Here is a 286863-nt window from a genome sequence, read left to right as displayed (position 1 = left end):
AATTGACAGAAATGAAGAATGCAACAATGTACTACAATAATAGTTGAAGACTTCAGTACCCTCTTTTTTCAATAATGGACAGAACATCCAAAGGTCAATAAGGAAATAGAGAACATAACCAGTTTTATGAACCAAATGCACCTAACATACATATATATGGAAATCAAAACCACGAATAAAATGGGGGCAACTGTACACACCGGCTTTCCTGGGTCTTTAGCTAGTAGACAGCAGATCATGAGACTTGTCAGCCTCCATAATCATTTGAGCAATTAGGGAAATGCAACTCAAAACCTCAGTGAGCTCCCACTTCATATCCCCTAGGATAGCTACAACCAAAAGAGAGAGAATAACCATAGGCTGTGTGATTCTAGTCATATAAAATGAATAGAATAGGTAAACAAATCTAGAGAGAAAGAAAGTAGATTTGTGGTTGCCTGGTTATCCAGTGCTGAAGGAGGGAAGGAGAGGAGAGGGTAGTCACTGATAACAGACAATAGATTTCTTTAGAGGATGATGAGAATGACCTAAAATTAGGTTATTTTGTTGGGTGCACAACTCTGTAAATAAACTAAAAACCACTGGACTGAACATTGTAAACATGTATAAGTTATATATCAATAAACTCATTTTTAAAAAATAAGGATTTTATAGAGCAAAAGGCTAATGAAAGTATCAATACCCTACATTGTTAAGCCCTAAGGAGGAAAAAAATCATTATATCAGCAAGCAAAACAGTACGTTGGAAGACCTTAACAAGGAACTCACAAAACATGGAATAAATCAGTTCCTTTCTTTATAAATGTAACTGAATTTTTTATTAATGTTTTCTGTTGTTATGGTCATAATCTTGAAATTCCCTTCAGAAAAATTCTAGTCCATTAGCAGAATTTACCCCAGGCTCAGAAGCAAATTGAAATAGGATTCCAACAACATAAGGGCTGTTATCCAGCCATTTTTAACACTACGTTTTATAATGTGTGGCTGGATACTTTCTGGACAGCCCTCTTATAATAAAAAATAATCCACTGATTCAATGTTTTAGTTGTAAGCAACACAAACTCATCCAGGTAATCTTAGGTTAAAATGAATTTTAGAAAACATATTAAGTAACTACCAAACTCTCTTCCAGGAGCTAGAAAAATAGACTTGGGGTCACACAGTCACTGTCAATACACCAAGCACACTTCATAACCATTAAAGTAGCTACACTGCAACCAGAATTGTTAGTTTGGAAAACTTTAATCTATGTAAAACTTTCAGCAACCTGATGATGCTGCTAGCATTGTTGGGGTTTCTTCTGCTCTGGAAATTGAATGTTGGGACTATCACGGCACCACCACTATTGGAGTAGATTCTCCTGTGTCTCTGCTGCTTTGCTTGAGAAGATTTCAATCCTAATCCAAGGGTGGTTGTGTCAAACTGGCTAATGCACTCACCCTTAGCTCTAAGACTGTCTGAAAATTAGCTTTAGATTTTCTGCTTATAAGTTAAGAGGCAGGATCTGCCTTCTAAGCTGAAGATTCCCTAGACACAGATGCTGGATGTTCAATAAGAAAGGCAAATGTCTATTACACATGCATTGATAAGAGAAAATATACTTAATTGTTATATAGATGTCTTTAGTTATGAGAATTACAGTTTACAACTTTCCTTTTATTTTTCTATGTTAATCATATTTTCTTTAACAGGTATGCTCTTCATAAGTAATAAAAATTTTAAAGAACATTATTCTGAGGAAATGAATGGGTATTCCATTTTAACAGAATTCATAGGAAATGTCTCCATTTTCCCCAAGGTTATTGTTACTCTGATTTATAAGCATGAAGAAACCATTGCTACAAGTTTGATGGGTTTGAATGGTGGCCTACTGATAGGCAGATGATATCACAGTAAGGGAAGTTAACATAACTCCTGTCCTAGACACAATGTTACATTCACAAAAGGCATTGTGTATAGTATAAAGGAACTCCTACCAGTCTGACAAGTCACACAGGCAATGATGAGCAGCCCACTCTGCTAAACAACTTGAACCTCTTCATACTTAAAGAAGACAGGGTGAAGATCTCTTTGAATTAACTATAATTGTGCTATAGTTGATTTTTGTTCTCAGTTTATAACAAGATGCCCACAGTTTATTCTAAAATGTATTGGAAAAGCTAGACAAAGGATCCTAGGGCATGTATAAAAATTCATCAGAATATTTCCTGTGTTCTATATCACAATTCTCTTCTGCACCATAGAGATCGGTTATTGAGTTCTCTCCTCCACCAATCTCCAAACAGCCTAAGAGTGGAGCTACATTAACAATCCCAGGTGGCCTTAGAGAACAACTGAATTTTAATGAATTCAAACCCTGAGCATGTGTCTACATGGCAGTGTAAGGAAAGCACTAAAATATTTAAAGCTTCAGCTTTTTGCTCCTAAAAGGCAGTAGACCCCAAAAGTACATGACCCTTTGTTTGCATGACAATTAATGTTAAAATGCAAATCTTCACTAATATGACTAAATAATAAGGAGCAAAGGATTTGGCCAAATTGAACTTTATCTATGTAATAAAGGCAAGAAAGAACACAAAGAGCATAAATTCCCTGGCCAACACTTTATCCTTATATTCCAAAACTTTGGAAGCACAAGCACAAGCCAGATTAACATTGTTTCTCTACTTAAAAACAATCATCTCGGCCGGGCGCAGTGTCTCACATCTGCAATCCTAGCATTCTGGGAGGCTGAAATGGGTGGCTTGCTTGAGCTCTGGAGTTTCAGACCAGCATGAGCAAGGATGAGACCCTGTTTCTACTAAAAAAATTAAAAACCTAGCCAGGGGTAGTGCCTGTTGCTCAAAGGGGTAGAATGCTAGCCCCATATACCAGAGGTGGTGGGTTCAAACCCAGTCCCAGCCAAAAACTGCAAATAAATAAATAGCCAGGCATTATGGCACACCCCTGTATTCCCAGCTACTTGGGAGGCTGAGGCAAGAGGATTACTGAAGCCCAGGGCTATAGAGTGAGACTGTCTGGGGAAAAAAAAAAATTAAAAAAGACTGGTTGTAGCAACCTATGTAATAAGTTAGGTAGCAACTTATGTAACAACATATGTAGTGATCTATGTAACAAGCTATATAGCAACCTACACAGCAAGATGTGTAGGAACCTGGACAGCAGACTTGAAGAGACAAAGTAGCAGTTACTGAACCTTAATGATCAGACTTTGGCAGTTGGAAATTGATCAGCTGTGGAACTCCAGTGAAGGGAGAGGGGCTCGGGGTAGGGGCACATGTTCTCAATAAATAGCAGCTGCGGAGGTTACTTGGGGCCTTTTCCAGACACGTATGGGAAGGCCAACCTCCTGCAAGCTTGGAGCTTACGATCCATTGTCCAGCTGGCTCCCTTGGTGACAGTACTGACAAATGGTCAACTAGGCTAATGTGGTCCAAAAACTTGTGAAATTTTGTTCCCTGCTCACCAGAGGAGACCGTGATATTACATAGAAATTGTGTCTCACCCCACCTCATTGCTTTCTGTTGCATCTCACCCATCCCAATCCATCCATGCCCAAGCCACCCCTTGCCAAGTGAGTGCAGCCTTTACACTACTCCAGAGTAGGGTCTGTGGGACCAACAGTGAGGATGGCAAAGATGTCATTCTATAAAACCACACATAACTTTTAAAAGAATCTAAGGGACAAATGATCCCTTCTTAGTCCTCTATAATTTAAAGGACAAGGTGATTGCATGAAAAATGTTAAGTCTGTGATGACATTACTAAAGCTTAACTAATGCAATAAAAAATGAAAAATATTTTTAAAAATTAAATATGCCATCCATTAAAGACAAAAACTAAAAATAGTCCTCTCAAGCATATAGTCACTTCAAAGTCACCAAAAAATAAAAGTTCATTTTTTTCTCTGAAAAAAAACTGACCTTTAAATGTCAAACATATATTTGCATTAGTTAAAATAATGATCAACTAAAGGTCTGATGTCAAAATGCAGAACATTTTAAACAAATTATTTTCATATAAAGTCCAAAAAATAGAATTCCCAATTTTGGACAATGTGGTTCTTTTCCAAACTATGACTCAATAAACTGAGTTCTTTCCCTCTTGCAGCCTGTTTTTATTTGTTGTTTTTATTTTTTTTAAATCAAGGCCTGAGGGGGGGGGAAGGCTTAGAAAAGGTACATCAGATTCTTAACCACATTCCACTGACAAGAATTGGAAGAATTGGAATTGGAAGAACGGTACCACCTAAATGCAAGGGATCCAGAGAAATACAGAGCCTTCAACTTTTCCTCTTTGATGGAAATCTAGCCTTCTGTCACAGATTACCCATCTAGCCACCAAACATCTACAAGCCCCACGTGTGTCCCCACACAGAACACACCCAGATGCATCCCACTGTTGGTATTCCCAAAAGGCATTCAGTTCCTTCATCTAGCTCAGAGTTCAGGATACCCAGCTGGTGTGCCATCCTCATCAAGTGAACTGAGTAGGCCTACTCATGATTTTGCAATCTGTAATCTAACATGGCCAAGCATCTGCCCTGCCTCCTATTTAATATGTGAGTATAATGGTGGAGAAAGGATTGCATATACCTAATCACAAAATCAATTCACAAAAGAGAAGACTGGCAACCACACAGCTGGGACTGGTCCACAGCAATGATGAAATTCTAGAGAATAAGTGTTGCATGCACCTCCTCTCCCACAGTGGTATATTTCAATATCTGATTTGAACGTCATATCTGAGAACACATGCATCACAAAGATATGTGTTAGGGCGGGGCACAATGGTTCATGCCCATAATCCTAACACGCTGGGAAGACAAGGCAGGAGGATCACTTGAGCTCAGGAGTTTAAGACCAGCCTGAGCAAGAGCAAGATCCCATCTCTACCAAAAAGATTTGAAGGCCACTACATCATGCTATAGTCCTAGCTACTGGTGAGGTTGAAGCAGAAGGATCACTTAATCCTATGAGTTTGAGATTGTAATGAGCTATGATGATGCCACTGCACTCTACCTGTGGTGACAGAGTGAAAGTCTGAATGTACACAGCTATGATTTAATAAAATAAATAAATAAAAATAAATAAATGATATACATAAAGGAGGGCATATAATTTGCTTTCTTTACTATTGATAGTGAATGTTAAAATATAAGTAAAAATGTTCCTTATATAACTATAAGCATACAAATAATTATTAAATCATAATACTTTTCACCTCTCACACAAAAGTTTTTTTAATATTCTGGTCTATACTGTTCATAATTTACTATTTAATAACTTATTTTTTAATTCATAGGAAATATATGCTATCAACTGAAATTTATTTTTTCTTTTACTGATATAAAATTTTTAAATGTTGGTGTATATAAATATTACTTGAATAGAAAGTGATAAAGTCAGGGTATTTGCAATTTCCTCAATCATTTGTTCTCATATGTAAGTATACTGAAATGTTTTATATCATCATAGGTAAAACATGTTTTAATATACATATAAATTAAGAGTTTCATTGAAGAATGAAACTCTTAATAATGAATATTTAAATATTTTAGAAAAATCTGCATTCATGTTTTGAAAGAATGTACACAAGAAAGATTTTTATGGGAAGTATATATCTTGGTCATTAAATTATAAAAAATAAAAACTTCATTCAAGTTTGGCACTCCAAATTCATAATAAAACAAAATCAAGCAACTGCTTTGAAAGTTCTCTTGAACTGCATTATGAAAATTTAATTACCGATGCTTGATAGGTCTTTCAGGCAGGTCTTTCAGCCTGAAAGACCTATCATCTCATCTTAAATTCGAAGAGATAACTGCTTCCCCTTGATGGCCTAATATTTCTTTGATTTCACCTCCTGATTTCTCTGAGTAATTGAAGGAACTTTTGCAAACCCAAATCAGCTGTTTCTCTTTTACGCCTGACAGAATCTATAGAAATCATAGTCAAGTATAAAATGCAGTTCACCTCCTCCATACAACAACAAAGAGCAAACTATGACTATTAAGGACATCTTCTTACAGATAAAGGTGAAAGCAACTGAAAACATCTAAGTTCTATATAATAGCTAATATTCTTCAGTGGTGATATGAAATCTCACTGTTGAAAATGGAGTTGAGACAATAGTGATGTTTCAATCTATAATTATGATCATCTTTAAAGAATGTGAGGGCATATGTAGACAATAGAAGGCTTATAGAACATTCACCATGGTCCATAATATTATACCAATCATACAATCATACATTTCCTTTCAATATGAAAAGGAAAAGAAGATTGCTTAATTCATTCCTCTTATTTTGTCTATCTTCAACAGAAAATACATGAAAGAATGCAAAAAACCTTGTCAAAATTTAATAAGAGTTTTTAAAAGTTAACATTTATTTCATTAAATGTAATTTATGACCATGTTCAATCATCCTCACACTCTCATTACCAATGTGAGCACTTGTATTTTGAAGGTCATGAATGGCCTTATTAATTTTAACACATTAATGAGTGGGAGTCTCATACTGATCTTGTAAACACAGAAATTTAAACATAGAGATTTTAAGCATCTTGCCCAAACTACACACTTTGCAATCAATGAAATTAACTTCTGAACCCAAATAGTTTGACTCAAGACCCTACTCACAACTTTTACTAGTAGTTTCTGAGATCCAGCCACCTAAACTTGAAGTAGATACAACATTTATCTATCTCTGACTCTGATAATAGTATTAGAACATACATGATTATGTACCATTCTTATGTTATACCCTTTAAAGTATAGATATTCAGCATTTCATGTGGTAGTTTTGAAGTATATAAACCACTACTTCCAAACATTTCAAAGCACATGACGTTTCCAGGGAAGAGCTGATCGGACAGATTCTATGACATTGTGTTCCATGAAGTATAGTAATCACGATGAATTAACTGCAGTCATGGTTCTTATTTCAAGCCTTAGAGTTAATTCCAAATCAGGAAAGTTAAGTAATATTAACAAAATTCACAGGAAACTAGAGAAAATATCAAAATATGGGCTAACATATTGTCAATTTGCCTTTCGACATGGAAAGACAATTATTCACACAATTTGATAAACATGTAATAAGAACCTGGGTTATTAAATAGTCATTTTCTCTTATTGGTGTCTTTATCTATTGTTCCTTGGACAAAAATTCCTATCTCTGGCTAAGACACTGCTGATTAATGTGGCATCTAATCCTGGTTGACTATCTTGTTAAATCATCAAAATGCAAGGTAAGCCTCAGTTGCACTTGTGAATAATTTCCCTCTAATATAATAAATGTATACTATAATAAATGATTTACTAATAGAGGTATAAGTTGCCATGAGAACAGACTGGGGAGAGCACTCCTGCCTACCTCAAAGAGTTGGAAAGAAGGAAGAAATGAATATGCAATAATTTTCACAGAACAGATAATGATTGAGCTGAATCTTGAAGAATAAACAAGAGTTCTACAAAGAGGAGAAAGAGGAAGCCTGGAAAACAGTGTGCAGGGTTCAGGATAAATCACAATTTTTTTTCATTAACTGTTAAATTACTTTCAAAATTAAGTGTAAAGAAAGTTAATAATACATCACTAGGCACCACTAAAATTATCTTGAGGTATGTCAATGCCAACTAATAAATTTCTTCTGCCAGACAGAGGCAATTACCTTTTGTAATATCAATTTAGGTCACACAAATAAAGAGATGGTCATATCCTCCTCGCATTCTTCTCAGGTCCTCCCAGCCATTTATCAAAGTCATAGGAATGGACATTAATCTGTTTACGAATGATTAAGGCCTTTCCTGGCTGTAACATTTCAGGTCCAACTCAATGTACCATGGGTTTCCTGAATCATTATTAGCTATACAAAGAACAGGGCTTTTAAAATCACTTTGCATTATCTGTGCAAACCATTGGAGCAATCAACTACATAACATTTTGACCCAGTAACATTAATGCACTCGTTTTTATTTTAGGAAGACTTGTATAAAAATACTCAGCTTTGTTTATTACCATATAATTTTGAATGCAAATGTCCTCACTCCATGTCTGAGACTTAATTCTCATGGTTAGAAATGAAATGAGAGAAAAGGTGAGGGTTAAGTCTGAGTGAAGAGACAAAGCTCTTGAGGTAAAAAGGGAAAAATATCTAAAGATCAAGAGCAGAGTGAGACCAAGTTCAGAGTGAGGGGCATGGTTGGAAGTGAGATCATGTATGGAATGAAAGTGAAGGGTCCTTGTCAAAACGCCCTGCCTCGGAACCTTTTCTTTTTATTTATTTATTTATTTATTTTTATTTTTTTAAATTCTTTCTTTTTTTTTTTTATTGTTGGGGATTCATTGAGGGTACAATAAGCCAGTTACACTGATTGCAATTGTTAGGTAAGGTCCCTCTTGCAATCATGTCTTGCCCCCATAAAGTGTGACACACACTAAGCCCCACCCCCCTCCCTCCATCCCTCTTTCTGCTCCCCCTCCCATAACCTTAATTGTCATTAATTGTCCTCATATCAAGATTGAGTACATAGGATTCATGCTTCTACATTCTTGAGATGCTTTACTAAGAATAATGTCTTCCACTTCCATCCAGGTTAATACGAAGGATGTAAAGTCTCCATTTTTTTTTAATGGCTGAATAGTATTCCATGGTATACATATACCACAGCTTGTTAATCCATTCCTGGGTTGGTGGGCATTTAGGCTGTATCCACATTTTGGCGATTGTAAATTGAGCTGCAATAAACAGTCTAGTACAAGTGTCCTTATGATAAAAGGATTTTTTTCCTTCTGGGTAGATGCCCAGTAATGGGATTGCAGGATCGAATGGGAGGTCTAGGTTGAGTGCTTTGAGGTTTCTCCATACATCCTTCCAGAAAGGTTGTACTAGTTTGCAGTTCCACCAGCAGTGTAAAAGTGTTCCCTTCTCTCCACATCCACTCCAGCATCTGCAGTTTTGAGATTTTGTGATGTGGGCCATTCTCACTGGGGTTAGATGATATCTCAGGGTTGTTTTGATTTGCATTTCTCTAATATATAGAGATGATGAACATTTTTTCATGTGTTTGTTAGCCATTCATCTGTCATCTTTAGAGAAAGTTCTATTCATGTCTCTTGCCCATTGATATAAGGGATTGTTGGCTTTTTTCATGTGGATTAATTTGAGTTCTTTATAGATCCTGGTTATCAAGCTTTTGTCTGATTGAAAATATGCAAATATCCTTTCCCATTGTGTGGGTTGTCTCTTTGCTTTGGTTATTGTCTCCTTAGCTGTACAGAAGCTTTTCAGTTTAATGAAGTCCCATTTGTTTATTTTTGTTGTTGTTGCAATTGCCATGGCAGTCTTCTTCATGAAGTTTTCCCCCAGGCCAATATCTTCCAGTGTTTTTCCTATGCTTTCTTGGAGGATTTTTATTGTTTCATGCCTTAAATTTAAGTCCTTTATCCATCTTGAATCAATTTTTGTGAGTGGGGAAAGGTGTGGGTCCAGTTTCAGTCTTTTACATGTAGACATCCAATTCTCCCAACACCATTTATTGAATAGGGAGTCTTTCCCCCAAGGTAAGTTCTTGTTTGGTTTATCGAAGATTAGGTGGTTGTAAGATGTTAGTCTCATTTCTTGGTTTTCAATTTGATTCCAAGTGTCTATGTCTCTGTTTTTGCACCAGTACCATGCTGTCTTGACCACTATAGCTTTGTAGTACAGACTAAAATCTGGTATGCTGATGCCCCCAGCTTTATTTTTGTTACTAAGAACTGCCTTAGCTATATGGGTTTTTTTCCGGTTCCATACAAAACGCAGAATCATTTTTTCCAAATCTTGAAAGTACGATGTAGGTACTTTGATAGGAATGGCATTGAATAGGTAGATTGCTTTGGGAAGTATAGACATTTTAACAATGTTGATTCTTCCCATCCATGAGCATGGTATGTTCTTCCATTTGTTAATATCCTCTGCTATTTCCTTTCTGAGGAGTTCATAGTTTTCTTTATATAGGTCCTTCACCTCCTTCGTTAGGTATATTCCTAGGTATTTCATTTTCTTTGAAACTATGGTGAAGGGAGTTGTGTCCTTAATTAGCTTCTCATCTTGACTGTTATTGGTGTACACAAAGGCTACTGACTTGAGGACATTGATTTTATATCCTGAAACATTACTGTATTTTTTGATGACTTCTAGGAGTCTTGTGGTTGAGTCTTTGGGGTTCTCTAAGTATAAGATCATGTCGTCAGCAAAGAGGGAGAGTTTGACCTCCTCTGCTCCCATTTGGATTCCCTTGATTTCCTTGTCTTGCCTAATTGTATTGGCTAGAACTTCCAGCACTATGTTGAATACTAAAGGTGACAGAGGACAACCTTGTCTGGTTCCAGTTCTAAGAGGAAAAGCTTTCAGTTTTACTCCATTCAGTAAAATATTGGCTGTGGGTTTGTCATAGATAGCTTCAATCAGTTTTAGAAATGTGCCGCCTATGCCTATACTCTTCAGTGTTCTAATTAGAAAAGGATGCTGGATTTTATCAAATGCTTTTTCTGCATCTATTGAGAGGATCATGTGATCTTTATTTTTGCCTCTGTTAATATGCTGGATAACGTTTATGCACTTGCGTATGTTAAACCAGCCTTGCATCCCTGGGACGAAGCCTACTTGATCATGATGAATGACTTTTTTGATGATAAGCTGTAATCTATTGGCTAGGATTTTGTTGAGAATTTTTCCATCTATATTCATGAGTGAGATTGGTCTGAAATTCTCCTTTTTGTTTGGGTCTTTTCCTGGTTTTGGTATCAGGGTGATTTTTGCTTCATAGAATGTGTTGGGGAGGATACCTTGTTCCTCAGATTTTTGGAATAATTTCTGCAGTACAGGAATAAGCTCTTCCTTGAAGGTTTGATAGCATTATGGAGTGAAGCCATCTGGACCAGGGCATTTTTTAGTTGGAAGCTTTTTTATTGTTTCTTTGAACTCAGTGCTTGAAATTGGTCTTTCAGGAGCTCTATTTCTTCCTGGCTAAGTCGAGGGAGAGGGTGTGATTCCATATATTGTTCCATTTCCTTCACATTGTCAAATTTCTGGGCATAGAGTTTCTGGTAGTATTCAGAGATGATCTCTTGTATCTCTGTGGGATCAGTTGTTATTTCCCCTTTATCGTTTCTGATTGAGGTTACTAGAGATTTTACTTTTCTATTTGTAGTTAGTCTGGACAATGGTTTATCTATTTTATTTATTTTTTCAAAAAACCAACTCCTTGTTTCATTAATTTTCTGAATGATTCTTTTGTTTTCAATTTCATTGATCTCTGATTTGATTTTGGAGATTTCTTTTCTTCTACTGAGTTTAGGCTTAGATTGTTCTTCTTTTTCCAATTCCATAAGATCTCTTGTGAGATTGTTGATGTGCTCTCTTTCTGTTTTTCGAATGTAGGCATCTAAAGTGATGAATTTTCCTCTCGAAACTGCTTTTGCAGTATCCCACAGGTTTTGGTAGCTTGTGTCTTCATTGTTGTTATGCTCAAGGAAGTTAATGATTTCCTGTTTTATTTCTTCCTGCACCCATCTGTTATTCAACAGAAGATTGTTTAATTTCCATGCCTTTGGGTGGGGTCGAGCATTTTTGTTAGAGTTGAGTTCCACCTTTAGTGCCTTATGGTCTGAAAAGATACAAGGTAAAATTTCAATTCTTTTGATTCTGTTGATATTTGTTTTGTGTCCCAGGATATGATCAATTTTGGAGATGTTCCATGGGGTGATGAGAAGAATGTATATTCTTTATCTTTGGGGTGGAGTGTTCTATATGCGTCTATCAAGCATAGTTGTTCTAGGGTCTCATTTAAATCTCTTATATCTTTGTTCAATTTCTGTTTAGAAGATCTGTACAGCTCTGTAAGAGGTGTGTTAAAGTCCCCTGTTATGATGGTATTATCAGATATCATTTTACTCAGACTGAGTAAGGTCTGCTTCAAGAACCTGGGAGCATTTAAATTGGGTGCATAAATATTTAGAATTGAAATGTCTTCTTGTTGTTGTTTTCCCTTGACCAATATAAAGTGACCATCTTTGTCTTTTTTGACTTTAGTTGCTTTAAATCCACATGTATCTGAAAATAAGATTGCAACTCCTCTTTTCTTCTGAATTCCATTTGCCTGAAAAATTGTCTTCCAACCCTTGACTCGGAGCTTTAATTTGTCTTTTGAAGCCAGGTGTGTTTCTTGAAGACAGCAAATGGATGGCTTGTGTTTTTTAATCCAGTCAACCAATCTATGTCTCTTCAGTGGGGAATTCAAGCCATTAACATTTATTGAGATAATTGATAAGTGTGGTAGTATTCTATTCGTCTTATTTGGTGAGAGTCCATTGCTTAGTTTTATCTTTTGCATCAGTGTGGAGGTTAGGTTCTGTCCTTTGATTTCTGAGTTCTTACTTTGCTGCTGATCCATTGTGGGGGTCAGTGTGCAGAACAGGTTGAAGTATTTCCTGTAGAGCTGGTCTTGTTGTGGCGAATGTCCTCAATGTTTGTATATCCGTAAATGATTTGATTTCTCCGTCAATTTTGAAGCTTAGCTTAGCAGGGTACAGAATTCTGGGCTGGAAATTGTTCTGTTTAAGTAGATTAAAGGTAGCTGACCATTGTCTTCTTGCTTGGAAAGTTTCATTAGAGAAGTCTGCGGTCACTCTGATGGATTTGCCCCTGTAGGTCAACTGTCGCTTACTCCTGGCAGCTTGCAGAATCTTTTCTTTCGTCTTGACTTTGGACAGGTTCATCACAATGTGTCTTGGAGAAGCTCAGTTAGAGTTGAGGCTACCTGGGGTCCGATAGCCCTCTGAAAGCAGTGTGTCAGAATCTTTGGTGATGTTTGGGAAATTTTCTTTTATAATATTCTCTAGTATGGCTTCCATTCCTCTGGGGCATTCTTCCTCCCCTTCTGGAATTCCTATAACTCGTATGTTGGAATGCTTCATAAAGTCCCATAATTCTGACAATGAACGTTCTGCTTTCTCTCTCTTCTTTTCTGCCTCTTTTACTATCTGAGTTATCTCAAGAACTTTGTCTTCTACCTCTGAAATTCTTTCTTCTGCATGGTCTAACCTGTTGCTGATACTTTCCATTGCATCTTTAAGTTCCCTGATTGACTGTTTCATTTCCTTCAGCTCTGCTATATCCTTTTTATATTCTTCATATCGTTCATCTCTGATTTGATTCAGTTTTTGGATTTCCTTTTGGTTATTTTCCACTTTATTAGCAGTTTCCTTCATTGTTTCCATCATTTCTTTCATTGTTTTCAACATGTGTATTCTAAATTCCCTTTCTGTCATTCCTAACATTTCTGTACAGGTGGAATCCTCTGCGGTAGCTACCTCATGGTCCCTTGGCGGGGTTGTTCTGGACTGGTTCTTCATGTTGCCTGGAGTTTTCTGCTGATTCTTCCTCATGAGTGATTTCTTTTATCTGTTTCCTTGCCCTAATTTTCCTTTCACTTCCTCTTGCTCTTTAAGTTCTTGTGCCTGTGGACTAAGGGTTACAGGACCAGAAGGGTGAGAAGGTTGAAGAGCAAAAAAGGGATGAAAGAAAGGAAGACCGAGTGATAAGAAAAAAAAGAAAGATAGAGAAAGGAGAGTGGGTGGGGATAAGGAATATTGACAAAAAGAAGAGAGGCACAGAAAGAGGGAGACAGGGCAATATAGGTGTACAGTAGGGTACTTTGACACAACCTTAAAAAACCCCACCTTCTGGGGATGCCCAGTTGGGTGGTTCCCTTGAGGTCAGCAGCTCTTTGCTAACCTGATCAGACACAGTACCCCACCTCCACCAAGTAGAGAGGAAAGACAAAAATGCTATAAATCAAACCAAAACAAGCAAACAGAAAACTTTACAGGGATAAAATTGGGTGAAAAACCAAATGAAAGCGGTAGAAACACTAGCAAAAATGAAGTTGTAGTTATTAAAAAAGGCAGCAATGGGAAATTATAATTAAACTTGAAAAATTGAGAAAGAAAAAGGGATCTGTATGGAAAAGATTGATATTAAAAAACAAAAGAACATCAACAACGTCAAAATAAACAAACAAACAAAAAAACAACCAAACAAAAAAAAAGAAAAAAATACACGACCAAAAAGTAAGCAGTTTGTATATGTTATAGAATATTGTCTGGGCAACATGTGGTCTTCTGGGGTATGAGATGTTAGTCACAGTTCTGATACAACTGGAGGCTGCTGATTTCTCAAACCCCAGCAGGTAGACACCCTAAATCTCTCTTTAGCCCACTTAAAAGGCACTTTGAACTTGTAAACTTGCTGAGCAGAAGCTTTCCCAGCTTTCTCGCTGGAATCACTGCTGAAGTGGCTATCCACTTACCCAGTGTGCTAAAACCGGTCTCACTCTGCCCCTGAGGGTTAGGGCTGCAAGGCGGCTCAGACCCCACCCTTAGGCTACTTGGTTGCTGGGTTACCAGCTCCCACCCGTTTCTAGCTCTGTGACCCTGAGGGCGGAGCTTGCCAGGGCAGATCACTGACAATGGATCCGTGTGACCCACCGCCAAACACTATTAGCTCCGTCTGGCTCAGCGGCTCAGACTGGGGCCCTAGACAATGGCCAAAGTTCTCTGCACTCCCGCTCAGGCCTTCCCCAAGGCAGTTCAACTCAGTGCCAAGTCCAAGGACATCAAAACAGTTCACAGGTAAGGCCTTTCTGGTTTGCAGTCTCGCTGCTACTGAACTTACAGTTGTGGGCGGGTTTAGACGGATTGAACACACGCGACCACTTGCTGGTTTTCCACTGTTTTAGTCCTCCTCTTGGGGTCCAGAAGTCTCTCGCTGACTCCCTGTATCCTCATAGGAGTGATGATAGGCAGTTCCCACCAGCCAGAGATGCCTGGAGTCCTATCTCCCCAGACTCATGGTGCCCAGATGCAAGGAAGCTGTTACTCGGCTGCCATCTTGCTCCGCCTCCCTCAGAACCTTTTCTATTGCCCCTAGTAGATTACTAATACTCAAGCCCACGCAATAACAGAAAAATAGCTCTGAGGCACTATTCCATTAACAAGAAAATCTCCCCATGTGTGTTAGTCATTAAAATTTTTAAAAATATGCAGTGCAAAAATAATAACAAACATGGGTAAAATTCTGCTATGAAGCTACATCTAAACCAGCATAGTCTCCCTTAAAATTATCTTTAGGTAGATATAGTGCAAAGTTTGATGAGACTTTTTAAGTGGTGAAGTAGAGAGCCAATAAAGTAAGCAATAGTGAGTAGACATGAACCAGTACTTTGAACAAAATAATTTCAATAACATATCCTAATCATAAGGTAAAATTAAAAGGTGAAATGGGTTTTGTCCTTTTCCCTACATTTTAATGAATCTGTTCCATTTCCACTCATCTGCTTAAGACTTAAAAGAGAAAAACAAGAAAAAATAATAATAAAATAATAGTAAACATTCCGAAGTAAATTTTTAACCAATTGCAAAACTACAAATTTAAAAGAAGGAATAAAAATGGAGTTAACAAACAGCTGTCACATCCCTCAAAAAAAAAAAAATAAAAAACACTCAGGTAGTTATTATTATTGTTGTTGTTTTATTTTACAACCAGAAAAATTTTTGTTGTTCACTCACTTTCAACCAGGACTTGTACCAAACACCAGGGATGTCATTAAAAACAGAAGATAGAGAGACAGCAGCATCATAGAACTTATAGTCAAGTAACAGAGATAGGACTCAAATGATTGTATGAATATGCCCTTAAGATGCATTGAAGAGTTGGGAAGGCAACGAGAGTGCATAGCAGGGAAACACAAGCTAATTGATAATGTCTGGTGGCTTTCCTGACAAAGAGATACTTCAGAAGAAACTTAAGGTGGTCTTGATGTTGAGATCCAAAAGGAAAAGGGACTCTTTCTGACAGAAAAACACATGCAAATTCTCTGCACAGAGAGTTTTTCTTACACCTGGAGCTAAAAGGTTAGCCAGGTCCAGCACAGTGAACCCAGGAGTGTGGCAGTTGCTCCACCTCTGCCTGTGTGACCTCTCAGTTGACAAGCCATCACCCCATGAGGTAGAAAACAAGCTACAAATTTCTACACTGGTCTTTGAAAGGCAGATGAGGCCAACTTTCTGTTGAAGGCGCCTCCATGCTCATTTACGGTATTGATCTGCCTTAGATGACATGGCTTGTTTTGTACATAGCATGATTAACGTAAAATAACTAGAATCTAGAGACCAGCAGACACCACAGCATCATCTAACTTTAAATAAGGACCTACAAAGGCTGTTTCCCACAACACAGAGACTCCCTTGTTGAGGTTGTCATGTTATAAATTCAGCCTTATCTTCCACAGCAACTGAACACATCGTCATCAACATCTCTCTTCTTGAGATGTTCCTCCTGGTTACGACATTTCACCCTCCTGGTTTTCTTCCTAACTCAACAGCTGCTCTTCCCATTCTCCTTGACACTTTCTTCCCACTCTAACTTTCAATGTTGAAATGCATCTAGGGCTCAACCCTTTTCTCTATCTCCCATCCAGTCCCCTGGTGTAGGTCCTTATCTCCTAAGTACTTATCACCAATCTGACCTCTCACAATTCTAGATTTATATATACAACTTGAGATATCCACTTGGATAAAATCTTTACACAGCATTTCAAACATAACAGGGCCAAAAGGAACTTGGTTTTCCCGCTGTGTGGTAATACCTAAGATTTCAAGTGGTGCCTTCACGTATTTGAGCCTCACAGGGCCCCAAAGGCATACCTATGAGCCTGTTCTCACCCGATAAGTCTCTACCCAGCAGGAAAGGAGCTCACCTGTCTGCTGCCACACCCTGCCCGGTGCTGAACCTAAGAGGCCTGACCTCTCTGCCAAAACACAGAATTATTCAAGCAAGCGAGTCCAGGCCTCCTGTGGAAGCCAGTGGACACCATCTTCCCCACCAGCTGCTACAAAACTGGCCTTCCACAGCTTTTGGTTCACTTAGCTCCTGAGCAAAACACCTGTGTGGCCTCTCATGCACACAGTGCCCCCTTCCCCCAGGCTCTGAGTAGACGTGGATAAATGTGGCTGGACAATCTCATATGCCCAGTGTCAGATGTTGCATGTTTAGTCATCTTTCACAATTTGGGGCACAAGATCCCTCCTTCACCAACGGTAAAGGGGAAATGGTCGTAAGTCCGTTAAAACCAACTTTTCCACTAATCAATATCTAACTACATGGTGCTACCACCCAGTAAGTTGTTCAAGTTGATAAATTGTGTTTGATTCTTGTCTTTCCCTCTTACCGACATCTAATCAACCTAAAAGTCCTCTCAACTCTGCCTCAAAAATACAACCCCGAACTATCTGCTTCTCTCCAGTGACACCATCTTCTGTGTTTAGCTAATATTTACCTCTTGCCAATAGCACTGCAGTGACCCTCCAGCTGCACTCTCACGTTTACTCTCACATGAATAACTCATGGTTAACTATTAACAGCCCTATGTAAAAACTCTAGCAATTTTCTGTCACACTTAAATTATGAATTCTTCCCCTGGCTTACAAAGCCTTAAGCAGTTTGATTCTGACTACATCTTTAACTCTGCTTACCTTATGCTTCAGCTCACCCACTCATTTTAACCACATTAAACTTTTTGTTTCCCTAATACCTGAAAAACTTATTGCTCAGGGTTTTTACACTGGCTGTTTTTCTCTGCCTGCAAACAGCCTCCTTCATCACTAGCTAGTTAACTGTCACTCAGATCTCAGTTAAAATTATATCTCCTCTTTACATGTATTTCCTGCTGTCTCAATCTCTATCACATCACTTCCCTGTAATTTTCTTCAAACATTTACTGATATCTTTAATCTTTATTATTTATTTGTTTACTTGATATTTGCTCCCCCACCCTAGGCTAAAAACTTGTGAGGACAAGTAACTTAAATTGGATTATTCACCTCTGTAATCTCGGGATCTACAGCCATATAGACATACAATGGGGAATGAATGTACAGTGGTTATGGCTAAAACAATAAATGAATGAATTCAACAAAGTAATGCAATTATTAGAGCATAAATTTAGGATTCATACAGGCCATTACCCGAACCTAGCTAAGTGAACCCTAAGTGATATCTCTGAATCTTAGTTCTTTTTTATTTGCAGAATGGGAATAATAACTATTTCATGGGCATTTGGGGATTAAATTTGCTGGGACTCAGCAGATGCAAAAGGGGAACACTTGGGGTCTTAAATGCCTCCATCAAAAGGACAGAAAGGTCACACAGTCACAGTGTAATTGCACATCTCATATGGAAGAACAAGCCAAACCCAAACTGAGCAGAAGAAAAGATAAAATTAACTCGGAGCAAAACTAAACAAAATGCTCTTTTGACAAGTTTTGGTGGGTTTGGTGCAGTAAACTATACTAATTTTCAAACACTCAACTTTTGACCAAACTTCTGCAAAAAACTAAATTCTTGGTTATTGCTCAGGATGCGCATGTTAATGGGTTTACTTTAAAAGTAGCTGCTCCACAATGAGCCACCTAAGTTAACCCTATGGAAAATACTTCCCAGCACTAAGGACATCTGCTTTATCACTAGCACATTGACCAGAGAGCTCTGGGCATGTAGCGTCCCAGAAATTTTGAAAACAGTTATATTTTTCAAAGAGTTTTAGGGCTAGGAGCAATGGCTCATGCCTGTAATCCTAGCACTCTGGGACACTGAGGTGGGAGGATTGCTTGAGCTCAGGAGTTCAAGACCAGCCTGAGCAAGAGCAAGACTCTATCTCTGCTATGATACAATAGCACTCTAGCCTGGGGCAATAGAGCTGAGACTCTCTCTCAAAAAAAAGAATTTTAAAAGATGTTGGTATAGACTGCAGAAATGGCCACAATTACCTCCCCTCCTATTGAAGGAGAGAGTTAATTTCTCCAACCTTTAAATCTCGCTTGGTTGTGTGACTTGCTTCACTTAATGGAATGCTAAGAAGCACCAGGCAGACAGAGGCTTGCCAAGAACTTTGTTTTTAAGGCCAAATACAAAAATGGTGCATGCCATATTGCTCCATTTAAAACCTACGCCTTCACATAGTTCGTTCCAGTCAATGACCAAACCTGTGGATGAAACCATCTAGCACCAGGCAGCCTGAGCCAACATTGCAGCTGATCACGGAGGCTTGAGAAAGCCTGACTGAGATCAGGCTAGACCATTCTAGGATAGAAAAACTACCCAGTAACAGTGACAACCAAATTTCGGCAACATTTAGAACTTTTTAAGAAAGTAAATTTGCACAGCCAAAGTTTCCTGGTAGATAACGTGACTGTTGTTTATTGTTGTTTTATTGATTTTTGTTGTTCTTGGAAACAAATCCTTGCTATTAAAAGGAATATCTGATCTCTGTCATGTAGAGAGATACCTTAAATACCACCAGAGTGAAACAATCTCTGAAATCTTTTCTAAAGTATTTTTCCAAAGGAATTCATAATTTAACCAGTTAAGGATTAATATTTTAATTTAGTTTGTTATTAAATATGAGAATTCTGTTGGGGAATTAAAACAATACTAGTTCCATCCAAAGTTGGTTCTTTTTTTTTTTTTTTCAAAAGTTGGTTCTGGGTACATGTATATTAGAATGAACACAGATAATTATGATTTCTATGACTGTACCTACATTAGGAAAAAAGAGGAAAAAGAAAAATATTGAAAATGAGATGAAAAGAAACCAACCTCACTGATATTATTTTTGACTCTAAGATATAACTCCATTATTTTCTTTACTGCTTATTAGATTACTAAGAAAAGTTCTTTAAAGCACCTGCAACAGTGAAATTACTTGCTTATGTTCAGCAGTAAGGGGCTGAGTCCTCTATTACAAAATTTCTGAAGCAATAAGTACCTTAAAGAAATCTCACAAATAGGTTTAAGATACCTCTCAGGCTATTAAAATGTTATTAAAACTCGCACCACAAAATAGCTAATTGACACATCAGAAACACAAGAAAGAAATTATACTGATTCAAGACAATTACTTCAACAATTCAAAATTCAATGTCTAAAGTAATGAGACGACAAAATACTTGAATGACTTTAAATACATGTATAATAATTTCATCACTTGCCAGATAGGACAGCACTTCACCTACAAGCACATCGTTTGAAAAAAATCATATTGCACCATGATGCTTTCATTAATACTTTCCTAGATTAGCACACCAAGAAAAATAAAAAATGTAATAGAGATATAAATTAAATTATCTTTAAGTTACTAAATATTCATTAACCATGCAATTTGTTAATACACATGCATTTGCGTCTGTTCCTAAATGCTAATTGTGTGAACTCAGAAACAGTTACTGTTACGGACTTCACACAGAGAAAAAGAGAAAACCTCTAAGATTTGATCACAGAATAACTTTTAGTGTCTAGTATTTACATAGTACTTTATAGTTTTTAAAACATTCTTACAAAGAGCCTTTTGTCTCTCCACAACAACCATGTACAAAATTGGATAATTAAGTTTATGAACTCATCCTAGAGAAAGCACTACTAGATAACTCATTACTGAATTTCACTATGGTCACCTTAAAAGTACTCTCCTTGTAAAGTTATGCACCTGTGCCACCTTTTAAAGTACTTTTTCTAGGATGAGTTCGCAAACATAATTATCAGTCCTTAAACCATGACACTTCTGATAGCCATTCCAGAAAAGGAGTTCCAAAATTGCATTGAAGGGTGCTCTAGGCCCTAGCATCACTGCAGAGCTTCCCAAGGGGAGGACTGCAAAGGTAACCCTAGTGATAATCAACCAAGAGGTATGCAGCACTTTTCTAGGATAAGTTCACAAACTTAATTGTCGGACCTTATATAATAAGTACTAATGTCTATCTTTTTCATTTAAATGATCTGACATTCACAGGATTGGATTATTTAAAATGTATAAATACAGAAGGTATCAAAAAATGTGTATAAATTTTAAGAAAGAAAAAAATCTATATTAAAATTATAATAATAGGTACTCAGTGCTAGAGACCAGAAAGGGAAATAATATTGTCGGGGGCAGAGACAAGATGGCTGACTGAAGCCAGCTTTCCACAGAGGCTCCCATCCAGAAGGAGAGTTAAAGGACAAAAATTTAGCAAGTAACCTGGTAGAGTAGAGCTACACCAAGAGAAAAGGTTGAAGAACGCACATCAACCCCGCTGAGGCGAGTTGCGAGTCCCAGGATACAAACAAAAGGTACAAAATCCATCCCCAAGCAGACGGAGTCCCCTTCCCAATGAGAATGGCTCAGAGTACCCCACAAACAAATGAGAAGAGTTCAAAGGTCTTCCCACTACACTCCATGGGAGAGACCCTCTAAAAACTGGACCTACCTCCCCTACTAGGGTGCCACGGCATTCTCCTGCCAAGCATAAAACTGTATAAAACTGTACATATTCTCTACCTGCAAATCTGAGCTCCAAGCACATCCCTCCACTCTCACTCTGAGGTCTAGAGGCCTGTCCCCCAGGAGTCCAGATTCTTGGGTGATTTCTTGTGGGGTGTGGACAGGACCTAAACTGCAGCTGGTCAGTGCTGACTGCAACATGGGAATGAGGAGAGGACTGTTGGCTGAGAGGGAACCACACAGGAATGTGGTGCCCAAGGCACACAGCAGCAGCCGTCTTTTGGCAACAATAGGGCTCAATACCAGATATTCCGAAGCCACACCCCCATCCCCCTGAACAACCAGAGGAGGCCAGGCACCTACTCAGGTGGCAACCACCACAGAACAGATCTGGGACGGAAATGCAGGCCCCGTAAGCAAAGAGTATGCTTGAGGTGGTATCAGCCTGGGTAGAGCGCAGGGACTAGAAATGCACATGCAGAGCTGGGAAGTTCCCAGGGCAGGGCTGACACAGAGGACAGCTTTACTGAGCCTAAGATGCATCCGGCCCACAGAGGATCGTCAGCCTATAGACAAAGACAGGAGACTAGAACTGACAACTAACCAAATACAAACCTGGAGGAGCAAAGACAGGGCCAGAGGCACAGGCTCTGGGAACTCAAAACAGCTTCTCTTCTGCAGGGAAATTTAGCAGGGACAGAAACAAACTCCCTGTCAAAGTTGTTCTCTTCTGTTCTGTCAGTAACATCAATCAGGGGTGGGGCTGGAACTGAGTGAACACCCCCCAGCCTCCATCAAGCACACGAGGATGTCAGGCCTCACCCCCCCCCCCGCTAGATAGAGGCAGAGCACAGCGGCTTGGCTGAGCAGAAATAGATTTCCTTGTGATTCAGGCAGGTACAAACCCCTGGAGTATCTGTTCACTATAGGCAACGGGGTCACAGCCCTGCAGGGCTATCAGTGACTGGGTGTGACAGAAGTACAAGGTGGGGAAGAAGGCATCAACCTTCACAGACTGATCTATTTGCTGGGTGGGTCCTTCTGATTGCATAGAGCACTGGACTAAGCCATACCTGAGTAGTCACCAGACCCCTGCGATCCAGTTGCCAGAGACCTTTTAAACTCTCCCACCTGAGACAGGTGCTGACTGAAATAATTGATCTGGACCTTTTGAACTGAGCCAATCACCGAAGGACTATTCAGGTGGTGCCTAGGGCGTGTGGTTGTAGAAAGGTTTGATTTTCCTTTTCCAATTGTTGCCTGTGGGGGGTGGGGTAACTTAATTGCTGGTATTTCTCCACAGCTGAGACTTCAACCCAGAGTAACTGTTTCACTAGGGTTGACAGAGACCAACTGAAAACAAGACAAAACCACTTAGCCCCACCACACCAAATAGGTCCCCAGTCTCTCAGACCTTAGCACTGTACAGGTCCTCGACAAGCTCCAGGGGAAAAAAAAATCAAACAGTGTAAGACAATCATGGGGCAGAATCAGCAGAAAAAATCTGGCAACATAAATAACCAGAAAACATTAACCGCCCCCAAGGAAATATATGGCAGATGTAACTGAAGATCCCATTCATAAACAGATGGCCAAGATGTCAGAAATCAAATTCAGAATTTGGACTGCAAACAAGATTAATAGAATGGAGGAAAATTTGGAATTAGAAATTCGAGGAGCAATTCAAAAGTTGGAATTAGAAATTCGAGGAGAAATTCAAAAGTTGTATCAAGAATTTAATGAACTTAAAGACAAAACTACCTAAGATTTTGACACACTGAAACAAGAATGTGCAGCCCTCAAAGATCTGAAAAATACAGTAGAATCCTTCAGTGACAAAGTGGAGCGAGCTGAAGAAAAGGTTTCTGACCTTGAAGACAAAGCCTTTGAACACTCCCAAACTCTCAAAGAGGAAGAGAAACAGAGAGCAAAAATGGATCATTCTCTCAGAGAGCTCTAGGATAATTTGAAGAAGGCTAATATTCACCTCACTGGAATCCCTGAAAGCGATAAAGTAGCCTCACAAGGCACAGAGGCCCTTCTCCATGAAATTATGAAAGAGAATTTTCAAGACATGCCAAGAGATTCTGAAATTCAGACAGCAGACAGTTTCAGAACCCCAGCACGACTCAATCCAAATAAGACATCTCCCTGTCATATCATAATTAATTTCACTAAAGTTAATATGAGGCAGAAAATTCTGAAAGCAGCCAGATGTAAGAAATCCATTACCTACAAAGGGAAGAATATTAGCATGACTGCAGATCTCTCTGCTGAAACTTTTCAAGCCAGAAGAGGATGGTCATCGAATTTAATCTCATAAAGCAAAATAACTTTCAACCCCGGATCCTGTATCCAGCTAAACTGAGTTTCATTTATTATGAAGAAATTAAATACTTTAATGACATTCATATGTTGAAGAAATTTACCATAACCAAACCAGCTCTTCAGGATATTCTCAGACCTATCCTCCATAATGACCAGCACAATCCTCTACCACAAAAGTAAAATCATTCAGAAACTTTTGATCAAACTCCAACTTCCATAGTGACAAAAGGATTAAAAATGTCCACTGGACTTTCAAAAAACTCGATACCCAAAATTTTACCAGACTTATCAATATTCTCCATTACTGTGAACGGCTTAAACTGTCCTCTAAAGAGGCACAGGTTAGCTGACTGGATACAAAAACTCAGGCCAGATATTTGCTGCATACAAGAGTCACATCTTACCTTAAAAGATAAATATAGACTCAGGGTGAAAGGATGGTCATCCATATTTCAGACAAATGGTACAGAAACAAGCAGGTGTTGCAGTTCTATTTGCAGTTACAATAGGCTTCAAACCAACAAAAGTAAGGAAGGATAAGAATGTGGTCACTTCATATTTGTTAAGGGTAATACTCAATATGATAAGATTTCAATTCCTAATATCTATGCACCCAACCAGAATGCACCTCAATTTATAAGAGAAACTCTAACAGACACGAGTAACTTGATTTCCTCCAGCTTCAAATAGTTGGAGATATCAACACTACTTTGGCAGTGTTGGATCAATCCTCCAATAAGAAGCTGAGCAAAGAAATATTGGATTTAAACCTAACCATCCAACATTTGGATTTAGCAGACATCTACAGAACATTTCATCACAACAAAACTGAATACACATATGTCTCATCAGCCCATGAAACATACTCCAAAATCGATCACATCTCAGGTCACAAGTCAAACCTCAGTAAATTTAAAGGAATAGAAATTATTCCCTGCATCTCATGGAAGACCATGGAATAAAATTTGAACTCAGTAACAACAGGAATCTGCATACTCAGACAAAAACATGGAAGTTAAATAACCTTATGCTGAATGATACCTGGTTCAGATGTGAGATTAAGAAGGAAATTGCCAAATTTTTGGAACAAAATGACAATGAAGACATGAATTATCAGAACCTCTGGGAACCCGCAAAGGCAATCCTACGAGGAAAATTTATAAATTTTAGTACTGCAAGCCTTCCTCAAGAGAACAGAAAGAGAGGAAGTTAACAACTTAATAGGACACCCAAGCAGCTGGAAAAGGAAGAACATTCCAACCCCAAACCCAGTAGAAGAAAAGAAATAACCAAAATTAGAGCAGAATTAAATGAAATTGAAAACAAAAGAATTATACAACAGATCAATAAATCAAAAAGTTGATTTTTTGAAAAGATCAATAAAATAGATAAATCTTCGGCTAACCTAACCAGAAAAAAAGAGTAAAATCTCTAATCTTATCAGGAGATAACAAAGACAAAATAACAACAGACTCCTCAGAAATTCAAAAAATCCTTAATGAATATTATGAGAACTTTATTCTCAGAAATATGAATATCTGGAGGAAATTGACCAATACTTGGAAGCACATCACCTTCCAAGACTTAGCCAGAATCAAGTGGAAATGTTGAACAGGCCCATATCAAGTTCTGAAATATTATAAACCATACAGAATCTCCCTACAAAGAAAAGCCCAGGACCAAATGGCTTCATGTCAGAATTCTACCAAATCCTTAAAGAGAAATTAGTACGTATATTACTCAACCTGTTCCAAAACGTAGAAAAAGAAGGCAGACTACCCAACACGTTCTGTGAAGCAAACATCACCCTGATCCCCAAACCAGGAAAAGACCCAACAAGAAAAGAAAATTAGATACCAATATCACTAATGAATATAGATGCAAAAATATTCAAAAAGATTCTAACAAACAGAATCCAGCAACACAAATCAAACAAATTATACATCATGACCAAGTCGGTTTTATCCCAGGGTCTCAATGCTGGTTCAATATCCATAAATCTATACCATAATTCAGCACATAAACAAATTAAAAAACAAAGACCATATGTTTCTCTCCCACACCTTTCACCATTAACTAAGATAGACTCTCACTGGATTAAAGATTTTAACTTAAGACATGAAACTATAAAAACACTAAAAGAGAGTGCAGGGAAAACCCTTGAAGAAATTAGTCTGGGTGACTATTTTATTAGGAGGACCCCTGGGCAGTTGAAGCAGCTTCAAAAATACACTACTGTACCTAATCAAACTAAAAAGCTTCTGCACAGCCAAGAAAACAGTAAGTAAAGCAAGCAAACAGCCCTGACTAAAAATCACATCACAACAAAGATATTTATACCAGAATGTTTATTTCAGTCCTATTCATAATTGCTAAGTCACGGAAAAAGCCCAAGTGCCCATCAATTCACGAATGGATTAATAAATTGTGGTATATGTACACCATGGAATATTATGCAGCCTTAAAGAAAGATGGAGACTTTACCTCTTTCATGGTTACATGGATGGAGCTGGAACATATTCTTCTTAGTAAAGTATCTCAAGAATGGAAGAAAAAGTATCCAATGTACTCAGCCCTACTATGAAACTAATCTATGGTTTTCACATGAAAGCTATAACCCAGTTATCACCTAAGAATAGGGGGAAGAGAGAAAGGGCGGGGAGGGAGAGGTGAGGTGGGCAGAGAGAGGGTGATTGGTGGGTGCATCTGCGGTGCATCTTACAAGGATATATGTGAAACTTAGTAAATGTAGAATGTAAATGTCTTAACACAATAACTAAGAAAATGCTAGGAATGCTATGTTAACCAGTGTGATAAAAATGTGTCAAACGGTCTATAAAACCAGTGCATGGTGCCCCATGATTGCACTAATGTACATAGCTATGATTTAATAATAAAAAAATAAATAAATAAATAAAATAAAATTGTAACAATATGTACTGATAACAAAAGATGAATGAGCACCTCTTACAATTGCCGAAGTCAAATGTGACTTGAGTACTACAAATTTAATACATTTTTTTCTTTTCTTCAAATGTGTGTACTTTTTTTTCGGTACCTTCTGTAGTAAAGTGTAGACGATGCCATTAGTCAGACGACCTCTGAGAAGATTATTTGCAGCTGGGGAATGGACCCTCGGGCCATTTGTCCGTAGGTGCTCCTTGCGGAGAAAGAGCCCGAGCTTATGGCGATTCTTAGGCACACATTCATTGTCTAAAACTCCCCTCACCTGTCTTGTACCGTCTCAATAAAAGGCTACTGCAGCAGTTGCTCAGGGCTATCCTGCAAGCAGTGTTAGCCTGCCTCCTGCCACCTTGTACTTCTAATCCACGTCATGCCTGGTTCCTTTCTGGGACGATCGAGTCCAGGGCCATAGAGGTCACTAAGGGCTGCAACACCTGGCGACCACGGCAGGACCCAGCAGGACACAACAGGACACCAGGGACGTGTACCAAAGGTGAAAGTGACACTTGGAAGTACGTGAGGATTTTGGTAGACAGTGGGAGGAAGTCCAAAGGGAAACTCCGCTCAGGGCAAGTGGGACTTTGGCCAATCTAGAATCTAGGGAACCTTGCTCAGAATAAGTGAGGTCTTTCAAAGATAAGTAAAGACATTTAGAGAAAACAATGGGTAACTTCCTTTTGGGGGAGTCGTGAGAATTAGAAACTGAGGGAAAAAAGCGATGTTCAAACAGAATTTAAAAGTGAGGAGAATGGTGAGGTTCAGAGGGAAGCTGGACCTAAGGAGAAGTGGGAATCAAGAGCATATGATACAGACACAAATAAGCAAGGAATTACCTCTATGGCCATTATGGCTACTCAGATGAGACTATTGGAAGACTGGGTAAATAATCTTATGGTCAATAATCTTACAGTCAGAAATGCTGATTTAGAGCACCCAATATTGCCCTCAGCACCTCCCTATGTAGATGAACTGCCTGTGACTTCTGTGATGAAGGCTGTGTTAGAAGGGCGTAAAACCGTTGACTTTAAGTGGGAAGACACTTTGGGGCTTTTTCCAGTTACAGTCACTGATATTCCTCCCAATCTGCAACATCCTCAAGGGGGCCGATATTTTGATCACCATCTGATCACCTTTGCATTTATGAAAGATTTGAAACAGGCTTTAGCACAGCATGGCATGCAATCCCCGTTTTCTAGGTCTGTTAGAGGGGCTTGCACAAGAGCAGTGGCTCATTCCTTATTGACTGGGACATGATAGCCAGAACTGTTCTTGGGTCTGGACAGTATTTACAGTTCAAATCCTGGTGGAAGGAGGAGGCTGACCTGATGAGTCACCAAAACCAGCAGAGAGGAGTCCCTATAACATCAGAACAGCTCACTGGTTCTAGCCAGTGGCTGGGATTTCCAATCAACTTCAATGTGATGACATAGCCATAGTCCAGATAAGGCTGTGTTGTCTTAGGGCCTGGGAAAAGGTTCAGGCTCCTGGAGATATCTATAAATTTTTTATTAAGCTAATGCAGTCAGAGAATGAACCATATACTGACTTTCTAGCCTGACTAAAAAGTGCAGTCGATAAGGCCATTGCCCAGCCGGAGCTCAGAGACTTGCTATTCCAAACTTCAGCATTTGAGAATGCTAACTCTGACTGTCAAAAGGCTTTGCGACCTTTGAGAGCACAAAATGCCCCTTTAGAAGAATATATACGGGCATGTGCTGATATAGGAACGGAATTCCCCAAGGCTAATTTGCTTGCTGCTGCTTTAAAAGAAGGGGTCAGATCCATACCGTTCTAGATGTCATAACTGCCCTTCTTGTTCCAGAATACACTTACCTCCCTTTCCGGAGGGAACCAACCCTAAAGGAGAAGCAGCAAATCAGAGATGGCAGATGGATGTGACCATTGTCTCATCCTTTGGTAGATTGAAACATGTTCATCATTCTATAGATACTTTCTCTCATTTCTCTTAGGCTACTGCTTTACTGGGAGAAGGACTCACCATGTTGTTCATCATTTGTTAGAGTGCTTTAATATAATGGGTCTCCCTAAATCTATTAAAACTGATAATACACCTTCTTATTCTACTCACAAATTAAATACCTTCCTATCTTTTTGGAATATTCACTTATCTCATGGCATTCCTTACAATTCTAAAGGACAAGCCATTCTTGAGCAACATCATAAAACATTGAAAGATATGTTAGATAAACAGAGAGGGGGAGAGGATATCCTCCCCTTGAATAATAGTCCTAAGTATATGTTCACTAGAGCTCTTTTCACTCTCCATTTTCTGAATCTCAGCAATGATGGAAAGACAGCTGCAGAACACCATTGGATATCTCTCATTCATCCACCATCCTCTCCAATACAACAACCTATTTTTTGTAGAAAACCTGACATGTCAGAGTGGAAGACTGGTTATGTACCGCATTGGAGTCAAGGTTATGTCCATATTATTACAGAATACCAAGAGAAGCTGTGGTTACCAGCCCGCTGGATTAAGCCTCGACACCAGCAGGACACCTTGCCAGCACCTTAACAAATTTGTTTTCACTAACTTTTCTTTTCTTCACAGGATTTATGGAGGCTAGGTAATTTCATAATAGAGAAACCCTGGATCAATCTCCTCTGTGGGAGCTCTAGCTGCCTCTCCCATGTCACCATCCATCTTCAGCAGGAAGCAGTTAAGAGCAGTCAGTGTCCTATTTCCCTAAGAGGCAGTTGGAGCTTCTATGCACAGTGGCAAGATTGATACAGGATTTCATTATTTTGGGGGTGAATAACAAGCCGCAGGTAAGCTTAGTATGCATCTTCTAAACCTTTGAAGAGTATGACAACAAAGACCTCGAACAGCAGGCTTCAAGGTAATGGTTAAACTGGAATTGACTCAGGTAAGAGAATTTCACTTGTTGGAGATTTATTTGTTCAGTTGGGCAACTGATCTTTACTTAAAGTTATATTGCTCTTTGGAAAGGGTCTGAGTTCAGTATAGCCCATTCCCCACCTAAGATAACCTTGGGTGATGGTTAATACTTCCCATGGAAGCGTCATAAGCCCTATGGGTCAGCTTGTAGCACGTAGTTGCGTGGTGATTAGCACAAAGGGGACATGTTTCCCACTATGCCTAGTTTGGCTAAAATAGTTTCCCTTATGCCGGAATTAGTTCCATTGGTGTAATTCTGTATTATGCTTATATGCCCTTTTGTTTCTTTTACTTAGCAGGAAGGAAAGATCCTCAGTGAGAAAAACTGAAATAGCCAATGACATATTTTCTCCCTTGCCTATCCAGAAATGTCTTTAATACACTAGAGGGGGAAAATGTAGAGGATGCCAAGAGCCAGACGACCTCTGAGCAAGATGATTTGTAACTGGGGGACAGACCCTCAGGTGATTCGTCCGCAGGTGCTCCTTGCGAAGAAAGAGCCCGAGCCCATGGCGATCCTTAGGCACGCAGTCATTGTCTAACACTGCCCTCACCTGTCTTGTATCATCTCAATAAAAGGCTACTGCAGAGGTTGCTCGGGGCTATCCTGCAAGCAAGGTTAGCCCGCCTCCTGCAAGCTTGTACTTCTAATCCGTGTCACGCCTGGTTCATTCCTGCGGCGGTCAAGTCCAGGGCCATAGGGGCCACTAAGGGCTGTGGCAGTAATGTACATTTAAAATACATTGTAAAAAGATATGAACCAGAAAAAGAGTTGGCATTTAAGAAATCTAGGTGTGACTGCCTTCTCACGTCTGTAGATTAGGAGTGGACAGTTGCCAAAGACTAGAAGCATACAGCTGTCAGGCAAAAGTCTGATTTCTCAAAAAGTCTGTGGAAGAAAAAGATGATCCAGGGTTCAATTGCAAAGATGTTAAACCATTCAAAACAGTTTAATCAAAAATTAATTTAATTCATTGAACATTCCAAATTATTTGAATGCTTAAAAAAATAGGCCCTGAGCAAGCCTCCAGGATTGAGTGCAGGAACAAAGTAATAGAGCCTCCTGCCTAGGATGCTGCCTGCCCATGATGTCACCTGCCCAAGATGCAGCCTGTTCTGCCTCTTAACAGCTGCAGTGTCCAGATCACTCTTCATCATTATCCAGCCACAGTTCAACCTCAGCCAGAATACTCCTCCTCTGGAAGGCTTTGAAGAACCCCCAGATTCACACCCCACCCCCATCACTTGTATGATATCAGTATAATGCATATTACATTATATGTTACTTATAGCTGGCCTTCATATCTGTGGATTCTGCATTTGTGGATTCAACAACAGTGAATTGAAAATATTTGGGGAAAAAATAGATGGTTACCTCTGTTCTGAACATGTACAAGCCTTTTGCCTTGTCATTATTACCTATGTAACTGTTTACATAGCATTTACATTGTGTTTCGTATAATAAGTAATCTAGAGACGATTTAAAGTATGCAGGTGGATATGCGTAGGTTATATGCGAATACTATGCCATTTTATAAAAGAGACTTGAACATCTGTGGATTTTGTCATCTGTGAGGTGTCCTTGAACAAATCCCTCATGGATATCAAGTGACTACTGTATTTGTTGCAACATATGCTTCTACTAAACTCTTATCTTAAGGATGTATTCTTTTTGTAGCTAAATCTCTAGTGTCTATTACAGGTCCTAAATTATGGTAAGCCCTTAATAAATTGTATTAAATCCTATTGTACATCTGTTGTAATGCTAAACAATTTACATGAATTAACTTCTTCAATATTCAGTATCTCCCCCACGAGATAGGTCCAATTGTTATCTTCATTTGAACCTAGGTCATCTAGATCAAGAGCTCACATCCTAATCACAACAGAACTTTTCCTGGTTGTAAAGATAATGTCTCCCAACAGTGCCAGTTTCAGCAGGTTAGATGAAAAACAATAAGAAAACAAATGGAACAGCAGTAAGGAAAAAGAAGTCTGAAGCTCCTAAGAGTCAATCAAGCTGTAGGGATTTTAAGTACTCAATGGAATTTTATGGAAAAATTTCCAAGGGCCGTATATTGGCATAAAAAATCATCACAGTTAATTAAGTTTTACAATTGAGGACAGAAAAAAATAGAGCTGCTTTATTAAGGCCGTAAATCTGACACTCTATAGGAAAATTCATATGTGAAAGATGATGATTTCACCTCTGAGCTTATCATTCCCAACTCTAAAGCTTAACAGAACAAAGTGAATTTTTAATTGAGAGATTTGTGTGCAGAGCTTTGGAAGAGTATTATTAGAAAACACAGTCTTTCAGGAGGATGGGAAGAAAAGGCTATTACCTTTTTAAACAGCTAAATATTTTTTAGTACATGTTGGGTATTAAGTGGGCTGAGTAAAATAAAAAAGCAAAATAGAGGGTGGTGCCTGTGGCTCAAGGAGTAGGGAACTGGCCCCATATGCCAGAGGTGGTGGGTTCAAGCCCAGCCTGGCCAAAAAAAAAATAAATAAATAAATAGAGTAACACATGTTCTTTTCCTCAATTTAAAGTGTTATTTCAGTAAAAAACAAAAAGTCTGAAAAGATGTGTTATAGGAAAGAAGGCAAAGTGAAGATGCCGGACTGCCTGGAAATTGGATAATGGAGACCCATGAGGGCTGCCAAGTAGCAACTGAGCCAGCAAAGGGACAGCACTAAGGCCTCATGCTTCTGACCGAGGGAAGTGACATGGGGCTGCATGACCCAGCTTAATTAACTGCAGAGGGAAAAAAAGAAAATGACTTCCTAGCCATTGGAATTCAGTCCATACCCACATTATGAGGGGACCAATCTGTCTCTTGGGTGTGGTCTTCTAGGACCCCTGAAGCACACTGCTGGGTCAGAGGACAAGGAATCCAGCTATAAAAAAAAACAGATCTTTCTTGGGTCTCTAGCCACCTCAAGCCACAAAAGATCATCACAGTGACCCTACCTGCCTTTTTCCTTATACAATCTCATTTTAGTGTTAAAAGTCACACCCAGGGGAGGGGACAAAATGCTCATGGTACAGGTGGTACATGAAGAAGCTGGGCCACTAAGTGCACAGCTGCCCACAGAGCCCTGCCTCTGCACACGGTAACTTCCAAGCTGACACCTCTCTCCCTCTTAACAACCCCAGAAAAGTTCCCCAGCCCTTTGTCCTAGAGCTGGAGAGCCAGTCTGGTTGGCCCCTTAAACCAACACTTTCCCCTTTTTTCCAGGAAAAAAGCTCTACTTGCCTAAATTTTTTGGTCTCATGCCAATTTCTATTGACTCAGGGACCAAGAACCCAAAGTCTGGTACCAAAGTTAGTAATAATTTACATTAATTACTCCTTTCACTGGGTTTTGTGAAGTAGTTCAATATTCCTATAATCCATTCTTTAACAACTGAAGGAAAGGCTGAAGACTTCCCTTGGCAAGGAAAGGCAGCTTTGAGGCCACTTCTTCATTCCCACTGCTGTCTGGTGAGAATGCCTTTTCTTGCAGAAGTGACAACCAACCTAACAATCACTCACTACTCCAAAAACCAAACAAAAAGTACTGGGGAAAAAAAAAACTTCCAAAGGATTTTTTCAAACCACTCCTCTATGATCAATTCCTCATAAATATTTTTTTTCTTTTTTTTATTATTAAATCATAGCTGTGTACATTAATGCGGTCATGGGGCACCATACACTGGTTTTATAGACCGTTTGACATGTTTTCATCACACTGGTTAACATAGCCTTCCTGGCATTTTCTTAGTTATTGTGTCAAGACATTTAAATTCTACATTTGCTAAGTTTCACATATACCCTTGTAAGATGCACTGCAGGTGTAATCCCACCAATCACCCTCACTCTGCCCATCCTCTCCCCACCCTCTCCCCCTTCCTCCTATTCTTAGGTTATAACTGGGTTATAGCTTTCATGTGAAAGCCATAAATCAGTTTCATAGTAGGGCTGAGTATATTGGATACTTTTTCTTCCATTCTTGAGATACTTCACTAAGAAGAATATGTTCCAGCTCCATCCATGTAAACATGAAAGAGGTAAAGTCTCCATCTTTCTTTAAGGCTGCGTATTCCATGGTGTACATATACCACAATTTATTAATCCATTCGTGGATGGATGGGCACTTGGGCTTTTTCCATGACTTAGCAATTATGAATTGGGCTGCAATAAACATTCTGTTATAAATATCTTTGTTATGATGTGATTTTTGGTCTTCTGGGTATATGCCTAATAGAGGAATTATAGGATTCAATGGCAGATCTATTTTTAGATCTCTAAGTGTTCTCCAAACATCTTTCCAAAAGGAATGCATTAGTATGCATTCCCACCAGTAGTGTGGAAGTGTTCCCTTTTCTCCACATCCACGCCAACATCTCTGGTCTTGGGATTTTGTGATATGGGCTAATCTTACTGGAGTTAGATGACATCTCAAAGTAGTTTTGATTTGCATTTCTTTGATGATTAAAGATGATGAGCATTTTTTCATATGTCTGTAGGCTGTGCACCTGTCTTTTTCAGAGAAGTTTCTCTTCAAGTCCCTTGCCCAGCCTGCGATGGGATCACTTGTTCTTTTCTTGCTTATACATTTGAGTTCTCTGTGGATTCTGGTTATTAAACTTTTGTTGGAGATATAACCTGCAAATATCTTCTCCCATTCTGAGGGCTGTTTGCTTGCTTTACTTACTGTGTTCTTGGCTGTGCAGAAGCTTTTTACATATTTTATTTTGTTGTCTCTGTTCAAGATAACTGCATTGTTTTGGGGCTACTAGGAGAAAAAGAGATAAAACGTGTGGGGTCTTTTCTAACTGGCCCTCTCTGTCACCAAATAAATTTTTAGAAAGGTACAGTCTTAAACATTTCTTCACAGTACAAGACTATCAAGTTATTTGTGTTCAATACAGCATGTGTATATGTGAGCAAAATAATAATGGCAGAAATAAGTGATAGGCTAAAGATTCAATCTCAAGTAGTCTTTTGTATTCACAAAGAACATGTGCTGGTTTTCCATATCAAGAATTATTAATGTGAAGCCTACACAGCATCAAGATAATATGCCAATAGTAATCTTCATATAATCTAGGACTAGATAATGTTTCTAATTCCATTGTGTATAAAATGATTTAATTTTGCTGAAGCCAGTATATAAAAATTAATTACTTGTTTACTGAGTAAGCTAGCCAAAATTTCAGCATTAAAATCTCATCATCGCTTAACTGTTGCAATTTATCATCAGAAATTCGGTAACTCTCAGGAATTTAAACTCTGCTGAATCGTATGTGAGAAATCTATCAACTATAGTATTCACAAATCTAGAAACCCACCAAGCTCTCATATATTTCTAAGATAAGAGAACCTTGTATCCTGCTTCCTCTCAGCATGAAATTAGTTGTGCTCGTCCTCTACTCCATTTAGATCAGGGGTTCTCAACCCTTCCAATGCCGCGGCCATTTAATACAGTTCCTGTCAGTCTCAACTCACAGGTTAAGAACCGCTGATTTACATATTAGATTAAATGGCTTTCCCTGATCGTTGATGACAAGATGATCCTATTGTATTACAAGATGATCCTATTGTATTACAAAATTCTGATAATAAATTTATATCAGAATGTTCCCAGGCTATATTGATGCAAACACATAGTAAAGTTATATAAAGTGACTTTGACCTTGTCTCTCAAGGATTTAATAAAAATGACAATGCTTTCACAAGTAAGGACCTCGTTTGGTAGCTTCATTACTTAAACACCAAAGTCTGAACCTTTAGTTGTGCATCCCTGTATTTCTCTTTCAATCCAATCTGTCAGTGCCTGTTCACAGCCTCAGACAGTGTCATCAGTGTGGCCTTGAGACCTCAGGGTGTCACCAACACCCTTTGAGCCCTGGAACTGTTTTCAAAATAAACTAAAATACTATTTGCCTTTTCACTCCCTTTCTCTCATGAGTATATGGGCATTTTCCAGAGATTACATAATATGTAATGACATCATCACTCTGAAAGCTAAAAGGAAGTATACTTGTGTATTCTGCAACATTCTAGAATGTTTTAAGGTAAAGGTTTAGGGTATAAAATAGTGCATGTACACAGATTAACTCATTTTTTTATCTCACTACCTCAACTGTGTTCTAAGTATTTTTGACTATACTTTTTATAATCTGTAGAATTTCATTATCATACAATAAATTATTTCTTTAAAAATCCCTAAGTTTTCCTTGTGCCTATACAGGAAAAAAGACAAGTAAGTTTACTATGAAATCTTGTTTTGCAAAAATACTTTTAAAGCCAGGTGCGATGGCTCACACCTGTAATTCTAGCACTCTGGGAGGCTGAGGCAGGTGGATTGCCTGAGCTCAGGAGTTGGAGACCAGCCTGAGCAAGAGTGAGACCCCATCTCTACTAAAAAAAAAAAAAAAAAAAAAAAAAGCACTGAGGCAAGAGGATCATTTGAGCCCAAGAGTTTGAGGTTGCTATGAGCTTTGAAGCCATGCCACTCTACCAAGGGCAACAAAGTGAGACCCTGTCTTGAAAAAAAATAAAAAAAAAATTAGAATTTTTGCAAGTTTTCTAAATTTTAAGTTTATGTATAGCTGTTATCATCTTAAGATTTTAAAATATTTAATTCTAAAATTTTAATACAATTCTAGTTTTTAATGAATCATTGGGTTTAAAAGAGAAGAATTCACTCCAAGGACGCTAGGAAAAACCTTAAAAAATATATAACAATAAAATGAAAGTTATCTTACCTTTCCCTTAGTTTTACAGACATTAATAATTTACCTTGCTATATAATATTATATCATGCAATAGAACATGGCAAATAATATTATACCAGCTAAGCTCCAGTATCATTTTGAGATAAACTATTAGGCGTTTAAAATAAAAGTAATTTATGGCCTGTTAAAAATATACCAAATGCTGACATGGACATGGAGGATCAAGAATTCTCATTTATCACTGATGGGAGTGCAACCTGATACACAGCCACGTCAGAACAGGCTGTGACAGTTTCTTACAGAAGTACACAAACCCACAAGCCATTATCACACAACCCGCAATTTCACTACTAGACATTTACTCAGGTGAATTGAAAATTTGTAATTCACATAAAGTCCTATATATAATTATTCTAAACCAGAAGTAACCAAGACGTCCTTTAACAAATGAATAACAAAACACTTGGCATATCCACTGAATGGAATTTACTACTCCTACTCAGCAATAAAACGGAATGAACTATCAATTATTCAAGAGCATGGATGAATTTTAAGTAGATTTTTCAAAGTGGAAGAAGCCATACCCAAACTCTATGTACTGTATGATTACGCTTACAAGATCAGAGATCCCCACAGGTTGTGGGAGGATGCCCACCATCACAGGACTGCACAAGGGAAATGTCAAGGGGCGGCACTGCCCTGTGTGGTTGCTGTAGTAGTGAAGCCACTCCCCTGCATACAGGAAAAACCCAAAGAACTTTATGCCATATGGAGGAAGCTTTACTATGTGCAGATGTTTAGAAATAAACTTGATTTTGAGAGATCCAAACCCACCTGTTTCTAGCATAGGATGCATGCTATGAAAAATGAATCTACTTGTATCACAAATGTATATGGTGTAACCTCACTGAAGAGGCTTAGGGAAACCAAAGAAGCTAATCTAAGTAACTGTTTTTATTGTTGTTACCGTTTGTTTTTGAAACAGAATCTCACTCTGTTGCCTGGGATAGAATGCCAAGGTGTCAGCCTAGCTCACAGCAACCTCAAACTCCTGGGCTAAAGGATCCTCCTGCCTCAGCCTCCCAAGTATCTGGGACTACAGGCTCCTGCCATAAGGGCCTCGCTAATTTTTCTATTTTTAGAAGAGATGGGGTCTTACCCTTGCTCAGTGTGGTCTTGCACTCCCAAGCTCAAGCAATTCAGCCACTTCAGCCTCCCAGAGTACTAGGATTGTAGGAATGAGCCACCGTACCTGGTCTAATCCAAGTAAGTTTGGAAGACAGTGTATTAACTGGATATTTTAAGACTAATGATTTTTTAAAAGTAGATATTAACACTGTACTCTTGAGGACAGTTTGACTCTCAAAGGAATATAGCTTAGCTATTCTGAAAGTATTTTAAACATACACTAAAGTATTCACATAAATAAATCAATAATTTAATAAACTACAGATAATATGAGCCAGGGTTCTTAATATCTGAGAAATAAATTATAACAAATAAAATAGAAAGCTAGAATGAGTTCCATAGCTGGGTTAGAGTTGAATGTACTAGTATAAACTCATAATTATTTTAATAAACATACGAAAATATTCAAACATATATGTGTATGTGTATATACATACACAGATATCCTAACTCTGTCTCCTTTGAGGCTCTAGAACAAGTGACATGCCACCAGTGACACCCAGTAGCAATGAGCACACCCCATTCCCAGATACTGTTCTTTGAGTATTACACTTACATGAACAGGGGACTCTTGGAGAAATGGCTGAGGGTAAGGGTTGAGGGAAGAGAAAATTCAGTGCAATCTTGGAGAATTTGTCATTTCAGAAACAATACATCCAACCTAAGAGAGTTCCAAATGGCCAAAGACAAAACAATTTGAGAAACAAAATAAACAATGATAGTATTGGAATATGATCCAAAGATTGAAATAACACTTCATGAGTCCATACTAATAAATACACACATGCATACATACATACATATGCATATGAATAATGGGGAGGGGAAAATCTTCCATATAAAACAATTTCAAATAATAAATGTGGAGAAGTAAAGGAATATTACCATTAGAATACCACAATGATTGCTGCAAGCAAGATCCTCTGATAAATGCCAAGATTAGTGGGAGAATATTTAAATGTCTTTCTCAAAATATTGATTAACTACTGTACTGCTACCCCTCTGAAATATTTATTAACTATTATAGTGGTTTTAAAATATGCCTTGAGCGGTGCCTGTGGCTCAAAGGAGTAGGGCACTGGTCCCATATGCTGGAGGTGGAGGGTTCAAACCCAGCCCCAGCCAAAAACTGCAAAAAAAAATAAATAAAATAAAATATGCCTGCAAAGATTTCACACTCCTCCTTCAAGAAGGTCAAGTTAATCCCTTTGAATATAGGCTGCAATTAATAACTTGATTCTAAGGAATATATTATAGGAAAGGAAAAATATTAGCCTTATAGTTAAAAAATGTGGCAAATCAAGATTAACATCATCAGTCATAAGTTATGCTGACATTATGTACCACTGATACAATGTGATGAGAGCACTTCACTTCTCTGGTATTGTTCCAAAAATCCATACTCTCAGACTTGTCATGAAAAAACATCACACAAACCCAAGCCAAGAAACACTGTAAAAAATACCTGACCACTACGCTTCAAAAGTGTCGAGGTCATGACCTAGAAGGAAAGCTGAGCTACTACCACAGGCTGAAGAGACTAAGCAGCCATGACAACCAGTGCCACCTGGGACTGGATCCTGTAACAGACAAAGCTTTGGTGGGAAACTGGTGAAATTCAGATGGACTGTGCAGTTCAGTTAAGATTATCACATTAATATTCATTTTTTTAGTTTTTATAATTGTACCAAAGTAATATAAGATGTTCCCTTAACAAAAGCTGACTTTTTCAAAGGTATATGAGAATTCTCTACATTATCTTTCTAAGGCTTCTACAAAAATCATTTCAAATAAAAAGTTTTTTTTAAAGATTGGACTTTTAAATTATAATAATAATGATAAAGTAGTAAAATAAGGAATTCTGGGAAGAAGACCAACTAGTACCAATCCTTGGCAGAGGCTCCTGAGCAGAGGAAGAAAAACTGGATGGAACTGGACTCTATGAAGGTAAAGACAGGGAGCTGAGCCAAGAAAGAAGTTCCACAAGCTATAACTCCAAGGAAGAGCATTCAAGAAACCAAATTACAGGTAAAAAGCCTATTGACTAGAGGACGGGAGACCCCTCCCGGGGCAGGAGACCTGATGCAGGCTATCTGTGAACAAGCAGGGAACAAAAGACCTCTCATTTTACCTCTCTGGAGAGAGCTGCTAAACCCAGGTCTCTTTCTCCTGGGAAGTCCCACTTATGAACTTAGACACCACCCCGCCAAGCATAAAATTGAACAGATATTTCCCCCCACAAGTCCAAACTCCCAGTCCACCCTTTCCCCCTCGCATGGTGGTCTGAAGTTCTACCCCCTGCAAAGCACAGAGTGTTTGGTCTTGTCCTGAGAGAACCAGGCATAGTGTGGATGGCCAACTATCAGGACAGAATCTGTGACTAATGGGGAAGAAAGAAGGTGTGGGAAGAAAGGGTCACTTGGTGAGAGGAGGAGCAGTCCCCTAGTTATGACTATGCCCAGCCAGTAGTAGTGTTGACCCTCAGTTTGGGCTGTGTCTGGCAGGTCGGGGTGCAGAACCCCCAACTCTGACAGCACCCACAGCGCGACAGTGGTTGCCCCGTGTGGACTGAGTTTGGCAGACAGGGCTGGTCTGCAGCCCCTGCCGGGCCTGCGAGCAGAGGCTTGATAGGCATGGACTGCGACTTGAGAGCAAGGGCGTGATCCCCTGATTCCAACAGAACCCTTGAGCAGTGGCTTGCTGGGTGTGAGCCAAGACCAGTGGGGCTGGTGAGTAGAGGCTTACCAGGTGAGTACTGAGAACTGCTGGTGGAGTGCAGTGCCCTGACTCTCACAGAGCATGCAAACAGAGGCTTGCCAGGCAGTGGACTCATACTGGCAGGCATGGGCATGATTCCCTGACTCCAACTGGTCTGACAAGCAGAGGCTAGCTCTATATGGACTAAGACTGGCAGGTGCGGGCATGATCCCCTGACTCCAACTGCTCTAGCAAGCAGAGGCTAGTTGTGTGTAGACTGAGACCAGAGGGCCTGGTACCCTGACTCCAACAGAGCCTGCAAACAGAGGCTTGCCAGGCAGTAGACTGAGACTGGCAGGTGGGGGTGGGGTCCCCTACCCAACTGGTCTGGCAAGCAAAGGCTAGTTGGATGTGGACTAAGACTGGTGGGTGGGGGGTGGGGCCCCTGGCTCCACTGGGCCTGTGAGCAGAGAAACGAACAGCAGTGTGGACTGAGTCTGGTGGGTGGGAGTGGGGATTCCTGGCTCTAATTGAGCTGTTAGAGACCCCTGAATCCCTCTCTGTTGGGCAGGGTTTGCACTGCCTGAGACAACTTGGTTGGAACCCGTGTCTGGGGCTGTACACTCGGGGACATTCTGAGGTTGACCTTCGAGCTCTATAGCAGAAAAGAACTGAAGGGTGGGGGCTGGGTGCTGCCGCTATTTGTATCTCTTCATAGTCGAGATTTAAACCTAATTCTGTAGTTTCTTAGGATAGGGTAGAGGTTGGCTGATATCAAACAGAGATAGCTGGCACTATCTCACCAAGTAGATCCTCAGAGTCTCTGGCTAAAACTCTGAAAGAGGCCTTTGTAAGGTTGTAGGAGACAAGCCACAATTACAAAGCCTAGTGTCCAAACAGGGTCAGAGGAGATCAAACTCTCACTCTTTGCTGATGATATGATCCTATACCTGGAAAATCCCAAGGACTCAACTTCAAAACTCTTAGAAGTGATCAAGGAATACAGCAGCATCTCAGGATACAAAATCAATACTTATAATCAGTAGCTTTTATACACACTAACAATAGTCAAGCTGGAAAAAAATCAAGGATCTATTCCTTTTATAATATTGCCAAAGAGGATGAAATACTTGGTAATTTACCTAACAAAGGACATGAAAGACCTCTATGTGGAAAACTATGATGCTCTGAGAAAAGAAATAGCTGAAGATGTTAACAAATGGAAAAACATACCATGCTCATGGCTGGGAAGAATCAACATTGTTAAAATGTCCATACTACCGAAAGCAATTCATAGATTTAATGCAATCCCTGTTAAAGCACCATTGTCATACTTTAAAGAGCTTGAAAAAAAAACTACTTTGTTTTATATAGAATCAGAAAAAAATTTAAATAGCAAATACATTGCTCAGATATAAGAACAAATCAGGAGGTATCACATTACCAAACTTCAGGCTATACTATAAATCTATAGTGATCAAAACAGCATGGTACTGGCACAAAAACAGACCAGCAGATTTATGGAACAGAATAGACAATCAAGAAATGAACCCCACTACTTATCACCATTTGATCTTTGGCAAGCCTATCAAAAATATTCAGTGGGGGAAAGACCCCCTATTTAACAAATGGTGCTGGGTGAACTGGACAGCAACCTATAGAAGATTGAAACTGGATCCCCACCTTTCACCATTAACAAAAATTGATTCTCACTGGATAAAAGATTTAAACTTAAGACATGCAACTATAAAAATACGAGAAAGTACAGGGAAAACACTTGAAGAAATCAGCCTGGGAGAATATTTTATGAGGAGAACCACCCTCCCCACTATCCTCCGGGTAATTGAAGCAACACCAAAAATACATTACTGGGATCTGATTAAACGAAAAAGCTTTTGCACAGCCAAGAGCACAGTAAGGGAAGCAAACAGACAACCTTCAGAATGGGAGAAGATTTTTGCAGGTTATGCTTCTGACAAAGGTCTGATAACTAGAATCTACAGAGAACTCAAACTAATTGACAAGAAAATAATAAATAACCCTATTTCTATGTGGGCAAGAGACTTGAACAGAAACTTCTCTGATGAAGACAGGTGCGTGGCCTACAAACACATGAAAAAATGCTCATCATCCTTAATCATCAGAGAAATGCAAATCAAAACTACTTTGAGATACCATCTAACTCCAGTAAGATTAGCCCACATCACAAAATCCCAAAACTACAGATGTTGGCAAGGATGAGGGCAGAAGGGAACACTTCTACACTGCTGGTGGGAATGCAAGCTAATACAACCTTTTTGGAAAGAAGTTTGGAGAACACTCAAGGAACTAAAAGTAGACCTACAGTTCAATCCTGCAATTCCTCTACTAGGTATATACCCAGATGATCAAAACTTATTTTACAACAAAGACATTTGCACCAGAATGTTTACTGCAGCCCAATTCATAATAGCCAAGACATGAAAACAGCCCAAGTGCCCATCGAGCCATGAATGGATTAACAAATTGTGGTATATGTACACTATGCAACCACAAAAAAAAAAAAAAAAAAGACTTCACATCGTTTATGTTTACCTGGATGGAGCTAGAACATATTCTTCTTAGTAAAGTATCTCAAGAATGGGAAAAAAGTATCCAATGTACTCAAAACTATACATGAAATCAATGTATAACCACCTACACACTCAATGGCGAAACACAACTATAGTCCAGAAAGTAGAAGGGAAAAGGAGAGAGGGGAGGTGTAGGGGGAGGAGGGAGAGTATTTTGGGGGAACCTCACCTAATGTGCAGGATGCAATGGTATATTTCAAAACTATTAAGAAATGAGTATAATTGTGATGGATGTGTTACTTAGTTCAATGTAAGCATTTCACATTGTATATTGAAGCAGTACCCTGAACCCCATAAATGTATCAATGTACAAAGTTATGATTTAATAAAAAACAATTTAAAAAAATAAAGCAGTAAAGTAATAAAAAAAAGTAGTAAAATAAGTGTAAAATATATACAGACCATGAAAAATTAACTCTCTTCATTTTCAAATAGAAAATGGAAAACTAGTGTCCAGGTAAAAAAAAAAAAAATGATTTATATGACATAGTTACCTAAATTAGAACTGCAATTCTCTGCACATTTTTATTAGGATTAAAAACTTAGAATCCTGCAATCCCATTACTGGGCATCTACCCAGAAGGAAAAAAATCCTTTTATCATAAGGACACTTGTACTAGACTGTTTATTGCAGCTCAATTTACAATCACCAAAATGTGGAAACAGCCTAAATGCCCACCAACCCAGGAATGGATTAACAAGCTGTGATATATGTATACCATGGAACACTATTCAGCCATTAAAAAAAAAAATGGAGACTTTACATCCTTCGTATTAACCTGGATGGAAGTGGAAGACATTATTCTTAGTAAAGCATCACAAGAATGGAGAAGCATGAATCCTATGTACTCAATTTTGATATGAGGACAATTAATGACAATTATGGTTATGGAGGGGGAAGCAGAAAGAGGGAAGGAGGGAGGGGGGTGGGGCCTTGGTGTGTGTCACACTTTATGGGGGCAAGACATGATTGCAAGAGGGACTTTACCTAACAATTGCAATCAGTGTAACCTGGCTTATTGTACCCTCAATGAATCTATTTTTAATAGAGAGGGGTCCTCCCTCTTGCTCAGGCAGGTCTGTAACTCCAGAGGACAAGCAGTCACCTGCCTCAGCCTGCCGCAGTGCTGGGATTCCAGGCCTGAGCCACCAGGCCTGGTCCCTTTCATATGCTTTTGTGTTGCACATTAGCATCTCTTTCTTTCAACTGACAAGAATCCACTTCATAATTCTCATAAGGTATTTTCTGGTGATGATCACCCTCAGGATTTGTTTACCTGCACATATGTATTTCTCTATCATGTGTGAAAGAAGGTTTTCTGGATCTAGCAATTTTGTTGACAGTTTGGTTTTGTATGTCGGCCTCCCTCTTCTTCTTTCTTACTTTCCAAACTGTGATGATATGTACATATGCTACACTTTGTCCTGTGAAATTTCTTCTGAGAATTGCACTGTTTGTTTTCCCAAAGTTTCCTTGTACATCAGGAGTTTCTTTTGTCTTTTGTTTTGAAATTTGTCTTTTAGTCTTTGATTAAAAGGTGTCCGGGTGTGGACTCTGTATTTATCCTACTTGGGGCTATTGGACTTCTTGACAGGATGTTCATTCTCTTCTACAAGTTTGTTAAGTTTTCTTTTCTTTTTTTTTGAGTGGTGGAAAATATTTTTCATATGATAATATAATATTTTTCCTTCGCTTGGGACTTACAAAATAGAGATATTTTCCTTACACTGGGTGTTGAGAAGACCTAAAACATGCGTGATAACTAATTTTCTGATTTTAGCAAGAAAATATCAATAGGTTGCTAAAACAGTTGGTGATGTTGCTGTCTGTTTAAAGCAGATCAATTTTAAGGTTGATTTTTCCCCATTTTTTTTTTTTATTAAATCATGGCTGTGTACATTAATGTGATCATGGGGCACCATACACTGGTTTTATAGACCATTTGACACATTTTCATCACACTGGTTAACCTAGCCTTCCTAGAATTTTCTTAGTTATTGTGCTAAGACATTTACATTCCACATTTACTAAGTTTCAAATCTTACAAATATACCCTTGTAAGATGCACCGCAGGTGTAATCCCACCAATCACCCTCCCTCCGTCCATCTCCCCCCTCCCTCCCCTCCCTTTCACCCTTCTCCCTATTCCTAGGTTATAACTGGGTTGTAGCTTTTATGTGAAAGCCATAAATTAGTTTCATAGTAGGGCTGAGTACATTGGACACTTTTTCTTCCATTCTTGAGATACTTTACTAAGAAGAATATGTTCCAGCTCCATCGATGTAAACATGAAAGAGGTAAAGTCTCCATCTTTCTTTAAGGCTGCGTATTCCATGGTGTACATATACCACAATTTATTAATCCATTCGTGGATGGATGGGCACTTGGGCTTTTTCCTTGACTTAGCAATTATGAATTAGGCTGCAATAAACATTCTGGTACAAATAACTTTGTTATGATGTGATTTTTGGTCTTCTGGGTATATGCCCAGTAGAGGAATTATAGGATTGAATGACAGATCTACTTCTGGATCTCTAAGTGTTCTCGAAACATCTTCCAAAAGGAATGTATTAATTTGCATTCCCACCAGCAGTATAGAAGTGTTCCCCTTTCTCCACATCCATGCCAACATATCTGGTCTTAGGATTTTGTGATATGGGCTAATCTTACTGGAGTTAGATGATATCTCAAAGTAGTTTTGATTTGCATTTCTCTGATGATTAAAGATGATGAGCATTTTTTCATATGTCTGTAGGCCATGCGCCTGTCTTCTTCAGAGAAGTTTCTCTTCAAGTCCCTTGCCCAGCCTGCGATGGGATCACTTGTTCTTTTCTTGCTTATACGTTTGAGTTCTCTGTGAATTCTATTTATTAAACCTTTGTCGAAAATATAACCTGCCAATAACTTCTCCCATTCTGAGGGTTGTTTCCTTGCTTTACTTACTGTGTTCTTGGCTGTGCAGAAGCTTTTTCATTTGTTCAGGTCCCAGTAGTGTATTTTTGAAGATGCTTCATTTGCCTGGGGGAGTCCTCCACGTAAAATACTCACCCAGAACAATTATTTCAAGGGTTTTCCCTGCACTCTCTTCTAGTATTTTTATAGTTTAATTTCTTAAGTTTAAATCTTTAATCCAGTGAGAGTCCATCTTAGTTAATGGTGAAAGGTGTGGGTCCAGTTTCAGTCTTCTACAGGTTGCCAGCCAGGTCACCCAGCACCATTTGTTAAATAGGGAATTTTTTTCCCCTCTGAATGTTTTTAATTGGCTTGTCAAACATCAAATAATAGTAAGTAGCTGGATTCATCTCTTGATTCTCTATTCTGTTCCAGACATCTACTTCTCTGTTTTTGTGCTAGTACCATGCTGTTTTGATCACTATTGGTTTATAGTATAGTCTGAGGTCTGGTAGTGTGATTCCTCCTGCTTTGTTTTTAATTCTGAGTAATGTCTTGGCTATTTGAGTTTTTTTCTGATTCCATATGAAACAAAGTATGTTTTTTTTTAAGATCTTTAAAGTATGACAGTAGAGCTTTAATAGGGATTGCATTACAATTGTATATTGCTCTGGGTTGTATGGGCATTTTAACAATGTTGATTTTTCCCAGCCATGAGCATGGTATGTTTTTCTATTTGTTAACAGTTTCAGCTATTTCTTTTCTTAGAGTTTCATAGTTCTCTTTATAGAGATCTTTCACGTCCTTTGTGAGATAAACTCCCAAATATTTCATCTTCTTTGGCACTACTGTAAATGGGATAGAGTGCTTAACTGTTTTTTCAATTTGACTATTGTTGGTATATATAAAGGCTACCAATTTATGAATGTTGATTTTGTACCCTGAAACACTGCTGTATTCCTACATCATTCTAAGATTTTTATAGTACAATCCCTGGTGTTTTCCAGATATACAATCATATCATCTGCGAAGAGTGAAAGTTTGATCTCTTCTGACTCTATGTGGATATCCTTGATCATCTTTTCTTCCCTACATGTGGTGGCTAAAACTTCCATTACAATGTTTAGGAGCACTGGAGACAATGGGGAGCCTTGTCTGATTTCTGATCTGAGTGGAAATGATTTCAATTTAACTCCATTCAATATGATATTGGTTGTGGGTTTGTTGTAAATGGCCTCTATCAGTTTATGAAATGTCCCTTATATACCAATTTTCTTAAGTTTTCTGATCATGAAGGGATGCTGTATAGTATCTAAAGCTTTTCTGCATCAATTGAGACAATCATATGGTCTTTGTTTTTTAATTTGTTTATGTGCTGAATTATACTTATTGTTTTATGTATATTGAACCAGCCTTTACACCCTGGGATAAAACCGACTTGGTCATGATGTATAATTTGTTTGATGTGTTGCTGGATTCTGTTTGTTAGAATCTTTTTGAATATTTTTGCATCTGTATTCATTAGTGATATTGGTCTATAATTTTCTTTTCTTGTTGGGTCTTTTCCTGGTTTGGGGATCCGGGTGATGTTTGCTTCATAGAACGTGTTGGGTAGTCTTTCTTCTTTTTCTACGTTTTGGAACAGGTTGAGTAATATAGGTACTAATTCTTCTTTAAAGGTTTGGTAGAATTCTGAAGTTAAGTCATCTGGTCCCGGGCTTTTCTTTTTAGGGAAATTTTGTATGGTTGATACTATTTCAGAACTTGATATGGGCCTGTTCAACATTTCCACTTGCTTCTGCAGAAGTCTTGGAAGGTGACGTGCTTCCAAGTATTGGTCAATTTCCTTCAGATTTTCATATTTCTGAGAATAAAGTTTCTTGTAATAGTCATTAAGGATTTTTTTTTAATTTCTGAGGAGTCTGTTGTTATTTTCTCTTTGTCATTTCTGATTGATGAGATTAGAGATTTTACTTTTGTTTTTCCTGGTTAAGTTAGCCAAAGGTTTATCTATTTTATTGACCTTTTCAAAAAAACAACTTTTTGATTTATTGATGTGTTGTATAATTTTTTTTTTGTTTGTTTGTTTTCAATTTCATTTAATTCTGTGCTAATTTTGGTTATTTCTTTTCTTCTACTGGGTTTGGGCTTGGAATGTTCTTCTTTTTCCAGTTGCTTGAGATGTCCCATTAAGTTGTTAACTTCCTCTCTTTCCGTTTTCTTGAGGAAGGCTTGCAGTGGTATAAATTTCTCTCTTAGGACTGCCTTTGTGGTATCACAGAGGTTCTGATCATTCTTGTCTTCATTGTCATTTTGTTCCAAAAAATTGGCAATTTCCTTCTAATCTCATCTCCAACCCTGCTATAATTCTGCATAAGGTTATTTAACATCCTTGTTTTTGTATGAGTATGCAGATTCCTGTTGTTACTGAGCTCAACTTTTATTCCTTGGTGATCTGAGGAGATGCAAGGAATAATTTCTATTCCTTTAAATTTTCTGAGGTTAGACTTGGGACCTAAGATGTGTTCGATTTTGGAGTATGTTCTGTTGGCTGATGAGAAGTATGTGTATTTAGTTTTGTTGGGATGAAATGTTCTGTAGATGTCTGCTAAATCCAAAAGTTGGATGGTTAGGTTTAACTCTAAAATTTCTTTGCTCAGCTTCTTATTGGAGGATTGATCCAACACTCCCAAAGGAGTGTTGAAATGTCTGACTATTATGGAGCTGGAGGAAATCAAGTTGCACATGTCTGTTAGAGTTTCTCTTATAAATTCAGGTGCATTCTGGTTGGAGGCATAGACATTAATAATTGAAATCTCATCATATTGAGTATTACCCTTAACAAATATGAAGTGACCATTCTTATCCTTATTTACTTTTGTTGGTTTAAAGCCTATTGTATCTGCAAATAAAATTGCAACCCCTGCTTTTTTCTGATTACCATTTCCCTGAAATATGGATGACCATCCTTTCAGCCCGAGTCTATATTTGTCTTTTAAGGTAAGATGTGACTCTTGTATGCAGAAAATATATGGTTGAGATTTTGTATCCGGTCAGCTAAGCTGTGCCTCTTTAGAGGACTGTTTAAGCCATTCACATTAATGGAGAATATTGATGTCAGGTAAAATTTTGGGTATCGAGTTTTTTGAAAGTCCAGTGGACATTTTTAATCCTTCTGTCACTGTGGAAGTTGGAGTTTGATCAATTGTTTCTGAGTGAGTTTACTTTTGTGGTAGAAGATTGGGCTGGTCATATTGGAGGATAGGTCTGAGAATATCCTGAAGAGCTGGTTTGGTTTTGGCAAATTTCTTCAACATGTGAATGTCATTAAAGTATTTAATTTGTTCATAATAAATGAAACACAGTTTAGCTAGATACAGGATCTGGGGTTGAAAGGTATTTTGTTTTAGGAGATTAAAAATCGATGACCACCCTCTTCTGGCTTGAAAACTTTCAGCAGAGAGATCTTTGGTCATTCTAATGTTCTTCCCTTCGTAGGTAATGGATTTCTTAGGTCTGGCTGCTTTCAGAATTTTCTCCTTCATATTAACTTTAGTGAACTGAATTATGATACCCCTGGGGGATGTCTTGCTGGGGTTCTGAAACTGTCTGCTATCTGAATTTCAGAATCTCTTGGCATGTCTGGAAAATTCTCATTCATAATTTCATGGAGAAGGGCCTCTGTGCCTAGCGAGGCCACTTCATCACTTTCAGGGATTCCAATGATGTGGATATTAGCTGTCTTCGAATTATCCCAGAGCTCTCTGAGAGAATGATCAGTTTTTGCTCTCCATATCTATTCCTCTTTGACAGTTTAGGAGTGTTCAAAGGCTTTATATTCAATGTCAGAAATCCTTTCATCTGCTTGCTCCACTCTGTTACTGAGGGATTCTACTGTATTTTTCAGGTCTTTGAGGGCTGCAAATTCTTGTTTCAGTGCGTCCAAATCTTTGGTGGTTTTGTCTTTAAATTCGTTTAATTCTTGGGACAACTTTTGAATTTCTCCTCAAATTTCTAATTCTGACTTTTGAATTGGTGCTCTTATTTTTAATTCCAAATTTTTCTCTATTTTATTAATCTTATTTGCAATCCAAATTCTGCATTCAATTTCTGACATCGCAGCCAGCTGTTTATGAATGGGATCTTCAGTTACATCTGCCAAATCTTTCCATGGGGGGTTTGATCTATTCTGGTTATTCATGTTAGCAGACTTTATCTGCTGATTCCACCCCATGATTGTTTTACACCGTTTGATTTTTCCCCTGGTGCTTTGTCGAGGACCCATACAGTTCTATGGCCTGAGAAACTGGGGACCTGTTTGGTGTGTTGGTGCTAAGTGGTTCTGTCTTGTTTTCAGCTGTTCTCTGTTTGACCCTAGTGAAACAGTTACTCTTGTGTGAAGTCTCAGCTGTGGAGAAATAACAGCAATTAAGTCACCCCACCCCCCACAGGCAATAATTGGAAAAGGAAAATCAAACCTTTCTAAAACCACACACCCAGGGCACCACCTGAACAGTCCACGGGCGATTGGCACAGTTTAAAAGGTCCAAATCAATTGTGTCAGACAGCACCCATCTTAGGTGTGAGAGTAAAAGTTCTCTGGCAACTGGATCACAGGGGTCTGGTGACTACTCAGATATAGCTTGCTCCAGTGCTCTGTGGAGTCAGGAGGACCCACCCAGCAAATAGATTAGCCTGGGAAGGTTGATGCCTCCATCCCCACCTTGCACCTCTGTCACACTCTGTCAAGGATAGTCCCGCAGGGCTTTGACCCAGTTGCCTATAGTGAATAGATACTCCAGGGGTTTGCACCTGCCTGAATCACGAGGAAATCTGTTTTTGCTCAACCAGGCCACTCGCTCTGCCTCTATCTAGCAGGGGGAGGTGAGGCCTGACCACCTCGGGTGATTGATGGAGGCTGGGGAGTGTTCACTCAGTTCCAGCTCCACCCCTGATTGATGTTACTGACAAAACAGAACAGAACAACTTTGTGGGAATTTGTTTCTGTCCCTGCTAAATTCCCCTGCAGAGTAGAAGCTGTTTTGAGTTCACAGAGCCAGCACCTCAGGCCCTGTCTTTGCTCCTGCAGGTTTGTATTTGGTTACCTGTCAGTTCTAGCCTCCTGTCTTCCTTTGTCTATAGACTGACCATCCCCTGAGGGCCGGGTGCATCTTAGGCACTGCAAAGCAGTCCTCTGGGTCAGCCCTGCACTGGAAACTTCCCGGGTCTGTGAGTGCATTTCTAGTCCCCACGCTCCACCCAGGCTGGTACCACTTCAGGCAAACCCTTACTCACAGGGCCTGCATTTTCATCCCAGATCTGTTCTGTGGTGGTTGTCACCTGAGTAGATGCCCTGCCTCCTCTGGTTGCCCAGGGAGACAGGAGGTGTGGCTTCAGTATTTCCAGGAGTGAACCCTATTGTTGCTAAAAGACGGCTGCTGCTCTGCACCTCAGGGCACTGCTGCCCCGGTGCTGTTCCCTCCCAGCCAACCATTTTCTCCTCACTCCCATGCTCCAGAGTCAGCACTTACCAGCTGCAGTTTAGGCTCTGTCCACACCCCTCGAGAAATCACCCAAGAATCTGGACTCCTGGGAGACAGGCCTCCAGACCTCAGTGTGAGAGTGGAGGGGAGTGCTGGGAGATCAGAGTTGCAGTTAGAGAATATATACAGTTTTATGCCTAGCAGGAGAATGCCATGGCTCCTTAGTAGGGGAGGTAGGTTCAGGTTTTAGAGGGTATCTCCCGTGGAGTGTAGTGGGAAGACCTTTGAACTCTGCTCGTTTGTTTGTGGGGCCCTCTGATACGTTCTCATGGGGAAGGGAACTCCTGTTCACTTCGTGATGGATTTTGTACCATTTGTTTGTATCCTTGGGGTTGCAGCTCACCTCAGCAGTGTTGATGTGCATTCTTCAACCTTCTCTCTTGGTGCAGCTCAAATCCACCAGGTTACTTGCTAAATTTCTGTCCTTTAACTCTCCTTGATGGGAGCCTCTGTGGAAAGGTGGCTTCAGTCATCCATCTTGTCTCCTCCACACCCCAGGTTTGTTAAGTTTTGTCCATTGTTTATTAATATGCACTTCTTGACCTCCCCTCTCCTTCTGGAAGTTAGGTTATATATTTCTCATCACACTTGCTGGTTTCTCAGACATCTCTTCAGTTTTTCTCACTCTTTTTCATTCCTTGTTATTGTCTCTCCTCTCACTGTATGTTAAAATGAGCTGTCTTTGAATTTGCTAATTCTCTCTCCTGCTTATTCTTAACTACTTTAAAATCCCTCTATTTAATGTCTCAGTTCAATTCTTTTGCTTCAACACTTTTGTTGGTTCTTTTGAAATATTCTATATTTCTTTATTGAAATTCTCATTTTGTTCACAAATAGATTTTCTGAGATCATTGAGCATCTTTATAACAAATATTTTTATGTGTAATTTATATTAGTAGGGTAGCAAATGTTTAGGTTGCCTTGTTTTCATTTCTCAGGGAAAGTTCAAGTTGTAGTTGAGCCCTTCACCCAGGAGGCATGGATGAACACCCTTGCATTGTGAACCAATAACCCTCCCACCTCCCCCTACCCCTCTTTCTTCTTCCTCCTTGTGTTTTTCCTTCATGTGTGTATATAGTTGTTTGTATATTGGTTTTATATTAGTATCAAATACAATGGATATTTGCATTTCCATTCTTCTGATACTTTACTGAGAAGAATATTTTTCAACTCCATCCAAGTAAACACAAAAGATGCAAAATCTCCATCTTTCTTATGTCTGAATGTACTCCATGGTACACATGTACCACAGTTTGTTAATCCATTTGTGGGTTGATGGGCACTTGAGTTTCTAACACAATACGGCAGTTTTTTAAAATTGGAATCCATGATTTTCTTATACATCTTATTTAGGAGTGGTTTCTGGAGATTTATTTTGATCCTTTGCTCCATTTACCTCTCTTTGTTCAAGTTTCTTATAACTTGGAGTGGAGCTCTCCATATCTGAAAGCATAGCCATTTCTCTCAGTCTTTACAGACTGGATTCATAATGGGAAACACCTTCACACTCAACAGAGGTAGAGAGTTTGTGATCTCTCAAACCTTCCTGGGGTCTTTCAAGAGTAAAGGAACTTTTGTCAAGTGTTTACAATCACAAAACATTTCCTAATGCAAATCTAATTCCTAGTAGAATGTATAATCCAGAGAGGCAGCATGGGCTTTCATCTCACCATGTCCTTCAAATTCACTCCCCAGTAGTCATTCATGTTTGAAGTCAGAACATTTGAAAATCCATAGAGGACAACATACTAGGTCAAGTAAATTAGAGTCCAAATTATTTTAAGTGTTGGAAAACTGTTTTTACTTAGATGTAAAATATTTCCATGTCAAATAATCTTGTCCCAAGGACAATTGAGAGTACCCCTCTTCCTTGGAGAGCAGAGTTAATGAATATTTAATACCCGTTTTTGTTGTTGTTCAGATCAGTATTGCTAATTATTTTGTGAATTTCTTTACAAAACTTTTCTTCTGATTACCATTGTAAAAGCAGTGGTTCTTTAAAGAACCTATATGCCTTGAATTGCCCAGGGTCAGTGTTTGAACTCTTCAGACTAGCATTAAACTTAATGTTCAATATAACCTTAATTTCCATAGAGAGACATGAACATGAATTATCTGAATCTCTAAAACTGGATCATGCAGCATCATAAGTGATATTTGGAACTTTGGGTGTCACCAAGTCTTAGTGTGATGGAATGAGTTCCCAGATCTACAATGGCCCTTACCCTTGACCACTGTCAAAGACTTGCCGTGTGTAGAAACCATAGCACAAGCAAACCTACAATGTTGTGACTTTGGGCATCTATTGTTACTTTATCCTTTTTCATCTCCTAGGAAATTATTTGTGTGTGTGTGTGTGTGTGTTCATCCCAACAATTATAATGTAATGTAGGTGAATGCAAAGACCAATGTCACAATATCGAAATGGCATTTACCTCTTAACATCTAGGGTTTTCTTTTTTTTTTTTTTACACAAAACTGAAGTAATACTTGTATAAATCAATTGTTTTATATCCTAAAAAGTGTAGCCAACCTTTGTAGTATTGCTTTGATTATAAAAGATGATCTTATTCTAGGATAAGACAATTCCAGCAGGAGAATAAGGGTACCCTCTTCAGGAACAACACTAAGCAGGAAGGAATCCTTCCAGTGGTAGGGTGTCCTGGGTCATGGATGCCCACAAGCAAAGTCTCCCTCAGATGTAGCTTTGATGCCATCTCCAAGGAAGCTCTGTTAAGACATCATTGGGTCAGTGTATCTATCATTAATATGTCCTGTGCAGGTTATTACAATTGTTCTCTTAGTGACTCTTCCAATATTACCCTCTGTTGAGTGTGACAGAGCATTACTATAAACTGTCCCTCTGTGACTGTGATTGTGGGGACTCTGGGTACAGCCTGAGCAATGTAGTGTGTAGAGTACAGTATAGATGGGAGTATAAGTAGAAGCCCTCCATTTAAACTATCAACATGTTTGAACTTACAGATCAACTTAGGTGATCATGGAAAACTCTTGAAGAAGTACTAAATGCAAATTATTACAAGAACAGATTCTCTGCAGTAAGGTCAAGAACTACTATCCACCTTAATATGTTATTTATTTAAGTTAACCCACGGTGAAGCAAAATAGGAATATGCACTTTACAGAATATATTTTAAAACTGCGCTACCTATCCCTATGGAAATGGCTTTAGAACACAATAGAGACACAGAACTAATAAGCAGGTATTTCACTTTATAAGGGGATGTTAAAAAGGCCAATAAATCTGTGTAAATTCATCTACTTAGTGATATACAAAGAGAAATATTTTGGGACAAGTAAGCTGCCCAAGCTGTGGCAGAGCCTCAGGGAGCCCTTTACAGCATAGTTCTAGTTCTTGTCTTTTGTTAAAGGGCGATGCTTTGGGAGGAGGTTTCAGATGTAGATGGAACCTGTTTCAGAGACTCTCACCAGTGAGACCCTATGGCAGGTGAGCAGCAGAACATGTCCAGGGCAGGAAACATTGGGATTAGATTTGTCAAATCATCAGTTTGCTGATGGTGAGCAAATCTGTAGGAGATCACCATTTTAATGAGTTCAGGCCACATAATCTTTTTTTTGTTTGTTTTGTTGTTGTTGTTGTTGTTGTTGTTGTTGTTGAGAGAGATAGAGTCTTACTATGTTACCCTCAGTATAGTGCCATGGCATCATATCTCCCAGCAACCTCAAACTTATGGCCTCAAGCAGCTCTCTTGCCTCAGCCTGCCGATTTGCTGGGACTACAGTCACTCACCACAACACCTTGCAATTTTTTGTTTTTAGTAGACCCACACTTGGTTTGAACCCACCATCCCTGGTGCATGTGGTTGGTGCCCTAACCACTGAGGTATGGGGGCCAAGCCATACCACATAATCTTTAGCAAGATATACAACAATACCATTCATGGCATAATGTGGCATATGGATATTTGTGTTTAGTTGGGGTTATTTTGTTTTGTTTTTTTTGTTTGATTTTATTCTGGTTTTGAGAGACAGTCTGTATGTCATGCTGGCTAGTGTGCAGTGGCATCATTGTATCTAAATCCAACATCAAGGCCTTGGTCTCAAGTGATCCTCCTTCCTTGTTCTTTCAAGTAGCTGGGACTACAGGTGCTTGTCATCCCACTTGGCTAATTTTTTCTATTTGTGCAAGAGACATGGTCTCACTGTTGGTTAGGCTGGTTTCCAAGCCCTGATCTGAAGTGATCCTCCCACCTCAGCTTCCCAGCATAGTAGAATTACAGATGTGAGCACGATGCCCAGCTAAAAGCAAAAAGGACTTTTCCTCCCCACTTTTTGCTCTTCTTTCTCCCCCCTCCTTCCCCCCCACTATTATAGTTTACATTCAATCTTCCATTTTTGCCTTCTTTATCAATTAGAATTTCATTTTTGTCAATGCTTTTGCCCTTATTATTTTTTCTCTAATTTTATCCCATAAGGTTTTTGCTTGTTTGTTTTGCTTTGATTTATAGTATTTTTGTCTTTCCTCTATACCTGGTGGAGGTGTGGTACTGTGTCTGATCCAGCTAGCAAAGAGCTGTTGACCTCAAGGGAACCACCCATCCCAGCACCCCCAGAGGTTAGGGGTTTTTAAGGTTGGGTCATAGTAGCCTGCTATACACCTATATTACTCCTATTTCCTTCTTTCAGTGCCTTTCTTCTTGTCAATATTTCCTTTTATTCACTCCTTCTTCTTTCTCTTTTTTATTTCTGTCTAAAAACTTTTTTCCCTTCTTGCTCTTCAATCTTATCCTTCTGGTCCCATACCAAAAGGACTCATTAAAAATTTGGGCCAGTGGCACAGTAACTTAAAGAGCAAGAAGAAGTGAAAGGACATTTAGGCTAAGGAAACAGACACAAGAAAGCACTCATGAAGAAGAATCAGTGGAAAACTCCTGGCAACATGAAATACCAGTTCAGAGTAACCCCTTCTGGGGACTGTGAGGTAGCTGCAGCAGGATTCCTCCTATAAAGAAATATTATAAATGACAGAAGGGGAATTTAAAATACAGACGATGAAAACAATGAAGGAAATTGTTGAGAAAGTGGAAAATAACCAAAAGGAAATCCAAAAACAGAATCAAATAAGAGATGAATGATATGAGGAATATAGAAAGGATATAGCAGAGCTGAAGGAACTGAAGTATTCAATTAGGGAACTTAAGGATACAATAGAAAGCATCAACAACACATTAGATCATGTAGAAGAAAGAATATCAGAGGTGGAGGATACAGCTCTTGAGATTACTCAGATATTTATAAAAGCAGAAAAGAAGGGAGAGAAAGTAGAACATTCACTGGCAGAATTATGGGACTCTATGAAGCATTCAAATGTATGAGTTACAGGTATCCCTGAGGTGGAAGAAGAATGCCCCCAGAGGAATGGAAGCTATTCTAGAGAATATTATAAATGAAAACTTCCCAAATATCACCAAAGGTTTGGACATATACCTTTCAGAAGGATATATGGTCCCCTGGTCGCCTCAAGTCAAATTTGTCTTCTCCAAGGCACATTGTGATGAAACTATCTAAAGTCAGGACAAAAGAAAAGATTTTGCAAGCTGCAATGAGTAAGTGCCAACTGACCTACAGGGGCAAATCTATCAGGGTGACCATGGAATTCTCTAATGAAACTTTTCAAGCCAGAAGACAATGCTAATCTATATTTAATTTCCTTAAACAGAACAATTTTCAGCCCAGAATTCTATATCCCGCTAAGTTAAGCTTAAAATTGACAAGGAAATCAAATCTCTTATTGATATGAAAACATTGAGGAAATTTTACACAACAAGGCAAGCTTAACAGGAAATACTTCAACCTGTTCTACACACTGACCATCACAATGGACCTTCAGCAAATTAAACATCCAGAAATTAAAGGACAGAAACCAGTTTCCACAATGATGCAAAAGATAAAACTAAGCAATGGACTTTCACAAAATAAGCTGAATAGATCACCACCACACTTATCAGTGATCTCAATAAATGTCAATGGCTTGAATACCCCACTGAAGAGACATAGATTGGCTGATTGGATTAAAAAAACAGAAACAATCTCTTTGCTGTCTGCAGGAAACACACCTTTCATCAGAAGATGAATTAAACCTCAGAGTTAAGGGCTGGAAGTCCATTTTTTCAGGCAAACATAATTGAGAAGAAAAGAGAGGTGGCAATCTTATTTTCAGATACATGTGGATTTAAAGCAACTAAAGTCAAAAAAGATAATAATGGTCACTTCATATTGGTCAAGGGAAAATGACAACAAGAAAACATTTCCATTTTAAATATTTATGCACCCAATTTAAATGCTCACAGATTCTTGAAACAGACCGTGCTTAGTCTGAGCAATATGATATCCTACAACACCATAATAACAGGGGACTTTAACACCTCTCTCTCAGATCCTCTAAACAGAAATTAAACAAAGAGATAAGAGATTTAAATGAGACCCTAGAACAACTGTGCTTCATAGATGCATATAGAACACTCCATCCCAAAGATAAAAACATACATTGTTCTCATCACCCCATGGAATATTCTCCATAATTGATCATATCCTGGGACCGAAAACAAATATCAACAGAATAAAAAGAATTGAAATTTTACCTTGTATCTTCTCAGACCATAAGGCACTAAAGGTGGAACTCAACTCTAACAGAAACGTTCAACCCCACACAATGGCATGAAAATTAAACAACTTTTTGTTGAATAACAGATGGGTGCAGGAAGAAATAAAAGAGAAAATCATTAATTTTCTTGAGCATAGCAGCAATGAAGACACAAGCTACCAAAACCTGCGGGATACTGCAAAAGCAGTTTTGAGAAGAAAATTTGTCGCTTTATTTGCCTACATTAAAAAAACAGAAAGAGAGTGCATCAACAAACTCACAAGAAATCTTACAGAATTGGAAAAAGAAGAACAATCTAAGCCTAAACCCAGTAGAACAAAAGAAATATCCAAAATCAAATCACAGATCAATCAAATTGAAAACAAAGAATCATTCAGAAAATTAATGAAACAAGAGCTTGTTTTTTTTAAATAAATAAAATAGATAAATCTTTGACCAGACTAACTAGAAATAGAAAAGGAAAATCTCTAGTAACCTGAATCAGAAATGATAAGGGGGAAATAACAACTGATCCTACAGAGATACAAGAGATCATCTCTGAATACTACCAGAAACTCTGTGCCCAGAAATTTGACAATGTGAAGGAGATAGATCAATATTTGGAATCAAACCCTCTCCCTAGACTTAGCCAGAAAGACATAGAGCTCCTGAACAGACCAATTTCAAGCACCGAGATTAAAGAAACAATAAAAAGGCTTCCAACAAAAAATTGCCCTGGTCCAGATGGCTTCACACCAGAATTCTATCAAACCTTTAAGGAAGAGCTTATTCCTGCACTACAGAAATTATTCCAAAAAATTGAGGAGGAAGGAATCTTCCCCCAACACGTTCTATGAAGCTAACATCACCCTGATACCAAAACCAGGAAAAGATCCAACTATAAAGGAGAATTTCAGACCAATTTCACTCATGAATATAGATGCAAAAATTCTCAACAAAATCCAAGCCAATAGATTACAGCTTATCATCAAAAAAGTCATACACCATGATCAATTAGGTTTCATACCAGGGATGCAAGGCTGGTTTAACATATGCAAGTCCATAAACGTTATCCACCATATTAACAGAGGCAAAAATAAAGATCATATGATCCTCTCAATAGATGCAGAAAAAGCATTTGATAAAATCAAGTATCCTTTTCTAATTAGAACACTAAAGAATATAGGCATAAGTGGCACATTTCTAAAACTGATCGAAGCTATCTATGACAAACCCACAGGTAATATTTTATTGAATGGAGTAAATCTGGAAGCTTTTCCTCTTAGAACTGGAACCAGACAAGGGTGTCCTCTGTCACCTTTACTATTCAACATAGTGCTGGAAGTTCTAGCAAATATAATTAGGCAATATAAGGAAATAAAGGGCATCCAAATGGGAGCAGAGGAGGTCAAACTCTCCCTCTTTGCTAACGACATGATCATATACTTAGAGAATCCCAAAGACTCAACCAAAAGACTCCTAGATGTCATAAAAAAATTCAGTAATATTTCAGGATATAAAATCAATGTCCACAAGTCAGTAGCCTTTGTATATGCCAATAACAGTCAAGAGGAGAAGCTAATTAAAGACACAACTCCCTTCAGCATAGTTTCAAAGAAAATGAAATACCTAGGTGTATACCTAACGAAGGAGGTGAAGGACCTCTATAAAGAAAATTATGAAATCCTCAGAAAGGAAATAGCAGAGGACATTAATAAATGGAAGAACATACCATGCTCATGGCTGGGAAGAATCAACATTGTTAAAATGTCTATACTTCCCAAAGCAATCAACCCATTCAATGCCATTCACATCAAAATACCAACCTTGAACTTTCGAGATTTGGAAAAAATGATTCTGCGTTTTGTATGGAACCAGAAAAAAAAACCCTATTGCTAAGGCAGTTCTTATTAATAAAAATTAAGCAGGGGGCATCACCATATCAGATTTTAGGCTGTACTACAAAGCCATAGTGGTCAAGACAGCATGGAACTGGCACAAAAATAGAGACATAGACACTTAGAATCGAACAGAAAACTGGAAATGAAACTAACATGTTACAATCACCTACATGTTACAATCACTTAATCTTTGATAAACCAAACAAGAACATACCTTGGGGGAAAGCCTCCCTATCGAAGAAGTGGCATTGGGACAACTGGATATCCACATATAAAAGACTGAATTTGGAGCCCCACCTTTCCCCGCTCACAAAAATTGATTCAAGATGTATAAAGGACTTAAATTTAAGGCATGAAACAATAAAAATCCTCAAAGAAAGCATAGAAAAACACTGGAAGATATTATCCTGGGGAAAGACTTCATGAAGAAGACTACTATGGCAATTGCAACAACAACAAAAATAAACAAATAGGACTTCATTAAACTGAAAAGCTTCTGTACAGCTAAGGAGACAACAGCCAAAGCAAATAGACAAAATACAATTTTAAAGAGTTTATTTAAGCAAACAATGATTCTTGATGTAGGCCGTTCTGAGTAAGAAATACTTGGGGGAGCTTCACTGAGGAAACGCAAGGGGGCAGCTTCTACAGAGTGAGCAAAGAAGTGAAGCTGGGAAAATACTTTGTGGGTGCAATTACACAGTTGCCTTATTGGTCTGTCTTGTTGGAAAGTCCCTCATTATGTAACCACAGTTGGTGGGCTGCTTTTGATCAACTGATTTGTAACTTCTGATTTTCTCCAATATAAGCATTTTCAAAAAATTCCCCAAGTTAAGCTTTGCATACTTACTGCAAATCAAGCAAGGTTAAGGACACCTACAAAGCGTAACTGGCTTTCTCTGCTCAGAGCTGCTTCCTGCCTAGTGTCCACTTCACTTTAACAATCCTAGAACAAAATTTTGTGAAAATAAATAAATATAAAAATCTAAAATTTATATTTTTGAAATTGAGCACTTCCCTATGGGAAAGTTTGATAACACAGCTTGAGTGGCCCTACTGAGCCTACCCTCCACATGCACTGTACAGAAAAGCCCCTGTGGTGACCTCTGACTCTCAGAATTACCTTCTGGCACTCACGCCTGTTGGTTTTCAATCTAGAAATTAAAAGGGCAGCATAATGAGACTTTGTCTCAAAAAAAAAAAATTAAGACAAATTTCATTTCCATGTGAGAAACCCATTTGGATAGATACTGGACTTACTATGGGTCCCCCACTTTTTCTCTTTCTCCCTGTGCCACGTAACCTAGTTTGTGTGGCCTCCAGTTATGTCATTAACACCTCAAGGTTGTAAGTACAATTTTGTCCCATCTGTGTCTCTTCTAATCACTGAAGGCAAGTTGTCCATTTTAAAGATCCTAAATTAAAACAAGGCTCGGTGCCTGTAGCTGCCTGGTTAGGGCGCCAGCCACATGCACTGGGGGTGTTGAATTTGAACCCAGCCTGGGCCTGCTAAACAACAATGACAACCACAAAAAAAAAAAAAAATAGCCAGGCGTTGTGGTGGTTTCCTGTAGTCACAGCTGCTTGGGAGACTGAGGCAAAAGAATTGCTCAAGCCCTAGAGTTTGAGGTTGCTGTGAGCTGTGATACCACGGACTCTACCCAGGGCAACATATTGAGACTTGGTCTCAAAAAAATTAAAAAAATTAAGACAAATTTCAAAGTATAGCGTTGAAAATAACTTTAAAGCTCTATTGTTCTGAAAATATGTAATCATTTGGAAAAAATAAATGTAGATGTTGTTTTGATGGTGGCTGTTTTGGTTTCCTGAGACAAGCCTTACACTGAGGAGTAATAACTGGGTGCAGGATCCAAATGAGAAACAGACACAGGACAGGTTATGGGAGAGAGGCTGCCATGGTAGAATGCAAGGACAGAGCCAGGAGATGCCAAGAAGTGAGGTAACAGATTTCTAATAGGCTTCACAGGTGAACTCTTTGAAGTCAATGGAGCTCTGAATCCTAAACCTTTTCTTAGTTCAAGAAAACAAATTGTGACCAATTCAAAAGTATTGATGCTAATATCTAATTCAATGTGCTATGGGGTGAAGATGAGTAGGTGTGGAGTAACAGCACTACAAAAACTGAATGTATTTATTTTTCATGTACTTTATGTACTATGAAATCATTTTATAAAAACAGATAAAAGGTATTCATAAAAAACAAGAGCAATCTGGATGGAACCCAGAGACCACTATCCTAAATGAAGTATCTCAGGAATGGAAAAATGTATACTACATGTTCTCACTAATATGTGGGAGCTAAATGATGGGTACGCACTGGCACAAAAATATGTAAATAACATTGGAAACCAAGAAGGGGGTTAGGAGGATGAGAGATAAAATCTTACCTGTCAGGTTCAATGCATACTGTCCCTGTGCAGCACACTAAAATCCCTGGTTCAGCAGGATTCAGTGTGTCTGTGAAACAAAAACATTTGTACCTCTTTGATACTTTGAAATGCAAAAGTAATGTATTTTACCAATTGGGAAATATTTGCATTTAGTAAATTCACAAGTTACTAACTCATGAGTAACATCCTTAAAAGAATCAGTCCAGAAATCTTGCACACATTTATCCACTCACTGAAATAACTCTTCACTAGAAAGCAATTAAAATGCTTTGTAGTAATTAAAACATCTTTGAAAAAGCAGCCAGGCACAAGCCACCAGGCCCAGCCACCAGTAACATTCTTAAAATCCTTTTCAAGCAGGTGCCTCAAACAGCTGACTATGTACATTATATCCATTCACAGAAATATGTCTTCAAAACAAACCTTTTAAAGTACATGGTAAAATCATCTTTAAAGGAGCATGTTTAATTACTTTACTTATGCCTTACAGTGTGGTAAACACATGCATTCACACACTTATTAGAATTGTTCATTCATGTTATCAATAGCATTCCTAGACTCTACTTTGAAACATGTGTATATGAAGATTTCATTTCATACTTTAGATCCACTAACTAAAGTATCACTCTTAATGCAACCACAAATAAAATATATCAATACTGTTCCTTGAGACTGTGGATAGTGGCTCACACCTGTAATCCTAAAACTGTGGCTGGCCAAGGTGGGTGAATCACTTGAGCTCAGGAGTTGAAGATGAGCCTGAGCAAGAGCCAGACCCTGTCTCTACTAAAAATAGAAAAACTAGCCTGCTGTGTGGCAGGCACCTATAGTCCTGGCTATTGAGGAGGCTAAAGTAGGAGGATCACTTGAGTCCAAGAGATTGAGGTTGCTGTGAGCTATGATGCAACAGCATTCTCTACCCAAATGACAAAATGAGACTCTGTCTCAAAAAAGAGATAAAAGAATCATGACAGAATTGGGTGGCACCTGTGGCTCAAAGGAGTAGGGCGCCAGCCCCATATAACGGGGGTGGCAGTTTCAAGCCCAGCCCTGGCCAAAAACTGCAAAAAACAAACAACAACAACAAAAAAGCATGGCAGAAGCTTAAAACAGTGTGGAACTGATTACTGATCCTTTGCTTTGGACTTTTTACCTTCCTTCTTTAATCTTAGGTGTAAGACATGATGAAGTTGTGAAAAATGTATCAAAAAGGTAACCCAAACTAGACAAACTGTCAATATGTGTTACTGGTTTACTCTTATTATGAGTATATAGGAAAGTCTGAAGGTATTGCATATATAATAACACCCAATATCAGATGCCGCCCAGTGGACCAGCTGCTTGCTATAATCCTTCTGAACCCCCAGAACAAACTGAATTTGCTATATGGTATAGTGATATTCCTGGAAAGACAATAATTTGAGGTATAACAAAAGGAATACCTAAACAAATATTAAAAAAATAATAATAACAATTTTGCATGTATACAGACATATGTCTTTTTATATTTTCAATAATAACTAGAAGTTTAATGTGTACAAATACTATATTTTTTATTTTTTTTATTAAATCATAGCTGTGTACATTGATATAATCATGGGGCATTATCCACTAGCTTCACAGACTGTTTACCAAGTTTCACATATACCCTTGTAAGATGCGCCGCTGTTGTAATTCCACCAATCCCCTTCCCTCTACCCACAATTTATTAATCCATTCGTGGATCGATGGGCACTTGGGCTTCTTCCATGACTTACCAATTATGAATTGGGCTGCAATAAACATTCTGGTACAGATATCTTTGTTATGATGTGATTTTTGGTCTTCTGGGTATATGCCCAGTAGAGGGATTACAGGATTGAATCGCAGATCTATTTTTAGATCTCTACGTGTTCTCCATATCTCTTTCCAAAAGGAATGTATTAATTTGCATTCCCACCAGCAGTGCAAAAGTGTTCCCTTTTCTCCACATCCACGCCAACATCTCTGATCTTGGGATTTTGTGATATAGGCTAGTCTCACTGGAGTTAGATGGTATCTCAAAGTAGTTTTGATTTGCGTTTGTCTGATGATTAAAGATGATGAGCATTTTTTCATATGTCTGAAGGCCACAAGCCTGTCTTCTTCAGAGAAGTTTCTCTTGAAATCCCTTGCCCAGCCTGCAATGAGATCCCTTGTTCTATTCTTGCTAATGCATTTGAGTTCTCTGTGGATTCTGGTTATTAAATCTTTGTCGGAGACATAACCTGCAAATATCTTCTCCCATTCTGAGGGCTATTTTCTTGCTTTACTTACTGTGTTCTTGGCTGTACAGAAGCTTTTTAGTTGATCAAGTCCCAGTAGTGTATTTTTGAAGCTGCTTCAATTGTCCTGGGATCCTCCTCAGAAAATACTTGCCCAGACCAATTTCTTCAAGGGTTTTCCCTGCACTCTCCACTAGTCAAATACTATATATTTCTGAAGAATCATTTCTATGTATTTCATATTTTGTTTTATCATGTTAACTTTAATTCTCTACTTGTTAATGATACACAGTGGATATTGAACTTAAAAAAATAATAGAATAATGGTAAACAATTTAAAAAGTGAGGTTAACAACAAACAAAAAACAAAAACAAAAAATGCATGTCACTGCTTTTGGAATATAAAATGATAATAAAAGTAGTTCCAAACCAAAAAAACAACAAAAACCTTTAAAATGACTTTTAATGTTAGTGATACATCAGTATGCAAATATTCATCATTCTTTTTAATTAATGGAGACAAATGTCAAGCTAAGAATTGTTAGCTTAATTGGTGCAATTTTATGTCCCTGAAGTAGCATAGACTAATACTATTTGTTAAATGATCTGAATTTGTTCTCATGGAAAAACAAAGGTAGAAACTTTCTAACCAGGCTTGGCGCCCATAGCACAGTGGTTACAGTGCCAGCCATATACACCAAGGGTTGCAGGTTCATACCTGGCCTGGGCCAGCTAAACAACAATGACAACTGCAACAAAAAATAGGTGGGTGTTGTGGTGGGCACCTGGAGTCCCAGCTACTAGGGAGGCTGAGGCAAGAGAATCTCTTAAGCCCAGGAGTGTGAGGTTGCTGTGAGCTGTGACCCCACAGCACTTTACTGAGGGCAACTAATGAGACTCTGTCAAAAAAGAAAAAATAAATAAAGAAAGAAAGAAAGGAAACTTCTTACCCATATTCAACATGAGTGTTTTTGTTGTTGTTGTTGTTGTTGTTGTTTGTCATTCTTTTGGTCTTTTTCTGAAGTCCTGAACATTTAGAAACATTTAAAAAAAAAGCCATTTTGAAATTATTGACTTTGATGTAGAATTTGCTTTGCACCTTAGAAAATTTCACAGCATTAACTTCCTGCTGTGTGTGATGTACTAAACCTTAAGCCTCATGACACAGCCTCTTCAGTTGTCCTCATGTCACTGCTGGAGCTCCATTCATCTTTATCGTGGCAGCTCTCCTTTCTCTCCGTGAGGGTGTTAGACGGATCTTTTTCAGGTTGGCTGCTACTGTCTTGATGTTCTTCGTCCTCCCTATTACTGGAGCAGAGTTCTTATGGACTGTGCTGAAACTTCAAGTTCTTATCTGGAACCTGAAGGTAAGTGTTTCCTGTAGAAATATAAGCATAACCTCTTCCCCAACGTATAACATTTGCTGGAACACAAGCAGTCGATAAGGTATTCTTATAATAAACAGGTTAATTTTATGAGGGGGAGGGGAATGTAACAGTTGTCCAATGCTTAAATGCAGCAGTTTCATCCTCATTTTTAATATTCAAAAATTTTGAAGTAAAAAGTGATAAAGACATTTTATTTCTTGGGGTTATATTATATTGTTCTCCCCTCATTTTTCTATTTCAGCAGCATCTCGTTTAATGTTCTGTTTTGTCTCTCAATATTTGCTTGTCCTCTACTATTTCCAGGAATTCCTGTAATATGCTTAATATTATCAAATTTGAAAAAGCTCGAACTTTATTAGAAATATAAACAGATTGGGAAGCACCTGTGGCTCAACAGAGTAGCGTGCCAGCCCCATTTGCTAGAGGTGGTGGGTTCAAACCAAGCCCTGGCCAAAAACTGCAAAAAAAAACAAAAAAAAAGAAAGAAAGAAAGAAAGAAATATAAGTAAATGCATTATCAGTTTTTATGGTGCAAAGTTTTCCCATTACTGAGAATGCCTCCAGTAAATGAGAAATTACTGCATTAGCCTTTTCTGATGATATTGTTGACGCCCAGGAAAAATGGGAATACATGTCAACAAATGATGAATACATTTCAGTTTTCCAAATTCTGGAAACTGAGTCACATCCATTTGCCATAAGTGATTAGATTGTAAACCTCTGGAAGTAACTCCAATTGGTAAATGAGGAGCAGTTAATGGTTGGTAGGTTGAGCATGATTGAATTATTGCCCTGGCTGAATGCCAAGAGATATTATGTCTCTTCTTTATCACCATAGCATTTGTATGGTGTAAAGCGTGTTCCTGTTGAGCTGTTATCACAGACCCTATTAATTGATCTGCTGCTTGGTTTCCTTCAGCTATGGATCCTGGTAAGTTACAATGAGCTCGAACATGTATGATATATAAAGGAAACCTTCTATTTCTGATTAATTGCTGCAGTGAGGTAAATAACAGGTTAAGTTTTTCTGTATTAGTTAGCAAAGTAACAGTTTCAATTTTTTTGCACTACAAGGGTAGAATAAATTGAATCACTGACCACATTTATTGTTTGGTCAGCATAATCTGTTAATAACATAATAATAGCATATAATTCTGCCTTTTGTATGGATGAAGAAGGAGATTACTGTACCTTTTGAGAATAAGAAACAACATAATCAGAAATTCCTAATTTATTGGCATCTGTATGAAAGGTCTGAGCATCAGAAATAGGTTCTAATTTAACAATTTTAAGTAAAACCCAAGAAGTATTTTTAAGAAACTGAATTCTTTATCCTGGGGATAAGGGTTGTCTATTATCCCAATATAGTCAGATAAGTCTATCTGCAATTCAGAATTTAACACAAGAAAATTATTAATCTGGTTATTGGTTAAAGGAACTACTGTTTTTTCAGGATCTCTGCCCACTAGTTGTCGAAGTCTCTGACGACCTCTTAAAATTATTGAGGCCATCTTGTAAACACAAGTCTCCATCTTCTTGGACACTTTATTTGATAAAAAGCACCATTCAACAAATGGTGTTTCTTGTACTATTAAAGTTGTAAGAGAATGTATAGATGAAATACATAAATATAAAAATTGCCAGTTTCCAATATGCGATTTAATTGAGCATCTTGAATATGCTCTTCTATCCATTGTAATTCTTTTTTGGCCTCAGTAGTTAATTACTAGGTCTATTTAAGTTAGAATCTCCCTCATGAATAGAGAAAAGGTCATTTAACAAAATATTTGGTACTTGTTTCCTCTCTCTAAAGGCCCTGAACGTTATAGATTACCTCTGTAAATATTTTGTTAAATGCTCTATCTCTGCTCAGGTCAAAAAAATAAAATTAAACTACAAATTGATCATTTTGGAGCCTTTAAATATTGACCACAAACTTGATAAAAAAACAAACAAACATTTTTTTTTGAAAAAGAGAAAAAAAAGAATAGAGAAAAGGTTTTTAAGAGCATATGTGGAAATTTCCGATGTAGGTCTAATCCAATTTATATCTCCTGATAACTTTTGGAAATCATTTAAAGTTTTAAGAGAGTCTCTTTGATTTTTAATTTTCTGTGGAATTATATTTTGAATAGTTATACAATATCCTAAATATTCCCAAGGCTCTTGGCTTTGAATTTTATCCTCTGATATCTGAAGGACATATTCTTTAAATTTTAAAAAAGCCATTTGTAATAATTCTTGCAATTTTTTAGAACATGAATGAGCCAACAAAATATCATCCATACAATGTACACACATACTTTCAGGAAATTCCTTTCAAAATGAAACTCTTCTAATGGCTAATCTACAAACAATTGACACAAGGTGGGGCTCTTAAGCATACTTTGAGGCAAAACCCTCCAATGAAATCTTGGCCTGTCATGATTTAGGGCTGGTATAGTAAAAGCAAATCTTTCAGCATCCTGAGGCCACAAGTGAATGTTAAAAAAGCAGTCTTTTAAATCATTGATGATTATAGGATGATATTTTGGAATTTATGTTAAATTTGGATTCCCAGTTTGCAAGGTTCCCATTAATTGGATAATGGTATTAATTGTTCTTAAATCAGTTAACATTCTCCATTTTCCAGACTTCTTTTTAATAATGAAGACTGGACTATTCCAAGCACTGGAGGTTTCTTGAATGTGACCTGCTTGGAGTTGTTCATCAACTAATTGGTGTAGTGCTTCTAATTTTTCCAGAGGGAGGGGCCACTGCTCTACCCAGATCAGCTTATCTGTTTTCCATTGCAAGGAAAGGGCAAAGCGCTGTGCAGAGGCCCCTAGTAAAATTCCTCTGAGACAGCTGGCAAACCTAGTCCTGTTTTTTCATTTCCTATTCAGGTTACTTCAGGCTCCCGTACTAGAGTAGGGTGCATAGTGTCATAGCCCATGTTAAGCATAATAATCTTAGCAGCATTAGAAATAGTGGGGATTGTTAGCATAGCTCCCCATTGTTGCAATAAGACCCTTCCCCATAAGGTAATGGCTATGGGAGCAATGTAGGGACGTAAGCTAGCTGCTTGTCCTTCTGGCCCTCTGAATTCTAAACAAACTGCACTTTGTTCTATGTCTGACATAGTTCCTAAACCTACAAAAGTGGCTTTAACTTGGACTTTTGGCCAGCCTTCAGGCCACATGTAAGGAGCTACAATGGAAACATCAGCTCCTGTGTCTACCAAGCCCTTAATCTGGACCTTATCTTTAAAAGACACAGAACACCAAGGGTGTGAGTCATTCAGGAAAGTATGCCAAAAAAACCTGTTTTCCTGTGCTGCCAAAACCAGCATCTTGAGTTACTGGGCAGTTTTCCCTTTAGGGTAAGGTAATATTAAAATTTGAGCTACACGCTGCCCTGCAGACAGCTGAATATCTTGCGTTGCTGATGTCATGATTAGTATCTCACCTATATAATCTGCATCAATGATTCCGGGGTGAACATTAAGTCCTTCCATAGCAAGACTGCTTTTTTTCTGAAATAAGGAATACTGTTCCTGGGGGAATAGGGCCATAAATACCAGTTGGCAGTTTCTTAGGAGAATCTTTATTGTTAAGATTAACATCAGTTAAAATGGGAAGGTCTAAAGCAGCACTCCCCTGAGTGGCATAAAATAAATCCTGTGCCTGTATTTTATTAATGGGTTTTAATTCTGATTCATGTGGACAGATGCCAATATACTAGGAATTTCTGATTATGTTGGTCCTTATTCTCAAAAGGTACAGCAATCTCCTTATTCATCAGTACAAAAGGCAGAATTATATGCTATTATTATGTTATTAACAGATTATGCTGATCAAGCAATAAACATGGTAGCAATTAATTCCACCCTTGTAGTTCAAAAAATTGAAACTGTTACTTTGCCAACTAATACAGAAAAACTTAACCGGTTATTTACCTCATTGCAGCAACTAATCAGAAACAGAAATTTTCCTTTATATATTACGTATGTTCGAGCTCATTGTAACTTGCCTGGACACATAACTGTAGGAAACCAAGCAGTAGATCAATTAATTGGGTCTGTGATAATAGCTCAACATGAACATGCCTTACATCATAGAAATGGTAAGGCATTAAAGGACAAACAACATCTCTTGGCATTCAGCCAGGGCAATAATTTGATCATGCTCTACCTATCAACCATTAACTGCTCCTCATTTACCAATTGGAGTTAATCCTAGAGGTTTACAATCCAATGAATTATGGAAAATGGATGTGAATCAATTTCCAGAATTTGGAAAACTAAAATATATTCATCATTCTGTTGACACGTATTCCCATTTGTCCTGGGCATTGGCATTATCATCAGAAAAGGCTGATGCAGTAATTTCTCATTTACTGGAGGTATTCTCAGTAATAGTAAAGCCTTCCACCATAAAAACTGATAATGAATCTGCTTATATTTCTAATAAATGTCAAACTTTTTAAAAATTCTTTTTATTTATTTATTTATTTTTTTATTAAATCATAACTGTATACAATGATATGATTATGGGGCATCATACACTCACTTCATAAACCATTTGACACATTTTTATCACAGTGGTTAACATAGCCTTTCCGGCGTTATCTCAGTTACTGTGCCAAAACATTTACATTCTACATTTAATGTTAAGCATATTACTGGAATCCTTGGAAATAGTAGAGGACAAGCAATTATTGAGAGTGAAATAGAACATTCAAAGAGATACTGCTGAAACAGAAAAAAAGGGGAGAACAATATATTATAATCCCAAGACATAGAATATCTTCAGTACTTTTTACTTAAAATTTTTTGAATATGAATGATGTGGATGAGATTCCCGTATTTAAGCATTGGATAACTGTTACATCCCCACCATTAAATCAACCTGTTTATTCTTGGGATACCTTAACCAAAGTTTGGTTTCCAGCAAATGTTATAGGTTGGGGAAGAGCTTATGCTTATATTTCTACAGGAAACACTAAACTTTGGGTTCCAGATAAGAACTTAAAGTTTCAGCATAGTCCAGAAGAACTCTGCTCCAGTAATGAGGAGGAAGAAGAACACTGAGATGGTAGCAGCCAACCTGAAAAAGATCCGTCTAACACCCAAAGAAAGGAAAGCTGCCATGTTCCCGAGGAACAGAGTTTGAGCAGTGACATGGGGACAACTGAAGAGTCTGTGTCATGAGGCTCAAGGTTTAGTACATCACACACACCAGGAAGTTAATCCTGTGAATATTTTTCTAGCTATGTTACCATTGTTATCTGCTTCTACAAATGGGCAAAAGTTTGATGTACTGCACTTATGTCCCCAACCTTCCTATATTAAGAGTAGTAAGTTCTTTGGAACCTACTGTGCCTATATATGTTATTGTTTCATCTTGGATCATAGGTCCTTATGACACCAAAGGGCCGTTTAAGCCTGAGGAAAAAAACACAGTAATTACTAATTATATACTAGGGTGACTGCCCCCCCCCATTTTTTAATTTTTTTATTATTATTTATTTATTTATTAAATCATAGCTATGTACATTAGTATGATCATGGGGCACCATACACTTGGTTCATAGACCGTTTGACACATTTTCATCACACTAGTTAACATAGCTTTCGTGGCATTTTCTTAGTTATTTTGCTATAGATCTATTGCATTGTCTTAATATGACAATCAAACCTTGGTTTAGCCTATATCAAGAGCCACCTAAAGAATCAAATGTATTAAAGGAAATTGATATGCTAAATACTTATTCTTTAGCTAAAGTACAGCATAAGAATGTGTTATCCAATCCTTAATTACCACCTTATAAAATGCATTCTTTCATAGAGGTATGTGATTAGATACCTTGGATGAAGTGTAAAGGGCAATTCCCTTATATGCTTATTAGCACCACAGGTGGTGAAGTAATTGATTGGTCACCCATTCCTAATTTACAAACTCTATTTTGTGCACCAGTTTCATTTGAAATACCATTGCACAGAAATAAGACTGGAATGTGTCAAATATTTGAATGTGTCAAATATTCCAGTCTTATTTCTGTGCAATGGTATTTCAAATGAAACTGGTGCACAAAATAGAGTTTGTAAATTAGGAATGGGTGACCAATCAATTACTTCACCACCTGTGGTGCTAATAAGCATATAAGGGAATTGCCCTTTACACTTCATCCAAGGTATCTAATCACATACCTCTATGAAAGAATGCATTTTATAAGGTGGTAATTAAGGATGGTTTATGAAGTGAGTGTATGATGCCCCATAATCATATCATTGTATACAGTTATGATTTAATAAAAAAAATTAAAAAAAATAAAATAAAATAAAATAAAATAAAATAAAATAGAGTTACCACAGGGGAAAAAAAAAAAAGAAATAAGAAATAAGACTGGAATAGTAACTAATTACTCTGAACATTGGAGTAATGGTGGGTTTTCACTGACATCACCTGGTGTTTCACCTTATCCTAAACAAGTACATTTGTGGAAAATAGCTGCTGCCTTACAGCCATAAAGAGCCTGGATTGGAGGACTGTATAAAAATAAGATCATGGGTGGGCCTGTGGGTCAAGGAGTAGGGCCCTGGTCCCATATGCTGGAGGTTCAAACCCAGCCCCGGCCAAAAACCACAAACAAAACAACAACAAAAAAAATTTTTTAAAAAATAAGATCATTTATGAAATGAAATTTGAACTGAAAGAAACAAAATATATTCAGGCTTGCTTGTTTACACCTTTTTTTGTATGGCTGAAAGTCAATGTTACGTGGAACAAAACCACTGGAGAACTCTTTTGCCCAAAATGTCACGTGTTTATGTGTATTAACAGTTCTGTAAGTTTTAACCTATCTAAAGAACAGCTGTGTTTGCTGAGAGCACGTACTGGCATATGGCTCCCGATCAACTTGGAGTGTCCTTAGCAAGAATCACCTGCCATGTCCGTGTTGCCATTGTTAGCTGATAACATTTTAAAAAGAAGCAAGCATTTCCTCAGGTTGCTGATAGCTGCCATCCTGGGGATCATGGCTGTGACAGCCAACACCACCACTGCAATTGTTGCTTTAACACAAGAAATCAGAACTCAAAACTTTGTTGCCGATTTGCATAAGAACTCTGAACAATTTTGGACTGCCCAAAAGCAAATTGTCAGTGAATTGTATAATGACCTTTCCGATTTAGAAGAAGCTGTTGTCATGTTAGGAGATGAATTGATTGGTTTAAAAAATGCAAGTTAGACTTGTGTGATGGGAATATGACTACTATTTGTATGACTCCTCTTATGTATAAAGAAACTAAATTCCCTTGGGATAAAGTTTAGAAACATTTGTTAAATCATGAAAATTTAACTGCAGATATTGTAAATTTACAGCATGAAGTTTATTACACTTTCCAACGTAAGTTAGAAAAGATTGATGGTGATCCCTCACTGCAAGGCATAGCAGATAGAATAGAGTAGTTAAATCTAATGCCTAAGATTAATGGACTTATTGCAAGTTCAGTTGGATCATTTGCATTGTTATTCATTTTATGTTTAATTTTATATATAATTTGTGAGAAAGTTAATTACACTACAAAGGAAAATGAAAGCCATGTAGTCATTTTTGCCTTGATGATGACAGATATGAATTCTAAGTGTCAGAAAACAAAGGGGAAATATATGAGAAAGGTGTATATGCCTCTGTGCCCACCATTCTCAGAGTGAGCAGAGACAAATTCTTACTTTGCGCAGTCAGGCTGAAACCGAGGCTGAACCATAACTAGGTTGGTAAGCCTAGGTGATTTGGAGGTAAAAGTCCAGTGCTCAGACACTGGCCTTGGGTCTGGGGCATGGAAACATGTCACCAGTAAATCCTAAAAGTCTCCAGGCTGGGGTTTTGTAAGATAAGGTCTCTGCTTCCAGGTGATTTGGGCCTCCAGAGAGCAGGAGAACAATCAACCTTTTCACCGCAGCGGTCTTGTGACTTAGTGGTTTATGGGAAAAATGGCTAATGGCATGTTTTTCTGGGACTAATAATTTTAAATATAATAGAAGGAATGAATATCAATTGATCAGTAGATTAGCAGATTGCAGGAAAATGTTAATTTGTTTTTATAATATACCTATGAAGTGATTCTGTGATGATTGATAAACAGTGTGTACGTGCAGAACTGGCTATTCAAGCTGGTCAGAAATAAAGAATTTTGCTACATGCCACCAGAGCTTGTAGTCATTTTTGCCTCATATCATTTCAATAATCAGATCTAAACTCTGTGTCATCGACCACCCAAATGGCCTTCACACACACAAGGAAATGAAAAATTTAGTTAAGAACCTCTGAAATGCAGTAGAATCCCTTAGTAATAGAGTTGTCCAGGCAGAAGAAAGGATCTCTGAAACCGAAGACAAAGCTTTTGAATGTTCCCAAATGCTCAATGAAGCAGACAAATAGAGAGCAAAAACTGATCATTTCCTGAGAGAGCTGTGGGATCAATCAAAAGATCATACATTTGACTAATAGGAATTCCCAAAGGAGAAGAGGATGGTCCTAAAAGTACAGATGGTCTACTCCAAGATCTTGGAGGAGAATTTCCCAAGCATTGCAAGAGATCAGGACATCAGATAATTAACAGTTTCAGAATCCCAGCAAATCTCAATCCAAATAAAACATCTCCTAGACACATTTTGATTAACTTTGGCAAAGTTAAGAAAAAGGAGAAATTTCTGCAAGCAGTCAGATATAAAAAAACCATCACCTACAACAGGAGAAATATGATAATGACAGCATATCTCTCAGGCAAAACGTTTCAAGCCTGTAGAGGATGGTTATTGACTTTCAATCTCTTAAAAAAAAAAAACAAAAAACAAAAAAAAAAAAAACAACTTCCAGCCCAGGATCCTGTATCCAGCTAAACTGAGTTTCATTTGTGATGGAGAAATCAAATACTTTAATGATATACACATGTTTAAGAAATTGCCATAAGTAAATCAGCTGTCCAGGATATTCTCAGACCTATCCTCCACAATGACATGCACAATCCTCTACCTCCAAAGTAAACTTACCCAGAAATTTTTGAACAAAACCTAACTTCCACAGTAGTGAAAGGATTAAAAATGTCCATTGGACATCCAAAAATTATGACACCCCAAACACAACTAGGCTTATCAATTCTCTTAATTAATGTGAATGGTTAAAATTGTCCTCTAAAGAGGCACAGGCCGGATGACTGGATACCTAAACTCAGACAGGATATCAGCTGCTTACAAGAATCTCATCTAACTTAAAGGGATAAAAAAAAACTCAGGGTGAAGGGATGGACTTCTGTAATACAGGCAAATGGAAACCAGAAGAATGCAGAGATTGAAATGTTAGTTGCAGATGCAATTGGCTTTGAATGAACAAATATAGAAAAAGATAAGAAATGTCATTACATTTTTTGCCCAGGGAAATACTCAATATGAAGACATTTTGATAATTAGTATTTATGTACCCTACCAAGATGCTCCTCAATTTATAAAGCAAACACTAATGGATATGAACAACTTGATATCTTCCTGCACTATAATTGTTGGAGATTGTTGACAGTTTTGCATAGATCCTCCAAGAAGATACTAAACAAAGCAATATTAGACTAAAACTTGACCCTAGAACAAATGGACTTTAAAGGCCTCTACAGAACATTTCATCCTAATAAAACTGAATATACATTCTTCTCATCAGCCCACAGACCATCCTCCAAAATAAATCATATCCTAAGACACAAGTCTAAAATCAGCAAATTTAAAAGAATAGAAATTATAACTTGTATCTTCTCAGACCTCTATGGAATTAAAGTTGAACTCAACAGCAAAAGGAATCTTCATACTCAAACAAAATCATGGAAGCTAAATGATCTTAGGCTGAATAATAGCTGGGTCAAAGACGAGATTAAGAAGCAAATCACCAAATATTTGGAACAAAATGATGAAGGAGGACACAAATTATCAGAACCTGTAGGGTACTGCAAAGGTAGTCCTAAGTGGGAAATTTATAGTATTGGAAGGCTTCATCAAGAAAAAAGTAACAGGAGAGAGAAGACTTCAGGCATCTGTGGCTGGGGGTATCTGTCCATAATCATCCCTTTGAAGACACAGGGAGTTAGTGAGAGACTTCCAGAACCCTTGAGGAGGACAAAAGCCATGGAGAACTGTCTGCTCATCCTTCTGGTCCTGTACCAAAAGGAATTATCTAAGCCATAGGACAGAAGCACAGTAAATTAAAGAGCAAGAAGAAGTGAAAGGAAAATTATGGCAAGGAAACAGATAAAATAAAACACACATGAGGAAGAATCAGCAGAAAAATATCATGGCAACGTGAAAAACCAGTCCAGAGCAACTCCTAAAAGGGACTGTGAAGTAGCTACGGCACAGGATTCCACCTATAAAAAATGTTAGAAATGACAGAAAGGAAATTTAGAATCAGATGATGAAAACAATGAAGGAAATGATGGAAACAATGAAGGATATTGCTGATAAAGTGGAAAATAAAAGGAAATCCAAAAACAGAACAAAATAGAGATGACTGATATAAATAATATAGAAAGGATATAGAAAAGCTGACGGAACTGAACCAGTCAATTAGGGAACTTAAAGATGTAATAGAAAGTATTAAAAACAGATTAGAACATGCAGAAGAAAAGAATCTCAGAGGTAGAGAACAAAGCTCTTGAGATTACTCAGATAATTAAAGAGGCAGAAAAGAAGAGAGAGAAAGCAAACATTCACTGACAGAATTACAGGACAAAGCAGAGGTTCACTGACAGAATTATGGGACTTCCTGAAGTGTTCAAACATACGAGTTATAGATATCCCAGAAGGGAAAGAAGCATGCCTCCCAGGGGAATGGAAGCCATTGTAGAGAATATTATAAATGAAATTTTCCCAAATATCACCAAAGATTCTGACATACTCTTTTTAGAGGACTATCGGACCCCAGGTCACCTCAACTCTAGCAGAGCTTCTCCAAGACACATTGTGATGAACTTGTCCAAAGTCAAGACAAAAGAAAAGATTCTTCAACCTGCCAGGATTAAGCACCAGTTGACATACAGGGGCAAATCCATCAGGGTGACTGCAAACTTTTCCAGCAAGAAGGCAATGGAAATCTACCATTAATCTACTAAAACACAACAATTTCCAGGCCAGAATTCATATCCAGCTAAGCTAAGCTTTCAAATTGACAGAGAAATTAAACCATTTACTGATATGCAAATATTGAGGAATTCACAGAACAAGACCATTTCTACAGAAATACTTCAACCTGTTCTACACACTGACCATCACAATGAATCAACTGCAAAGAAAGAACTTAGCAATTAAAGGACAGAACCTAGATTCCACACTGATGCAAAAGATCAAACTAAACAATGGACTCTCACAAAATAAAATGACTAGAACCCTACCACACTTATCAATTATCTCAATAAATGTTAATGGCTTCAATTCTCCACTGAAGAGCCATAGATTGGCTGATTGGATTAAAAAACACAAGCCATCCATTTGCTGACTGGAGGAAATACACCTAGCCTCAAAAGGCAAATTAAAACTCGGAAGTAAGGGTTGGGGGAAGACAATTTTTCAGGCAAAAAGAATTCAGAAGAAAAGAGGAGTTGCAATCTTATTTTGAGATACATGTGGATTTAAAGCAAATAACGTCAAAAAAGACAAAGATGGTCACTTTATATTGGTCAAGGGAAAAATACAACAAGAAGAATTTTAAATTCTAAATATTTATGTACCCAATTTAAATGCTCCCAGATTTTTGAAACAGACCTTACTCAGTCTGAGCAATATGATATCCTATAATACCACAATAACAGTGGGATATAACAGTCCTCTCACAGAGCTGGACATATGTAAACAGAAATTAAAGAAAGATATAAGGGACTTAAATGAGACCCTAGAACAACTATGTTTGATACACGCATATAGAACACTCCATCCCAAAGCTAAAGTATATACATTATTCTCTTTGGCCCATGGAACAGTATCCAAAACTGATCATATCCTAGGACCCAAAACAAACCTGAACAGAATCAAAAGAATTGAAATTTTGCATTATAACTTCACAGACCACAAGGCACTAAAGATGGAATTCAACTCAAACAAAAACGTTCAACCCCACACAAAGGCATGGAAATTAAACAACCTTCTGTTGAATGACAGATGGGTGCAGGAAGAAATAAAACAGGAAATGATTGACTTCCTTGAGCATAATAACAATGATGACATAAGCTACCAAAACCTGTGAGATACTGAAAAAGCATTTCTGAGAGGAAAATTTATCGCTTTAGATGCCTAAATCTGAAAAACACAAAGAGAGCGCATCAACAAACTTACAAGCCATCTTATGGAATTGGGAAAAGAAGAACAATCTAAGCCCAAACCCAGCAGAAGAAAAGAAATATCCAAAATTAAATCAGAGATCGATGAAATTGCAAACAAAAGAATCATTCAGAAAATTAATGAAACAAGGAATTGGTTTTTTGAAAAAATAAATAAAATAGATAGACCTTTGGCCAGACTAACTAGAAATAGAAAACTAAAATCTCTAGTGACCTCAATCAGAAATGATAAAGGGAAAACAACAACTGATGCCACAGAGATACAAGAGATCATCTCTGAATACTTTTAGAATCTCTATGCCCAGAAATTTGAAAATATGAAGGAAACAGATCAATATTTGGAATCACACCCACTCCCTAGAATTAGCCAGGAAGAAATAGATCTCCTGAATAGACCAATTTCAAGCACTGAGATCAAAGGAACAATAAAAAGTCTTCCAACAAAAATTGCCCTGGTCCAGATGGCTTCACACCAGAATTCTATCAAACCTTCAAAGAAGAGCTTATGCCAATAGTACAGAAATTATTCCAAAAAATTGAGGAGGAAGGAATCTTTCCCAACATGTTTGATAAAGCAACAAACATCACCCTGATACCAAAACCAGGAAAAGATCCAACTATAAAGAAGAATTTCAGACCAATTTCACTCAGGAATATAGATGCAAAAATTCTCAACACCAATAGATTACAGCTTATTATCAAAAAAGTCATACATCAGGATCAAGTAGGTTTCATCCCAGGGATGCAAGGCTGGTTTTACATATGCAAGTCCTTAAACGTCATTCACAATATTAACAGAAGCAAAAACAAAGACCATAGGATCTTCTCAATAGATGCAGAAAAAGCATTCAATAAAATACAGCATCCTTTTCTAATTAGAACACTGATGACTATAGGCATAGGCAGCACATTTATTAAACTTATCAAAGCTGTCTATGGCAAACCAACAGCTAATATTTTACAGAATAGAGCAAAACTGAAAGCTTTTCCTCTTAGAACTGGAACCACAGAAGGTTGTCCTCTGTCACATTACTATTCAAGATAGTGCTGGAAGTTCTAGCGAATATAATAAGGCAAGACAAGGAAATAAAGGGCATCCAAGTGGAAGCACAGGAGGTCAAACTCTCCTTCTTTGCTGATGATATGATCTTATACTTAGAGAAACTCAAAGACTCAACCAGAAGACACCTTGAAGTGGTCAAAATATACAGTACTGTCTCAGGATATAAAACCAATGTCAACAAGTCAGTAGCCTTTGTATACATCAATAACAGCCAAGATGAAAAGCTAATTAAGGACATAACTCCCTTCACCATAGCTTCAATGAAAATGAAATACCTAGGAAGATACCTAACAAAAGAGGTGAAGAACTTCTATAAAGAAAATTATGAAACCCTAAGAAAGGAAATAGCAGAGGATATTAACAAATGGAAGAACACATCATGCTCATGGATGGGAAGAATTACCATTGTTAAAATGTCTATACTTCCCAAAGCATCTACTGATTCAATGCCCTCTCTATTAAAATACCAAGGTTGTACTTTTAAGACTCGGAAAAACTGATTTTTTTTGTGCTGTATGGACCAGGAAAAAAACCCATATAGCTAAGGCAGTTCTTAGTAATAAAACTAAAGCCAGGGACATCAGCATACCAGATTTTAGGCTGTACTACAAAGCTGTAGTGGTCAAGACAGCATGGTACTGGCACAAAAATAGAGACATATAGACATTTAGAATCAAAGAGAAAGGCAGGAAATGAAACTAATATCTTACAATCACCTACTTTTCAATAAACCAAACAAGAACATACATTTGGGGAAAGACTTCTTATTCAATAAATGGTGCTGTGAGAACTGGATATCCACATGTAAAAGACTGAAACTGGACCCACACCTTTCTCACTCAAAAAATTGATTCAAGATGGATTGAATTTAAGGCATGAAAGAATAAAATCCTCAAAGAAAGAACAGGAAAAATACTGCAAGATAATCAGCCTGGGGAAAGACTTCATGAAGAAGACTGCTATGGCAATAGCAAAAACAGGAACGATAAACAAATGGGATTTAATTAAATTGAAAAGCTTCTGTACAGCTAAGGAGACAACCACCAAAGCAAATAGACAACCTACACAATGGGAAATGACATTTGCATATTTTCAATCAGACAAAAACTTAGTAACTAGGATCTATACAGAACTTAAATTAATACACAAGAGAAAAACCAACAATCCCATACATCAATGGAGAAGAGAGATGAAAATAACCTTCTTTAAAGAAGAGAGACGAATGGACAGAAAACACATGAAAAAATGCTCATCATTTCCAATTATTAGAGAAATGCAGATTAAAACCACGCTGAGATATCGTCTAACCCCAGCAAGAATGGCCTATAGCACAAAATCTCAAAACTGCAGATGCTGGCGCAGATGTGGAGAGAGAGGAACACTTTTACACTGCTTGTGGGACTGCAAACTAATACAACCTTTTTGGAAGGAAGTATGGAAAAACTCAAAGAACTCAACCTAGAACTCCCATTTGATCCTGCAATCCCATTACTGGGCATCTATCCAGAAGGAAAAAAAAAGCCTTTTCTTATAAAGATACTTGTACTAGGCTGTTTATTGCAGCCCAATTTACAATTGCTAAAATGTGGAAACAGCTGAAATGCCCGTCAATCCAGGAATGGATTGGCAAGCTGTGGTATATGCATACCATGGAATATTATTCAGATATTTTTTAAAAATGAAGATTTTGTAGCATTTGTACTAACCTGGATGGAGGTGGAACACATTATCCTTAATGAAGCATCACAGGAATGGAAAGTATGCATCCTATGTATTCAACTTTGATATGAGGACAATAAATGACAATCAATGACATGGTGGTGCATGGGGGAAGGGGTAAACACACCGAGAAAGGCAGAGAGGTGAGAGTAAGAAAAAGGAAGAAAAAAAAGAAGAAAGGAAATAGTGACTAATTCTCACATAAATTGGATTAGATTTTGATTAAAGTACATTACTTAAACATTAATATTTACTTCAACTTATTAATATGTTGTTTAGGATACAGGATACTTTATCCTCATTTATAAGTGAAATATGTTTGTAATTTCCCCTTTATAATAATGTAATTTTTCTAATTTTAATATCAGGTGTATCTAGATTAAGTAGAATGATTTGAAAGTATTTCTTCTTTTTCTATTGTCTATAAGAGTTGGCATAATCTATTTTTTGAAATTATCTTTTACCTTTATTTATAAATATTAGTTGTCTATTCTTTGATACTTTGGGGAAAAAATAATAAGAAGTAGTTAATTGATGACACCATACTGAACCTCAGAGTCAAAGCGTTCCATAATAGACATACTCTTATTTGACAATGTGAATTTTACATTCTTTGCATTACTATTATTATTATTGTTGCTTAATACTTTGTTGCAGCAATCATCTGATTTCTTTTCTGAATGTATTTGTCACATTCATTCTTTGAGAGGTTTTAGTTTCTGGTTCCTATATTAGACATTGTTATTGCTGTTAAGGTTTAAGCCTTTTTAATTTTGTGAAGGCAAAAGTGGAAGTCTAATGAACACATGTTTATGTGAAAATAAAAATAAAAAAACACAATAATTTAATGACTACTTCATTCAGTAAATTAATGCAGTTAGGAAAGTCCCAAATTCAATAATCAAGTCTTTGGAATAATGAACAAGTTTATTTTAGACACGTAGAATTTGATCTACTGACACCCATAAGCTAACCTCTGAAAGTAATTCAGAAGCGTAATCAAAATTTCAGTTTATGCATATCTTAATATTTTTAGATTTACCTCTATAAGTTTACTATATACTTTATTATATTAACAATACAAAAACAAATTTGAAAAGTCTGAACAAAAATAATATATTCTTTAAATTAGAGAGACAGTTACAGAAATCCACAGGCAATAGAATTTTAAGATAGCTAAAAGTAATAGTATAATTTTAATTTTCCTGGGGAAAGAAGTAGAATACATAATGTTTTAACCCCATCTCATTTTAAATTGTGGCTCCCCAAAATTAAAGAAAAAAAAAAACAACCAACATAAACTGTGCCTTTACCAATAATTAATAAAGTTAGACAGGAAAGATGGATAAATTTTACTTAAAGTGTCAACTCAACTTTATATTATGGAAGTGTGACCTAAAAAATGATAATGATGTTTAAGGAAAAGAAAAAGAGTTATCAAACCAAAAGGTTTTAGAGTATATATTTTCACTGCTTTTTTTTTTTTCCAGATTAATATGAGGGTACAAATGTTTAGGTTACATTTTTTTAATATCTAAGGTAAATTTCAAATTGTAATTGAGCCCTTCTCCCAGGGGGCATGCTGAACACCCTCACATCGTGCGCATTAGGTGAGATACCATCAATCACACTTCCATTTTTCCCTCCCCTTCCCCTCATTAAACTATACTTGTCTTTATCTTTCACATAGGGGTGTAGTTGTTTATATATTGGTTTCATATTGGTATTAAGTACATTGGTGAACTTATATGGAACTTACTATGGAACTTTGTTCCATTCTTGAGATACTTTACTAAGAACAAGGAATTTTACCACTTTGAAAATATTCCTTTTTTACTGTGTTTTTCAGATAGTAATAAGTCAAAAGAACTAAACTCTGCCCTCTGTTACAGATAAAAGTCTACTAAATAAAAATTTCTAAAATGTAACACAGTAAAAATCTTTGACTAATATAGATTAAAAAAGAAAACAGGGTGGTGTCTGTGGCTCAGTGAGTAGGGCACCAGCCCAATATACTGAGGGTGGTAGGTTCGAACCCGTCCCTGGCCAAACTGCAACAAAAAATAGCCGGACATTGTGGCAGGCACCTGTAGTCTCAGCTACTCAGGAGGCTGAGGCAAGAGAATCACCTAAGCCCAAGAGCTGGAGGTTGCTGTGAGCTGTGATGCCACGGCACCCTACTGAAGGCAACAAAATGAGACTCTGTCTAAAAAAGAAAAAGTAAGAAGAAAGAAAACAATAAAAATGGCTTAAGTCCATGAAATAGAAATTAATACAGAGATTAATACCATCAAATTATCTCACAAAAGTCATTACTTTTCATTTTTTATGTTCAAAGATAATTTAAGATTGTCAAATTTAGATCTCACAACTTCCAACCCATGTGCAACATAAAAATGATCCTTCATAAAAAGTATCAGAGATCATTTTAGTTGCTTTCTCCCCCTTTTTTGTTTTCTTGGTTTTCACTTTCATCTTAAAGTCAAGAAAAAGATCAATTTTAAAATCTATGATTTTTTTTTGTAAATTTCTTCCTCAAACCAGTACCTTGGATACGTTTAAAACATCTAGTTAACAAGGAATGAATGCCATTCTTTGGTAATTGGCAGAGAACCTAAAGGCATCCTTAACTTATTCTACTCCTGAAGTATCTATGCATTCACAGAAAATGCTCAGTGCTTGGAAGACCAGTAATAGAAGTATATTGATTTATGAGTCAAAATTGGTATGAGTACATTGTTGGACAGTCATGTTAACTATTTGTCCTAAATGAAACTTTCCAAAGAAGGGGGCAGTGCCTGTGGCTCAGTGGATAGGGTGCCAACCCCGTATAGCAAGGGTGGTGGGTTTGAAGCTGGCTCTGGCCAGATAAAAAAAAAGCAGTGACAACTGCAACAAAAAATAGCTGGGAGTTGTGGTGGACGCATGTAGTCCCAGCTATTCAGGAGGCCGAAGCAAGAGAATCACCTAAGCCCAAGAGTTAGAGGTTGTTGTGAGCTGTGACACCACAGCACTCTACTGAGGGTGACAAAGTGAGGCTCTACTGAGGGTGACAAAAGAAAGAAAGAAAGAAAAAGAAAAGAAAAATTTCCAAAGCAGAAATGCTTTCAAAATCATTCAGGTACTTCCCACACTCCAGAATAAAGGATGTTATTATTTTTAAAGTTAATTATTGCCAAACAGCCTCCAGAAGCTGACTACAGGGAAAGGTAGGGACATTATTAAATAAAAAATATATCAATATAATGTGATACATCTGAAGAGGAAAAAAAACCCTGAAGATGAACAGATAAAGCCCTAATGAATTTGACAATCTAGATTCTATTGTATAACATATTATAATCTTCTTGTTCCTTAAAACAAAGCAGGTAATTTGATTGATAACAAAATTAAATTAGAGAAGATGGCTGACCAGAAGCAGCTTTAGCCAGAAGCTCGTGTCTAAAGGGAGAGATACTGAACTGAATTGGATAGAAGCTGAATGAGAGGAGCTCCACCCTGAGAGGACGACATGAGGCACTGATTACCCAGCTGAACCCAATGGCAGAAACAAGAAAGTGGAAGGAAAACAACAGGAACGAGCCCAGCTCCCAGAGGAACAGACACCCCTCCCCCCAAAAGGGATCTGCATGGTGGGTGACCAGTTAGCCAGCAAACAGGATTCAAAAGTCTCCTCACCTTATCCAATGGAAGAACAGTTGCTAAGTCCCAGTTATCCTTCATTATTGGGGTCCCACAACTGAGACTGTCCTCATTCTGTCTGGCAGAAGAGACCAAATATTTTTCTTGCAATCCTGAGCACCCATATTACTCTTCACCCACTATATTTGCTGGAAGGACCGCCACCAGTTGAGTCTGGAGTGTGTGACAAGCTCACTGAGAAGCTGGGAAAGTCTGCAGGCCACTGAGCTACAGCATGAGATCAGTAGCATAGCAGTCCAAGCTTTTGTGAGGAGAAGGTGAGCTACCCATCTCTAGCTCCTCAAGGCTCTCTGAGCTCAACTGGTGGATCACGGCCAGGATTCAGGTGACTTTGGACAGAATTTTGGACTTCTGGTCTCCACCAGGCAGGGCTCTCTGAGCTCTACTGGGTGTATAGGGTCAGGGTTAAAGTGACTTTGGACTGAACTTTTGGCCTTGGGCCTCCATCAGGCAGGGCTCTCTGAGCTCAACCAGGTGGGCAGGTCCAGGGTTTAAGTGACTTTGTACTGAAATTCAGTTTAACACTCTCCACTGTGTGGGGACTCTATGACATCAATTGCGTGGGTGAGGCCCGGGTTTAAGTGACTTTATACTGAAATTTGGATTAATACTCTCCACAGGGTGGAAGCTCTCTGACCTCAATTGGGTGGACTGTGCCTGGTGCCTGAGTGACTCTTATCTGAACGTTTGACCTGCACCCCCTGCTGGTTGGCAGCCCACTGAAGTTGATTGGGGAAGCAGTGGCCAGTGCTTGAGTGATTTTTGTCTAAGCACTCAGCCTACACTGTCCACAGAGCTGTAGCCCAGTACTCAGTTGGCTGGGTGGTGCCTAGTGCATAAGCAACTCTCCTGAATTCTGGGCCAGCAATGTCAGCTGGGCAGCCACCTGAGCTTGGTATGGTGGGTAGAACCAGCACTGGCAGAGCAATTTTGATTGGAACTCTAGGCCACTATTGCCTACTGAATCTTGTCCCCCTGGAAACAGTGTCTAGGGCTGCAGATTCACCACTTGTCTGCCTTTGTTGGTGCACTGATGGTACTGCCATGGTGAGAAGTGGACTCAACAGGAACAACTTCAATTCAACTAAAAAACTATAATTAACATATTTGAAAAGTAAAAAAGAGGAAGAAGCTGAAATTGCTCATGAGAAGGAATCAGCTGAAGAACTCTGTCAACATGAAAAATCCAAGCAGACCAACGCCTCCTGGGATGTGAAAGAAAATGCAACGAAGAATTCCACCCACAGAGAAATTGCTGAAATGTTAAAAATAGAATTTAGAATATGGATGGCAAATAAGATAATTGAAATGGAGGGAAAGATTGAAACAGTTTCACAAACTGTTTGAAACAGTTTCACAAACTGTTCACAAACACAAACAAAAAACAGTTCAGAAGTTGTCTTAAGAAATTAATGAATCCAAACACAAAGTCTCCAAGGATATGGACATAATCAGGAAAGATATAGCAGAAATTAAAAACTTGAAAAAGGTGTTTGAGGAGCTTCAAACTGCAGTAATATCCCTCAGAAATAAAGTTGAGCAGTGTGAAGAAAGAGTCTCAGATAAAGAAGGCAATACTTTTGAACTATCCCAAGCATTCAAAGAGGCAGACAAATGGAGGAAAAGAACAGAATATTCCCGGAAAGAATTATGGGATCATTCAAAAAATCAAATATCCAAATTATAGGGATTCCTGAAGGAGAAGAAGATGGTCCCAAACGCACAAATTATCTGCTCCAAGACATTAGACACAGAAATTCAGATAGTAGATAGTTTCACAACCCCAGCACAACTCAACACAAACAAAGCATCACCTAGACACATTGTAATTAATTTTGCCAATGTTAACATGGAGAAAAAACTTCTGCAAGCAGCCAGGCATAAGAAAAGTATTACTTACAAAGGGAAAGGTGTAAGGATGACTGCCAAGTTTTGTCTTTCCACCAAAACTTTCCAAGCCAGAAAAGAATGGTCATTGACCTTCAACCTTCTCAAAGAAAACAATTTCCAGCCCAGGGTCCTGTTTCCTGCTAAAATGAGTTTCATTTGTGATGGGAAATTCAAATACTTCACTGATATACACATGCTAGGAAAATTTGCCATGACTCAACCAGCTCTACAGGAAATACTCAGACCCATTCTTCATAACAAACAATAGGAGGGTACACCACCAAAGTAAACCTACCCAGAAAATAAGGAATGAACCTAGCCACAAAGGTGAGAGGCATAAAATTAAGCTCTGGATTTCTTAAAAACAAGATGAATAAAACTCTGCCAAATCTATCAATTCTCTCAAATAATGTAAATGATTTGAACTTTCCTTTAAAGAGCCATAGGCTGGCCAACTGGATACAGACACTCAGATCAGATATCTGAAAACTCACCTTATCTCAAAAGATAAAACAAGACTCAGAGAGAAGGAATGGGCAACAGTGTTCCAGGAAAATGGAAAGCAGAAAAAAGCTGGGTTGCAATCTTGTATGCAGATACAGTGAGATTCAAAACCACGAAAATAATGAAAGACAAAGATGGACACTTCATACTGGTCAAAGGAAACACACCATATGAAGAGATCTCAATAGTTAACATCTATGCACCCTATCTGAATGCTCCTCAATATATCAAACAAACCCTAACTTATCTGAATGATATGATACCTTTGTGCACTATAATAGTTGGAGATTTTAACATCCCATTGGCAGTACTGGGCAGATCTTTCAAGCAGAAACGAAACAAAGAAACAATGGACTTAAACAAGACCCTAGAACAAATGGACTTAATAGACATTTATAGGACAATTTATTCTAACAAAACTAAAAACACATTCTTCTCATCAGACCATGGATCATCTTCCAAAATTGATCATATCTCAAGTCACAAGGCTAACCTCAACAAATTCAAAAGAATAGAAATTGGCAGCACCTGTAGTTCAGTGTCTAGGGGACTGGTGACATAGACACAGGCTGGTGGGTTCAAACCTGGCCTGGCCCAGCTAAAACAACAATGACAACTGCAACAACACCAAAAAAAATAGCTGGGCATTGTGGAGGGCACCTGTGGTCCCAGCTACTTGGGAGGCTGAGGTGAGAGAATAGGTTAAGCCCCAGAGTTTGAGGTTGTGAGCTGTAATGGCACTGCACTCTACCCAGGGCAACAGCTTGAGACTCTGTCTAAAAAACAAACAAACAAACAAAAACAGAAAGAGAGCAAGTCAGAAACCTTGGGCAATCTCAAGGAACTAGAAAAGGAAAAATAATCTAATCTCAAACCCAGCAGAAGAAGAGAAATAACAAAAATTGGAGCAGAATTCAATGAAATTGAAAGCAAAATAATTATTCAGAAGATCAGTGAAACAAAAAGTTGGTTCTTTGAAAAGATTAATAAAATTGATAAAGCCTTGACAACACTAACCATAAACAGACAAACAGGATGTTGGGGAAGGGGAAATAACAACAGATGCCACAGAAATACAAATAATTCTCAACAATTATTATTAAAAAAAAACCTATTTCCAGAAATATGAAAATGTGGAGGAGATGGAACAAGATTTGGAAGCACCATACCTTCCAAAACTCAGCCAGATTTAGAAATTTTGTATAGACCAATATCAAGTCCTGAAATAGCATCAGTTATACAAAGCCTTCCAAAAAAGAAAATCCCTAGACCAGATGGTTTCACACAAGAATTCTATCAAACCTACAAGAGGAACTAATTCCTGTAATGCTAAAACTTTTCCAAAATATAGAGAAAGAAGGAATCCTCGCCTGACACATTCTATGAAGCAAATACCACTCTGATCCCCAAACCAGAAAAGGACTCAACAAACAAAGAAAGGTATAGACCAATATCATTAATAAATATCGATGCAAAAATATCCAACAAGATATTAGCAAACTGAATACAACACATTAAAATGGTTATACACCATGATCAACTGGGTTTTATCCCAAAGACACAAGGTTGGTTCAACATACACAGATCTATGAATATAATATAATACAACACATAAATAGAATTAAAAACAAAGACCATATGATCCTTTCAATGGATGCAGAAAAAGCTTTTGACAATGTCCAACATCTTTTCATGATAAAAACTCTCAAGAAAATAGGCTTAGAAGGAACATTCCTTAAGCTGATAGAGGCTATCTACAGAAAACCCACATAGCCAGTAAAATAGTGAATGGAGTAAAACTGAATGCATTCCTACTCAAGTCTGGAACCAGACAAAGACGCCCACTGTCTCCATTGCTATTTAACATAGTGTTGGAAGTCCTAGCCATTGCAATCAGGCAAGAGAAGGAGATCAAAGGAATCCAAATAGAGGCAGAGGAGTTCAAACTCTCCCTCTTTGCAGATGAGGTCAAACTCTTCCTCTTTGCAGATGACATGATCTTATATCAGGAACTCAACTACAGAGCTCTTAGAAATGATCAATGCCAGGGTCCTCCCCTGGGGAAGGGTCTGTCAAGACCTGTGGATTCAGAGGCAACTGACTGAAGAAATATAAAGTTAGAAAAAATGAGAAAGAAAGAAACAAGACACACAGAATAGAATTTTCAGAGGTGGGAACTGGGGGGACCATCACCCTCATGTGGGGTTCTGATGGCGGTCTGAAGTGTCAGTTCCACTCAGCTTTTATTGAAGGCTATTTGCTCATTAGCCTAAGGGGTACGCTGAGGAAGGGAACAAAGATGTCAGCAGTTTCTTTGCGTGAACATATTAGCTCCTATTGTTTCTATAATCATTAACTTTAAGGGTTTGAGTAGTCTTGAGAAATCTGGAACCTGAGTCTTGGTGGGGGCAGCCTCCTGTCTGAAGTTACACATGCAGATTTTTAGGGGGGTGTTAATAAAACTAGTTCACTGTGGAGTAAAATGCCACTGGTGTCAATCTCCTCTGAAGAATCAGGAGAGAGGAATTGTCCTCTCATCACCACAGAGGGTCTTCCTCTGCAATAAGGGATATAAGCCCTTCTACCTATATTTCAGGGCTCGAGATGTTATCTTGATCTCTGCCTCAATCAAATACAAATCTCCAGAATGGGTATTTATTGGGTGAAAATGGCCTAGTTAATGTATCTTGCTACAGCATCTGCTGTAGCCATTATTTTCCCCAGTGTTTACAAGTCCAGAAAGGATGTTTGAAAGCTGTATCCTTAATAGGCCAAAGTTGTAGGAAAGGTAGGAAACTTGTTCAGATAAAAAATTTAGGCTCAGTGCCTGTGGCTCAAGCGGCTAGGGCACCAGCCACAAACACCTGAGCTGGGAGGTTCGAATCCAGCCTGGGCCCACCAAAGAACAATGATGGCTGCAACCAAAAAACAGCCCGGTGTTGTGGTGGGTACCTGTAGTCTCAGCTACCTGGGAGGTGGAGGCAGGAGAATCGCTTCAGCTCAGGAGTTGAAGGTTGCTGTGAGCTGTGATGCCATGGCACTCTACCCAGGGCAACAGCTTGAGGCTCTGTCTCAAAATAAATAAATAAATAAAATAAAGTAACAGTAGCTGGTTTAAAGGCAAGTTAACTGATTTTCTTTGTTCTGATTCACTAATGTTACTTTTTTTTTTTTTAAGAGACATAATCTCACTTTATCACCCTTCGTAGAGTGCCATAGCGTCACAGCTCACAGCCACCTCCAGCTCTTGGGCTTATCATTTAATCTTTGATAAGCCTAACAAAAATGTGCAATGGGGAAAAGAATCCTTATTTAATAAATGGTGCTGATAGAACTGGTTATCCACATGCAGAACACTGCAACTGGACCCACACCTCTCATCACTGACAAAAATTGATACTTTTTGGATAAAAGATTTTTTTTAAGGGTGACTATTTAAACTAAAAACAATAATATACAAATTGTCTTTCTCATTTGATTGAAAGGACTATAAAATTGAACATAATGACAAAGGAAGCAACATAATCACATAGATAATACCTCTGCTAATTGCTTTTAACCTTACTTCTTCCTTAAAAGACCTGCATACTTAGCTACTCAATTTTCTAGACTGTGCGATGGCTTTGAGGCTGGCCTACCATAAATGACTGAAAGAAAGTCAAGCTGGTAAGCTGACACTGCCTTGTGTATTTTTAAAAATGGAGAGAAAGTGGCAAATTGTCCACGTGTACTTACAGAACCCAAAGGATCATTCTGAGTAAATGTGAAATAAATAACTGATCCTTGAGTAAATACAATCTCTAGGCTGACTTAAAACTCAGAGAGTGAGCCTGTGAGCACTAACAATGCCACATAGAAATGTCTAGAAATGTAATTTCTACTACTCAGTTTAGGAACCATATCTTGCCTGAATATGTTCATTATTTACAAAATATTCCCTTTTGGCCTCTGAAATTTAGCCATTTTTGTTTGGCTGTTAGCTGGTCCTTTCCATATGCTAGCCAATACTGCAGTTATATCTAATATTAAAATACTCTTATACATGAATTACAAATATTACTAAAGTAACTCTGCATGTATAAATATCTCAGTATTTCTAGCAGAATTGAAAGCATTCAGAATGTACATAAAAGCATTTTTTTTTGGTAGAAATGGTATTTTGTTTTAATCATCATTGTTTCAATAATGCTATGTACACAGCAAAGCCCCAAACTGCGAAAACAGTAGCACCAAAACTTGCTCTAAGCCAAAATGTAGAGCTCTTGAGGTCAGCTTGTGTCATGTGCGGATATATGGCCATTGTTGTCAATTTAACAAAGATATCCTTACTGGGTGCATGGGCAGTATTGCAAGTGAAGGCTTGTGGTGGAGGCATTTTGTGTTTCCTGCAGAAATCAGTAGGTGAAATACTATATTCTTGCTTAATTTCATGTAGATCTGACTTTGCAGCTACGATTAAGCGGGGTATTCTGCTATCCACAAAGTGTTGCTTAAAAAAACCTGGCACAGTATTCAAAGGATTTGGGATTACTGACATCATATACCAAGCACACAACAGCACAAATGTTCTCAGCCTCGGTTAGAAATTCCGATTCTGAGATATCACGCAACAACAAGTATTTCTCTTGTCCATGTACATAAACAGTGTTAATGGCATAGTAGGATTTATGATAATCACGAATTTTCTTCTGCCTCATTAAGTTTCTTCCAAGAAGAGCCTGAAGAGCTCCACTTTTCCCACAATTTTTCATTCCAATGATGTTACATCTGAACATATTTCTTTGAGTGTGTTTTTTTCTGCTTTTTATCTCTTGTTACTGTAATGGATGAAGCTTGAGACTCTTGTTCAGTCAATACTGAATAGCCTAGATAGCACAAATACTCCAGGCACCACTGTACATCTAAATAGGTCGTGAGGGTCCACTTGGAAAGGAATCCCTGGTAGGGATTAACCAGCCTCTTTCATTGGTACAAACTGTGTTATTCACATCTGGCTCCCAAGGTATATAAGGGAAAACTTTGAATAAATATTTAAGCTCACCAGGTGACAAAGCACAGTCTCTATCCAAATCATGCTTGTCAAAGGTACTCTGGAGAAACAAATATGCATGATGATTTAATTCAGTAGGGCAATCAGGAGGTATTTTAAGCAGGAGGAATAAATATTCAGGCGTTAAATTCAGATCATCATCATAACCAAATGGTCGAAGCACAGTCCAAGTAGTTCCCTGTCTCCCTCTCTGGATAAAAAGTGTGTGTAAAAAGAGAAAACCTTTCAGTGTCAATCCACTGTCAGCCACACCATCACTTACAAGTTTTCGCACTACATTCTTGACATCTTCCAAAGCTTGAGAAGCTAATGGAGTGTTGAAACAAATTCTCTGAAAGAAGTTGACCTCAGCATCATTGAGGGTACCATGATTATCTTGGTCAGATATTTTAAATATACCAGTAAGAGCTTATATACAGACTGGTTTCATGTCCTTCTTCTCTGGGAAATACAGGGGTCCCGCTTGATGAAGAACAGCTTTCTGTGCATTATAAAAGAGCTCTGATATGTTCTTCAGGTGTTTTGCCACACAGGTTTCTATTTCTGTATACTGGTTTGTAATAGGAAGGATGGTCTCCATACTACTATATTTCACCAAATCAGATTTGTTCCCAGCCAATATTAAAGGCAGCCTGCTGCTGTCTTTGTACGTTCTCTCATTTATGAGAGGAATTCATCAACTATTTACCTTATTTATCAATAGAATCCTTATTGTTAACAGCATACACTAAGCAGATGACATTAGCCTGTGATATTTCTTGATGAAGTTGTTCATCAGTTTGTTCTGCTTCTGAGTAATCTACAATATGTGTTGTAACTCTCACGGTGACATCAGCTGGAATGGTGATTTCTTCAACTCGAGGAGGAACCTCTTCTGGGAATTCTTCACTGACCAGAGACATAATCAGTGATGTCTTCCCAACTCCAGGTTCTCCCACCAGCAGGATCCGCGCATCTTGCTTCATGTCTGCAGCTCGCAAGGGCCGCCTCGGCCCCCACGCATGGAGTGGACTCCTTTGGCCGGGTGCGCCCACTCCACGGCGCCGGTCTCCCCACGCTACCAGCGCCACCTGCCAGTCTTTTCTGCTGCCCAGCCAGCCGTGACTCCTCCTCAGCTGCTTCCCTGCACTGGAGCTCCGCCTCCTCCGGCCCAGTGGGCCCAGATAAAAGATTTAAATTTAAGACAGAAATAAAAATTATGGAAGAGAGTGTGGGGAAAACACTTGAAGATATTGGCTTGGGAAAAAACTTTAGGAGGAAGACCTCACACACCCCTCTGCCCCCCACCCCCCAGCAATTGCAGCGACACCAAAAATAAATAACTGGGACTTGATCAAGCTGGAGAGCTTTTGCACAGCTAAGCGTACCACAAACAGAGCAAACAGACAGCCCTCAGAATGAGAGAAGATTTTTGCATGCTGTGAATCTGACTAAGGCCTGATAACTAGAATCTACAGAGAACTCAAAATGAACATTAAGAAAAGTGCAAACAACTGGCTGTATAAGCAGGCAAGCAAGAGATGTGAATAGAAACCTCCCTGAGGTTGACAGACAAATAATCAACAAACACATGAAAAAAATGCTCTTTGTCTTTAATCATCACAGAAATGCTAATCAAAACCACTCTGTTATATCACCTAACCCCAGTGAGATTAGCCCACATCATAAAGTCACAAAACACCAGATGCTGGTGTAGATGTGGAGAGAAAGGAACACTGCTCACAGGACTGCAAACTAATACAGCCCCTTTGGAGAGAAGTATGGAGAATCCTCAAAGACCTAAAAGTAGACTTTCCATTTGACCCTACAATCCCAGTACTAGGTATCTACCCAGAAGAACAAAAGTCATTTTACCACAAAGACATTATACTAGCATGTTTATTGCAGCTCAATTCATAATTTCTGCGTCATGAAGCAACCAAAGTGCCCATCAACCCATGAATGGATCAACAAACTGTGGTATATGTACACCATGGTATATTATTCAGCCATGAGAAAAGATGGAGACTTTACATCTTTTACATTTACCTGGATTGAGTTGAAATACATTCTTCTTCTTCTTCTTTTTTTTTTTTTTTGTAGAGACAGAGTTTCACTTTACTGCCCTCAGTAGAGTGCCGTAAAGTCACAGGACTCACAGCAACCTCCGGCTCTTGGGCTTCTGTGATTCTCCTGCCTCAGCCTCCCGAGCAGCTGGGACTACAGGCGCCCGCCACAATGCCCAGCTATTTTTTCGTTGCAGTTAGGCTGGGGCTGGGTTTGAACCCACCACCCTTGGTATATGGGGCCGGCGCCCTACTCACTGAGCCACAGGCGCCACCCTGATATACATTCTTCTTAGTAAAGTACCGCAAGAATGGAAAAATAAATATTGAATGTATTCCATACTAATGTGAAATGAATATATAAACAATTACATGTTCTTAAGAACAATAAAACACTATTATAGTTCAGTTCAGGGGCAGAGGGAGGTGGGGGGAATGAATGGCAGAATTAGGGAAGGCATCTGGTGGGATTTCACCTAATGTGCACATTGTGAGGGTGTATAACACACCACCTGGGTGATGGGCTCTTCTACAAATGGAATTTTATCCTGGAAGTGACAACAATGTAACCTAAATATTGTACCCTCATATTAATTTGAATAAAGTTAAAAAATAAAAATGAAATCTTAACAAAACATAAATAAACCAAAGTTAGCAACCTAATAAATGTTGCCATAACCATGCAACATTTATCCCTAGGAGCCAAAGATGGTTTAAAAAATACAAATCGTTAGATTTAATATTACATATTAACAGATGGAAAAAAAATGAGGATTCACCTCAATAGATGTGGGAAAAGCAACAGAAGAAATGCAGTTCTTTTCATGATAAAAATGTTCAACAGACTAGTTACAGGAGAAATTTACCTTGACACAGCAATGGCCATAAATGAAAAGCCCAGCACTAATATCAGTCTTGAAATACTGAAAGTATTAAATCTAAAATCAGGAACACGGTGACATAGTCCACTCTTCCAAATTCTACTCAAGATAGTAATGGAAGTCCTAACCAGAACAATTAAACAAGAAAGAAAGACTTTTTCAAGAAAGAAAAAAGTCACCTAGCCTGGAAAGTAAAAGTTAAGATCAAACTAATTGCAGATTGATAAACATGCAAAACACAAGACTACACTTGATGCTATTTCAAAATTCAGTTGTGCACATACCCAGAAAAACAGGATCTCAGGAGACAGGACCCCCACGGGGGTTTCAGACCCCACTTAGGCAAACAGGGCCATGGGCCCAGGAGGACCACGGGGCTTGTACCTGATGACCCAGCTCATTTCTTAACTCCCTCCCAGCAGGGACCCAGGCTCACAGGGAGCGAGGCTGAGTCTCCTGTCACCTCCTTGGGGCAGCTCTCCCAGTCTCACTGGCCTCCCGGTTTTTTCCATTGAACTTCCCTGGGGGGTGTGGCTCCAAGAACCTGCCTCACTTCCTGGCCTCCCGGGACTGATAATCATATCATTGTATACAGTTATGATTTAATAAAAAAAATAAAAAATAAAAAAAAAAAAGATCCCAGCTGGCACCTGCATCCACCGGGCATCTCTCGGCCCTGGGCAGCGAGAGAAGGGGTGTTCCTTCGCAAGCGAACAACCTCAGCCCCCGGAAATAGGCTCACGCCTGTGGGGGTCGTGAAGCGGTGTCCAGGCACTCGGGGACAACGGCCCTCACAGGCCTCCCTGTGCCCACTGTAGCTGCCCTCAGGCTCCGGGCAGGGGCTTTGCGGGCTACACCAGCCCCCATGAGCCCACTGCCAGCCTCAGCGGAGGCAGGCAGAGGCTCCTGGACCCATAGCGCAGGAAGAGGTAGGGTGGCGTCCTCCGCAGCTGGAAGCTTCATTGGCCGCCCTGGCCTGGTCCAGGAACCGCCTGGTCTCCACATCCCCTTGCCCCCAGCCCCTAGGACACAGGACCTTCTCCACGTGCAGCGGGTCGGAGGCAGGACTGCTGCCTGATGCCCGCTGACCTAGAGGCAGGACACCGCCTCCCGCAGACTCCTGCAGTGGCGATCATCTCCCCTCTCCTGGACCCAGCCTGCAGCTGACCCGGAGGTCCGCAGAGGCGGCTCTGGGGGGACCAGAGGGTCTGGGCTGGCGGCTGGGGCAACACCTCCACCAGTCCTGAGGGGTCGAAGCTAGTGCAAGAGGGCAGGTACTGGGGGCGGTGCAGGCACCACGGGGTGCACGGAGGACACAGGGACTGCCAGGGGAGCAGACCAGGGATGCCCAGCGCCTGACTCAGAACTACTGAGGGGTCAGAAGCGGCGGGGCCAGGACCCTGGTGGACAGGAGGTGGCGAATCGGTCCTCACCTCCAAGGCAGTGCACGGAGGGTACGCCGCGAGATGGTCCAGGCGCCTCGCACCTGTCGCAGAAGGTGTTGGGGGCGAGAGGGGTCGCAGCTAGTATCCTGCATGTGCTGGCGGACTACCTGAGGCTCACAGCACAGGAAATCGTGCTCCACCACACAGGGCAAGAAGAAGGAGCTCACCAGCGCCTGCTGTGATTAGGTCTCAGGTGGTGAAGGTGACCAGGAACTGCAGGTCAGGGGCTTGAGGGGCATGGCTGCCCAAGGAGCTCTGTGCCCAACGCCTCCGACCCTGGACGTACCCAGTACTGGCTCCGGCCGTCCAGGGATCACCCGGCCTCATGAGCTGGGCTCCTGGACACAAGACAATCCGCCCAGGTGCATTGGTGGCGGGGGCGCGGGTGGTGCAGCTCCAGGACTGCCCTGATAGAGGGAAGGGGGCGGCATGGCCATGCCTTTGAAGCAGGTGGTGAAATGCAGGTCGGCATCAGCCAGGAAAAGGTGCAGATCTGGGGCAGGCGGTGGCGCATTACTCTCAGAGGGCAGGTCAGGGTAGGGAAGCTTGGTTGGTCCCCAGGCCTGGCCCTGTTTAAATGTGCAGCCATTTTTAAATGTGAAACCATAAAAACCTCAGAATTTTTATGGTTTCATGCCACACATTTAAGTCTTCTATCAGTCCACACAGTCTGGAGAGGGGAGCGTGGGAGACAAATCTGAGGCCTCTGTCTGCCAGCGGCCAGGAGCCAAAGAGGAGCCCTCGCGATCAGGCAGCGCTGGAGCCTGAGGGAGAAGTGCAGGAGCCCGGGAGAGCCCGACTGCGCCCACCTGCACGCGCAGCGCCTGGAGTGGCTGCAAGAGCAGCAGCCGTTGGGCGCAAGGGCAGGGACGCAGTCTGGGGCGCGTGCACTGGAACCCAACGGGTTTACTTGTCCAGTTCCGTCTGGGACTTTGGAGGGCGCGGAGTGTCAGTGCTGGCGATTGCGGACAAAGCGAGTTGACTTGTTGAATTACTCTCTGGGGGAAGGGTGAAGCCCCCGGTGGGGGGAGGGAAGGGGAAGGCCTGGGAAAGTGAAGTAGGGGTGGGGTGGGGGTGCGGTGGGGGTGGGAGGGTAAAGCCCCAGGGCGGAGGTCGAGGTGTGTGTGAGCACATAGCCCCCTCCATGAAGAAGATCTTCAGCCTCTGGAGTAAGCAGGGGCAGCAGTCCCCTGGCTTTGTCACCAGCCTGCGGAAGATCAGGGGCAGCGTCGCCTGTGACACTGGCAGCATTGATGAGAGCTTCACGCAGTCCAGGTACCACATTCGAGCCCGACAGCTGTGCGAGATCCACAAAGCTGCCAGCCGGGGTCAAGTGGACAAAGTCCAGCAGCTCCTTTTCCACAAGAAAAGCGGCGTGAACCACAGAGACACTGAGAGAAGGTGATGGGACAGCGCCCAGAGGTGGGGCGGGCTGGGAGCTGTGCCAGGGGAGCCACCGCCTAGGTGGGCCAAAGGAGCCCATCCCTCCTGTCACAGAGGGCTCCCGGCTCCTGGCAGTGAAAACGTTGGGGAAGAGTCCCCAGGCCACCTCTGACCAGCCACACACATCTCTATCTGGCTTTCCATCCACGTACAATTCCTCTTATAGAACACTTTGGTGACAAATTTCAAGTCACTTAAGTAACAGAATTAAATGTATAGGGCGCTGTGGGTTTTTTTTTTCCATTTTTTTTTTTAATTTTTATTGTTGGGGATTCATTGAGGGTTCAATAAGCCAGGTTACACTGATCGCATTTGTTAGGTAAAGACCCTCTTGCAATCCTGTCTTCCCCCAAAAGGTGTGGCACACACCAAGGCCCCACCCCCCTCCTTCCCTCTCTTTCTTCTTCCTTTCTCCACCCCTCCCTCCTTTCTCTCTCTGCTCTCCCCTTCCCCCACCCACACCGTGACATTAATTGTCCTCATATCAAAATTGAGTACATAGGATTCATGCTGTTTTCTTTAATTGCTCTAGGGGTACAAGTGTTTTCTGGTACATGGATGAATTGTATAATGCTGAGGTCAGGATTTTCAGCTTACCTGTTGCCAGAATGTGTACATTGTACCTGTAGGTAGAGGTTTGTCTATCACCCCCACCACGTTCTTTGATTGCAGAGTCCATTACACCACGTTATGACCACATATACCCCGTTTAACTCCCTCTTGTGAGTAAGACTAGGTGATACTTCACCTAAGATGCTAGCCTGAAATTCCATCCAAAATGCTGTAAAGGATATTATTTTCCTTCTTTTTAGGTTTGAGTAGATGCCATAGTGTATACAGAGGGTGCAAAAAATGTATACGCATTTTAAGAAAGGAAGAATCTGTATTAAAATTGTAACACTCAAGTCACATTGACTTCTACAACTATAAGAGGTCCTAAAAGGTGATTTGTAGTCATCTTTTGTTATCAGTACATACTGAGTTTTGCAATTTTAGTACAGTTTTTTTTTTTTTTTTTTTCCTTTCTTAAGATGTGTGAACAGTTTCGGGCATGTGAGATCTGACAACTAAATTCGTGAACTCACCCTAGAAAAAGTGCTACATACCTCAGTTCCGAATATCATTATACTTAACTTCCGAGTACTCCCTTTGGGAAGCTGTGCAGTGACATCAGTGCCTAGTTCACCCTTCAGAGCAAGTTTGGGACTCTTACTGGAATGACCTTCAGAGCTGTCATTGTACAAGTCTGACAGTTCAGTTCACGATCTTGCTACCATGTACCTGCATCGGTAGCACTGTCCAAACAACTAGGCAAGGTTTCATAACCTGCTCACGTCTGTTGTGGCAGTGTCTTGTTGAGTGGCGTTCATTATTGTGTTTGCATGTGTTTGTGTGCCGTACAAAAACCGCCTTAATTAATCCAGTCCTCTTTAATTTTGGTTTTGCCATTATTGTTTTGGAGGTCTTAGTCATAAATTATTTCCCTAGACCAATATTTAAAGTAGCTTTTTCTACGTTTTCTTTTAGAATTTTTATGGTTTCATGCCACACATTTAAGTCTTCTATCCATCTGGAATTAATTTTTGTGAGTGGTAATAGATAGGGGTCAGGGTTCATTTCTTCTGCATGTGGCTATCCAATTTTCCCAGCACCATTTATTGAATAGGGCTTCTTTCCCCAGCGTATGAAGTCTGCTTTGTCGAAGAATGGTTAGTTGCAGGTAGGTTGTACTAAAGTGTGTTCTGTTTTGTTGGTCTATGCTGCTATCTCCCATTGTGGTATAGTTTGAAGTCTGGTAGTGTGATGCCTCCAGATTTTTTTTTTCTTTCATTAAGATAGCTTTGGCTGCCGGGCGCAGTGGCTGACACCTGTAATCCCAGCACTGTGGAAGGCTGAGGAGGGAGAATTGCTTGAGCTCAGGAGTTTGAGACTCGCCTTGAGCTCAGGACTTCGAGACTTGCCTGGAGAATTGCTTGAGCTCAGGAGTTCGAGACTCGCTCAGGGGTGAGACCCCGACTCAGGAGTAGGGCGTCAGCCCCATATACCAGAGGTGGCAGGTTCAAACCCGGCCCTGGCCAAAAACTAAAAAAAAAAAAAGAGGAAAAACCCAGCCAGGCGCCTCAGGGAGCCCCTGTAATCCCAGTGGTGTCTGGAGGCTGAGACAGGAGGGTGCCCACAGCCCAAGTCTGAGGTTGTGGTGAGCTACCACGCCCACTGCACTCTGCACAGGGGCATAGGGTGGGAACCTGTCTCAATAACAACAACAACAAAAAGTAAAGAAATAAAAAATAAGCAACAAAATAAAATTTTTAAAAAGCCAAAAAAATAATAATAAAATTAAATTAAACAAACAAACAAAAAAAAAAGATTGCTTTGGCTACTTGGGCTCATTTTGGTTCCAACTCAGAGTGTAGAATTATTTTTTTCTAGATCTAGGAAATACGACTGTGATAGGAATTGTACTGAATCTATAAATCACTTTGGGTAGTATGGACATTTTGACAATGTTGATTCTACTGCATGATATATATATGTATGTATATATATTCTGTTGCATGATTCTATAAGCATGATACAGTTTCCATTTGTTTGTGTTCCCTGTGATTTCTTTCCTTGATGTTTTCTAATTATTTTTAGAGACATCATCTTTTGCCTCCTTAGTTAAGTATACTCCTAAGTACTTTATTGTTTTTTTATAGCTTTTGTGAATGGTTTTTGATTTGACTCTTAGCTTGACTGCTCCTGATTTATGTACATTGATTTTATCACCTGAGACTTTTCCAATAGTCTCTTGGTGAAGTCTTGGGGATTTTTTTAGGTATGAGATTATATCATGAGTGAAAAGTGATAGTTTGTCCTCCTCTTTTTCAGTGTGGATACCTTTTATTTCTGTCTGTTGGCTGATTGCTCTGTCCAGGACTTCCAGAACGTTGACTAGAAATGGTGATAATGGGAACCCTCGTCTTGTTCCAGATCTTAGGGGGTGATTTTAACTTGTCCCCACGCAGTATGATGTTGGCTATGAGTTTGTCATGTATGACTTCTGTTTTGAGATATGAGCTTTCCTTTCATGCCCAGTTTGTTGAGGGTTGTTTTATCATGAAAGGGTGCTATATTTTGCCTAATGATTCGTCTGTTGAGATGATTAGATGGTGTTATTTTTGCTTTAGTTTCTATAGTGAATCTGATTTATTTATTTACGTATTTTGAACCATCCTTGCATCCCTGGGGTGAAGCCCACTTGGACATGGTGAGTTTATCTTGATGTACTGTTGAATTCAGTGTGATAGTAATTTACTGAAGGTATTTCCATCTATATGCCTAAGGGATATTGGCTTTTAATTTTCTTCTTTTCACATTTTTCATTAATTTATTTTTCTTTTTAGTTTTCTTCCTTTGTTGTGTCCTTTCCTACCTTTGATATCAGGGTGATATTGGCTTCATAGAAAGAGCTGGTGAGGAGTCCCCCATTCTCGATGTTATGAAATAATTTCTGCAATGTGGGTAACAGCTCCTCTTGGTAGGTCTGATATAATTTGGCTACAAATCATCTTGTCTGTGGTTCTTAGTATTGTGAGATATTCTCCATGGAGCATGGCATTACAGGGATGGTGCTGCCAAGGGTTTCCCCATAGAGTTCGCAGTCTCACCTAGGTCAGACTATTTAGGCAATTGTTATGGGTTCTCAGAATGTGGGTATTTGCTCAGGCTGAGTCCTGGTGTATTGGTGGCTGAAGTCTGTTTTTCCCTGGTGAGGTGCTACACCTTGGGGCAGTTGTATGAACTGAGTTGTAGTGGAGGAGTCTCAGGGGTAGAGTACTGGGGTCTAAGTGCTGCACTGGAAACTCAGGAGTGATGTCCTAGACCTGGCATGAGCTCTGGAGCCACAGGGGCAGAGCCCCTGGCTCTGGTATGAGAACCTCATAGCCAGAATTGGGATGACCATGACCATTTTTCTCAAAACGTTAATTCTTCCTATGCTTATTGATTTGACATAAACCAAATAAAAATTCACAGTTTTCCAATTTTAAAGTTACACATATTGTTTCTTACTACAAGAGTTAATTCTATTAAGTATAGAGAATAAATGTCTTAACACAATAGTTAAGTAAATGAGGTGAAGGCTATATTAACTAGTTTGTATTCCAAATTGTATAAAAAAATCAGCACATTGTACCCCACAAAGGCATTAATGTATAAAAAGAAGAAAATATTTGTAATGGAGGGAAAATAAGATTTTCCCTCCTAAATATCAACATGTGGTATTAATTTTTACAAATTAATCATTTACCTAATAGCTGAAGAAAATATATATGAATGGAACAGAATAGAAAATCCAGACACTCAAATATATGTAAGAATTTAGAACAATGGCAACACTTTATATAGCTGGAAAAGATGAACTATTATGCTTTGTAGAAAACTAGCTAGATTTTTATGTCACCAAATGAGGTCCTAATTGAATATAGATTTAAAATTTTATTTTGTATGAGAACTATACTAGAACTGTACACACAAATGCCTATTTATATAGGCACTTTTTTTTTTTTTTTTTTTTTGCAGTTTTTGTCTAGGGCTGTGTTTGAACATGCCACTTCCGGCATATTGGGCCGGCACCCTACTCCTTTGAGACACAGGTGCCACCCTATACAGGCACATTTTAATGGTGACAAAGATCTTCCTGATAAATGACCTCACAAGCAAGCATTCTCCAGGTTGATTTAGCAAAATTAAAATTAAAATCCACTGTTTATTAGAAGAAATTAACAAAGGAAAGAGGACATAATTGTGAAATACTTATAAATGTGTGTAAAGATGGAAAATAATGTCTTCATTCTACAAAGAATTCTTTCAAACTGAGACAAATACTAAGGTATGATTTAAAATTAGGCAAAGTGCCTTTTTTAACATCTACAAGTGACCTATGCCCTTAGTGTACTTGGTAAGAGAGAGAATTTAAATGAAAAGATGAATGAAGTACTGTTTTTATCCACATAATAAGTTTGTGAGAATTCACAGCAATGGTCCTTATAGTGCTGCTAAAAATTTAAGTTGCTGATGACTTTCCACATAAAAAGCTTGGTGGTAAACACCACATTTTCAAAATGTGCATGCTTTTTACTCATGAATTCCATGACACTAAAGTGTCTTTAGAAAATAATTGGAAATATATGCAATTTATTTTTCTCAGCATTGCTTAAAATAACAACCTATAAAGAAATACTCATACAACAGATTTCAGAAATAGAATTTCAGTGTATTCATAGGACAGAGTAATTTGTGACTGCTAAAGATGGCGTTACTTACACAAGTGTGTTCACACGCAAAGATGTAATTGGCATCTCTAGTAAGAATAAAAATGAGTATGATAATGCATGTGCACAAAAAGTCTATGGTCTTGTGTTAGCTAAACTATGCCCAAAATATGATGGAATCTGTTCTTTCCAGGCATTGGCATTATACGTGAACTTTTTTTCTATTTTTGATCTGTGATTTTCCCCAATGGGTGTGTGTGAAAGCTTGAAAGTTTATCTCTAATGAAATAATCCATTGGAAGAAGAATGACTCTTGTAGAGGTGAAAATCAATTTTTGCTTTCTGTAAATATTTCTTTTTTGGTTTTTTTGGAGACAAAGTCTCAGTTTATCATTCTTGTTAGAGTGCTGTAGTATCATCTCTCACAGCAACCTCAAACTCGTAGGCTCAAGCACTCTCTTGCGTTTGCCTCCCAAGTAGCTGGGACTACAGGAGCCCGCCTAAACACCCCGACTGTTTTTAGAGATGGGGTCTCTCTTGCTCAGGCTGAATTGGGACTCCTGAGATGAGGCAATCCACCGTCCTCCATCTCCCAGAGTGCTAGGATTACAGGTGTGAGCTGCTGTGCCCGGCTACTATTGTTATCTTTATTGTGGATTGGGATCTTCTTTCAACTTTTAGCCTCTTCAGAAGTAAAGGAAATCTTTTATCTGTGCTTGTATATTTTATTTCATGTGTTTTTATTTTATAGATTTCTTATGATGTGCTTTTATAGATTAATCATTTATTTTTTATCCACTGTGTCCATATTAAGATAAAAATAGCAAATATAAATGATTTTTGCCTTTGTAAAGTATTGCTTTTCTCTATGTGTTTTCTTGAAGAATATTGAATTTGCTGACTATATTTGTGCATTTCAATCTGTTTACACATTGAGCTTGACATTGAGCTACCCTGAATACCTATTATGTAGCAGACCTATTTCACTATTTTTAGCGATCCTTTCATCCTTATAAAGTTCATGTTTCCTTGCCCAGCCTTAGAAAATTCAGAGATTTATAAATGGAATATTAGGAGTTAATCTCAAATGAATCTTTTACTCCTTCTTGTCAAACTAAAATATGTCTGAAGTTAGAAAATTGCTAAAGATCATCTTGAACTTCCCTTTGAAAATATATAATAGTCAAATACTAATAATAATCATTTAAAATATTTGATTTACTTACATTTGATCAATCAAAATATTGAATAGATAGATGAGCCACACTTCTTCATTTAAATCATAAGTTTCTTTTGGCTTAAAGTAAGAATTTCTTTGTTTTAAAACTTTTTATTATTTCCTCCCTCTTTCCTCATGGTACTTTGAAGAACTGAAGTTCGCCTAAATGCCAGTCATATGACTAGAAATGCCATAGACCTATTTTACATACTGTGTTCCACTGAGTGGAAGGCACAGTGGATTGTGTGATGCCCCATTATCTTAAGTATACATGGGAGTTTTTTTTTTTTAAATGCTGTAATAAGTTGTGAATTACAAGTGGCATTCCACTGTCAGACATGTTAAAATGTGAGAAAAACAGCATCTGAGAATTATTGACATACAGTGCTATCGCTGATTATTCAAACATACCAAAAATGGGTATAATTACATCATTTTACTTGATTTAAATGTTGTCTTTGTTACATAGCAGTAACTAATAATTATGATACCTAATATTCTTGATCTGTTATCTGTGTTAGGAATACTTTGCATAGATTCTCATTTGAGCATCAGAGTGGTGACCTGTGAGAAAGCTACTACTTTTACTGATAAGGAAATTGAGACAGAGAAATTGTAAGCAATAGCTATTAAGGCACAGAGCTTAAAGTAGGATCCAAACCCAAGCTGAACTGAATCCAAGGCCAGCTGCACTCTATTCAAATAGGTTGTTGTTTCATTCATGTGGAGGGTGATGAGTGCTAAGGAATATTGTACTTTCTTTACAAGAAAACGATATATGTATTCAAAAGCAGAGGAAAACTTATTATTTACTATGTACAATAAAATAAGTGTATGTTTTGAGATTGTGCACCACAATTTCCTCAAAAACCCTCTTCCTTCCACAGGACTGCACTGCATTTGGCCTGTGCAAAGGGCCATCTAAAAGTGGTGAGGCTCCTGATGAGCAGACAATGCGAGGCTGATGTGGTTGATAATGAAGGCAGGACACCTTTGATGAAGGTATATAGCAGCCAACTAGTTCAGCTTGAGCATTTAAGTCAAATCGATTGACTTAAATGCATAGAATACATAGAATAAAGTTGATCTCCTTTCAATACAATGACGTGGTGAAACCTGTGGAATGCTTACTTTGAATTCCTAACGACTGCCATCTATTTCTTGGTCTAATACTGACAGGCTGTCCAATACCAGGAAAGAGAATGTGCATTTAATCTGCTAGACTATGGAGCAGATCCAAATGTAGCGGATGACTACGGCAACACAGCTCTCCACTATGCTGTGTACAATGGGAATATGGTTTTAATAACAAAACTGCTTTCATGTGGTGCAAATATCGAAGCCAAAAACAAGGTATAGCTCAAACTCCTTTATTTTCAAAATATGGTGGTATGTTAAGGCATTTCTTTCAATATTGTAATATGTAAAGGTCAGTTTCCATAATTGGAAGTTCAGGCATTCCCTGAATGAAAATGCAGAAGGTATCCCCAAAATGGATACGTATTTTAAGAAAGGAACATACGGTATTAAAATTGTAATGCTCAATTCACATCTGACTTCTGGAATTAGGAGGGACACAAGATACAAATTAAAGGGTACACATAAAGCTCGTGTTCCACTATTTTAAATTGCACACAAATTTTATGGCCACCCTGTATAAAATAACAAATGTTATTAGTATGTGTGTATACATTGAGTATTAGAATTTTAATACAATTTTTTTTCCGAATGTGTGTGTACATTTTTGGTACATTCTGCATTTTGAAATAATTGCTTCTGATTTAACTTTAACTATTGATACTTTTCAAGAAGTAGTAGGGGATATAGCTTTCTTATATGGATTTATTGTAAACTAAATTTGTTAAATTTAATACTTTCTCCTGTTTGAATATTTTTCCCACCTAAGGTATTTTTTTTAATTAGTGTAAAGCACCACAAGAAAGGAAAATTTGCTCTGTAAATAGGCTTTGTCTTAAAACTTTTCCAAAACAAACTAATTCTATCAATACTATAATTGGAAATCTTATTGTTCACAAATTCCTAAAACATAAATCTCTGTGAGAAAGAGACTTATCTGTCAGTGTCAATGCTTAAGAGAGAAAAATGGAAAGAAAAAAACAAAGCAATTATAAATAATGCAGGTCATTTGGAAATTAAGTAATTGAAGGGAAATACCAAGATGTCATTTATTGTCTGTATTATTTTTTCCTTCTATTGTTTTTCCAGCTTATGCGTTTAAACCAGGTTCTCTTCAGTTTAGGGGATGATCATTCTCTATTTGGGAAAGAGAGTTAATGAGTACTAAACTTGCCTAGAGATCGGTGGTAAGAGGAGTCTGATGAACCTAGATTGGCAGCGAGTCAGTGGACATCAAATAGGAAGTCAGAGGGCAGAAGAGATGATTGCCTGACTCCTCCTATCCCTCCAGAAATGGCTGCTCACATAACAAGTTTGGACACTGCTTTCAAATCTGAAATGTCTGGGTAGGAAAATGGGAGATAAGGAGCTTATTAAAAGGAAAATCAGATTGCATTTTGAGTTTGCTAATACCTGCTCTCTGCCTTTCTGGAAAATTAAATGTAATTTTCAGTAAATAACTCCATCTCTTACTCTTTCCGCTTTCTTCCTGGCTAGATTCCCCAATAATAAAGGGAATCGTCTATGGATGAGAGATGAAACTGAAGTGATGGTCAGCTGCACTGGTTTTCAGCTAGAATTGTGCATCATAGTGACCTGGGGAGATTAAAAATATATAGCATAAATCTAGGTACAGATTTATTAATCCTAATAAGACACAAGGATATTTAAAAATATTTTCCTGAAGCCGGGCATGGTGGCATGTGCTTGTAGTCCCAGCTCCCAGGAGGCTGAGGTGGACAGATTGCTTCAGCCTAGGAATCTGAACTCAGTCTGGGGCTGGGTGACAAGCAAGACCTACAATAGTAAAATAACAATAGTAAGAAACTTCCTTGAGCTTTTACTACACCCCTGGTTAATAACCACTGAACACATGAATGTACTGTGTGAATTGCCACATCTCAAAAACCTTGTTGTGAAGACTCTAGAGGAGTTGGAGTTTAATGGGTGGCACTTCCTTCAAGTCTCTCCTTTCCAGTAACATTAGCCTATCTTTTATCTCTGTTTCTCTACCTCTGTGGTTGAGAAGCTAAAGGGAATATTGTTGATAATATTGTCAGCTTACAGATAATACTGTGTTCCTTCCAACCACCAATCATTCACTGCCATGAAGTGGTTGATTTCAAATTAGATTATGTTCAGTCTTTCAGTAGTAGAGGTTGCATTTTTTAGGGTCTTTTCTCTGTTATTCAGGTACTTACGTTGACAAATGTTTCTTACAAGTAGGGTTATCTCAAGTGGAATAAGTATCAAATATTGAACAAGTTTTTAGTTGAAGCTGCATTATGGAATATCTTAGTATGTCTGGTAAGTTCGTATAGCTTTGGCACCATCAGCATGGCAGTTTTAAGCATTGAAAACCACAAATGTAGAAGACTAGAGATAGGAATTTCAAAAACGATGTAGTTTCAGCAATCCTATGAACTAGCCATCTATTTGGTTAACAACCAGGGAAAATTCAATGCCAATATAGTTTATAAATGAATAATTGGAATAATGATCAGAATAATTGTTGGAATAATTATTGAAGTGTTTATTATGAGTTTTAATAGCAATATTTATTGCATGTTGTGACTTGATTTCTTTTAGTAAAACATATGATACCAAAGAAAGGAAAGATTTTACATGGAAATAAATACTTGCTTCACACATAGTGACCAACTGAAAATCATGGTACATCCATAGCAAATAGGAAAACGCAAGGGCTAAGTGTGGCCCATAGGTAGGTTTAGTTTGCATCCATAGAGTGAGCCAACCTGTGACCTTAGGAGACTCAAGCAGAAGTCTTGACTTCAGGCTTCTCTTCAGAATGAAACCTGCTATCCCTGAGCCCATAATATTGTTGAGTGTGCTGTGCAGAGATTGCCCCTTTATTTGAGGCACAGGTCATCCACTTTAATGCTGTGCATACCTGGGTACTTCACTCAGATCACCTACTTTGTCTCTGTAAGTATTTCAGTGTACCACTCCTGCTTTATGGTATATTTTGATAAAGATTTGAAGGTTTCAAAACAGTTTATATTTATTTAAAATGGATAGTCTATATTTTGTACAAATCCCTTATTAATAGGGTTGAGTTGTGGAATTTAAAAGTGATTTGACAATTCTTTCCTTCCTTCCTTCCTTCCTTCCTTCCTTCTTTCCTTCCTTCCTTCCTTCCTTCCTTCCTTCCTTCCTTCTTTCCTTCCCTCCCTCAGTTCTTTCCCTCCCTCCCTCCCACTCTTCTTCCCTATCTTCCTTCCTTCCTGTCTTTTTTTCTTCTTTTTCTGGGAGAGAGTCTCACTCTGTCACCCCAGCTCTAGAGCATAGTGGAATCATTGTAGCTCACTGCAACCCCAAACTTCTGGGCTCAAGCAATCCTCTTGCCCCAGCCTCCTCAGTACCTGGGGCTACAGGCATGTGCCACCATGCCTGGGTAATTTTTGTCTATTTTTAGTAAAGATGGGATCTCCCTCTTGCTTGGGCTGGTCTCAAACTCCTGATCTCAAGCAATCCTCTTCTCTCAGCTTGTAACAGGATGCTAGGATTATAGGTGTGAGAAACTGCACCTGCCCTCGTTTTCTTTATATATACCAGAAACAGTTACCTTCACATTAGAATGTCTTTTTAGGTCCCTTATGGTTATAGTTGCATAGGTTATGCATACTGTAGACAACACTAGATCTTTCTCCTTAGAGAAATGCCAGTCATATGTAGTGGCTTTCATTATGCTAAAAAGAAATCCCTATGGATCTGTATTAGAATTTTTGTTGATAAGGCATTTTATTTTTATTTATGATTTTTATTTTACATAAAATAAAAAAGAACAGAATGGAAATGAATGTTTAAAAGGAGATATACATGAGGAAACTAGAATTATTGTTATCATTTCAAATAAAATTCCATCCCAAGCTTTCTAACAGCTAAGATAAACTATCATTTCTAATAAGAGAAAACCCATAGACCATTTAATAATTGGCAATTAAAGTTCATTTCAAACTCAGCTCTTCTAATTCAGAGTCCATTTCCTTAGTCATCCATATGGAGCAGGAGTGCCTGACTTTGGGATCTAGGATCCTGATGCTACTTACAGAAGAAATCCAAGCAAGTTAGTGAAACCGGGAAGAAAGCTTCCCCTTTGATGGAAAGCTCTCAACACTTTATCTCCCAAACTAGAATTCCTCATGTGCTAATGTCTGTTCAAAATGGTGTTGTAAAATGGGGATCAAAGAAAGTGTAAAGATTTCTTGATGATGAAATTTCTTCATAGTGCACAGATTTGTAATCTTAAGCATAGATTATGGAATCTTTCTCATGGGATATAATCCTCAACTTACAGTGATGTAAATATTCTTTGACACATAGTTTACAAAACACTGCTCTAAAGAGAATAATTTAGATCATAATTCAATAAAAATATTCAAAGCATTTACTACTGTGTCTTAGTATTTCCAAATATAGGGATAAAAGAAATAGCCTGTGCCCTCAAGGAGCTCCTGGTTTCGAAAGGAGACAATCAATTACACTACACCATGATAAATTCCATGATAGAAGCAGAGTCTTCAAAGTGGTAAATGTGTTAAAGGAGCTTTAGAGATGGCCGAAGTTAATGTGGTGAGGCAGGGGAGGGGTGATTCAAGGTGAAGGAGCAGTGCCTGGAAAGCACGGAAGGAAGGAAGTGCTTTCTATTACTTTCTACATTACATGTGTACGTTCATGAAATCTTACGTGAGGTTTTCACTTGAGTTGAGGAATATGTGATTTTGTGAATTATAAATTGTTTTTCCTGTTTTACAGAAGCAACTTACACCACTTTTACTTGCCATAAATGTAAAAAGTCTTAAAATGGTGGAATTCTTGGTGAAGAACAAAGCAGATATAAATGCAGTTGATAGACATGAAAGGTACAGTAGACTTTTTATTCCAGACTATTACGAGGGTACATACGATTTGGTTACATAGTTTGCTTTTATACATTTTAAGTCAAAGTTATAGGTGTGCCCTTCATCCAGAAATTGTACAATGTACCCATGGGGTACAGTGTACCCATTGGGTGGAAATCCATACATCCCTTTCTCCCCCCTCCCCTACTTAAGGTTTCTGGAGTTTTGCTTTCATATGAGCAATATGCACCATAGGTATGATCCCACCATTCACCCTCCCTCAATCTGACCTCCCCCCCTCCCCTCCCATCTCCCTTTCCTCTCTCATCCCCCCTCCTCCTGCCTTCATCCTGGGCCATAGTTGTGATCTACTCTTCATATGAAAGTGTGAGTGATTGTAAATTGGTTTCATAATAGTACTAAGTACATTGGATATTTTTTTCTTGCATTCTTAAGATATTTTACTAAGTAGGATATGTTCCACCTCCATCCATGTAAACGTAAAAGATGTAAAATCTCCATCTTTTTTAAGGCTCCATAATATTCCATGGTGTAAATATTCTACAATTTATTAATCCATTCATGGGTCGATGGGCACTTGGGCTTCTTTAATGACTTGGCAATTATGAATTGCGCCGCAATGAACAATCTGGTGAAAATATCTTTGTTATAAAGTGATTTTTGGTCTTTTGGATATACACCTAGTAGAGGAATTGCAGGATCCGATGGAGGGTCTACTTTTAGATCCCTGAGTATTCTCCATCTCTTCCAAAAGGGACGTATTAGCTTGCATTCCCACCAGCAGTGCAGAAGTGTTCCCTTTTCTCCATATCCATGCCAACATCTGCAGTTTAGGGATTTTATAATGTGAGCCACTCTAACTGGAGTTAGATGATATCTCAAAGTGGTTTTCATTTGCATTTATCTGATGATTAAAGATGAGCATTTTTTTTCATGTATCTGTAGGCCGTGCGCCTCACAGAGAATAGTCTCCAATTCCATCCATGTTGTTACAAAAGATGTTCGACCACCATTTTTCTTGTGGCTGAATAGTATCTGATGGTGCATGTATGCATGTTTAGATGCACACACATGAAATATATATATATATATATATATCACATTTTATTAATCCATCCATGTGTTGATGGTCACTGGGTTGTTTCCATGTCTGTGCAATTGTGAATTGTGCTGCTATCAAGACTCAAGTGAAAGTGTCTTTGTTATAAAATGTCTTTTTTTTCCCCTTTGGGCAAATTTCTAGTAGAAGGATTGCAGGATCAGATGGAAGGTCCACTTTAGGTTCTCTGAGTAATATCCATATTTTGCATAGAGGTTGGACTAGTCTGCTGTCCCACCAAGAGTGTATGAATATTCATTTCTCGCCACATGTATGCCAGCATCTGTGCTTTGGGATTTTATAATGTCAGCCATTCTCCCTAAGGGCTAGTAAATATTTTCACTGTCGTTTTGATTTGCATTTCCCTGATGATTAGGGATGTTGAGCATTTTTTTCATGTGTTTTTGGCCATTAGTCTATCTTCATGAGAAAAGTTTGTGTTCATATCTCTTTTCCCAGCTTTTAATGAGATTGATCACTTCTCATTGATGGACTTGAGTTTTTTGTAGATGCTCATTATCGGTCCTTTCTTGGATGTGTAGCATGCAAGTGTCTTCTCCAACTCTGTGGCATTTACTTTGTTGATTATGTCCTTCCTTGGCTGTGCAGGAGCTGTTAAACTTCATCAGGTTCCATTTACTTATTTTTGCCATTGGGGTCTTTTTTATAAATTTCCTTAGGCTGATATCTGTAACAGTTTTTCCAACACTGTTTCTTCTAGAGTTCTTGTAGCATCATGCCTTAGGTTTAAATGTTTTATACATCGTGACTTAATTTTTGTGAGAGGTGTGGGTCCTGTCTCAGTCTGTTACATGTGTCTATATAGGTCTCCCAGTACCACGTATTGAATAGGGATTCTTTTCTGTTCTAATCCATAGGTCTTTACCTTTAGTTTTTTTCCTTATTAAATCATAACTGTGTACATTAATGCATTTTGGGGGTGTAGCAAACTGATTTGATATACAATGTGGAACACTTACATCTAACTGATTGACATAAACATTTCCTTACTTATTTGTTGTGGTAAGACATTTATACTCTATTCTTAATAGTTTTCAAATGTATCGTTGCATTAGCACATTAGGTGAGGTCCCCCCAAATATCCTCCCTCCTCCTGACCTCCCCACTCCCCTTCCCTCTTCCTCCTCTTCCCTGCTTCTTTCTGGACTGTAGTTATGTTTTACCATTCCTATGAATGTGTACGTGATTGAGTGCCGGCCACGTGCTCCAGGGCTGGTAGGTTTGAACCTGGCCCAGGGCAACTAAACGAACAAACAAACAAAAAAGAAAGAGAGAGAGAGTTTATCTTTATTTTCATGATAATACCATGATGTTTTGATTACTATAGCCCTGTAGTATTGCCTGAATTGTGATAAAGTGATGCCCCATATTTGTTCTTATTACATAAGATTGCACTGGCTATTCAAGGGTCTTTTCTTATTCCATATAAAGTGTAGAACTATTATTTCAGTAATTCAAAATATGACATTGGTATTTTTAATAGGAATCACATTGAATCCATAAACCACTTTGGATAATATAGACATTTTAACAATGTTGATTCTGCCAATCCATGAACATTAAATGTTTTTCTATCTCTTTAAATCCGCTGTGATTTCTTTTCTTAGTGTTTTATATATCTCCCTATAGAGATCCTTCACCTTTTTTGTTAAATGTATTCCAAAATATTTCATTATATTTGATACTATTGTGAAGGGCATCGTGAATTTGATTTGATTTAATGGTTTACTATTGTTAGCATTTATGAAAGCAACAGGATTGTGTACATGGATTTTGTTACCTGAGATGGCACTCTCTTTATTTATCAATTCCAAGAGTCCCTTGGTTGAGTTGTTGGGGTTTTCTATTTATAAAATCATATCGTCAGCAAAGAGTGATAGTTTGACTTCTTCTTTCCTGTTTGGATACCCTTGATGTTCTTCTCTTGTCTCATTGCTCTGGGCAGGACTGTCAGCACTGTTGAATAGTAGTGGCAAGAGTGGGCATCCATGTCTGGTTCCAGTTCTAAGCAGGAATACTTATAGTTGTTTTTTTTTTTTTTTTCATTTAATATGATCTTGGCTGAGGTTTTGTCATAGCTGGATTCTACTATTTTGAAGAATGTCCCACCTATCCCAAATTTCTTAATATTCTTATTTAAAAAGGATGTTGAACTTTGTCAGATACATTTTCTGCATCTATTGCAATGATCATAGGGTCTTTGTTTTTACTTCTATCTATGTGGAAAAAAAAAATATATATATATATATTATTATTTTTTTATTCAGTTATAAACACACAGATCATAGATTTGCATATTTGAACCAGGTCTAAATAAGTTCATCAAAGTTTGCTTGTCTGGAAAAGATTTAGTTTCTCAATGAAATATGAAACTTAGTTTTTCAGGATACAAAATCTTAGGCTGGTAGTTGTGCTGTTTCAGAAGATTGAAGATAGAGGCCCTCTACCTTTGCACTTGTAGGATTTCTGCTGAGAAGCCAGTACTTTGGAGTGGAGCATCACTTTGATTTTTGGATGACTCTTTACTTTCAGTTGTTCCATTAAAGAATATTGATCTTAGGTTACCTCTGAGCACTTTTTAGTTGGTATTACCAGATACCATGGATTAATCAGGTTTTTTTTATTTTTCATGTTTAATTTCTACTCTATTTTGATATTTTATTTTTTATTTGGTCTGGGCACAGTAAAGAAAGATAGCTTTTGAGATGAATATTTCCCGTATTTAAGACAAGTCACAGGTGGGTAGGAAGGAGTAAAGGGAATAACATTAGAAGCCTGCAAGACTGTTGACTTCAGAGCTTCCTGGCTTGGGAAGTGTGTGACGTGGGGAACGCTACTTGCCACCAATTATGTTTTATCGCATGAAAAATAGTATAACATTATGTCCTTTAAGGATTGTTTTATGTGAGTAAGATTATGTATATAACATCAAGTTCTTATCACATGAACATCAGCATCATTAACGGAAACTACTGTGACTACTGTTTTTTTTTGTGTGTGTGTGTGTGACTACTGTTATTAGTATTTTCGCTCTTATTGTCTTAAGCTTACTTATCTGATCCATACCTGACTTTGAATTTATAACATAGTATATGAGATTAGGGAAGAAATTGAGAATTCCTCACTTAAATCTTTGTGTACGTTAGATAAGTGACCTCAGCATAGTTTCTTACCAATCAACGGACTTTAAATTAGCGACTGGTACTTTGTAATACCCCAGTGGGATGGGAGGCTTCTTACAAAGATGAACACTTGAGCACCCAAGATGCTTGTGTTTATTAGTACATGGTAAACTCCACACAGAGAAGATGTTACAGAGGTAAAGTATATCAAATTAATTGTTTAAATAAATTTTTTAAAGTTTATAATACTGATGTTATCTCTTTGTTATTTTAGAAGTTCCCTCATAGTTGCAGTACGTTCTCAGTCAGAGGATATAGTCCAGTTTCTTCTTCAGCAAAGTATTGATGTCTTTTATCGAGATGTCTTTCGATTGACTGCAAAAGACTATGCCATTAATAGTGGTTATAAAGCGTAAGTGTTTCACTTTATGGGGGCAAGACATGATTGCAAGAGGGACTTTACCTAACAATTGCAATCAGTGTAACCTGGCTTATTGTACCCTCAATGAATCCCCAACAACAACAACAACAACAAAAAAAGAAATGTCCCACCTAAGCCTATTTTCTTAAAAAAAAAAAAAAAAGATTAGTTAATCCTATATTGAGGTTTAAAATAAATGTAGCTATCTCATCTTTCTTACACATGAGGTGAGATTTCCTAGTTTGCTTTATGGTATTTTGGAATGGTAGTGAGCCAGTTGACTTCATCAGCCAGAAATTAAGGTAAGATAGACTAGTTAGAAGGAGCAATGGGTGCAGGATTCTTTCTCTCAGGACCTTTAACAGCTTTATTCCTAGAGATGACTGTGCTGTTCATTTCATTCTGTGTATAAATTCTATGAAGGAGATTAAAATAGTGTCATATCTCTGATTTTTCTAACTATTTATTTGGGTCCTAAAATGTCCATTTCATCAAAAAATCTATGCTGTCCCCTGGGGGCTATCTTTTATAAGCTCCTCTTTGAATTTTTCAAGATCATAAAGGGTTCCAAAGTGCAAGGCATAGATAGGGTCCTCTTTTACAAGTCAGAGGAGGAGGAAAAAAGACATTCTACTCAGTCTGTGGCTTCCACTGGTAAGTGTTGCTGTGTTGTCACTATTGAAGTAGTCCTGCAGTGTGGTAATGACTGACCTTTGCTACCTGGATGCCCTTGTGCTGAACCATATCTGTCAGTGGTCATGGGCTCAATCTTAGATTTCAAAGTATTTGTTTGTTCTTTTGTTTTTAGTCCACATTTGTTTGCTTATTTGTTCAGCCATTGCTCCCAGGGCACCAGCACCCTGCTCTGGCAGCTGAACCTCCTAGGTTTAGCTGCACACAGTATGAGGAAAGCTGCCCTTTTCTGTATCGAACACCTTATGAGGACCCTTCATCATAGCTTAGACTTTGCCTTCAAGTTAGTGATAAATTATCGGTTGAGGCCCTTGTTTGTCCTTTCTCAAGTGGATATTAGTTAGACTTGTTCACCATCAAAGAGGTTCAAACAATGTTCCAGAAGAGATGCGAATTTCTTCTTTGCTAGCAGATCTTGTACCCTGAGGCCTCTTTATAGCCTGTGTATCACCTTTCCTTAGTATGTAGAAGGTCTGATATTATTATTCCCTAGAGTAGTGGGAAGTAACTTGGGCTTGACCTCTTAATTGCTCTGTGTTCTTACTAATGGAAATCTCTGTGCTGGGCATGGTAACCCACACCTGTAATCCTAGCACTCTGGGAGGTTGAGGCAGGCAGATTGCCTGAGTTCACGAGTTCAAGACCAGCCTGAGCAAAAATGAGACCCCCTTTCTAAAAAAGCCAGGCATTGTGGCAGGTGCCCTGTAGTCCCAGCTACTGGGGGGGGAGTGCTGAGGCAAGAGGATCGTTTGAGCCCGACAGTGTCAGGTTCCTGTAATCTATGATGCTACATCACTCTTCCCAAGGCGACAGAGTGAGACTTTGTCTTAAAAAAAAAAAAAATATATATATATATATATATATGATCATAAGGGGTTCCAAAGTGCAAGGCATAGATAGGGTTCTCCATATATATGGAGCTCTCTGAAGCTACTTGCATCTCCACCTCAAATTTTAAAAATATTTCCATGTTATACCTCAGCAGGAAGCCACGGCACAGACATTTCTGAATCTGAAGTAGGTTAGTTGGATCTAACAGACCCAAGCCTCATCCTTAGCTTACATATTGATCTACACAGGTCAAACGAATAGCTGTGGTTGGAGAGCCAGGGCTTCTTTTGAGTTCCTGCCACTTCCCATTATGTCATGCTAATGTAAGTTAATTTACAGAGCTATACTGCCCTCTATCCCTGGTGACTTTACTTTTTTTTTTCTTTTTTAATAAGAAATTTCAAAAGAACTTTGTGGAGCTTACAATTATGAAGTGTATGTTATAATCGAAGTTCTGATGTTACCTCTGATATTGTCTGGAATAATCTAAGAACTTCAGATATTTTTAAGTGTTTCTCATGTGAGTATTAAAATAATAATTTTATTTATTACTTTTTTTTGTACATAGCATTCACCAAGTACTTTCTGAATATATGCAAAAAAGTATAAATCCTGAAAACCCTAAAAATCCTACTGAAAATGAAAACATCAATCCAGGTAAGATCGCTGGTAGTGAATTATTTGTTGTCGTCATACAATAGATAAAAAAGTAAAAATAAGGAAGTTTTTATCACAGAAGAAAAGTTAAAAAATCAATGTGTAAATTGTGTATTTTTTTCTTAATTTCTTTCTTTGCAGTCTACAATTCAGAATTATTTAAAAAGTTACTTGTAGGTAATTTGTAACCTCAAACATTAGTGTCTTTAAAAATACTCAATTATTTCACTATGTTCAGAGGAAAATCTTTGGAAAAGAGGAAGAGGATGAAGGGAAGGGCGGAAACCTGCCTAATGGGTATAGCGATCACTAGTTAGGTGACAGACACACTGATAACCCTGACTCAAACATCACAAAATCACTCATGTAAGAAAAACATTTATACTCTCTCAATATTTGGGAGTGAAAATAATGCCCAGATTTGATTCATATTGTGAACCCCCTGTTTGTCATCATGAAAGAAAATAAAATGCTCGATCTTTGTTATCATTTGCTTTCTTGCCTAAGTTTGCAGTGAAATTTTGCTTTGTGTTTCAACCTGTGGGAAAATATCTGTAATCTATTATTTCATATTTAATTATCTCCAATTTTTAAGGTGACTATAGTCTGCTATAATATAGCATAATAGCAGGTTCAGAGAATATATTTTTAAATTAATAACTTTATATTTTAGAATAATTTTAGGTTCACAACAAAATTGAGAAGAAGGTAAAGAGAGTCCTCATATCTATACTCCCTAACCCACCCCCACTTAGGCACAGCCTCCCCCATCATCAACATCCCCACCAGAGTGGGACAATAGCTACGGCTGATGAACCTACATTAACACATCATATAATTCAAAGTCCAAGGTATACACTAGGGTTCACTCTTGGTTTCATACATTCTACGAGGTTGGATTAATATATAATGACATGTATTTGTCATTGCATATCACATACAGAATAGTTCCATTGTGCTAAAAGTTCTTTATAATTTACCTTCTCCTCCTTCTCTCCCTTCGCACTAATCCATGGCACCACTGATCTTTTGCTTTCTCCTGAGTTTTGCTTTTTCCGGCATAGTCATATACTTGGTATATTAGAGTGGGCATCTTTTTCAATATGTAAATATTAAAGTTTCAAGGTAATGAAGGTAGTCATTGAAGATGTTCTTTGTCCTTGCCTTAGTTTCCCTTTTTTTATTTTGTTCACCCGCATAGCACATACTTTATGTGCTAAAAAAGGCATGATTTCTATAGATGTTTCCATGTAACAGGGAGGCCTGAGAAAAATGGCATCATGCGTTGTGACGTACTACCCAACACTGGCTGGAATCCATGAGATGGGTCCAGGTAGACTGTCGCAAGGGGAGAGGACAGTCTGTAGAGATTTTACTTTCACACTTGGAATGGCTAGGTCTCTCACACTTACCTTGCAGTTGGAAATAAGACTAGACAGGGAATACTGTAGATAGACAGGTACACCCCTCACTGGTCTCCTTCCTTGAGGGGATTGGTTTTCAGATTACCCATGTTAAGATGACATGACTTACACACAGCCTGATTTTCTGTCATGAGGAGTGTGAACGCAGTCATTCTATTTGGCATTACATGAAGCGAAAAAGAATTTTTTTTTTCCCACCCACCAGGGAGAGGGAGGATTATTGGCACATCCATTTAGCCTGTGTGAATTGATAGTACTTCTGTCAGCTTGCCACCACCTTCGCAGTGTTTCTAGAGCTCATGTGAATATGAGGTGTTGTTCGGAGTAGATGAGCTCTTCAGGCGGTAATATTGTCAGTGGTTCTTTCTGTGGGAGGTAAAATGGCAGGGGAATTTGAACCTTTTTAGCACCATAAATAGTGCAGAGACAAGAGCTGGAACTAAGTAAATGCACCAGCATCTTCTCCCGAAGAGGATCAGTGAGAGGAAGTGCACTGATCTCTTGCGAGCTCTTCTCCACTGGCAGCCACAATGTCTCTGCAAAGATCCTTGCCCTTGGCCTGTTCCTTATGTTTGCCTTGAAAACAGAGAGCAGGGCCTAGGTTCCCGGTGATGGGTAGTTTTGTCCTAAACTGGACACTCTGAACTAAAGAGCTGTGGAAGCTGAGTTGTGTCACAGCAACCTAAGTACAGCTGCCCCCCTCATCTGTGGGGGGCACATTCCAAGACCCCAGTGAATCCCTGAACCTGCAGGTCTAACAAGCCCTGTGTGTACAAGGGTTTTTTTATGTACAAATATCTATGATTGAGTTTGATTTATAAATGAGGCACATTAAGAGATTAACAACAACTTATAGTAAAAGAGAATGATTATAACACTATACTGTAAAAAATGTTATGTGAATATTGTCTTTCAAAATATCTGATTGCATTGTTCTCATACTTCTTCTTATGATGTTGTGAGATGACACAGGCTTCTGGGTGAGAAGAAGTGACAGGAAGGATGTAGGCATTGTGGTGTTGCGTGAGGCTACTGTTGGCCTTCTCAGTGCAGTTGATAGGAGATCATCTCCTTCAGCTGCTCTGTGTCACTAAGCCGTGATGATGTTGAGGGCTGGACATGATGGCAGACCATGTTGATGCCTAGGGGGAGTAGCACAGATGGTGTGTGTGCACCTGCAAGGGCAGGGTTCACATGCTAGTTGATGTGAGGCCCAAGATTTTAACGCACCATTCACAACATGCAGAATTTAAAACTTAGGAATTGTTTATTTCTGAAGTTTTCTATTTTGTAGTTTTGGTTCTTGATTGACCCTAGATAACCAAGATCCCAGAAAACAAAACCAAAGGTACTTGCTGTTTGGCCCCAAAGGGGTACTTTGTAACCAAGCCTCAGAGTCTTGTTTTTTTGACAAGGTTTAAAGAATGCACACAACTATGTATGATTTGTTTTGATGAATTAGGAAGCTATGTTGTCTAAGTTCAGTCAAACTCCCGGCTCCTCAAATGATCCTCCCTTCTCATTCTCCCGAGTAGCTGGGATTAAGGCACATGCCACATGCTCTCCTATGCTTTTAATATCCTACATTTTTCTCTTGTTGATTTAAAATGTTTTGATTTTTTTTCTTTAATAGTGGGTGAGACTACTGAACACTCTGTAACCAGGTAGGATTTTATAGGTTTAAAAAATTATATAATAATTAAGAGAATACAGAGCAAAGAAACTGGTATTTGTTGAGTGCTCTCCTCTGGGCTAGACTGTGTGTTGTGTGCTGCGCATCTGTCACCTCCTGTAGTCATGCTAACAGCTCTGTAATGTGTCTGCACTATTATAACCTACTTTTTTTACTAATTGGGCGAGGGTGGTTTAGAGAGGTTGATTAATTGGCCCAAGATCCCACATTTAATAAGTAGCTGACTCATGATTTGACAAGTAACCTGTGTGGCTCCCGAATCCCTGGTCTTGATCAACAGCCCATGTCACTACACCCTGCACTGTCCTGGGAGTGGGGAACCAGGCCCGGGTCTGTTCAGGTCAGACAATCACACTTGGTTCCATGTTAACTCTCAGACATCTCCTCAGAAGTCTGGTTAGTCCAAGTCTGTCTTCATGTGTCTGACAGTGGCAGTGGTGATCAGTACTTTGCTTTTATCCTCAAAGGTTTTAGGACAGATCTCACTTAGCTGTGCCCACAGCACTATAGGTTTTACATAAGCAAGACCAGGCAAGTTCTAGAGATGAATCATTATTACTGTAAAGAAAGGATATCTGTGTATAGATCATGTTATACTAATTAATATTTAGCATCCATTGAAAGGCTGTTTTTTTCCCCTTTAATTTTTTTTCCATGTTGCTTCTACTCCCTTCCACTTTTTTTTATGTTACATCATAACTGTGTAACATTACTGCATTTATGGGGTACAATGTGATGATTTTATATACGACTTGGAATGTTTACACCAAACTGGTTAACATGCTGTTTCTAATTGATTTTGCTACTTACTGACTTCCAGTTTGGTTTTATCTTTAGACTTTTTCCTTTTCCTACTTCCATGAAGCCTTTCCTTTTTCATAAGGTCTTTCTTCTTCCTCCATGAGTTCTCTATAATTGTTCTATCTTTTTCAACTTTCTTCTCTGCTTTATGGGATGTTTCCTTCGTTCTATTATTTTTCCCATTTCTGCTCGCTGAGTGTGCCCCACTTCTCTATAGATAAAATCAAAAGTTCATAGTATTTCAGTATTTCAAGAAATCTTGGAGACTAATGAAAGTCCCCTCTAGTGCTTCAGCTGTGTTTAACATACTAGTCAAGTGCTTGTTCAATGGAGAACCTGAAACTCAAAGAGATTATAGTGCCTTATTTGGATATAATAATTATTGACAGAAATAAAATTTGAACTCAAGTTCCTTAATTCATAGCCCAGTGCTCTTCTTCCATCATCCGGGCTATGAGTGTTTTAAGAAAGGTGAGTGGTCTAGTGAAGCCAATGGCGTAAGGGAAGAACAGAATCAGCTGGAGACCCCAGTGGAAGTGGACACCCATGGGATTAGCAAGGGAGTTCCAGGCTGGAAAAGAAGGAGCAGTGGGTTGTTCAGGAATGAGGGTTTTAGGAAAGAGATCATATTTTGGTTTATGACAAGTTTGGTAAAGGTAAATCACAGGAATGAAGGACACAGTATGTTGGGAGCTTATATGTAAAACAAGTTCTGCTGGTGAAAATTTAAGCTAATACTTTCCTTCTGGAAAGAAGTTTGGAGAACACTTAGGAACTAAAAGTAGACCTGCCATTCGATCCTGCAATTCCTCCACTATGTATCTAACCAGAAAACCAAAAATCACTTTACAACAAAGATATTTGCACCAGAAGGTTTATTGCAGCCAAATACATAATTTCCAAGTCATGGAAGCAGCCCAAGTGCTCAATGACCCATGAATGAATTAACAAATTGTGGCATATATACAGATACCACAATATACACCATGGAATATTATGCAGCCTTAAAAATGGAGACTTTATCTCTTTTCTGTTTACATGGATGGAGCTGTAATATATTCTTCCTAGTAAAGTATCTCAAGAATGGAATAAAAAGTATCCCATGTACCCAGAACTTTATAAAAGCAATATATAATCACCCACACTTTCATACACAGTATAAAACACAATTATAGCTCAGAGAGAAGGAGAGAAAAGGAGGGCGAGTGGATGGCAGAGGGATGGCCGGGTGGAGGGAGGGTGATCGGTGGCATCCCATCTGTGGAGCTATGGCATTGGTACATGTCAAATCTATTAAGACTAGAGTGTAGACGTCTTAACACAACGATTAAATAAGTGAGGTGAAGGCTATGTTAACCAGTTTGAAATCTTAGAGACTAATGAAAATCCCCTCTAGTGCTTCAGCTGTGTTTGACATACTAGTCAAGTGGTTGTTCAATGGAGAACCTGAAACTCAAAAGAGATTATAGTAAGCATTCCAAATGTATATAAAATCAGCACATTGTGCCCATAAATGCATTAATGTACACGGTTATGATTGAATAAAAAAAATTAAGAGGAAAAGAAAAAAGGGGTTCAAGGGAGCCCTGAACAAGTTGCTGCTTTATAGTTTGGTTAATTGGAAAAACAGACAAACTTGGTTGCTGTTGAAAGATGGTAAAAGAATGTGAGCCACTGGGAAGAGTCTCTACAGCAGATAGAATTGTGATGCCAGCTACTTGTATCCCAGCTTACACAGGGGTGGCTTAGAGCCCCTTGACTGCTAGGGGACCGAAGGCTGCTGAACAACATGGATCCATGGCCCTGGGCAGGTTTCCCTTCACCTCTACTCTTTTCCAATTGGCTGATGTCTTTGTCATGTACATGGAGTGTAGGTCAGGGTTAGGGCTGGCTGCTGCGTCAGTCGCGGAGCTCCAGCCGGGATGCTGGTGACACGCCTGTGCTGGGGGTGGATGGCCGAGACCCCACGTAGCTTGTTTCCTGGAGCAGCAGAGCAGATAGCTCCTAATCTGAGTCATTTGGGCCCACACCTCAGGGGCTGTGCTTTCCAGGCTGAAGATTCAAAGGTTGGACATTGTCCTGGAGCCCTACGAATGAGGTACCTGGAAGTGGGAGCCCATAGGAAGGAAGATGATTACACAGTATGTAGGGAAGTAGAGATGCAGCTGCTGAGACTCTGGCCTCCATCTGTCTGTGTTCTTCTGACTCTGAGTGCCTGTGAAGACTTTAGGGGCTTTCTCGTTCATAGTGACCTGAATAAGGCAGGACTTACCTAGGGAAAATAATTGGATTTTTAAATTTTTAATGTTTTAATCTTTCTGGGAGGAGTATCCCTAACAACAACTTATACATTTTCTCTTTGATGTGTACATGTAGGTTTCAGACCTCTCAAATGTTTCACAGGATTCCCTGTACTATTTTAGAGGAAGGGGAAGCAGTGGGGCTCCATGCAAGTGGTTTCCATGCTGAAGAACCACCATTGCCGTATTCAAGTGACACAGATTAGGCTTTGAACCAGAAATAGATAATAAAGGTTAATAAGATAGATAATAAAGGTATTGTTCTACTTTGTTCAAGCTTATCAGGTTTATTCCCAGATCAGGTAACAAAAATTATGTCTGTTGTTAATTGGGTTTTCAGTTTAGCCTTCAAGGCAGAGAATTTGCAAAGACAGAGTATTCTCAGGTGCTGCCAATATATTGCCTGTCTCTATTGGTTGTGGAACTCAGGGTGTCTCATTGAATATTTCATAGATTGGGAGAGATAGAGGCATAACTAGATAACTAAAATATTTTTTTATAAAACAAAAAGCCACCTTTAACTGTATTCAGAGACAGATTCAATGTGTACTAGGTGACCTTTCCCCTGTGTGTTTGGTTTTTGTTTTTATTTTTTTTTTTGAGGGAGCACCCATATAAGACCTGGAAGGGTTTTGTTTGTTTGTTTGTTTGTTTTTAAAGTAATGAACCCATTCATTTTTGTGGTCTGTTTCTGCTGTAAAGCATTTCTGACACTCTGAATGTCCATGACGACTTACGGCATACTCCAGAGCATGAAGACTTTGACTCTGACACCAAGGTAGACTTGTCTCTTGTATCATTAATTTTCTCACTCTGAATCTAGTTTTATGTAGTATTTATTGTTAAAATTTTACAATGGTCTAACTATGATCATGTTATGTTTTCCATGAAAAGTTGGTCACAGAAAACCATTTAGTAGAAATATCACTGGTTGACTTTTTTTTTTTTCTATTAGTTTACATAACGAAGGATTGATAAATAGTTTGAGGGGCTGGAATTGAAAAAAAGAATGGACATTATTTAATTCTACCAATTTAGTTGATCTTTCAAGTATTTATCTTCTTCACAGCATATGCTTTTCCAGAGTAAGGTCATCTGCTTCTATTCCACATGTAATTATCCAGATATGTCTTCTTAGTACTCTGTGCACCTCAAATTTGATAAGTCCCAAACGAAAGACACTGCCCTTGTCCCTTCCCTGCCTCTTTCCTGTCGTCTGGGTTCCCCATCCGAGTAACACCCCACAGAGAGCACTGACGGACTGAAGCGTGAAGAACCCTACACTCCAGCCCTCCCTCAAGTCACCACTCCAGTCATTCGCCGAGTTCTGTGTTTTTCCACCTGCCTTCAATTTTCATGTCTTGTTACTGTAATTTACTCTCTGATTTATGATCTTGAAGTCTTCTGTTCTAGTTTTGCCCCTTCTGTGTTTGTCTGTGTTTAATTTGCTGCCAGGGTGACGTTTCTGAAATATGTTAGTGATGGTCTAATGCATCTGCTTGTTGAGTACACCCCATTACATGAAGGAGAAAGCTCACATTCTAGCTTGACACATGCAGTTTGTCATTTGGCCTGGTTCTCCCAGTTTCTCTCTTTGTCTCCTCTCCTGTCACTGTCCCGGTGTGACCACATTACTTTGTTGGGGTGTGGTTTTGTGCCTCAGCCTTCTGCTCATGCTCCCGTCTAGACACCCTCCAGCTCTCATGCTGCACATGGTGTCTGTCACACTTTGGCCCCATCTTTCCTGAGCTGCCCCAGCAGAGCTGACTGTGCTCTCCTTGTGCCTTTGCTCTGCTTACTCACCATGACTGTAGGACCAGTGACTTAGACGCTCCTTAACTGTCCTGTGTGTCTCTCTGCCCACAGAGCACAGCTGTCTTCTATTTCTTTTTTCAGATTCTCCCAGGATAGTGCCAGGGTTGCATAAACACAGTGAATGTTTCTTGTCTCAAAGACTGAATTGGTGTTTGACTGCATGAATACATGTTCTGAAGTGTTTTTTTTTTTTTCTTTTTCTTTTTCTGAATAGGAGGGAACAAGAAAACAAGCCACGGGAAAAAAACAAACTGATATTGGTATCGTTGAATGTGCCTTACACAAGCAAACAAGTAATGACAATTTTATTTTTGTGTATAAAAATAATAGAGGTGGTAAGTTAGAAAATATCTCTGGAAAATGTTTAATGCCAAAATGCTATTACAAGTACTTAGCAGGCTTAGACACAATTGTTCCATTTCTTTTAAATCTTCCTTTTGTTATCTTTCTTTATACTAACATCTTCCTGAAAGTACTTAAACACTCTGAGATTGTTTTCTGCTTTTACTTTTGTTTCACTGAAATAAATGGAGACAGAGTTGTATATGTCTTTAAATTTCATAGTAAAAAGTGTTCTTACCGATATATCTGTAAATAACATTTTATAGATGTGATATCTGCATTGGGATCAGAAAAACAGGCAGCTGGAGAACCAAGTTTGCATTTGCAGGTACCATCTCTTGTTATTTTAAAACATAAACATTGAGCGATGTTAAAACATAAAAGTAGCTGTTTTGACCTTATCATCTCTTGATTATGCCCATAGGAATTATTTACTTGCATTTTTCAGAACATAATTAATTTAAAGTAATTATGTGCTAAGTATGTTACGGCTGTGTAGTACAATTCTGCTAATTTACAAGTTTCACTTAAGAAACCACAGTAGTATAGTACAAAATAATAAGGCTTCATAACTTCCTTTAACTTGTAAAGAACCAGTTTGGGTTCTGAAGTTCAGTTTATCTAAAAACTAAAGAACTATTTCAGGTGGCTAATGCTTGTAATCCTAGCATTTTGGAAGGCCGAGGCGGGTGGATTGCCTTGGCTCACGAGTTTGAGACCAGCTCTGAGCAAGAGCAAGATCCCATCTCTGAAAAAGAAAAATAGCCAGGCGTTGTAGTGCGTACCTATAGTCCCAGCTACAAGGGAGACTGAGGCAAGAGAATTACTTGAGCCCAAGAGGTTGAGGTTGCTGTGAGCTGTGATGCCATGGCACTCTACTGAGGGTTGCATAGTAAGACTCTGTTGCCAAAAAAAAAAAAAAAATCTGTAATTATTTCAGTGATCGTTAATAGAACAACCAAATTAATAATTAATTAAACTTTAACAGTTTAATACTTTAGAAATTATAGAAAATATATTGTATATCTTTTGCATGTTCTGTTGTGTTCATGAAAAATAAAAGTTAAGGTATTTTGAGGTTAGTTCTTGTTGAACTATGCACATAAGATCATATTATGTCTGTGAATGTGTGTCTGTGACCTTCCCTGCTCAGTTTAAAGAATCAACAGCAACATACAGATAAAAAATAAACTTGATATCATGCAAATATATGAGATCATCTGTTGAAACATTTCTTTATTTTCAATGCATGCCTCTGTTATATATAGCTATAATTGTTTTAAATAGGAAATGCAGATATTTTTGAAGAAGGTGATTAGGAAATATTGATGTAACATTATTTTTAACTGAAACTCATCATTGATATGAATATTAACAGAGTTTCTCTGAGGATTTTCATGACCCAGCTGGGGCTGCAGATCCAGAAGGAGAAAGTGCCGTCAATGAACAAGGAGAAGGTGAGAACTTGATTTTATTTAAAAAGTCATTTGCCCAATATTTATTTTAAAACATGATTACCAATAAATTCCAATAGCCAAGGAAAGTCACCTACTAAACATACAATAAAAAAGAGAAGTGAAATGGTGATAAGTTGTACACCTTATTAGATATGAGCAGTAGATTAAATGGAGAGTGTCATCAAAGGAGCTGACCTTTTAATTCCATTTCAAGGTATTCTGTGACCTGAGGAAAGTTAGGAAATTAGGAAAAGGAAAGGAGTAAAGAGAAACTGCAGAATGAGCGGGGCAGAGAGTACCGGGAGAATGACGTGAAGGGACAGGAAGCAGGTGTCTGTGATGCAGGGTGGTCCAGTGAGATACGTCCTTAATGAAAGGAAGATCAGGGTGTCAGCACGGTGGGAAGAACGTGAAGTGAGCTTTCAGTGCAGAAACATGTCGGAGAAGTAGAGCAGAATTTCTCTTCTCTTCCTGTCCTCCTCACTGCTGGGGCGGCACTGAGGATTGAGGTCCCTGATCCTGCAGAGCTATCTACCATGGAGGAATGTGCGCATACAGGGCGAGACATACACAGATAAAAGTCAGTGTCATCTAAAATGATGTCACTTCAAAGGACAGTCACATAAAGGCCTGAATCAGGGCAATAGAGTGAAGAGAGTAGGTTAGTTATAAAGAGATGAGGCAAGCTATAGCCTGATAAAAAGTCCAAAAGACACTTTGTGATAGGCAATGCAGTTTCAAATTAAAATATGTGAAAGGGAGAATCTTGAGACTATATGTTAGAAGGGGAAGTTTAGGTAAGGGAATGTGGAAGCACCCTAGGTGTAAAGCAGAGCTTCTCGGATGGTAAGAAATCTGCAGGGAAGCTTGTTAAAAGTGCACATTGTGAATAAAACACATCTAGGTAGCTGCACTGCCATGAAACAATCGGGTGATGCCTGTGCTGCCGGTCCCTGGAACACACACTGATGAGCAAGGGGACAGACTTCCCTACAGGGAAAACTGGAAGACGAGCCATGGGGTTAGTTCAAAGATCCCACACATTTCTAGCTAGAGAGGGACAAGAAAAGAGAAAAAGAAATCAAAATTACTTTTGATTGTTGCTAAATAAAGGTATATTGTTGCTAAATAAAGAGGAAAGAATTCTTAGAAATTATCTATCAAAAGAATGAAGTAACAACCATGATCTCAACATGGGTTTTGCAAAAGAAGACATACTGTGAGTGGAGTAGAACAGAAAGGAAAGAAACCGGCGAGGTAATTCTGCAGGTGATGATAAGAAACTCGAGAGAAGTCAATGCTGACCAGGTGAAATATACTTCAGCAATTCTGTACTCAAGCAGAAGATTAGATTTTGCCTGTCTACACATTACTGTAAGAAAAAAGATGTCTTGCCACAACAAATAATTAAGTGAGGTGATGTTTATGTTAACAAGTTTAATGTAAGCTTTCCACATTGTATTTCAAATTAGCATATTGTACCCCATTAATGTATTTATGTACACAGTTATGAATTAATAAAAAAATTCAGAAATAACTAAAATTGTGGTACACCACCCTGACTGATATCTCCTCTCCATTACTTAAATATATCACAGATATATGTTGATGTGATATTATCAAATCTTATGAGATTGCTATGATTAGAAAGCATTGTCTGTTTATTGTAAGAGGCTAATTAATTTCTGATACCTAATGATTAATGTAATAAAGCCAGAAAAATAATTTTAAAAACAATAAATTACAGAGCTAATTCCTTTAACTCTCTCATTAGTTTACTAAAAATATTGCACTGATTTTGAATTATAAAATATTATTCATAATGAATAATTCCATACTACTTCAATTTTTCCATTTTAATAAACATTGAAACACTAATAGCTTAGCAAACATTATATCTTAGGTGTATATTATATATGTTCTTGAATGAGTGATTAAGAGACTTTAAGATGGCTTAACTACAGGATACAAAAGAGTAGGCATTCTGATAACCCAAGTAGGTATGAAAAAAATGAATATTTTTATTAACTAATATGCTGCAAGTGTATGTGCAAACTGATCGATGCAGACCACTTTCTTTCATAATTAATTCATCATACATTCACAAGAACTGTCTTCGCAAATGTGTACATCCGAAATCAGAGGACTAACTGAAGAAAATGACGAATATTGTAGTATAATGATGTGTTGCATTAAAGGTATGCTGTAGCATTCTGCCATTGGCTTTGACATCCTCTCAGAGTCAAGATTTGCTTCTTAGAATGGTGACCACTCCACTCCTTGTTGATCAGCATGTGCAGATTGGTGGAGGTGCACATTTATCTTTTAGTTACCATAATCATTTAGAACATGATTGTTTCATTTGTTCATTTGAAATCTTAACTGCACATTGGAGAACACCTAAATTTCTATTTTTCTTCTTGATGCTCTTCTATTTTTAAAACAACAAAATCATTTATTTTGAGACTCACACACCATCAATATGTGCTTGAGTTTGTCATATTGCCATTTATATAATCATTAGCATCAATTTTGTGTCCCTTTTGCTTTTTAGGGTCTCCTGGGGAACATCTTCCCTTACAGGTAATAATATTTCTCTTTTTGCTTTGAATTATTCACTGCATGCTGTGTGAAATACACGTAATCTCTGAAATACTTTGCTTCCAAGACCACCCAGCCAACCAGTGAATTGAAAGCATCTGTTCCAGAGAAGGCAGTAAGAAGGAGGAAAATACAGTCATCCACATCAGGTAATTTTTTTTTTCTACAGATAGGATCTTGTTCCTTTACCCAAGCAGAAGTGCAGTTGTCTGACCATAGTTCAGTGTAATTACAAAGTCCTGTCACCAAGCGATTACTCTCCCTCAACCTGTTGAGTAGTTGAGAGACAGTACAGGGTCTTTCCAACAAACTGAGCTAATTTTTATTTATTTTCTTCTGTAATGACCTGGTCTCACTATGTTTGTAAGGAAGCTGGCAAACTGCTGAACTCAAAATATTGTTTCCTACTGACCCCCATATTGCAGGCCTGAGTCAGGGTACTGGGCCCCAATCAGGTACATTTTTCAATACAAAATTTAGTCTGGAAACGATTATATTAAAAATAGTTGAGATGATCAGAGTCTTTTCATTCCTAATTCTACTTTCCCAAGTTTGATGGAAGCATTTGACATTAATAATGCCAGTGGTATTGTTGGTACCAATGTTTAAAATTGAGTAAGTTACAATCGTAAGACAATGATATTTAAAGAAGCTATGTTTTCATGCTTTTATTTTCTAACTTTATGTCCCGACCTCTGAAGTTCCATGTTTGGAATCTCTGTACTTGTCAGAAAATCACAGACTGAACTATGAGACTGCAGTTTTTGTTCGTGTTTCAAATGCTCATGGGAATTCTGATCCGATTGGGAAGCTTTACTTGCTTTCATGTCACTTGTATTATAACTTTAATTATTTCCTCCTATTGTTACATTGATGATATTAAGTCAGTCAGATGTTCTGAGCAGGATCCTGTTTGTGTGTGTGATATTGGATGATTACAAATGAGGTCAGTAATTAATTACACTACACTAACAATTTTGTAGACATAGCCATTTAAAACAGTGATTCTGAAATGTTTTGTCCTTAGTATTGTTGTCTACTACTCAAACTTTTTCCCATGGAGGTAGTTTATCATTTTCAAGCACTTTTGGTCCTTTTGACTGAATATGTCTATGGTCATAAATACTACATAGGATTTGTCTTCCTATCCTAAGTTTTATTTAAAAGGATGCACACTGTACACATCATTTTATACTTTTTTTGTTTTGTGAGTATTCTGTGACTGAAATCTATCCATATGGACAAAAAAAAAAGGTCTGTCATAATCAATCAGTTCATTAGAGGGTGGGTCTGGCTGTGTTTGCCAGGTGGGAGTGCCATGGCTTCAACATAGATCCTTTAAATTCTAGACTATCATGAGCCTTCTGCCAAGCGCAGCCATTTGTGTGCCACTGATGGACACCTCCACACCACCCAATTTTTTTTTTTTTTTTGTAGAGGTGGGGTCTTGCTATGTTGCCTACACTTGTTTATGCCTGGCCACAAATTATACGACTGCCTTGGCCTCCACATAGGAGGACGTGTGTGAGCCACCATGCTCATTTTAATATCCTATTAAAGAGAAATTTCATAAAAATCCTTAAGATACTAGGAAGATAGACCAAACCAACTAATTATAGAGACAAAAATTATAAACCTCATTCCTTGACCTCCATTGTTATTATCAATAAACATGTTTTTGACAGATAAAATGTTCTTAATAGCTAATAGTTATGTAGCAATTCAATTTGTTCTTCCTGATAAAGAATTAAATAATCAGAGCTTAGTATACATTACTCTTCATATCTGTTTTACATATGTCCTTATATGAGGAGAAGAAGAAATTTTAAGATTGCTGAACTAGAGGATACAAAATGTAGGCATATGACATGGGTATTGAGAAAAAATGTCTATTTTATTAACTAATAATGTAGTTGTGTATGTCATAACTGCTCAAGTCAGGCCACTTTCTTTCACTATGAATTGATTATACATTCACCTGAGCTGTCTTCACAAACATGTACATCCTAAACTATAGTTCTGACTGAAGAAAATGACAAACATTGGTAGCATACTGATAAAATGATTCTGATGAGTTAAAGATATGCTGTGTCTTTCTGCCTTTGGTTTTGCCATTTAACCCTCAGGGTCATGTGTCCTGTCAGAGTAGAGATGACTGTTCTCTTCATCAATCAGTGTGTTCAGATAAGCAGAGGTGTACACTTGTATTTTGGCTATCATTCTCATTTGGATTATAATCTCAATTTTCAAATCTTAGCTGCATTCCTATTTTTCTTCAGCATATTTCCGTCATGTTGCATCCTTATATAAAAGTCTAATCATTTGAATGCCAAGCATGAGGGTTCATGTTGAGACTCACTCTCCATGAATATAAGGTTGGCTTTGCCATATTTACATTTGTGTAATCTTCAGTATTGATTGTCCTTTTTTCTTTTCTAGTGTCTTCTTGGAAACCTCCTTTAGTGAAGGTAATAACATTTCTCTATATATCTTGAATTATTCACTGCATATTGTATCATATATACATTATTTGTGAAATATCTCGTTTCTAAGCCCATTCAGCCAGCCATTGATATGAAAGAATCTGTTGCAGAGAATTCAGTAAGAAAGAAGAACATAGGGACATCCATAAAAGGTAATTTTTTAAAGGGAAAGTATCTCCTTTTTTATGGATGCTAAAGTGCATTTGTGTGGTCATACCTCACTTCAACTTTAAAGTCCTGTGCTCAATGACCTTGGTACTTTAGCCTGCCAAGTAGCCAAGAATAGAGTCTCGTTCCCACTAAGGAGCTAATTTTTACTTTTTTGTTTCTTCCATAGGCACCTGCTCCCGCTATTTTAACCAGGCTGATGACAAACTTTTGTGTTCAAGAAATCCTTCCTTGGTGGCCTTCCCAAGTGCTGGTACTGCAGGCAGAAACCACGGTTCTGGGCACAGAGCAGGTAAACTTTTCAATACAAAATTTAGTGTCTAAAGAATTACTTCAAAATATTTGAAATGCTCTCAGTCTTCTTAATCCTAATTCTTCTTTCTCAACCTTGATGGAAACATCTGACACAGGGATCCTTCTCTGCTGACTCGCACAAATGTTCCTGTTGGTATCTACATTTGAAATGAGTTATTTACAAGCATAAGAAAAAGAAATTTAAAACTCCTAAGTTTTCATTCGTATCATCTACTTTTATGTGCTAACCCTTGAAAATTCCCACTTTGGAGTCTCTCTACTATTTGTTACAAAGTCACAAAGTGAAATTGGAGCCTTTGTAATTTTTGAAGGGTTTCTAATGCTTTTTGGAATTCTGATCTTTCCTACAGGAAACCTTTACTTGCAATAGGAAAGGTTTAATGTGTTTTAACTTTCATTATTTCATCATACTTTTATTATGCTGGTGACTGTACACCATTCAGTTGTTCTGATTAGGAGGTTGTGTGAGTTTCCGTGTGTGTGTGTGTGTAATCTTTGATTATTAAAATTAAAGTAATTAATCATCCTATAATAACACTTTATAGACACAGTTAAAAGAGTGATTTTGAAATGTTTCAGCTTTTGTGTCCTTTTCTACTGTTAAAATTTTTCCATCGACATACCCAACATTCAGATTAGGTATTCATTGCTTTCAGCTACTGTCAATACTTTTTACTACATACATGTATGGTCATAAATATCATGCAGGATTTGTTTTCCTGTTATAAATTTTTAAATAAGTGGTTGTATAGTGTCCATACCCTCATATAATTTGTTTTTTTTTGCTCAGCCTTATATGACTGAGATCTATCCATATCGACATAAGAAGCTATTGTTTAATTGATTAATAATCAGTTACAGACAGGGTCTGTTTCTGTTTAGTAGGGTGAAAACTTGAAATTCTAGGCTATAGTGATGCCCCTTCCTCAGCCTCTTTAGGAGCTCTGACTATAGTCAGAATACTAATACATATACCCTTTTTTTTTTTTTTTGAGACAGAGTCTCAAGCTATGGGCCTGGGTTGAATGCTGTGGCATCACAACTCACAGAAACTGCAAACTCTTTGGCTTAAGTGATTCTCTTGCCTCAGCCTCCCAAGTAGCTGGGACTACAGGTGCCGGCCACAAAGCCTGGCTATTTTTTGGTTATAGTTGCCATTTTTGTTTGACAGGCCAGGGCTGGATTTGACCCGCCAGCTCCAGTGTATGTGGCTGGCACCCTAGCTGCTGAGCTACAGGCACCAAGCCCTTTCTTTTTTTTTTTTTTAATTTTTTCTTAGAGGTGGGGACTTGCTGTGTTGCCCAGGCTTATCTCAAGTTCCCAGCCACTAATGATACTTCTGCTTTGCCCTCTACACATGCCAAAATGACAGGTATGAGCCACTGTACTCAGTATAATTTTCCACTAAAGAGCTATTTTATGAAAATTCTTAAAGGGACTAGTAAGACATAACAAACCAAACTAATTTTAGAAACAAAAACTCTACAGTTCATTACTTAAAGCTCCATTGTTATCATCGATAAATTTTGCACTGGATTTGAAATACAATAGGTTATTAATAACTAATCATTTTATGGCAGTTCAATTTGTTATAGTTAAACATTTCAGCATTGATTACTTAGTATGCATTATTTCTTACATGTTTTTTATATATGTCCTTACATGAATGGATGCTGAAAGTACATGTGTATGGAATAAATGAATACTTCTATTAACTAATATTCTACAAGTGTGGGTTCACACTTAGTAAGTCAGATCATTTTCTCTCATAAGAAATTGATTATATATGCTTGGCACTTGTAGCTCAGGCAGCTAGGGTGCCAGTCACATACACCAGATCTGGAAGGTTCAAATCCAGCCGGTACCAATAAATAGTTGGGTATTGTGGCAGGCACCTGTACTCCCAGCTACTTGGGAGGATGAGGCAAGAGAATCGCGTAGGCCCAGGAATTTGAGCTTGCTGTTAGCTGTGATGCCATGGCACTCTACCCAGGGCAACAAGTTGAGACTCTTGAGAGAAAGAAAGAAATTGATTATATATAGGTACTTTCCCTTGAACTGTGTTCACAATTGTGTAGTTTGTAAATTACAGGACTAACTGAAGAACATAACAAGTCCTTGTAGTATAATAGTAGAAGGACTACTAAGTGTTGCCTTAAAAATATGCTATCGCATTCTGCCTTGGCTTCGACATTGACTGGCTTAGCATCAGGATTCGATTTTCTTCATCCATCAGCAACTTCACATTGGCAGAGGTGCACATTTCCATTTTAGTAACCACCATTTGAAACATAATCTCACTCTGAAAAGCTTAGATTTATGTGGAGAACACCTATATGCTTATTTTTCTTTAGCATTTCCATCATGTTCCTGTCTTAATTGAAAAAAAGAAAAAAAGAAGAAGAAGAACATGAACCAAAAACTGGAGGTTTCCAGGAGCAGCGTGTGGGGCTCAGTGCAGGTGGTCCTGGGGCAGCCACAGGCACCACTGGAGCAGCTGGGGCACTGCAGAGCCAGTTCTTCTGACTCAGCTGGGCGAGGAGAGAAGCTGGGACTGTGGTGAGGGGGAGGAAAGTGTGTGTGTGATACCCAGTGTGGGGGAGACAGTCTCAAATTAGGGCAGATCTGCTGACCCACCCAAGCGCACAGGGTGTGGGCTGAGGCAGCTTGGCCTCCTACACTCCCTGGCACCTGATCCTACACAGAGACCAGGTCGAAAGGGACCGGAGGCATCACAGTGGCAGAAAGTTGTCCCCCAGCCCCGCTGGCTAGTCCACAGCCGCTGCCCTGGGAAGCTTGTCCGAAGTGCTGCAAGGCGCCGAGGACAAGAAGGTGAGTGGGATGCTGGACCACAGCAACCTCACCCGTGAGGTCAGCCTGCAGCTGCACCTGGCGAGATCCGTTGGCTCTTTGTTATCAACCAGAAAACTCCAGGAGGGCAACCAGCATTGGAGGGACCACTGCTGTTTCCTGGTGGGTGTCAGCCAGTGTCAGAGGCTGGGCCCCTGCAGGGACAAGTGATTCCCAGGAAGTGGCCTCATACCTGCAGAAGCAGAAGTTACTGAAGGTGAAGAAGGAGGAGGTGGCGAATGAGCAGATGGAGTTCAAGGAGCTACCTGTGCTGCGGGATTAGGAGGGATTAGGAGAAGGGCACGGGCTCCTCCATCCACAGCCAGGCCAGCCTGCTGCCAGCTTACTGCCTCCCCTACGCCCTTCATGGGACATGGCGGTGATGGCAGCAGCATGGGCACCTACAGTTCTGACCAGATCAAGCTCTGCGGGAGCAGCAGCAGAATCCCCAAAGCAAGGGCAGCCCAAGCACAGGAGCAGCAGCCCAAGCATCTCCAGAAACTAAGGCCATCTCTGACTCCAGATCACCAAAAAGCACTCAAAGGATCTAGCCAGAGCACCATAAACCCTTGTTCAAGGGTAGCCCTGAACAGCAAAGGCCTCTGCACCGGGGGAACAGCCCAGAAACGCTGCCCAAGCCCGTGCTGAGTGAGAGCTCTGAACACTTCCAGAAGCCCCATCAGGGGGCATCCCTGAACTTGCCAGGCACTGTGGAGGGAACCTGGAGCATCTTCAGAAAGATGCCCTCAGTGGGAGCCTGGGACATCTTCCCAGATCCAGGGACATCAGCGCTGAGCATCTCAAAGGGCATTAGGGGGGAAGCCCAGATCACAAACTGGGAGGAGGCGGCGGGAGAGCCCCCTCGGAATGCAGGCTTAAGAGGAAGGGTTGCCCCATCACCCGAGTGTCCACAGTGGCAGTAATGAATCAGCCTTGCCCCACGTTAGGCAGCTAGAGGCAAGAGTTAACAGCTGGAGGGAGAAAATCTCATGCTGCCCCAGCTTGTGTGGAAGAAACTGGGAGATGCCCTGGAATTAGGTAACATTTGTCAGGAAAGTAGAACAAAGGACCAATGTGAGGATTATTGTTTTTTAGACATAAGATCACCACTGTCAGAAAGAGAGAGGAGGAAGAGGAGGATCAGGAGGAGGAGGAGGATCAAGAGGAAGAGGAGGAGGAACATCAGGACCAGGAGGATCAGGAGGAGGAGGGGGTAGAAGATTAGGAGAAGGAGGAGGATCAAAGGAATTGGAGGAGGGGGAGACTAGGAGGAAGTAAAGGATCAGGAGGAGGCAGAGGATCAGGAAGAGGTGTAGGAAGAGGGGTATCAGGAGGAAGTAGAGGATCACTAGGAAGTAGAGGATCGAGAGGTTCAGGAGGAGGTGGAAGATCAGGAGGAGGAGGAGGAGAATCAAAGAAGGAGGAGCAGGATCAGGAGAAGGATCAGAAAGAGGAGGAGGACCAGGAGGAGGAGAGCGTTTTCTGTAAACCTGCACTTACAGAATAACATGGAGTGATTGTACTGTCTGAGCCCTCACTAAGAGAGCAGGCTGAACAATAGATTGTAAATTTGAAGCTTGCAGGAGGAGAGCCCCCCATACATGTCAGGGAAGCCCCAGACATCCTCTGCAATCACTGTTTATTGAAAGTGTCAGGCACGTGCATGGGCAACATGCTCTCTCCTCCCAAGCCTGCCCCCACACTGAAGTTCCACAGCTGTTCAACATTTAACTTGAGGAGTCTGCTCGTCAACATCTGGCATCTGTTCATTAAGGACAATCTCGCCTGATGGCTTGTCTTCAAGCCAAGAGACCTGTCCAGGTTTCTCAACATCTACTTGTATGTTTCAAAAACTGCTGCTTGCCTCTGCAGGCCCAGTGTCCCGCTTCCTGCATATCCCCTTTTCTGTTTAAGACAGTCTTGTGCAGGGTGAGGGAGAAACCTGCAGTTCTTTTATTTCACTTGCTCTTCTTGTCAAGTAGCTCTCCTTCTACCTAGCCAGTGGAAAAACAGAATAATTAACAAAACTACATCAGAGGAGTCAGTGAGGGCCTTCACCAAGAAAAAGGGATTCAGTATTTGTGATATGTTGTATTCTTCTACACAAATAAGGGTAATATTAATTTTACATTTCATCACCTAACTGTTTCAGGCTGACCTCTAGGGTCCTTGACGCTTCCATAGGAAGTACTTTTTTTGGAGACAGAGCCTCAGGCTGTTGCTCTGGGTAGAGTGCTGTGGCATCACAGCTCATAGCAAACTCCAACTTAAGGAGGTTAAGAGATTCTCTTGCTTCAACCTCCCAAGTATCTGTGACTACAGGCACTCACCACAATGCCCGACTATTTTTTGGTTGTAGTTGTCATTGTTGTTTGGTAGGCCAGGGCTGGATTTGAACTCCCCAGCTCTGGAGTATGTGGCTGGCAGCTTAGCCACGTGAGCTATAAGCACCGAGCCCCATAGGAAGTATTAATCAACACTTGAATTTCCTGCTTCTGCACATTATGCCTTGCACTCATTCACTTAAATAAGCAGCAATAGGCATAGTACAGACTGGAATATCAGGTGAGGAAAAGGGTAGTGTCCATAAGGTCATACACTCTCCAAGCTGAAGTCCGAAGGAGCAGTAAGGGAAGGATTGGGGATATACATCCAATAAATACAGATTCTCTCACCTTTGCTAATACAGGAAGTGCTCACCCGGGCCTAGAGATTGGGAGACTCCTTAAGCAGTGGAACCCTGTATCAATCCTCCCTCTCAGAAGCTCTAACTACTGTTAGGGAAAAGGGGCACTGACCACTCCAAACTACTTCTTGCTGAGAATGGATGGCAATATGGGAGACAGTTAGAGGTTTCTCAGAGGAGGTTGATGTAGGGTTCACAGTCAGTGAAAATTGGGGTGGATAGTTTGCAGCAAAATGTTTTTATGAAATTTCAGGCCTAGGAAACTGAAGTCCTTCTATTCAGGCTGGGATAAGGGAACCTTGTATCAGTAGAAGGAGTTACCAAAAATGGATTCATCAAAGTGTTGCTGAGGTTTCCTGCTCATGACAAGGATGATCCATCTGGCAGGCAATCACTGCTTTTCTGTTGTTCTGTAATGGTATGAGCAAATCCTTAACCCCACTGTAGCACATAACCAGGTTTCAATCCAGACATATCAGGTTTCTTATAGAAAACAGGTTGCTGCACTTGGGAAGGTAGTGGATGGGTAAGAGATGTCCAGTGACATTCAGCAGCTGTGTTTCCATCATTGCTGAGATTCAAAAAATTAAGGGTGAAGAGGGCTCTAGTGAGAACATATCAAGGGCTATTATTCAAGGGGCATATACCATCTCCGCCCTTTTGTTTACCTATGATATCTTTTAACGTTTTGTGGTGGCATTCCATAATGGCTTGGTCTTGAGAATTATAAGGAATACTATGAGAAATTTGAATATTCCAGAAGAATAAAAAAATAATTTTTGAGCAGAGTAAGAGGGTGCATTGTCAGTCTTAAATCACTTGGAGAACCCCATGGCATTAAAATAATCTAGCAAGTGTTGAATGACACGATGGTAAGACTGTGGCCAAGGAAAAATGAGAAAAGGTATCAATGGAATGATGAACATATTTTAATCCACCAAATGATGCGACCATGGTCACATCCATCTGCCATATTTGGTTTGCTATTTCTCCTCTTGTGTTGGTACCTTCATGAAAGGGGGACAACTATATTTTAGAACAAGAAGGACAACCAGAAAGAATTTGTTGGGGCTGAATTTTTGTGAGATGAAACTTCTTATGAAGCATCTTTGCATTAACATGTGTATAGGAATTGGACAGTATCAGTAAGCGCTTGATCTATTTGAGAATTCAGAGAAGTCATGGGACAAGGTAGAATGGTGTGTGCTCTAATATGGGTTTTATATATATATATATATATATATATGATGAATATGGTATCTAAGGAGACTGTGGATAGATTGGAAGAGGGAAGAGATTTCATCATTATGAGTGATACTCGTCGTTTCTAAGTGTCTAAGAGCAAAGCTAGAATATTGAGAGTCGGTGACAACCTTCATAGCACAATGAGAGTCTTGGAGTAGAATAAGAATAGCATACATCTCGTTCTCTTGAATAGAGTTACAAGGACTTTGAACAACATTGAGATTATTACCATCAGTGTATCCAGCCCTGCTGTGCTTATTGGCATCTGTGTAAAAAGTAACAGGGTCTGCCAGTGGGGAGTCCTTGACAATATGAGGGAGAATCCAGGAAGTAAGCTTTAGGAATTGAAATATTTTATCATGAGGGTATTCATTGATAATCAGGCCTACATAAGATGCAAGAGCAATTAGCCAAGGCATCGATAATTGAAAATTAAGTTGAATTTGTTTTTCTGTAAAAGGAATGACGATAGCCTGATAGTTGACAAATTCTGTTTCTGCCATTAGCAGTTATTTCACAAATTTTGTCTCAACATCGATGTGATTTCTGTGCAGTTTTATTAGAGAGGAATAGCCACTCTAGAAGGGTGTCCTCCTGATAAATAACTCCAGTTGGGGAGTGAGAAGTGGCTATAACTATCAGACCAATCGGAAACCTAATGCCAATCCAATCTAATTCATTTGAGGCAACCCCCTTTTCAATTAACAGCAATTCCCCTTTTGCCTCAGAGGTGAGTGAGCAAGGACTGTTCAACTCCAAAGGTCCTTCCAGAATTGTAAAAAGATTAGTCAAAGCATAAGTTGGTATTCTTAAAGTAGCACATAACCAATTAATATGGCCCAACAATTTTTGAAAATCATTTGAAGTGTATAAGGAATGTAGACAAAAATTAATGCGTTGCAGGAGAATTTTGGTCTGAGTTAATTTGTCTCCCAATGAGTATAGGGGGATGTAATTTGAATTTTTTTGGGCACGATTTTAAGGTCATAAGATTTTAAGGCAAATATGGGTTGCTTAAACATGTCCTGTAAAATGACCAAATATCATCCATGTAATGAATGATAAAGGCTGTAGGATGTTTCTTTCTAATGGGCTGCAATGGTTATCCACAAAATGCTGACACAAGGTGGGACTATTCAACATGCCTTGTGGCAGAACCTTCCACTGAAAGTGTTGGTAGAGTCCCTGCTGATTATAGGAAGGACCAGAAAAGGTGAAATGGGGTTGATCCTCAGGTGTTAAGTTTATATATAGTGAAGAAACAATCTTTCAGGACGGCACCTGCCGCACAGTGTCTAGGGCACCAGCCCCATATACCAAGGGTGGAGGGTGCAAAACTGGCTCCGGCCAAACTGCAACAAAAAAATAGCCAGGCATTGTAACGGGTGCCTGTAGTCCCAGCTACTCAGGAGGCTGACACAAGAGAATAGCCTAAGTCCAGGAGTTAGAGTTTGCTGTGAGCTGTGTGACGCCATGGCACTCTACCGAGGGCAATAAAGTGAGACTCTGTGTCTCTAAAAAAAAAAAAGAAAGAAAGAAAGAAAGAAAGAAATAATCTTTCAAATCAATGATCTCCAAATACCAATTAGAAGGACTCATAGTGGGCAGAGGAAGCACAAGTTGCAAAGGACCCCTGGGGATAACAGTTTCATGGACTTCTTGGAGAACAGCGAGCATTCTCCATTTGTCTGATTTCTTTTTTATAATAAAGACAGGAGAGTTCCAGGGACTGATGGAGGGTTCAATATGTCCTTGTTGCATCTCTTCCTGAATTAAATTGCAAAGCATCCAGTTTTTCTTTTGTTAATGGCCACTGCTCCACACTGGATTATCGCTCTTCCAAAATAAACTGAGAGCATATTTTCGGACAGTGGCCTCTAGGCTAAATTCAACATCTGAAATGAATTCACAGAAGTTGGGGTATAGTTACCATAGCTTTCCAGCATTGAAGTAAATCACACCCCCACAGGTTAATAGCTCTATCAGCTGTGTATGGCTGAATTTGAGCGTGTCAAGTATCTGATACCAAACACGTTAAAGGCAAAGTACTTTGAAAAACTGAATTTTAAGTTCTTATACCCATAAAAGTAACATCAACTATTTGTTTAGGCCATTCATTAGGCCATTGATTTAAAGCAATAATGACAACATCTCACCGGCCACAAAAGAGTTTATCTTTCAGGGTGTGTATTAATTGAGGTCTATTCTTATCAATAGATGTTTGCCAAAAGATAATGTTTGTACTGCTAAGATCATTGGTGTGTTTTTAATCAGTATTTTGTAGTTTAATGCAAGGCAGAAGCAACAACTGGGCAATCTTTTGTCCAGTTAGAATTTGAGTAGATTGGTTTACCGAGATTATGATTTCTATTTCCCCTATGAAGTCACAGTTGATAGCACTTGTGTGGACCAGCACCCCATGAGATGTTAAACTACTTTTTCCCCAGCAATAGCCCAACAGAATCTGGGAGAATAGGACTGCATATTCCTGTTCTTAATTTTTTTATTCTCATGTTGGGAAGTAAAAGAACATTATCACATGCTGGCAAATCTAAAGCAGCACTACCTGGGGTGATGTGTAAAAGGGATTGGATGGGCTGAAGTTGCTGGTGAGTGGGTAAATCCCCACACCCGTACTTTTTGTCTGTGGGCCCTGGGTTGGGCCCAGCCAATAGTTTCCCTGCTGTAAAGGTATTCCATTCTTATCAAATTGAGAGGACACTCAGTAGCCCAATGGAACCCGCCTTAACACCTGGGGCATACCCCTGGGGGATTGCATTTTCCTTGTTTGTTTTGATTATTGAGATTGCCCTTTCCATTGGTATTCTGATTGCTATTTCTTTTCCAACACTCTTTTCTCATATGGCCTGACTTCCCACAATTGTGGCATGTAACACAATTTTATTTGAAACCATCTTTAGGGTGGCAGCAAGAAGATTAGCCTTATATGGTTCAGTTCCCACATCACAGCATGTTCATATGTATTCCTCTAGAGGAGCATTTTGTGCCCTAAGAGGACCCAAAACCTGTTGACACTCAGAGTTAGCATTCTCAAAAGCTAAAGTTTGAAAAAGCATATCTTTTAAGTTCTGGCTGAGCAACAGCTTTGTCTACTGATGTTTTTAATCAAACTAAAATGTCAGTGTAAGGTTTGTTTCCTGACTGCATTACCTTAATGAAAGAGTTAAAGACATCTCCAGGTGCCTGAACCTTGTCCAAGGCTCCAAGACAGCACATTTTTTTTTTAATACTATAGCTATATTGTCATATTGAAGTTGTTTTGGAATGCCCATCCACTGACCAGAGCCAGTGAGCTGTTCTGAAGTTATGGGAACATTCCTCTGCTGGTTCTGGTGACTTATCAGGTCAGCCTCTTCCTTCCACCAAGTTTCAGTTGCAAATGTTGACCAGATTTGAGAACAGTTCTGCCCATCATGTCCCAATCATATGGAATAAGTCACTGCTCTTGCACAAATCCCTGTAATAAGCCTCTAGAAAATGAGGACTGCATGGCATACTGTGTTACAGCCTGTTTTAAATCTTTTAGAATCTTAAAAGTAAGCAAATGATGACTAAAGTGTTGGCCCCTTTGAGGGTTTTGCATACTGGGAGGAATATCAGTAACTGTAACAGGAAAGAACACCAAAGTATCTTCCAAGGTAAAATCCCCTGTTTCGTGACCCTCTAACAGTGCTTTCATAGCCAGAGTGGTGGGAGAGCTATCTTCATAGTGGGGTGCTGAGGGCCGTGCTGGAGCTTCTACATGTGAGATCATTCAAGCTGTCTTTGAACTGCTTAAAGTAAATGTTTGCCACAATAGTTATCAAGGTGTCCCCTTTAGTACTTAGGTCCCATACCTTCTCATCTGAGGAAAGACTAGAACTCTCCCAACTTTCACATTCCCTGGCTTTTAAGGTTTAATTCAGGTTAGCTTTATTGAGGCATGAACTTGGCAATGGATGGGAGGACACAAATTCCAAAGACTCACATTCCTCCACATTCTGCTCTGATTAAACCTGTTGCACCGCCTCATCACCTTCCTCATCAATCTGGAACCATGGCAGCTCCACGGATGAGGTGCCACCCATTGCCTTCCTGTAATTCTTTTCACTATTTAAAAAGCTCTCTCCCACTTCAATTGTTGTTCCCCTTGGTAGGACAGACAGGGAGTGGCTAATTATTCACCAAAGTTCTTAATATCTCTTTGGTAAGTGCCTACGATTTGCCAAAGGTGTCACTCTGAGTGATCCTGTCCTTTGTTAGGTCACCTATTATAGGTTACCTATGATTTGCCAAGGGTCCTACTCACATAAAGTGACGTTGCCCTCTTGCTAGGTACCTAATGTGGCCGAAGGCTACATTGTCCCTTGGTCAGTCTGGAAGGAAAGTCCCTTTTTTCTCTCTGTAACACCCTCCTGCATATTGCCGAAGGGTACTCCTACACGGAGTGATATTCCCCTTTGGTCCACATTCGCTATCCTGCCAACTAGCTGTTACCAAGGAAGCAGGGTGGACCATGGATTGTAAACTGGAAGCTTGCAGGAGGGGGACCCCCATACATGTCGGGGAAGCCCTTGGCAACCTCTGCCATCGCTATTTCTTTAGAGTGCCCAGAATGTGGGTGGGCAATGTACTCCCTCCCCCTGAGCTGGACCCCCACACTGAAGTTCCACAGCTGTTCAACATTTAATGTCCACCATCTGCTCATTAATATCCGGCTTCTGCTCATCAACGTCTGATCTTGCCTGAGAGCTTGCCTTCAAGCCACGAGACCTATCCAGGTTTCCCAGAGCCTTCTTGTGTGTTTCAAAAAACACTGCTTATCTCTTCAAGCCCGATGTCCTGGTTCATTGTACATTGAACATATCTCCCCTCTAAAACCTTAGCTCAACTTCTCTCCTCAAGCAATATTGTGCGACTCACTCCAGTATGTATAACAGTGGAACTCTAACAAGTTCACTTTAAAAATCAATTTGGTAGTAGTGTTTTCTTGAGAATTAGAGTATTTATAACTCCCCAGATCTAAAATTATTATTGGGAAATCTGCATAGATAAGACAGCGTCGACTCACTGCATATATCAGCAACTGTTTTCTACCATGTTGTACTGAAGCTATAACAAGGTATTTTCCAGCTTCTAAAGTCTGAGAGTTGGGCACCTACCTTTTAATACTTCAGTCAACAAAATAGTAGATTGTAACACACATTTAATTTGGATCCAAGATAAAATTATATTTCTGGGTTTTTGTTTTGACTTTTGAGGTGCTAAAAATTACCATGTAAATTCTCCCTACCAGCTAGAAGGACAGAAAGTCTTTATAGAGTGTGTGTGGCAGAGAGTACCATTTATTTCAATTGATCAGGAATTAATATATCTTTTCTTCTGATCTAGAGTTTCTCGTAAAGATACATCTTAAGGACATACCAGCCTTCATATTCATTTATTGGATCCATTGAGGTTAATATCAACAATTTAAACTAAAAAAGAAACAGAAGGTTTCCAAGTGTTTTGAGCTATGAAATGTCAATTTCTGCAATTTAGTTTCTAGATATGCCGTATATTTAATAAACGTTATGTAAAGTTTAAAATGTTGCACTGTATTTATGAAAAAAGCTTTCTTTGCCTCCTGCAGCCATCTAATGTTTTGTGAAACAGATGCATACCCTTCATTATTGAGACTGAAATCCTGATTTAGATTGATTGAGATTTGAAAAAGTTGTGCCAGCTTTGCTTGGTTTATTTCTTATTTTTGACATATATATGTACTTTTTTTCAAAATGTGGGTAGTGGAAGTGCTATGATATGCATTTTGTGTTTATCCAAATGCAATGATAGTTTCTTGCATGAATGTGCAAGAGGCCTGCGGCAGAATGCTACATTTTTATTGTAGTTCAAGAGTATAAAAGTTCCTGGAATGCAACAATTCATAAATTTTCAGATACGTCCTAAATTATTGAGATTTGATTCATAGCAGATATTTTCTGTTGTTGCTTTTTTGGAAATGGCTCATTACACAGTGTTAATTGTCCCCAAGGTGGTAAATGTGAAAAAAGTTTGTTATGCTTTCAACAATGTTGCTGGGATTAAAAAACCAGCCCTCTATTTTCAGAAAATAATTATGAATTAATTTACTTGAATTACCTAATTATTATAACTGGTTCACAGTTCAAGCTATTCTTTCTTTTTAAATGTTATATTTTTAAATAGTATTACAATTGTAGAAAAAATTGCTTGCTGTATGTACCTTCTCTCCTAGGAAAGCTTACATCCTTAAATTATTGTATTCCTACACTCCAAAGACATTTAAAACACGTTTTGTGCCTGCAGCAGAGCCTGCATAAGCTGATATAAGGGACACTGGTCTTTTGACAAAATACTTGTGTAAATTTTGATTCTGTATTAAAACTATTTTGAACGTTCTGACCCCCCCCAAAATGAACACATATACTAATCATTTTTAAAGCCAAGTGTGAGGATTCAAGTTGATCCTAACTCTCCATGAATGTATGGTTGGTTTTCCCAGGTTTACATTTCTGTCGTCAACATTGACTGTCTTTTTTGCTTTTTAGGGTCTCCTGAAGAACATAATTCCTTGAAGGTAGTAACATTTCTATTTTGTCTTGAATTATTTACCACATGTTGTATGAAATACATGTTATTTATGAAATACTTTGTTTCCAAGCCCATTCAGCCAGCCGTTGAAATGAAAGCATCCGTTCCAGAAAAAGCAGTAAGAGTGAAGAATATACCAACATCCACATCAGGTAAATTGTTTACTTTTCTTTGGGAAAAAAGCTCTCTCTTTTATCCAGGCTGAAGTGCACTTGTGTGGTGAAAGCTCACTGCAAGTTTGAGGTCCCGTGCCCCAGTGATCCTCATGTCTCCACCAACCAAGTATATTGTAGCTGAGACCACAGGCTTGTGCCAACAAACCAACCTAGTTTTTAACTTTTTTTTTCCTCTAGAGACCAAGTCTTGCTATGTTGGTAAGGCTGCTGACAAACTCCTAGAATCGAGGGGTCCTACCCTGCAGACTTCCACAAGTGCTGGTATTGCATGTATGAGCCACAGTTCTGAGCACAGAACAGGTAAATTTTTCAATACAAAATTTGGTGTGAATTATTGAAGTTAAAGAATATAATAATACCATAAAAAATTTTTTATAGACACAGTCATTTAAAACAGCAATTCTGAAAAGTATTCGCCTTTGTGTCCTTTTCTTTTTTTTAGATATTTTTGCAAATATATATTTTTTATTAAGTTATAGCTGTGAACATTAACACAATTATGGGGCACCATACACTGGTTTCATAGACCGTTTGACACATTTTCATCACACTGGTTAACATAGCCTTCCTGGCATTTTCTTAGTTATTGTGCTAAGACATTTACATTCCGCATTTACTAAGTTTCATATATACCCTTGTAAGATGCACCGCAGTGTAGTCCCAACAATCCCCCTCTCTCTGCCCACCTTCCCCTCTCCCTCCCCTCCCTTTCCATTTCCCCATATTCTTAGGTTGTAACTAGTTTATAGCTTCCATGTGAAAGCCATAAATTAGTTTCATAGTAGGACTGAGTACATTGGATACTTTTTCTTCCATTCTTGAGATACTTTACTAAGAAGAATATGTTCCAGCTCCATCCACGTAAACATGAAAGAGGTAAAGTCTCCATCTTTCTTTAAGACTGCATAATATTCCATGGGGTACATATACCACAATTTATTGCAGTTTGGCCGGGGTTGGGTTTGAACCCGCCACCCTCGGCATATGGGGCCAGCGCCCTGCTCACTGAGCCACAGGCGCCGCCCTTACAATTTATTAATCCATTCGTGGATCGATGGGCACTTGGGTTTTTTCCGCGATTTAGCAATTATGAACAGTGCTGCAATAAACATTCTGTTACAAAAAATCTTTGTTATGGTGAGATTTTTGATCTTCTGGTTATATGCCTAGTAGAGGAATTATAGGATTGAATGGCAGATCTATTTTTAGATCTCTAAGTGTTCTCCATACATCTTTCCAAAGGGAATGTATTAATTTGCATTCCCACCAGCAGTGCAGAAGTGTTCCCTTTTCTCCACATCCACGCCAACATCTCTGGTCTTGGGATTTTGTGATATAGGCTAATCTTACTGGAGTTAGATGATATCTCAAAGTAGTTTTGATATGCATTGCTCTGATGATTAAAGATGATGAGCATTTTTTCATGTGTCTATAGGCCACGTGCCTGTCTTCTTCAGAGAAGTTTCTCCTCAGATCCCCTGCCCAGCCTGCGATGGGATCACGTGTTCTTTTTTTGCTTATATGTTTGAGTTCTCTGTGGATTCTGGTTATTAAACCTTTGTCGGATACATAACCTGCAAATACCTTCTCCCATTCTGAGGGCTGTTTCCTTGCTTTACTTACTGTGTTCTTGGCTGTGCAGAAGCTTTTTAGTTTGATCAGGTCCCATTAGTGTATTTTTGAAGCTGCTTCAATTGCACGGGGGGTCCTCCTCAGAAAAAAATCACCCAGACCGATTTCTTCAAGGGTTTTCCCTGCACTCTCTGCTAGTATTTCTACAGTTTCATATCTTAAGTTTAAATCTTTAATCCAGTGAGAGTCTATCTTAGTTAATGGTGAAAGGTGTGGGTCCAGTTTCAGTCTTCTGCAGGTTGCCAGCCAGTTCACCCAGCACCATTTGTTAAATAGGGAATCTTTTCCCCACTGAATGTTTTTAATTGGCTTGTCAAAGATTAAATAACGGTAAGTAGCTGGATTGATCTCTTTGTTCTCTATTCTGTTCCAAACATCCACTTCTCTGTTTTTGTGCCAGTACCATGCTCTTTTGATCACTATCGATTTATAGTATAGTCTGAGATCTGGTAGCATGATTCCTCCAGCTTTGTTTTTATTTCTGAGTAATGTCTTGGCTATTAGAGGTTTTTTTCTGATTCCATATAAAACAGAGTATTGTTTTATCAAGATCTTTAAAATATGACAGTGGAGCTTTAATAGGGAGGGTGTGTCCTTTTCTACTATTAAAACTTTTCCATGGATTTAACGAACAATCAGATTACATATCTGTCATTTTCAGGCACTACCAATACTTTTGTATGTGTGTGAGTGTGTGTGTGTGTGACTTGAATCAAACAAACATTTATTGCACACAGTTCTGGAGGCTAGGAGTCTTCCATCAGGGTTCTAGCATGATTGGGTTCTAGATGAGGGCCTCTTTTTGACTACCAATGCTTTTTACTGCATGTGTGTATAGTCATTAATATCTTGTAGGATATGTTTTCATATCCTAAATGTTACAAAATGGTTGTACACTGTGAACAATATTGTATAATTTGTTTTGTTTTCTCAGCATGATATAGCTGAGATCTATTCATATTGACACATGAAGCTCTGTCTTAGTTAACTAAATAGTAGATTGTGACACGCATTTAATTTGGATACAAGATGAGATTATATTTCTAGGTTTTTGTTTTGAGGTGCTAAAAATTACCATGTAAATTCTCCCTACCAGCTGGAAGGATAGAAAGCCACACAGGGTCTGGCTATGTTTAGCAAGCTGGAGTGCAGTGGCTTCATCGCAGGTCCCTGCAACCATGCAATGCTAGTCTATTGTGTTCCTTCTGCCTCAGCCCCTCGAGGACCTGTGACTGCAGTCTCATGCCACCATGTCATTAACTTTTTTATTCTTTGTAGAGGTGGGGTCTTGCTACGTTGCCAAGACTTGTCTCAGTTCCCCGGTCACCAATGATACTTCTGTGTTGGCCTCCACACAGGCAAGGATTACATGTGTGAGCCATTGCATCCATTCTAAGTTTCTGCTAAAGAGCTATTTCATTAACATTCTTAAGAGTATTAAGAGTAAACCAAACTACTTTTACATGCAAAAATTATGCAGCTCATCTTATACTCCATTTTTGTCATGTATAAATATTGCACTGATTTTGAATAAAAAGACTACTAATAGCTAACATTTATGTGGCAATTCAATTTTTTACTGTGATAAGGAATTCGATATTCAGAACTTAGTATACATTCTTTCCTACTTTTTTTTTTTTGCAGATTTTGGCCAGGGTTTGAACGCACCAGCTCCCTACTCCTTTGAGCCATAGGTGCCACCCTCATGTGTTTTTTATACATATTTTTGCATGAGTGGATGAAAGAACTCTAAGATGGCTAAACTAGAGGATTTACGATCACGTAGGCATTCCAGTAGTCCCACAAGGGTAGAGGAGAAAATGAATATTTTTATTAACTAATATTCTACCAGTGTGTCTCCAAACCGATAAAGTCAGAACCCATTTTCTCATAAGAAACTGATTATGCATATATTCACCTGAACCGTCTTCACAACTGTGTACTTCCTAAATGACAGGAGTAACTGAAGGACACAATATACCTGTATTATAATGATAAACATATTCTCATGCGTTGCATAAAGACATGCCACTGTATTCTGCTGTTGGCTTTGACATTTAACTTCTCAGGGTCATGATTTGCTTCTCAGAATAAAGGTCATCACTCTCTTCATAGATGGCACGTTCACACCGCAGAGGCACATTTCTGTTTTATTTACAATCACTTCAAACATAATGTCAGTTTTGAAATTTTAACTTCATGTCAGAGAGCATCTATATTCTTATTTTTCTTCAGCATGTTGCTCTCCCCTAATTAAAAACAAGCAAATGAACAAACAAAGCTAATCATTTTCAAAGCCAAGCATGAGGATTCATCTTTCTCTTTTGCTTTTTAGCATCTCCTGAGGAACATCCTCCCTTGAAGGTAATAACATTTGTATTATTTTTCTCTTAACGTTTTTACTGAATATGGTGTGAAATACTCATTATTAATGAAATTCTTTTTAGAATCCCATTCAGCCAGCGACTGACATAAAAGAATTTGTTCCACAGAAAGTGGTAGGAATGAAGAATATACAGACAGCCACCTCAGGTAATTTTTTTTTTCTTTTTTTAGAGACAGATCTCACTGTTTTATCCAGGCTGAAGTGCAGTTGTGGGATCCTAGCTCACTGTAACTTCAAAGTCCTGTTCCCACGCCATCCTCCTCCTCACCCATCGAGTAGCTGAGACTTTAGGCTTATGCCTCCAAACCAAGCTTATTTTATTTTATTTTATTGTATCTTATTTTATTTATGTATTCATTTATTTTTATTTAAGGTTAATGTGAGAGTACAAGCAACTAGGTTACGATGTTTGCCTTTGTTAGATAGTGGTAGTAGTTGTGTCTTGTAGTTGTGTCCCACACCCTGGAGGTGTGCCTTGTACCCCTACATTATGTCCACTCAGTGGGAGCTCACCATTCTCCTTCCTTCCTCCCCCTCTCCCTTCCCTCATTTCAAACTTGAATTAAGTTTTTCTCTTATGTGACATGTAACGTCTGCTGGCTTCATATTGGTATTGAGTACATTGGAGTCTTCATTTTCCATTCTTGTGATACTTTACTAAAAAGAATGTGTTTCAAGTCCTTTCAAGTTAACACAAAAGATGTAAAGTCTCCATCTTATTTATGGCTGAATAGTATTCCATTGTAGTCACATATTACAGTTTCTTTTTTGTTTGTTTGTTTGTTTTTATTAAATCATAGCTGTGTACATCAATATGATCCATTCTTGGGTTGATGACTATTTAGGTTCATTCCAGATATTGATGATTCTAAATTGAGCTGTAATAAAGAGTGCAAATGCCCTTATGATAAAATGATGTTTTTTCTTCTGGGTAAATGCCTAGGGGATTGAGACTGTGGGGTCAAATGGGAGGTCTAATTTGAGTTCTTTGAGGATTCTTCACATTTCTTTCCAAAGAGCCTATATTAGTTTACAGTCCCACCAATGTGTTATTTATATATTTTTTCAGGAGCCAGGTCTCGCTATGTTCTCCCAGACAGTCACAAGTATTTAGACTCAAGGGATCTTTTCCCACCAGCTTTCCCAAGTGCTGCTATTGCAGATGTTTTCCAAGGTGCTGTGTCCAGACCAGGTAAATTTCCAATGCAAAATTTAGTCTAGAATGAGATACATTAAAATATTTGAAATTGCTCAGTCTTCTCCCTCCTAACTTTTATTTTCAAAATTTGATGGAAAGATTTTATGTAAAGAAAGCAAATGTTATTGGTTGGTATCCACATTTGAAATGAAATACATATAGCATGTGAAAAAGAAAATTTGAAAATCTAAGGTTTCATTCATATATTTTCTATTTTTATGTACTGACCTTCTGAGGTTTCTAGTATAAGATTGTGAGACACTGTGCTTTCTTCCAGTGTTTTTGATTTTTTTTTTTTTTTTTTTTTTTGCAGTTTTTGGCTGGAGCCGGGTCTGAACTGGCCACCTCCAGTGTATGGGGCCAGCACCCTACTCCTTTGAGCCACAGGCATTTGCACTCTTTATTACGGCTCAATTTATAATCACCAACATCTGGAATGAACCTAAATGCTCATCAACCCAGTGTTTTAAATGCTTATTATGCTTCTAAGCTTTACCTAAAGGAAAGCTATACTTGCTTGCTTATCAATTTTGCTTTCCCATATATCATTTTATTATATTGTTGTTTTACTGATGACTTTAAGTTAATCAGCCGTCTGATCAGGAGGCTCTATATGTATGTGTGTGTGTTTGGGTTGGGTTATTTTGATCATAACAAATGAAGAAAGAAACTCGTCATTTCTCCGTGATGATTTGCTGTACACAGTTATTTTCAGCAGCAATTCTGAAATGTTTTGGCTTTGGTGGCTTTTTTATACTATTAACACTTATTGGGTAACAGTATCTAAAACCTGTAAGTTGCTGTTTATCATTCCCATGTGTTTTCCAGCTTTCTTACTACATATCTGTACGGTCATTAATTTTATGTAGGGTTTGTTTCTATTTCCTAAACTTTAATATACATGGTTATGCATCATACATATCATTCTATAATTTGTTTTGTTTGCTCATCATTATATTTCTGAGATCTGTCCTCACTGGAACATAAGCTCTCATTTGATTAATTAATTATTTCCTTAAAACAGGATCTGGCTTTGCTGCCCAGCCTAGAATAAAGTGGAGTCCTTATGGGTCCCTGCAACGTCAAACTCCTGAGCCGCTGCATTCCTCCTGCCTCAGTCTCCTGAGTTTCTGGAGCTACAATGACATCCTCCCATGCCTTGGTAAGTTTTCAATTTTCTGTATGTACAAGGCCTCACTGTATGTTTCAGGATAGTCTCAAACTGCTGGCCTGAAGCATTGCTCCTGCTGTCCCTATCTTACTGGTAAACATTACAAGGACTGATTCATAGTGTCTTGCCTGATATAATTTTTTGAGTTCTTTATAGGAATTCATCAGATGAATGTACCACAGTTAAAAGTAAATTAATAATAAGGCAATCAGGGAAATGTGAACTTGATTAAATATTCACCGATCTTAAGAAATTATTAAGTTTAAAGTGTAATTAAGGTATTTTGGCTACATATTTAAACACTGGTGTTCAATTTTTAGAAGTATTTATGGAAATATATGCAGATGAAATAATACTACATTTTGGAATTAGCTTCAAAATAATTTGGGTGGGGAAGGGGTGTTTGCTGGAGTAGAGATGAAGCAAGATGGACCATGAATCAATAATTAGTAAGTTGGGTGATGAAATAATAATAAATATATAAATAAAAAGGATTATAAACATGAAAACCAAAATAAATAAAGCACAATACCCAAATTCATACATGTATTTCTTCAATGAAAATTCATTTTAATATGAACATTGTGTTTTTTCTCCTAAATATTTCTGGAAACATTCCTTCATTTCAGAACTGCATCATGTGTATTTTGCAATATTGCCTCCTAATTCACCTCTCAGCATTTATTCATGTTCTTTTTTTGAGACAGAGTCTCAGTCTGACACCCTGGGTAGAGAGTCATGGCATCATCACAACTCACAGCAATTTCAAACTGGTAGGCTCATGTGATCCTCTTGCCTCAACCTCCCAAGCAGCTGGGACTACAGGAGCCCACCACAACACCTGTTCGATTTCTCTATTCTTAGTACAGACAGGGTCTCATTCCTGCTCATGCTAGCCATTAACTCCTGAACTCAAAAGATCCTCCCATCTTGGCCTCTCAGAGTGCCAGGACCACAGCCAAGGGCCACTGTACTCAGCCCTAACATGTTGGCAGAAACTCAGTAATATAGATAAAGACTGTTAGTACAAACAAATTCTAAAAGTTTATCCTCTACATTCTGGGACCAAAGGAGACAGACATATAAGGAAAGAATATAGTTCAGGTGATGCCTACTAGAGAAGTAATAAAGTACGAAGGCAGCCCCGAGAGAGGAGATGGCCTGCTTATCTGGAGGAAGACAGCTAGAATAAAGGAAGGCTTCACGTGCCCATCTGAATTTGAAAGTATAGACAAAAAATTGTCAGAGTAGCAGAAGAAAATGTCTCAGATACAAGGGAAAGGGTGTTAATAATGCTATAAAAGGGAACAGAAACTTTGGAAACCATGCATGATGAGCAACGCGTGTAACATGCTATTAACAATGTTCCATCATGGGGTAGGGAGTAGTACACAGTCTCAATTGATGTGACTTACTGTATTTTCTCCCTTTTATTTGTTTCTGGTATTTTGTCTGTCCATGTTGGGTGGATGAACTTGTCAGTGAAGCTTTGATGTATTTCTTTGTCTTGAAAGTGATGATATCTAGTGTCTCCAAAAAAGGTTGTTGAAATTTAGGATAATGAGAAATTTTTCTTCATTTAAACTCTCCATTTATAAAAGAAAACTAGATGTTACTTTCCAATTTCTTTTGTGAAGTCTATAGCTTTTATCAGACCATTCTAAGTAGTTCATTTTGACTAAATATATGAATTTGTCAGCAGAATTGACACCAGAGGAAAAGCAGCAGAGGCTTGAAGGGAATGAAAATAATCAGCCACAGGTATAAAAAGAATTAAATTTAAATTCTTGATTTCATATTATATTATTTACATTAAGAATGGAGCATAGACCAAATGAAATCACCTTTTAGACTTGCCTTTTAGAAGTGATAGATCATAGTTTAATTTTTAAATTGAGAAACATTTTAATAAAACTTAAAAAATTCTTTCCATTCGTTATAACTTACAGCTAATCGTTATCCTTAAAATAGAGGCAATGTGTTTGCTCTTTTATTTTTATAACTTCCTTACAGGATACTCTTGCTCTTTTATTTTTATAACTTCCTTACAGTGACACAGATGAGCAATTTCACAGTAATGGCCACTGAGGTGGATTCATGTTAAAGGAGTCAACATTTTATTCTTTGACAGTGGTTCAACATTTGCACTTTTCTATTGCTGGGCACAAATGCCAAGGGGAAAGATTTACTCTGCTTGAGGTCTCCAAAAGACCTCAGTGTCTACACTCACGGAAAGGGTCATAAGATCCACCCACCTCCCGTTAAGGAATCACACCTTGCAGAATGGGACCCGTGGCGTTAGGATAAAAACAGTAACTTTCTAACATTTTTAAATGTGGGAAGTTGTTAAATAGCATCAAAAATCTGCTTATCCATTGTCATTAGTGAACATTAGAATATATTAGAGCTGGACCTAAGGACACAGTCTTTCTAGATACGTATCACTATCAATTTACATTATGTAAGTTAAAGTTTAAGGGTTACTTTTCTTTCCAATTGGTGGGGATTCTGTCTTCTAATAATGTGAATTTTTCCTGCTCTCCAGCCAGTTATCTCCAGAAAAAGTACTGGGGCTCACTGTTAGAGGCATGGTGAGGTAAAATTTTTTTAAGTGAAGAACCTTTGTAACACTACAGTTACCTGCTAACTCATTTTTCGTAGCTTTAACATATAATAAATTACATGTACTTCAAAGAAATAGTGACAAAGTTCCCTGGCTCATATTTTTCTTCCTATAAGCTAAGGCAAATTGTCTTCCTCCTCTTAGTTATACTCCAGTGATTTACATGTAGTTAAACCTAGATTAAGAAGTTAAAGAAATGTCATTTTCTTTGCTCATGTTTGATTACATAAGGATAAAGATATTTTATAAACTTGTATCCTGATGGAAAAGACATCTGAGGAAGAAAACAAGCCAATCAATCTTCCATCTGGAAAAATGTCCTAAGAATAAAAAATTAATAGGGCATGCGGTTGATAGACTATATCTGTATATTCAGGACCTTTCCTAAAAAAAAGTGGAGCTTTCCACATTGCTCAGGGAGGGTCCATACAACATTGTTCTGGATTCCCACCATAACTTGAAGGGAAACTATCACAATGTCCAGAGACCTTGATGCCTACAAATGACAGAGGAGGACGTGCTCACATTCCTTGCAGCAGGAACTCACATAGGAAGCCCCAACCTGACTTCCAAAGGGAGCAATACATCTACCTTGACTTCCAAATGGAACAGTACATCTACAGTGATGGTGTCTACTTCATAAATCTGAGGAGGATAAGCTGGTAGAAGCTTCTATTGCCAGCTTGGGCCATTGTTGCCATTGAAATCCTGTTGATATCAGGGTCACATCCTCCAGGAACACTGGTGAGTGAGGTGTGCTGAAGTTTGCTGCTGCCACTGGAGCTGCCACTGCTGCTGAAATCTTCACTCTCAGAACCTTCACTAACCATCATCCAGGCAACCTTCTGGGATCTACATCTTCTGGTAGTTATTGACCCTAGAGCTGACCACCTGCCTCCCAAAGAGGCCTCTTATGTTACCTGCCTACCACTTCTCTGTGTCACACAGATTCTCCTCTGTGTTATGTGGACATCATCATTCCACACAAGAAGAAGGGAGCTCCATCAGAAGGCCTACGCAGTGGATTTTGGCCCAGGAAGTTCTCTATATGAGTGGCACCACCTTCTGTGAACACCCAGGGGAGATCATGCCTGATTTCTACTTCTACAGAGATCCTGAGGAGATTGAAAAGGAAAAGCAGGCTTCAACTTAGACAAGTGTGACTCAAGAGGAATTTCAGGGTGGATGGACTGGTGCAGCTCCTGAGTTTACTACTACTCAGCCTGAGGTTGCAGACTGGTCAGAAGCTGCAGGTTCCCTCTGTGCCTACCCAGCAGGTCCCCACTGAAGACTGGAGCTCCCAGCCTGCCATGGAGACTGGTCTGCAGCTCCTACTGCTCAGGCCACTGAATGAATAAAAACAACCACTAAGTGGTGTTAGCTGTTCTTCCACAAGCTCTTAGACAAGATGGAAATAAGGTTGGAGAAAATAAATCTTACCTCATCAGTTTAAAAAAAGAAAAAGAATAAAAAAATGAAAACTGGAAAAAATAAAACTAGTGGGATATTTGATATAATCCATATCAAATGTGGGGCCTTGGCATGGTGTCTCATGCCTATAATCCTAGCACTCTGGGAGGCCAAGGTAGGTAGATTTCTTGAGCTCAGGAGTTCTATGCCATTCTGAACAAGAGCCAGACCTAGTCTTTAAAAAATAGCCAGGTATTGTGGTGGGTTCCTGTACTCCCAGCTACTTGGAGGCTGAGGCAAGAGGATCACTTGAGCCCAAGATTTTTAGATTGCTTGTGAGCTCTGACACCACAGCACTCTATCCAGGGTGACAAAATGAGTCTCTTGTCTCAAACAAAACAAACAAACAAACAAAAAGTAAAAGAGGGAAAGAAAGAAAGAAAGAAATGAATGAAAATGTGAATTAAAGAAGGCAAATTGGAGGGGAAAATAAAACTCGTCATAAACAAGTTAAAACAGAAATTCTATGAAATTTCTAAAAAATATAAAGTTTCTCTTTGTCCTGAGCAATAGGCACTGCCTGATCCCACACATATGGAGCATATTACAAGGGTATGGGTCAAGTCTATCAGGTACAGAACACAAATGTCTTAATACAGTTATTAAGTAAATGAGGTGACAGCTATGTTGATTAGCTGTGTGATGTAATCACTCCAATTTGTACAAAAAATCATTGAATCCCACAAAGACATAACTGTATTCATGATCTATGCATATATGACTTAAAAGAAAATAAAATATATGGGACAATCTTAAAGGTCATACCCTCTAATTTCCCAAGTAATATGGCTGATGGGCAGGCAGAATGGAGACTGAAGAACCAATTCTTGGCAAGAGGAAACACCCTTGCAAAAAGGTAAAAATAAAGAATTTGAACAAAGAGGAAAAAAGAAGCGTCAGCTAGTTTACCTTTAAATCAGGCACTGCTAAATTTCTTATGTTAGCAGTTTCCTGGAAGCCTGGTCTGTAGGGAATAGAGCTTACTAACACCCCTGCTGGGTCCATAAGCACTCTGAAGGATTAATGGCCACAGAGGAAGCTGTGTGCAGGGCCTAGCAAGAAACATTAACTAGGCCAGTTCCTGTCTAGTTAACAGTCAAAGCAAATACCCATTGTGGAGGTTTGTATTTGGCTGGGGCAGAGATCAAGGGACAACTTGAGCCCTGAAATATGGGCAGGAGGATAAAGGTATATTCCTTGTCACAGAGGAAGACCCTCTGTGGTGGAGGTGACAGAAAAATTCTTTTTTCCCACTCTTCAGAGGAGATTGATACCAGTTGTGTTTTACTCCACAGTGAAGTAGTGGGGATTAACACCCCCCTAGGAATCTGAGTGTGTGACCACAGACAGGAGGCTGCCCCTCACAAGGCTCAGGTTCTGGATTTCTTAAGGCTGCTCAGACCCTTAAAGTTAATGATTACTGAAACAATAACAGGTGACTTTCTCACTCAGAGAAACTGCTGACATATTTTTTCCCTTCCTCAGCTTACCCTCTGGGCTAACGAACACATGGATTTAAAAGCTGAGTGGAACTGACACTTGGGCCATCATGAGAACTCCACAAGCAGGCGGTGGTCCCCTGAGTTCCCACCTTTGAGAATTCAATTCTGTGTATCTTGCCTCTTTGTCTCTCTTAGTTTCTAACTTTATATTTCTTCAATTGACTGATGCCAGCTCTATGGGTCTTAAAGAAGCATTTCTCAACCTGTGGGCATTGACCCTTTTGGACTGTCTTAAAGGTTCACAGCATGAGGAAGGTTGAGAACCACTGTCTTAAAGGATCCTAACCCTGGGGCAGGACCCACTGATTATGAGTAAAAAGTTTCACCTGCAATGTCTTTCTTTTGTTGTATTCCAGGAATTTCTTGCACAAAATGAGCCAAGTTTGACAATGTCTTTTATCTCATTCATATCACATGTCCCTGTAATATGCATAGCCTGTCATCCTCTGAGCTTTATTTAAATGAATATAAATTATATGGTAACATTATAACAGACCATACACTGAATATGTTTTAATAGAAATGAGTAGAATTGCTAAAATGGTACAGATATTGAAAATCAAAAATGAAGAAGCAGTTACAATTGAAAGACCATCTTCATGTAAAAATGACCGAAAAAAATATGAACCATAATACCATTCATTGAAAGGTAGACATTGGACATATGCCTTCCAAAAGGGACATATGGCTTCCAAATAATACCATTCATTGAAAGGTAGACATTGGACATATGCTTTCCCAAGGGACATATGGCTTCCAAAAAGCCTTCTAGATTTGTGGCTTACTTGCTTCAAAGAAAGGAAGCATACAAATCAAACAAAATAGTATTTCTGCTGTAACTGACACGTTTATGAAAACAAAACCAATACAGGATTTGTTCCATAAGCCGTTATATGATAACGGCAATTGTAGTAACTTCAAAACGTGGGAAATGAATTGGAAAATGTCAGTCTTTCTTACACATAGTGACGGAACATCAAATGTACACAGAAGAAGAATTATAGCAGGAATTTCCACCTTTTTACTTCTCTGGGCCACATGGGAAGAAGACGACTTGTGTTGGGCCAAAAAATTAAATACACAAACCTGAACAAAAGCTGATGAGCCAAAAAACAAAAAAGGTCTATGCATAATTTTTGCCATATTTGCCACCAGAGATAAGCAAAAATGTCCTCACATAATAATCCTAATTATGCGGCGGCCCAACAGAAAGTCTTAAATTTGTTAAGCAGGTCCCAAGTTGCGATCACTAGTATAAAAGATATACATATCTAAGTAATAAAACATCACTTTTTTATTTTTTTATAATAAAAGTAAAAGGAAAGTGGACAACATAAAACTAGTGGGATATTTGACCTTGTGTTTGAGAACTTAATGCATCAACATCTGGCTCGATGGAAGCCTTTGCAATTCTCAGTGAGTTCTCAAGGTGATCATCAGATATTTTGGTTCTAAGTTTACTCTTACTGTGCTTCATTCCTGAAAATAGTTGCTCACAAATGTAGGTGCTTCCAAAGAACGATTGACATGAATAAGCTCTGAGTCTGAAGTGAGGGCTATTTGTCTGTAAAGACAGGATGTATAAAAGTCCAGATTGCAGCTCTGTGCATTGCATTTGAAAATTTGCAGCTAACATATTTATGTCAATTGAAAATTGAGTTGCAAGTGCATCAAAATATTATTTTCTCAGAAATCTTGAAATCTGTTTCCAAATTCTTGTGTCAAATCAAAAAGCAAGGCTATATCTTTTTTGCTCTTCATGGGACTCTGTTTAGCCAACCTATCGAAAAGCCTAAAATTGTGTGCCTTAACTTGACTTGCCATAATTTCATTTTCATTTGGAATGCCATTGTGGTTTGAAACATTGTATCAGTAAGCTGGTTCTCACCTGAAGGCGCTTGATAAACTGATTTAAACTGATGGTTGAAATCTAGCCATTCAATCTACTAAAACTGGTAAATCTAGAAATCTGTTTTTACCATCAAGTTCTAGCACAAATTTCATTTTGGATACCACAAACAACTTGAGGACATGTGGCAAATCATGAATTCTTTTTAGCATTTGGCCTTGACTTAGCCATCTTCTGTCCAAAAAGTAAATGATGTTATGTCTTTATTCATGTGACACTGCAGTATGACATTGTCGTCTGCCAAGTTTATGCTCAAGAACTATGCAATCCACTTTCACAAAAAAAAAAATCACAAAGAAACTCATAATGTTTTAAGTAAGTTTATAGTTTTGTGTTTATAAACCATTCATGTTCATAGCTGCATTCATAACCATTCGAGGCCGCATGCAGCCTGCTGGCAGTGGGTTTGAGACTCCTGAGTTTTAGCAAGATATGCAAAGATTTAAGAATGAAGCAAGTCGATTTCCTGGCTGTGGGGAAAGAAACAATTCAAGTTTTAAAAGATGTAGGGGTTCACTTGCTACAACTCTTTGCTTTTTCCTGCATCAATTCTCTGATCTAGTCTGATTATCTTCTTATGAACATTTCATCTGTAAAACAAGGTTCTCTAAATATGTCATTGTGCTTAGAAATAGCTGATTCCTGCTGTCTAAATGATAGAAATTCAGGAAAACATTCTCACAATCTCTGTTCTTTCATCACTCTTCCAAGTTGGATATGAACTGGAAAACTAATTTAGCCAAATTCCCCTATGACCTTCGGAAACAGGGTAAACTTTAAATAAATTGCTTAAAAATATAAGAAGCTCTGTTTTGTTTTGTTTTTCTATTTAACTAAACATATACTGCATTTATTTTAACAATGAAATGAAGATGCATTGGAAGGAAGTAGTGACTGGGAAGAGCTAGAAATATGTGTCTAGTCTTGAGAGTTCCAACAACTACTCCAAGCCAAGTGACTGTTTACTGTGTTTTGAGGTGTGCAAGTTCATCTGTTTATCACAAACTATGGGAACTTTTCATTCTATTATGGCCACTTTAAATAACCTCTGACAGTAAACATATCAATTTCTATATGTTTAAAAAGTCACTACTCTCAAATGTTTTGTTGAATCAGATGTTTGCATTATGATGTTTAATGAAGTACAGTAAGTTTGGGCATATATGATTTTATTTTATAAGCAGCATAAAAGGAAGTCATCCTCAGAAAAAAATTCAGGACTCAACTCCTAAATAGAAAGCTGAGTTCTGTACTTGGAGTTTTAAAGGTAGACAAAAATCTAGAGATACTCTGCTTTCAAAATAAAAGTAAAGGAGGCCTCTTATCCTCTACTAAGGCATTACAATAGTTGCCAAAGTCATAAAGAAGACAGGCGAGAGGCCTTCAGACATATGAAAAAATGCTCATCATCTTTATAATCATCAGAGAAATGCAAATCAAAACTACTTTGAGATATCATCTAACTCCAGTGAGACTAGCCAATATCACAAAATCTCAAGACCAAAGATGTTGGCATGGATGTGGAGAAAAGGGAACACTTCTGCACTGCTGGTAGGAATGCATATTAATACATTCCTTTTGGAAAGATATATGGAGAACACTTAGAGATCTAAAAATAGATCTGCCATTCAATCCTGTAATTCCTCTGCTGGGCATATACCCAGAAGACCAAAAACCACATCATAACAAAGATATTTGTACCAGAATCTTTATTGCAGACCTATTCATAATTGCTAAGTCATGGAAAAAGCCCAAGTGTCCATCGATCCACGAATGGATTAACAAATTGTGGTATATGTACACCATGGAATATTATGCAGCCTTGAAGAAAGATGGAGACTTTACCTCTTTCATGTTTACATGGATGGAGCTGGAACATATTCTTCTCAGTAAAGTGTCTCAAGAATGGAAGAAAAAATATCCAATGTATTCACCCCTACTATGAAATTAACTTAGGACCTTCACATGAAAGCTATAACCAAGTTACAACCTAAGAACAGGGGGAAGGGGGAAAGCGTGGGGAGGGAGGGGGGTGGTGGGTAGAGGGAGGGCGATTGAAAGGATCACACCTGTGGTGCATCTTACAAGGGTACATGTGAGCCTTGGCAAATGTGGAATGTAAATGTCTTGGCAAAGTAACTAAGAAAATGCCAGGAGGGCTATGTCAACTAATGAGATGAAAATGTGTCAAATATTCTATGAAACAAGTGTATGGTGCCCCATAATCATATTGATGTACACAGCTATGATTTAATAAAAAAAAAAAGAAAGAAAAGAAAACAAAAACAAAGTCATTGTTTTAATTTACCAGATTTATCTGATGAGTGAATCTGGTAATTTGTCTGCTGTGTGTTATGGAATCATGCTATGTGTTTTCGTGCCCTCAAGTGCTAGGACATCCACTTGAGGAGACTTAGAGGAATTCTTCGCCTTGTTTGGCTTTACTCCGTTACTGGTAGATGATGGCTCTGAGGCCGATAATCACTGTCCTGGATATCCTCCAGCTATAAAACTGGATGCTTATTGAATGCAGAATTGAGGAAACTTCTCATTTTTCAGAATGCTGCACTACCAACTCAGCAAACTTGCTGTGCTCCTTGTGGCAACCTTGGGTTCCCTACATGTCAGTGAGCACCTTCACTTTTTTGATATCCCAGGATCCAGATGAAAAAAGAATAATAAAAGACAGTGGTGAAAAGAATGGCTTAGAGCAAAAAGAGGGAGACCCACAGCACCATTCTCGCTCCACCTTGTTATTTAATGTAAGATCCACCTGGGAAAACCATATGACAACATGTTGTGTGTCTTTGTATTTTTATGCCTCTGATTCTGCCAGTGAAGAATGGATGGGTACAAACCCACAAAATTTAGAAGGGCCCTTTTTGATATTTTAGAAAGTTCTGTTTTATTCACTCAAATAGAAATGAAGTCGATTTGACAAAAATTTCAGTGATAAAATTATAAAAGATATGATCATATGTTATTTGATTTTATATACATAGTGATTAAGTTAAAGTAAACACAAAATATTTTTAATGACTAAAATCATGACAATTTAACTGGGCCAAGTGTTAAAATCAATGAAAAGCAAGAAACTTTCTTTCTGTTGATTAGAGTAATAATAGTCATCATTAGTATGAAACTTTCATTGAAGGTTGAAGAATGGAAGAAGGACAAAAGTAAAGAAGTGGAAATATCAAAAAGCCTGTGTGATGGTGATGCTGATGACAGTGACAGTGAGGCATCAATTCCACAAAAAAAGAGTGGAAAAGTTGGCAACCAGCATTTTGCTAGGAAAGAGAATGAAGAGTCCGATAGGTAAGCCTATAGCAATATTTAACAATAGATCATTGTTTTGTACTAAAAAAACATAATTTTTTAGACTATTAAGTATTTATTTATTTAATTAAATCATAGTTGTGTACATTAACGCGTTCATGGGGTACAATGTGCTGGTTTTATATACAATTTGATTGGGCTAATGCCATGCCTCATCATTAGAAAAATGGAAACATGTAAAAATAAAAACAGAAAATACAATTTTTCCATCCATATTGATATTTTATAGAAAAAATAATAACAAATGTTGGGAAATCAGAGGAAAAATGTATACTGCTGGCAAATGAACTAGAGAAATACTCGTTGAGGGGTAATTTGGCAGTGTGCATCAGAATTCCAAATGTGTCATTCCTTCAACATAACAGCTTCACTTCTGGGGCTATACAGGATAATGTTACATGTGTAAACACACACAAAAATGTATTAAGTTTGTGAATGCATCCTAAAAAAAAGTGCTACATGCCTCATTGCTGAATATCTCTATGGTCACCTTCGAGGTACTTCCCTTGGGAAGCTATATGCACTGATGCCAACAGGTAGTACACCCTTCAAAGGAAATTTGGAACTCTTTGTCTGGAATGGCCATCAGAGATGTCATCATACAAGGTCTGACAAATAAGTTCACCAGCTCATCTTAGAAAAAGTGCTGCTTACTTCATTGCTGAATATCATTACAGTCACCTTCAAATGACTCCCTGAGCCATTTGGTGACCATGGTGACATTCAGCAGTGAAGTGTGCAGCACTTTTTCTGGGATGAGTTGGTGAAGTTACTTGTCAGACCTCGTATCATGACAACTGGTGGCCATTCCACAACATTACTTTGAAGGGTGGAGTAAGTGCTGGTGGTCAGTACATAGCTTCCCAGGAAGTGTACCTCAAAGGTGACCATGGTGAAATTCAGCAGTGAGGTATGTGACACTTTTTCTAGGATCAGTTAGGGAAATTAATTGTCCAAACTTGTGTACAAAATGCATATAACATATTAAAGATGCACATATAATGCACTTATGTTCAGAATATTTATTATAGCATTAGCATATAAAAAATTTGGAGATAGTCTAAATATCCATTAATAAAAAATTTAAATTGTCATACCCATAACATAACGGGGCATGCAACCATTGTTTAAAAATGAAGTTAGATCTATAGTGTACTCATAGTTCACAATTAAAGTTTATTTAAAGCATTTAGTTTTATATCAAGCACTTTTATTAGAATTCTTATAGTAGCTGCTGAGAAGCCAAAGGAAACTGCATGCTACCTTGTCACTCTACCTTGTTATCAACAAAATTGTTAGTTATTAAATTTGGGGGTTTTATTCCATGCATGAGTGTGCAAATGTGGAATTCTTTAATTAATCTGAATATTGCCAAGGGATTGCACATGGGTATCCGTATTTCATTGAAATACTTCAGGATTTTGGATAAAACTTACTACAATACATCAAGGGATTTTTGAAGTACTAAACCTGGAGTTGTTCACCTTTTTTGTAAAGAGCCAGACAGTAAATATTTTAGGCGTTGTAAACCATAAGGTCTCCACTGTAGTCCAAAGTCTGCTATAGATGGTAAGTGAACGGGTGTGTTCCAGTGGCGCTTTGCTCACTCAGACAGAATGTGGCTTTATTTGGCCCACAGCCTCTTGGTAAGCCTGGTAAGCCCTGTGCTGAACCCACGGTGCTGCCAAGGCAGCAGGTCTGACTTTGAAGAGCATCTCACAAACGTACCACCATCCTTCCTTCTGAGATAATGGATTTCGGTATAGTATACACCATAGCATATTTTTCAACAGTGTCATCATGTTATATAATTTCAAAAAATCAAATTTCAGTGTAAGATTCTTTTCTAGATATCTCTCCTTTGATTCCTATTATAGAATTCAGTAATAGAATATGATTAATCACTTTGTATATTGAGAAGTATATATGTACATCCTAGAGTTGGGTGATTTTCTCAAAGAAGAAATGTATTGCCCCCAAATTTTTAGTGTCTTTTGGGTCTTCATTGATAAGTATGAGCAAAATGATAATAGGCTTAATAATACAGAAATATTCAAGGGGGATTTTAGCTGTACAGTTTTATAAATGTATTGTGTAATACCTTGGTCTGGCATTTTTAATGCCTTATGAATATAATTTTAAAATATTTAACATATTAATATATGCTACATAAATCTTATTAACATAACCACCTGTGGGAGCATGACACGCTGGTGGACATACAGAGGTGTTCAACACAAGGAATCAGGCCTGCTGTACTCACACGTACACATGATACATGTCCAGTCTGTGAAGCTTAAGTCAACTTTCAGAAGGTGGTCAGTCTCTGGAGGTGCTACTGTATAAGATTGAAAAATACAGCCACACCTACAATGCATCTTACAAGGGTACATGTGAAAATTACAAAATGCAGAATATAAATGTGTTAATACAATAACTAAGAAAAAGCCAGAAAGGCTATGTTAACCAGTGTGATGAAAATATTTCAAATTGTATATAAAACCAGCGCATGGTACCCCATGATTGCATTAATGTACACAGCTATGATTTAATAAAAAAAAAAAAAAAGAAAGAAAAATACAGCCAAACGTGAAGAAAATTAGATCATCTGCGAACATGCTACTCAGTGTTGATATCTTTGGAAGAACTGTCTGTTCCCACAGACTCAAGTCTCCACTCACCTTGAGCTCTTGCTAGTAATACTCCTTCCACTACTCCCAAATGGCTTGTCTCAAGGTTACCACTGATTTTCACTTTGATAAATCTAGACATTATTTCATAGACCCCATTTTTATTGAACCTATCAGCAATATTTGACTCAGTAGAAAAAAAAATGTCTCGTCCATAATCTTTTGTTACTTGGCTTTTGGGGTATCATTCTAAAACCCGGCTTTTCCTGCTGTCTTCCTGGCACTCCCATCCTAGCCTGGATTGCCTGCTTCTCCTCATCCCACATCTCTTAAATATGGAAATGTCCCAGGGCTCAGTCTTCAGTCTCCTTTGTCATGACTTTTACTACTTCATATATGCTAATATTTTCCAAGTCCGAATCTCCAGTCCAGATCTCTCTCCAAAATTCCACACATGTACATCACACTTCCCATTGGACATCTCACTTTAGTTAGCTGTTGGGTATCTCAGAACTAATAGGTCCAAAACTGAGCTACTGATTTTCTTCCTCAGACCTCCCCGTTTTCCATTTGCTCTGTCAAAAACATCGGTGTCGTCCTTGATTCATCTCTCCCTTATAGACTTGACAGCTAATCTGGCAACAAGTCTTCTCAGGTTTACTGTCAAAATATATCCAGAAGCCAGTCATACCTTCCATGTCCAAGCCACCACCTGTCTCAATGAGTATAATGAACTGCTAATTGGACTTTTTTCTTCTTAACACCTTTTCCATCAATTCTTAACCCAGTGGAGCTGGTAAGGAATAGGCCAGATGGTGTCCTTCCTCTGCTCACACCTCCTAGTTGCGTCCCTTTCACTCAGAGTATGTGCCGAGGTTCTTCCAAGGACCTCAGAGGCACTATGTGATGTGACCATGTCATCTCTTTGACTTGCCTCCCAGAACTTCTTACTGCTCCTTACACACTCTAGGCCCAGGACAGTCATTGGCAGGTCCCTCTGTCTGGAAGGCATTTCCCTCAGACACCCTCCTGACTTGCTCCTTCTCTTCCCTACGTCCATCACTCCTCCTCAGCCTGCTGTACCCATCACGTTTCCTCAGACTCCTATGTCCATCAGTCCTCCTCATCCTGCTACATCCATCACACCTCCTCATCCTGCTACGTCCATCACTCCTCCTCATCCAGCTATGTCCATCACTCCGCCTCATCCTGTTATGTCCATCGCTCCTCCTCATCCTGCTATGTCCATCGCTCCGCCTCATCCTGTTATGTCCATCACTTCTCCTCATCCTGTTATGTCCATCACTCTGCCTCATCCTTCTATGTCCATCACTCCTCCTTATCCTTCTATGTCCATCACTCCTCCTCATCCTGTTATGTCCGTCACTCCTCCTTATCCTTCCATGTCCATCACTCCTCCTCATCCTGCTATGTCCATCACTCCTCCTTATCCTTCCATGTCCATCACTCCTCCTCATCCTGCTATATCCATCACTCCTCCTTATCCTTCTATGTCCATCACTCCTCCTTATCCTTCTATGTCCATCACTCCTCCTCTACCTGATATGTCCATCGCTCCTCCTCATCCTGCTACGTCCATCACTCCTCCTCATCCAGCTATGTCCATCACTCCGCCTCATCCTGTTATGTCCATCGCTCCTCCTCATCCTGCTATGTCCATCGCTCCGCCTCATCCTGTTATGTCCATCACTTCTCCTCATCCTGTTATGTCCATCACTTCTCCTCATCCTGTTATGTCCATCACTCCTCCTCATCCTGTTATGTCCATCCCTCCTCCTCATCCTACTATGTCCATCGCTCCGCCTCATCCTGTTATGTCCATCACTTCTCCTCATCCTGTTATGTCCATCACTCCTCCTCATCCTGTTATGTCCATCACTCCTCCTCATCCTGCTATGTCCATCACTCCGCCTCATCCTGTTATGTCCATCACTCCTCCTCATCCTGCTATGTCCATCACTCCTCCTCGTCTTGCTATGTCCATCACTCCTTCCCTGCTTCTTCAGTTTTTCTCCTTTGGCAAACATAAACCTTTCGTGTCTTTATTGTTTTGTGTGTTTACTTTACTTTTCATGGATAGGTTTCTTGTCTGTTCACTGCCTTACCCCCAGTGACTAGAAAAGAGCCTAACTCATAGTAAGTAACCAATTGATAAATATTCATTAATATTTATGGAGTGAATGGAGTTCATCCTGTTTTATTATTTTAGACTTTAGGCTGATTTTCACCGATGAAATGGTTTCACATGGGTTCGTGCTGACAATTTTACCTGGCCACCATGTACACTTTGGGGCATTTGGTTGGCTCTTTCTAATACTATTACATTAATTATCTTCATTTAGAGAGAAAAGCCCTATACTGTGGTTACTCGTTATTTATTCCTATGCCAATAGTTATGGTAGTTTTAATTATGGTAAGATGGATCAAGGGAATTAAAATCTTCATTTGAATTTTATTAATTAATATAAAAGTATTAGAGTGGCATATAAGAATAGACTTTAAAACTTCTTCCCAAAGGATTATGAACTTTTAGTATCTGAAATTAAACACATGTTTGGAATGTCCTTCTTCCTGCAGTAGGAGAGTTGTGCTGGTCAGTCACAGTCTATGTGACAGAGCAGCTGCTGATCTCACCTGGGTCTTAAAAAAGAATGGAGTTTAAGAGCTGTCAGAGGTTCAGAGGCAAGAGGTGGCTGCTTTGAGTAGCAAGGTTGTTAGAATGAGATTGTTGTTGTTCATTGGCTGTCACTCCCAGGTACATGTATTAGAGTGAGCTTGTCTGTGATCCGCTGTCTTTCAAAAACAAGCGCCAGAAGTTGATAGGTTTTTGAGTGAGGCCAGTGGTCACTGAGTGACCAATTACATTTATAACTGATTCTGGGTGCACCCCTGCTGCCATGACTGGAGGTCAGTCCTTTCTGAAGTTGCAGGCAACTGTAACCAGATATTTTCTATTTAAAAGTTTCCTCCCATCAACTATGTTCAAAATGAAAGCTATCTTTTATTCTTGAATTGGAGACTTATTATTAAAGTTTAGATTAAGAGAAATTGCTTAATAATTGCTTTTAGGAAGATCTCCCTCAAAAAAAAAAAAAAAGATGGTTAGTCTTAACCAAAAGAAGTGTCTACCTAATATTTTTAAATAAAGAGTTTTTTTTTGTTTTTTTGTTTTTTTGTTTATTTTGTATTTTTAGGATCTCATGTTCACTCTTAACATAATAATCTCTTGTGGGAAATTTCAATCTCTATAAATGTATGTAGGTACATGATGGAGATATTCTTACACATCTTTTTACTCTACAGAAATATAATTACAATTTTCTGGTAAAACCAGAATCTGAGGATTGGATACTAGGCTCAATGTGTATAAAAATGACTAAGCTATTTTCTTTTCAAAGAAAATCATAAGTAATCACAAAACTGCTGTCCTGAAATGTGTTTTATGACATATATGCATTTCAAAAGGTTGTATTTTCTTTTTTATTATTTTTATTGTCTTTTGTACATACCTCATAAATACATTTATGCCCATTTCAGTGTGTTGATTATTTGTACAAATTGGAGTGCTTACATCATACTAATCAGCTTAGCTTTCATCTCATTTACCCAATTATAGCATTAGGACATTTCTGTTCTACACATGATAGAACCAACTTGTATTTGCCATGTGCTTCATAGTTGTGGTCCCCCTACTATCCCCTACTACCCTTCCCACTCCCTCCCCATCCCTCGCCCTCCCCTTCACTCCTTCATCATAGACTAAAGTTGTGTTTCATATTTCATATGCAAGTGTGAGTTATTATAAATTGGTTTCACAGTAGTACTGAGTACATTTCCGTCTTTCCTTTTGCATTGTCAGTGCAGCATGCTATTCTAAAAACTTAATTTAAGTTAAACATTCTCTGTTCTAAACACAAAGAGAAAATTATAGAATAGAGCACAAATCTAATCATGACTCCCATGTGTAAGAGACATTGCTGGTAGGTGGTGAGCTCCAGACTTTTGGTGGAGCATTTAAGTTCCGTGGATCATTCGTGCTCACAGTTTTCTTCCATGTTTTTTACACTTTTCAAGTCCCAAGGAAATGCCTGGTTGTCATCTGCCTCATCTGTGGCTCAGTTCTGTTGTCTAAGTAGAGTGATGCTTTCCTTGTATTTGGAGAGACTTTTTCCTAGATCAACACTTATGTAGCCAATTGCCTTTTAACTATACATTTACCTATTTTTCAAAGCAGGGAATATTCATTTCTTTGCATGTTGTTTTGTACTCCGTAACTGTTTCTTGAATTACTAAATGAGTACGTGTGGAAAGTTACAAAATTTTTTGTTCCTTGTCAGTAGAATCATTAGAAAACATTTTCTTTTTATGCATTTCTAAAGTAGTGGTCCTGTCTTGCCCATGAAGGAAGTAAGGAAAAACAAAAAGGAAAAATGGAACTCAAAAGAATCTGAGATGACACCAGTGCTTGAGGAGGCTAACTTGCTAACTAGTGATCTGCTCCAAAGGAATGATGACTGCAGGTTAAGTGAAGGAAGGTAAAGCCATCAAGTACTTTATTTCCCTGTGAAGGAATGTGAAGAGTGCTTACTTTTTCTGATACTAGAGTAGTATGGTCTGCCAAAGCTAGAGAATTCTTGACTATATCAGTTCTGCTGAAAAGTTAATTGAGATAAGGATTAATTAATTTAAAAAGAAGCAGTTTTAATGAATATTCATCACGGAACACTGGCTGCAGTGAATACACATAAAAAACTCTTAGAGAATTTGTTCTGGGAGAGTCAATAGAGAAATGAGGGATAAGTTGAAAAAGAAAAGAAAAATGGGGATTCAAAGCAGTTTTATCCTTGTCTCATTTTAAAATAAATGTTTTTTGAGTGTGTTTGTAAGAAAAGAAACACATAAGAACATGCTTATGAAATTTAGGTTTTTTGCTTGTCTAAGCATTAGAAATTTTGATACTTTATATTTTAAAGATACATAGTAAAATAATTGTCTTTAGAAGTTCTTTTCATATATTGTTTTTTGGTAAGAGGGTATTCTTTCAGAATCGGTTCTGATGTGGAATATTTGAATGTACTTGAACATGCTGATGATAACTTGAAGTTAAAATATCATAAGTAGGTTTTTAAATGATGTAATAATAAACATACATACACTCATCATTCTTCGATGATTGTACGGATCACCTATTTCTGATGGTAGCACCACAGAGAGCTATAATTTAGTAAGGTACTAAAATATTAGGTATATCAACTTCATTGGAGAAAGGAAGGAATTCATTTATGTCCAGTGGAAATGCAGGCTATTTACAATCTATTGCAAATTATTACTTTTGGATTATAAAATTCTAAAGTGTAAAAAACATGTTCCCATGGGTCACGGTGTCATTGACATGCCTTGTGTGCTCAATAAGTTATTTGTTGAACACATGACTAGACAATTGAATAGATGAACAATGATTTCTTTAGAAAAAAAAAGAACGTTTAATTTCTTAGGAAGTAATTTTCCACAATTGCCTAAAAATAAAGTCTTCTTATTTTAATAAAAAGCATTTTCAAGTTTCAGAAATAATAACTTATAGCCAGAAGTGGAATGATTATATGGATTTATCAGCTATCATATCCCTTAAACACAATTGAAAATAAATATCACTTTCAGAGTGTGTTGTGAAACGCATGTTGTGGAGCTTGAATTCTTGGTTTTGACCAGCTGATGGGCTTGGACAAGTTACTTTGCCTGTCTGTGCCTTTTTCCTTCCTTTATAAAATACCTAATGTACTACCTTCCTCAGAGAATGTTTGCCGCTAGTAAATGAGTTTAACCTGTGCCCAGTGCTTTGAAGAATCTTGGAAATGCTGATTCCTGTCATCGTTATGAATGGGTTTCTCCTATATAAGGAGTTAAGTAGTGTTCTTCCAAAGAGATTTTAGTTCCAGAAAAGCCTGTGGTGATTGAAAATAAATGAATAAATAAATAATTAACCTGGTATATTTCTTGCTATCAAATAATGGAACTAACATGATTTTTCTTTTGACTATCAGAAAGCTGAATGTTGTAAATGTAATTCTTTGCTTTGTTATTAGTACCAGGAGTCACTTTCTAGTTAACTCTAAATGACCTGTCTGCAGTTGGTCACTTGTAAATTTGCTGAATAATTTCCACTATTATTTTTCATATTTACCTGAATGACTAGTAACATAAACTTACCAATTAGCAGGATGTTCTTTCCTGTCTGCTTTTCAAGTATATATGTCCCTTAAAGGAGACTGAAATGAAATTGAAAACCTGATAATCATTCAGGAAAAACATTTAAGAACATGGAAATGTTATTAGGGTAATAAAATAAGAGAAGAGCCAGATGATAAGAGAAACTTTTCATTTCCTAACAATATAAGTTTAAGATAAGTATATTTAACTGCAGATTATCCTTAGAAGAAGCAAAAGAGAAGAGAACAAACGCTGACATAGTCTGTGACAAACTGAGGGGAAAGTTAAGAACAATGAAAAAGCAGTATATGAAAGAAGTTAAAATCAACCAACAGCTCGAACAGACTCTGAGAGCACAAGATGTGGAAGTGAAGAGTCTCCAAAATATTTTGAATGAGGTAAATTAATCTTTGATAACAATCTCATATTTCTAATTTTGTTACATCAATATCACATGTATTATCTATTCCATTTCATATACAGGGTGGTCATAAAGCCCATGTGTGATTTTAGATTGCACATGATTTTAAATCGCACACAGACTTTATGACCACCTGTATGTGTTATTTATGTCTCAAATAAAATCAGGAAGGTTACTTCATCTTAAAATGAGCTGACACTTACCACAAAAATTACTTAGTCTAAATCTTGGCCTCTAAGTTGTATTTGATTTTTGTACGAAGAAATTTTGAAAATAATAGCATAATACATACTTACAGATAATTAATACGTATTTTGTTTCTAGTAAAATAATGCAATAAGATATTTCACATTTATAAATGTTTGACACACAAACAGGAATCAAAAGTTATTGCAATATCAAATAAGCTCCTAAACTCATAATTTTATAAGAATAGTCTTATAAAATTTATCATTACTGTTTTGAAACATAGGGACTTTTTATTTTTTTTTGATGGTTTTTTTGTCGTTTTTATTTATTTATTTATTTTTTTATTAAATCATAACTGTATACATTGATATGATCATGGGGCATCATACACTCGCTTCATAAACCATTTGACACATTTTTATCACAGTGGTTAACATAGCCTTTCTGGTGTTATCTCAGTTACTATGCCAAAACATTTACATTCTACATTTACCAAGTTTCGCAAATACCCCTGCAAGATGCACCACAGGTGTGATCCCACCGATCCCCCTCCCTCTACCCACCCCCCCTTCCCACTTCCCCCTATTGTTAAGTTGTAGCTGGGTTATAGCTTTCATGTGAGAGTCCCAAATTAGTTTCATAGTAGGGCTGTGTACATTGGGTACTTTTTCTTCCATTCTTGGGATACTTTACTAAGAAAATATGTTCCAGCTCCATCCATGTAAACATAAAAGAAGTACAGTCTCCATCTTCTTTAAGGCTGCATAGTATTCCATGGTATACATATACCACAATTTATTAATCCATTCGTGGATCGATGGGCACTTGGGCTTTTTCCATGACTTAGCTATTATGAATTGGGCTGCACTAAACATTCTGGTACAAATATCTTTGTTATATTGTGATTTTTGGTCTTCTGGGTATATGCCCAGCAAAGGAATTACAGGATTGAATGGCAGATCTATTTTTAGATCTCTGAGTGTTCTCCATATATCTTTCCAAAAGGAATGTATTAATTTGCATTCCCACCAGCAGTGCAGAAGTGTTCCCTTCTCTCTGCATCCACACCAACATCTCTGGTCTTGAGATTTTGTGATATAGGCTAGTCTCATTGGAGTTAGATGATATCTCAAAGTAGTTTTGATTTGCATTTCTCTGATGATTAAAGATGATGAGCATTTTTTCAAATGTCTGAAGGCCGTGCGCCTGTCTTCTTCAGAGAATTTTCTCTTCAAATCCCTTGCCCAGCCTGCGATGGGATCCCTTGTTTTTTTCTTGCTGATGCGTTTGAGTTCTCTGTGGATTCTGGTTATTAAACCTTTGTCAGAGATATACCCTGCAAATATCTTCTCCCATTCTGAGGGCTGTCTGCTTGCTCTGCTTACTGTGTTCTTAGCTGTGCAGAAGCTTTTTAGTTTGATCATGTCCCAGTAGTGTATTTTTGAAGCTGCTTCAATTGCCCGGGGGGTTATCCTCATGAAAAACTCACCCAGACCAATTTCTTCAAGGGTTTTCCCTGCATTCTCCTCTAGTATTTTTATAGTTCCATGTTTTAAGTTTAAATCTTTAATCCAATGAGAGTCTATCTTAGTTAAAGGTGAAAGGTGTGGGTCCAATTTCAGTCTTCTGCAGGTTGCCAGCCAGTTCTCCCAGCACCATTTGTTAAATAGGGAATCTTTTCCCCACTGAATGTTTTTAATTGGCTTGTCAAAAATCAAATAGCGGTAAGTAGCTGGATTCATCTCTTGGTTCTCTATTCTGTTCCAGATATCTACTTCTCTGTTTTTGTGCCAATACCATGCTGTTTTGATCACTATCGATTTGTAGTAAAGTCTGAGGTCTGGTAGTGTGATTCCTCCTGTTTTGTTTTTATTTCTGAGTAATGTCTTGGCTATTCGAGGTTTTTTCTGATTCCATATAAAACGAAGTAATGTTTTTTCAAGATCTTTAAAATATGACAGTGGAGCTTTAATAGGGAGTGCGTTGAAATTATATATTGCTTTGGGTAGTATGGACATTATGATAATGTTGATTCTTCCCAGCCATGAGCATGGTATGTTTTTCTATTTGTTAACATTTTCAGCTATTTCTTTTCTTAGAGTTTCATAATTCTCTTTATAGAGATCTTTCACGTCTTTTGTTAGGTAAATTCCCAAATATTTCATCTTCTTTGGCACCACTGTGAATGGGATAGAGTCCTTAACTGCTTTTTCAATTTGACCTTTGTTGGTGTATATAAAGGCTACCGATTTATGAGTGTTGATTTTGTAACCTGAGACACTGCTGTATTCCTTGATCACTTCTAGGAGTTTTGTAGTAGAGTCCCTAGTGTTTTCCAGATACACAATCATATCATCTGCGAAGAGCGAGAGTTTGATCTCTTCTGACCCTATATGGATACCCTTGATCGCCTTTTCTTCCCTAATTGCAGTGGCTAAAACTTCCATTACAATGTTGAAAAGCAAGGTAGACAATGGGCAGCCTTGTCTGGTTCCTGATCTGAGTGGAAATGATTCCAATTTAACTCCATTCAATATGATATTGGCTGTGGGTTTGCTGTAGATAGCCTCTATCAGTTTAAGAAAAGTCCCTTCTAGACCAATTTTCTTGAGTGTTCTGATCATGAATGGATGCTGGATATTATCAAAAGCTTTTTCTGCATCAATTGAGAGAATCATATGGTCTTTGTTTTTTAATTTGTTTATGTGCTGAATTACATTTATAGATTTACGTATATTGAACCAGCCTTGAGACCCTGGGATAAAACAACTTGGTCATGATGTATAATTTGTTTGATGTGTTGCTGGATTCTGTTTGTTAGGATCTTGTTGAATATTTTTGCATCTATATTCATTAGTGATATTGGTCTATAATTTTCTTTTCTTGTTGGGTCTTTTCCTGGTTTGGGGATCAGGGTGATGTTTGCTTCATAGAACGTGTTGGGTAGTCTTCCTTCTTTTTCTACATTTTGGAACAGGTTGAGTAATATAGGTACTAATTCCTCTTTAAAGGTTTGGTAAAATTCTGACGTGAAACCATCTGGTCCCGGGCTTTTCTTTTTAGGGAGGTTTTGTATAGTTGATGCTATTTCTGAACTTGATATGGGTCTGTTCAACATTTCCACTTTATTCTGGTGAAGTCTTGGAAGGTGGCGTGCTTCCAAGTATCGGTCTATTTCCTTCAGATTTTCATATTTCTGAGAATAAAGTTTCTTGTAATATTCATTAAGGATTTTTTTGATTTCTGATGAGTCTGTGGTTATTTCGTCTTTGTTGTTTCTGATTGATGATATTAGAGATTTTACTCTTTTTTTCCTGATTAGGTTGGCCAGAGGTTTATCTATTTTATTGACCTTTTCAAAAAAACCAACTTTTTGATTTATTGATCTGTTGTATTATTCTTTTGTTTTCAATTTCATTTATTTCTGCTCTAATTTTGGTTATTTCTTTTCTTCTACTGCGTTTGGGGTTGGAATGTTCTTCCTTTTCCAGTTGCGTGAGATGTCCCATTAAGTTGTTAACTTCCTCTCTTTCCGTTCTCTTGAGGAAGGCTTGCAGTGCTATAAATTTCCCTCTTAGAACTGCCTTTGCAGTGTCCAAGAGGTTCTGATAGTTTGTGTCTTCATTGTCGTTTTGTTCCAAAAAATTGGTGATTTCTTTCTTAATCTCATCTCTGACCCAGCTATTATTCAGCATAAGGTTATTTAACTTCTATGTTTTTGTATGGGTATGCAGATTCCTGTTGTTACTCAATTCAAGATTTATTCCATGATGGTCCGAGAAGATGCATGGAATAATTTCTATTCCTTTAAATTTACTGAGGTTAGACTTGTGATCTAAAATGTGGTCAATTTTGGAGTAAGTTCCGTGGGCTGATGAGAAGTATGTGTATTCAGTTTTGTTGGGATGAAATGTTCTGTAGATGTCTGCTAAATCTAAATATTGGATGGTTAGGTTTAAATCTAAGATTTCTTTGCTCAGCTTCTTTCTGGAGGATCGATCCAACACTGCCAAGGGAGTGTTGAAATCTCTGACGATTATGGAGCTGGAGGAAATCAAGTTACTCATGTCTGTTAGAGTTTCTCTTATAAATTGAGGTGCTATCTGGTCGGGTGCATAGATATTAATAATTGAGATCTCATCATATTGAGTATTACCCTTAACAAATATGCAGTGACCATTCTTGTCCTTCCTTACTTTTGATGGTTTAAAGCCTACTGTATCTGCAAATAAAATTGCAACACCTGCTTTTTTCTGATTACCATTTGCCTGAAATATGGATGACCATCCTTTCACCCTGAGTCTGTATTTGTCTTTTAAGTTGAGATGTGACTCTTGTATGCAACAAATATCTGGCTTGAGTTTTTGTATCCAGTCAGCTAACCTATGTCTCTTTAGAGGACAGTTTAAGCCATTCACATTGATGGAGAGTATTGATAAGTCTGGTGGAATTTTGGGTATCGAGTTTTTCAAAGGTCCAGTGGACATTTTTAATCCTTTCGCCAGTGTGGAAGTTGGAGTTTGATCCGAAGTTTCTGAGTGAGTTTACTTTTGTGGTATAGGATTGGGTTGGTCATTGTGGAGGATAGGTCTGAGAACACCCTGAAGAGCTGGTTTACTTATGGCAAATTTTTTCAACATATGAATGTCATTGAAGTATTTAATTTCTCCATCATAAATGAAACTCAGTTTAGCTGGATACAAGATCCTGGGTTGAAAGTTTTTTTGCTTTAGGAGATTAAAAGTTGATGACCAGACTCTTCTTGCTTGAAAAGTTTCAGCAGAGAGATCTGCAGTTATTCTAATATTCTTACCTTTGTACGTTATAGTTTTCTTTCACCGGGCTGCTTTGAAAATGTTCTCTTTCATGTTAACTTTAGTGAAGCTAATTATGATATGTCTGGGGCATGACTTATTGGGGTTGAATCGTGCTGGTGTTCTGAAGCTGTCTGCTATCTGAATTTCAGATTCTCTAGGCATGTCTGGAATATTTTCTTTCATAATTTCATGCAGAAGGGCCTCCGTGCCCTCAGAGGCGACTTCATCATTCTCAGAAATTCCTATAATCCTTATGTTGCTTTTTTTCGAATTATCTGAGAGTTCTCTGAGTGAGTGATCCGTTTTTGCTCTCCATTTCTCTTCCTCTTTGAGAGATTGGGAGCGTTCGAAGACTTTATCTTCAATGTCAGAAATCCTTTCTTCTGCTTGCTCCTTTCTGTTACTGAGGGATTCTACTGTATTTTTCATATCTTTGAGAGCTGTAAGCTCTTGCTTCAGTGTGTCTAAGTCTTTGGTGGTTTTGTCTTTAAATTCATTAAATTCTTGAGACAATTTTTGAATTTCTCCTCGAATTCCTAATTCCATTTTATTAATCTTGTCTGCAATCCAAATTCTGGATTCGATTTCTGACATCTCAGCCAGTTGTTTATGAATGGGATCTTCAATCACATCTGCCGTATCTTTTCTTGGGGGGGTTGATTATTCTGGTTATTCATGTTACCAGAGTTTTTCCACTGATTCCGCCCCATGGTTATTTTACTCCCTTTGGTTTTTCCCCTGGGGTTTTATCAAGGGCCCGTACAGTGTTGTGGCCTGAGAAACTGGGGCCCTGTCTGGTGTGGTGGAGCAAAGTGGTTCTGTCTTGCTTTCAGCTGGTTTCTGTTCGATCCTATTGCAACTTCTACTCTGGCTTGAAGTCTCAGCTGTGTGGAAAAATCAGCAATTAAGTCACCCCGCCCGCCCACCTCTGGCCCCAGTTGGAAAAGGAGAATCAAACCTTCCTACAATCGCACACCCAGGGCACCGCCTGAAAAGTCCTCAGTCTATTAGCCCAGTTCAAAAGGTCCAAATCAGCTGTCTCAATAGGCACTTGTTTCGGGTGGGAGAGTTCAAGAGGTCTCTGGGAACTGGATCACAGGGGCCTGGTGACTCCTCTGACACGGTTCACCCCAGTGCAGCGTGGAGTCAGGAGGAGCCACCCAGCAAACAGAGCAGTCTAGTAAGGTTGACGTCTCCTTCCCCACTTTGCCCCTCCGTCGGACCCAGTCACTGGTATCTCTGCAGATGGCTAACCGAGTTGCCTGCAGTGAACATACACTCCAGGGGTTTGCACCTGCCTGAATCACAAGGAAGTCTGCCAAGCCCCCACAGACTGCCGCTATCTAGCAGGAGGAGATGGGGCCTGACATCTTTGAGTGTTTGATGCAGGTGATGGGAAGGAGGTGTTCACTCAGGCTTAGCCCCGTCCCTGATGGATGCTGGTAACAGAACAGAATAGAACAGACAACTTTGCGGGGTTCTGTCTCTGTTCCTGTTGAAATCGCCTACAGAAGACGGGCTGTTTTGAGTTCAAACATCTTTGCTGCTGGAGGAGATTTGTGTTCGAACACCTCTCTGGGTCGGCCCCGCCCTGGAAGCTTCCCGGGTTTGTGAGCCGTGTCAGGAAATCCCCCGCACACCGGTGGCCTCCTCTGGTTGCCCAGGGAGACAGGGGGTGTGGCCTCAGAATATCCAGAAGTGGGCATTCTGCCGTTAAAGAAAAAACGGCTGTTGATCTACCTCCAGGGAACTGCTGCTCTGGTGTGGGCACTCAGGCGACCCTTTTCTCCTCTGTCCCGCGCCCCAGAGTCAGCACTGAGCAGCCGCAGTTTGTGCTGGGTCCACACCCCTCAAGAGATCCCCCAAGAATCAGAACTCTTGGGGGATGGGCCCCCAGCCCCCGATTGGGAGTGGGGCGGGGAAGCTAGAGTTTCATTCAGTTTTACCCAACACTACGGCCCGGGGAGGGCTCCTGCACTGCACCGCAGGGAAGTGCCGCCAAGGCTTGATTTCCCCTCAGCAGAGTGCCCTCTCTTCGCTCACGTGTCCCAGAGTCAGCACTGACCTGGCGTAGCTCAGGCACTGTGCATTCCCCTTGAGAATTCACCCAAGGATCCGAACTCCTGGGGGATAGGCCCTCAGACCCCGAGTGAGAGTAGGGGCTCTCAGCTCTCAGCGGGGAAGCTAGAGTCTTATTCAGTCGTGTGCCTGCCCCGTAATGTTGCCCGGGGAGGGTTGCTGCACTGCACCGCAGTTAAGTGCCACCGAGGCGTGACTCCCCTTCAGCCCGGTGCCCTCTCCTCACTCGCGCGCCTCAGAGTCAATGCTGACCAGTCACAACTCGGGGACTGTCCACTCCCCTTGAGAAATCACCCAAGGATCCGAACTCCTGGGGGATGGGCCCTCAGACCCCGAGTGAGAGTAGGGGCTCTCAGCTCTCAGTGGGGAAGCTAGAGTCTTATTCAGTCTTGTGCCCGGGGAGGGTTGCTGCACGGTACTGCAGGGAAGTGCCGCCGAGGCATGACTCCCCTTCAGCCTGGTGCCCTCTCCTCACTTGCGCGCCTCAGAGTCAATGCTGACCAGTCGCAACTCGGGGACTGTCCACTCCCCTTGAGAAATCACCCAAGGATCCGAATTCCTGGGGGACAGGCCTCCAGACCTCAGTGAGTGGGAGGGAATGCTGGGAGGGTTGCCGGCGAAGGATTCCCAAAGTTTTATTCAGTTTTATGCCCGGCAGGAGAATGCCACGGCACCCCAGTATGGGAGGTAGGTCCAGTTTTTAGAAGGTCTCTCCCTGGAGTGTAGTGGGAGGGCCTTTAATTTCTGCCCGCTTGTTCAATTGTGGGGCTCTTGAGCCGGTCTCATGGGGGAGGGGGACTCCCGTCCGCTTGGTGGTGGATTTTGTACCTTTTGTTTGCGTCCTTGTGATCACAGCTTGCCTCAGCGGTGTTGATGTGCGTTCTTCAACCTTGTCTCTTGGTGAGGCTCAAGTCCACCAGGATACTTACTAAATTCCTGTCCCTTAACTCTCCTTCTGGACGGGAGCCTCTGTTGAAAGCTGGCTTCAGTCCGCCATCTTGTCTCCCTCCATAGGGACTCTTTAATTGTGATTCGGTAGAGAAGCTCTAGTAGAGGTAGAGTCAGGAGATTTGGGAGAAAATCTTCAGATTGTTTATATTTTTATCCACTCCTTTTCAGAATTGTGATAACTAAACACATTTGTGGCTGTATGTAGAAATGATTAAATACAATGTCAGACTTATCACTTATCAATAAATGTAATACTTATCACTGACCACAAAAATTTAGAAAATTAGAAAATATATAGATTATTCTCAGAGGAAAAAGGGTAGTCATAAAACTGGGGGAGATCATGACTAGCCTGAGCAAAAGCAAGACCCCATCTCTAAAAAAAAAAAAAAAAATGACTATCATAGCAGTAGTCCCAGCTGCTGGGGAGACTGATTCAACAAGATCACTTGAGCCTCAGAGTTTGAGGTTTCTGTGACCTATGATACCCTGGAGAAACTTGGAGAAATTTCATTTGTCCAAACATGCAAAATGAAGACTCTTACCATGGGATGGTGTGTAGGTTAGATATTAAAGTATTAAAGTGGGAAGCCAACTTTTTAATGTAGTCAAAGATATTAATTTTTTATGCCTTTGGGTTTGTAGTAATTCACAACTATCCTGATTCTGAGATTCTTAACAATTCTTTAATGGTTCCCTTTTTGCTTTCATGAGTTCTTTTTTTCAAATTTGTGAAGGTTTAGGAATTTATGGTTTGATTTTTTGATACGACTTTTTGTCCAGTTAGATATCCATTGACTACAATCTTTTTGTTGTCTGTATAAGTGATACTTTAATTTCAGAGAAAATAATATGTCGTTTTATTGAGTAGTACCTGAAAGTTTCCTTTGTTTTACTCATATTTCCCAGAGCGGCAAAAAAGAAAAAGATCTGTTGTGTGAAAATCGCCTGCTGCAGGATGAAATTGCCAGGCTAAGAATGGAAGTGGACACTATAAAAACACAGACTCAGGAACAGAAATTGGAATCTTCAGAGGACATTGAAACTATAAAATACCTTCGTAACAGCATAAAACTGAAGAGGGAAAGATTAGCAGAAATAATCTCTGACCACAGCAGACAGCTCAGGATGCTCAGTTCAGAGAACATGCTGCTAAAGTCTGAACTGGATTTTGAGAAACTAGAGAAGGAAAAACTGAAAACCGAAGTCCAGTCAAACCTTCACGAACTGTCTGCTGTTCTAAGTGATCTCCACCGAAGCCAGAAGTCACAAAAGGACTTGGAGTTCGCCTACCAGAAAGAAAGAGATGAGTGGTCTGTTGTAAAAGAAAATATGACATCTTACTCAAATATTCTCTTCCAAAAACTTGTTGAAGCTGAAAGAAAATTCAACAGCCTAGAAGTTGAGCTCTGTAACACAAAAGATATTCTCAGTCAAAAGACTTTGGCCTTAGAAGGTGTGCAAAGAGATCTCAGCCAAGCAGTGTGTGAAAAGAAGGAAATGGAGCTAAAGTATCACAATGAACAACGTAAAATGCATACATACCTTGCAGAGGAGGAACTGGCAGAGGAGCGATTAGCTCAGCTGCGAAGCAGAAATACGGAGCTTCAGCAGCAACTCAGTCATGCTCAGGACGAAGCTGATAATAAAGAAAAAACCATGATGGCTATGCAGACCCAATTTCGGGCTTCTGTAAAACAACTTCAAGCTGAGAGTAAATGCCAAAGACTTCTGCTAGAAGCAAGAAATAAAGAGTTAACCAATAAATGCAGTCATTTAAAAGAAAAGCAGAAGCGATATAAAACAGAAAGGGCAGAAAGAGAAGTAAGTATCAAGAAAGATAAATATTTCTACATTCCTTAAAGAAAATTTAAAGTAATGTTTGGTTATGGCTAAATGTTGAATATAAAATAGATGATAAATATTTGATATATTAGTTCATTATTTTTAATTTTTATTTTTGTTGTGGCAGATTTTGGCTGGGGATGGGTTTGAAGCGCCTTGAGCCACAGGCACTGCCCTTGGTATATTAGTTTAGTAACATAGCTTGCCTCTGGCAAATAATTAGAGCTGAAAGATGCTTTACTTTCAAGAAATATATTATGTCAGTTATTAAATTATCTGAGTTTCTTTCAAATTGTTAATCAGTAAAGACTCCCAATAATAATGTGCTCCTGAAATGATGATTTTGATGTCTTTACGTTGTCTCATGTTAATACTGTGATGAAGCAGATGAACAGAAATTCTCACACCTGAAATGAATATTTTGAAATAAAAATTCAATGAAATAGGTTCTTTGGGCAGTTAGTTACAGGTTTCCCAGCTGCACTGAAGTGTATAGCTATGTCTTGGACTGTTTCTCCGACAGTAGTTTCTCTATTGTCAGTCTGTCTCATATAATATTACTTTTATTCATGTCAATTTGACATAAACCTGAAGATACGTCAATCTCAAATTATGTACTTTATATGACCTCTCAATCCTTGAAAGGCATCTACTTTTAATTAAATCATACTTTGGTACAAATGTGTATTTTAGCAAACATATTTGATTTAATCTTCCCATTAGAATTTATAATTTATTTTTAATATTTTTACAATTAATGTGCCCATAGTTTTTGTTTCAGGTTCATGATCTTCATTTGGATATAACTTTGTCCAGCAAAAGAATAACTGTAGCTGTCTGTGACTTCGTGGTTTGTCACTGGGTCCCTATTTTCAGAATAGTGAGAGGTGGCAGGATTCACATCTAGCGGGAATGCAGTGAGTAGGGGAGAGAGTTTTAGGAGTCTGGGAGGGAGGTAGAGGCCAGGTTACACAGAGCCTCAAAGACCACTAAGACCTTTTTGTTTGTTTGTTTCAGAGACAGAGTTTCACTTTATTGCTCTTGGTAGAGTGCCGTGGCGTCACTCACAGCAACCTCCAACTACTGGGTTTAGGTGATTCTCTTGCCTCAGCCTCCTGAGTAGCTGGGACTACAAGCGCCCGTCACAATGTCTGGCTATTTTTTGTTGCAGTTTGACTGGGGTCTGGTTCGAACCTGCCACCCTCTGTATATGGGCCCGGCACCCTACCCATTGAGTCGCAGGCACCACCCAAGACTTTTATCTCTTTTTCTGAGGGATCTATTGAAAGGGTTTGAGCCGAGGACTGAATTTGTGAGGAACTGTGAGGTATATTTTAGCCTTTAAGAAAGATGAGGAAGATACTTCACAGAGTAGAATTTATACCTCCCAGTCTCACCCCAAAACCCAATTTCTTTGTGAGACTTTGGCAGGTTGTTAAGTATTGCACAGTCATCAAGGAATGATTCACTGAACTGATTCTCCCATTTAAATAACAGAATACCAATTTAACAGGAAGATAACACCTTTTGTGTCTGTAGCAGAATTAAATGATAAGCGGGAATGTGCACACAAGGGGAAAAGAAGGGGAATCGATATACGTAATGGTATTTTCCAAAGCACATGCCTTAATGTTAAATGTTATTAACATAATTTTATAATACAGTGAATTATGACATCAGTAACCAAAATATCTTATTAGGTAGTTGTGAGACAACTTCGTAGGCAACTGGCTGAGGCACTACACAAAATACCTAGATCAGAGGCCTCACTGGTCATTACGTCACACTGCCACATTCATTCAGAAGGCACGGCTCACGCCAAGAAGAAATGCAGTCAAATCACAAATAAAGTATATATGGAATTTAACATGTCAACAGTTGATATATAGCTTATTGAGTAATGAAAATTGTTTGGGGATACTAGTTTAGGTGAATAGGTTTTATTTGCAGTTTATTATTATTAATTTCATTATAATTTATTATCCTTAAAATGCACTTATGTCTTGAATTCTGACTTTCATCCTGACATTTTTATAATTATAAGTACGTGTGTATGTGGACATATACATCTACCACACATGCCCTTAGGAAAGTGAGAATTAGACATAATTTTCTCACAGAATTTGAGAGTCTGTGTTCCTTCTGAACAGTATATTTTAGTGATTTCTGCATTGCCTTGGTGAAACAGGCCAGATTAAATCAGAAAATGTTAAATCGAATGCTCTTAGAAATTGGCTTAATTATCTTCACTTCTGTAAATGGAGACAGAATCTAGTATTTCTTGGATTTCGGGTTAACTGGTACAGGAATGCGATTATGCAGGTATCCAAAGTGCAGATTTGGGGGTTAATGTTTTGTGTCACCATAGATGTGCTGCCTCTGGACATTTTGTGTAAACAGTTGTGTGATATATCGTCCTTTATGATGGGCTTCTTTCACTTATCCTTGGGCTTTTATGGCTCGTCTCAACTGTAGCATGAATCAGGATGTCATTTCTTTCTATTGCCATAAACAGTAAACACTCTGGCCATACCAGTTATCAGTTCCTCAGTCAGTGGACCTTTGGGTCCCTTCCACACTTAACGATGCTGCTGTGGACATTCATCTACAAGTTGTGTGGACACATGTTTTGGCTCCCCTGGCGTTGGGCTTTATTCTCAGAGGTGACTAGCTGACTTCAGCATCTCTCTGCCTTGCTCTCTGTCCCCCCCGCCTCATCCATCTCTGATCATCCACCCCATCCATACAGTCCTGTCACTCAATCTCCCCTTCTTTGTGAAGCTTTCTCTAACTGTTCTCTCACTGACCTTACATTTCAGCAGCTGTTGTCTAGTCTGGGTGAAATGATTTAAACTTTAATTATGCATTGCTTTTATTTTCTGTCACCATTGGTAGAGTGCTATAGCATCATCATAGCTCACGATAACCTCAAACTCTTGGGCTCAAATGATTCTCTTGTCTCAGCCTCCTGAGTAGCTGGGACTACAGGAGCCTGCCACAATACCTGGCTATTTTTTTGACAAAGGATCTCGCACGAGCTTAGGCTGGTCTTGAACCTGTAAGCTCAGGCAATCCACCCGCCTCAGCCTCCCAAAGTGCTGGCATTACAGGTGTGAGCCATCAGGTCCAGCCCCGATAGTTCAATCTTGTCTAATTATACATTTGCCTAAGGAGGAACTAATATCTGAACTAATATCTCAGTATGTCATTTATCCTGTATATATTTAAAATGTTTTATCTTAACAGTTGTTAGGATAAAATTAAACACTGTATGCCATATCAATTATTTCTTCTTTGATACATAGACCTAATAAAGCTTTTATTTGAAATGTATTTTAAGCAATTAAATATAAAATTGAAACCATATTATCTTGGAGAACTGTTCAAACCAAAAGCCTGTGATTCTCTCACTCTGACACAAAGTCTGAATTCCCCGCCTTAATTATGTAGCCAGATCATGACTTCTACATTGATGCCACTTTACCAATTGGAAAGTTCTGGTTCCAGCTCTTCTGATCTCTGTGTGAATATGGACAGTTAGTTCTTCCCAACATACATCTGTCTACTGTCTCTACTGTAAACACAAAAATAGGGTCATACAAGGTCAGAAAAAGGTTTGCTTGAGATGTTTCGCTGGACCAAGTGGGCATTTGGCCAACATGGCTTTGCCTTGGATAGTTTAATTATGATGTTTAACGAACATCCTCATGCTTTAAGCTGACACTTTAAGGATAAATTCTCTCCTGGTTATGTCTTGATCCCTGCCACTTGATGGGAGAATCAGAAGAAATGTGGCATCTTATTTGGAAATGACATTCTCTAATATAATTGTGTTCCCTGTTTATTTTTATAATTTTATTTTTCTTTCACTGAAAAGGACAGATGATGCTTAGTTTTTAGCATTAAAAGCATAACAAGTTGTTTGTCCAAATAAAAATAAATGGGCATACAAAAAAGTAAAATAAAATAAATGATGCAAGGGTGCTTGGAATTCAAAAATATAAATGCTTACCAAAAGGTAATTGTTTTATCTTTCCTCATATTACCAATGTTATACATTTTAGTACTGATAAGATAAACTAAAAAACAAGACTAGTGTGTTTTGGTCCTAGAGCATGGGTCAATACATTTGTCTGTGAAAGGCCAGATACTATTATTTTAGACTTTGTGAGCCATAATATCCCTGTGGCAACAATTTGACTCTGCAGTTCCGTTGCAAAATAGTCATAAACAGAATAGTGACTGAACGGGTGAGTCCGTGTATCAATAAACTTTAGCTGTAAATATGGGTAATGGGCAAGTTTGTCCTAGATTATTTTGTATATAAAAAGGTGGTCATAATCTGAAAATAGTATTTTATATATGACACATTTTGTTCACCCACTCATCCATTGATGGACTTTGGAGTTATTTTCAAATATATTTTTTTTTTAAATTTTTTGTTGTAGTTGCAAGAAGCACAGGGTCAACGCACAGCAACCATGAGATGGCCTACAATTGACAACTTCATGAAAAAGTACGTTTAACAAAGCACAGAAAATAACCAAATCAGCAGCAAAGTGTGAGATTGTGTCAGTTATGACAATGAGTACATTGTGTGAAGCTAAGCAATCATTTCAGCATTAATTTTTTTAGAAATGCACATTTCTCATATATTATTCTTAAAATTTGTATGTTATTCACACAAAGCAGCTATAAAAATGATGTAGTTGGCCAAATCACCTACTTTCAAATATTTCAAAATAACTAAGAAAATGCTACAAAAGCTATGTTAACTAATGTCATGAAAATGTGTCAAACGATCTATTAACCAAATGTATGTGCCCCACGATCATACTAATGTACACAGCTATGGTTTAATAACAATAAATAAATAAATAAAATAAAATAAAAATTTATGTAATTATAACTTCAGATGTTTATTATTTATTTATTTATTTTATTAAATCATAGCTGTGTACATTGATATGATCATGGGTCATAGTACACTAGTTTCATAGACCATTTGACACACTTTCATCACAATGGTTAACATAGCCTTCCTGGCATTTTCCCAATTATAGTGCTAAAACATTTACATTCCACATTTACTAAATTTCGCATATAACTTGTAAGATGCACCACAGGTGTAATCCCACCAATCCCCCTCCTTCTACCCACCTGCCCCCTCCCTCCCCTCCCTTTCCCCACTCCTCCTATTCTATAACTGGGTTATAGCTTTCATGTGAAAGCCCTAGATTAGTTTCATAGTAGGGCTGAGTACATTGGGTACTTTTTCTTCCATTCTTGAGATTCTTTAGATGTTTATTCAGAAATTACATGGTATCTTTAAAATTTGTTGTGATAATAATTATTTTAAAATACACATTTTAGGCTTGAAGAAGAAAATTTCAATTTAAAAGTTATCATCGAAAACCAAGCACGCAAAATGGAGCAGCTCCAGGAGAACCTGTCAAGGGCAAGATCCGTACGTCACACTGGAAAGGGGTTTCATGTCTCTGGGACTCCAGCTTCAGTCTTGATCATGCAAAATGCTGGGGACCACAAGTGTTTCATAGTTTGGAATATTAGAATAGACCTAATAAAATACCTTGGGTCTGAGATCCAAGTCCACACATGGAGTTCATATTTCTATTTTCATACACACCTATGCACATAGCCTGAGGGCAGTTTTATGCAGTGTCTTTTTGATAATTTGTGCATAAAACAAGGTCTTTACTATGTTTGCAGTGCAATTTGTCACATGAGGTCAGGTTTTGAATTTTCCACTTGTGGGTTCATGTTGAAGTTTTAGGTCTTGAAAGATCTGGGATTTTAGATTTTAAGATTTGGGCTGTTCAGCACATAGTACGGATGCTTCTCCACTCATAGCTGGGGCTACATCCTGATAAACACACTATAAGTTGAAAACATAAGAAGGAAATTCATTTAATACACTCAACCTGCTTGGTGTGGTGGCTCACTCCTGTAATCCTAGCACTCTGTGAGGCTGAGGTGAGTAGATCGTCTGGGCTAAAGTGAGACCCCATCTCTGAAATAGCCAGGATTGTAGCAGAGATCTGTAGTCCTAGCCATTCGGGAGGCTGAGGCAAGAGCATCACTTCAGCCCAAGAGTTTGAGGTTGCTGTTACCTAATGATGGTGCAAGAAAGTGACACTCTGTCTCAAAAAAAAAATAGCCAACCTGTTACCATCATAGCTCAGCCTAACCTTCCTTTAATATGCTCAAAACTTTGTCCTAAAGTTGGGTAACATCCACCTACCACAAAGTCTATCTTATAATAAAGTACCAAATATCTCACATACCACATGCGAAAAGAGCAGAGATTCAACTTAAAATACATGAAATCACAATGGTTTGATACCATCATAAAGTCACAAAACTATGAGTTGGACCATAGTGAGTGTGTCAAAATTGCAAAGGTTCCATACTATCACAAAGTTGAAAAATTGAAAATCAAACTATTATAAGTTGAGCACATTTCTTATATAAGAATATTTTACATGATACGAAGTGTATCAATGAGAAAATACTTATTATATTCATGTTGATATTACTGAGTACTAGTAGTTCAAATCTTAGTTTAATTTAATTTATTTATTTTTTAATATCATTGTTGGGGAATCATTGAGGGTACAATGAGCCAGGTTATACTGCTTGTGTTTGCTGGGTGAAGTTCCTCCATTAATAGTCTGACCCCCAAGAGGTGTTTACTACACCGTGTCCCCCACCCCTTCCCTCCTTCCCTCTCTCCTCTGCCCCATTCCCTCTCCTCCTACCATGTACTCACATCAATTCTCCTTATACCAGAATTGAGTACGTAGGATACTTGCTTCTCCATTCTTGTGACGCTTTACTAAGAAGAATGTATTTCAACTTCATCTGAATTAATACAATTTCACTTTCAGTTGTAGTAAAGTCACTATCATTTTTAGTGGCTGTATAGTATTCCATAGTATACATATACTACAGCTTATTAATCCATTCCTAGATTGGTGGGCACCTAGTTTTTTTCCACAATTTGGCAATTGTAAAACGAGCTGCACTAAATAGTCTAGTGCAAATGTCCTTATGATAGAATGTTTTTATTTTCTTCTGAGTAGATGGCCAGTAATGGGATTGCAGGATCAAATGGGAGGTCTAGTTTGGGTTCTTTGAGGATTCTCCATACTTCCTTCGAAAAGGGTTGCATTAGATTGCAGTCCAACCGGCAGTGTAAAAGTGTTCCCTTCTCTCTAATTCCACGCCAGCATCTGCAGCTTTTTTTATTTTTATTAGATCATAACTGTGTACATCACTGCATTTATGGGGTACAATGTGCTGACTATATACAATCTAGAATGTTCACATCAAACTGGTCAACATATCTTTCACCTCACTTACTCACTTGTTGGTTTAGATATTTATACTGTACTGTTAATACATTTGGCATGTACTGTTGCAGTATACACAGTAGGTGAGGTCTGAGTCTTTGTGATGTGGGCCAATCTCACTGGGCATGTCTCAGAGTGGTTTTGATTTGCATTTCTCTGATAAGTAGGTATGATGAGCATTTTTTCACATGCTTGTTAGCTATTCATCTGTTTTCTTTAGAGAAGGTTCTATTTATCTTACCCATTGATATAGGGGATCATTGGCTTTTTTTTTTATTGTTGCTTAATTTGAGTTCTCTGTAGATTCTAGTTATCAAGCTTTTTTCCAATTCATAATATTCAAATATCTTTTCCCATTCTGATGTTGTCTATTTGCTTTGGTTGCTTTCTCCTTAGCTGTATAGAAGCTTTTCAGTTTAATTAAGTCCCATTTGTTCTTTATTTTTGCTATTACAATGCCACTGGAGCCTTCTTCATAAAGTCTTTCCCCAGGCCAATAGCTTCCAGCGTTTTTGCTATGCTTTCCTTGAGAATTTTTATTGATTCATGCCTTAGATTTAGACTTTTATCCATCTTGAAACCATTTTAGTGATTGGAGAAAGGTGCGGGTCTAGTTTCAATCTTTTACATGTGGGTATCCAGTTCTCCCAGCACCATTTATTGAATAGGGATTCTTTCCTCCAGTGAATGTTCTTGTTTGCTTTATGAAAGATTACGTGGCTGCAAGATTTTAGTTTCATCTCATGGTTTTCTATTCAATTCCAGATGTCTGTGCCCATACCATGCTGTTTTGATCAATATGGCCCAGTAGTACAGCCTAAAGTCTGGTAGGCTAATGCCTCCAGCCTTGTTTTTATTACTAAGAATTACCTTAGCTATATGGGTTTTTATCTGGTTCCATACAAAATGAAGAATTTTGTTTCCCAAATCTTTAAAGTATGATGTTGACATTTTAATAGGGCTTGCATTAAATCTATAAATTGCTTTGGGAAATATAGACATTTTAACAATTTTTTTGTTTCTTTGTTTTTTTGATTCCTCTTAGCCATGAGCATGGTCTGTTCTTTCATTTGTTAATATTTGACTGAGTTTATAAAATCAATGGTTTTGGTGGTAAAAATTTAATTAAAATATATGTCATCCTCTAAAAATAGTATGTTATATGTGCCACATTTTTTTTTATTCATTTTTCTATTGATGGATTTTTGTGTTACTTCCAAACGTAAACTTTTTTATTCTTTCTTTTAGCTGCAAATATCACTGCTGCATCAGTTGACAGAGGCTAGAAGACTGGCTGGAAAGATGGAAGACCACATGCAAATGTACAATTTAAATCAAAATCACTTGAGTATTTATAAAGCAAATAAGTCATGTAGAATGAGATTGCATCAGTTATGATAATAAATGCTTCTGAGCGAAGCCAAGAAAAAATTTCAGCATTAAGCTACTTTGAAATGCATACTTTTGGCCGGTCATGATGGCTCATGCCTGTAGTCCTAGCACTCTGAGAGGCAGGTGTATTGCTTGAGCTTGCAAGTTCAAGATCGGCCTGAGCAAAAGCAAGACCCCATCTCACTGAGGCAAGAGGATCATGTGAGCCCAAGATTCGTAGGTTGCTGTGAGCTGTAACAGCTTGAGACCCTATCTCAAAAAAAAAAAAAAAATTGAAAGAAAAAGAAAAAACTGCATACTTTTGTGTATTATTTCTAATGTTTTCAAATTATTCATGAAACGCAGCTGGAAAAACAGTACAGTTTTCAAAGCTCCTACTTTTCAAATCTTTAAGAATTCATGTAATTATGCCTTCAGATCTCTATCCAAACATTACATGGTATCTTTACATTTTTTATGTGAGAATAATTATTTTGTAATGTTCATTTTAGGCCTGACATAGAAAATTCCCAGTTAAAAGCTAGAAGCCAAAAGCAAGCAGATCGACCTGAGCAGCTTCCACATCTCCCATCCAGCACAGGGTCGGTAAGTTAACCTCTCGGTTTCTGTTATATCACAGCAGGATTCTGTTTCTTCAGCAGCCCAGGTTGATTACCTCTGGTGCAAAATGCTTGGGACTGGGAGTATTTTTAGTTGTTTACACACAATGAGAAATCTTTGGTGGGAATTCAAGTCTAAGAATTCATATCTACCTATGCACATAGCCTGAAGACAGTTTATACAAGGTTTGTAAGTAAATTTTGTGCATGAAACATGAAACAATGTTCTGAGTGTTTTCACTGCAACTTGCAACATGAGAGCAGCCATGGAATTTTTCACTTATGGTGTCACATCCACACCCAGGACATTTCAGCATGTGAAACATTCTGGAATTCAGATTTTCAGACGGAGATGCTCAAACTATAGTACAGATGCTCCTTGCCTTATGACAGTGTTTCACACAGTGCATCTTAAACGTGTCCTCGATTTATGATGGGGTTTCACCCCAGTAACCCACCAAAGGTGGGAAATACCACAGGAGCACAGTGCATCTCAAACGTGTCCTCAATTTATGATGGGGTTTCACCCCAGTAAACCCACCAAAGGTGGGAGATATCACAGGAGCACAGTGCATCTCGTATATGTCCTGATTTATGATGGGGTTTCACACCAGTAAACCCACCGAAGGTGAGAGATATCACAGGAGCACAGTGTATCTCGTATGTGTCCTCTATTTATGAAGGGGTTTCACCCCAGGAAGCCCACCGAAGGTGGGAAATATCACAGGACCACAGACTCACACCTCCAGGATCTTCATCCTCACCCTTGCCTGGTTCACAGACTGGACGGTCCCTTGGACACTATAACAGGCAGAGCTCAGCCATCAGAGTCTTTGTGCAAGCCCAGCCCCAGGTCACCATGACCTGAGATGTGTGCCAAAGAGGGAGGCCCCAGAGGTCAGGAGACTTAGCACTCACTGGCCAACTTCTGGCCAGCACAGAGCACACAGTTCAGGCTTTGTCTCTCTGCCCTCTAGTCAAGGTGACTCTGGAACCCTCAGGAAACAGGGACTTAATGACCAAGCCCCTCACTTCATTAGCTCATACTGCCATCATGACTATAATTTTGCACCGTGAATTCCACACACACTGGGAGGCAGATGAAGTCAATAGACCCTATGTCCAGATGAAGAATCTGAGACCAGAGAAGAGAAAGGAAATCCCCAGGATCAGCCATAGAAAGAACAACACATTCTCTACTGAAATCTACATTTTCTTGTCGAGATCCCTACGGCCTGGTCTCTGTCGCTGCACGAAGGAAACAGGCTTGACATGGATTAGAAGTACAAGCTTGTGGAAGCTGGACTAACCTTAGGTGCAGGATAGCCCTCAGCCCTTTCCGCAATGGCTGTTAATTAAGGTTATACACAACAGGCGTGGAGAGTTAAGGTAATGACATACACAACAGGCGTGGAGAGTTAAGGTCATTACATAGGAGAGCTGCATGCATAAGGATTGCCACGTGCTCTTTCCTCACGAGTTCTTTCCCCATGACTACCATGAAGAAGTACCAAGCATCACTGTTTAACACATGCTTACTAAGGAGTGACCTGTCTTATCTCATTCCAGAACACTGATTGACGTGGGGGATTGCCCCTAAGTCACAAAACATCTCTAGGCTTTCCAGAAGACTGTCCTGTTCTCAGCGTTTCCTTTTAATGTGATAAGAATCAGTAACTGTCCTTGTAAGCATGGTGTCCACTCCTCTACATTTTCTTATATGAAACACCATCCCTTCCAATTTCCCTAAAATCCCCACCCTCCAGGTCACCAAAGGGCAGAAAACAGATGGGGGAATATGGTCTGCAGTACACCCCACTTAAAACAAAATGTACTTAAATATGTTTATTTAAAATGAAAAAATTATTAGAGTCCAATGGAAGGGGAGAATTAGGGTAATAGAAAAGCCACAGGAGTTGGGCAAAGGCTGTATTTTTATTATAGAGAAGACTTAAACTTTCTTTTGTATCATAAATTCAGAGAAGGAAAGTTCTCCCTTTAAATATTTCAGTTTCCATCATCATTATTAACTATTAATAAACTGGTCTTTCAGATTATTGAGGCAGGATGGAATACAGCAACACTATTAGGAAAAGAAAAAGTGTGATTTAGCAATTAGACTACACACTTGAATGTTTGTAAGTTACATTGTTCGGGTTTTTTACAAAGTAATTAATTCTAGTATTCTTTGCATTATGATTATATGTGTACTAACAAAAAAACTCAACTTTATATTTTAGATTTAATCCAGAATTAAATTAATAATTTAATTTGTAATGATGATAAATATTTTAAATAACTTCATTTTTCACATATTTAAACTTTCTCTCTGAATCACTGTCTCAAAAGTAAAGGAAACAAACTATATCTTAACTATCAAGGTTATAATTATTGTAAAAACATATCCTTTTAATTTGCTTTAGACACAAATACCAGCTCTGGAAAACTTAGAGCAGCCAAGAAAGAATCAAACAGCTTCAAGGGGAAGTGAGATGGAGCTCAGTGTTACTGAGATGGAGCTCAGCATTGCAGATGCGGAGTCTGAACTCTCCAGCATACTAGCGTCTGAAAAACTGGAAGAATACACACAAGTTCACATGAAAGATTTACAAACCCTAAAATGTTTGTCAACTAAAGTACGCCAGTAAGTCAAAACCCAGAATCACACAAAATAACTTAAGCTCATTCATTCATCTCAAATGCATCATCATTAGTCAGACATGTTCATGAGGTCCACTGGATGTGGAAACTAAGTAGATGATATAATTTTGAGAAATGATGTTAGTGAATAGACTTACCTGTAAGGGGCTAGTCCAGGACAGGTTACATCTCTCTCCCTTTTTGGTTTATATGGCTTTTCCCCCATTACTATTCTCCCTTAGTTAACATGATCTATTAGTCTTTCAGCTAAGTATTTTTGAAGCTTTATCATTTAGACAATGATGTTGTTAGAAAATTGTTTGTCAGCAGTCCCCTAAGTGGAAATATTCATGAATTTAAGTATTTGGGGGGAAGATTATAGCTTTAACCAAAAGGGTCAAGTACTATTGGTCTCCTGGCACTTTCTGGTACTCAGGAAATTAACTTTCCTTGATGAAAACTATGCCAAGAGTTTCATCACTCTGAATAAAGGCATACTTGGGAAATAGGAATGATTAACATAGGGAAGAAGAGAGGTAAACTCACAAAGTAGTTTGAATATACTGCCTTGTTCAGCCTGAGGGTCAGGTGTGTGGAGCACAGAAAGGACGGGCCTCGCCCCTGGTGCCTTGGTAACAAAGTCGGCAGCTGATTTTCTTTGGAGCTGCTTTCTTTCTTTTTCATCACTGACTCAGCCATGTCATTCTCCCCTAGAAGTTATTCCTCAGCACCAAATGCTTAATTTTTCCCAGAGTAGGTGAAAAGTACAAGGGTGGTGAAAACAAATGCTCAAAAATGTACTGAAGGATAGTTTTCTAAATCTCTGAAATAGACTACTAAATAACAGTATTTCTAGCTTTTCGAAAGTTTTAATTCTGTCGTGTATATATTTAAGGAGTACGTGATGTTTTGCCATATTTACCATGTATAAATAGGGAAATGGCAATTATCATAAGAAAATTAACATAATCATCATCTCACATAGTTACCCATTAAATACAATTATTGTTATTATTAATTTATTTATTTTTGCAGTTTTGAGCCAGGGCCAGGCTTGAACCCACTACCCCTGGTATTTGGGGATAGCTCCCTACTCCTTGAGCTACAGGTGCTGGCCTAAATACAAATATTTTAAAGGCAACTTTAATAATCCTATAGGGAGAGCCATTCCAGAAGGCAGCACGTGTTCCCTGTCAACTAATAGATCAGTAATCGCCATTTCGCTCTCCTGTCCACTTTGTTTGAATTATTCCTTTGTTAGAAATAAATTTGGAAATATATATACATTTTTGTGTATATATACACAATATATACATATATACATATCCTTATACTTCTATATAAGGATTTTTAATAATGATAAATAAATATACACTTCTATATAATGATTGTTAAACTGCAGTTGCGTAGAGTGACACATCTGTAGTGTTAAAACATTATTTACAGGAGAATTTTATTTCCTGTAAATAATTTTAAAATGCAACTCATTTAGGAATCATTTAGGAAAAAATGAAATACTAACCTTTGCCTTTCGTAATCTTCACAGACTTCGTGAGAATCTAGCAGAGGTCAAGACACACTTGTCTGGGGTAAAACAGATGGACAGATCTTTGCACACAATTCTTACCACAAGAGAAGCAACTGGAAGCAACTCCTATTGAAAATCTTAATCGTGCTTCAGTTATCCACAGAGAGCTCCCTACAGTGCAGAAATGTGTAATCTCTCCCTCAAATCCTGAGACTTCTTCAAGTAGACTGGCGAAGTACGTGGCTCAGGTTAGTTATATTATCCTTTTTCCTTTGGGTTTCATATTTCTCATATAATTCTTCTCTTTCATTTGGTGAGATACTGAGTTGTTTATTTGACTTCTACAAGTTAATTAAAGGTCATAATTATGCGGGAGAAAAAAAGAAAAACATTGTGATTTTTTTAAGTCCCTGGATGTCTCATTTTCAAGAGATACCCATTTGTTAACTTTATTCAAAAATGTCACTAATCTGAAACATTTTAGATTTCTTTAAAAGCTACATTTCAGTTAGATTCCAGACATTGAATATATGGCTATCTAATAATTAAATGTAAATTTGACATGCTCTGGCTTGCTTTCTAATTGATTATAGTTTTGCTGTTGTCCATAATGTTTTTAAAGGTTTCCTGTACGATCTCAAGTTTTCTGCCTATAATCACAAGGAACAGATTAGTGGCCAAACACTAAACATGTGTGGATGTTTTTCATTTAAAGAAATCTAAGATAAATAATTTTTACGAATTAAATAAGCCTGTAGTACTAACAAATGTTAGTTTCTGTTTCAAAGTTAAATGTTTCATCATTTTCTTACATAAGAGTAAATCTTTAATTGCTCTTGGACTTACAGCTTTTTTACCTCAATTTTTGTAAAATGTGTCTATTTCTGGGCAAGTGTACTATAGTTTTTAAAACAGTTAAGCTAATATTTGAACTTTTAAAATTAGTTCACTTTTATCTATTTTGCCATCACTTGCATGACTGACAGCTAAGATTGCAATGATATCAAGAGCAATGGCAGCCAAACAGAATGAATTAGAATCTTTCTGCCCAGAACTCCATGCCACACATGGTCCCCATCTCTACCGCGGGCGTCAGAGGAACCTTCCAGTCCAACCATGTGATTTCACTCATAGTAACAATTTATTTCTGGGGATCTCAAAATGTATCTAATAATGACAAGCTATATCAACTGTAGAGTTAGTAAGGGGAAAAAATAGTTCCACTATGCCTGAACCTGTTTACGTTGTGTAACATTGGACCATTTTTCCAGAAGGTATAAAAACACAAAGTGTGGGGACAGGGACCCAGGCCTCAAGTCCCAGCTATTTGGGAGGATGAAGCCAGAAGATCACTTGAGCCAAGAAGTTCAAGGCTATAGTGTGCTGTGATAACACCTATGTGGAGCCTCCACACCACTGCACACTAGCCTGGGGGAAACAGGGAGGCCCTGTCCCTTGGGGGGGGGAAAAAAAGGAAACTTTAAAACATTTGTTTGACTAAACTAATATATAACAACTAATTTTCATTATATAAAACATTGCTATTAAAATATCAGAACTACAATGAGATATCTAACTCCAGTGAGAATGTTCTTTGTCCAAAAGTCCGAAAACAGCAAATGCTGGCAGGGATGCAGAGAGATAGGAACACTAACCCACCTTGGGTGTGATGCAAACTAGCACAGACTTCATGGAAAAGTACATGCAGATACTTTAGGGGTTGACCCAGGAATTTGTCCAAAGGAGAAAAAAAAAGCCATTTTATCAAAAACACACTTGCACGTGAATGTTTATTGCAGAACTTTTCACAATCGCTAAGATGTGGAATCAACAAAAGTGCTTATCAATGCACAAGTGGGTTAATAAAATATGGTGGACATGAGCACTATTTAGCCATAATGAAATATGGTAGACGTGGGGCACTGCTCAGACATAATAAAATAGGGTAGACATTGAGCACTCCTCAGCCACAATAAAATATGGTAGATGTAGAACACTCCTCAGATATAATAAAATATGGTGGACATGGGGGCACTGCTCAGCCATAATAAACTATGGCAGACATGGAGCCCTACTCAGCCATAATAAAATATGGTAGATGTGGAGCTCTGATCACCCATAATAAAATATGGTAGACATGGAGCACTGCTCAGCCATAATAAAATCTGGTAGATGTGGAACACTCCTCAGCCATAATAAAATATGGTAAATGTGGAGCACTACTCAGCCATAGTAAAATATGGTGGACAGGAGGCCCTATTTAGTTATAATAAAATATGGTAGACGTGGAGCGCTCCTCAGCCATAATAAAATATGGTAGACATGGAGCACTATTCATCATTAATAAAATATGGTGGACAGGGGGCACTGCTCAGCCATCATAAAATGTGGTAGAAGTGGAGCACTGCTCAGCCATAATAAAATATGGTAGACTTGGAGCACTGCTCAGCCATAATGAAATATGGTAGATGTGGAACACTCCTCAGCCATAATAAAATATGGTAGATGTGGAGCACTACTCAGCCATAATGAAATATGGTAGACATGGGGCACTCCTCAGCCATAATAAAATTTGGTACATGTAAAGCACTCCTCAGCCATAATAAAATATAGTAGATGTGGGGCACTCCTCGGCCATAATAATATATGGTAGACATGGAACACTGCTCAGCCATTATGAAATACGGTAAATGTGGAACACTGCTCAGCCATAATAAAATATGGTAGACGTGTAGCACTATACAGCCATAGTAAAATACAGTAGACCTGGAGCACTGCTCAGCCATAGTAAAATATGGAAGACAAGGAGCACATTTTTTCCATCATCTTCTTAACTCAATTTGACTTCTTTTCTCTGAGAAAATGGAAAAATCAGGGTTAAAGTGCTTCAGAGTCATAAAATTGGACAACGGGGGACAAAAATATAATTATGGTGAAAACTTCTATAAATTATTGAGCCTGATGCAAATATAAAATATTCTCACTACTTATTATCAGAAAAGTCAAGTAATGTACCATTTTGAAAGATATAAAGTGTTTGTAAACAGGGTTTACAAAGACTGTTTCAAAAATCAAAAATAATTTCTTAGTTTTATTGGTTCCATTTCCATATTATAAAATATGAAAATTAAAATTAACCTGAACAGATAAATCACTAGATATTTTTGCACACGTGATTCTTTTTTGATAACTGAAGTCATAAAACTTTATTCAATTTTTTTTTTTTTTAAGACGGGGTCTCACTCTTGCTCAGGCAGTCTTGAATGCTGAGCTCAATGTACTCATCTCCACCTCCCAGAGTACTGGGATCACAGGCACGAGCCAATATACCCAGCAGTTTATTTCAATTTTATAAAAGATAAAACTTATGTGGTTTAAATTCTTTTGTGTTTTTAAGAATCATTTAGTACTTGTGTGCTTAATACTATGCATGGCACACAAAAATCACTTTTCTAAATGTCTTAAATAGGAAGACTAATTTATATATTCATTAGTTTTCTATTTGGGGTGCATTACTGACACATTCAAAAATTTTGAATGATTTCAGTAATTTTTCTATTTCTCAAATGTTAATTCAATTTTCAGCAACTGGCTATGTTTATGTGGTCTCCTGGGTGCATCAAATCTAAAGCTACAGCCTGAAGACCAACTTTTCATCTACTAGGACATTATGTCTCAAGAGAATGCTGCGTTTCACTTCTTCCCCACTAAAAATATGCCTATTTGCAACAGCATGGCAGTGCCTCTCCTTTGAAAACTAACTCTGGAAGCTCAGTTAATAGTTATGCTAATTACTCAGCAGGCTAAGAGAGCCTAATGAACCTGTTCACCAGTTAAATGCTCAATGTAATTCTTTCTGTCTGTGCTTTGTTTTATCCATTAGCCAAATGGTCAGTAGTCATTTTATCCTTTAAGAGGTTCAGGCAGGTTCTCAAATTTTTACAAGTCTTTTTTTCTTTCATTCATTTTTTTCCCACTTCAGGTATATACGTGGCTCTGCACTTCATCTTTCAGCTCCTAGCTAACTGTTGCCTGGTTCTTTTCTCTGTGACAAACTCTATGTACTTGGTATTTTCATGATGACAAGTACAATTTCCTTCAGACATTAATGTATTTATACTTTGATATTGGATTGCAGTGGATAAATGGAAAAACTTCTTTAATTGTGTGACTTGAACCACATTCTCTTGTGTATAATTTTCTCAGCTTCTTGTATTGTTCTACAATGAAACAGGACGAATGGCCCTGCAGATGTGCTCTCTCCATCACTGTGGGGATCATGCTGCCCCAACGCCCGAGACATAATCCCTACCTGGAAATAAACAGAAAGGCCAGAGGGAAAGGACAAGTGTTTTTATGAAAAAAAAGTTTACATCTTTTACTCCATCAGGAGATTAACATACCTCCTGGTTTGTTACCACACATGCAATGAAGATCGGTGGGTCAGTTTTTGTATTTCCTCTGCAGTATTCAGTCCCTCCTATGCGATTGCTCCCCACACGTCGGAAGGCAGCAATAGCCCCCGTCTAACTGAAAAGGACCATGGATCATCTCACCAGGACATTCTTCTCTCCTTCCTCCTTGCATAATCTGTGCTAGATACAGTATTAAGTCATTTATCTAGAGAAAACAATTGTAAATTTTGGCTTAGAAAAATAGGAAAATTTGTGAGTTAATGGGAAAGTAAGAATAAAATGAAAGGGGCTTTTGAAATATGTTTAATTTTTGCCAGGTATCACCTGTAAATATGGCTAAAACCACCCAGCCTCCTAGAAGCCAGTACTAAACATCCTTGATTGCTGTCAACACTCAAGATGTTGCTTCTGCGCACCCCTCCCAGAGACGCTCCTTCCCTGGGGCCTGGGTTTACTCCTCCCCTCTGAGCTTCCCTCTCTGGCCTGATGCATAATCCTGAGGCAGTTTCTCTCAGCAGTCATTCATGAAGTCAAGTCATCAGGGGTCAGTGAAAGCCTACAGAGAGAGTTTATGTAGGGGACCACTCTTGGGTTGGGATAGAGGCAACTATTCCATGTGCACTTTAGGAGTTAGGAAAACCAGTTCCCCCAGCACCATTCATTAAACAGGAATTCTTTTCCCCGGTGCATGCTTTTGTTTGTTTATCAGAGATCAGACTGAACATGTGGCTGGGTTTGTCTCTAGGTTCTCTATTGTATTTCAGAGATCTCTATCTCTATTTTTGTGCGAGTATCATGGTGTTGGATCACTATAGACTTGTGGTGTAACCTGAAGTCTAGTAACACGATGCCTCCAGATTTGCTACTATATTTCAAAATTGTATAGGCTATTTGGATTTTTTCCTAGTTCCATATGAAAGAAAGGACTGTTTTTTTAAGTTCTTCAAAGAATGACATTGATGCTTTGATGGTAATTGCATTAAATCTATAGATCGTTTTGAGTAACATAGACATTTTAACAACGTTGATTCTTCTCAGCCATGAGCATGGTATGTTACCTCATTTGTTAACATCTTCTGCTAATTCTTTTCTCAAAGTTTCATAGTTCCTTTTAGAGAGATCCTTCACAGCCTTTGTTTGATATATCCTAAAGTATTTTATTTTCTTTGGAGCTACCACAAAAGGCATTGTGTCTTTCATTTTATTCTCAGCTTGACTGTTGGCATACATGAAGGCTACTGATTTGTGGAGATTGATTTTGTATCCCAAGACATCACTCTATTTCTTGATCAATTCAAAGAGCTTTGTAGTCGAAAGCCTCGGGTTTTCCAGGTATAAGTTCATGACATCCACAAGAGCAAGAGTTTAACCTCTGTCCCATTTGAATACCCCTGATCTCTTTCTCATGCCTATTGCACTGGCTATAACTTCTAGCACTATGTTGAATAGCAGTGGTGACAGTGGGCATCCTTGTCTGGTTCTAGTTCTGAGTGGATGCTTCAGTTTCACTCCATTCAATATGATATTGGCTGTGTGTTTGTTGTAGAGATCCTCTGTCAGTGTTAGAAATGCCCTACATATGCCTATTTTCTGAAGTGTTCTTGTCAGAAAGGGATGCTGGATTTTGCCAAATGCCTTTTCTTCATCAATTCAGAGAATCATATGGCATTTGTTTTTGATTAGATTTATGTGGTGGATTATAGTTATGCATTTACATATGTTGAACTAAACTTGTATCCCTGGGAAAAAACCCACATGGTGATGATGTGTAATTTTTTTAATGTCTCACTGTATTCGGTTTGCTAGCATCTAATTGAATATTTTTGAACTGATTTTCATTAATGGAACTGCACCTCACATCATTGACAAGAACTGACTCTTGCTGGATAAAACATTTAAATTTAATACACACAACAATAAAAGTTCTAAAAGAGAATGTGGGGAAAATGCTTGATGAGATTGTCCTGGGAAGAGACTTTATGAAGAAGACCCCATTGGCCACTGCAGCAACACCAAAAATAAGTAAATGGGATACACACAGCTAAAAAGCTTCTGCATAGTTAAGGGCACCATAACCATAACAAACAGCTCTCAGAATGGGAAAAGATATTTACATGCTATGAATTGGACAAAGGGATGATAACTAGAATCTACAGATAACTCAAACTAATCGACAAGAAAGGAGCAAACCCATTTTTAAGTGAGCAAGAGACTTAAATAGAAACTTCTCTGAAGAAGACAGAAAAATGGCCAGCACACACATGAAAAAATGCTCATCTCTAACCCAATAATTAGAGAAATGCAAATCAAAAACATGCTGAGCTATCACCTAATTCCAGTGAGATTAGCCCAAAACACAAAGTCCTTAGATTAGATTAGTCCTTAGTAGATTAACACATGCTGGCATGGATGGGGAGAGAAGGGAACACTTTTGCACTGCTGGTGGGACTCAAAATTAACACAAACACTGTGGAAAGAAGTATGGAGTTTCCTCAAAGAGCTCAAAGTTGACCTTCCATTTGATTCCACAGTCCCATTACTAGATATCTACCCAGAAAAACAAAAATCATTTCACCACAAGGACATTTGCACCAGAATGTTTATCCCAGCTCACTTCACAATTGCCGTAACATGGAAGCAACCCAAAGGCCCATCATCCCATGAGTGGATTAACAAGCTGTGGCATGTGTATACCATGGAGTACTATTCAGCCATAAGAAAAAATGGGGACTTTATATATTTTCTGTTTACCTTTATGGAGTTGAAACACATTCTTGTTAGTAAAGTATCTCAAGAATAGGAAAAGAGAATCCAACGTACTCAATACAAATATGGCACCAATATATTAATAACTACACTCCCACACTAAAGAAAAAGCACAAGCAAAGTCTAGTGAGGGGCAGTGGAGAGGATAGAGTTGGGAAGGTGGAGGAGGGAGGGTGATGGTGGGATCTTACCTCATTTGTACAACGTACATCCCCTGGGTGAAGGACACAACTACATCTTGAACTTTACCTTAGAAAAGGATGAAAATAATGTAACCTAAGCATTTGCACCCTCGTATTAATCTGAAATAAACAAAAAGAGGAGAAAGTAATGCCTCCACTTAATTTTGTTATACAAAAAGTATTCCCCACCTAGAGAGGTAAGATTAATATTACATTCGTAGTTCCTTAATCCAGGCCATATAAAACTGAATGTTTTACATAGTGTTTATTGATGGTAATATATGACTTCCAACAAATCCTTCTTTTATTTGGTATTGAGTTATTTCCTTTTCAAGACTGAACTCGTAATAGTTTTGTCACATTGTTCTTTTTCTAAAGCCTATCTGTAATGTTATTCTCACAGAAATATTATGGAAAACCATTTCTCAAAATATTGGTAAACCTGTTAACCAAAAAAATTTCTCTTCATGCCTAAAATTTGCAAAGGCATTGGATAGAGTATTATCATTATCTCCACAAAATATGTGTTATGGTAAATATACTATTTCACTTCCTGCTGTGGGAATTTGGTGAGAGAGAATGCCCATGATAGAAAGGGTTTGATTGAGAACACTCCAGATGCGGACATTGCAATACGGATGGAAATATTTCACACATCTCATAAGTAAGTCAACCACTAAGTATAATTACTCAACTATCTGAAAAGTAATGCTAATTTCTAAAGAGAAATCAGAGTTACAACTAAAGAATTTCTGTATTTTTCCTTATTTCTAATTCTAGAAACTCATGAATCAAAAAAACTAATGTATATTTTTTCAAGCAAATTTTCTGAAATCCTTGTGTCCATATAAATAAAGAAATGTTGATTGTAATATAGAGAACATGATATTTTGCTTACTCTTCTTCCAGTAGAACTTTCCAGGATGTTATGACAGTGCCACATACTTCATGTGTGTGTTTAAGATTCTCTGCTGAAAAGGTGGAGAAACCAAAGTTTGAGGAAAAATTCCATTAAAGATAAAAACTGAATAAACTTTTATAAAGCGCAGAGCTTAAGAATTATGAAGTAATGCATTCATTGCAAACTTGAATTCTTTAACCTTTATAATGACAAGAGAAAACATTCACTGTTATAAAATGATGTATGATAAACAGAATGTGTAATTTTTCTATGATTTTTAAAAGAGCATAGGTTCTCTAGTATCTAAACTAGATTCGGACTTTTATTTCATTTATGTGATTATCTTTCTATTTAAGCAATCCTCAAGATAGGTAAAGTCTCTGAAACTATTAGTTGCAGGTCACATTTTATAGGTGATATGTCATTTCCTTGATGATGTCTCTTATTTAACTTAAAAGAATCTTTCACTGATTTCAGATGCAGCAGGAGTTAGAAAAAAATGTGATTGGAAGACTTGAACAAGGTATGTCACCAAAATTTATAACTTAAATTTGGAATAATTATTAATTTCTGAATTGAACAGTAAATTCCACTGGCTTTCCTTCCCATTGTTTTGTTTAAAGACACTACGTTAGGTATCTTTTGCTCACACACAACTCATGAAAGGTCTGAAACTTAAAAATCCATCATGTAGAGTATACTTATGCCTCATTAATCCCACATGTTCCATAGCTTTAAAATATCTCAAGAAGTCTGTGTGTCTCTTTTTTCCTGGCTGTCCACTTCCTTGAAGTCTGTGTGTCTCGTTTTTCCTGGCCATCCACTTCCTTGAAGTCTGTGTGTCTCTCTTTTCCTGGCTGTCCACTTCCTTCACTTGTGCCATCCCTATGGAGTGGCCAGCCAGCTTACTGATGCTGTTCTCAGAAAGCGGTGGCATCAGCAGCTTCACAGCTGTGTGGTGGAGATGTCAGGCCCAGAGACCCAGACTCAGCTAGTAACAGCTGATCACCAGTCACTTGACAGGTTGATTTTAAATCTCTCTCTAGTCATTTTGTCATTTGGCTTAATTTGCCCTCAGGAAAAGTTCCAAATTCCTTAGCAAGACATGAAAACACCACATCAGTTTGGTTCTTGTCAGGCTATTCCAGCTTTGCTCTTGCCTCTGACCACACTCTACCTCTACTCTCACGTCTGACCCTGCTCAAGTCCCTGGAGTCCCCAGTGCTCTTCCTCACCCAGCTCTGTGCGTTTCCTTCTTCCCTCTGTCTGCCCTACTTTTTCCTTTTCCCTCATGTATCAACTTAGATGTCACCTCCACCAAAAAGCGTGCAATACTGACAAGATGCTGGGATAGATGTCCCTCTGTGTGTCCTCATAGTGTTCCATTTTGTGTCTGCATGGTGTCTGGAAGTCTGTGTGAACGTGGCCTGTGAGTTGATTCATGTTACAGTGTATTGGGCCACCTTCACCTTGGAATCCCAGGGCTTACCATAGTGGCTTATCCCATGGTTGTTGAATAAAGGTGTGAAGAATGACAAAAGAAGCTCTGACACTTAGCCACAATGATAATTGACTCACTGCACAGCTATCGACAAATTTTCTTCAATAATAATTTTATATTGTAGCTATACATACATATTGCTGATTCTTGATTCCTCAACTCTTTCTTTTGCTGATTTCCATAGTTAACCATGGAATCTTTTAGATAAAGGATATGCTTCTTTATTTTTCTTTGCAGATGATTCTGATTTGGAAACTGAATGTTCTATAACTTCCCTGGAAGCTACAGTGAATTCAAGTCTAACATCAGGACCTAGTTTAAAAAGCCCTTGAGAGTTCCAAGAAAATATGGCTGTGGCCAGTTTGGCTCTTTGGAGAAGAGTCTCAGATGCCCTGAAAGTGTCCAAGTCATTAATAACCCCTCAGGTCCTGCAAGCACGGACTGTAGGCTTTCTCTCCATTTCTTACCTACGATCACACCAGATGTCACATCCTTTCACCAGTGCAGGTTGCTGTGTACTGCATCAGCAAGACAAGCACCAGAGGAAGTGTTTGATGACCAAAAACATTGGAAAGAAGAAAAAGAACAATCTGGAGCATCAATGACCTGGCAGCAATTAAGGAACAAAAGTAATTTTTGTCCTACTGAAAGAAACAAACATGCTCTTCACTCTAGAGCAGGTGGCCGGGCAGTGGATATTGCCAATGCTGAGTCCAGAGCAACAGATTCCACGGATGCAGTCGACAAAGTTATCCAGGAAGAGAAGATGCTGTCAGGCTTCTTCAGACTGGTGAAGAGGCGGCTAGACCTGGCGCTCGGAGACGTCTTTGGAAGAGTCACGCGGCATGAGTTCAAGCAGGGCCACAAACCTTGGAAGCTAAAGAAAAGAGACAGAAAGAAATGATTCCTCAACATGCCTTACGTGGAACATTTTGTCGGACTGAAACTTGACAAGGAAGCCAAGAGGAAGGAAGAAAGCCTTTCAGAGAAAGGAAGAAAGTCTGGAGAAAAAGAAAGAAAAATTTCTTCAGGTGAAGTTTCCACATCTTTCTCAAGCCCAGAAGGAAAGTCTTGCCTACAATGTGTGAACTCTTCAATTTACCTTTTTGTCGTTCTTATATAATACTCTGTATACAAAAGTAAATGTGTTACCTCAGTGTTTTCTAAAGAAAAAAAATAAAATAAAGTAAAAATCCCCAAGAATATGTACAGATGTGAAAGAAGAAGTATGTGAGCAAGCAAAAAGATAAAACACTGCACTGTCCATGGGGCATTTGAACTGTTTCTTATTAAATATATGGCATGTGGAAACCTTTTGCATTAAAAGTCAGTTTTTGGTATCATACATATGTCTGATGGGATTTATATAGTGTTTGATATTTCTTGTCCTCTTTATCTTTTAAGTTGAGATTGCAAATTAAACCAGTATTATTGAGTTTTACATATTCAAAGGACTCTAATGTTTAAACAGCCAAACAGCCAGGTTGTGCTTCGTAATTCAGTGGAGTTAACAGATATGTTGTTTGTATTTTACAGTTTTTATCACTACATCTGGACAGAATTAGATTCAGACATCATTAGAGTCAGACATCATTCGGTAGACAGCCCCTGAGTTCATTGTTGATGTTTGGCTGTGTTACAGTTGTTAGAGTGCCACCAAATTATGCAGTTTGAGTTTTTTGTTTGTTTGTTTGTTTGTTTTTTTGAGAGACAAAGTCTCACTTTATCACCCTCAGTAGAGTACTGTGGCATCACACAGCTCACAGCAACCTCCAACTCCTGAGCTTAGGTGATTCTCTTACCTCAGCCTCCTGAGTAGCTGAGACTACAGGTTCCCACCACAATGCCCGGCTATTTTTTTGTTGCAGTTTGGCCAGGGCCAAGTTTGAACCTGTCACCCGTGGTATATGGGTCCAACGCCCTACCCACTGATTTACAGGCGCTGCCCAATGCAGTTTGATTTTAAGGGATAATTTATATGCATCTTTCCTCATGGAAAAATAAGATTTGCTTAACACTTTTCACAATTTTGTTTGTTTGTGATGAACTTTTTGGAAATAATCTTAAAATTAGAGAAAAGACCCGAGTTTTAGGACAGATTAACTTTTCCCACACAGAAACACCTAGGAGTGGTTACATTAAAAAAAACTTACCATCGGTAACACCAATTAAAGCATCCATATTTTTTATTATTTTTCCATCATTTTCAATGACCCATTTCAATTATGATAGTGGCATTTTCAACCAAATGTAGCATGCCACATTTAGTTTGTAGCTATTTGCAAGGCTACATGTCAGATCAATTAAACGTAGAGTATAAATGTCTTAACACAATAATTGAGATGAAGATTATATTAACCAGTTTGATTTAACCATTCCAAATCATATATAAAATTAGTACATTATACCCCATGAATGATTTAATGTATACACCTATTACTTAATAAAAATAAAATAAAATAGATACATAAAAATAAATAAATAAATACTGGTATCATACCTAAACATTTATAATTTCTTAATATCAAATAAAAATTCAATTTTAGCAATTTTGTGGTTGAAATTCTTTGGATCTGCAACAACAGACATTCTGCATGACCCACCTAATACTTTATAAATAATATGTTATCTAGAGACTCAAAGTGACAAAATGGAATATTTTATTAAACGGGCCAAAGACTATGACTGGTGATGAAAATATCAAATAGATTATCTCACCCCACTTTATTCTGAAAACAGCTACAAGACAGAACAAAAGTATATAGAATCTTGAATATAATGTATATAAAGACAGGATGCAAACCTTGCTCAGTTTTCAAAGAGGGAGAGGAAGCAGTGTTTAATCATCATCTTGGCTCCATTGGACAGGGCATTAGAGTAAAGAGCAGAGAGAAAGAGAGAGAAAAAGATAAAGCCACAGAAGAAGTCAGACCCCATCAGAAAGAATAGCCTCGATCTGAAAACGTTAGGAGAAAGCAAACTAGGAGTTGATGGACAACATCCTCTTGTCACGTGACAGAGAACCCTTGCGATGCTGAGAAACAGAAGATACTAACTCTCTAGTGGAGGAAATGAAAAACCTCAAGTGTTGGAAATCAGGTGACTCTTCATTTGTATCAGATCTCAGGATAGAATGCACAAAAGAACATTTACACCCAGAACCTTAGAGGAGAGGGGCCAGTCACATCACGCAGAACCCTCAAAACTGTGGGGTTAAAACCAGGCACAGTGAACAACAAAAATAAACAGGAATTAAATAAACTGAAAAGCTTCTGTACAGCTAAAGAGACAATAACCAAAGCAAGGAGTCAACCTTCAGAATGGGAAAGATATTTTCACATTACAAATTGAGCAAAAGCTCAATAACTAGGATTTACAGAGAGCTCAAATTAATCCACAACAACAAAATGCTAACAATCCCATCTATCACTGGGCAAGAGACATGAACAGAACCTTCTCTGAGGAAGACAGATGAATGGCTAACATGAAAAAATGCTCGTTGTCTCTTATCATCAGAAAAACGCAAATCAAGACCACCCTGAGATATCCCCTAAACTCCAGCAAGATTAACACACATCACAAAGTCCCAAAGCTGAAGATGCTGGTGTGGATGTGGAGAGGGGCTACTTCTCTCTTCTTTCATTCCTCCAAAAATCCTAGCGCTAGGTCATGATTTCCCCTGGCTCCTAGGTTCAGTGTTCCAATCCCCCCAAAACCTTCCTCTGGGGGCGCCTGATGGACAGTGTTGGGAATCTCCAGAATTCGTCCTCTTGGCTTCACAGGTGAGGCGGGGACGCCTGCCTCTCCCCTGATAAGCCTCAGCCCCACTCCTCCTCCTCACCTTACAGGCCATGGGCAGTTGCTGCTCACTCCCTATCAAGACACCCACTGGGCTGTCTCCTCAAAAACCTAGGCCCCTTGGGACTAAAAGGAGACATCAGACCAAAGGATTAACATTCCTCTGCAACATTCCTGGCCCCAGTACAAATTAGACAATGGAAACCAATGGCCAGAAAATGGCAATTTTGATCTAAACATTCCCAGAGGTCTTGAAAATTTATAAATGGCAATGGCAACTGGTCTGAGGTCTCCTATATCCAAGCTTTCTCTCTCATTTAAGGCTGCCCTTCATTCTCCCAAACCTGTACCACCTTCCAAATTCTCCTATTCCTCTTCCTAAAGGACCTGGACTCCAGATGCCCCCAAAGCAATTAGTTCAATTGGCCTTCAAAGTCTAACAACAGAGAGGAGGAAGTGGCCAGAATTAAACAGGCTAAGTACCAGGAGCTTGGCCTCCACCCTCAGGGGCAGAGGAAAAGCTCTGGCCCTAAACCTGAACACACTGTCACTCTTCACAGCCTCCAGGTCCTTGCTACAAGTGTGGCCAACAGGGTCACTGGCCCTCCACTGTCCTAATCCTCGAGCTCCACTCAGACCCTGCTGATCTGTAGTGTTCAGGGTCACTGGAAGGATGAGTGTCCCTGAGCCAAAGGGCCTGGGGCCACCCCTTGCAAGACAGTGACTGAGCCAGGATTTGAGCTGCCTGAACTCCTGGGACTAGCCCCTGAGGACTGAAGGGACCTGACTCTCAGACCCCCACCATTACCATCTCACTAGCAGAGCCTCGGATTTGTCTTCTGGTTAGTGGGTAAGAGAATCTCCTTTCTCATGAATTTGGGGGCCACATGTATAACTGCCTGATTTTTCAGGGCCACTACTATTCTCTAACATCTCTGTCGTTGGGGTCATGGAATGAATCACCTCTACTTGACTCAAAACTGCACCTGTTTCTTCATGTTTCCTAGATGCCCCACTGCCCTGCTTGGCTGAAACCCACTATCTATACTCAAAGCCACTTTTACTTTATGCCCATCACCCAAAACCAAGAATCCCATTCAGGTCCCCACACTTCTGTTGCTTTCCTCCAAAGCCTCTCCCCTCTCTGTGCTAATGCCCTTCCCAAAGGCTTTATGTCAGGTTAATCCTAAACTTGGGGACAATGTGACCTCTTCAATCCCTCCACACTATCAGCCCATAATAGTCACCCATTCAGACCCTTCATATCTCCCCAGTTGACTTCAGTATCCCCTTAAAACCCATGCTATAAAGTGTCCACAACCAATTATTAATCGCTTACTAAAATACCACATTCTCCAACCCACCTTCTCCCCAGGCTCTGTCCTATCCTAGCAATTCCCAAACCTGAAGCCTCTTTCAGATTAGTCCAAGATCTGTGGACAGTCAGTGAGGCCACTGTGCCAATAACTCCCCGTGTCCCAAAGCCCTATACCCTCCTTTCCACTGTTCCCCCTTACACCACACACTTTACAGTTCTAGATTTGAAGGATTCCTTTTTCACTATTCCTCTCCACCCTAATTCCTAAGACTCACTTTTCCCTGGACAGACCCAGACACCCAATTAACTCAACAATTAACCTGGGCAGTCCTCCCCCAGGGCTTTAGAGATAGCCTTTTTGGCCACGCCTTAGCCTCAGATCACAAAATGTTCAAGGTCATCATCTGTTCTCTAATATGTCAATGACTTACTCCTGTGCACTCCTTCCCTCACTGACTCTGTCTTTGATTCTCTATTAAATTACCATGGGAGTCTGGGCTACTGGGTGTCATCCAAGAAGCTCAATTAGTCAAAACTCAAGTCACTCATCTCTCCTACCCTTTTCATCCAGAGCCTAATTCTGGAATGGAAAAAATTTACTGCCACCTTACCCCTCTCACCTCTTAAACAGGTTGTCTTGTCCTTTTTTGGCTTGGCTAATTTGTTTCCTCAGTGGATTCCCAACTTTAGCATTTTTAGAAAGCCATTGGAGACCCTGATAAACCTCTGCTCCCTGAGCCCTCCCTTTCTCAACTGTTTATGAAACTCGAGGAGGCTCTACTCTGAGCTTCATCCATTTTCCTTCCCATTCCCTCCAAATCCTTTTCCTCTCTCTTGACAGTCATGGGGATTTGCCCTTGGCATACTTACTCAAAACAAAGGACCTGATTTTCTTCCCTTAACATGCTTTTCTCAACAATTTGACAAAGCAATAAAAGGATGTCCTTGTTGCCTCCACACTGTACTAGCAGCTTCACTTTCACTCCAGGAAAGCTGCAAATTCACTTTCACGCAGCCCTTCCATGTCTACACCCCTGATTCCCTCCAGGGATTAACACACCAGGCAATAATGATCATTTTCTCAGCCCACCTCCAGGTCTTTCATGCCACTCTTCTGGAAAACCCAAACCTGTCCTTGCATCAGTGCACCACTTTAAAGCCAGCCACACTTCTGCCATTCCCCAACCCATCTTGGATCACACCACCACACAAGTGCTCAGAAATTCTTTCTCAATTCTTACATCCCTTCCCTGACCTCCAAGACACACTCATTCCATCAGCAACCACTTGGTTCACAGATGGCAGCTCCACCTGCATTTAAAACAGTACCAGAGGCTTGGTGCCCATAGCTCTGTGAGTAGGGTGCCAGCCACATACACCAAAGCTGGCAGGTTCCAGCCCAGCCTGGACCTATTAAACAACAATAAATGCAATCAAAAAATAGCCAGGCATTGTGGCAGGCACCTATAGTCCCAGCTACTCAGAAGGCTGAGGCAAGAGAATCGCTTAAGCCCAGGAGTTTGAGGTTGCTGTGAGCTGTGATGCCACAGCACTCTACCAAGAGTGACATAGCGAGACTCTGTCTCAAAAACAAAAGAAAACAAAACAAAACAAAAAACACTAGTACCAGAGCAGGCTATGCAGTCGTCTCCCTCACAACACTTACTGAGTCCAGCCCCTCACACCCAGGAACCACATCATAGCAGGCTGAGCACCTTGCCCTCATCTGTGCCCTAACACAGGGACAAAACATCACCATTTACACAAATTCTAAATACACTTTCCATAACCTTCATTCTCACATACCTCTATGGAAAGAACGTGGAGTCTCTACCACTCAGGCATCCCCTCTTATCAAAAAAACCTTATTCTTAAATTACTGCAAGCCATTGCCTTCTCCATCAATGTAGCAGCTTTACACTGCATTGGAACATCAAAAACTCACTTTGGACATTTCCAACAGCACCACAAAGCTGATGTGCAAGGCAAGGCCCAAGCCTCTCTTTCCTCTCCCCAAAGGATCTTGCCCCTCCTACCAACCCTGACATGATAATACTCTCCCCAAGCAACTAACCACTTAAAGGGAAAAGGGCCCACCCTGCATGAAGGCTGGTATGTCCTAAATAATAAAATCTTACTTCCTCAACACTCAGCCATTTCCATTTTAACTACTCTAATAACCAAATTCACATTGGACTCTGATCTTTGACCCGCTTTTACGTCTGTTCATGCATCACTCAACTCACTTTAAGGACCTAACTAAAATGACTGCTCCCTACATGGTCTGTTCAAGAACCAGTCCTCAAACTCCCCCTGAAACTCCCAATTACACATCCCCACCAACTCCAAGGACTCATTCCTGGATAAAATTGGCCTCTTCATTTTGCTCGTATGCCTCCAGTCAGATGCCAAAAATATCTACTGTGGAATCATTTACAGGGTGGATAGAAGGTTTCCCTTCTTTCCATGAAAAGGCAAAAACTGTCATTCAAGCCCTTCTCAGTGAAATAATCCCTCCTTTTGGTCTCCCCACCACTTTCCAGTCAGATAATCGCCCAGCATTTATTTCCCCATAAAACAAGGGTGTTCATACAGTGGAAATTACATTCATTCTACTGACCACAAGCCTCAGGGAAGGTAGAAAAAAATGAATGGACTCATTAAAACACACCTCACTTGCCTCATGATGGAAACTGGGCAGACATTCTCCCCATTGCCTTCATGCAGCTATGCATTAGTCCCAGAAAACCCCACTCCCGTAGCCTCTTTGAATTAATGTGTGCCAGGTCATTCATCCTGGGAAACTTTCCATTTCCCCTACTCTTTAGGGGACTACCTCCCTAACCTGACCTCTATGAGAGTCTCACTGAGGCAGATAGCTGATACTATCTTGTCTAAACCAACTTTCCCATTCAAAGAGGTCTCCCTCCAGCGAGCCAATTGGCTATATCTCAAAATCCTCCACCCTAAGGCCCTATCCCCCAAATGGGATGGTCCCTTTTAATCCTCCTCACTACTCGCACAATGGCCAGATTACAGGGCATCAACTCATGGATACATTTTTACAGACATAAGAAAGCACCAGAGGAAGCTACCAAGCAAGAATGGAAATCTACTCTCCTCTCCTCGACTTGCATTCACTGGACCCAAATCATAGAAGAAGAAGAAGAACTTAACCCCAACCATCTCCAAGCTGTAAGTCAAAAACCAGTCTCACAGTTGTGAGAATCATAAATCCATCTCACAGCCTGAGTCTGAGTTGTAAACCAGCATTACAGAACTCTCCTGCCCCCTTCAGAACAGCTATAGCATCTGATCTTCCAATTGCAAAGACATCCTCACATTCCTATGGGTCTTCACTTCCAAGGAGATGTTATTAATTTCTCATGGCAGGATTCACCAGAATCATTTTCTTCCTCACCTTAATACCCCTCTCAATCCCTTTAAAATTCCCAGACATTACACCTCACTATCTGCTCAGCACGATCAATCTCACACAAAGCCTACTAGACCAGTCCTCTTCACCCTTGTCTCACCAATGCTAGATGTGCCTGTCTCTCTCCTCTGATGCATATGCTGCCATTTCAGCTTCAGATCACATCTGGGAAATATCTGCTGTACACTTAGCCTACCACAAAGAGACAGGGGCCACCTCCTCCAACCCAGCAGACACGCTTCTGGGAATCACCCCACCACTGTAGTCAAGAAGCAATTAAACTGTTCCAAAACTTTTCAGAAAACACCCGCTCCCTCCCTTACAGATCAACTACCATCTCTGCGGCATCCACCATAAACCTTGTCAACCCAGCCCCTTTGCATGACCCACAGGGGCTCTGGTCTTTCCTGGGCACTTTACTCCCAAGCCTCTGCAACCATACCACCAAATCCATCCTCCCAAAAATGCTCTATCCTGGCCAGCCCATTATTCTCTGTCACCTCATGCTAATGGATTGTTTTTACAACCCATTTTCTTCTCAGGAACTCCCCCCAACTTCATAATGTTCCTCCTTTTTCTTGCCCTAAACAAACCCCCTTCCCCTGGGTACATACTGTCAGCTGCCCTCCACAGACCCATGGGCAGATCTCCCCTTTTATGAGGGGGGCCACTTTCTGGTTCTTTTTTCAGTCTGGGGTAATGAACCAGAATAACATCAGGGAACTCACAGTTTTCTCCACCTTTTTTCATTCCACCTTACCTCATGTTTAACAAAAGAAGATCTAATTTGTACTTGTGGAAACAAAGCACATTCTTGCCTACCCACCAACCCGACAGGCACCTGCACTTTAGGAGATTTGCCTCCTAATTAATCTGTACCTGCTGTAATAAAAATACGTGTCAGGCCCAAAAGACCCCCATGCTAATCCCACTCCTTGTTGCTCTGCAGATAGATACCCACAGGAATCGGAACAGGACTGGGAGGGGAGGGTCTTCTCTGCATTTTTTCCATGTATTGTCATAACACCTACAAGAAAGCCTGGAAGAAATATCCCAGACCCTTGTAAAACTGCAAGACCAGATAGATTCCTCCAAAACCATACCCCTCCAAAATGGATGTGATCGAGACCTCCTCACTGCAGAGAGGGGAGGCTGTGTTGGTTCCTGCATGAGGAATGCTGCTTGTCAGGACACGTCAGAAAGGTCTGCTAACCTCTGAAGACAAAAAGGGAACTCCTGGCAATCTTGGTTTGACTCACAAAGTTGGCTCCCTGGGGTCCTACCTATAAATACCCCTTTAATTCCTTTATTCTTTGTGTCTCCCTAGGTCAGCTCCTTATACCAATTGTAATCCAGCTCATTCGGAACACAGTTCGGAGCTTCACCCAACAACACATCCCCCAGGCCCTTCCTCTAAAGGAGACTCGTTGAAGACAACACCAAAATACCTCCAACCCCTAAACTCCTTTCTGTACCCCTTCCTCTCCAGTAGGAAGCAGTTTTCAGAGATTACAGCACCCTCATTCTTTAAAATAAAAAGTGGGAAAGAAACCCTCAGAACTCTGACAAATGTACAGCTATTTGGGAGACAGAGAAAGAAAGAAAGCCAGAAACCAAATTGCATGATTGCAGCAACCCCTTTCCATACTCCTGTAAATCCTCATGACCCTGACAAGGATCCCTTGAAACAGTGTGAGAGGGGCTGACTTCTGGTCAGACTCCATTCTGCTCTAGTAAAATAAAACCTGTCTTTCATCCCTGGACTGGCCTCCTCTACCCACTGACTCTGGCAGGACTCTATCCCTACACCTCATGGAAAGTGGAGTTATGCTCTCTTCCTCTCTGTCTCATAGTTGAGGTACCACATTTACCTCAAATGATGAACATGTGCTCTGTGCTTGGGCTAATGGCATTAATAAGTGGGAAGTAAAGTAAATTTAGAGAAGAGAGACCAGCAGGAGCCCAGTCAGGGGGCACTATCCTAGAGATGTGGTCCAGACCCATGTGGACCCAACCAGGGAGTGAGAAGTGACCACACACTGTGTCTGATCTGAAGTTCCTGCTGTCAGCTGGGGTGCAGAACATGAGGTGATTAGTCAGGTTTTTTGGTGTGTGCTAGGAACTGTGTGCATGTCTTGGTCAGGGTAGAGAAAGATTAAGGCATCACTGACCTAAAGTTAATTATTACACACAAAATTCCTAAATAAATGCATAAAAATGGCAATAAAAGTCTAAATTATGTTTCAGTCAAAGTACAGAGCATAGGTTCTCATTGAATGAGGCTGGAACCATGTACTACACATGTGAAGATAGACAATTAGTTTTCTTTTCATTCTATTAACAAAAAAAAGGGACAGGGATTAAAGATAGAGCAGTCAAAATACAAAAATCTAAAAATATTTAAAAATATGTGTGCCTATACATCCCCTAATTTTTGAGAACAGAATGCACATGGGAATGAAAAGTCTCTTCAGCAAATGGTGTTGCTAAGACTAAATATTCACATACAAAAAAATTGAACTTGGACTCATATATTAAATCATACCAAAAAATCAAGTCAAAATGGATTATAGACTTAATGTAAGACATGAGGACATATAACTCCTGGGTAAAAAGCACAGAGGAAAGTCACAGACACTGGTATTGGCAGGGATGTCATGGCTACAACACCAACAGAACAGGCACCAACAGCAGAAATAAAGGGGACTGAATCAAACCAAGAGGGTTCTTTACATCCAAAGGAACACCCAACAAAATGGAAAGAAAACTCAAGGAATGGGTGAAAATATTTGCAATCCACACATCCATTAAGGGGTAATATTCAAATGCTTAGGGAAAGCAAACTCATTTGAAAAATGGAGAAAGGAACTGAAGCAACGTGTTCCCATGACAAATGGAGAGTTGCTGTGCAGAAGCTTTTTAGTTTGATCAAGTCCCAATAGTGTATTTTTGAAGCAGCTTCAATTGCCCCGGGGTGTCCTTCTCATAAAAAACTCTCCAAACCCAATTTCTTTAAGGGTTTTCCCTGCACTCTCTTCTAGTATTTTTATAGTTTCATGTCTTAGGTTTAAATCTTTAATCCAGTGAGAGTCTATCTTGGTTAATGGTGAAAGGTGTGGGTCCAGTTTCAGTCTTCTACAGGTTGCCAGCCAGTTCACCCAGCACCATTTGTTAAATACGGAATCTTTTCCCCATTGAATGTTTTTAATTGGCTTGTCAAAGATTAAATAACGGTAAGTAGCTGGATTCATATCTTGGTTCTCTATTCTGTTCCAGACATCTACTTCTCTGTTTTTGTGCCAGTACCAGGCTGTTTTGATCACTATCGATTTGTAGTATATTCTGAGGTCAGGTAGCATGATTCCTCCTGCTTTGTTTTTATTTTTGAGTAATGTCTTGGCTATTCGAGGTTTTTTCTGATTCCATATAAAATGAAGTATTGTTTTTTCAAGATCTTTAAAGTATGACAGTGGAGCTTTAATGGGGATTGCGTTAAAATTATATATTGCTTTCGGTAGTATGGATATTTTAACAATGTTGATTCTTCCCAACCATGAGCATGGTATATTTTTCCATTTGTTAACATTCTCAGCTATATCTTTTCTTAGAGTTTCATAGTTCTCTTTATATAGATCTTTCATGTCCTTTGTTAGATAAACTCCCAAGTATTTCATCTTCTTTGGCACTACTGTGAATGGGATAGAGTCCTTAATTGTTTCTTCAACTTGACTATTGTTGGTATATATAAAGGCTACCAATTTATGAATGTTGATTTTGTAACCTGAGACGCTGCTGTATTCCTTGATCACTTTTAAGAGTTTTGTAGTAGAGTCCCTATTATTTTCCAGGTATACAATCATATCATCTGCGAAGAGCGAAAGTTTGATCTCTTCTGACCCTACGTGGATACCCTTGATCACCTTTTCTTCCCTAATTGCGGTAGCTAAAACTTCCATTACAATGTTAAAAAGCAAAGGAGACAATGGGCAGCCTTGACTGGTTCCAGATCTGAGTGGAAATTATTCCAATTTAACTCCATTCAATATGATATTGGCTGTGGGTTTGCTGTAGAAAAAATGGAGACTTTACATCCTTTGTATTAACCTGGATGGAAGTGGAAGCCATTATTCTTAGTAAAGCATCATAAGAATGGAGAAGGATGAATCCTATGTACTCAATTTTGATATGAGGACAATTAATGACAATTAAGGTTATGGGGGGGAAGCAGAAAGAGGGACGATGGAGGGAGGGGGGTGAGGCCTTGGTATGTGTCACACTTTATAGGGGCAAGACATGATTGCAAGAGGGACTTTACCTAACAATTGCAATCAGTGTAACCTGGCTTATTGTACCCTCAATGAATCCCCAATAAAAAACAATAAAAAAAAAGATAAAAAAAAAAAAGAAATGTCCCTTCTATACCAATTTTCTTAAGTCTTCTAATCATGAAGGGATGTTGGATGTTATCAAAAGCTTTTTCTGCATTGATTGAGAGAATCATATGGTCTTTGTTTTTTAATTTGTTTATGTGCTGAATTACACTTCTGCACAGCCAAGAACACAGTAAGTAAAGCAAGCAAACAGCCCTCAGAATGGGAAAAGATATTTGAGGTTATGTCTCCGACAAAGGTTTAATAACCAGAATCCACAGAGAACTCAAACGCATTAGCTAGAGAAGAGCAAGGGATCCCATCGCAGGCTGGGCAAGGGACTTGAAGAGAAACTTCTCTGAAGAAGACAGGCGCACGTCTTTCAGACATATGAAAAAATGCTCATCATCTTTAATCATCAGAGAAATGCAAATCAAAACTACTTTGAGATATCATCTAACTCCAGTGACACTAGCCTACATCACAAAATCCCAAGACCAGAGATGTTGGCATGGATGTGGAGAAAAGGGAACACTTTTGCATTGCTGGTGGGAATGCAAGTTAATACATTCCTTTTGGAAAGAGATATGGAGAACACTCAGAGATCTAAAAATAGATCTGCCATTCAATCCTGTAATCCTTCTACTGGGCATATACCCAGAAGACCAAAAATCACATCATAACAAAGATATTTGTATCAGAATATTTATTGCAGCCCTATTCATAATTGCCAAGTCATGGAAAAAGCCCAAGTGCCTCTCGATCCATGAAAGGATTAATAAATTGTGGTATATGTACACCATGGAATATTATGCAGCCTTAAAGAAAGATGGAGACTTTACCTCTTTCATGTTTACATGAATGGAGTTGGAACATATTCTTCTTAGTAAAGTGTCTCAAGAATGGAAGAAAAAGTACCCAATGTACTCACCCTTATTATGAAACTAATATAGGACCTTCACATGAAAGCTATAACCCAGTTACAACCTAAGAATAGGGAGGGGGGGAAAGGGAGGGGAGGGAGGGGGATTAATGGGATTACACCTGCAGTGCATCTTACAAGGCTATATGTGAATCCTAGTAAATGTGGAATGTAAAGGTCTTAGCAGAATAACTAAGAAAATGCCGCGAAAGCTATGTTAACTAGTGTGATGAAAATGTGTCAAATGGTCTATGAGCCAAGTGTATGGTGCCCCATGATCATACTAATGTACACAGCTATGATTTAATAAAAAAATAAATAAAAAAAAAACAATGGAGATTTGCTAACAGACGCACAAAGCATATGGAACAACCCTCCTCAGCAAGGGGTTGTTGATTTTGCAAATGAAAACCTCTGTGGTGTGGACTCACACCTGGAAGGGGGCTTTTCTTAGAAAGGTAAAGGATAAGTGCTATCAGGGTATGAAGAAAGAGGAATACTGAAAATTCACAGGATGGAAAACAATATGGAGAATCCTCCAATAAAAATAAAGTAGTGTATGATGTGGTAATCCCATTTTGGGGTGGGAAATAAGAAAATAAAATCACCATCTCTAGGAGGTTACCTACGTTTCCATGTCCATTTCAGCATAATTCACAATAGCCAAGATAGGGGAACTATCGAAGCTGCTCCAGCAGATTAATGGGTAAGGAAAATGTGATGTGTGTATAGAATAGAATTTTATCCGAATGGATGGACCTAGAGAACATTATGCAAAGTGCCGTATACCAGTTTATACAGGATAAAGCAGCCTGAGATTTGCGATAAAAATTGTTCTTCCTAAGATATCTATATAAGCTCTATTAATTTCATGACACTTTTGTAAGCTATGATCTAGTCCATCCCTAAAGAACTGAAGGTCCTGGGAATGTAACCATGACAATTCACTGTTTATGTGAAGAAAAATGGGTGCTCTTCAGAGATACAAAGGTTTTGTTTGTTTGTTTGTTTGTTTTTAAACAGAGCTTTATGTTTCCGGGCTCCAGTGTTCCTCATTTCTCAGCCTTCTGGGTACCTGAACAGCAGGCAAGAGCCCTCACACTAGATTTTGGTTTTAAAATTAGAAGCTAAATTGGGACGAGGAAAGGGTTGCTTAAACATTTCCCATTAAAACTCATGAAATACACATGCTTAATGAGAGGACAGAGCAGAGCATGGTCGTGGTGGAGATGGACAGGTAGTGAAACTTCCAGGCATTATTCTGTTAAAACTTTGGCTACCTTTGTCCAAACACTCCTATAATAAGCAGATGTCTTTCTTCTTTAGCCTTCTAGAAAGCCAATCAATGACATGCCTTGAGCAGCTCAAAATACTACCCTGTCTCCCCGAAAATAAGACAGTGTCTTATATTAAGGTGTGCTCCCAAAGATGTGCTAGGTTTTATTTTCAGGGGACGTCTTATCTTTCCTGTGAGTAGGTCTTATATCGGAGGATGTCTTATTTTCAGGGAAACAGGCTACATCATCCCCTTTCTCCTGGCCTGCTTTTGCTGGGAGTGGGCCACAGCTCAAAATACTATCATCATCCCCTTTCTCCTCGGCTGGCCTGCTTTTGCTGGGCTCCTGTATACTTGACTGTGCTCCTTTGTCTTGGTAGCCATCAGTTTGCTTGGGAAGCCATGTTTCATGGTGTGTTGCACTTCCTTGAAGAAATGCTTCAGGATCTTGATCCATCTGTTGTTTCAAATTTCCCTTGAAAGCTCCGCTCTTGTCTGTAGCTGATCTGGGTGCAGTGGTTTTGGCAACCATCAAGTGGAAAGGTTGCTCATCTTTAATTTTCCAGTCAGAATTGTGAAAGCTGAACGAGTTGAGGTCCTTGTGATGGTAGATATTATTTCTGCAGTCGATCATCAGTCCTCTTCAAGAAGAGCATGAGGTTAATTTCTCCTTGATGTGGATGGTCTGCTCAGGCAAGTTGCGTGTTCAATGTAGTTTCATTCCTTCTTAAAGCAACTGCTTTTTAGGGGACATTGTCAACATCTGGAAAAGTTCAGAGGGCCTCAGCCTCTGGTTTGCTATTATGGACCTGACAAACATGCTTATTCTGCATGAACTTTAGAGGAAGATCGGACACAGATCACCTTCACATTTGAAGGCCAGGGATACATACCTCAAGAACTTTTGAGAGGCTACCTCAACAATTGTCACTTGCTCATGGTCTGTGTCACAGGGTCTAGCTTCACTCCCACTGCCACCTGACACCCACCTGTAGAACTATAGAGGACGTCCTTCTGGCCAATAGCCCCTAGAGGAAGTTGTAAGTTGTACAAAGCAACCTCTCCTTGTCCAGAAGGTTGCCTAATATGTGAGTCATCCTCTCCTCAGCTAAACACTATTAAATTTAATGTGTCTAAGGTTTTTCTTTAAAGACACTCTTGAGAAGATAAACTAGTAAAGGTTTTGCTATGTAGGGATGTAGTCTGTTCATGGGACAGGCTGTGAGACCATCCTGGGTAAAGGAGAGCATTATATCATAAGCACAGCATTTCCTAACAAGGAGAACATTCTGAAATAGGCAGAGAATTCTGTAATAGGGAGAGCATTTTGCAATAGGCAGAGTTTTATGTAATAGGCAGAGCATTCTGTAATAGGGAGTGCATTCTGAAATAAGAAAAGTTTTCTGTAATAGGCAGAGCATTCTGTAATAGTGAGTACATTCTGAAATAAGCAGAGTTTTCTGTAATAGGGAAAACATTCTGTAATAGGCATAGTATTCTGTAATATGGACAACATTATGTAATAGGGAGAACATTTTATAATAGGCAGAGCTTTCTGTAATAGGCAGAGCATTCTGTAATAGAGCATTCTATAATAGGGAGAACATTCTGTAATAGGGAGAACATCTGTAATAGGCACAGAATTCTGTAATAGGCAGAGATTTCTGTAATAGAGCATTCTGTAATAGGCAGAGCATTCTGTAATATGGAGAGCATTCCATAATAGGGAGAACATTCTGTAATAGGGAGAGCATTTTATAATAGAGCTTTCTGTAATAGGTAGAGCATTCTGTAATAGGGATAACATTCTGTAATAGGAAGAGCATTTTGTAATAGAGATTTCTATAATAGAGCATTCTGTGATAGGGAGAGCATTCTATAATATGGAGAACATTCTGTAATAGGCAAAGCATTCCGCAATAGGCAGAGCATTCAATAACAGGGTTAGAATTATCTCATAGGAAGAGCATTCTGTAATAGAAAGAGCATTCTGTAACAGGTAGAGAATTTTGTAATAGGCAGAGCATTCTGTAATAGGCAGAGCATTCTGTAATAGGGAGAGCAAAGTATTCTCCCTATTACAATACCCTCTTCTAATACAAAGGCCTCCCCACTTCTTATTGCAAATAGGCTTTTTGAATAGTTTATTTCCTCTTACCTAAGTCCAGTTATTTTTTTTAAATTTATTAAATTTGAGTTCCTTGAGCTTCAGAGAAAGCTGTGCTGTGAAAGAAATGAAATATATTACCTAGATAATATATAGGTTTTATACTTTTTTTTTGATACAGAGTCTCATTCTGTCACCCTGAGTAGAGTACCAAGGTGTCATCATAGCTCACAGCAACCTCAAACTCTTGGGCTCAAGCAATCATCCTCTTCAGCCTCCCCAGTAGCTGGGACTACAGGCGCCCATCACAACACCAAGCTAGTTTTTCTAGTTTTGATAGATACAGCGTCTCAGTCTTTCTCAGGCTGCTCTTGTACTCCTGAGCTCAGGTCATCTACCAGCCTTGGCTTCGAACAGTGGTAGGATTACAGGCATGTGTAATCCTGTGCCCAGTCTATAGATTTCACAATTAATGAACTGTATATAGAAAGCCTTTTTGAAAATACCTAAATTCTCAAAAGGAATTCTAATATTTTTCTTTTTTAAGAATTTTAGCTGGCAAAAGTTCTATGCTAAATGTCTCAAGCAGTCAATATTTTTGGCTTGAAATGTTAATTATGACATTTTGAATGTTAGAAATCAAACCTGAATTAAAATGACATAACATCATGTATCATAGAAGTAAGTTGAAATTTTGAAAGAGATTTCAGAAGTCTAATTATTCTTAAATGATTATGCTGTGCTTATTTTTTATGTTTTATGCATCCCATTTCACTCTTGTCAGATACTAGGTTCTGAGTATTTTTATTTCCCCTGAGACCAGAGGCAGACCCCCAGGATGCAGGTCTCAGGCCACTGAAAATGGCCACATGGGATAAATGCATCCAACACCTGCTCCCACTGCTGCCTGAGATCTCAGTCTGTGCCCCTTGCTCACATTGGTGACTGGTCCACCCATCCTTCCTCTGCCTTTACTCCCGAGTGTACAGTGGCATCGAGTTAGGTTCTCCCCCAAATATGACCACAGAGACTACTGTTCCTCTGTCACTCTTAATTTGCTGAATTTTGAGAGCAGAAGAGACCCTGTTCTCCTGATGGCACCGAGTTCATAAGCAACTGCCAAGAGTCTTTGATGATCATGTTAAAAAGTGAAATTGAGACAGACAGCAGTGACTTTTCAGTCGCAGCCTAGGCAAGTGGCTGGTTACCTACTGACTGCAAAAATTTTCTGGAGATAAACTGCCTTTCCCAGAGTGCCTGCCAAATACACCCACACCCTTCTCTGTGTTTTTACATCCAAATCTCTTTTGCATCTAATCCAGACAAGGCAAACATCTGCAGCATTTTGCATTTTCATATCTTGATTTTCTTTTAAAGTCTGATTTAGATGTTCAGTTCAACTTTATTGTATTTGTAAAAGAGTCATGACATTCCTCTAATAAGAATGGTCACACGCTGCATTTCATTGGTCTCTCAAATCATGCTAAGGACAACCTTGAGCTCCTGCCTCTTAGTGTAGGGTATTGACGGTTCGCATTTATTCTTTTTATTTTTTCATTAAATCATAGCTGTGTACATTAATGCAATTAGAGGGTACAATGTGCTGGTTTTATATACAATTTGAAATACTTTCAACAAACTAGTTAACATAGCCTTCTCTGCATTTTCTTAGTTATTGTGTTAAGACATTTATATGCTACATTTAGTAGATTTCACATGTACCCTGGTAAAATGTACCGTAGGTCTGGTCCACCAATTACCCTCCCTCCACGAACCTCCCCCCTCCCGTTCTCTCCCCTTCCTCTTTCCCCTTCATCTTGGGCTGTAGTTGGGTTGCAGCATTCATATGGAAGTGTGGATGCTTATAAATTGGTTTCATAGTAGGGCTGAGTACATTGGATACTTTTTCTTCCATTCTTGAGATACTTTGCTAAGAATATGTTCCAGCTCCATCCATGAAAACATAAAAGAAGTAAAGTTTCCATCTTTTTTAAGGCTGCATAAAATTCCATGGTGTAAATTTACCACAATTTATTGATCCATTCATGGTTCAATGGGCACTTGGGTTTCTTCCATGACTTAGCAATTATGAATTGGGCTGTAGTAACCATTCTGGTGCAAATATCTTTGTTATAAAGTGATTTTTTTGTCTTCTGAATATATACCTAGTAGAGGAATTGCAGGATGGAGTGGCAGGTCTATTTTTAGATCCCTATGTGATCTCCAACATCTTTCCAAAAGGAAGGTATTAGTTTGCACTCCTACCAGCAGTGCAAAAGTGTTCCCTTTTCTCCACATTCATGCCAACATTTATGGTTTGGGGATTTTGTGATGTGGGCTAATCTTACTGGAGTTAGATGACATCTCAAAGTGGTTTTGATTTGCATTTCTCTGATGATTAAGGATGATGAGCATTTTTTCATATGTCTGTAGGCTGCGTGCCTCTCTTCTTCAGAGAAGTTTCTATTCAAGTCCCTTGCCCTCATTGAGGTGGGATCACTAGTTCTTTTTTGCTAATACATTTGCATTCTCTGTGGATCATGCTTATTATACCTTTATCGGAGACATAACCTGCAAATATCTTCTCCCATTCTGCTTGCTTTACTTACTGTGTTCTTGGCTGTTTAGAAGCTTTTTAGATTGATCAGATCCCAGTCATGTATTGTTGGTGTTGCTTCAATTGCCCAAATTGTCCTCCCCATAAAATATTCTCCCAGGCTGATTTCTTCAAGTGTTTTCCCTACACTTTCTTCTGATATTTTTATAGTTTAAAGTCTTAAGTTTAAATCTTTTATCCAATGAGAGTCCATCTTTGTTAAAGGTGAAAGGTATGGGTACAGTTTCAGTCTTCTACAGGTCACCAGCCAGTTCACCCAGCACCATTTGTTGAATAGGGAGTTTTTTCCCCAATGAATGTTTTTGATTGGCTTATCAAAGATCAAATGATGGTAAGTAGCTGCGTTCATCTCTTAGTTCTCAATTCTGTTCGATATATCTGCCTGTCTGTTTTTGTTCCAGTACCATGCTGTTTAATTACTATCGATTTATAGTATCGTCTGAGGTCTGGTAGTGTGATTCCTCCTGATTTATTTTTATTTCTAAGTAATGTCTTGGCTAATTGAGGATTTTGTTCTGATTCCATATAAAATAAAGTATTGTTTTTTCAAGGTCTTTAAAGTATGACAGTGGTGCTTTAATAGGAATTGCATTAAAATTCTATATTGCTTTGGGTAGTATGGACATTTTAACAATGTTGATTCTTCCCAGTCATGAACATGGTATGTTTTTCCATTTTTTAACATCTTCAGCTATTTCTTTTCTTAGGGTTTTATAGTTCTCTCTCTCTTTTTTTTTTTTATTGTTGGGGATTCATTGAGGGTACAATAAGCCAGGTTACACTGATTGCAATTGTTAGGTAAAGTCCCTCTTGCAATCATGTCTTGCCCCCATAAAGTGTGACACACACCAAGGCCCCACCACCCTCCCTCCGTCCCTCTTTCTGCTTTTCCTCCCCCCCATAACCTTATTTGTCATTAATTGTCCTCATATCAATTTTTTTTTAATTTTGTTTGAGTTTTGGTGTTTTTATTTGAACAAGCATAGTAAATATATTCTTTTAATGATATCATTGGAAATTACAAATTCTTTTCTTTTTTTTTTTTTTTGTAGAGACAGAGTCTCACTGTACCACTCTTGGGTAGAGTGCCGTGGTGTCACACGGCTCACAGCAACCTCTAACTCTTGGGCTTACGCGATTTTCTTGCCTCAGCCTCCCGAGCAGCTGGGACTACAGGTGCCGGCCACAACGCCTGGCTATTTTTTTGTTGCAGTTTGGCCGGGGCTGGGTTTGAACCCGCCAACCTCTGCATATGGGGCCGGCGCCCTACTCACTGAGCCACAGGCGCCGCCCAATTACAAATTCTTTTTATAATTTCCTTTTTTTAGATTTCAGAATATTACATGGGTACATGTGGATGTTAGTTCTTTACTCCAACTTAACATCCCTGAAATGGTAAGAACAGGACACAGGCACGTAAGGCTGGGTTCTCATCTCCCTTGCTATGAAGGGCCCAAATGAGGCCTTGGGGATGAGGTGTTGAAACCTACGTAATTGTAAAATTCATAAAAGAGACAGTGTCAGTAAAATGAGGGTTCATCAAAAGTGTCGTTATAAGCTAAGCCTTGAAAGATGAAGTGAGCTTTTGGTCAAAGTCCTAGGCAGTATCAATAATAAACAATGTTTAAAGACAGAGAAAGCACACTCTGGGTATAGAATAAACTGTGCATATGAAATTTACAGTTAGCTTTACATAAACGTTGGATTTGAAATCTGATTGTTTTACAAAGGACTTTGGATCTCAGTCATTCTGACCTGCGGAGAGGAAAGGCCCTAATAAGAAAATTTGACCAGGCTGGTCAGAGGGGGTTACGACTATGACAATCACTAGTAATTATTGAGTGCTTATATCTGCCAGACAGTATTCTGAGTATTGGAATAAGTATAATAACTAATGTAATACTATAGTAACTCGTTACAACCACCCTAGGAAACGCAGTCATCCCGCCATGCTGATGGAAAACCCTGCTCACAAAGGTTGCATAACGAGCTCCGTGAACTACAAGTGATGAAGCCTGGACTTGAAATCAAGCACCCCAGGCTCTCTTCTTTCAGGCTTTTTTCTTATGGTATTTTGTCCACACAAAGCTACTGATGATACACCAGCAAGGTGATGAATATAGCATATAGGTGGTGACTAATGAATTCTTAGAAAAGAAATCTTCTGGCAGTGCATTGAGCATGTGAATGCAAACAAACCAATTCAATACACCTTTGTCTCAAGAGGCCAAAGTACCTGGCAATTGATGGAAAGGGAGAAACATTAAAATTATCATCTTTTCCACAAGCCTTCCTTTGTCCCCAAGTAAAGCTTATTATTTATTTGCAACCATTTTTTGCATTTGTTGTACTATATTTTGATAACCACCCAGTATGATGAACATATTATATCTGTGCATTTCTCCTCAAAGCCTATCAGGGCATGAACTTTCTCAAAAATTCTTCCAAATTCAGCATCTAGCTCTAGCACAGCTCTGAGCATACAAAATATGCAGAGTATTGAGTGTACATAACACATACAGGAACATAAAAACAAATGGGAGAACTGACAAATGAATAAATGTGGAAAGTAAAACCCTGACTTTACTTTTTAAAGAAGGGTAATGTTCAAGGGGGAAATGAGTCAAGCATTGCAAAAGTCTCTTAATCTCTAGTCACATTTCTTTGATCACTACCCCCAGTGCATTTACCACGGCGTCTTCAGTGTCTGTGTGTTAACACAATTTTGTACCGAACCCGAGTGCTCGCGGTGGAGCCCACTGCAGACTGAGGTTGGCGTGGCCACGAGGTGGCGCTGGCGCCTTTGTCTTGTAACGCGGACGGGCGCGCGCATGTACGTAGACTGAACTGATGGGTAAAAAGAAAAAAAATATATGAAATAATATAATTTCGGGAATGTAAACAATATCAGACATGATCTAACGCCATTAGTATGTACAGGTTCCGAGGTAGGGTGTTTTCATTACAAGTTTGTTACCTGACCTCGGTATCAGCTTCCCTGTCTCCAAAGGGGAAATAATGAACAGCACCTACCTCACAGGGCTGGTATAAATGTGAGGAGACTTAACTCGCGTAAAATTCTTAAAGTATTTTCTGGTACATAATAGGCATTCTAGAGTGTCTTACCTCTCCCCTCCTCTTTCTGTGTGTTTCTCTGTCTTTCTACCTCAGAGTTTTGACTGTGTTTCTTCCAGCTTTTACTATGTCTGATTGTCAAGGAATTCTGTTGCCTCCACCTTACGAATATCTGCAAACTGAGGACTTGTCACCAATTTTGCTGCTGCAGCCGTGTCCAGGCTGCCATCATGATTCCCAGGACCCTGCAAATGACTTTACCTTCCGACATTGTACCCTGTGGTTTTTACTCAACACACTAAAAATAAAAATCAGATTAGATACTCATGTGCTCAGGATGTTCTTTCTCACTCCAAACTCCAGAATAAACTATTGTTTTATACAGTTGATCTCAGAAGAAAGTGAGCACTTCACATGTTTTGTTCCATGAAAAATGCTAAAGTCCTTATACTGGTTGACAAGACACAAATGTTTCTGTTCACTTCTCAGCCCTTAGCTCCTCTTGCCCAAGGTTTCTCTACTTCAGCCACAGCGGGCTCCTTCCTAACCCTGGAATCACAGATATGCTCCAGTCTCAGGACTTTCCTTATGCCCTTCACTTCCCTCACTTTGCCCTTGGAGTTCTTTCTCTAGGTATTCACATGGCGGGTCCCTCCCTCCCATCTCAGTGAAACCTGCCATGGTCACCTTATTTAAAATTACACACCTGAACCCCAGTGCTTCCTATGTTTCTCACTGGCTTTTTGTTCTTTAACTTTATTTATTTTTTACCAAAGCACTTACTGCCTCCTAACATGACATTTTTTACTGACACATTATATGTCTTACCTAAGTGGAGCATGAGCTCCATAACAACAGAGCTTTTGGTCTGTTTTCTTCATGGCTATTTCACCAGCCCCTAGAACTGCACCTGCTACATAGTTAAGTACTTGAAAAATGGGCACAGAATAAATGAATAAGTGAATGAATAAATGAGGACCACTTGTAACTGAACAGTTATTTGCTTGGAGGCATTCCTGACAAACATCAGGTTGTCCTTACTATTAAGCAGTCTCCTTTTCCTGGAGAAGGCAGAGAAATACAGGAATAGCAATGGCAATACATTGCAAAATGTGGTCAGGGCTGCAGTAGTGGGAATGTTACTATCAGGACATCTGCAAGGAGATATTACTTTCAGTTGGGAAGAACAATATTGAGTAATGTGTTTAAATAACTGAACATTGCCAAGTTCAAAGAAGAGCCTTCAAATAACCTCTGTAATTACAGTCTTAAATTCTCACTTGGAGTTATATAGGTCACTTTAAAAATTCAACCTTTTGAGTGTGACTTTCCCCAGTCTGACTGCCTCTGCCTCAACGTTTTCTAAAGACTTGCCCTAAAGGGAACTCTGTTGGAGTCACAGGGTGGCCTTACATTAAGCTAATGAGTGCTTGCTTTGCAAATTGAGCTGTTCTGTGCCACTGTTGGAATTGCAGATTACCCAGTTCCAGCTATTCTGACCATTTCATTTAAGTCACAGATAAAAGGGCAATTTCTTAAACCTTATTCATTTTCTCTCTTATGGATACATGGGGCAAGAATTGAAGACAGTAAGGCACCAGTATCCAACCCTCAGGTGTCCAGCCCTTCCAGCAAGCTGGTTCCTCCATCCGCAGGAGTATCAATACATCCAGGGCTAAGGCAGCAGGTCATGGTGCTGCCTTGTCCTGCATCACAAACACTAGAATAAAATATAACAACCATTTTTCCAACAGTGCATGTGATCTTAGAAGACAGAGAAATCCCTGGGTATGAAAACCATGAAAATAATGAAAACTGGAGAATAAGCAAGTGAGATGACCTTGGAGATGATCTTGCAGATAATGAGTAGTCTTTGAGAACTATTTGTTTTGGGGTTTAATGTCCAACTTAGGGAATTATATGAGGATAGGAGAGTATTTGGGGGGACAGTGTAACACAAGAAATTAAGTATGAAACCTCACATAGGAGGTTAGGACCTTCAAAAAATTGCACCGTCCAAAGTAACATGAACAGAGAAAAATTATCATTCACCAGTGACACAAGGTTGACAAAAATTTCACCTCTCTCTGCCTGGGTTTTGAGTAGAAGAATATTTTCCCTGAAAATTCAAAACTTCCTTGAGCTTGAAGTTCAATTTTCTTCTACCCTTAAGACCTGAGTCCTCTGTGAGAAGAAACCACCATACGAAAGTCAGTCCTGAGTAAATGCAAACCAATCTTCAGAAATCCTCCCATTACTTTCCAGAACAAGATAAAAGAGTCTTACTTTGGAAAAGCCCATTTTCAAAGTTGCCATGATGAAAATACCATGAAATATACTTAGAGACAATTTCCCTAGGTGATAAATAGTAGAATCTGTAAAGGGCAGAATTAAAACCCATGAGTTTGAAATAATTAATAATAATTTCAAAGAATACTACAAAAAAATCAAACTTTAAAAAGAGCAGATAAAATTTTAAAATGCCAATATACACTTTAAAGAGTAGTATTAAACAGCTTGAAATAGAATTAATAAACTGGAAAAAACTTTTTAAATGACAAGAAATTCCATAGAAATAGATAAGACATAGATAAGAAATAGATAATATGAACACGAAGTTAGTAGACTTGGAAGACTGAAGGAGAAGGAAAGACATTTGTCAAATAGATTTACAGTGGGAGGGGATGTAGGCAATCCCAGTGATAATCCACGGTCACTTCCAAATTAACCACCTGGTGGCCTCCCTCCTCACTAAGTAAAGAACCTTATTGTGAGTTCCTCAAAACTTACTGTGAGCTCCTCAAACTGTTGATGTAGCTGTGAGTGACATGTGACCCACTGACAATGAAAAGGACACTGGTTTAGTTTTGAATTATGAAGTTTTACTGACTATCTTGCACACACGTTATAAACTGCTGCCAATGACAATAACCTATATAATGTATACCCCAAGGAACAGGACAGCGCTACTATGAGAGTCCCTCCCTTCTCCTGAACTTACAACAGCCTCCAACTTGCAGCAGACTCTGGACTAAGCCAGCTTTACTGCTGTGTCTTCTCACATCATCTTCACATTTGGCTTCCAACAACCATTTATCAAATTATTTCTGCCCCAACAGTCTTAAATTCAGTCAACAATAGAAACACACTGTTTCAAATCTCATATGATATGTGACTCCTCATCTATTTAAATAAAAATACACAAACTTCTTGACTACGACAGTGAAATTGCAGAATACCAAAGACAACTCTAAAAGCAATCAAAGGATAATAGACAATCCACCAAACAAAAACAAAAAAGCAAAACTTAACCATGAGACTTCTCAGAAGTGCCAATAAAAGTGAAGTTATATCTCCAAAGATCTAAAGAAAAATAACTAGAACTTAGCTTGGAATTCTATAACTATGTAAATTAATGTCTAACAATGAGGGAAAAATAAATACATTCTCAGGAAAGGACCAAATGAATTTAACATTCATTTGTTATTTCCAGAAAAACAAATAACTGCTAATGAATGTCCTTTGGGAAAATGTAACATGAAAATCAATGTTGGCAGAAATATGAAAAAGACAATTAAAGTCATGAATAAAACTAAAGAATCATTGACTTACTTAAACAGCAGCATAATAATGACTAATTTGGGGGAGCAGAAAACAAGTAAAATAAAAATATTGGGCAGTATTAATATGCTGCTTAGAAATGGTCCTCAACTCTTAAAGGCAAAAACTTAAAAGATAGAGATGTTATCATAAGAATTGGGCAGCAAATGCCATAGAATCCATTTCAAACACTGACTCGTAAAATAAAAAGAAATTGCCACATGTGGGTCAAAACAAAGTTAGTCAAAGCCTACAGCCCTTGGCTGTGGCCAGAAAGAATTGTGACTCTGGTCACTAGGTCAAGAATTTACAAAACTGAAGCATAAGCTGTCAGAAATGATGAACTTGCCCCGTATACAGGACTTTGTGTAAATCAAAAACACTGATGTTCATTTAGTGGAGGTGCGCAAAGCTATCCCAAAGAAAACAAATGTGGGGTGCCTGCTGGTGCACAGCCACTCTCTCCCTCCCTCCTTTCCCTCATCTTTCTTTGCCTTCTACCCAAGTTCTGTTGTTTTCTGGAGAAAAGTAGTTAGGGATAGGACAAAAGTCTTCCTGTCCCCACTGTGGGACACGACCATGCACCTTTGTCTCTGGGGAGTAGAATGGGTCCACACTTTATGAACTTGTTGACCAAGTCAGAATTCTTCCTAAACCCACGGTACACCCACATTCAAATGATGGGTCTGAGCAAGGCTTTGAGGGAGGGGAGAGAAGCCAAGGGACCTTGTGATGGGGACCTTTGGACTGATTCACTCTACTGTTATCGTAAACTCCCCCGTTAGATTTCTTGGTACTTATGTTTCATCTGCTGCTCCTGTGAACGCTCATCAGTGCCAGAGGGGAATGTTCCTCCAGGAAAACAGCCCCCTGGAAGAAGCGCTTCTGCCCATGGTGCCGCAACCCCTAATGACCACTTCCATCTGGGAGCCTCTGTGACAGGTGCTCTGCTGAGGACAGCCTCCAGAAAGGGAAGGCAGCCTCTCAAAGGTGCCCCTCGCATTTTAAAACTGTTGCCTTCCTGACACAGCTTCCGGGTAAGTCACTTTTGCAAGCAGCTCTTGGCTTGCTATGGGCTCTTTATAGAAACAGGACTCCCAGCCTGTGGAGGCCTCACATGCCCCTTTGGGGTGGAGCAACAGGACTCAGTGACTGGCAAGTTGGGAAGAAACCAACCAGTCTGACTTGTCAAAGGGTAACGGTGCAATGAAGAACACCACCGGCCTGGCCCCTGAGCGTCTTGGGTTTACGGGACAGAAATGGCAGGTACTCCTGTAAAGGACACTTCAACTCTTACCCTGAGGCCAAAGCAAGTGCTGATTCTGGGAGACCTCTGTCTGTTGCTGTAAATGCTGTGGCCTGGCTCACGGGTAGCTCAGATAAGCTGGCACCATAGAGTGTTGCCTGGGATTCTGGGACTGGTCAACTCAGCAACAGCTATGCAGAACCACAAATGGTTGGTTATGGCCCAGGGGCAGAAATCAAGCTTGTTCTCACAACCTTGGTCAGTGCTCTCTTTGACCTAACACTTGGAAAAATATGAACTGCATATTAGAGAAGGATTTCTTTATTTTGTCTGTAGGGGGATAAAAATGTGGCTGCTGATAATACCTTTCCTATCATTCTTGAAGACATCCACAGTGAGTCCTCACTCTCTGAGGGACTGACTGGAGCCAGCTGCCGGTCAAGCCCACATTGCCCAAATCATGCCATTGTGCCTGCTTCGTCATCAGACCTCACATCACGACACACCCTCATCGGGAGCCAGATGTGGCGAGTGTTCAAATATCTGATGCCAAGACTACACCACTTTCCAGCCTGGTCACTTCTGTCAGAAGCTGATGCACCTTTTCATGATGAAGGCAGGCATAGTGGGCAGAGTTTTGCTCCTGCAGCTCTGACAAATGAATTATATGAGACTATTACATCTCTAGGGGCTCCTATAAGACTGTGATTGTATCTCAGGGCTCCTGGTAAGACTGTGATTGTCTCTCAGGGATCCCAAAGGTCTCATGACTGTTGACACTTCCTTAAGTTACAGTGCTGCCATTTCTGCTCAGCCAGCTGACTTCTGATGCACAGTTATGATCCTTGAAACCAGTCCATGGCATGTTTTTAGCTGTCCAGCCTACTGGGAATCTAAGCACAGTGTGGTTTTTATTGCTATTAAATGCTATTGAAAACACACTAGAGTCTTTTGTTCATTTTTCTTCTAAAATTGGTTTTCACATTTCTGGCTTCAATATCACTTTTCCACATGTTTGTGATCCCTTCCATGTTCCCCACGATCCCTTGGCTCCTGGTACTGTTACGAGTTCCCCAACTTGGTAAGATCTCTGACTCTGTTTCTTTTATCTCCTTCTGGTCAACCCAGCTCAGTGTTTTGTTTCCAAATACAATGTAATGCCTGGGAAAAAATCACGTCTTTTCAGCCTCTTTTTCAGTAATAACCATGATGAAGGTGGAAGAGGGTCAGACATACAGACCTATCTTTAAAAATTGGAATTTCGCCCTGATCATTCTTGAGCTTGAGGCTCCCTGCTTCCTCCTAAACACCACCCTCGGTGTGCTGGGTGGCAGCCCAACAAAGATGGATGTAGGAACTCAACTCGGTTCTGGTTCTGCCACCCCAAGTCTCCTGGTCATTCACAGTTCCAGACCATAACAACAATGATCGTTTTAATGAGTACATTTACTGTGTGTGTGGGACATGGGGCTTTCTGGAAATTTTATAAAAATGGCCCTGTTCCTCTTATATATATATATATATAAAATAATCACTAATAAAAGTTCTAGGTGTTAAATGGAAAATAATAGGGAAAAAGGTGAAATTACAGCTGCTGGAATGGAGGCCAATTTTCTGGTGTTAGAGTTCAGGAAAACAACCTTGGCACTGGGTGAGGAGCACCCAGTCTCAGCATGTTGGCACTAGACCGTGTGCAGGACCCCTGGGCTCACTGGCCAATCCTGCCTTGGATGATACATGATACGATCATCCTGGAATTCCCTCCTTCTCAGTCAAGGTGAGGTCTGCTCCATCGCTGAGACATCCTGCTGTATCTAATACTTCAAACCAAGTAGAAAGGTCACTACCAACTCTGAGAGAGAACCAAGATTTTTGGGTTAGGCCTGGCCTACTGATTTATGGGATTTATGCAGCCTATTGGGCCTAGGACCCTGGTGGAGGGGTATGTTTGAGGCCAACACTGCTGTTTACCTCTCTCTGCTCCTATTAGTAGGAGCTTTAGTTGTTTGAGACAAATTGATGAATTTGTTCCCAGCCTGGGTTGGTCAGACTAATAAGAGTGGCCTAGGGTTTAGCATACTCATAGAAAATTGTATCAGTAGTAGAGGTAGCATAAAAATGAGGAGTAATATTGTTAGGAGACAATTCTCCATGGGTCTCCAATTTTTGAATGTTATGTAAAGTACCTTTCCAAGGAATTTGGCAGAATCAATGGCCTTGGAAGTCAGAGATGTCTCTCTGATGAGCAAAAGTCAGGCATTCGTTTTTCCTTTTATAAATTATTCAGACATCCTACCCTCATGGTTTCTCTTCTGCTGTGAGACCCACTTCATACTGTAGGTGTTATCTGTCCATCTTCACATTGATCATGGGAACGGAAGCTCAGGGAAGTACTTCAGAAGTGCTGACACTCTGACCACCATAGTTAGTGTGAGTCATAGACTGTCTTTTGTCTCTGACCCAAGAGTCTTGTGCCTCTTTCCATCATCTGTGTCATCTAGGCCGATTAACTTGCTACCCCATAAGTATGTTGAAGTCTCATACTTGTGTCACAGTTCTTGACACAAGATTATACAATCTGGTATAAAAGTAGCCCATGTATTTGAAGAAAATATTTGTAGTTTATAAAGCCAAGAAAGGACTGATGTAAAAATTATATAAATAACTACAAATCAATAAACAAACCACAAGCTACCAAAATAAAAATACACAAGGATATAAAGAGCTCACTTAAAAAAAAGAAGAAACCAGCACATAAAAGAGACATGAAAAGATCTTCAACATTACCTTTTATCAGGGAAAAATAGAAGTTAAAAGGATTTCGGGCGGTGCCTGTGGCTCAAGGAGTAGGGCGCCAGTCCCATATCCTGGAGGTGGTGGGTTCAAACCCAGCCCCATCCAAAAAAAAAGAAGTTAAAAGGATTCCATTTACACTCATAGGATCAGATACAAATTAAGAACTTTCATATTACCCAATCTTGGTGAGATTTAAGGGAAATGGGAAGCATTATTACAGGTGAAAATGTAAATTTATAGAACTGTTTAAAGAGTATTTTGAAGCCTGATAAGGCCTGGCTTCATCAGTATCTCTGATTTCCTTCCTTCCATCCTCCCTCCCTCACGCTCCCTCCATCCATCCTCCCCACCCTCCTTATGTTCCTACTTCCCTCCCCAACAGAGATTTGATATGTTATCCCAAGGAGAAATAACTGCCTAGGCTGTAACAAATTTACCCAGGTTGTTTTCTAAATTTATAAAATTACGATTGATTATGAAGAAAAACGTTTTCAATTTTAAATTTTTTTTCTGTTTTTTTAAGTTTTCAGTTTCACCAAAGGGAGTATATTTAATCCATTATGTATTTGACAGCTATGATACATTATAAACTCCGTAAGTTAACCACGGAGGACTGACAAACTTTTCAACACACTGAGGTGGTCAACATAAGGAACCAGGCCTACAGTACCTATACCTGTGGAGGTGCGTGTTTTGTCTATCAAAATTAGGTCAACTTGAGAAGGTTGTGAGTGTAAGAAACTTGTCAACTATGGAAGTAGTTGTAATCGTACCATTTAAAATTATATTTAAATTATGTTTATGAAATTAATGTGTGATGAACATGTAATGAATTTCAACTTCGGGGTCTAAAATGACATCTATCCCCCTTTCTTGCAAACCAAAAGTGAGGAGTAGAGAAGATACAATACCTATTTACTAGTACTAATGATATAATAATTCTATCTCTAAAGCAGATTATTTTCTAGCCAGCTACTTCCTAGCTATGCTGACACTTTATTTCTAACCAGGGAGCAGAGGGGTGATAGCAAAATAATGTTATGAGAACAAGATGTGTTTGTAGAATGAATTATTTACACATTCACATCTGTTTATTAAATACCAATTATATTTGTTTGCCCAGGCTACCATAACAGAAATATACAGACTGGGTGGATTAAGCAATGGCAATTTATTTTTTCATAGTTCTGGAAGATGGAAGCCCAAAGTCGAAGTGCTGGTAGGTTTTGTTTCTAGTTAGGTCCCTTTCCCTGCCTTGCTGATGGTCGTCTTCTCTCTGTGGCACATCCCTGCTATTTCTTCCTCTTCTGAGGACACCAGTCCCTACGATCGTGACCTCACTTAATCTTAACTACCTCCCTAAAGGGCACCTCCAGATACAGTCACATTGGGGGTTAGGGCTTTAAACATATAAGTTTTAGGGGAACACAATTCAGTCCATGGCACCATCTATGTGTGCCTGCTACTGGTGTAGGTGCTGGGATACATTAGAGAACAAAACAGAGGTTCTTCTCATTGTAGGCCTTGTGTTCTAGAAGGAGATGACAAGAAACAAATAATAATTACAATGAGTAAATAAATTATGTGGTGAGTTAGAAGGTAGTAAGTGTCATGGGCCAGTAAGAGCAGGCAAGGGGACTCTGGAGCACTCTCCTCAGCCTCAGGGAAGGTGACCATTTAAAATAGATTTGTCATGGTTGACCTCTGAGCAAAACTTTGCCGGACACCAGAGGATCAGTGGTATTGACTTCTGTCTTATTAAATCCAGCATCTATTTAGTTCAGAGGATTACTGAGAAGCTACGGAAGAGACAGTTTAGAGTCAGATAATCTTGGCTCAAGTTCGATGTTGGGCAGGTCAGCCTCTGCACAAAGTTGCCTAACTACCGCTGCTGCGTATTAAATGCACAACAGAAACCAACATATTTCAGAGCGGGTCATCCCTGCTTTAGATGAAAAATGAGAAAACTGCTTTACTGCTGAATGTGCACTCCTTCGGGAATCGCTGTCTAAGTGTCCCCTGCACGTTCACAAAGGCATTCCACCGTCCCCTGTGTTCACTGCACGGTCCTCAACTAGACTTGCTTTGGGGTTTGTGATAAATGTGCCAATCAGTGGCATTCCAAGCGGCTGTTCAGTGGAGTCGAGTGATTCGTTTCTCCCATGGGGAAGGCAGAGTTGATGAAACGCAGCAGCTTTACACGTGTGAAATGGCCAGGAGGAAGTGTGCACGGAGCAGGGGGAGGATTATGCTTTACTGAGCAGCTGAGAAAATAATTCTGTCAACTCTTAATTATTCGTGTTCAGAAAAAATGAAACTGTCGATTATTAACACAGAAGATAATGTATACATTCTCACTGCAGACAAGGGAAGGTAGCAAGAGCTATCCATCAGCCAAATGGAAGAAGTGATTCTGAAAAGAGTGACAGCGGATGTCAAAAGGGCCTGGCAGCCGCCAGGCAATGAACCTGGTTGCAGCCAGAGCAAGGAACGAGTGGAAAGGGTAATCTGGGCAAGTGTGAGCTCATTTTAACTACCGCATGGCTAACAAGAGAACGTGTCCCTTTTTTTCTTTTATTCTTTAACCGAGTAAGTAATAAACAAGTACAATATAATCTCTTAGATTCACTATTCTATAAACAAATTGCCTTTTCTATGTGAGACCCTGAGCTCTGGAGGGACTATAGACAAGAACCCAGTCCCTGCTATTCCAGGAGATGACAATGTCGTGGGCAGGACATAAAATGAATCAACACACCCTCATTCAGCAAGTGCTGCTGTGGAATTATGCACAATGATCTCTGGGAACCAAGTGAGCACTTAACCCTGAGCAGAGGGTGGGGGTGGCAGGCCAGGGAGGTGCTCGGGAGTGGCCAAGCCTGGCTGAACCCTGTTGGAGAACCCGCAGTCAGCTCTGCCTTCACAGTGTCGGTCAGCAAACACTAGCTAAGCAACCTCAGTGCGTTGGGCAGACATTTGCACTAAGCCAGCAGATGAACAAGAAATCAGCTTTCAAGGTTTTAGGCTCTGGGAATGTGAAACAAATATAGACAAGCTCAGAGATCTGTCATCCGGTAACAGGAAAGTTAGGGAAATTTAGTCACGTGAGTCTGTTGTACTTTATTTGGGAGTGGCAGTGGGAGGATGACAGGTGAACTGTGGGATTGAGAATCAAGCCACTGAAGGCAGATGGATCCTGGATCAGAGGAGGTAAGGAGCAAGAGGGGTTCATAAAGAGAACTACAGTTCAGTAGTTCCACTGGGCTACTGGCCAGTGAGGAGGGCAGAGGGAAAAAGAGGGAGCAGAAACCGGGCAGGCCAGGATTTGTATGCCTGTGAAGGCTTTGGGTTTGTTGCCCAGGCATATGGAAGGAGGAAAGGGGTAGACATTCAAGGATGAAATGGAAAATGGTGTGAAGATTTAGATGTAGAGTGACTCTGGCTTGAGCTTGGGGATGAATTACAGGAGTAAGGGGCTGAGGGTGGCAGGGACCAGTGAGCAGTTTTAGCATTATCTGGGCACAAAAACGGTGAAGACTCAAATCAAGAGTTTGTGAAGGAGGAGAAAGAAAGAGGTGAGAGGAGGAGGGATGTACTGGACTTGATAATTGGTGGTATGAGTAGGGCATTGACAGGACAGGGGGCGACAGACCACCTGACCTCCAGAGGATCCCAGCTGAGCTTTTGCAGGAGGTGTGGATTCCTCAGCAGAAGTGAGCATTTAACAGACTTTGAGACCTTATCTGTATGGGGAAAAGTATATTTATACTAGAATATAAATTCTTTAATAGATTTTAACATCCTTGAATGTAAATACCTTATTTCTTCATTACTTTAATGTGCTTTAATGCAATTTTGTAGAACTTGACACTATTTTAGCCTAAACTTAACCTGATATATAAAAAGCACCGCTGTATGAGATATGTAAACCTCTGAGTGAGAAAAGGTACTTGAAAAATGAAATGACATCCCTTATAGCACTATACATGTTAAAACAGTATTAGATTTCCAATGATATTATTTTTATATGTATTTTTTATGTTCTCTTCCAAAAGAAAACTAGTACAATTGTCATGGGAACATAAGTTAACAGTTTAATGTGTAAAAAAAAATGTATAACTGCTCTTTTTTGGCTTAATTCAATTAATAGCACTACTAGAAGCGGCATTTATATTATTAATTCTTTCTAAAACTGACAGCTGTCTTTTATATAGTTGTTCAAAGACTAGGGTTTAGATATGGAGTCAATTTGTATGAACTAACTCTATAAAGAAAGTTTTATGATAGTGTTTTATCGATAGTGTTCAGTTGACTAAGTAATTGCTATTTCAGGCCCTTTTGCCCCGAAGAGTTTTTGTTCTGAATCTGTGATTGAAATGCATAACAAAAACAAAGAATCTTTAATGGTACTTATTTTGAAATTAGAATGTGATTATTTTAAAAAACTATGGATAGCTTTATTGCCTTAATGTATTTTTTTTATTGTTAAATCATAGCTGTGTACATTAGTGCAATCGCCTGTACCCATTCTAAGATGCACCATGGATGTGGCCCCACCCATTACCCTCCCTGGACCAAAACCTCCCCCCTCCCTTGGCCCTTTCCCCATAGTCTTCTACTATAGTTGGGTTATAGTCTTCATGTGAAAGCTATAATTTAGCTTCATAGTAGGGCTGAGTACCTTGGATACTTTTTCTTCCATTCCTGAGATACTTTGCTAAGAAGAATATGTTCCAGCTCCATCCATGTAAACATGAAAGAGGTAAAGTCTCCATCTTACTTTAAGGCTGCATAATATTCCATGGTATACATGTACCACAATTTGCTAGTCCATTCGTGGGTCAATGAGCACTTGGGCTTCTTCCATGACTTAGCAATTATGAATTGGGCTGCAATAAACATTCTGGTACAGATGTCTTTGTTATATTGTGACTTTTGGTCTTCTCAGTATAAACCTAGTAAAGGAATTATAGGATCGAATGGCAGGTCTATTTTTAGGTCTCTAAGTATTCTCCAAACATCCTTCCAGAAGGAACGTATTAGTGGGCATTCCCACCAGCAGTGTAGAAGTGTGCCCTTTCCTCCACATCCACGCCAACATTTCTGGTTTTGGGATTTTGTTATGTGGGCTACTCTTACTGGGGTTAGGTGATATCTCAGAGTAGTTTTGATTTGCATTTCTCTGATGATTAAGGATGATGAGCTTTTCTTCATGTGTTTGTAGATTGTGTGTCGGTCTTCTTTAGAGAAGTTTCTCTTCAAGTCCTTTGCCCACCCTGAGATGGGGTCACATGTTCTTTTCTTGTTAATACGTTTGAGTTCTCTGTGGATTCTGGTTATTAGACCTTTATCGGAGGTATAACCTACAAATATTTTCTCCCATTCTGAGGGCTGTCTGCTTGCTTTACTCACTATGTTCTTGGCTGTGCAGAAGCTTTTTAGTTTGATCAGGTCCCAGTAGTGTATTTTTGATACTGTTTCAATTGCCTGGGGAGTCCTCATAAAATATTCATCCAGGCTGATTCCTTCAAGAGTTTTCCCTGCACTTTCTTCAAGTATTTTTATAGTTTCATGTCTTAAGTTTAAAACTTTTATCCAGTGAGAGTCTATTTTAGTTAATGTGAAAGGTGTGGGTCGAGTTTCAATCTTCTACAGGTTTCCAGCCAGTTTACCCAGCACCATTTGTTAAATAGGGAATCTTTTCCCCACTGAATATTTTTAATTGACTTGTCAAAGATCAAATAATGGTAAGTAGCTGGATCCATCTCTTGGTTCTCTATTCTGTTCCAGACATCTACTTCTCTGCTTTTGTGCCAGTACCATGCTGTTTTGATCACTATGGATTTATAGTACAGTCTCAGGTCTGGTAGCGTGATTCCTCCTGCTTTGTTTTTATTGCTCAGTAATGTTTTGGCTATTCAAGTTTTTTTCTGATTCCATATAAAACGAAGTATTATTTTTCCAAGATCTTTAAAGTATGACAATGGAGCTTTAATAGGAATTACATTAAAATTATATATTGCTTTGGGCAGTATGGACATTTTAACAATGTTGATTCTTCCCAGCCATGAGCATGGTATGTTTTTCCATCTGTTAACATCTTCGGCTATCTCTTTTCTTAGAGTTTCATAGTTCTCTTTGTAGAGATTTTTCACGTCCTTTGTTAGGTATACTCCCAAGTATTTCATCTTCTTTGGCACTACTTTGAAAGGAATAGAGTCCTTGACTGTTTGTTCGCCTTGGTTATTTTTGGTACATATAAAGACTACAGATTTATGGGTGTTGATTTTGTAGCCTGAGACATTGCTATATTCCTTCATCACTTCTAAAAGTTTTGTAGTAGAATCCCTAGTGTTTTCCAGATATACAATCATATCATCTGCGAAGAGTGAAAGTTTGATCTGTCCCTTCTATACCAATTTTCTTAAGTGCTCTGATCATGAAGGGATGCTGGATATTATCAAAAGCTTTTTCTGCATCAATTGAAAGAACCATATGGTCTTTATTTTTTAGTTTTTTTATGTGTTGAATTACATTTATAGATTTACGTATATTGAACCAGCCTTGAGACCCTGGGATAAATCCGACTTGGTCATGGTGTATAATTTTTTTGATGTGTTGTTGGATTCTGTTTGTTAGGATCTTATTGAGTATTTTAGCATCTATATTCATTAGTGATATTGGTCTATAATTTTCTTTTCTTGTTGGGTCTTTCCCTGGTTTGGGGATCAAGGTGATGTTTGCTTCGTAGAATGTGCTGGGTAATCTTCCTTCTTTTTCTATATTTTGGAAGAGGTTTAGTAGTATAGGTACTAGTTCCTTAAATGTTTGGTAGAATTCTGATGTAAAGCCATGTGGTCCTGGGCTTTTCTTTTTAGGGAGATTTTGTATAGTTGATGCTATTTCAGAACTTGATATAGGCCTGTTCTACATTTCTACTTCGTTCTGGCCAAGTCTTGATAGGTGGCGTGCTTCCAGGTATTGGTCGATTTCTTTTCTTTTCTTTTCTTCTGCTGCATTTGGGAAATGTACCCTTATAATATGCACTGTAGGTGAGGTCCCACCCGTTACCCTCCCTCTGCCCAACTTCCCACCTCTTTTCTCCTCCCGCTCCTCTTCCCTCCTTCATCCTGAACTACAGTTGTGTTTTATCTTTCATATGAAAGTGTAGGTGATTATATATTGGTTTCATAATAGTACTGAGTACACTGGATACTTTTTCTTCCATTCTTGAGATACTTCACTAAGAAGAATATGTTCCAGCTCCATCCATGTAAACATAAAAGAGGTAAAGTCTCCCATCTTCTTTAAGGCTGCACAATATTCCATGGTATACATATACCACAATTTATTAATCCATTCATGGGTTGATGGGCACTTGGACTGCTTCCATGACTTGGCAATTATGAATTTGGTTGCAATAAACATTCTGGTGCAAATATCTTTGTGATAAAGTGATTTTTGGTCTTCTTCTAATACCCTGTTTCCCCAAAAATAAGACAGTGTCATATTTCAAGGTGTGCTCCCAAAGATGCGCTAGGTCTTATTTTCAGGGGACATCTTATCTTTCCTGTAAGTAGGTCTTATTTTAGGAGGATGTCTTATTTTCGGGGAAACAGGGTATTTAGTCTAGTAGAGGAATTGCAGGATTGAATGGCAGGTCTCCTTTTAGTTTCCTAAGTGTTCTCCAAACATCATTTCAAAAGGAACGTATTAGCCAGCATTCCCAAAGAATCATTCAAAAGATCAACAGATCAAAAAGTTGGTTTTTTGAAATGATTAACAAATTGATAAACCTTTGCTAACCTAAAAAGGAACAGAAAAGTAAAATCCCTAATATCATCAATCAGAAATGATGAAGGTGAAATAATGATGATACCTCAGAAATTCAAAAAATCCTTAATGAATACTATAAAAACCTCTATTCTCAAAAATATGAAAATCTGGAGGAAATAGACCAATGCCTGGAAGCACACCACCTTCCTAGACTCAGCAGAAAGAACTGGAAATGTTAAATAGACCTATATCAAGTAGTGAAATAGCATCAAATACATGAAATCTCACAAAAAAGAAAAGTCCAGGACCAGATGGCTTCACATCAGAATTCTACCAAACCATTAAAGAGGAACTAGTACCTATATTACATAATCTTTTCCAAAACATAGAAAAAGAAGGAATACTTGCAACACTTTCTACAAAGCAAATATCACCCAAATCCGGATCCCCAAACCAGGAAAATACCCAAGAATGAAAGAAAATTATAGATCAATATCATTAATGAATACAGATGCAAAAATATTCAATAAGATCTTAGCAAACAGAATCCAGCAACACATCAAACAAATTATAGACCATGACCAAGTTGGTTTTATCCCTGGGTTGGTTCAACATACGTAAATCTATAAATATAATACATCACATAAACAAAATAAAAAACAAAGACCATGTGATTCCCTCAATTGATACACCTAATGCTTCTTAAGTGACTGTTTTATTGATAGCAAAGTCAAATTCTGATTGTCACTTAATTTTCCATTAGTTGGGAAGGTGCCAAAGCTCTCTTTTAAGAAGGATGTAAAACAGATTCGAATCAGTATAGCATTATATCAATTTTCTCTCTCTTCACAAAACTGCAAATTCATAAACACACCATTTTTAAATTCCTGTCAGTAACACATGTATTTAAACTCACATCTAGCCATGATTCCAAGTTACTGCTACAATCTGCTCAAAAGTCTCCACTGACTCCTTTGAAAGAAAGGACAAGTCTTCTGTTTCAGGGGACGCACATATTGATCCAGGGTTCCTGATTTAGTCTGTTGTCAAGTTCATCACAAATATTTTCACTAGTGTTGGGCCAAGAACCATAATATCAGTAACATTAGGAGTGACAATTCCACAAGTTGCGACAGTTGAACTCTCATACTCCAAAAGTCTTGTCTTTCCAATTCCTTTTTAATTTTCTTTCTATATATATATATATATATATATATATATATATATATATACATTAGATGGAAGGATGGAAGGATTCCTGGGATCTATTTCAACCCAGGAGCCCTGCCTGAGACTGAGACTGGGAAATGGGAAGAAGAGGTGCAGTCTGAGTGGAAAGGAAGAACGGTGACCAGCAGTGGGAGCATGGAAGGGGTGACCAGACCTGGAACAAGGCTTCATGCTGGACACAGCACAGGAGCTCAGCTGTTAGAATCACATTTTAAGGTCAGCACTGGATAAAGAACACAGATGAATTTACATTGTAGTCTTTGTTTTGGGCTACAGTCCCCTAGTATCTCAAAAATATGGAGGGAAATGGAAACTAATATTTATTGCATATCCACCATGAATTGTGTACAATTTTGTACAATTGTGTACACGCATGTTGATAGTTCAAAAACAGTAATAAAAGCAGAGAGAGGGAAGGAGGGAGTGGGGTAGGGAGGTCATGGGTGGGTGACACAACTTTTAGGGGCAGGACACAATTTAAGAGGGACTTTAATAAATGCAATCAATATAACCTTGTTCTTTGTACCCTCAATGAATCCCCAACAATAAAAAATGAAATAAAAAAACAGTAACAAAGCATGTAATGTAGCTATGAAAGAGGAAAGGAGTAGAAAGCAAGAAAGAAAAACAGCTTTATTTGCTAAGAGTAACCTCAAAATACCTAACTAAAAACACACAAGTACACACTCACACAAGGGGAAAGTATTTGGAATTGAAGGGGACAAAAGGAAAATAATATGCATTTATTTGTACATTATTCAAATCTTCTTAAAAATATTCAAAAGAGTTTGAAAACATCATTTGCTTCTAGGGAGAAAAACTGGGTGGTGTGGGCCAGGGTGGGAGGGAGATTTCCCCCTGTATACACGTTGGGGCAGTTGGAATCTTGAAACATCTGAAGGAATACTCACTCAGATAAGAAGAACAATCACAATCATTCAGATTTAATATACTTACTATGTGCTGAGGACTGTGATGACCTTTAGAGAATAGAAGATGCTGGGAAAAAGGCTCTCTCTCAGTTTAAGAGCAACAGACTCCCATTCATCCATCCACACGTGGTTTCTCTGTGTTTCTGGAAGGTCTGAGAAAGCACAGTTCCTTCTACCGCAGAACAGCCACACCAAAGACCCCTCCCCTCTCACTGTTTCAGAGACTCGGATTCTCCTGCTGCTGCCCTGCGAGCCTCTCACACTTTACTGAACTCCCCATCAATGGAAACAATCGCTGACAATCCATTCAAGTTATAACTATGGACACAAAAGCCCCATCTTTTGATGGCAGAATAGTACTCCACAGTGTACATAAGACCACAGTTTATTAGTACCAATCCATTCATGGGGTGAAGGGCAGGAGGGTTGTTTCCACAGCTTTGCAGTTTTAAACTAAGCTGCAATAAACATGCAAATGCAAACATCCCTATGGTAAAATGACTTTTTTCTTTGGGGTACATGCCTAGGAATGGGACTGGAGGACCAAATGCAAGCTCTCCCAGGTGAAGGATCACAAGAACAGAAAAGCAGGCATCACATGTATTCAATACTAATTTGAAATTTGTAAATTAACAAAACATGCTCATGTGAGAGAAAAATTCAATGGAATCCAAGAAGAGGGAAGGGGAGAAAAGGGAGTGGTGGGTCACTGCCCGTAGGACAATGTAAGGACATGTGATACACTTTCCGTGTGAGGAGACTGTGCCTTACAAAGACAGGTGTTGTGGCCTAATTGTATGCACCCTCATATTAACTGAAAGTAAAAGTAAGTAAAAAGAAAGGAAAACAATCACTGGTGATAAGCTCCACCCCTACCATGAAGCAAAATAAAATGGTTCAAAAACCCCTTAATAGAATTCCTTTACTAGAACATGCCCATTGTTTTCTCCCTCGAACATAATTTCTAATTTCCTCTCCACTCTTTCATTTATTTGCCTCTGAATACCAAACCTAAGTTGTCAAATTCAACAGATATTTATTTATTTAGAGACAGAGTCTCAATCTGTGCCCTGGGTAGAGTGCTATGGCATCACAGCTCACAGCAACCTTAAAGTCTTAGGCTCAAGCATCCTCCTGCCTCAGCCTCCTGAGCTGCTGGGACTACAGGCACCTGCCATCACGCCAGGCCAGTTTTTCCACTTTTAGTAGAAAAAGGATCTCACTCTTGCTCAGGTTGCTCTCCAACTCCTGAGCTCAAGCCTCGGCCTCCCAGAGCACTGGGATCACAGGCGTGAACCACCACACAGACCAATAGATATTTTTCCTCCTATAGTTCTCTCTCTCAACCTCCCTGCAGAACAGACACAGGCAGCTGCCCTTCACCTCAGAAGGCCACTCCTGGCTCTGCTGCAGGAGGGAACTCCTGATTTTCTCCCAATTCATTGTTTGTTGCTTCCTAGTCTCCTTCTCCTCAACTCCTACCTCTTAACAGGTGAAATTTCCCAGGCATTTACTCTCTCTTCTTTATTTTCCAGTCTTTCCTTAAGTGTTCTTATCTATTTCTACAAGTTTTAACATTTTCCCTGTGCTGAAATCTATGTCCAGGACAAACTTCTCTATCATTTAAAATCCCTGAGTTCCCATCTCCCCTGGACAGCACATATAGGCTTATAAAACTCAGCACCTTGCATATGGAGCCGGATTCATGTTCCTTCTCCCTCCAGCTCCTCAAACACAGCACATTCCCTTTTCTCAGAGTCTTGGCGTATGCTGTTCCTCAGCCTCACACTATTCCTCCTGTGCTGCAGCTGACAAGCTCCACTCCCACGTGCACGACGTGATGCCACAGCGAGGTCTGACAACTCCACCAGTCTGGATGTCATACCAACTCCGTCTTCATGCTGAACTTCACAACAATGATCTCATGTGGTGATAATGTAGCTATTCCTCACTTAAACATATTAGATTTTAGGCTCTACAAGAGCAAACTGCATACCTTTTTGCTAATTGTTATCTGGCATGACTATAATATCTGGAGTATTGCACAGAATGAGCAATTATTATTATTTTTTTTGTAGAGACAGAGTCTCACTGTACTGCCCTCAGTAGAATGCCGTGGCGTCACACGGCTCACAGCAACCTCCAGCTCTTGGGCTTATGTGATTCTCTTGCCTCAGCCTCCCGAGCAGCTAGGACTACAGGCGCCAGCCACAATGCCCGGCTATTTTTTTGTTGTTGCAGTTTGGCTGGGGCTGGGTTTGAACCCACCCTCGGCATATGGGGCCGGCGCCCTACTCACTGAGCCACAGGCGCCGCCAGAATGAACAATTATTAAATGAATGAACCGATGGATACAGTAATATCCCCTTCCATTTTCCTCCATTGCCATCACTGAGAATTTGCTTGACTGACTCAACCAAGAGCTCGAGGCAGTGGGAGATGATCCGTGTCATCAATGCACAATTTACTGAGAATGCAAAACTGGTTTTGGTGATTTAATATTTCATTTTCTTCCACCATTTCTGTAGAAAAATCACTGTTTTGCAATCGCACATAATAACAAATACAATAAACAGTAATCCCTTTGGGTGAAAATAATAACTATGTTAGTTTTAGCCACATAAATGATTTTAAATAGTGAGTTTTATTAATTGTAGAAAATACAGTTTGGATTTGTAAATTAATGTGTATATTTTGATACACTATCTAAAAGAATTATACCTTTGAGTTACTAAAAGGACAGTTTAAACTAGTAGAGATATAAGAAGTAAAATGCAAGCCCCATTTATTTTCCAGAATTTCATCAAAAACATAGTGGTTTGATATTTAAAGAGGCCAAACATGCACTCAAATTCATTCCCAGGAACTAGGATAACAGCCAATTAAAGATAACAGTAAGTGGCTATACTTCTGATTTATTAACTCGTCTGGTCCAAGTTCTCTCCTGAGATGACTGTCCAAAGAGTATTAACAGAGCTCTCATTAGTGAGGTAGGTTGTACAACGATATAAAATGGATTTGCACTGTAATAATATAATCACTAATGTCCATGACTTTGTTCCCATGTAGAATTGAGTGTACCCGCAAAAGAGTAAAAAGTAGTGGTGCTGTAGTAGAAAAGTCAGGACTCTGAGGAGCACCAATCCCTCGCTGCCAGATTCCACGTTTGTCTTCTTGGTGCTGAGACACAGCATGGCATAAGACTTTAAGAAACTAAATTACATCACTATCTATTTACATGCATTTTACATTTATATTTAAATGCATTTTATCTAACTCCAGTTTGCCTATCTCCCGTGTGCAGATGTGTGCTGCGGCTCTGTGCTAACCCAGCTCACTGAACACAGCGCCCTCCAGGCCCATCCCCAGTGCCTCGCAGGAGAATGCGATCAACAGAAACAACAGCTCAGTGAAAGGAGGAAGTCCTAGCGTTCATCAGCATGTGGGGGACAATAATTAACAATAATTTATTTTATATTTTTAAATAGTTTCTAGAAGAGAAGATTTTGAATGCTCTTCACACAACGAAATGATAAAGGTTTGAAGTAATGAATATGCTAAATGACCACGATTTGATCATTTTACACTGTACACATTCACCACCATATCACCATGTGCCCCGTCAACACGTACAGTTATTACCTGTCCAAATCATAGAGCTCCTGAAAAATGTGAATTGTCTCCATGCAGAAGTATGTGGTTATATTGCTATTGAATTAATACTGCTTGAAAGCCACAATTAGTTTATTTTATTGTTGCTTTTGTATTTTTCACAGTGGCTAGCACCTCATCTTACACACAGTAGGTGCTTAATAAATACGCATTGAATTGAAATGTTTTCCTCATTTACTTGAATAAGATAAAGCAAGAGGAAGAAAAGAGCATGCGTCCCAGAAAGATTTATAATGCGGCAATTTCTCTTTGACAATTGCAGAAAAATTAAGATACAATTTCCACTTTCAACAATATGGTAATCGGTCCTCAGACAATTAGAAAGAATAATACAAAGTAACTGCAGCAGCTGCTCTCCACCCAGAGAAGGGCACATCTTAGGAATCTAACACCACATGTGCATTTAAATTCCTTTGTAAATTATGAAATCATATTTGTTCATGTTTTCCTCAATAATTTATTCATCCTTCTCTTGAAAATGCAGTAAAGAGTGAGGTTGTATGGATTTCTGAGATGATTAAGATTGGCTGAGACCTGCTCGCAGGAATCTAACACATCAAAAACAACATGAAATCAGACACGTTAATTTGGTAAACTGTTCATCCGGATGCCAGCTAAAGTTGTCTCTTTCTCCCTCTTATAGGTGAACAATGTAATCAATTTCTGAATTGATCAAACATCATCATTGAATCTGTAAGTGCAGAATACTTTGAATTAAATGCACTAAATGTACTGAGAAGTTCTAATGTGATTTGTTGATACCTCGTGTTTTATTAAGAAATTCTTGGTGTAAGCATCAACAAGGGGGATGTTAGAGAATTAGATTTAGCCAAACATAGGGGAGCTAAAATATTACCCCCGCAGCAGACATGGCATGAACACAGGTAAAGCGGGAGTCCCTTGCCAAGGTGCACAGGCGGCCTGGACAAGACACCGCACCTCTCTCACCAGACCAGGCCTCATCCTGGGGCTTCCTCCTTTTGCTGCTAAGCAGCAGTCTTCTCCTTTCTGCACAATAACTATAGATTCTGAAATGCATGTTAAATTAGTATCTTTGTTAAAGTTTCATTAAAACACTAATGGTCATCCTTTCTAATAATTTTCATTTGCAACAAGAATTCTTGAACTTCTGTCTTTGAAGATCAAGATTCAGTTCACTGCGTGGTCTTCAGAACTATAGTGAAATTGGTTTGGAAGAGCCTGGTTGGTAATGGATTATCAGGAGCTATTCAGAACACCGCCTGAGTACTGTCTACATCTTAAAAAGAGAGAAAGAGATACTTTAGCTTCCAGAAAAGAAGCCCGGGGCATAATATTCTTTATAACTGACAGTATTTCATCACTCTTTGTATTTATTAGCTCTGTAAATCACTGCTGGCCCTAAGGATAGACACTGATTTAAACTTTGGGTTATTTTCACAGAGCTTTGGATTGTTGGAAACCAAGAGCCTAGAAAATACCTCACGATGAGAATTCACCATTAAAACAAGTATCAAAGTAGAGAGATACTTTCAAAATGCTCATGGACATCACCAGCTTGTTATAATTTAGATTTATTGTAACCAGACGAAGGTAACAACTCAAACCTTCTTTTACACTCATTATTTTGAACACACAAAGGTTACAATGACACTTGCATTGGAGTGGAACTGTTTTATTAAGACGGGGCGGCACTTCCCAGTTATACTACACATTTCACCTAAAAGAAAAACTGTTCATAGAAAACATTAATCTCTGCTCATTTGTCTGTTTTTAGCAAACATTCAGGACTGAATAATACTCTCAGTACTAGAATTTCATAAAACCCACAATGATTATAATCCTTGGAAATGATTCTATACTATTATGAAGTTTTCATATGGTCTGTGATTATAAAGTAATCACAATGTACCCCATTTTCTGGATTTCAGATTAATACTAGTAATATATAATCAGGTAGGAAGGTAGGCAGGGGTTTTTTGTTGTTGTTGTTCATATTAATATGAGGGTACAAATGTTTAGGTTACATTGTTTTCATTGCTAAGGTAAAGTTCAAGTTGTAGTTGAGCCCTTTACTGAGGGTGCACATTTGGTGAGACCCTGTCAATAACCCTCCTCTCCCCTCCCTCTCACTAGACTATATTTGTGTTTTTCTTTTGTGGGTGTGCAGTTGTTTATATATTGGTTTCATACTAGTACTGAGTACATTGGATAGTCCCCTCATCCCCATTCTTGGGACAGTCTACTAAGAAGAATGTGTTTCAACTCCATCCAGGTAAACACAAAAGATATAAAAGATGGATACTTTTATTTTCCCATTACAAGAAATACAAAGACCAATTCTCTGAGCAAGGATTACTTAATCTATGAAGCTACATGGAAAAAAAGATACTTCTTCGCTCTCAACAGAAAACTGTAATCTTACAAATATTAGAATATCAACATTTCCATCTTGGTTTAGTGCAGTCACAAAAAAGGAATGGACGGGGTGGCGCCTGTGGCTCAAGGAGTAGGGCGCCGGTCCCATATGCCAGAGGTGGTGGGTTCAAACCCAGCCCCGGCCAAAAACCACAAAAAAAAATTAAAAAATAAAAAAGGAATGGACGAAGGTTAGGCTGACCTTATGTCAACCATGAATCTGAACAATGATAAAAAACGTCTTTGTGACCTTATTTCCCACTGTGTCTTGGGTTCACAGCGAAGCTGCTGGACAGTGACTCTCCTGGACACACAGACGCCTCTTCCTTAGTGGGATAAACTTCCCTTCTCATGCTCTGTGTGGCTGTGATGGGGCTCTCAACTACAACACCAAACAGTCTGGCTAAAAAAGGAGCATGCGTCATACTGACTCCTAGACAGAGTGTCCACCCGCCTATCCAGAGACTGGCTTAGAAATCTGCCCTTCTCAGGACGTGGTGTAATGTTTCCTGGCCATTTTACCGTTCATAACTTCACAGCACATGAATAAGGAATTTGAATCACGTGTGTCAGCGGAAAAGCAGCACACAGTCCAGGACCACTCTGGCCACCGGGGCAGGAAAGAGGTGGCAGAGAAAGAGCCCCTCACCTCCCAGAAGGGCAAGGACAGAGGACATGAGGGGTGATGGGACAATGATGGTCTGTTCTCCTCATGTTACACAGCAAGGGCCACACGAGCAGGGCAATTTGTAATGATTTATGAAGATGCACAACTTTCACACATATGCACACCTCCTAAATACGAGGACCAGTCCCTGCACACTCTACTTGGTCTGATCTTCCACGTGCCCTCCACCCGATGCCCCCCAGCACCTTCCACCCAGAGTTGCTCACCGCAATCCCCCTAGCCTCACCTTATAATCAGTGGGACCTAGACGTTCCCCCTCGCTGCTCACAGCCTCTGCCACCACCTTCCACAAAGGAAACTCAGGTTCTCATATTTTTATTCATCCTCTGAGTAATGCCCTCCCATGGTTCACCCCCTACAGTTAAAATAAAACCTGAACCCCTCCCTGCGGGTTCAGGGCCAGCACAACCTGAGCGTTGCACACTCAGACCCGGCTGTGTCCGCTCTTCTAACCACAGTGAGCCTTGCCGTCTTATGGACACAGGTCCAGTCTGTCTCCTCTATAACATCCTCTGCTTCTCTGTTCCCTGTGCCTGTCTCACTCTGCCCTGATATCTGAAAACAACTCCTTTCTTTTCACTCAAGTAATTTCTCAAACATTGTTGATGCTGAGAAAATTTCCTTAACTGCTCTGCCACACAGCACACCCACCCACACATCCTCGTCATTTATCTCTAAGTGTCCTGTGCTTTGTTTCATTTCTTACTGTCTGTCTTCCACTCCACAATATAAAAGTGACAAGGCTAGTGGCTTCCTTTGTCCTTACAACTCCATAACCCAAATGTCTGTCTGTATCATTGGCTTAGGATAGGTGCTCATCATGTGTGTTCAGTGATAATTAAATTATAAATAAATGAGTACAGTAGAAAGTGCAAGTCATGTAAGAACAAAAAACTAGGCAATGAACTTGGCAAGGGAGACCCCACCAATGCCCTGTGAAGAAGTAGTTTTACTGCTGTAGCTGCATAAACATTGCGAGTTAGTACGTAAAGTAACTGCAAATTAGATGAGGTAAACAGAAAGACCACACAACCTGTTGGGAAATTTTATAAGGTGCAGTAGATACAAAAGCCAAAGGATGACAAAGGAATAAAAATAAAGTTCTTCTAAGAGATTTCCCTACACATGGCAATGTGATTGCATTAGAAGGAGACCAAAGGTCAGGGGGTTTTGTTTATGTGCTTCTTAGTTTACACATGTTTTTTTGAAATTTTCTCTATACATATACATGTGTTTATTTGGTTTCCACTTTTGGGCTTCACAAAATTAAAAAGGCTTAAATTTAATAACAATAACAATGTTTAAGATAAGGACTAAAATCAAAAACCTCATAAAGAATGAATGAAGATTAATACATTCAGTAACATTCACATTGTCAGATAAGAGTATGTCTATCATAGAATGCTTTGAATCTGAGGTTCAGTACTGAGTCATTGGTTAACTTCTTTCTTTTTTCCAAAGTCTCAAAAAAAAGACAACTAATATTTATAAATAAAAATAGAAGATAATTTCAAAAAACAGATCATGCCAAATCTTATAGACAATAAAAAAAGAATACTTCAAAACCATTCTATTTCATCTGGACATACCTGATATTAAAATTGGAAAAAATATATTATTATAAAGGGAAATTGCAAACATCTTTCACTTATAAATGAGGATGTTATATCCTAAACAACATATGAACAAGTTGAATTAAAAATTAATGTTCAGGTAATGTACTTTGGTCAAAACCAAATCAAATTTATGTGAGAATTAGTCACTATTCTCTTTTTTGTTTGTTTGTTTTTTTAATTTGCTTTTTAACAAAATCTTTATAGAAATTTGAATTTGTTCATGTATGCTAAGCAATAAGCAGAAACACCTAGAAAATTATACGAAGCAATAATTATGACAGCAAAGGCTATGAGACAGGAAGTGGTGGATCCAGAGTTCAGAACACAAGTGCAGGGATTAGGGGTCTGTAACACAGAGTGAGGAGGGCTGCTGGTGACGATAATGGTAACAACAGCAATGATAAAGGCAGCAGAAATAGCTCCGAATGTTTTGTGAGCATTAAACTGGTATCTCTGTAATTTAGTAAACGAAGTGTCAGAGACACCCAACTTGATGACTTTTACTGTCCTTGTGAACAAAGAGGTGAGTTGACTCAATGAGAACAAAAAGGAAAATGAAAATTTACAAAGATAGTAAGAGCAGAGAGCCTTAGAGTAGAAGCTCATAGAAATGGAGATACAGGTGATTCAAGACAATTACTGCAAAGTATGGAGGATCTAGTCAGGAGTGAGGAACACTGCTCTGTCATCACATCAGTACAGCTGTGTGGGGACAGCAGATACGTGAGATGCAGAAGACCTGGGCTTCAGTATTAAATGTGCTGACGGGCAGAGAGCTGGGACTCTTCCAAGTCAGCTAAGTGACTACGTGTGGCACCAAACAAGGGGGGGCCTTGATATCCAACAGGCCTCCTTTCAGGTCCTGGCTCTGTCACTTAGTATTTGGGTGCCTTTACAACTCACATAAACTGAATTTTAATGTCTTAATCTGTAAACTAATGACGGCGACAGTAACTACAGAATAAAGCAATACTCATGAAGCACTCCAAGCTCCCAGTGGACTGTTTGTGACAAGCACTGGGTGTTGCCCTTCCTGTGATCCTCCAACGCCTCCTCCTGGCCATTTTCACAATCACACAATCAGTATCTGCTAGGGACTGAATGTAGAACTGAATTAAGTTGTCTCTAAGGAATGTTCTAGACCCAAAATTAATTTAGTTCACACAAACCCTAGATATATATCACTTAAAACAGAGAGAAAGCTAGGGAAATGATAAAGAAGGTATTGTACCCCACAAACATATTAGCTGTTTATCCTTTGGCAAAGAAGAGCAAGTATTTTAACTAATTATGTGTCTGGAACCATATCTTGGATTAAAGGCTTAACTTAATGTAATTTATATCCTGTTTTTAACATAAACCTTTTTATCACATGCAAAACCCCTCTAACTTGAATGACGCGCCATAGTCTATAGTAATTATTTATAAGTATCCGGAAACTCCATTCAGTGGTTTTTGTATCTTGTATGCTACAGTTTTATCTGTGAAATAAATGAAGTGTTTCCATTTGAGAATGTCTGAGAATGAACTGTGTACCACTGCCAGGGCCGGACGCTGATGTCAGTAGTGTCAGTGTGGTAGAAAAGGTTGTGTCATGCCTCGTTCAGGCCCCAGAAAAGTTCTTTAAAACACGTGTGCATATTTGGTGCTTTTAACCAACATGAAACTTCATAAGATGAAACTGGATAAGGCTCCATCCTACAGCTCTGTGATTTTTCCACCATTAATATAATTCTCAAATTGTCTTGATAGCAAATTCAAATAGATTTATTAATTAGGGTAATGCATCTACTATCACATCTCTTTAAATTTCAGTGACTTCACATAACAAAAATTTATTTGGTCTTGCATTTTCATTTCATGTAATAGGCAAATGAGTCTACTTCTTGGATGATCTTTCACAGGATGATTCAGTAACGGATTTCTTTTTATTTTGTGGCTAACCCATCACCTAGGGCACTGGAATGAAGGAGGATGCAGTCATTCCCATTTCTTAACCTTCTGGACTCAGAAGTGACAAACATTCCTTCCGTTCTGGTGCGACAGGTAAGAACGAGCCTTATGATACCACAAAGATGGAAGGGCCTGGAGCTCGTGTTCTGTGACTAGACTTGGCTGTCTTTGCCCAAATATGAGTATTAGAGAGTACAAATTATATATTCAAAATCATAATGTGAACACAGAAATAAATAAGAAGGAAATTTGAATAAGAGATAGGCCCAATATTAAAAATCTTCTATTGTAAAGAAATCTAAAAGAAATAAGTAAAATAAATCGGTAATCTGGGAAACAAAAGATTATTCAAGCTGAAATATGGATGCACAAGACTCTAAACTTCCTAATTATTTATCAACATTAGTCAGCTACAAAAAAAAAATGCTTTCAATAAGTTTTAAAAATTCATATACTCCAGCCCTTCAATGTCCATTACCCAGAAGTACTGCTGTCTCTCTGCCAACCCTTGGCTGGCAGGAGGCTCAGGTATAATTCATCTAAAATGATGGATTATTTAATAAAAATTCAGTAACAGAAAGCTTGACTTTAATATTTAAAATATCACAATTAAAATAAATTCATTAAATGAACTCACAGCAATAGTCATTCCAGCTGATCACTGGGAAGTCACAGTATTAAGAATGATAATATCAAATTCTCTAAAATTCTAAGAATTATAATTGATTACCTGGAAAAATAAGTATTTGGAATGAGAAATACTCATTTAATAATGAAGAGATTATCAAAAATGGAACCACATAAATACTAATTAGGTTCACCATAGCACCTGTCCATTAAATATTAACTACTTCACATTAACAGATCTAAATAATAGTGAGAGCAAATAAATTCTGCCCACTTTGTTATAGCTTGCAGATCTAGTACTTCCTTCCCATTGTTGAGCCTCTTTTTATTAAATCCCCCTATTTTAAGTTAAAACTATCCTCATCTGAAAATACTGTGTAGCTCCAAAAAATGTTATTGGCACAGTCAAATTATTTTAGTTCCCCAATGTTTGTTACCACGATTCCCCACGTTACAACTTAGAGATAATGGCCAGAGTCAATTCACCACCACCACCACCTCCATTATTAAAGACACACAAATACATATACTGAAGAGGGAAAATGTGACTTTTTCCGTATCAATTTCAAATCAAGAATAAACCATAACAACTGAAAACTCGAAATTACTAAACAGTATTATTTATCTAGAAGAGTGAGATAAAACAAGCACCAGCACACAGCGTTAACAGGGGAGAAACTGACGCACTCCCCTTTGAGGATGTCTGGCCATATCTATAATTGGCAGTCAGTGTGCAATAGGCATGTGAGTTATATATGATTTCATAAGGCTCCAGGCTCAAAACTAGCATGAGTTAAATACAACTCTCTTGGCAGTTAATGTGTTAGGTCTCTAATAATCTTTAGGCCACCTGAGATACAGAGATTTCCTTGCTATTTCTCTTTAAGCATCTCCACACATTTTCCCCCAACAAACTTGGCCCAATGTCCCCGTTCCCCACCCGTACTTTTACTTGGAGTCATCTTAAATTACATCTCCTGTTTTCATGACAGGAGTCAAATAATCAACTGCAGCTCAACAATTTAAACTTCAGCTTTTAAATATACAAATAATGTAATATTTGCAGGTTTAAAAGGGGGTTCTAATGTACTATGAGCACAAAGACATAGGAGTATTTAATCCCACCTTGGGGTGGGAGATCAGTGAGGCAAAATTGAATGGAGATTTCTCAATAATTAATGCTCATTGAATGCTTATATTGTGAAAACTGCTTGAGACAAGTTAAGTCTTCAATTCTCACAAAAACAGAGGAAGATAGAGAGCATAATTATCACCTTGATCTCATAAACAAGAATACAGAGTCTAGGAGACTTTAATTTGCTCAAAGTCACGGTGGAGATAACAGAGAGGAAGCCAGACTCCAAAACGAGTCAGTCTAGCTCCAAGTTAAATACCATTAACCAGTATGTTAAATGCTTGATCAGAAATGGAGTCTTTGCCATAGAATAAAAGAATGGGAGGACATTTCTGCAGGAAAACAGGCAGACATAACCAACGTCCAGGATTATAAAATATACAACACGTGTAGGAAAGAAACAATAATTATATCCAAACCTACCGCAAGGCCTAGAATGAATGAGGTACTGTTCTAACTGTTTTACTTAATATTAACTCATTAATATTTTAAAAAACAGCACACTAAGTGCCTTTTCTATAATGTCTACTTTACAGTGGAAAATCTGGAGCACAGAGAGTTTAATTAACCTGTCCAAGATCACACAGCTAAGCCGAGGGGGAGAGCCTGGGAAGTCAGTCACTCTGGCTCTAGCTTCTGGGGGTCCAAAACACATTCTGTGCATTCTAGAGACAAGTTTCCTGCTGGAATGGGGCTGCCGTGTCCAAGGAAGACAGCTGCAGAGGAAGCTGGGAAGCTGCCTGGCCCACGTTGTAAAAGGATATGGTGGGAATCTGGGTCTGAGACAACGTGTCCCCGTTGCTTATGTGGAGAGGAAACACCCCAGTAACGACAAAGCATGCTGTGCCCTGCAAAGCTGAAGTCAACACTGGGACTGACTTTTATACTTATTGTTGTTTTTGTCATGCATAACACCTGATGCAAAGCCAACCAAGTCATATGGACTGATCAAATTAATTCAATTTTCTGCTCATGAGCAGTTCTCTACTATACCCCCATGAGGGTGATAACAGACAAACAGCAAAACCTAAGAATTGTAGGTTTAGCAAACAAGAATGTGGGTTAAAATATACTGAAACACTGTAGATTATGTGATAGTCAGGTATTTTTGTAAAGAAATACAGGTTTGATATAAAACAAAATGAACCATTCCACAATGCTTAGAAGAATAGCTCATTTATGTAACAGGCATTATAAATGTTATAGTATAAAGACAGTACAACATAATAAGATAACACAGTGTAGAACCACAATGGCCATGGTCAATGTTCCCATCTGGTAACAAATAAAGTAAATTCTCTGATTCTCAGCATTTCCCATTGGTACAATTAGGGTGACTGCCCCCACCTGACCTCTAGCACTGTTGTGAGGCTGAAGGAATCGCGTGTATGTGCATGCGTTCACATCGACACAAGTTCCAGAAATGAAATAAACACTAAGGAGTTTAGTTATTATCTGTATTTTCAGGAGAGGAAGCAAACAGTGTTAACACTATTTTACAATCCAAAATACTACGGTCCTTTTTAATGTAATTAATTAAAAAAAAAAAACGATTGAGAAACCCCATTATCCTAACTAAAAACTGTATGGACTTACACAGATTCATAAATGTGTGTTCATAAACATAATTAAAAATTCATAATTATAAAAGAGAATGTATCTGTACGAAAGAGACATGATTTCAAATCTCAATCTGCCCCTTATCTCTCTCATCTATCATCACCTTTCTATCTAATCTCAGCAGAACAGCCAGAAGGTCTGAGCTTCCATTTCTTCTTTAATGAAATGGGCATAACACTTCGTATAAAGCAGCAGAGTTGTTGTCAAAGCTAAACCAGTGTAAGCAACGTAGTAAAGAGCTTGCATATGTTAAGTGTGAATCAGATACTGGATTTCATTTTCTCTGAAGACACTACCAAAACATTTACATTCTAAAGGCATTAAATCTTTCATAAGTATAAAAGCATTGCCTTAAAATAATTTTGATAAGTTCATTTTAGTTCAACCAACATTTGAGGGACTCTAACTTAGGCCCTGTGATTGAGTCTCCTCATCTTAAATATTTCAACATTAGAACAACAGAAACACAAGTACCACAGTCATGCAATTAATAACCACATAAACAAATACAGGTAAATATAATTTCTTAAATATAGTCCTTATAAACCAGGAACTCAAGAGTACATAATTAAAATAGAGGAGTTTCAGGAATGAATTTCTTTCTTTTTTTTTTTTTTTTGTAGAGACAGAGTCTCACTGTACCGCCCTCGGGTAGAGTGCCGTGGCGTCACACGGCTCACAGCAACCTCCAACTCTTGGGCTTACGCGATTCTCTTGCCTCAGCCTCCCGAGCAGCTGGGACTACAGGCGCCCGCCACAACGCCCGGCTATTTTTTTGTTGCAGTTTGGCCGGGGCTGGGTTTGAACCCACCACCCTCGGCATATGGGGCCGGCGCCCTACTCACTGAGCCACAGGCGCCGCCCAGGAATGAATTTCTTTGGATATATATTTCTGATAAGTAACACTGAAATTAGTTTCATCATTTTCTAATGCTTTCTGAGGAGGGAAAAGGCATTTCCTTTTGATTTTTTTTTCATTCTTATGTGTAAATGAAGTAGAAATTAACATGGTTAGTTTTGTCCTACAACACTTTCTTCAACCTTACTATATCTTATTATGCTGAACCTTTTCCTTTTAATATCAGCAGCGTTGACAGTGGCCAGAAACACTGATCTAGAAATAGTGTTAATTACCTGCAGCTGCACGGGCAGCAAGGGCACAGAAAACACTGGGCTTCTCGCTCACAATATGCAACAACAATGAAAGAAAGACCCCTCCATCATCAGCAACTGTAGATCTATTTCCCAGGTAACAATACAAAAAATGGATCATATTCAAAGCCTGGAAAACCCCTCGTATGTTCTATATTAAACCATCCAAAAATTAGTTATGTTACCATATTGGAAAACTGCTACAGTTAATGTTCTTTCTCATTGTTCATAAAATTATTTGGTAATGATAATGGTAACAAAATTAGCAAAAGAACTCAAGTATCACGCTGGTTTGAGGCCAGTTCTTCGCAGAGGAAAAAGCCATGCTTCCACAATATCCAAACATCACATTTATGACAATTACTATTTGGTACTATTTGGATGGTACACCACCCTCTACATTGGCAGTGGGGCTCACAGTTCGTGCCCATGAGGGGCCACACTAGTTCTCTGATTTCAGAAAACAATTGTGTAATTTAAAGCACTAAGGAAGGAGACAAATACGAATCATTTCAACAAATCCAAGCCAAGGGCTTACAAGTTTCTTAAAACCAATTATTACAGACCGCAAATGAATGCATATTTTTAGACCTTCCTTTTCTTTATATTCTGGAAACCATGCATTCGTTCATTCTTGCATTAAGTTTATTTTAAAATATTTGTTGACTGACTTTCCTGGCCCTTCCTATGCACTCCCAACAAATACACACAAGGCACACAGAAGAAGACATTTAGATACAAGTATATGTACAGCAATCATTTCACCTGGCCAAACTCTTTCTCAAAATTTTCTTCCCTAAATGTTCTGCAAATGGCTGTTATACTGAACTCAAATGGTAAGATCTGAGTAGGAAGTAGGGGATGAGGTGAGGACCTTACTTCGTGGAACGTCTGAGGAAGATTAAAGTTAGACAAGTGCAGTGAGTATCATGAGATGAGAAGTTCAAGGTTGTAAGGTAAGGGAGAAACGGCTATGCTGTCTAGTTTGGGGAGAGGAACTCGGAAAGGCCTTTTTCATAAACAGGACTCCCCCTGAGGAATCAGCATGTTCTACTTCCTTCCTCTTTTATGAAATCAAGGAAGAAAAATAAGTTCTCCCTTTAAATGGAAAAACTGTAGCAATTTCTAATCTAAATTGTGTTTAAGTGGCCAATATTGATTAATTAAACCCTCTTTCTCTGCTTTTTTTTTTTACCACAAATCCAAAATACATACACAATCCTTAAATCTAAGAACTACATTATTTATATTAGTAATCTTTATTGATCAAACTGCTTGGCAAAGTTCTTTTTTCCCTAAGTGTTTTATAAACATTCACTATATACTGACATCCTCAAGGCAATTCAAGCACATCAAATATTAATCTTAAAATCAATTCATTGGAAACTATTTATTTATTGAATATAGAGTAGATTGGGTACATATTTTAAAAAAGCATAAATAGTCTATCTCACCACCACAGCAAAGGCAAAGCTATCAGAGGTTCTTTGTTCAAGATGCTTCAATAGTATATATTAAGGAACATTGAGTTATTGATTTTTAATAGTTTTTATCATGTAAAGGAAAGTTTTTGTGGTCTTTTTTCCCTCCAGGATTTGTAGCTAAGTTTTTGTTTAATGGTAAATCAGAGAAGAAACAGTGAGATAGAAGGTATTAAATGTGTGTTGATAGAAATCCTTCCCAGTGTCTCTGAACTCACTAGAAAAGAGGTTTTGCTTCTGCAGGAAATGAACTGACTTGATCTCTGCAACTTAGGTGAGAGATCGTGTAAGAATTCCTTTGACACCAGGTTTTTATTGACTTTTCAAGTAAAAATGTTCACTCCCCCAACATACACATAGTCACATACTAATCCTTTTTAAACATGATGATTAATTAACAGGAATTTCAAGAAATTTAGAATCTTAAGGAAATACACAGAAAAATGAGTTTCTAGCCCTAAGTTTTTTTAATCTCTTTATAACATTAAAATCATAGTCACCACTGACTGGGGCTGTATTACTGATGACTGCTTCAGACTTTTTTGGCTTTCAGTGGTATACTGGTTTTATAAAATCATTATTTCCAAGAGATCCTTTACTCCTATATATTTCTGAACTGTTGTTTCTCTCTCCCTTTCTGTCTTACTTCCACAAGTGCGTTATTGATAGGCCATGATTCTCGGTCCTGAGCAAACACATTCCCAAACCCTCTACTTCAATTGCAACAACCTTCCTTGGAACTTGAAATCCACCACCATAGACTTAGCATTATGAAATAAAGACTTCCACTAATCCACTTAGCATGCAAGAGGGTGTTCTGTGCTTTTACATTGATGTAACTATAACATTTGTTGTTTTCTAGAAATGCTACTTAGATTATCATTTTCCAATATTCTTATTCTCCATTTGCTGGTGTATTCAAGTAACAGAATTTACATGTAGTACACTAAAGTGAAAAATCTATTCTCTGAGAATACCTAAGCAGCAAAGTTTCCTTGCTCATTGATTTAAAAGCCACATATAAGTAGGTCCACTGTCATAGAGAAGAGTATTCTCTCAAAGGAAATAACCTTACAAAGTCATAGTAGAAATGAATACGCCTACCTGCTTCACTTCTGATGGTATCATGTTCCAATTCCTAAGATGCAGAACCAAACTACATAGGCTATTTTAAAATTACTGATCCTCCTCAATACAGAGCCCACCTTATAGAAAGCAGTGTTGATTGTTAGACAAAGTGGAAGCCCTGTAAGTTGACCACCCAAGGGACTGTCACAGACCGGTCATCACACAGAGGTGGTCCAAGTAAGGAACTAGGCTGCTGTACTGATACATACATGTGGTGCATGTCCAGTCTGTGAAAATTAGGTTCATGTAAGGAGGCGGTCAACTATGGACTTTCTAGTGTATTTGAAATCCTTCCTTCCGTTGCAAGAATTTTGTGTCAGCCTCCTGGGGACAGTCGCAAAGGACACAAGGGTACGGGTGCTTCTGAAAGAATGTGTCCTGACATACTCCACTACCAAATCTCTATTTTGTTGACTTCTAATTTCTTTTTACAAACATCAATCCATTCATTTTTCTCCTAAAAATTTATTTCCAATTCTCCTCTCCTCTGAGGGAAATAGAGGTGTTTGAGTTTCAATAAACAAATATATTTAGAGGGTATCGAACTGTAATTGTTTCTCAAACTTGAAAAAGTACAAATATCAAGATGTAACATTTTTATCCTATCTTTACAAGATTTGCTTTATTTAATAACATATGCCTAAAATTCTAGATTCTATAGTAATTCTGACTGACGACAATGTTTAACCCAAGTGGGTCAAGCTTCTGAAACTGTTTCTTTTTTTTTTTTTTTATTAAACCATAGCTGTGTACATTAGTATGATCGTGGGGCACCATACGCTTGGTTGATATATCGTTTGACACATTTTCATCACATTAGTTAACATAGATTTTGTAGCATTTTCTTAGTTATTTTGCTAAGACCTTTACATTCCACATTTACTAGGATTTACATATACCCTTGTAAGATGCACCGCAGGTGTAATCCCATTAATCCCCCTCCTTCCCCCTCCCTCCCCCCTCCCTTTCCCCTTTCTCCCTATTCTTAGGTTATAACTGGGATATAGCTTTCATGTGAAGTCCTACATTAGTTTCATAATAAGGGTGAGTACATTGGGTACTTTTTCTTCCATTCTTGAGACACTTTACTAAGAAGAATATGTTCCAGCTCGATCCATGTAAACCTGAAAGAGGTAAAGTCTCCATCTTTCTTTAAGGCTGCATAATATTCCATGGTGTACATATACCACAATTTATTGATCCATTCGTGGATCGATGGGCACTTGGGCTTTTTCCATGACTTAGCAATTATGAATAGGGCTGCAATAAATATTCTGATACAAATATCTTTGTTACGGTGTGATTTTTGGTCTTCTGGGTATATGCCCAGTAGGGGGATTACAGGATTGAATGGCAGATCTATTTTTAGATCTTTAAGTGTTCTCCATAGAAACTGTTTCAATAAAACTGTGCATAAAAGATTAACAGGCACTGACCAGTATTTATTCTCTGCAGTTACTCCCGGCAAGGAGCACTCTGCCGTTGGTGGAATTTAATTCAGCAATGTTTACCTGTGTGTAAGCCTCCGATGACTAACGCAGACTGCCATCTGAGGATCTTGAGCAATGCACACTTTATGATGACTACATTTCATCTTTAAGCATAGATCTTTAGCTGGATCTAAAGCTAAAAAAAGGGAAGGGGAGTTGTAGAGAAAATATTAAAATCCGTTTCTGTGAAAATGGGGACACATAATCCCATCGAGCACAATTTGATTACGCAACTTACATAGCATTTAGCCATAAAGTGTTACCACACTCCTCTACTACTGAAGAAGTTAACAAATATTTGCACTTTAGTCTCACACACTCCATTCAGAGGCTAATATGCACATGCCTCTAAGAGCAGACAAAATGCAATCAAAACAGAAACTGCGACCAAAACTCTCTATACTTGCTGCTACCTCTTCAGAAGTAAAAGTGAAGAAATCAAGTTGGACTATTTTTTAATAGTAGAAAACTATAATCTAAACTTCTGCTTTCCATAGAGAGATACTGGTGGGAAGAGAAGTTAAATGAAATGAACAAACAAAAATATGTCAGTGAACATTAATGAGTCTTGGATATTCAAGAAAAGTCCATAGCTGTGTGTGCTTCATTCAGTCGGCTGGCTACATGTCATGGTGAGAACTGAGACGCTCCTCTCGTCTCTAGACAGTGTGTGAGCCTGAACACAAACCTCTGTCTGGGGGCTCCAAAACCAAGACTATGTGATATGTTGACAGTTTTTTTTTTTTAAAGAGTTATATTTATGTGTAATTCACATACTATACAATTCACACATTTAAAGTTTAGAATCGAGGGTTTTAGTTTATTCACAATTGTAAAGTTATCCCCACAACTTTAGGATATTTTCATCACCATGAAACCCTGAACAGTTCTCTAGTTATCACCCCTTAGATTTTCTCCCCATCCCCAAGTAGTACTAAACAACAACTACCCTAATTTCTGTCTCTAGAGAGTTGCCTATTCTGGACATTTCATATAAATTGAATAAATAGTATCTGTGGTACTCTGTGACTGGCATATGTCATGGGACACAATGTCTCTGGGGTTCAACCTGTTGCCACAGGACTGACTACCTCACTTCTCTATACACTGGAGTGAACTACACTCCAGTTAACGGACATACCACATTTTATTCATCTATTCACTAGTAGACAGGCATTTTGGTAGTCACCACAAGGCCACTGCGATAATGCTGGCATCGACAATTGTGTGGGTCGGGGAGAGGTGGGTGTGATTTACTGATGAGAGAAGCCAGATTAGGAGCTGAGCACTGGGAGTCCATCTGGACACCTGTCAACATTACCACAGAGATACAAGGCAAGACACAACCTGGAAAAAAATTAGAGCATGAAGAAAAACGGAACCAGAGGAACGTGCTTTTAGAATAGGCAGAAAAATAGGGGAGGGCCGATGTCTATCCATGGGACAGAAAATGTGGATTTGAGCATATATATATATATTTTTTTTCTTTTTTTTGCAGTTTTTTTTTTTATTTTATTTTATTTTCAGCCGGGGCTGGGTTTGAACCTACCACCTCTGGCATATGGGGCCAGCGCCCTACTCCTTTGAGCCACAAGCGCTGCCCTTGAGCTAATATTTTTTAGATCTTAAACCTTTGCTAAACTCAAGCTGGTTTATAAATCAAATTTACCTTTATGAATATGCCAATCCTAAGTATATTTAGTCACTAGCCTAAAGTGAATTATGTCTTAAATATCAATAAATTTACATATATACATAAATTTGTATTACTTTATATCTATACTATATATACTTCATATATAATATACTTATATATAAATTATAGTATATAGTATAGATATATAAGTATAAAAGTATATTATATATACTTATATAAGTGACTGGCACAATATAAGTATATTATATATACTTATATAAGTATATATAAGTATATTATAGTATATATAAGTATATTATAAGTATATATAAGAATTATATTATATTATATATATATAAGAATATATATATAATATATATATAAGAATTATATTCTCACCAAATTGCAATTTGTATTCAGAGACTGGTTTGTCATATTTGTATATCTCCCAAAAGAGTGTTATAAGAATTAAATAAGATAATCGTTAACCAAATTCCCTAGACTTTTTATGTTTTGGGTACTGTCACATTTGCAGTCACTCCAATTTTTCTCTTTTTTATTCCCTTTTGCCTTCTTTCCTCTATAATTAATGAGTTGAAAGGTATTTTGTGAGACTCCAGAATATGGGATACTTTGCCGCACGAGGAATCATTTGTTTTGCTCTCCAGATAAAAGGATGCAGCGTTGTTGCTGTAGATTTCTTAGGTCAAGAAGGGAAAAGGGAAAGGCAGGAGCTGTGGTCAGCAAAGAAGAAAAGTAACACCACCACATAAAATGTCTTATTTAGATCGCATCAAAGCCTTTTGCAGTCATTATGAACAAAATAACTCTTCTTCTCATTACTTATTCATTCAATTAAATAATATATTATTTTGAAATTCCATCTTTACTGAGGCAATGGATTTCTAGATTGGGAAGCTTTACTTAGGGGTCGGTCAAAATATAATCATTTGATCTTCAAAACATTAAAATCTTCTTAAAGTTTTCATAACAATAAATTTTAAAAGATCATTGAAATGTATTAATTTAGTTTTGAAGATGTTTTAACACATTGTCACACTAGAAAATATTTTTTTTTCCTTTGGGGCCACCGTGTTTTATGACAAAAACAGAATAAAAGTTTCAAAAACAAAATGATCCTAAAACGTACCTTAATGAAAATGTAATATAAAAACATAAAAATTAGTGATGTAAAGGGTAATGTGAAAACTTAAAACAATAGTTCAGAGTGCACATGGTAGTGATGTGTTAATTTAGCTTTGTTTTTCTTTTTCTTTTTTTTTTTTTTGCAGTTTTTGGCCTGGGTGGGTTTGAACCCAAAACCTGCAGTATAGGGGGATGGCGCCCTATTCCTTGAGCCACAGGCGCTGCCCAGCTTTGTTTTCCTTTAACGTGGGCAGGTCACTGAATATCTTCACCCTTTTTCAGTGTTCTTTCTTTGGACCACTCGGATTAACTTTAATGAGATCACGGATCATTCATTGTTCTTGTTGTTTACATATATTAGTGTTTGTTACAAAAGATAAAGCAAAAAAATGAAAGATAATGCCTGAAGACATTGATTGGCAAACTACAACATGAGTTTATGGTCTGAAAAGATAAATGAAAGTCTGTAATTACAATGACTAATAAATGCCTGTAACTAATAACAATCGAAATAACATTCTTCAAAATGTTGTCAGGATAGCTTATTTATTAATGGTAATGTCTTCTGTTGAACTATTCACATCTTCATTGAACAATTTTATCCTTATTGTTGTTAATCAAAAATTAAATGCATGTATTTATAATATTCTATCGAGAGTACATTAAAAATTTATTTTAAGTATGCCTCAACAAAATGCTGGTAGACTACACTTATAACTGGTTGTGTAGGAAATATTTTAGTATACCAGAAAAGGTGGAGAAATATTACTTTTAAACTAAAATTGTGACTAATTAAAAATCTAGCATGAAAAAGTACTCGATTATACTATCAAACGATTTTACTTTTGAATTAACAAGGAAAGACTATACTTTCAGGGATCATTTCTATAGTTCATGAATTAACAAGGAATCTGAGCTCTAAATACTGTAGTGTAAAATGAGGTTTGGAAATTATAAAAAAAATCTAAATTATTTAGAATGCCACATTTGGCTTTATTCTCTGCAGTGCTCAGGGTGTTTGCCAAATACGATCTGAATCTATAGGCTACATTGCTTAATGACACATGATAATGAAGGACTTTCAAATGATTATTAGAATTGGTAGCAAGGAGCCAATTTTGAAAAGTTTGTGTTTGACACGTGTATTAAGGATAAAAACAATTTACGGTTGATAACCAAAATATGAGAACTGACAAATAACTTTTCCCTTCTCTGATACTCTGCTTTATTGCTCTGAATCCTATATATTATGCATTTGTTCTTGTTTTTCTTTCCAACCACAAGCATATAACTTCTATTTAGACTCATAATCATTTTTGCTCTGTTGTTTTATTCAAAGGCCAGAAAGAGCATAAGACACGGTATGCAATCTTGCACTTCTGAAATAATAATAGGTATCAAATTGTGAGTTGAAAATAATATTTTTCCTTAAGAAATTAATCATTTTTCTATCAGTATGGAGTCAAACTTTTTCCAGCATTTTAAAATCAACTTCCTTAATTCTGCATAAACTTGGCTTGAAGCTGGAGGAAAAGATGGAAGAGATAAATATTGAAAGACAACTTGCTGAGTATTTCTGAAACCAAGCTCCAATAACTTCTCCTACCTCTTATATGTGTATGGACATATAACTATATACACACAGACTTATAAGCAAATATTTACTCTCCGGATATGCCTTATTTCATATCTGCCAATACTGAACCTAGGGTGCCTTTTTGATTCAGTCTGGCAGTGCACCTCCTTCTGTTTTTGTTTTTGTTTTTTCTATACTCTCAGATGCCCGTGGCTTCTTTCCCTCCATTTCCAGGTTTCTCTCCTCATTTCTCTCTTACAGAAATAGACATAGTTTTTTATGAGTGGCACAATCCACTTCATCTCATTATTATCTGTTGTTTATTTCAACTCATCCTTTATCTTGGGAATAGAAAGCAAGAACAGTTCCTACTTTAGAAGGATATGTATTAAAACTTTAATGATATAGAGAATATTAGCTTGTTCCCTGTACAAAGATGACAAACTAATTCACAATACATTCCATATTTTCCAAAATGCACATATAAATGTGCACAAAATTATACAAAGAGAATTGGAGTTAAGATAGTATTAAATGTCCACTAGAATTTCAAGTACATTACTTAAACATTCATTTTTAATTCAATTTGTTAATATGTTGGTTAGGACATTGCATCCTCATTTATAAGTGACATATGCTTGTAATTTCCCCTTTATAATAATACATTTCTTCCAATTTTGATCTCAGGTGTACCCAGATCAAGTAGAATGATTTTGAAGTATTTCTTCTTTTTCTATTGTCTATCAGATTTGGCATGATCTGTTTTTTGAAATTATCTTTTACTTTTATTTATAAATATTAGTTGTCTATTTTTTGATACTTAAAAAATAATAAGAAGAAATTAACTGATGACTCCATATTGAATCTCAGAGTCAAAGCATTGTATAATAGACATACTCTTATTTGACAATGCGAATATTACTTTCTTTGCATTATTATTATTATTGATTAATATTTTGATGTAGCAATTGTCTGATTCCTTTTGTGAACATATGTAGGTTCATTCGTAATTTATGAGGTTTTTGTTTCTAGTCCTTATCTTAAACATTGTTATTTTTATTAAATTTTAAGCCTCTTTAATTTTGTGAAGGCAAAAAAATGGAAACCTTATAAACACATGTATATGTAAAAAAAAAAATAGAATTTCTAAAATCCAAAACACTGACAATACTAAATTCTGGGAAGGATGTGGAGCAACAGAATCTCATTGATTGCTGGTAGGCTATACATAATGGTACAGCCACTTTGAAAGACAATTTGACAATCTTTTATAAAACTAAATATACTGTAACCATTTGATCCAGCAGTGGTGCTCCTTGGTATTTACACAACTGAGTTAAATACTTAGGCCCACACAAATACCCACACATAGATGTTTACAGCAGCTTTATGCATCATTGTCAAAACTTGGAAATAACAAAAATGTTCTGAAATGGGTGAATGGATAAATAAACTCTGGAATTCGGCAATGTATATTTATTATTTGGTTCTAAACAGAACGCATTATCAAACCAGGAAAAGACGTGGACAAAACATAAATGCACAGTACTAAGTATACGAAGTCAGTATGAAAAAGCTGTATGTGTATAATTCCAACTTTGTGATATTCTGGAAAAGGAAAAAGATATGAAGACTAAAAAGTTCAGTGATTGCCAGGGAAGGATGAATGAATGAGGAGATTCCACAGGATTTTTCAGGCATGATATTTCAAACTATTTTGTATGACCCTATGACATGTATAGTAGACACATGTCATTATACACTTGTTGAAACCATAAAATGTATAACACCAAAGAGTTAACCCTACTGGAAATTGCAGAATTAGAGTGATATGATGCGTCAATGTTGGTTCATTCGTTGTAACCAGTGTGGCATTCTGGTGTGGGATGCTGATGGCAGAGGAGGATGTTAGTGTGTGGTGGGCAGAGGTTGTAAGGGAACTCTTTGTATTTTCTATTCAATTTTACTGTGAAGCTAAAACTACTATTTTAAAAAGTCTATTTCTTCAGAGAAAAGACAGAGGAGACATTTTTCTTTTTTTTTTTTATTTTTTATTATTATTTTTTTTTTGTAGAGACAGAGTCTCACTGTACCGCCCTCGGTAGAGTGCCGTGGCATCACACAGCTCACAGCAACCTCTAACTCTTGGGCTTACGCGATTCTCTTGCCTCAGCCTCCCGAGTAGCTGGGACTACAGGTGTCCGCCACAACACCCAGCTATGTTTTGGTTGCAGTTTGGCCGGGGCTGGGCCTGAACCCGCCACCCTCGGTATATGGGGCCGGCGCCCTGCTCACTGAGCCACAGGCGCCGCCCGGAGACATTTTTCTTAATTGGACATCTTGAACCAGACACAATTTGATAATAGTGACTTTAAATAACTGCATTGTTTACAGCAATCTATCTTTTTCTAACTTAAAAAGGTCTCTGATTAAAATGGATGAGCTGTGTTTCTTAAGGGGACAATTTGTGTATTTATCATAATCAGAGAACATGGACTGGACAAATGTGGAATTGTCAAATCAGCCAGTAAAGAGTACATACTAGAACATTTCTTAACTGTAGAATGAAAATTATGCTAAAAAGTTTTAGCGTACCCCAATCTCTGCACTTAGAAAGAGAAGTCATTATAAGTGAGTGATATTAAAAGATCATGAATAGTGAATTGTCTTTTTATTTTTCATTTTTCTATTGTCCACCATTCTAAAAAAAATAAGATCGTCAATATTATCTAAACTACAGAAAAAAATTAAAAACCTCTAGCACAGATTAACAATGATAAAAACTGAATCACAGACAAAATTCAACTCATTTATTTATGTTTTACCCAGATGTAATTTTTTATTGCTTTTGAAATTATTTCCTTGGTCCATGTTTTAGAGCTCATCAGTGACCTTTTCATGTTTCATTTTGCTGACCCTTATGGCCTGTCTCATATGTTAGTTAACACATCACCTGGTGTTTGATAATACTCGAGTTACAGCCATCTTTTTTTTTAAACAATAAGTTCAATTTATTATAATGTCACTATAGAAAAAAACATACAACATGTTAACTTGAAGTTCTTTCTTCGTATCTATACAAAAATATCATGTAAAGTATTAAGGAACATAATTAAATGAATAAATATTTTTCAGATAACTATTTGAGATTATAAATTACTTACAAATAACTTCTTAATGTTAAATTCTCAATTGAAGCAATTAATTTAAAAATAAATTTTAGCCAGGCATGGTGGCTCACACCTGTAATTTTAGCACTCTAAGAGGCTGAGGCAGGTGGATTGCTTGTGCTCAAGAGTTCGAGACTAGCCTGAGCGAGAGTGAGATCCCCATCTCTAAACATAGTGGGGCATTGTGGCGGGTGCCTGTAGTCCCATTTACTCCTGAGGCTGAGGCAAGAGAATTACTTGAGTGCCTAGAGTCTGAGATTGCTATGAGTTGTAACACCTCAGCACTCAACCCCATGGTGACTAAGCAAGACTCTGTCTCAAAAAAAAAGAAAGAAAGAAAAGAAAAGAAAAACAAAAACAAAAAAACCTCACCCAAACCAAAAATAAAATAAAATACATTTTAACAAAAACAAAAATTTATGTAATGATTTATTTAAACTGCTCTTTTGTGATCAAAACTTCCCTAATCTTACTTTTTTACCTAGGGTAGGACCACCAAGGCTAATTCACTATCAGAATGCTTACCTGAATTGCTACTTTGAGAAGGATTTTTAGAAGAATTTTGGCAATTCTTATTGACATTTGGTATCTTGCTTGCTTGATCTTTTGGAATCTGTATGTAAATGCTATGTATACAAGACATAATAAATAAAATTACTTTTGAATACTGATATGGAAAATACCAATACATTAAATTCTTAACATATTTCAAACAATATCAGAGCTAATATTAGAACTTTAATTATCTGATAGACTTCAAATATGTAAGCTCTAAAAACTTACTAAGCTTCAAATTGAAGAAGGGGATAAAAGCAAGTTGAAGTAGTAATAAATTCAGGGCAGTACAGATCATTAAATTAACTAGAGTTAGCTTGATATAATGCAAAGTGTCCTAGTTCTGGAAGCATTTGGTGGTGGACAAGTTGCTTTTCTTAGGCTTGTTGTCTTCTAAAAAATAAGTACTGCCTTACTTCATTAATTGTTTTTAAATTAATAAGAGGGTACATGTGATTAAAAAATCATTTTAACATAAGATCATTTGCACTTGAATGTTTATGGCAGCTCAATTCACAATCATAAAGATTTGGAAATAACCCATGTGAATGGATTAATAAACTGTGGCATACCATGAAAGCTATTTAGCCATTAAAAAAAAAAAAAAGTAGACACTTTGTACTTTTTGTATTTACCTGAAATGATTTGGAGAACATTTCCTAAGAGAAGTATCTCAAGAATGGAAAATCAAGTATCCCATGTACTTGTACTCAATATCAAATTGAAACTAGTAGACGAACTACTACAGGCCCATATGAGAGAAAATTGAAATTAAATTCAAGAAGGGTGGCTGGGGGTTCGGTAAATTTCCACCCTAAAGGGTACAATGTATGGGTATATGGCACATTTCCTGGGTGAAGGACTTTACTACAACTTAGACTTTACCTTACAAATGCCATCTTTTGATCTAATCCACTTTGTAACAATTGTGTTCAGAAATATTGAAACAGCAATGTGTTTTAATATAAATCATTGGAAACCAAAAATAATTAAAAACAATTGGCTGGGGACAGTGGCTCACGCCTGTAATTTTTTTTTATTATTTAAAAAAATTTTTTTTTGTTCAACATATCATTCTATTTATTTATTTATTTATTGAACTTATTTTTACATATACATGTGTTTACTAGGTTTCCATTTTTTGCCTTCACAAAATTGAACAGGCTTAAAATTTAATAACAATAACAGTGTTTAAGATAAGGACTAGAGGGTGGCGCCTGTGGCTCAAGGAGTAGGGCACCGGTCCCATATGCCGGAGGTGGCGGGTTCAAACCCAGCCCCGGCCAAAAAACCAAAAAAAAGATAAGGACTAGAAACTAGAAACAAAAACTTTGTAAAGAATGAACATAAATACATTCAGAAAAGAAATCAGAGAATTGCTGCATCGAATTATTAAGAAATAATAATAGTAATAATAATAATGTAAAGAAAGTAACATTCACATTGTCAAATAAGAGTATGTCTATTATACAGTGCTTTGACTCTGAGATTCCATATGGACTCATCAATTAACTTCTTATTTTTTTTAAGTCTATAAAATAGACAACTAGTATTTATAAATGAAAGTAAAAGATAATTTCAAAAAACAGATCATGCCAAATCTTATAGACAATAGAAAAAGAAGAAATACTTCAAAATCATTCTACTTGATCTGGGTACACCTGATATTAAAATAGGAGAGAATATATTTTGTAAAAGGGAAATTACAAACATATTTCACTTATAAATGAGGACGCGATATCTCAAACATCATATTAAGTTGAATTAAAAATTAAAGTTTAAATAATGTACTTTGGTCAAAATTAAATCCAATTTATGTGAGAATAAGTCACTATTTTCTTTTCTTGTCTTTTTTTTCTTTTCCCTCATCCACTCCCTCCTTCTCTGTCTAGACTCCCCTTCCCCCATGCTCCATTGTGTCATTAATTATCCTCATATCAAAATTGAATACATAGGATTCATACTTCTCCATTCCTGTGATGCTTCACGAAGAATAATGTGTTCCACCTCCATCCAGGTTAGTACAAATGCTGCAAAATCTCCATTTTTTAAAATGGCTGAATAATATTCCATGGTATACATGTACCACAGCTTACCAATCCATTCCTGGGTTGAAGGACATTTAGGTTGTTTCCACATTTCAGCAATTGTAAATTGGGCTGCAATAAACAGCCTAGTACAAGTGTCTTTATAATAAAGGTTTTTTTTTGTTTGTTTTTTTTTCCTGGATAGATGTCCAGTAATGGGATTGCAGGATCAAATGGGAGGTCTGGGTTGAGTTCTTTGAGGTTTCTCCACACTTCCTTCCCAAAAGGCTGTATTAGCTTGCAGTCCCACCAGCAGTGTAAAAGTATTCCTTTCTCTCCACATCCACACCAGCATCGGCAGTTTTGAGATTTTGATAGAGGCCATTCTTGCTGGGGTTAGGTGATATCTCATGGTGGTTTTAACTTGCATTTCTCTAATAATTAGAGATGATGAGCATTTTTTCATGTTTGTTGGCCATTCATCTGTTATCTTTAGAGAAGGTTCTGTTCATCTCTCTTCCCCATTGATGTATGGGATTGTTGTTTTATTTTCTTGTGGATTAATTGAAGTTCTGTATAGATCCTAGTTATTAAGCATTTGTCTGATTCAAAATATGCAAATATCCTTTCCCATTGGGTAGGTTGTCTATTTGCTTTGGTTGTTGTCTCCTTGACTGTACAGAAGCTTTTCAGTTTAAATCTCATTTGTTTATTTGCTGTTGTTGCTACTGCCATGGCAGTCTTCCTCATAAAGTCTTTCCCCAGGCCAATATCTTTTTTTTTTATTAAATAATAGCTGTGTACATTAATGTGATCATGGGGCACCATGACCATGACTGTTTATAGATCATTTGACACATTTTTATTACATGGTTAACATAGCCTTCCTGGCATTTTCTTAGTTATTGTGTTAAGACATTTATATTCTACACTTACTAAGTTTCACATGTACCCTTGTAAGATGCACCGCAGGTGTAATCCCAGCAATCACCCTCCCTCTGACCACCTCCCCCCGCCCTCCCCTCCCTCTACCCCTTCCCCATATTCTTAGGTTATAACTGGTTATAGCTTTCATGTGAAAGCCATACATTAGTTTCATAGTAGGGCTGAGTACATTGGATACTTTTTCTTCCATTCTTGAGATACTTTACTAAGAAGAATATGTTCCAGCTCCATCCATGTAAACATGAAAGAGGTAAAGTCTCCATCTTTCTTTAAGGCTGCATAATATTCCATGGTGTACATATACCACATTTTATTAATCCATTTGTGGATCAATGGGTGCTTGGGCTTTTTCCATGACTTAGCAATTATGAATTGGGCTGCAATAACATTCTGGTACAAATATCTTTGTTATGATATGATTTTTGGTCTTCTAGGTATATGCCCAGGCCAATATCTTCCAATCTTTTTCCTATTCTTTCTTTTAGGATTTTTATTGTTTCATGCCTTAAATTTAAGTTCTTTATCCATCTTGAATAAATTTTTGTGAGTGGAGAAAGGTGTGGGTCCAGTTTCAGTCTTTTACATGTGGATAGCCAGTTCTCCCAGCACCATTCATTGAATAGGGAGTCTTTCCCCCAGTGGATGCTCTTTTTTGGTTTATCAAAGATTAGGTGGCTGTAAGTTGTTGGTTTCATTTCCTGGTTTTCTATTCAATTCCAAATGTCTATGTCTCTATTTTTTGTGCCAGTACCATACTGTCTTGACCACTATGGCCTTGTAATACAGCCTAAAATCTGGTATGGTGATATTCCTGGCTTTGTTTTTATTATGAAGAACTGCCTTAGCTATGTGGGTTTTTTCTGATTCCATACAAAATGCAGAATCATTTTCTTCCAGGTCTTGAAAGTATGATGTTGGTATTTTAATAGGGATGGCATTGAATAAATTGCTATAGGAAGTATAGACATTTTAACAATGTTGATTCTTCCCAGCCATGAGCATGGTATGTTCTTTCATTTGTTAATGTCCTCTGCTATTTCCTTTCTTAGGGTTTCATAATTTTCTTTGTAGAGGTCCTTCACCTCTTGTTAGGTATATTCCTATGTATTTCCTTTTCTTTGGGGCTATGGTGAAGGGAGTTGAGTCTTTAATTAACCCCTCATCTTGGGTGTTGTTGGCATATACAAAGGCAACTGACTTGTGGACATTGATTTTATATCCTGAGACATTACTGTATTTTTTGATGACTTCCAAGGGTCTTGTGGTTGAGTCTGTAGGGTTCTCTAAGTATAGATCATATCATCAGCAAAAAGGGAGAGTTTGACCTCTTCTGCTCCCATTTGGATACCCTTTATTTTCTTGTCTTGTCTAATTGTATTGGCTAGAACTTCTAGGACTATGTTGAATAGTAATGGTGACAGAGGACAATCTTGACTAGTTCCAGTTCTAAGAGGAAAAGCTTTCAGTTTTACTCCATTCAGTAAAATATTAGCTGTGGGTTTGTCATAGATAGCTTCGATCAGTTTCAGAAATGTATCACCTATGCCTATACTCCTCAGTGTTCTAACTAGAAAAGGATGTTGGATTTTATCGACTGTTTTTCTGCATCTATTGAAAGGATCATATAGTCTTTGGTTTTGCTTCGTCGATATGGTGAATAAGGTTTATAGACTTGCGTATATTAAATAAGCCTTGCATCCCTGGGATGAAACCTACTTGATGTATGACTTTTTTGAGATAAGCTGTAATCTATTGTCTAGGATTTTGTTGAGAATTTTTGCATCTATATTCATTAGTGAAATTGGTCTGAAATTCTCCTTTTTAGTTGGGTCTTTTCCTGGTTTTGGTATCAGGGTAATGTTTGCTTCATAGAACATGTTGGGGAAGATTGCTTCCTCCTCAATTTTTTGGAATAATTTCTGCAATACAGGAGTAAGCTCTTCTTTGAGAGTCTGATAAAATTGAAGCCATCTGGACCAGGGCATTTTTTTGTTGGAAGACATTTTATTGTTTCTTTGATACAAGTGCTTGAAATTGTTCTGTTCAGGAGATCTATTTCATCTGGGGTAAGTCTAGGGAGAGAGTATGATTCCAAATATTGATCCATTTCCTTCACATTGTCAAATTTCTGGGCATAAAGTTTCTGGTAGTATTCCTAGATAATCTCTTGTATCTCTGTGGCATCGGTTGTTATTTCCCCTTTGTCATTTCTGATTGAGGTGACTAGAGATTTTTCTTTTTTATTTCTAGTTAGTCTGGCCAGAGGTTTATCTATTTAATTTATTTTTTTCAAAAAACCAACTCCTTGTTTCATTAATTTTCTGAATGATTCTTTTGTTTTCAATTTCATTAATCTCTGATTTAATAGTGGATATTTCTTTTCTTCTGCTGGGTTTAGGCTTACACTGTTCTTCTTTTTCTAATTCTGTCAGATGGCTTGGAAGTTTGTTGATATGCTCTCTTTCTGTTTTTCAAATATAGGCTTCTAAAGTGACAGATTTTCCTCTCAGGACTGCTTTTGCTATATCCCATAGGTTTTGGTAATTTGCGTCTTCATTGTTGTTATACTCATGGAAGTTAATGATCTCCTTTTTTATTTCTTTCCACATCCAACTGTCATTCAGCAGTTAAACAACATGGAAGGTTGTTTAACTTCCATGCCTTTGTGTGAGGTTGAGCATTTTTTTTAGAGTTGAGTTCCACTTTTAGTGCCTTGTGGTCTGAAAAGATGCAAGGTAGAACTTCAATTCTATTGATTCTGTTGATGTTTTTTTTGTGTCCTAGGATATGATCAATTTTGGAGAATGTTCCATGGGATGATAAGAAGAATGTATATTCTTTATCTTTGGAATGAGTGTTCTATAAACGTCTATCAAGCACAGTTGTTCTAGGGTCTCATTTAAATCTCTAATATCTTTGTTTAATTTCTGTTTAGAGGGTTTGTCCAGCTCTGAGAGATGCGTATTGAAGTCCCCTATTATTATGGTGTTATAGAATATCATTCTACAGAATTACACCTGTAAGTCTAGCACTCTGGGAGGCCATGGCAGGTGAATTGCTTCAGCTCAAGAGTTTGAGACCAGCCTGAGCAAGAGTGAGAGCCTGTCTGTATTAAAAATAGAAAAATTAGCTGTTTGCTCTGGTGGGCTCCTGGAGGCTGAGACTGGAGGATTACTTGAGCCCAATAGCTTGAGGTTGCAGTGAGCAGTGACACCATGGCACTCTACCCAGTGTGACAGAATGAGACTCTGTAGTAATAAATAAATAAAATAAAAATAAATAAAAGCAATGTCAGTTCTTGTGAGTGACATAAGTAGAAGTGGTGGTGTAAGGAACTCTAAAATATTGTCTCCTCAAAAATGAGTAAAGAAGCCAGCAAAAAATAGTCAAAATTATCAGATCTCTTAAGAATAAAACAAGTTTAAACTAACAAGGTGAATGCTTAATCAAGGGAATAACTACCCTGAATATCAGTAAGAGAGCTTTGTGATATGTTAACTTACCCTGATCCATACCCCTACTCTCCAGCTCTGAAGTACTCTGGAAGACAATATCCTACTTTCCAAGTACAGGTTTCTCGTACCAAAGAAGGGAAACCAGACTATATTCTCAAAGGACTGTGATTCTTTTTCTTTGAAGAATATGCCTTTATGCCATTCTAACTTGGAACTCCATCAGTGTTGAGGCAGCCACTGAGAAGTTATTTGTCAAAGATATTTAAAGAAAAGGTACACTGGCTGCTGCTACCTATGGCAAGGGGTACAAATTGAGGAAAAATAGATAAACTAAAAACTTGGACAGAGAGAACAGAAAATACTTAAAATATCTTATATATCCTGGGAATCTAAAAGGACCATTTTTAAAATTAAAATTAAAAAAATTTCTAAGGAATTTCAACAGCAGATTTGAGAAGAAGATTAACAAATAAGTACTTTTAAAGATAGGTTAACTGTGACTATGATGTCTGCGAATAGAAAGAACAAAATAGTGAATAAGAGCTCTGATTAATACAGTCTTGTGTTTCAACACATATGATTGGAGTAGCATGAGAGGTAGAATGGAAAAAAGGAGTAGAAGGAATATTCGAAAAAAATAGTGCCTGAAAATTTCCCTCATGTAGACATGAAGAGAAGCAGCTCAACACATCTCAACTAGAATAAATTTAAAGTGAGCCACAAGAAGATACACTGCCATCAAATCATTGAAAGCAAAAGACAAAGAGAATCCTGGAAGTCGCACAGAAAAGCAACTCCTCAAATACAAGCAATCCTCAGTAGGATTGACAGTTACTATTTCATGAATACCAATGTCCTACTTAATTTATGAAAAATACTCAACATCATGAATCATCATGGCTATGAAAACTAAAACCACAATGAGATATGTGGTCAGAATGTCCATTATTAAAAGTGAAAAAAAAAAGTCAAAAAACATTAGATAATGGCATGGATGTGATGAAAAGGGAGCCCTTGTACACTGTTGGTGGGAATATAAATTAGTACAGTCCTTATGGAAAACTGTAAGGAGATTCCTCAAAGAACTAAAAGTAGTTCTACCATTCAATCCTGCAATCCCACTACTGGGTATCCACTCGAAAGAAAAGAAATCATTTTATCAAAGACCACTCGCAATCAAATATTTATCACAGCACAATTCACAATTGCAAAGATCTGGGCTCAATCTCTGTGGCTATTAACTAATGGGTGAATAAAGATTATAGGTATAAAAGGCCACGAAGGAGTATAAGGAACATTATAATATAAGAAAAGGGGAGGGTGAGAGAGGGATGAGGCATTAAAAATTACTTATTGGGAACAATGTACACAATTCTGGTGATGGGGAACTACAATCCCTGACTTGAATGTCAGACAATTCATGTGACAAAAAACAAATGTGCCTTCTAAATTTATTGAAAAAAAAAAAATGAAGGCCAGAACACAGTAGGAGGATATACTTAAAGCGCTAAAAGGGTGGAGGAAAACCTGTCAACTAGAAAATTTCTATCCAGAAACCAGCCTTCAATGGTGAAACAGAAATTAGAATGTTCAAAGATAAAGAAAAACGGAGAGTATCCATTGCTAGTAAAACTACCACACAAAATGAAATAAAGGGAGACATTTAGGCTGAAATAAAAGGGCATTAGAGAGTCACTCAAATCTGCATGAAGAAACAAAGAACGCTGGTTGACCAGTAACCCCAGTTTAATATGAAATTTCATATTGACATATTTTTAGTTTGTAATTCCTCTCTATTCCTGTGTGAATCAGAAGACAACTACATAAAATAATAATTATCAATCTTTGGTGAAAGGTAAACAATTTATAAAGATATAATTTGTGACAATAATAACATAAGAGGGAAGTTGACCTTTAGAATGATGGCTTAACTCAATACAGAAAGTATATATGATTCACTACATAAATGGAATTAAAAACAAAGAGTATATGGTCAGCTTACTAGATGCAGAAAAACATTCAATCAATTGAGCATTCCTTCAAGATAAAAACTTGAACAAAGTAGGCATAGAGAGAACATATCCCAAAATAATAAAATGCATATGTGACAAACACACAGCAAACATCATATCCAATGGGCAAAAGTTGAAAGCATTCTGCCCGAGAAGTGAAACAAAAGGATGCCACTCCTTATTTCAATTTTCAATATAGTACTGGAAGATAAACGAAGGGCATCCAAATTGGTAATGAGGAATCAAATTATTTCTGTTGGCTCCTGATGTAATCTTATACTTAGACAACCCTAAAGTCTCCGCCATAAAGAATCCTACATTAGATAATGAATTCAGTAAAGTCCAAGAATAGAAATTCAACTTAGAAAAATTAGTAGCACTTCCATACAACAATAACAACCAAGCTAAGAACCAAATAATAATTCAATCCCACTTATGATAGTTGCAAAAAATGAAAATATCTGTTGATATATTTAACCGAAGCAGTGAATGATCTCTTCAAGGAAAACTACAAAACATTGATGAAAAATCTTGTAGATAACACACAAATGAAAGAACATCCCATGGTCAGGGAATAGAAGGATCAATGGTAAAATGTTCATACTGCCAAAGCAATTTAAAAATTTGTGTAATTCCTGTAAAAATACCAACATAATTTTCACAGAATTAAAAAATATATATTCTAAAATGCATATGGAACCAAAAAAGCAATCCTTAGCCAAAAGACCACAGTCAGAGGCATCACTTTCTTGACCTCAAATATTACAAAGGCAGACTAACAAAGTAGTATGGTTCTGGTATAAAAATAGAAATAAAGATCAGTAGAGAATATGGAAATAAAGCCATATCCCTACGAGTAGCTGATCTTCAATTTATGGCTTTATTGACAAAAACATATACTGGGGAAAAGACTCCCTATTCAATAAAGGTTGCTGAGAAAATTAGAGAACCACATGCAGAAGAACGAAACTGGATCTCAATATCTCATAATATAAAAATAAATTATTCTAAGATGGATTAAAAACTGAGAGCTAAGTTCAGAAATTACAACAATTCTAGAAGAAAACCTAAAAAAATTTCTGGACTTTGATCTAGGCAAAGAATTTATAACTAAGACCCCCAAAGCAAATGTAACCAAAACAAATAAATACAAAGAAGACTGAATTAAACCAAAGAGCTTCTTCACAGCCAAAGAAATAATCGACAGAGTAAATAGATAACCTATAGGACAGGAGAAAATATTCTCAAACTATACATCTAACAAAGAATCTACTAGGAACTCAAACAACTTAACATGAGAAAGAAACCCAACAAAATGTGGGCAAAGAACACATGCAGATACTTTTCAAAAGAGGAGATACAAATAGCCAACAAATGTGAAAAATACTCTACGTGGCCAGTCATCGGCAAAATGCAAATTAAAAGCCCAATGAGATACAATCTTACTCCAGTCAGTATGGCTATTATTAAAAAGTCAAAAACTAATGGACACTGTTGAGGGTGCAAAGAAAAGCAGACATTTATACACTGCTGGTGGAAATATAAGTTAGTATGCTCTCCAAGCATAACATGGAGATTTCACAAAGAACTAAACGGACTATCTACCATTCAATCCAGCAACCCCACTATTTGGTATCTGCTCAAAGGAAAGAAATCGTCCATCAAAGAGACCTGCACTCCGCAGTGCATCACAGTATTATTCACAGTGGCGAAGATACCGAACCAGCAAAAGTCCTACCGACTAATGAGGACATAAAGGAAATGTGAGCCATGTATACATATATGTGCTGTGTCACTCAGCCAGGAAAAGAATAACAAAATCATGTCTTTTGTGGCAACTTGGATGGAATAGGAGGCGCTTATTCTAAGTGAAGTGACTCCCAGATAGAAAATCAAATGATCAAATACCACATGTTCTCTCACTTATAAGTGGGAGGTAAATAATAAGAACACATGGACTTAGAGGTTCGAATAACAGACTTTGAAGACTTGGCAGGTGGTAATGAAGGAGGCTGAGGGGACGGTGTGGAATGAGAGATCACCTAATGGTACTCTGCACAGTAATTCCATGAGGATTACATGACAAGCCCAGACTTCACCACCACACGATACATCCACGTAACACATCTGCACTTGTGCCCCATAAATCTACAAAATTGTTTTTAAAGATAAAGTATACAGATGAAAAGCCCACCAAAAATAAAAGGAGAAGCCAAATGCAATCATACTTTTTTTTTTCAAGAAATAAAACATTGGATTAATATTAGTCACCTTGCATTTAGCAATTAATTCTTAGATATGATACCAAAAGACCACATACAAATTTTAAAAACAGATAAGTTATTCTTGCTTAAAAAACTACTACCAATAATGAACACTATTGAGAAAGTGATAAGATAATCCAGAGAATGAAAGAAAAATTTCAAGTTATGCATCTTACAAGGGTATTTTTGAACTTAATTGCCAGATCATATTTCTATACATATAGCATTTATCAAAACTGTCACAATTCAATAATGAAAATACAAACAAACCAACTAAAAACAAGCAACGGAATTGAATAAACATTTCACCAAAGGTACAAATGGCACAAAAGCATGTGACAAGATATTAAACAGCATTTGTCATTAGTAACAACACATCAAAACCACAGGGAGACACCATTTCATATCCACTACCACGGCTATAATTAAAAATAAAGGGAAGTAAGTTTGGCAAGGATGTCAAGATATTAGAATATGCATACATCACTTTCTTGATAAGAATGTAAATGTTGCAGCCTCTGCATAAGAAAGTTTAGCAATTCCATAAAAAAGTTAAAGACTTCTCATATAATGTGGTAATTTAACTTTTAGGCATATGTCCAAGGGAATTGAAAACAGATACAGGGATGCTCATAGCAGCATTATTTATAATACCCAGAAAGGAAAGCAACCTAAATATATATCAGGTGATAAACGAATAAATAAATTATGACATATCATTCCAATGAAATCTTAGTCAGCCATAGATAGAACGATGTACTGATATAGGCTACCACATGAATAAACATTGAAAACAGTACATTCAGTAAAAGAGGCCGGCCATGAAAGACCACATACTGTGTAACTCCACTCACATTAAATGCTCCCAAAGTCAGTTCTATGCAAAAAGAAAGCAGAGGAGCGATTGCTTGGAGTTAGGCAGAGGGATAAGGAAAGATAACTGCTTAGTGGGTGCAGGTTTTCTCTTTGGATTAAATAGTGGTGATGCTTGCTTAATTCTGTGAATGTACTAAACACCACTGAATTGCACAATCAAAGGTGTTTTGAACGGTGCTTTTGTGTTTTATGAGTTTGTTTTCCAATCTTGCAAAATAAAATACCATCACACTCATTTTTCTATCAATTACATACTGTTCTTTATTTTATATAACTTTCAGGTCACCTTTTAACAGACTTCTTACATTCATTGATTTCATTAATTAAATAAATGCTTATAAAATCCCTACTATTTGATAGCAACTATTCTGTTTATTAGCCCTACGGCAGTGACATAACAGATTGATTCCTGTCCTCATGGATTTTATATCCTATTGAGAGAAGTGAGTCAGTAAGAAAGTATTAAAAAATGGAGTGCCTACCTTATACTTTAATTTTCCTGCTTCATACAATCTTTTTGTATTCTCTGTCTGTCTGTCTGTCTACCTCTCTTTTGCAGACACACACATACACACACAATCACATATACACACACGGGTACTCACAAACCTTCAGACAAATGTCACATACTTTGGTTGACAGAACTTAGAAAAATATTATATTTAGGGATACAACGTGACACTTTTTTCCTCTGGGTGATGTCTCTCTTTTCTGAGGCTCACTTTCTTTTTAGCTTTTTTGGAGTGTATTGCTTTTGAAAAAACAAATATTTTGTGATGGATGAGAGAAAAAACAGGAGCATATGAATTGGGAAGTTGGCCAGTTGGCCTGCTTTCAGTGACCTGTTTCAAATTTACAGACGTAAACTATAATTTATAAAATTATAATCACATTCTTCCTATAAATCTTTAACATTACAACTCAGTTGTATTATACCTCATTCTTCAAGAAATCTCATGATGCCATTTGTTAAAACATGAATCTGGACTCCTAAACTACCAAAATCAATAAATGTTTAACTCCTTGTAATTGAAATTTTATATAATCTTAAATTCAATAATAATTATGTTGTTCTTTGGTTTTCTTGTTTTCCTAATGAATTATTTCTTTTGGATGCCATTGATAAATTATATAAGAAGATATCTCATAAATCTTGAAAAAATATCTTGCAAAAATCTCGAGTAGAGTGGACAGACCTGCAAGAAAATGTGTTCCCCGTCTGTGCTGATAGTTGCGTACTTCTCTGAGCAGACTGGTGAGATGGTCTCCTGCCCCACCCTGAAGTGAAGGCAGTGGTAGGCGATTATGAAAGGTGATGATAAAAGCAGCTGAGAAACTGTTTTCCATGTTTCTCTGCACAAGTTGATGGTGCCCACAGACTGAGAACTGCCTGTGGCTCCCACTATGGATGGATTTACCTGGATTAAGCATATCACCATGATGTTACCATTGTCCTTCCATTGGAGAAGAACTGCTCTTAACTCCTAGACTCAATTTTCTTAAGAGTTTGGGCCACTGATATTTAATCACCTAGCAAAGATAAGTGGATTTATAAACCAGAGTAAAACACATGATTAAAAATGAAAGCACCGGCTCGGTGCCTGTAGCTCAAGCGGCTAAGGCATCAGCCACATACATCAGAGCTGGCGGGTTTGAATCCAGCCCGGGCCCGCCAAACAACAATGACAACTACAACTAAAAAGTAGCCGGGCATTGTGGCAGGCGCCTGTAATCCCAGCTACCTGGGAGACCGAGGCAAGCCAATTGCTTAAGCCCAACAGTTGGAGGTTGCTGTGAGCTGTGACACCACAGCTCTCTACCCAAGGTGACAGCTTGAGGTTCTGTCAAAAA

At 38.4% G+C, this 286863-nt stretch overlaps 1 protein-coding gene, 1 non-coding gene and 1 pseudogene across 2 annotated transcripts; 2 read left to right on the top strand and 1 right to left on the bottom strand.

The window, feature by feature from the left end:
* Positions 1–91206: 91206 nt before the first annotated feature.
* Positions 91207–93065, bottom strand: LOC128588269 (mitochondrial Rho GTPase 1-like; annotated as a pseudogene).
* A 4535-nt stretch (positions 93066–97600) lies between these two features.
* On the top strand, positions 97601–206276 carry LOC128588745 (ankyrin repeat domain-containing protein 62-like). The gene is made up of 31 exons (XM_053595574.1): positions 97601–97857; positions 105261–105375; positions 105553–105726; positions 110287–110393; positions 114910–115047; positions 117149–117237; positions 125879–125940; positions 126991–127069; positions 129624–129652; positions 129738–129819; positions 132110–132138; positions 132224–132305; positions 132491–132613; positions 145987–146015; positions 146100–146181; positions 146383–146505; positions 150173–150201; positions 150285–150369; positions 151293–151415; positions 152446–152583; positions 154295–154353; positions 180422–180430; positions 181660–182574; positions 187044–187111; positions 187969–188062; positions 191217–191290; positions 191852–191945; positions 194383–194603; positions 196146–196375; positions 204869–204914; positions 206130–206276. Exons 1-29 carry the CDS (start codon positions 97601–97603, stop codon positions 196258–196260), a joined length of 3624 nt encoding a protein of 1207 aa, XP_053451549.1. The 3' UTR covers positions 196261–196375; positions 204869–204914; positions 206130–206276.
* Positions 206277–270073: 63797 nt separating this feature from the next.
* On the top strand, positions 270074–270179 carry LOC128589421 (U6 spliceosomal RNA). Its single transcript, XR_008381003.1, has one exon. It is a non-coding gene; the product is annotated as a U6 spliceosomal RNA (small nuclear RNA).
* Positions 270180–286863: the final 16684 nt, after the last annotated feature.

Source organism: Nycticebus coucang, chromosome 6, assembly GCF_027406575.1.
Source record: "Nycticebus coucang isolate mNycCou1 chromosome 6, mNycCou1.pri, whole genome shotgun sequence".
Classification (NCBI taxonomy): domain Eukaryota; kingdom Metazoa; phylum Chordata; class Mammalia; order Primates; family Lorisidae; genus Nycticebus; species Nycticebus coucang.
This window is presented reverse-complemented; position numbering and strand designations above follow the sequence as displayed.

What these genes read in the sequence shown, in the direction of transcription:
- LOC128588745 (XM_053595574.1), top strand. Translation starts at nt 97,601, where the DNA reads ATGAAGAAGATCTTCAGCCTCTGGAGTAAGCAGGGGCAGCAGTCCCCT. An exon ending in CGTCAATGAACAAGGAGAAG is followed by an intron (nt 127,070 to 129,623) that starts GTGAGAACTTGA and finishes TTTGCTTTTTAG; the next exon opens with GGTCTCCTGGGGAACATCTT. An exon ending in AAGAACATAATTCCTTGAAG is followed by an intron (nt 146,016 to 146,099) that starts GTAGTAACATTT and finishes TTTGTTTCCAAG; the next exon opens with CCCATTCAGCCAGCCGTTGA.